The 288,358-nt window shown below is 46.6% G+C and overlaps 1 protein-coding gene across 1 annotated transcript; it reads left to right on the top strand.

Annotated features, from left to right (window-relative positions):
- Nucleotides 1–51,604: 51,604 nt before the first annotated feature.
- On the top strand, nt 51,605–268,019 carry LOC311247709 (polycystin-1-like protein 2; the record flags this gene model as incomplete). Its single annotated transcript, XM_084338717.1, has 23 exons — nt 51,605–51,736; nt 67,696–67,924; nt 73,416–73,606; nt 85,107–85,337; nt 87,472–87,573; nt 98,910–99,091; nt 116,236–116,382; nt 117,221–117,420; nt 119,509–119,735; nt 120,117–120,330; nt 121,827–122,046; nt 122,449–122,680; nt 161,328–161,424; nt 172,525–172,653; nt 174,094–174,279; nt 175,425–175,758; nt 175,880–176,013; nt 182,011–182,138; nt 183,695–183,855; nt 184,832–185,042; nt 185,420–185,521; nt 226,817–226,948; nt 267,891–268,019. 23 exons carry the CDS (start codon nt 51,605–51,607, stop codon nt 268,017–268,019), a joined length of 4,050 nt encoding a protein of 1,349 aa, XP_084194843.1.
- Between the last annotated feature and the right edge of the window lie 20,339 nt (nt 268,020–288,358).

Here is a 288,358-nt window from a genome sequence, read left to right as displayed (position 1 = left end):
AAAGGGCATTTGTTCCAAGGTCCATAGCCGCTCTACGTGTTGCAGGAGTGCGGTTTCTCCCTCTGTGACTCGGGAGTGGAGACATCTAGTGGCTGTACTTCGGTTGAGAGATTTGGCGAGCGGGCCTTGGAGAGTCCATCCCAAACGGGTCTCGACTGCTGCAGGACAGCCTCGGGGTCCGGTATGAACCCGGTCTATCGGGACAATGAGGTCTGCATGGTCGGAGCCTATCAACAGGGTCGGCATAGCATTGTCTATGAGCGGGATCGGTAACTTGCGCAGATGTGCATATTTCTCCATCAGCTTGGCGACGGGGTATGTGTACCGCGACAGTCCTATTTCTTGGCTGGTGAAAGCGTCTGTAATCTGGTACCGTCGCTCAGGCTGGCCGCTTGCTGCGATAGAGAATGAGACATTCTCGCCCTTTATCGTCTTCAAATCTCGTCTTATTGTCCGAATTGTCATTTGGGTTTCGCTTCCCCGCAGCCCTAGCTGGGCCGCAGCGGAGGCGAGCAGAAGGGTCTTCTCTGACCCGTCATCGAGGACGGCGTAAGTGTCCAGGACTTTATTCTGGTAGCTTAGTGTCACACGCACTACTTTTAGGAGTACTCGGGCTCCACTGCTGCTGGCGGGATCGATGTACATGACGCTCGCTTTGCTGCTGGATGGTGCGGGTGAAGGGCGCCGTCTGTTACTGTCGTGAAGTATGTCCAGATGGGCTCCATCGCACTTGGTGCACCTTTTCTTTAAGCGGCATTCGGCTGCCATGTGTGAGCGCGCACAGCGAAAACAGCGCTTGTTGGACTTTATCCATTGACTTGCTTCCTCCGCGTTCAGCTTGGGGAAGGAGTCACATTGCGCTAACCAGTGTTCTTTCTCACAGTAGGGGCACACTATCTTCCACTTCTCCGTTCTGGAGGGGGTACTGTGGCTCCTGCTGCTCGGTACTGACTCCGATTGGTGCATCACAGTCACCGATCTTCTTCCATCATTTAGTCGTCTGGTTCCTTCTCTGGAGCCAGGGGTGCTCCGTCCGAATGTATCTAGCCGTAGGCTGCTGACTTCTCTCGCCAGGAAGTCTGCTAGATCGAGGAGGTTCGGTTCGGGGCCATTCGGGTCTCGGTGGTCTCTCTGCCGCCTAAAACGCTCCTGTCGAGCGGGCGGCAGCTTCTCCAAGATCCTTTCCACATTTGAGTTGGCGTAAAGTTCATGCCTCCCCTTCTCTCTCTGCGCTCCCAACATCCCTACCAGGGACTGCACTCTGATGGACAGGTCGTCCAGTGCTCGATTGTCTATTGCTGGGGGTAAGCGGTCGATGTGTCGGATCTCCTGGATCACGTAATCCCAGATGCGCCCATACCTCTGGTCCAATGCTACCAGCGCTGCTGTGTATGGGGTGGTGGAAGTCGCGTAGGCGAGCGCTATATTATGTGCGCTGGGTACCTTTAAGTGCTTCAGTAGGATGGCGTATTTATGGCGTTCATCCAATACATCCACCAACATGGTCTCCAGACACATGCGGAGTTCTGTATACTGGGCCCGGTTCTCTTGGGTGAAGTCGGGTACCATAGGCGTGCCAATGTATGACGCTGACTGTGGATACATCGGCGAGCGTTGGGGGAGAGGCCTCCTAGGCGAGTCTCCTCCCGCTCCTTGGTATGGGCTGGTACCGGCAGTGTACCATGGCCCGCTTGTCCAGGTGCTGTTCCTCGGTGCGGGTCGTGCGTCGTGCTCACCCGGGTATAGAGTCGGGGGTCTGTAGCGCAGCTCCGCGGGAGTATAGCCTGGGCTGTACCGGACCTCCTGGTCCGGTAGAGTACTGTGCTGTCGTCGGGCGTGGTTCTCCTCCTCTTCCTCTTCGTCTTCAGTTAGGTCATCCAGTGCTTGTAGTCTCTGGTTTAGCCTCTCCACAGGATATGCTGCTCCTTCCCGGTTGCTAGGTCTCGCTTGGACCGGTGGGGGGAGGTGGTCTGTGGGGGGTATAGACCTCGTCTGTTGGTCAAGTTCAGGGTTGTTTACTCGGCTAGGGGATGCCGCCCTGGAGGTGTGTCTAGACGAGTTCCTGGAGCCTCTGGCGGAGGGAGAGGGTGTTGTCCGTCTGATCAGCTGTTCTATTAGTTGCGCTTGCTGTCTGTCGCGCTCTGCGTCCCGTAGAGCACCAGCAGCTGCTCGCTGGCTGTCTGCTCGGTCTCGGGCCACATTCTCTTCCCTCTGAATGCGTCTTATTTCTAGACGTATATGCTCTTCTTCGCTCCGCTGCTGGATCTGCAGTCGGTCGCGTTCAGCAGCGGCGTTCAGGCTGATGAGGAAGGCCTGCTGTAGGGTCCTCTCTGCCTCGCTGGGAGAAGGCGGTTGTATAGGGGAGCCTTCCCTCGGGGTACTCCTTGCGGAGCCTTGGAGCTCTATCTCCACGGTGCTCTCCCCGTCTTCTTCCGTGCCGAGTTCTCTCTCGGTAGCGTTGTATTCCTCCCGGGACTCATCGGGGACTACTTCTTCAGTACTGGCGGGGTGTGAGGTCATGTCTGGTTCCCACTGGTCCCCACCGTGAGCTTGGTCAGTTACATTAGAACCCGTAGGGGCCTCTATGGTCGGGGTAGTCTGGGCGTTGGGGTTAGACATACTTTTACTTTCTAGTTTTACCGCGTTTACTGTTAGTAGAAGACTAGGTTGTTGACTGACAGCGTAAGCCTCTAAGTACTGAGGGAGCCGTCGTTCGCGCTGCGGGCGTTGGTTAGGAGGATCGTTTCGTGGAGTGTTCATCATAGGCCATTTCAATATTAATAACACTATATTAATATTACACTAATTACCATCCGGTTCGAAGGACCAATTGTAACTGAGGGGTACAATTCCCTGACTGTATTACTAGATATGATACTTACTACCACTACCTTTGTACTTTATATTCGGCCACCCAGTACTCGGCATAAATATATTATGATAAACACTCTCACGTAGATGAAACGGATCCAACACAAATGTACGAAGTTAGAAATAGGTCTTTATTTCTACACAGCGATGGTGTGTAGAGCAAGCACTTAATCAAATCAATCACATTTATGAATTGAAATAGTATGCACTTTTATGGCAAAGAGTATTCGTCGGTATATCAATAGAGAATGTCCAATCTCTGATGGCGCAGGCGGTAAATATACGACCTGGAATAGTTAAGGAATAACAGCAATGATACTTTAATGATTATAAGACTGGATACACTAAGGGGGGTAATCCGGTCGCTTGTAAGACAACAGGAGTAGGAGGGGGGGGGGGTAGAGTCTGGCTGCCTCGTCCGGCCAAGGGTATCCTGGGTGAACCCACAGTTGTGCAGCTCGGTGCGCCAGCGATCCTTGGACCACGGATGAAAGCAGTTGGACTCTCTGTGAGCCGGCTCTCTCCGGTCCACGGGGGAGAGACGTGAAGCGACCTCGTCTTGCAGAGCGTCTCCTCACCTTGCGTCCTCTCCAGGGGGGGGGGGGTTCCAACACACGGCAGTGTCGGGGGTCTTTATCCATGGAATAATCACTGTACACAAAGCATAATCCGTGCCTGGGAAGGCGGGCTGTCGTCGGTAGAATAATCCGGTATACAGGTCCACTCGCTCGTCGGCTCTGGGGCTCCTCGGATGCAGTCTCACATGGGGTCGACCATCCTGGATAAGCAGCCAGTTCTCTGCCCGAAACGATGGGGTACTGACTACGGTAGTATTCTCACCGCACGAAGCACTATATATTAACAGACTATTATTAGCTTAATAGACTACGTCCAACTCGACGATATAGTGCCAAATATGACTATTCAAATATTAATATACACGATGTCTCAATACCGATGGTAGGCCGAACTTGGCCTTACTCCCACACGTGGCGTCGCGGGGAGGCTTTACGTCTGTGACTCTATTGGAGGGTAAGAAACTGGACTGAAAAGGAAGTCCTACTTTAGTAGCGCAGTATATATACGCACTATGAACAAATAGTACCGTTAGTGGTGCGGTAGCCAGATTCCTACGCGGAACTAGGACTTGTTCGTACATGTTGAGCGGTACGTTTGAACTGGGTCTGGGGGGTATGGCAGCCTGGCACCAAGGTCTCGACCAATAGTAGAATGGAGACTATTATGGGATGTTCAGTAGGCTAGAATGGATATTCAATGCATATTGTACAAGGAATATACAAGGGATATCATGGAATATTAGAGAATATACAAATACAATTAAATATATATATATAATAAATATATATATTCGGTTTAATCTGGCCCTTCACAACACCCTGCGTCAGTGTTACTATCTGTTGCTATTACTCTAGGTGTACCGTTCTACAAATAAAGAGAAACACTGTTAACGAGTAAACAACCCTCTCTGCCTCTACTTATTACTCCACAACTGGAACCTACCTGTCTCCGTCGTAACAGAGTAATCATCATAGAAAATAACGCAGTTCAATGTCTATGATTATGTTAAAGGGAAAGTACATACTTTTGGACCCCAGCCCAATTTCCTACTTACTAATGATGATGTTGATCAGAGCCCTTTCTCAGCACAATCCATGCTGTGCTTCATACTGGCTGCCTATAGTTCTGGCTAGTTACCCACAAAACGAATATAGTGGTCAGGAAATAGAGCGGTTGTCTGGTAATCGGAAGGTTCCCATTTTGATTCCCAGATCGATTTCTGCTCCTCCCAGGCAGCATGTCGATGAGCAGGTAGGCACCTTCAGGGAATTTTGTAGCATTTCTTTTGAACCGGGAAAAGTCACTTTCCAAGGTTGTCATGCCGCCGTTTCTCTGTGGCTTTTGAGGTTGAATTAACGTTATGGTTAAGGGTAGGTTATGGTTAGAGTTAGGTCCAAATGAGGTTAGGGTTAGGTTATGTTCAGGGTTACGACGTCAGCCCCGTGCTCGTGGGAGCTCATTATTTTTCTTCCGCGGGGGGGGGGGGGGGGGGGGGGGGGGCGCCTCGCAGGGAGGAATCGGACTGTCGGAGGATACTGTACTGTAGCCTGTAGTAGGCCTTGTGTATGTATGTATGTGACAAATAAACCTCTTGAATCTTGTCATATATTCAATCAGTTTCAGTAACTACAGTCTACAGAACACATATTGTAATAGACTCACTTGTTGTTGTTGTGGTCCGGCCGTCTGGACGGTCTGGGCTTGCACAGCACATTCCATGATAAAAAGAAGTATCCATTTAGTTAGATTGGATAGATCCAACACTGTCTACAGTGACAGAGACATAGTCCCCAACGCAGCAGCGCCAGCAGCAGGTGTAACGGCGTCGCCTGTAGATGATCCCGCCTCCTGCTGCTCTGTCAAGTCGATTGGCTGCTTCACCTTCTTCGTGAAACCAAAATAAAAGGCTTACTTGTTGCATTTTTTTTTCGTTTCGACATTATCCATTCCTGAGTGATTACCTTATTTACCTGTCAAACGAGCACTGTCAAGTCACAGGTTACAACGTGGGTCAAGTTTGATTTGTGCCATGCGTGCCTGCAGGCTGCAGCGCCGCCGCGCTCCGAATGGTAATTGCAAGAATAGCATGCATGTTGCCATATTACGGTGTGTGTGAATTAGTGCGCAAATCATTAATCATACATCAAAATAGCCTAAGTTTATTATTATACACGATGATGATACCGAAAATTACAGAAAAATTTGAAATGCATGGCAAAAATAGCATTTATTTTCAGTATTTTAGAGACCCCCCAAAAATTCACAAATCATGTTTTCAGGGGAGCTGATGTCTGATCTAGGGGAGCCAATGGCTCACCCAGCTTACCCATGGTTCGCACCCTGCGTGCGTCCTCGTCCTCATACTGGACATAACAATATGTCTCGGGAACCCTTTTCTCCTATTTTAAAATCTCTCTTGTATTACTGTATTGAACCACAACCATCATTGATGATTTGTTTTTAAAAGCAATATTGGTCTATTAGATAGACTATATAACTATCAGCTTATTTGCGAATTATTGTCTTTTCTGTTGGTTTTTATTTCCAGGTAAATATTTGCGTTGCAGCAACATAAGTGAAGTGCAGTCTCTCTTCCTCCCTCTGGGGGCAAAGAGCTCCGACTACAGGCTGGTTATATTGGCAACAGCGAAGAATGGCAAGTTGACGGCCAATACCACCATCACGACAGAGGTTTGTCGTTAAACAAAAGCATATTGTTACTGTTGGATGAATACAAATAATACAACACCTCCATGTCAGCTTTTAAGCAATTAAGTTGCTTAACTGCAACTTTTTCAGAATGGCAACCAATGTGCTTTTGAAATTATACAATAGGTTCTGTGGGTCTTATAGGGTCATGACATTTACTCAGGACAAAATACGTTTCCAATTAATATTAAAGAAAATTAGAAAATGTGTATTGCATTGTTTTCATGCTGATATGCAGGATATGCTCTGTTGAGGTGATACACTGACATTTCTCATTAAATGTAACATTTTCAAGTTGGCTATATTTTTTAAGGAAAGCAGGACTTGCATTATCCAGCTCTAAACACTGTGATGTGACTCTGCTTTAGGCCTATCCACACTCCAGGTCACATGCACGATTGTTTATCTATCTCTCATTGGCCACCTTTCAAAACCACACAAAACGATTTTCCTCACTTTACATCATGAAGAAATGTCACCTCGCTCGGGGGGCTCAGAGGATTTCGGTCGTTGATACTGGTGAGGGCTTTGAGATTAGATTAGATTAGATTAGATTAGATTAGATTAGATTAGATTAGATTCGATTCGATTCGATTAGATACAAATTATTGGACCTCATTCACCAACATTGTCTTAAGTTTTCTCTTACGACAACCTCCTTGGAAGTTTGTAAGAGAAAGCCTACGACCCCCCGATTCATCAACACGTGGAGAGGTTGTCTTAACTTGCCAAATGATTGCAGCTGCGGACCCCTGAATGATCGTACGTCACTCATTCAAAAACTAGGGAGCGTGTTCTGATTGCGTGTTCTCATCGAGCGTGACCCGATTTGCATACAGACACGCCCCTCCAGCTCATTATAATGCGAGGGCCATGTGCAAAACAAGGGTCAGCATAGCATTGCATGTGCTGATCCCTGTATTCAACAGGTAGCGCGGAATTGTTTTGTGATGGATCAAAATTAGATGAATTCAAATGTATTGTCATCATACAGCACACTATAGCTATAGTGGAACAGACTGTATTAATATTCCATATTTCACGCTCCTGGCCACCTGCACACACACACACACACACACACACACACACACACACACACACACACACACACACACACACACACACCCGTACTGTATGTGCGTAATGACTTGTTTTATTAGGAGATCACATATACTGTATGCACTGCCCTATACTACTACAGTACAGTACAGTACAGTACACATCTTAGAGCGACATGATACTGTACACAGCGCATAGAGTATCTGTAATCTCCTAATAAAACAAGTCACTTGCGTGGGTGCACTGAGGCAGGTGGCCAGGAGTGTGAAACAAGTAGGTATAAATATGGAATATTAATACAGTCTATTCCACTATAACTAATACGTTCCAGCAACAGTAGGCTTATATTATTCGAATGACTTGTTTTATTAGGAGATCGCAGATATGCGCTGCGTACAGCAGCGATGCCGCGCTTATTCTCTGACACCCTTGTTTGAGAATTACTGAAGTGATGTGTTCATGAGATAAATTGTAAACTGTATCTAATAGTGACAAAATCAAGTAAGTTAAATACATGTTTATTCATCCTACATGCCTGCAATTAATCGCTGTCGGACTTGGACTCACGGGAATGTTTATCCACTGGCTCTTACAATGTCCAAAAATAAAAATAAAACCAACAATAAATAATTACAATATTTATCTGATTTATTTACTTATTTATTCACCGTCATTTGCAGTGTTTGTGTAGTGCTATTATTTATTTTCGGACATCAAGATACATCGTTGAGGCATGTAAATGCAAAACATAATTTGTATCATACAAATATTGTCGTATTTATTATTATTATGATTATTTAATTCCAAGGATGTCTAGAATCTATGTGAATGCAATCACCATGATTCCTCCCAAATAAAGCCCTTAAGAACACGGCGCACACCAGTCTGTCAACTTACGACTGCTATTCAGGGATCCTAATTCCTGCTCTTAGTTACAACCGAATCCAAGACAAGGGACAGTTGGTGAATGCCAAAACCGGCCCGAAAATGTCTTAGGTGGCGCTAAGACCAAAATGTGTCAGATCTTTTGTCCTAAGTCCGTTGGTGAATGAGACCCAGTATGACTACTACTGGCCAGCAGCGTAAGTAATAAGAGTAAGTAAGTACAGACAGGTGTGGATAGGTATGTATGCGGTGAGAATCAATTGTATTATTGTACATGTTATCATACAGAGCTATGTTTATATGCAGGTATAAGTAAGTACATTTTAAATGTAAGTAAATACAATTAAATGTCTAAAGCACATTTAAAATAACTGTAGTTGCACCAAAGTGCTGTAGATATAAATGGCACTATAATAAAATACAGTAAAAAAAAATGATAAAACAATAAAGATACATATAACAACAAGAAATATCAAAAGAAAATGAGAAAAATACACAACATAAAACAGGGTAGGTGTGAGATTAGACTATCCAGGCAAAAAAGCCCAGTTTAAACGGCCTGCTGGGTAAACAGGTAGGTTTTTAACCTGGATTTAAAGGCAGACAGGGAGGGAGAGCACCTTATGTTGGGAGGGAGGCCATTCCACAGCTTTGGGGCATGCAACTGCAAAGGCACGGTCACCCTTAGTCTTCAGCCTAGATGGAGGGACCACCGGAAGAGCTTTGAAAACAAATGAGACTTATAATAAGAGATAGGGTTTGACATAGGGTTTAACATAGGGTTTGATAGGTCAACAGTGATAGGCCTTCCCCTCTGAACAGCTGTTCTACCTCTTCTATCTTTCCTCACCTCAGGTAAGGAACCCATCGGCAGACTCCAGTGCCTCTGTGCTCCGGTCTACAATGGAGGACGCTGTGGATCAACTGGAGCAGCAGGGGCTGTTGTCAGCGGTGACGCTGGGTCAGATGTTCCATTCTGTATCCGAAATATTAAACGAGCAATCTGACGACGCAGGAAAATATGGCAGACAAGAGGTGTGTATTGTTTTCAATCTTTAGGGGAAAGAGGTGTGTATCTGACGTTGCAGGAAAAAGATGCCAGACAAGAGGTGTGTATCTGTGCCATTTCGCTTCCCCAGGTTAATTAAACTATACTGCAATGCTTTACTAGGAGAGATGCACCGTTGAGGTTTCGTTGTCATCAATTGGTTTCCAGATAAGATTATTCTCCCATAGACTCTAATGGACAAACAGGGACACAAATGATTCAGACACTTGGATACTTGGTTTGTTCTGAAGCTTCGTGAACAGATGCTGAACATCATGACAAGAACACTGGAGGAAGTCCCCAACAGATCCCCAAAGGAAGTACAGGTGTCAGCCAGAGGACTGGCTGGGATCGCCAAGCAGGGCACTGAACTCAGTCGCTCTGCCCAGGTACATAGCATAGATTTAAAGATGCAAGATTCATATTTGAATAGGACATGAGGTTTATTACTACAAAAAGCTGTGTTTCTCAAATGTTGGGTCTGTGGACCCAAAAGGGGGTTGCAAGTCTAGATGCCTGACTGACAGAGTCGAGCAACAATACACACACTATTATTATCTCCAGCAGGAGACATCGTTTGGTTGTGTGTGTGTGTGTGTGTGTGCGTGCGTGCGTGCGTGCGTGCGTGCGTGCGTGCGTGCGTGCGTGCGTGCGTGCGTGCGTGCGTGCGTGCGTGCGTGCGTGCGTGCGTGCGTGCGTGCAGCAAATATAGCAAACTGCAGGGCCGATTAGTCGAATATTTCTTGTGCACTAATCATGACTCTATAAGCAAGGACCTCTCGTGGTTTTGGTGATTTAATAATAATAATAATAATAATAATAATAATAATAATAATAATAATAATAATAATAATAATAATAATAATAATAATAATAATAATAATAATAATAATAATAATAATAATAATAATAATAATAATAAAAATAATAAAAATAATAATAATAATAATAATAATAATAATAATAATAATAATAATAATAATAATAATAATAATAATAATAATAATAATAATAATACACGTTATTTGCGTAGCACCTTTCATACAAGAATTGCAGCTCGAAGTGCTTCACAGCAGTAAAAGACAGGCATAAAATGAGCACAAAATGTACAGAGCAAGAGCAATGCATAAAGTGCACACATAAAATAAAAAGTATAAAACAAGCATAAAATAGATAACAGCAAAAAAGACAAAGGCAAGGCATAGAACATTAAATCACATCGTTTTTTACATTAGGATCTATCATCTTAACACATTCTGCGCCATAAACGAGTTAACTCGTTATTGGCCGCCATGCGCTGAGCGCCAGAAACGAGTTAACTCGTTTTTGTGATCGTTATTTCATTTATTCGCTATATCTATTCATAATTCATATCTGCAGCCTCTGGTATCCTCTTCAGAGCCAGTCTGAGCTGGCACACGGTCAACACCGCCCTCTACTGCCAGGCGGAGCTATTGCATCTCATTGAAAATGTGTTGGTGTGTTTTAGGAAGTTTAAATACTCGGGCGAACCAGTTTTATACAAAGGTGGCATCGAGCAGTAACTCCGCCCGCCCGTCATTGTGAACCGGTCGGTAGCGTGGTACGGACCTCCACGAGCAGTATTTGGAATTGCGATCAGATATTTGGATTATCTCTTTTGCATTACATCAGATACAAGGTAAGAAGATTATATATAAATTTGATCGTTGATCTGAACTTTATTTCTACCGCGATCACAGCTATATGTGTGGACCGTGTATGGCTGTTTACCGTTGGCTGCGGTGGGGGTGGGGGGGGGGGGGGGGGTGGGGCGCCCCGCTACGACGGTCATTTCATGTATGGATGAGGAGACGTACTAATGATAATCTAGCGTTGATTTCAGGATGATTAGATAATCAGCCGAAAAATTTAAAATTACAACGTGATGACTGGATTACAGTAAAACGCCTTTTCTTGCCTTTTTCCTGGAATTACTGAAAAACACCCAAACCATACTCTATTCAAAACGGTATAAAACGAAAATGTACCGATGAAAAAACAATCTGTCTCGGGCATGTTGACTAGAAGCAACTCACTGAGACCCGACGGCGTTATTAGACCCATAGATATAATAGATATATTTTAAGCACTCGCAAATGTCACAGTCTAAAACTATATCCATTGAATAAAGACCTGGCGATGAATGGGGTATCAGCGCCCCCTGGTGCTGGCGGTCAATGTGTTAATAGGCCTCTTTGTTTACGGTTGGATTATCACTGATACACATTTAGATGTTTAGAGCTGTCAGAGCCTTAGGTCTTTCTCATTATACTCCGCCTTTTCCGGTATAAAGTTCACACGGCAGGAAATATATTCAATCAACTCAATGGTGTCTGACAGTTCTATGGCCATTTTAAAATAGATAGTAATAAAATATTTAAGACCTTTTCCAGACCTGTAGCCAGTCGAGTAATAACTGCACTCGACCACAACATAAGAACAATGGATGAAGAGAGACTTGTTTTAGCCACAAAATAAACCCAAATATAGTTATTTTCTTGCATTTCTAGAAGGTCTGAACCAGAATTACAACCGAATTTGGATGTAAGAGCTCACACAAACATTTTATGGCCTCACAAGATTATACTAAACCCAGATTTGACATCCCAGTGAATTCTTAAAATGGGTGACATTCCCCTTTAAGGGACGGTTAAAATCATTAAAAAAAATCCTTTCATCTCATCTGAATGAAACAGCACATTGAGCACTGATACAAATACAAGGATATTTTGTATCATGACTTTTATCTATTTTGTTAATACTCACTAATATTAGCAAATATTTCATCAAAAAAGATTAGTTGTTAAGATTCAGGCCATCCTGACATTTTGGAATGGCTGATTACAGGACCTGGGACAGTCAGACAATCACAGTGACTGGATTATGTTATCAGATCATTTAAATGTATTGCTAGCTGTTGGGATGTAAAGAGAATTTCACCAAATATTACCAAAATGGTTCTAATAAAGATATGCCTACTCCACCTCAAGTCAGAGTTAATTTTGCTGTTTCAAAGTGATACATAACTAAATAGTTGGTAATTTAAAATATTTTCTAGTTGCTTTAGTGAAATACATGTATATAAAGTAGCAGCTATTTTAGCACCATGTCAAATTTGGTAATGATAGCTACAAGTTGAGTACATTATTCAGCTGGTACAAAAACATACAAATACATTATATTCATAGTTGTTTTTTATTCTTTAATATGTTGTAGGAAATTCCAGGAGTTGTAGAGGCAAAATATAATAATATCTCAAAATGTACCTTACCAGACTAAATAAAGATTTTCACCTATGATGTCGAAAAAGAAAACACATTGGCTACATTCAGACTGCAGACAAAAGTGGCTTAAATCTGATTCCTGTTTGACGAGTCACTTCCTGTTGGCGATCTGCCGATCGGCCACCAGATGGCGCTCTTGAACCGCTAGAGAGTTGAGTGGAGCTCAGCTGTACATCTCAGGTCCCCGGAGGAGAAATATGATTTCGATCACAGATTTTTGAATTATTGATATCAAAGACGAGTTACGGCGTCTTCGGCAGAATGAGCATGGCTAGGAAAGACGTCCAAAGGCGTTTTCGGCGGTTAAAGTGTTAATTAGATTAACATTCGTCAATTCAGGAGCGTGACCAGTTCACACTGAAATCTAATATTGGCCAAATTTTTTAAATAATGTGAACAGCCAAAGTAAAAAAGTCAGATCTGAGCAAAAAATCTGACTTGAGCACTAGGCTTGCAGTGTGAACGTAGCCATTGTGACATGTGGCAGGTGAAGAACAGAAGAAATACTACATTAGAAAATCCATAAGGAAAGTTTAGTATATTAATGTGTTAAAAAGCATATTTCCACCCATATGTGCTTACAATGTATTTCTTAATGCTTTCATACTAATTAAAAGCAAATGTTTATGATAGTCATTAAACTAAAAATCGTTGTTCAAACTTAAGTACATAAATCAACTTATTAAAGCTGTGCTATTCTGGTAAGCAAATTAAGAAAGAATATCAAAAGTATAATTTCTATATATTTAAGCACATCTTAAGTTGAATTTAACACATACTTTCTGAATACATAAAAAGTATAGAAAGTATACTTTCAGAAAGTATACTTTTTTTTAGGTTACTTGGGATCCCACAATGAGTCTCAGAAACATATTGCTTGATGAATGTCTGTATGATGTTGCTGTCTCTCACCACTAGAATGAAGCTGCTCGTCTGGTTGCAATGCTGAGCTCCTCCCTCGTTTTCATGGACATCGATGAAGACTTAGACCCAACAAAGGAAACGCTATCTGCATCTACTCTTGTTGTGGAGGCAGCAAGTAATATCTTGGCATATTCCTCTAATGTCAGTATTCTTTTCTCATGTGACATTTTTCATATTCATACATTCATACTTCTAAGACTGAATAAAAAAAGTATGACATGTATTTTTCTGTGCAGAAAAACACATCTGACTGTCTTCTCAGTGGCATGCACCATATACAGAGTGCACTGTTGAGATGGAAAGATATTGACCAAGAACCAACCTTTGTGCGCCAGCCTGAGATTGGTGTGTTGGTGAATAGGTGAGTGGGTGTATGGCAGAGGGTAGAATGAAGATAAACTACAAGTAAAAGTCTCACACTAGAATGGCTCTCAGATAGATGCTACATACAACCTGTAAAGCTGGTGTCTGGGTAGTCTAGAGGTCTAAGCACCGGAATGGCTGGGTAGTGTAGAGGTCTAAGCACTGGGGTGACTGGGTAGTGTAGAGGTCTAAGCACTGGAGTTGCTGGGTAGTGTAGAGGTCTAAGCATCGGAGTGGCTGGGTAGTGTATAGTGTAGAGGTCTAAGCACTGGAGTGGTTGGGTAGTGTAGATGTCTAAGCACTGGAGTCAGTGCCGTCTGGGAGAAATGCGAGGCCCTGGGCGAGATTTAAACGCGAGCCCCCCCCCCCCTCCCCCACCCTAAAGGTAAAAAAAAAAATTAATATAATAATAATAATAATAATAATAATAATAATAATAATAATAATAATAATAATAATAATAATAATAATAATAATAATAATAATAATAATAATAATAATAATAATAATAATAATAATAATAATAATAATAATCCCCCTCCTCTTTTTCAGATTGTTTTCTCCCATCCCACTGTTAGTCGTTATGCCAATTCCCAACTCCCTTCCTGGTTGTTGCGCACCCCCCCTACTGTTGGTCCGGGAGGCCGGAGACTATCACATGCTATTCTCCGACACATGCGCAGCCAGCCGGCAGCCAGCCTGGCAGCTCAGATTCTCACTGGGAGAGTGTAACGTGAAGGTCACACTACCTCCCTCCAGATCCTTCCTTCGCTGAGCAGGCCCCCCCCGACCGAACTGTAGGAGTATTTTTCTGTTTACAATGCCCAGGACCCACCCATCAGCTTTCCCACCCTCTAATACTGCCAATTGTATTAGTACGGACGACCAGCCAAACTGAAAACAATGTGGAGAGCTGGGATCGAACACGCGAACCCAGCGTCTCCTGCATTGGTGGTGAGTGCCTTGCCCACTGCACCACCTGGCCGCCCTAATTATTATTTTTAAATGTTTAAATTATTATAAGATTTGTTTTTGCATACAGTCAACGTATTCTTAAATAATAGCGCTGCCCGAGGCTGGGCATACAGTCAACGTATTCTTAAATAATAGCACTGCCCGAGGCTGGGCATATGATACAGTCAACGTATTCTTAAATAATAGCGCTGCCCGAGGCTTAGTGGCAATGCACCTTTACAGTCGTACACCTGGCAGTAACAGGGAAAATGCATAAAACACCCCTGGAACCTGATAAACAAGCTTAAAGCCAGGTTAATCTTTCAAGCACGACATGCAGATTTGCAGTTTTGCCTTATTAGAATTGAACTCTATAAGCTTAGTACACACGTCACAAATTGCACGATGCAACACACCGAGTGAGAGAGAGAGAGAGAGAGAGAGAGAGAGAGAGAGAGAGAGAGAGAGAGAGAGAGAGAGAGAGAGAGAGAGAGAGAGAGAGAGAGAGAGAGCGCACGAGAGAGCGTGCGAGAGAGAGAGAGAGAGCGAGAGAGAGAGAGAGAGAGAGAGAGAGAGAGAGAGCCATTTAGCTCAGGGGTTCCCAAAGTGGGGTCTGGGGTTGCACAATAGTTAGATAACCTAGTTGGGGAACAACCAGGAGATCACTGCAACTCACACAAGTTGGTTTTCAAAAGTAGGATGCTCTTGGCCAAGACATCCACTCGCTCCCGTGGATAGTGCCGAATAGACCCCGTACCTGTACCCCCTCCCCTCGTGGACAGTGGCGGCCGGCCGATAGTGGGCGCTAGAGCGCCGCCCTCCCTGGTTAAAAGAAGAAGAAGAAATAATTATTTGCGAGGAGGAAGCAGCCTATTCATCCCCCAGCCGGGCCGGCGCCTAGCCCCCTCCACTCCGTTTTCATGGGCGCTCATTTCTGCTCTGCCATAATTGCGCAACTCACAGGGCAAAATGCAAATACGTATAAATAAATACGTACAACATAGCGCTGTCAAATACGATACCAGAGGGCGCTTGCTCGAGTGCCCGATATAGTCACTATTGGCTGAGAGTGGCACGTGACATTGCGTCCCCAGACGTTGGACTCTGGGCTCTGGCTCTGCAGATATTATGCTATTTGAGGGGCTACTAGGAAATAGTAGTTGTCGGAAATTGATAATAATCACAAGATACTGTACATTCAGACAGTGTTGGATCTAACTAAATAGATTTATATGGACACTTTTATGGAAAGTTCAAGCCTGGAGTCTGGACCACAAAGCTTCTCGAAGGGTAGTGTAACTGAGGGGTACAATTCCCTGACTGTATTAAATAAGTATGGTATCATTAAACCACTACTGCGTTATGTACATTACTACTGGCCATACAGTACACAGGTATATGAGATGAACACTTCCACAATAACACGGCTTCACAACAAATATCGTTTAGAAGAATATTTATTAGCAGCACGAAGATTATCTTACATTACTTTACTTATCAAGATTGAGAGTTGCGCTTGTAAGGCGAAGAATGTGCATGAATAGGTCAAGAGCGTAAGTCCATGAGAATATTACGCAGGAGATAATTAATACCACCTGTATCATAAGAATTATATATGGTACACTAGTAGATCAGCTGGAGATACTAAAGGGGTCCCTCCGGTTGTAAGCCAGCAGGGGAGAGGATTTGTCGGTCGCAGAAAGTCTGGGTCAACGAGGAATAAGGAGACTCCAGGTACAGGAGACAGTGCAATAATCCCTTGATCCGTAGACGAAAGCAGCTATTCTCCGGTATGCAGTGCCGCATGGAGGAAAGCTAGCCAGCCTCAGAGTACTAGAGGCGGGCTCGACGGTGCTCCTCACAGGGTAAATCCAGGTTAGGCCGCCCAGCCTGGACGAGCACACTAGCTCGGTACGATGAAACGTTGGTAATGCTGGTCACTGTAGAACGGTAGCCGCACGATACACTATACATAATAGACTATTACTTAATAATAGAATAGGTCGAACTCGACGATCCAGCGTTAAACTCTGACACTTCAGCTATCAATTCGCACGCGGTCTCAAGGCTCTATTTCGGGGCAAAACGGGCCCACTTCACAGCACGTTGTATCGTGGTGTGAGGCTTTAACTTATTGGTAACATATTTCGGGTAACTAACTGCTGTATCCACCTGCAACGTATTTATACGTAAGGTGAACAATCTAGTACCAGCCTTATTTCTGTCTCGTATTCTTGCGCAGAACTGGGCATGTTGAGACAAGCCTTGGCGGTGGCTTTGAACTCGGCATTGGGGGTATGGCCGTGGCGCCTAGGGGATCGCTTCCAATAGGAGAACGAATATTATGGTCTGTCCTGTACTAGGTAAAGGGATATTCCGTGTATATGTACAAAGAATATACAAGGGATATCAGACGATATACAAATACTATACAATATATCTCAAGTAATAAATATATATATTCGGTTTAATCTGACCCTTCGTAACAGGTAGGCTATACTCTGTCTTAGCTGGTTCAACAACAAACAACAACACGCTATAATGGCTAGCTGGATGCAGTCTGGACAGTGGATATATACTTTACCAAGCCCTCCTGGACCACGTTTCAACTAAACAAAGTGAGTTGCGGTCTCTCTCTCCCTCTCTTTCTCTTTCTCTCTCTCTCTCTCTCTCTCTCTCTCTCTCTCTCTCTCTCTCTCTCTCTCTCTCTCTCTCTCTCTCTCTCTCTCTCGCTCTCTCTCGCTCTCTCTGTTAGAGCGATGCTGTGTGTTGTTGAACTATAACTAATTAATTTCACAGCGGGTGGGGGATAATCAACCCAATGATGAATGGTAACTTGTTTAAAATGACAAGATATACATATGTGTTCATTATTGGATGGATCAGAGAGAGAGTGGAGTTTCTTTTGGATTTAAAAGAAGTGGATTATGGCTTGTTCAATATCTCGCCCAGTCTATGTTTGAATGAATGAAAACGTTATTTAACAGATTGCAGAATGGGTACAATACAGTACAGCTCAATACATACAATTGTTAAGGGGATGCAGACCAGAGAAAGACGTTTGTCTTGTTTACATCAGGGTCCCCCATTTTCAATTCATATCGATAGTTTAATAGCTAGCCTTGGCTCGTTTAACAATATGCAAAATATGTGTACAGCCCTGTACTCATACTGAAGTTATTCTTGGTATATACTACACATACTACTAGGTCTGATTGTGTAACGAATCGATTCCACGTTGCGCTGTGTGTGAGTGAGAGAGAGAGAGAAAGAGAGAGGAGGAGAGATAGAGGGGGATACTAATTAATTCCGCCCCCCCCGAGGAAGAATTCACCAGCCGCCACTGCTCGTGGATAATACCGGTCTTCTTCACATCTCTCTACCGACTACCAGACCGACGCCAACCAACTCCCCCTAGTGTTAGTCCTCCCACGATGCTTTAGTAAACGGGTCATTGAATGAAACCAATAGTATATCTGCAGAGCCGCAGAGCCCGGAACACTATTCTACAAACGTGTCTAATGTGAAATATATAAGCATGTAAGCAAAACTAGATTTTAGGTCTGTGATGGAAAGTGATTGTTAACATTCTATTTATTTTTATAAAAAAATGTATATATATATTTGCAAGGCCCTGTGCGACCACACTGCTCGCACGCCCCTAGCGGCGGCCCTGACTGGAGTGGCTGGGTAGTGTAGAGGTCTAAGCAATGGAGTTTGATTGATTGATTGATTGATTGATTGATTGATTGATTGATTGAAAATTGTATTAACAGATTGCAGAATGGGTACAATACAGTACAGCTCAATACACACAATTGTTAAGGGGATGCAGACCAGAGAATGACTTTTTGTCTTGTTTACATCTGAGTCCCCCATTTTCAATTCATCATAACATATACTGTATGACATACATGACATACAGGTAGACAGTACTGCTACATCTATACATTTATGACATGCCAGATTTACAAATACAGTACTGTTTGTGATACAAAAAGAGTCTAAAAAAGAGAGTATACATTGGAGGAGGTGGGGTGGGGTGGGGGGGAACTGTACATTGGAGGTGGTTGGGTGGGGGGGGGGGGGGGGGGTAGGCGGGTGGGGGGGTAACTGTACATTGGAGGGGGTTGGGTTAGGACATTTACTGTACATTGGAGGGGGTTTGGTTAGGACATTTACAGGGGCCAGTTTCGAATTGCAGTCTCCCGTAGGTGCTCTTTGAGAGTGGTTTTGAAAGTGGGTAGTGATTCACATTCCTTTACAGCTGTGGATAGGGCGTTCCACATTGATGTGGCATAATTGCGAAACGTGTTTAGTCCCTTGTTTGTGCCGAATCTGGTTTTAACATGATTTGTGGAGATCCCTCTGGTGTTGTGGTCGTGGTATTCACTGACCTTTGGGAAGTATTTTGACATGTACATGGGTACCTTAGTCGTGTAGTGTATCTTGTAGACCAGGCCCATTGCAAGTTGCTGCACTCTGTCGTCTAATCTAAGCCATCCTAGGTTGTCAAAGTGGGCAGGGTGAGGTGGGTTCTAGGAGTAAGGTCAAGCAGTAGTCTGACCAGTTTGTTTTGTGATGTTTGTAATTTTGTTTTTAGCGCCTTTGAGGTGCTTTGGTACCATGAGGTGCAAGCATAGTCGTAGTACCCTTGAATGAGTGCTCCTGCCAGAGTCCTCAGGGTATTCTTGTTTACCAGAGAGGAGATGCTATTTTGTCACAGGAAAGATTTGCCTCTAGGATGGAACCTAGGTATGTAATTTCATCTTTCCTTGTGACAATATTGTCACCCACTGTAACTGAGTCGGTCTTGCTGAGTTTGTTATTTGAAGAGAATGGACTCTGTTTTACCCAGGTGTAATGCAGTGGAGGCTGCTGACCAAATTTTTAGGTGAAGCACAAATTATTATATTATATATTAAATTATATTTTTTAAACATCCCCAACGCTGCAACACCCCCATTCCTCCCAGGTGTCAGGCTCCTCATTCGCTTCCATTAATTTTGGGGACCTTTTTAAATATCATACTTCTGAAGTATAAACAAACTATACTGAGCGGTTTAGCTATAGAATGGGGTAAGTCGCATGTGACACAGCTGCTCACCCGTTATTTGTTTTTTCTCGTTTTAAAAACATATTTATAAACCACCAATGCGTTTAAAACTTGACGCATATATCAACTGAGATGATCAACTAACTATATTGACTGAAAGATTCGAGATGCCACCAAGGAAAGATAAAACGATTGCAAAACCAAGCGCAGAGGACTCACCTAAGGCCGCGGGATACGTGCGACAAATAGCAGAGAATATAGACGAGATAGCATCCTCCTCAAGTTCAACCCCTACAAACACCTCCTCAGACACCGAATATATCATCCGGGAAATGAAAAATGAAATGAAAAAAATGGAGAAGTCAATAACCGAAAAAGTAGATGCTATCAAAGAATCTATCGAAAGCAAAATAGAAGCGCTAAGGGTGGATGCCGACACACACATTAAGCACACCGTAGCACTGGAAACTGGCTTGGAAGTACATCAACAGAATTTCAGTCGGATCTACAAAGACGTAGCTGATATCAGCGATACACTAACGGCTGAGATGAAGGGAAACTACAAAGAACTCAATACGGAGCTCAACGATATAACGGCTGAGCTTAAGCGAATCAATGAAGGACAAAAAGCTAAAATATTCGAGATGGAATATCAAAGTCGCAAGTGGAATATTCGTATAGTCGGACTGGACGAGTCGGTGAGCTGCACACATCCTGAAGCGTTTGCGACAGAATTACAGAAAATCCTGGGATCAGCAATCCTTCCTACGGTACCTGAGGTGGAGCAGTGCTACAGATTGGGGACCCGATCCAACAACAATAACGTTAGACCCAGAGTGATAATGGTTGTCCTGCGTCAAGTCAGAATAAAAGAAATGATAATTCGTGAGACTCGCAGGATGAAAGGCAGACTGAAACACAAGGATATATCAATACACTTTTTTGAAGATTATTGTCAGGAGGTGGTGGTCCTACGGGCCAAGTTCAAAACGGTGATGTCCCAACTCTATCTGGAGAAATACAAACCCATATTAATATACCCTGCAAGACTTCGCATCGTCGATAAACAAGGAGAAAGGGTTTTCCTCAACTCGCCTGAAGATGCAGTCAAATACATGGCAGCACAAAATGCAGGATAATGTATAAACGGCCTTTTAATCTCTGTTAGGCATGGACACCATATAGTATAAACTTTAATGAACCGCTGATTTGGGACAGAGAATCCTACGAGCTCAGAGTTATTGAATGTTTTCCCCGTTGGACTTCTATTATTGTGGACATATTGGATTTTAAATTGGAACGATACAGAGAAGATGAACATGGCGTTGAAGCGGTCCTTATTTTAAGAGTATGGAATTCTAACAACATTCCAGAACATACTGGAACATTCTAACACTGTAAAAACGACATATTGGAATAATCTAGAACATCTAAAACATTCTTTGATATATGGAACATTCTGGAATAACAGCAATACGTGGCCAGACATACAGCCAGAAGTCCTTCGGGGGAATAACCAATAGCATCTAGCTGCAGAACCACAGAACCATCACAGCAGCGGCCGGCTGAGGACTGGTGGGCCCATCTCGGAATAACATTCTTCACAACGGATCATCGCCCACCCCTGGCCAGGGGAAATGCTGCATATATACGTATTTAAAAACTGCTTTTTATTAATTGGAAATATTTCCACTACTTCTCCAATTTTTACTTTAGATGTTTAAGCATAGCAAAGCTCTTTCAAGATATAAGTTAATGTTCTCTTCCTTTTTTCTTTTTTTTCTTCTCTTTTCTCTGATTTATTGAGGTTCTCTTTTCAGTTCAATACCTCCATATTATTCTTGGGTTATTATAAATTACACAAGTTCTTATAAAATGTCAGTGATTATGGCATGATAATTGAAGCTTATTTTTGGTCTTTATTTTTAGTTTTATCTTATTTTAATTTTTATTTAACAGGAAAGTGGCCAAGCCACAGTTGACATTCTACTTATGGTAGAATTTAGAATGTTAGATCCTATGGTATACATAGGAATGTTAAGGATAATTGGATCATTCTGGGATATCCGGTGGTTTAAGGGAGGGAGTTATACGCGAAGGTTGTGTTCATGGAACACAGTCCTGTACGACTCTCGGTGGGAGGGGGGAATAGGGGATTTTTATTTGTATATATGTTTTTAAGCTCGGCTCTCAACGGGACCTCAATAATTGGATGTACATCTATTGTAGCTTCGCACTCCAGAAGCATTACCAACAACTACACAACAACATGTATAGATTATGGCTAGTTTGAATATAATGATCTGGAACACTGGTGGAATAAATTAACAACACAAACGCAAAAGCGTGCTCACACTGATGAAAAAAGAACAGGTGGATGTGGCTCTGCTAAGCGAAACGCACATTTTAGAGAAAGACATAGATGCGTTAGCGGACAACACATATCATAACATTAGTCACTCATCCTTTGGAACGAGAACTCGGGGAGTAGCCATAGTCGTTAGACGGAAGTTGAACATTGAATTGAAGGGAGTATGGTCTGATGCAGATGGTCGGATAACTATAGCTAAGATTTTACACAAGAACAGGAAAATAGCGCTATAGCGGTATACGCCCCAAATGTATACGAAGTTAATTTCTTCACTACACTTACCAGAGTAATGTTAGACCTTCCCGAATACTCATTTATAATTGGTGCGGATTTTAATGCCATTTGGAATCCAAGGATGGACAAATCAAACCCCTCCTTTTCCAACGAACAAAAAAATTCATCTAATGCATTAAAGGATTGGTCGAAGATTACAGGTGTAAATGACTTATGGCGATCACTTAACCCCACGACCCGGAAGTACTCCTGTCGATCTGCGAGACATAACACATTATCCAGAATAGATTAAATTTGTACATCCCCGAGACTATTTGATAACTACGATGTGGAAATGATACCCAATGCATTATCAGATCACTGTTATTTACTCCTAAAAGGAACATTTGGAATACTATCAACCCGAGCCCCAAGATGGCGATTTAACACGATGCTGCTCAATAACAAGGAATTCATTACACAAATCAAAGAAGCTCTTACGGTATTCCTTCGGATGAATGCGAATACGGTGCAGGACCCCAGAATATTATGGATGACGACAAAGGGAATGATCAAGGATTTCACTGATAGCTTTTCCTCCCAAATACGCAAGAAACAATACAACAACTCGGTTCGAATGGAAAATCAAGTCAATCTACTAAAAAAAGACATTAACGCCATATACAGACAACAATCTGAAATGCAAATACGTAGCACAAGACAACAGCAGTACTCCCAAGGTTCCAAACCAAGTCACCTATTAGCTATGCGATTAAGAGTCAACGCAAAATTTGCAGATATAACTACCATTAGAGCACAACAAGGACTTGTTACAGAACCCAAAGAAATAAACACGACATTCAAAGAATTCGACTCCAACTTATACAAATCAGATACGACCTTCCATCAAAACAAAATGGACACATATCTTAATCAAATTAACCTCCCTAAACTTTCAGAGGATGACGCTAAACAGTTAGAAACACCGATCACACTAGATGAACTTAGGGAGGCCATATCTGAAATGCAAAGTGGTAGGGCTCCTGGAAGAGACGGTATCCCACCAGAAATGTACCTCTCTTGTTGGGATATAATTGGACCCTTATTACTAAATATGCTTTTATACTCAGTCAAGGAGGGGAACTTCCATAAGAATGACAATATTGCACTCATAACAGTCCTCCTTAAAAAAAGACAAAGACCCCACCGAGTGCGGTAGTTATAGACCTTTAAGCCTCCTCGGAACTGATATCAAATTGTAAGGTATTAGCCATCAGACTACAAAAGCATATGACGTCTTTAATTCATCCGGACCAAACTGGCTTCATAAGAGGCCGCTTGATCACTGATAACATAAGACGATTACTACACGTACTAGATGCTAACAAGGAAGATAACACACCTAAGGCGATACTGTCCCTCGATGCAATGAAAGCTTTTGACAGGTTGGAATGGTCGTATCTATGGGCAGTATTAGAAAGGATGGGGTTAGGAAAAGGATTCATTGATATGATTAAAGTATTATACAAAGACCCATCAGCCATGATTACAACAGGTACAATCATCTCCGAGATCTTTCCGGTATCACGTTCTTCCAGACAAGGTTGCCCTCTTAGTCCCGGACTAGTCGATCTATCACTAGAGCCTTTAGCACAATATATAAGACAATCCCAATCCATAGAACCAATCATAATCAAGGGCACACAACACAAAATTAGTTTATATGCGGACGACGTAATACTGTTCATGCAAAACCCCAACACCGCATTGCCTCCTCTTCTCAAGTTGATTGAGGACTTTGGAGATTTATCGGGATTTAGGATAAATTGGCCAAAGTCGGCCTTCCTCCCACTTAACGCCCCTGCAAAAAGAAATATAACCCTCCCAAAAGAGATACTGATGGTAAAACACTTTAGATGTTTGGGAGTTGAAATATTCCCTACCATAAGCCAAATGGTGAAGCACAATTACATAAAAATCCAAAACAAAATCAAATACGACCTTGTCAGGTGGTCAAAACTTAAAAACTCAGTACAGGCACGGATATCGTTAGGTTATGTATATAACCAAGTTCTGTTAATACTAGTGACGCTCAGCGTCATATTGCATATATCTCGCTTCAGCGTATATACACTGAATACATTTCAAAATGTACCTCTACATGCCAGCATTCATCTGGCCACACCCCCATCCGCTTACCTACATAAGCGGGGATGGGACCACACACTCATCTCCTTCCCAACAAATTTCACCACAATGAAAAATCAAGGGCCGCAGCGGCGTCTAGACGCTGAGCGTCACTAGTATTAACAGAACTTGGTTATATACATAACCTAACGTTCTGTGTCATACTAGCTCCCGCTCAGCGTCATATTGCATAACAGGAGCTGAGCGGGAGCTAGAAGCTCGACAAATGAACCCCGCTGAGGCCCCCCACAACCATCAGATCAGGGAGGACCGAGCCCCCCCGACCCCCCCTAATGGAGGGCACCCCCCCTATTGGAGGTTCCCGGGAGGGCGACGGACCCGACCGTGCGAAGAGGCACTCAAGCAACCCAATGCACAGGGTGAGCAGACCGTGGCCTGACCCCACGACTACACACACGCACAACCCGCATGCCACCCGGGAACGAACGGAGGGAACAACCTCGTTACTGCCCCCAGAAATCACGGGGTCAAGGGCAAACCCAACCCCGTGGCAAGGCCGTAGCAGCGGAGCGCGAAGGAAGACCCAGACCCACTGAAGGGACTGGATCTCCTGGAAAACGGGGGCCCGGAGAGGTCAATGACGCCAGGCATCAAGACCCCACCAGGCGGTCACTTAGTGACACCGCCCCCCACATCGCCAGCGTATTCGGATAAGGCCCCTCCAAGAGCGGGCCCTTTCCCCCCAGTAGCACACCGCCTGGCACACTGACCCTGCAGAACAGGCAGTCAGCATGGCCGTAAGCACACAAAAAGGTTAACCAATGGAAGCAGGCAGCGCACCGGGGAAAACCAGGCAACAGGCTGTAACCCGAGCCTGGAGCACTGCGGACGAGACAGGCGCCAAAGGAGTCAGCTGAAAACAGCCGCCCGGCGGAAGGGGCGTATGCTGGCGTTGTTGCATGACCAAGCCTCCATTTAAAAAAAACCCACCCAGAGGGGTTGAGGCAGAGAAGGCTGACACAATTGGCAGACGTCATGAACGTGCAGGAGCACCCTCAACCGGGTAACCCGGGAGTTGACACTGCTCCAACACACCAGGGAATCAACCACCTTGGTGTTACCCAATGTGGTGGTTGTTCCTATAACCCCTCAAGAAAAGACACCAAAACACACCTGCGGGTATACACCGGCTATACCGCAGTACAAGTGTTTCAGTTTTCAAAAAAAGGGTTATTCCAGGCCTACGGGTCGACGAACATTACTTCGGACCGGGCCTGGCGGCTCGGGAAGTACACAGGATTACCAGAGGAGGTCCAAGACCACCCCAACAGGCCCCTCTTCGCCATGCGTGAGAGAGGAGCGAAAAGAATGGAGAACCAGCCCTAAGCACACCGCACTTGGTATTCCCAGGCGGTCTCCCAACCAAGTACTAACCAGGACCGAACCTGCGTAGCGGCCGAGATCTGACGAGATAGGGCGTGTACAGGTTGGCATGGCCGTAAGCCATTACAATAGTGCAGAGTACAAAATGTACCCAACAAGGGTCTCCATAGCGCCTAACCCTGTGACACCCGGACCGACCTGGCATTTTTCCCCCCGAAAAAAGCACAAGTCCCTCAGGGTACCAGAACAGCAGATCTGCATCCCTGGTGGACAACGGGTTAACTGACCTGGACCAGCGTGACCAGACCAGTCCCGTGTCCTAACCACGCCGACATGCCCACTCCAGAAGAGGGGGCAGACATGCGTGTCGATCTAAAACATGAAAAGAGGGCGCCACCCAGACGGTCCCCATTCAGACCGTGCTCAGTGGCCCACCCCAAGGGCGTGAGACCCCTCTACATATGTTCTGATCTATTCCGTTAACATCCCCCAGATATGAACGAGAATTCATCGAGACAACCTAGTAAACTGGCGCTCGGAAGAGACAAAACTCCATCCCAGTTGCCCTATAAAAACGCTGTTTCAACAAGCAACAAGGCGCACGTAGCCCCTGTGTGATCCCGTAACAGAAACACACCAAGCCAGCACTATGTATGCGTCGAGACCCAAACACATCAATGGATAGTCTATCAAGACACCAAACATTGTTCCTCCAAGTCGCCTGGGAGAACGACATGGAGCCGTCGTGCTTCATGTACCTTCCTCTTTTTATTCAAAAAAGAAAGAACACAGACTGACATGAATCCCTCGCGACGCAGGCTGAGGTTACATTTTTTTTTACATTTTTACATCCCACCACCCTCCCATAGGGAGGAGACGGAATCCCCAGAGAGACTTCCCACGCGAGCTGTATAGATTGAAAAGAATATATTGCCATATTGAGCTGCGTAATATTGGGGTTTAGGGCTCTCCGAGGAGGAGGTACTGAACCAATACACACTCAATACTCGAAGTGAATCGAATACACACACAATAGAGCAGAACTCCTTTTTGAAGTTCTACTCACCTTGACAATCTCAGGAGGAGGCTCTGAACTCTGAGGAGGCTCCCTCACAGGGAAGGAGAGTCTTAACTCACAGAAGGCCTGAGTAGGAGCTTCGTGAGGAGGAGCCCTGACCACTCCCTGAAACAGATCCATCATATGGACCTGAACAGCACACGGAAGCCTTACCAACAGAGACGTGCACAGTCACGTACTCTATGGCGGGGGGATTTATGCGGTGCACACGCCCAATATTCCAGGGCGTGGGACCAGGAAACTCCCTCCCCCACCCCCCCCCCCCCCCCCCCTCACCCTGTAACGTGCCGAACAGCAACGTAACAGGAACCTTGAAGGACAGGTGGGTTTACCCCTGACCAACAGAAAAAAGGGGGAGGAAAGGTTACCAGTTCACCCCTTTACGACCCCACACCCATGATACGATGTAATGACAAAAAGAGTATGACGCAGTCATAGTCAGCTCCATGAAGCGTCTAACAGCTTCACACAGCGCATGTGCTAACCTGCTACATTATTTTTACTAAGGAAAAAACACAGAATAGAGAGGGCCCTCTCAAGAGCCCCGGTACCAGACTTACACATGTGCTTCTGTGGCCAACCCAACCCAGTTGTAAGTCACACGACACACACAACCCATTATCACCTACAAAAAATGGCAAAAACACTCTACAGAGGAACGCCGTTTTTCATAATGAGAGAATACATAATTCTCGATTAGTATCGGCCACAGGCCTTGCTAAGCACACACGACAAGTGACCAAACAATCTTTTCCATAGGAAAATATAGTTTCTCAAGCGGTTTCAGCACAACCTCAGCAACCAAGCTAAGGGTTACATCGTATCCCTACAACACAGTGATACAATATATAGTAAACAACATGTCTGATAGGAGGGGGGGAAGCCCAGGGAACCGGGGGGAAAACACCCCTCCTACTTTACCCTTAATATGGCCAGTTGAACAGGTAAACCTGTTTAATATGTGAACACACTGTTCATTGTCATTACAGGCTGAGAAAATAATTCATTCTTCACTCATATGTCACTAAGCATAGCTTTATAGGTTAGTTTAACCCCCTTAGTTGTGAGTACACGGTACATGAACACACATGATGTTTCTCAACACAACAAACCAGATCATTTTCACATCTGTAATAAACAACCCGATTTGCATGGAGAAGCTAAATACCAGTGACAAGACAATTCACACATACAGGGGAGGAAATTAGGCCACTTTACTCGCCAATTGCGAGTATTTTTTACATTTGGCGAGTAATTCATGAAGAGCACTCGCCAGTCTGGCGAGTACTAGTAATTACAAAACAAAACAAAAAAATCATTCTGCAATCTGCTGATTCGCTCACTGGCACAAGCCGAACTCTGACTCCCCCCTTGATTCCTCCCATTTGCGCCTCATAATAATCCGACCATAACCAATGAACATCATCGTTGTACAGATGCGCTCTAAGCTCCTCCAATGAACACTCATTTTCTAGAAGATGCCGCCCATCTAGGGGAAGTGGACAGATCACTGCGCGCGCCGCGCGGACCTACAGACTCCTGCCACCGGCAGCCGGCTTGACAACGTAGACAAATTTAGACAAAAACACACCAGTGGATGAAAATAATTGCATGTAGAGTCGTCGCTTTCGGATATCAGTGCGGTCTGACATGGGGGCGAACAACAGCATGCGACGCGTCTCCTTCGAGTCGGATGAGAATGACAAGTCAACAACATTAGCCGGCTAGCTACCTAGCATGTAACAAGCTACCATAACGCGCATTCAACATAGTGGACGACTATACTGAGCGGCTTTGCTTAAATGCAGCCGAGTGACATTTTATTATTACCGGGTTTCCCCCCATATCACCACTGTGACTCGCCCATATGCCCTTCACAACGGTGATGTTGTCATACTTGGCATTCAGAATACACCTGCTGAACCCCTAGCGTTGTCGATTCGGTTCCAATGTATTGTCATCTTACAGCACAAGTACAGTACAACCAGAATACATTTGGCATACAACCAGAGTGCAAATGTAACAAGTCAAGTTCAAGTTGTTTTATTTAGCTATTACATTACAGTGAAATGCTTGGTTCTTTCACTGCCCAACTCAGTCCAACCTAAACCAGCCCAACCCAGTATTGATTGATTGAAAACTTTATTAACAGATTGCAGAATGGGTACAATACAGTACAGCTCAATACACACAATTGTTAAGGGGATGCAGACCAGAGAAGGACTTTCGTCTTGTTTACATCAGGGTCCCCCATTTTCAATTCATTTTCAATTCATCATTCAGTATAACCTAGACCAGCCCAACCCAGCATCTTTCACTGCCCAGTTCAGCCCAACCCAGTCCAGAATAGTTCCCTCTTTCATGTTAATATGTGATTTAATGATGTAATATTTTGAAGAGTAGAGACAGTGTGATTAATTTACTATGATTGAAAATCAATTTAGACGAAGACGTACAAAGAAGTAATTATCACAATTAGCGATTTTTTTTGTCTGGTAAAAAATCTGTTTGGCTGGTAAAAAAAATCAGATACTCGCCAGTTGGCTGGTAAGCCAAAAAGTTAGTTTCCTCCCCTGCACACATAACTCGCGTCGTATCCTAAATGTAGTGCAGCAACACACGTTTTGGAAAACATCGTTATTTACAAAACATTTAGAAGGGAAAGAAAGAAGAAGTGTTCAAGGTCTGGTCAGGACCTTGCCTACCGGGAGCGCAGATCAAGCGAATTGCAGTCTCTAACATGGCACCGAAGTAAACACAGCCTCCTGTGTTTGACGACACGGGCAGCTCGCTGCTCCAACCCGCCGCTACGGTGCTCCTTGTTGACGCAGTCCTCGCCGGCCTGGCTCAGGGCAGGTTCGACGAACATCCTCTGTCAAAGATGACGTCGTAGTCAAGAGTGTTTAAAACATGTTATAGTCACAGCACGTTCAACAGTGTAGCATTAAGCTAACGGCCGCCCTCGGCCGATAGCAGCAAGTTAACGTTTCCTAGCCTAGCCTAGGTTAACCACAACTAGCACGCAAGCTAAGCAGCTATCACCTGAACTTGTACACAATGATATAACAAGCCACACTCAGACATGCCGCCGTTCTGAAACCCTCCTCACTGTTTAAGAGAGAAGAGAAACGAGATGTTAACAGTTTTACAACGGTGATTTTACCAACATCCGACGGAGCCAGCAGAAGTCCCATCTGGGCTGTAGCTGACTTGAACACGGATCTTCCGATAACGAACAGCCATGCCCATATTTCCTCGTGAGGGTATACTCTCATTTGTATATGAAAGACGGGGCCTCACGGTGACAGAGAAAAATCCACTCGTCCAGAGAACACAGGGAGCACCAGTGTTACTGGTCGTGGCCCACTAGTTGACTATAATGGGCTTCAGACCAAGGTCCTCCGCCGTCGCCTAAGAGGCTGAACAAAGGACCCTAATCTGGGGCCGGTTTTCGTAAACATTGTCAGCTAGCCCCCATAGCACTAACAGACAAGTGAAGCTCGCAAGCAAACATTACTCACCAACCTGGAACCCACCGCTTCTCACAACAGCGGCGCGTCCTACAGTCCAGCTGTGTCGCTGGAGGGTTCCACCCCAACCAGCCGCAGCAAGGAGGACTGTAGTTGGGAGGCATGTAGCGCCGTGCTCCCAATACGAAAACCGGTGGAGGTTTTTAGAATGATCACCATATTCCAGACACTCCAGTGACGAAGACAATATCGCCGTATTTTCTCGAAAATAGTGAGAGAGAAAATAAAGATATGATGTCAACGTATCTCCTTGTTCTTCCTTTCCTCAGAGTAAATATTTTTCTCCACGTCAAGTGGGCATGTGAGCAGCACTTAGCTTGTGATGAAATTTGAGAAGGAGATGAGTGTGTGGTCCCATCCCCGCTTATGTAGGTAAGCGGATGGGGGTGTGGCCAGATGAATGCTGGCATGTAGAGGTACATTTTGAAATTTATTCAGTGTATATACGCTGAAGCGAGATATATGCAATATGACGCTGAGCGGGAGCTAGTATGACACAGAACAATAGTTAAGATGGACGTCCTACCTAGAATCAACTTCTTCAGCTCAATGCTACCGTTACCCCCTCCAAAGGGTTACTGGAAAGAATTACACTCCTCCACATACAAATTTATTTGGAATAACAAACCACCACGTATAAAAAGATCCACCGCACAGAAAAACAAAGCAGACGGAGGTATGGCATTTCCAGATTTCTACCACTACTTTAAGGCGTACACTTTAAGACCACTAACAACATGGTTTGATCCCCAAGCATTAGTATCCTGGAGAAATTTAGAAGAAAATATAGTAGCTCCACATAGGCTGAAGGGCTATTATCAATTAAGCAATGCGAACGGAAATTTGGCCCCATAATCACTCATGCGATCCGGATATGGCGTGAAACACAAAAAAAATATTCTACCCCACATAAATGGCATAATCATACTCCCTTATTCAATAACAATGCACTCTTGATTGGAAAACAACCTATAAGATTCCCTAGATGGGAAAAGCAAGGCATACACTCATTAGGAGACGTTTTCAACAAACGGGGTTTTTGTAGTTTCAATGAAATACGCAAAAGATTTAATCTCACCAAGTCCACATATTATTTTTACGCACAGTTATTGGCATGTTTGAAGGCTCACGGTGTTCCATTAAGGATACCAATTGTACACCACAGATACCACACATTTTTCTATGAAAGAGAGACATCGAGAGGTTTTATTTCAGATTTGTATCATCAATTACTAACGGCCTCGTATGAAACCCTCCATCTAGACTCAGTCTGGAGGAGGGATATACCAGACCTGGAGACAGACTTTGACTGGCAAGAGGCCTGGGCAAATGTACGACTTGCATCAAGGAACCCGGACCATCAACAAATCAATCTTAACTATATTCACAGGACATACTTAACTCCTATAAGACTGAACAAAATGGGTCTTAAACAAGACTCCAAATGCTCCCTATGTACAAATGGGGACGAAGGGACATTTATGCACATGTACTGGGACTGCCCACCAGTTAAGATATTTTGGAAAGAAGTGACCCAGCAATTATCAAATCTCTTAACTCTGGATATACCTGTACACCCCTCTGTATTACTGCTGAATGATGTCTTTGAACATGCAGTACCTCCACAGCTAAAGAGATTGGTTTTATCCGGTATCACAGTGGCTAAAAAGCTGATAGCATCACAATGGTTTCAACCGGAAAAAATGTGCCGGAAGGTCTGGACTCTTACATATCTCGATGTGATTTATCAAGAAATATCTACAGCAAGAATTTTGGGTCTCAATGAATCCAAAATGACAATGTGGTTAGAAGTGGTGGAGAGAATAAAAGCTAGCATATAATGGTAGTGTCTGGTTAGGAACAAGTTATAATGGTTGGATTATCCAATGGGGGGTCCGGGAGGGGGGGGGGTACGAGCTAGAGCATATGTGTGTAGGTTTTTAGATAACAGGTATTAGGGGTATAACCTGTATAAGACATTTGACTAAATGGTAATTTCATTGGATATGCACTGTAATTAATGCTTGTATATCTTATCGTGTGTTGTCATGTTTGTTTATATGTTTGTTTAAAAAATAATTAAAAAAAAATATATATAAAAAAAAATAAAAAAAATACTATACTGCTGTGACGATTTCAATAAAACAGACCATTCTGAGTCAATGGTATGCAAAACTGTACATTGGAATATCTAACATGTATTTACCACCTTCCTCTGCACAAGGCCACAGATGGGTTTTATGTAACACAAGGACAATGAATGAATGAATGAATGAATGAAAACTTTATTTAACAGATTGCAGAATGGGTACAATACAGTATGGCTCAATACACACAATTGTTAAGGGGATGCAGACCAGAGAAAGACTTTTGTCTTGTTTACATCAGGGTCCCCCATTTTCAATTCATCATAACCTGACATACAGATAGACAGTACTGCTACATCTATATATGACATACAGAGATATAGACAGTACTGCTACATCCAGACATTTATGACATACCAGATCTACAAATATACATTACTGTTTAAGAGTACAACGCCTGTCATATAGACCTATAGCGTTGGAAACTCTGATTAAGGAGAGGGAGAGGAGAGGAGAGGAGAGGAGAGAGGACGAGTGTTACAGTAACGTTACACAAACTGACAAAGCCAAGACACTTACCCATAAAGACGGTATCTCGATCGATCTTTCAATCAATCAATCAATCAATCAACCAATCAATCAATCAATCAATCTCATCTTTCGTTGAATAGTGCAGCTTCTCCATGTGACGAGTCCGAGTCGAGCCGCGTGCATTAATCCCATGGAAAATGTAAACAATAGCCATGTGCATCGCGAGCCAGCTTGTTGCATCAAATTGATGTTTGGCTTTTGTCTCCCGAGTGAAGTTAGAACTACACTACTGTTACGGACACGTATTGTTCTCTAAACAATTCGGCTGGCTAACGTTAGCTCACGTTAGCGTCCAGGCTAAGCAGGCTTTCGTTTTATAAACACTACAAATTACCTTTTTCTAATCCAGATGCATAAATCCACTTCTTCATGGTGCTCAGTTGCTGGTTTATACTTCGGTCCTAATGTTGGCGCAAAGTTTAATTTAGCCTGTCCTACTGTGTTGTTATAGCTGTACAGCTTACTAAACTACTAGCGAGCTCTTTCAATGCTGCCTAGTGCCTACACAGTCAAAACAGTCCAGCTGCAGTTCCGTAGGTTAGGTTTAGCTGGGGCCAATCTCAAGTTTCTCAAGTTTCTTTATTAGTTGTCATACAGAAGTACAGAATACTTTTATACAAAATGCTTCTTTCTGTTACATTTTGTATAAAAGTATTCTGTACTTCTGTATGACAACTAATAAAGAAACTTGAGAAACTTGAGATTGGCCCCAGCTAAACCTAACCTACGGAACTGCAGCTGGACTGTTTTGACTGTGCAATGCAGCAATCTCTGATTGGATTTGAAGGTTGTCAATCATTCAACCTCCGTGTATTGGATTTCAAGGCTGTCAATCATTCAATCCCCCATTCAATGGCAAGAGTTTAAATGCACAGACCGTGCTTAGATGACGTTAATAGCCTATTTTGATTGGCTATTATTTATTATTTATTTAATCCTGGGTCAACCTGTGCAGCCATCTGCACAAATATTTACTGCAGCCATTACTGCAGTGCAGGCCTGCTCAGAGCTGGCAATTTTGGCAATTTTTGAAGAAAAAAAAATTCACTGGCATTTTTTTTTACAGAGGAAAACATTTCTAATAAAAATAATAATTAAAAAAAAAAATATATATATATATATATATATATATATATATATATATATATATATATATATATATATATATATATATATATATATCTATATATATATATATATATATGTAAATTAATAATAATTATGAATTATGAGTGAATTTGTGTTTCACGTGTTGTCATAGAGAAACCTCCACTGGTGTAATGATAGTTTGTTATCAGCGAGCCAGGTGCAGATTCTGCCTATAGTTCAGAGCTGAGGTTTTTTTCAACCTGTAACTTGTTCTTGTCAGAGACCAGCAGGGCTGAGTCGTCCGCGAACAGGAACAAGTTGCAGTCACAAGCTGATGACATGTCATTTGCATAAATTAGGAACAGTAGCGGTCCTAGTATGCTTCCTTGTGGAACACCACAGCTCACTGGGAGGGGGGCGGGGATAGGGTACCGTTTACCTCCACCATCTGTTCTCTCCCCTTCAGGTAGGATTGCATCCAGCTCGCTGATAGACTATCAAAACCAATTGCTTTTAGCTTGTCAATCAGAATGTAGTGATTGACAGTGTCGAAGGCCTTTTGTAGGTCCAGCATGACCATGCCGCAGTATTGGGTAGTGGTTGGGTAGTGTAGATGTCTAAGCACTGGACTGGCTGGGTAGTGTAGAGGTCTAAGCACTGGAATGGCTGGGTAGTCGTGGTCAGTCTTCTCTACTAACACAATTGGCAGTGTTCACTGGTGGTAAGACAGTGGGGTATGAGTCCTGGTTGTTACAGTGACTACTGTTCAGCAACCTCTGCTTGCGTTATGCTCTCCCAGTGAAACTCCTCACTGTATCAGACGAGGCATGTGGTAGTCTACACCCTCCCCAGACTGACAGTAGGGCAGCATGTGGTAGTCTACACCCTCCTCAGATTGACAGTAGGGCAGCATGTGGTAGTCTACACCCTCCCCAGACTGACAGTAGGGCAGCATGTGGTAGTCTACACCCTCCTCAGATTGACAGTAGGGCAGCATGTGGTAGTCTACACCCTCCCCAGACTGACAGTAGGGCAGCATGTGGTAGTCTACACCCTCCTCAGACAGACAGTAGGGCAGCATGTGGTAGTCTACACCCTCTCCAGACTGACAGTAGGGCAGCGCAATGACCAGGAATTGACATTATGACTAAATTTGGGATTTGGAATAAAATAAAATAAATATAAACTGCCCTCCAGTCATGAATATGTATTTATGTATTAATTGAAGTACTCTGAGTAGACCCATTATGATATTGTGCAGTCCAAGTAAACCTTGTGTAGCAGGGTGGATTATCCCTGCTTCGTGGGAACTGTGGTGTGCAGTCAATAGGTAGCGAGACACAGTAGCACTCTGGCCAGCTGCACCTCCGTCTTTGGTGTCCGGAGCGTCAACTGGAGGCTGGCAGTGGGGATGTATGAGGCCCAGGGTTTACAAACCTGGTCCGGTACTCTGGTCTTCCTCCCTCTCTCTGGAGCAGTCAGCAGTACTCCCCAACACACCCTCACCCTCCACAGTTGCCCCTTTTGCCCTCCCACCCCTAATGTGGTGGAAGGGCAATAACTTGGTTCCCCCCGCAAGCAGTACCCTCCCTTAGTAACACCAGAACCCTTACAATGGAAATGAAAAAAGGTAGAATAGGAAGGGGTTAAGGTTACATATATTACCCGTATCAAAGGGTTAGGGTTAGGGTTAGAAATAATGAAAGACACACACACAGTGCTCCCGTTCTGGATGACTGTATTGTAACTCAGCCTAGTTACAACAATGCTACGTCTGGTGATTACTGCACCATGGGTATCCATACAATAATTACTGGCATGAATCAATGGCATGAATCAATTATAATATTACACCCAGGCTCTCAGGTAACCAGACTAAACCCTGCCCACGTCTGGGCGGAACACAGTATTTACCTTCTCTAAGGAATTACACTCTTACTGTCCCCGGTTGAGAATATGGGGAAGGAAGGGGGGAGCATAGGGAAGAGAATAAAGGGATTCACAGAACGGGAATTATTTAGGAAATACACGCCTTATCACGCTCAAAGAAAAGGAATAAAATAAAAGAGTGAGCCCACAAAATACCTATAAGTCCTATCTTAATGCCGGCATATATTGTTCGGGGTACCCCTATTGAACTGTGGTTAGCAACGTTAACTTCGCCCGCGGGCTGCACCACACTGTGTACTGTATATGGAATTGGGAGCATCAATGCTCATTTGTACTCATCCGAAATGGCCACCTCGCCACTCCACTGTTGTCCGGGAGGCAAGATGGCGTCGAACGCTCTCGCGAGGGTTTCAGCAGGCGGAGCTAGGCAGAGAGGCAGCGCCGGCTGAGAGCATGTACTGCGTGATGGCGACCCCTGTAGGATGGGCGGAACTCCCGTTGGCCGCAGGCAGCCTGGTGCAGATCTGTGTGCAGTCCTCCGGGGCAGGCTGAACGCAGGCAGCCGGTCGCAGGTCTGGTCGAAGTCAGCCGGCGCAGACTGGTTGTTGGCCCACGTTCGTCTTGGGGCGCACGATCTATACCGCACACTGTAGCTACTATAACTCGGTACTTAAAGACTGGGATAATTGTTTAACCGCACGTTACCTATACCGCACACTGTAACTGCTATAACCCGATTACTAGTGCCTGGCTTATGCACTCATTGTTCATATAATACCGCTGGTACTGCTAGGATATCGTGTCCACTAGCCAGTACTTGTTATCACCTGTTATCCTCTCACAGGGCCCCCTGGCATAACGTCAACAACAGGGCTATCCTCGTTGTCAAGTTCACTGCCGAAGAGAGCGACTTCCGCTGGTCCCTTCCATTTATCAACTCCCTCCGCCACTCTCTGCCTGCTACTGCCCCCTGCTGGTCCCGCCTGCCAGTCACACAAGGGGAGGATGGGGAATAGAGTAATGTCATTTATAAACCATCTTCCAGTGATAGAAGAAGGGGACGCTTGTATCATTGTTCGTGTGAATATCAATGAACCTAGTTAGAATGTCTTTGTGTATAAAAGGGATGTAAAACACAGTCAGCAGTTCTGAATAATATACCATATTTTCCAGACTGCTACATTTCCCCCCACTTTGAACTTGCTAAATCCTCTGCAAGTTAACAACAAAACACACGCATGCATGACAACGGTCCTGGGACCAACAGTTTCACACATCGGTTGACAATTACACATTATGCCAACGGTTTTACACATCGGTTGACAATTACACATTATGCCAACAGTTTTACACACTCCTTCAGGAGTTGGACACACCGTTCCGCGAACACGCTCTTGAGCACGTAGTCCTGACGATACCGAGCGGGTAGCCGACCTCTGGTGCTCCTCTGGGGCCGAGCGGGCTCCACTCTGGGGGGTTCCACCTCCCCCGCCTCCGACTCCATGTCGGATTCTTCAGTGTCCGTCGGCGGGTCATGGACCACGGCCTCGCCCTCCGGGGCCATCGGTGGACCGCCTGCGGCCTCCTCTTCGACTCCGTCTTTGCCGCCTTCCCCCTCCTCTCCTGAGGGGGTCGACTCCACCTCTGACTCGGCGCTTACGGCCTCCTCAGGGGCATCCCGCAGGGGCCCGGGGTGGTTACACGCCCTAGGATGCGCTTCCCGCCGGTGCCCGAAAGCACCTCCGATGTCTGATTCGGACGAGCTCCGCGGTGCCACCGGGATCTGTCGAGGGGCCCTCCCCCGCACTTCCGGGTCAGAAGCCGGGAAGGGACAGGTCTTGAGCTGGTCTCGATGCACGGTCCTTTCTGGACCCCCTGCTTCGGGCCTGACCGTGAACACGGGCGTCCCTTCGTGGCTCTGCTTAACCACCACATATGACGTAGGCTCCCACTTGTCATGTATCTTATTACGGCCCCGGATTTGGTGGTCGCGTATCAGGACCCGGTCTCCGGCCCGCAGGAGTGCACCTCTACTCTTCCTGTTGTAAATTCTCTTGCGTCGATGGGACGCCTGCTTCGCCGTGGCCTCAGCGGCCTCCGCGGCGGCCTTTAGTCGCTCGTGGTGACTCTGCACCCACTCGTCTAGGTCCGCTGCTCCCTCCTCAATGACGTCTCTGCCCCCCAGGACATCTCGGGGCATCCTAGCGTCCCTCCCGAAGAGCAGGTAGAAGGGAGAGTATTCTGTGGAGGAGTGCACGTGGCAGTTGTACGTAAGTACCAACTCGGGTAGGTGCTCCTTCCAGTCTCGCTTTTTCTCTGCGGGCAGACTACGCAGCATGTCGTGCATTGTCCGATTGAACCTCTCGCACTGCCCATTCCCCTGGGGATGGTAGGGCGTGGTGCGGCTCTTTGAAATCCCGTACAGTCGGCAGAGCTCCTTGATGACGCTCGACTCGAAAATTTCTCCTTGATCGGCATGGAGTCGGGCAGGGCAACCGTAGTACACAAACCAGTACTTGATGATGGCAGCGGCGGTGGTCTTCGCAGTCTGGTCTTTGGTCGGTACGGCAATAGTGAATCTGGTGAACATATCGGTCAGCACCAGTACGTTCTCGTAGCCACCCACCGACCTCTCCAACACGGTGAAGTCCATGGCCAGGACCTCCATGGGTGCCGTCACGTTAGTGCAGGTCATCTGGGCCTGGGCTTTAGGGATCACATCGCGGGCTAATGCACATCGTTTGCATTGCTGCACCCAGTTCTTCACCTCTTCTGCCATTCCGATCCAGTAGTAACCTCGCCTCATCAGGTCCACCGTCCCCCGTCCCCCGTAGTGTCCCGCATCCTCGTGCTGGGTCTCGTAGATCCGCCGTCGCAGGGCGGTGGGCACCACCAGCTGGAGAACCTCCTCCCCGTCGCGGGGATCGCTGACGCGCCGAAACAGTACTTGTTGGTGCAGACGGAACCGCTCCCACTGCCCGTATAACTTGCGGAGTTTCGGGTCTCCTTCCTTCAGCTGTACCTTAGTGGGGGAGACCCCCTGTGTCACCGCCCGCCACACCGGACCCAACTCGGGGTCGTCTGCCTGGAGCTGCCGCATTTCCGCCCAGTCATATCCGCTGTTCCCCTTCGGTGCCGCTATCCGTCGTGCGCTGACACTCGAGACCTCCCGCGTCTCTGTCGGTCTCCCAGGGCACAGCAGGGCCCGCACTTCCTCCGCTGGGACCATGACGTAGCCCTCGCGGGCGACTGGGGCGGGGACGGACAATGGAGCGGCCCGTTCCTGGAGACCCTGACGGGTGTGGGTGCCGGCCGCGGCTATCATTAGGAAGTCTTTCTCAGTGTCTTCCACTTCAGGTTCTGATCGCAACGGCATGCGAGACAGAGCGTCTGCGTTCTGGTTGAGTCGACCAGGTTTGTAGTGCACCACGAAGTCGTACTCCGCGAGCTGAGCGTTCCACCGCTGCTCCACTGCTCCCAGGTTGGCCGTGCCGAGGTGTCTCAACGGGTTGTGGTCGGTGATCACGGTGAACTGGGCGTACATCAAGAGGTCTCTGAACTTCTCAGTGACCGCCCACTTCAGGGCGAGGAGTTCCAGCTTGAACGCACTATAATTTTGGTCATTCCTTTCGGACCCACGCAGGCCTCGGCTCGCAAAGGCGATGACTCGCTCCACGCCCTCCTGTTCCTGACTTAGTACCGCTCCCAGTCCCAAGTAACTCCCATCAGTGGTCACTATGAAGGGGAGCTGGAGGTCGGGGTAGGCCAGCACCGGGGGTGTCAAGAGGCACTGCCGCAGATGATCGAAGGCCGTCTGACACTGCGGCGTCCACTTGAAGGCCTCGGACCGGCCCTTGGCGAACCCCTTTTTTTCTTTCCCCATCAGGGCGTGCAGTGGCTGGGCCACCTGGGCGAAGTGGGGCACGAACCGCGGATAATAGGACAGGAACCCGATCACCTGCCTCACTTCCTTCGCTGAGCGTGGCGCCGGCCAGTCCTCCAACGCCTTCACTTTGTCGGTGTCGACCTGTATGCCGGCCGCGGAGACGACGTGTCCCAGGAACTTGACTTCGGTCTTCAGAAGGAAGCACTTCCGGGGCTTGAGTTTGAGCCTATGCTCCCGAAGCGGTCCAAACACCAGGTCCAGCTTCTGACAGTGGCTCTCGAAGCCGCTGGCGAACACCAAGACGTCGTCTAGGTAGACGAGTAGGACGTCGAAGACCAGGTCCCCCAGCACGGCGGTCATCAACCGCTGGAACGTCGCTGGTGCGTTACACAGTCCGAAGGGCATACGAGTCCACTGGTAGAGGCCGAAGGGCGTCGTGACGGCCGTCTTCTCTTGTTCTTCCTCTTTCACGCCACCTGGAAGTAGCCGGCGGTGAGATCGAGCGAGGAGAAGATCTTGGCCTGTCCCAAGGCGTCTAGGGACTCCTCGATGCGCGGTAGGGGGTACGCGTCCCGGTGTGTCACGTTATTTAGGCGGCGGTAATCGCAGCAGAACCGCACGGAGCCGTCCTTCTTTATGACGATCACGGCTGGTGACGCACACGGACTGCAGCTCTCTACCAGAGACAGACCCCAGGTGGTGAGAGCCGGGCAGACCCCAGGTGGTGAGAGCAGGCAACTGAACCTCCTCATCCATCACCCTCAACATAGGGGCCCCCCAGGGCTGTGTTCTGAGTCCCCTCCTCTACTCCCTGTACACACACGACTGTGTGGCTCAGCGGAGTAGCAATACAATCATCAAATTTGCTGACGACACAGTGGTGATCTCTGCCAACGACGAGAGGGCCTACCTGGAAGAGGTCAAGGTCCTGGCGGGATGGTGCCAGGAAAACAGCCTCTCCCTGAACGTCAGCAAAACAAAGGAGATGATTGTGGACTTCAGGAGGTCGGGGGTCAAGGACTACAGCCCCCTCAGCATCGACGGGGCACCGGTTGAGAGAGTCAACAGCTTTAAGTACCTCGGAGCCTACATATCCGAGGACTTGACATGGACCACACACATTGACAGTGTTGTGAAGAAGGCACGACAACGCCTCTACTTCCTCAGGCGCCTAAGGAAGTTCCAAGTCAGTCAGAAGATCCTTAAGAACTTCTACTCATGTACAATAGAGAGCATCCTGACTGGCAACATCACCTCCTGGTTTGGGAATAGCACTGCACAAGACCGAAGCAGACTACAAAGAGTGACACGTTCAGCCGAACGCACAATTGGAGGGGGGCTCCCCACCCTCCAGAACATTTACAACAAGCGTTGCAGGGGCAAGGCTAAGAGAATCATTAAAGACTCCAGTCACCCGAACAACTGCCTCTTTGAACTGCTGCGGTCAGGCAAGCGATACCGGAGTCTCAAGGCGAGCACAGAAAGACTCAGAAGAAGCTTCTATCCCCAGGCCATCAGGCTGCTAAACGAACAATGAACACTACACAACAACAACCATCAAACGCACATAGCACACACATCCACACGCACACACTCACTTTAAACAAACACACTGTAGCACCCACCCCACACACTTTATAGCACACACTCACTTTAAACAAACACACTGTAGCACCCACTCCCCACACTTTATATTTATTGATGAAGGATTGCACTACAACTCGTACACCTTACTGTAAATTGTACCTAAATTGTACCTCATCCCATTTCTGCTTTGCACTATATAGTACTGTACATTAGTACACTGCATAGTATTGTATATTATATGGTAACTCAGTTACGTCTATCCTGCATCGAACATTGTACATATGTCCATACTGAACACTGTGACCTCTTTTTCTACTTTTCTACTTCTAAATTACATGCTATACTATGTTATTTGATACTATCTTGTCTAGCACAGTCTCTGGAGCGTAACAGTAAGAAGCATTTTGTATGAAAGTATTCTGTACTTCTGTATGACAACTATTAAAGAAACTTGAAACTACCAGGACACCCAGGTTCACCAGATCTTGCACGTGTCTCTTTACTTCTTGGAACACGTGGGGCGGTATTCGGCGGTGCCGTTGCTTGACCGGGTGTGGGTCACCAGTGGGAACGTAGTGTGTGACCGTGGTTGTGTAACCATAGTCCCCGTCGTCAACGGAGAACACCGCCTTGTGTTTCTCCAACACTTGATTTAGCCGGCTCACTTGGGCCGGTGTGAGATCCTGCAGGTTCGCCTGCACGGCCACGGCGAGCCCGCGGGTCTTCCCGTCCGGCTCCGCCTCCGGCGGGCTGGCTCGAGTCTCAATCGCCGTCACTCGGACGCCTCCGTCTACTTCCTCTACGGTCACCCTCTCCTGGGGCCGTACCTGACGGGGGCAGTGAATCTCTGCCAGTCTGGACCGGGGTCGGAGCACCATCTCGATGTCGGTCGGGTTAACACCCGCACAGGTCACCACGTTCGCCACCAATAGTCCGGGAGGCAGGTTGGCACTCGCCGTATTCTCTAGCATCACGGGACGCCGCATCCCCGCTGTCGTTGCGCAACGGCCTGAGACGACCATTTCGCTGTGCGGGGGAATGACCACAGACTCTCTGCCGGCCACCTTGACGTACCCCATCTTTCCCGGGGCGGTACACTCCCGGCCTTCTTGGGCCAGGACGGCGACCACACGGCGGATGGCGATGCTTCTAGCTTCGACACGTCTTCGGTTCACCGGCCGCATCCCCTTGATCCCTGCGAACAGGCCGTCTACCCCGCCGAGCACGTTCATGCCCAGCAGTCCCTGGACGGCGTCTCCTAGGTCCCCTCGGCCTGGGTCGTCTTTTAGTATGAATATGCATTTCCCTGTGAATGTCATATCTAGGCACTTTACTTCGGCGTAGAGACACCCCACCACTGGGATCTCCAACCCGTTGGCGGCGATAAGAGTGATCCAGTTGGCGGGGGTCAACTTCGACTTCGGGAAGTGTCTTCGAAAGTGGCTCTCGTACATGGTGGTGACTTCGGCGCCGGTGTCGAAGAGGCAGCGGGTCTCGCCCCCGTCGATCTGGACGTCTAGTGTGAGGCATTCCCCTTGCGCGTCTTGCGTCTCGGTGCCCTCCGCGGCCGAGCCGGCGACTCCGGTTACGACGGCGTCGACTGTCCTTCGTGTTCCGGGTCGGTACCCTGACGAGCCCGGAGCTTCGGGGTTGGGAGTAGAGGCGGGGCGTGGCTCTCCGGCAGAGCGGGGGCAGTCTCTGCTGATGTGGCCCGGCTGATTGCAGGCATAGCCGATCAGCCGGCCGTCTTCGTCTCGGCGGGGTTCTCTCGTCGCGTCGTCTCGGCGTCGCCGTCCGGTGGCACCTCTCCGGGGCGCGTCCCGCTCCCGTGAGAAGGTATGAGCCAGTTGTTCCTGGCGCGCGCCTAATTGCTCCATTCCCGCCTGGATCTGCCGAATAGTCTCCCGCAGTGCGTCAACGCTCGGCGGGGTCTCCCGTCCCTCTCCAGCCGCGGCGTGGACTAAACCCCCGGGGGGGACCCTTGTCGGCGGGGTGGACCAGCTCGTCCTCCGTCCAATTGATCGCCGCCTGCAGTACCTGTGGAAATGGCCGCGTCCCGTCCTCCCTCATGTACTTCCGCATTTCTCTCCTCAGGGCATCGTCCCTGAGGCCCACCACAAACCGCTCCTGCAGCAGGGCGGTGGCGTCGGCGACCAGCGCGGGCACCCGACGTCGTAGGCGACGGATCCTCTCCTGCAGGTCGTAGGCGAACTGGCGTACGGTCTCTCCGGCGGCCTGTCTTCGGTCGAAGAACTCCCCCAGGCGGACGCTGACCGGGACCTTATCCCCATAGGTTTCTTCGAGTATCTTGAACAAGGCTTCCGTGTCAGGGGCGGTTCCCTCCGTCAGGAAGCGTACCGTCTGCTTCGCCTCGCCTTTGAGGTGGAGCTGTACGACCTCCGCTTGTTCCTCCGCGGGCACTCGATTGGCACGGAGATGGGCCCTCATTGCCTGGATCCAGTCCTCTACAGGCAGTTCCCCCCTCTCCTGTTCACCTCCAAATTCGCTGCACTTCCGTTCTCGTTGGAAGTACACCACCGGGAGGGGCGCTGGGGGAAGCTGTTGGATCATGGCCTGGGCCAAGGCAAGCAACTCTCGGTGCCTGGCCTGCTCCAGTTGTTCGTGTTGGTGGTCTAGGGCTTCCGCCTGGTCTTGGAGTTGACCCTTTATGAACTCCATTTCGGCGGTCAAGGTCCGCACCGTCTCGGCTTCCCTCCCTTCCTCTTTGAGCGGGGGCGGCGAGTCACCTCCTTGCTTCACCCGGGACGGCCCGGCTTTGGCCTCCGGCTTCGGGGTGTCGTCGTCCGACATCTCAGGTCTCTGGGTCGTCACTTACAAGGGAGTGGAGTAGGATGTTGATCCTGTTCGTGACGCCAAATGTAGCAGGGTGGATGATCCCTGCTTCGTGGGAACTGTGGTGTGCGGTCAATAGGTAGCGAGACACAGTAGCACTCTGGCCAGCTGCACCTCCGTCTTTGGGGTCCGGAGCGTCAACTGGAGGCTGGCAGTGGGGATGTATGAGGCCCAGGGTTTACAAACCTGGTCCGGTACTCTGGTCTTCCTCCCTCTCTCTGGAGCAGTCAGCAGTACTCCCCAACACACCCTCACCCTCCACAGTTGCCCCTTTTGCCCTCCCACCCCTAATGACCGGATGGTAGAGAAATAACTTGGTTCCCCCCGCAAGCAGTACCCTCCCTTAGTGACACCAGAACCCTTACAATGGAAATGAAAAAAGGTAGAATAGGAAGGGGTTAAGGTTACATATATTACCCGTATCAAAGGGTTAGGGTTAGGGTTAGAAATAATGAAAGACACACACACAGTGCTCCCGTTCTGGATGACTGTATTGTAACTCAGCCTAGTTACAACAATGCTACGTCTGGTGATTACTGTACCATGGGTATCCATACAATAATTACTGGCATGAATCAATGGCATGAATCAATTATAATATTACACCCAGGCACCAAGTGCTCTCAGGTAACCAGACTAAACGCTGCCCACGTCTGGGCGGAACACAGTATTTACCTTCTCTAAGGAATTACACTCTTACTGTCCCCGGTTGAGAATATGGGGAAGGAAGGGGGGAGCATAGGGAAGAGAATAAAGGGATTCACAGAACGGGAATTATTTAGGAAATACACGCCTTATCACGCTCAAAGAAAAGGAATAAAATAAAAGAGTGAGCCCACAAAATACCTATAAGTCCTATCTTAATGCCGGCATATATTGTTCGGGGTACCCCTATTGAACTGTGGTTAGCAACGTTAACTTCGCCCGCGGGCTGCACCACACTGTGTACTGTATATGGAATCGGGAGCATCAATGCTCATTTGTACTCATCCGAAATGGCCGCCTCGCCACTCCACTGTTGTCCGGGAGGCAAGATGGCGTCGAACGCTCTCGCGAGGGTTTCAGCAGGCGGAGCTAGGCAGAGAGGCAGCGCCGGCTGAGAGCATGTACTGCGTGATGGCGACCCCTGTAGGATGGGCGGAACTCCCGTTGGCCGCAGGCAGCCTGGTGCAGATCTGTGTGCAGTCCTCCGGGGCAGGCTGAATGCAGGCAGCCGGTCGCAGGTCTGGTCGAAGTCAGCCGGCGCAGACTGGTTGTTGGCCCACGTTCGTCTTGGGGCGCACGCTCTATACCGCACACTGTAGCTACTATAACTCGGTACTTAAAGACTGGGATAATTGTTTAACCGCACGTTACCTATACCGCACACTGTAACTGCTATAACCCGATTACTAGTGCCTGGCTTATGCACTCATTGTTCATATAATACCGCTGGTACTGCTAGGATATCGTGTCCACTAGCCAGTACTTGTTATCACCCGTTATCCTGTCACGGGGCCCCCTGGCATAACGTCAACAACAGGGCTATCCGGAGCCCCGTTAGCTGCGACTACTCGTTGTCAAGTTCACTGCCGAAGAGAGCGACTTCCGCTGGTCCCTTCCATTTATCAACTCCCTCCGCCACTCTCTGCCTGCTACTGCCCCCTGCTGGTCCCGCCTGCCAGTCACACAAGGGGAGGATGGGGAATAGAGTAATGTCATTTATAAACCATCTTCCAGTGATAGAAGAAGGGGACGCTTGTATCATTGTTCGTGTGAATATCAATGAACCTAGTTAGAATGTCTTTGTGTATAAAAGGGATGTAAAACACAGTCAGCAGTTCTGAATAATATACCATATTTTCCAGACTGCTACACTTGCATCAACTTAACGTGTGTTCTGACCAAGCTAATAACAATGTGAAAATCACTCAAATTGGAGTTACAAGCGTTTTACGTGACAGCAGCGGTAATGGCTTCAGATGGTGACCATGATGTTCCTGTTTCATAGAGTAACTCCAGGAGCCTTGCAGCCTATTATCATCCCACTGGGGCCTTCCCCCAGGTTTACCCTCCCAGCTCACACACTTCCTCCTGGGGGACCAGTAGCTGTGCGAGTAAGTGAATACCTGTGTGTGTGTGTGTGTGTGTGTGTGTGTGTGTGTGTGTGTGTGTGTGTGTGTGTGTGTGCGTGCGTGCGTGCGTGCGTGCGTGCGTGCGTGCGTGCGTGCGTGCGTGCGTGCGTGCGTGCGTGCGTGCGTGCATGCGTGCGAGGGTGCGTGCGTGCGTGCGTGCGTGTGTGTGTACTGTATTAACAGATTGCAGAATGGGTACAATACAGTACAGCTCAATACTAACAACTGCTAAGAGGATGCAGACCAGAAAAATACTTTTGTAGGTGTGTGTGTTTCTGTTTGTGTGAGAGCACACCCTCAAGACCCCCTGCATCTTTTGGCCGCCTTAGATCCCCTCCTATCCAAGCCTTATGGCTCCTTATGATTAGCCACTCTGCTCCTCATGGTTAGGTACTCTAGCCCTCATGGTTAGCCCCTCTACCCCTCATGGTTAGCCACTCTACCCCTCATGGTTAGCCACTCTACCCCTCATGGTTAGCTACTCTACCCCTCATGGTTAGCCACTCTACCCCTCATGGTTAGCCACTCTACCCCTCATGGTTAGCCCCTGGTTAGGTACTCTGCTTCTCATGGTCAGGGCCGGATTAACGAGGGCCGTGGGCCTCTAGTGAAGAGGGGCATAAAGAAAATTAAAAAAAAAATTATAAATTTTTTACTTACATTTTTTATTTTTTTGAAGGCCCCTCGTCACTAGAGGCCTTTTGGAGGCCCCTCGTCACATGAGGCCCCAAATTAGTATTTTTTTTTTTTTTACTTTAATTTTACAAATTTTTGGAGGCCCCTCGTCACTCGAGGCCTTTTGGAGGCCCCTCGTCACTAGAGGGCTTTTGGAGGCCCCTCGTCACTAGAGGCCCCAAATTATTATTATTCTTTTTTGTACTTTGATTTTTTTCTGGATGCCCCTCGTCAATAGAGGCCCCAAATATTTGTTTATTTTTTTTTAACTTTTATTTTGAATTTTTTTGGAGGCCCCTCGTTTTTTTTCTTCTTTTTTCTTATTTTGGAGATCGATGTCATACTGTGACACTGAAATGAAAACATATTTCATCAACTAAAATATTTAGTCAACAAAAATATTTCATCAACTAAAATATACAGTACGTCACACCTGCAAGTGGCTAATCTTGAGTATTTTTTCTCCTCTTCATAAGAGTTTGAGGTTTTCCGTTTGAGGTAAAAACAGCAATAAAAAGTCAAAACTTGCATCTCCACATCCCAGCCCGACGCCTGAATACTTTTACCAACGGATTTCCAGTTCCACGTTCGCGTTCTGCGCTCTGATTGGCCACTGACGTTTCTGGTAGCGCCAATCGTGTGACGCCTCTTTCTTTCACCGGTTAAGCTTAGGCACTCTTTCGAAGTTGGTTAAGGTTAGAGTTTGTCTTAGAGCACGGCGATAGAACACCACCCCTGATTCCATACTCTAACCTTAACCAACTTCGAAAGAGTCGCCTAAGAAACGTCAGTCAATATTTCTATTGTATTCTTTTTCTTTTATACATACATATATACATACATACATACATACATACATACATACATACATACATACATACATACATACATACATACATACATACATACATACATACATACATACATACATGCATACATACATACATACATACATACATACATACATACATACATACATACATACATACATACATACATACATACATACATACATACATACATACATACATACATACATACATACATACATACATACATACATACATACATACATACATACATATGTAGCGTGATCGAATCTGCGTTGTGTCTGGTGTGAGGTGGACGTAGACACGGACAACGGTACTCAGTTGATGGTGTTTTATTTCCTGTTAACGAACCACAAACAGCATATACACATGGCGTGAATTACCATCCTCGCCGTGGTTTAGTCCACCTGTGCTCTCGTGCTCGGCAATCTCAAAGAGAGCCCGCGCTCGCACATTCAAAACAGCGCGCCGTCTACATTTACAGCCATTGTTAGCTACTCTTAAATACATGTAGCTCAGTACAAGTCGACTTCAGTAAAAACATATGAAACAATATGAAATGAAAGGCAGTGTGTAAGCATTAATTAAACCGAAATACAAAAACAACGGTTCATACCTGTTAACGAACCACAAACAGCATATACACATGGCGTGAATTACCATCCTCGCCGTGGTTTAGTCCACCTATCATTGTTAACAGAATATGAGTTAGTACACGAACGTACTGTGGCTGTTTTACACAGGGCGAATTAATGTCATTACACAACAGGGTATTTCAGTACCAAAACCAAAACATAAATCAATTTTACAAGTTATACATAGCAATTAAATCCAATGTTAGGTAACTGAAAGCATGTACCTGTGCTCTCGTGCTTGGCAAAACTCAAAGAGAGCGAGCACTTCCGCCGGCGTGTCTCTCGTCGACAAACCGGCTAAACCATTGTGTACATTAGTTGAACGTCTTTACAATACAACAAATATTCAATGGAAAGATATCCTATCTTCTCTAAACCCATTATAAAAGACCCAAAAAGGAATTTCGTTTGGAGAATCAATAACTCAATGTGAGGAAATTAATATAAGCTAGTAACCAAGGCACCCCTCCACAACACTAGAGTGAGCTCAGTCCACTTTGTTCCTTCAAAATAAGAGTGTTTCCGTCTTGGCCTACTTATTTAAGATAAGAGATAACAGTTTCTGTCCATGATTCTAGCATAACAACTTCACTCTGCTACACATACATACATACATACATACATACATACATACATACATACATACATACATACATACATACATACATACATACATACAGCCCCACCCCCACCTAATAGACAGTCCCCTCCCCACCGTATGTAATGTATATATTCTCTCCCCACCGTATGTATATTTCTCTCCCACCCACCCACCCCCTCCTAATGTACAGTCCCCTCCCCATCATATGTATATACTCTCTGTCAGGATCTATGGGTAACAGTACTGTATATTTGCATATCATATATGTCACAAATGTAACAGTACTATATACCTGTATGTCATGTATGTCCCTATGCCATAAATGTCATGATGTCATATATGTTGTGCATGTCATACAGGATTCTTAATAGGACTAGTTGTTAAAGATCCCTAAATATTCAGCACAACAATTGAATGAGGTTGGAGTGGGGTGGAATTTGGCAATGATCACGTGGTGCCACCAGTATGACACATCTTCAGTTGTGTTCCCCGACCTCATTGGGTGTTTCGGCCATTTATCACAATACACCCTCTGCTGAGGTTGGCCCACCACAGGCTGATCAGGCCTGGGTGTGTGTCGCACGGTGGCACCACGTGTTCATTTAGCAGCCCATGATGCGTCTCTACGTTTCAGCCACAACCAGTTCTCCGTTCTGCTGCAGTGGCAAGTTCTTTGATTGTCTTCCGTTGGGCCTGTCCTCTGATCCCTACTTCCTTCAGGAGCTTCCTTACATGTCACTATGAATTGAAAATGGGGGACCCTGATGTAAACAAGACAAACGTCTTTCTCTGGTCTGCATCCCCTTAACAATTGTGTGTATTGAGCCATACTGTATTATTTGTACCCATTCTGCAATCTGTTAAATACAATTATCATTAATTCATTCATTCACAGACAGTAACACAGGACAAAAACACATTTCAACCCCCTCCCTTCCCTAATTATAATTTAAATTGACATTCATGTAAAAGTAAGCTTACTATTCTAATATTATATTCGTGTGCATGTTTTTTTTCTTCCTGAGGATGGCGCCATCCCCCCATCTAAACATGATGTGTTTCTTTTCTCTTCTCTTCTTGATTGATTGAAAACTTTATTAACAGATTGTAGAATTGGTACAGTACAGTACAATAATTGTTAAGGGGATGCAGACCAGAGAAAGACTTTCGTCTTGTTTACATCAGGGTCCCCCATTTTCAATTCATCATAACATATATGACATACATGACATACAGATAGACAGTAGTGCTACATCTATACATTTATGACATACCAGATTTGCAAATACAGTACTGTTTGTGATACGAAAAGAGTCCAGAAAAGAGAGTATATACATTTGACGTAGAAACTGTACATTGGAGGAGGTTGGGTAGGTGGGGTGGGGTTGGGGGGGTGGGGGGGACTGTACATTGGAGGTGGTTAGGTGGGTGGGAGGGGTGGGTGGGTGGGGGACACTGTACAACTGTACAAGCAAAACTGTACATTGGAATATTGACAAAACCATACTTGGTAATTTACTGTACATTGGAGGGGGTTGTGTTAGGACATTTACAGGGGCCAGTTTCGATTTGCAGTCTCCCGTAGGTGTTCTTTGAGAGTGTTTTTGAAGGTGGGTAGTGATTCACATTTCTTTCCAGCTTTGGGTAGGGCGTTCCACATTGATGTGGCATAATTACGAAACGTGTTTAGTCCCTTGTTTGAGCCGAATCTGGGTTTAACATGATTTGTGGAGTTCCCTCTGGTGTTGTGATCGTGGTATTCACTGACCTTTGGGAAGTATTTTGACATGTACATGGGTACCTTGGTCGTGTAGTGTATCTTGTAGACCAGGCCCATTGCAAGTTGCTGTACTCTGTCGTCTACTCTAAGCCATCCTAGGTTGTCAAAGTGGGCAGGGGTGATAAAAGTCCTTATAGCTTGGCACTCAGAGCCCACCACTTCTAAATATTCTATATATTTTTTAAAGTGACATATAAAAACGCCACTGTGCGTGCGTGCACGTGTATGTGTGTGTGGGGGGGCCTCCACAAGAATCTGGCCCAGGGGCCTCTGAAGTCTTAATCTGGCCTTGCTCATGGTTAGCCCCTCTACCCCTCATGGTTAGCCACTCTGCTTCTCATGGTTAGGTACTCTACCCCTGATGGTTAGCCACTCTACCCCTCATTGTTAGCCACTCTGCTTCTCATGGTTAGGTACTCTGCTCCTCATGGTTAGCCACTTCCCTCACAGTCATTGCACTTTGTGTAATCAGCTTCGCATCTATAACTATTGTTACCGTTCTGCTCACAGATGTTAAGTTTTAATAGGAGCCCATATTCCTGGAGTGATAGAGGGAACATCAGTGGCCTAACAGGCGGCCTCTCCCTCACCAGAGACGATGGATCAAACATCCCGGTGGAGAACTTGGCGGAGGACATCGAGGTCAGCGCCTGAAGATGGGTTTCATTTGAAAATACATTTGAAAATACACTTGACTACTATTCTGAACAAAATAATGTGCTCTCTGTTTGTTGAAAACAACAAGCCAATAATTTACCAATGGCTTCAAATTTGAAAGAAAAACAATTATATTTATGAGTAATTCAAAGACATGGATTGTTAAAGTTAGAGGTTATGTATGATTGCAAGTAACTGAGTAACTGTCTAACTGTGTATAACTGTTTCCACAAGAGGGCGCTATAGGCGGAGCTGTTAATGCTGCCGCCAGGTATAGAGGTATAAAAGGTGATGTCGACTCCCCCTCTGTCTCTTCCACCTTCACTCTCATAAGAGAAGGATGTCTCATGTACTGCTGTGTACCAATGTGAAATAAACCACGCCGTTGAATGGCTAAAGATAGAAACGATGCCTCATGAACATATTATTGTCGCCCCATAGCTGACTCTGTCACAGGTTATGGGCCCAGATCACGCAGGGGCGAAATAATAAAGGGTAGCAAGTTTAGCTGAAGTATAGGCTAGGTTAGCACCAGGAGCACCGCGTGGCTAGATGCTAGGCCAATAAGAGCTAAAGCTACGCCTACCATCAACAAGAGGATGGCGACAAAAGGAAAGAGCAAATGGCCCTCGTTCAACGGAAGAGCCGAGGACTATGAGCTCTGGGAAGAGCGCATGTTATGCTGCATGCACGGTGTGGGACTGAAGACGACGATCTTGACGGCCCCCACGGGACAACTAGCGGCGGAAGCGCAAGCCCAGGACAACAAGCGTAATGAAGATGCATACTGTGAGTTAGCACCACTGCTAGACGACACAAGCTTGGGGCTGATATTCCGCGACACTAAGGACAAAGGCAGAGAAAGCCTGAAAGTGTTAAGAGAACACTACACCCGCAGGGGCACACACCCAGGAGGCGGGAGAGAGGGTGCTGAAGGCCGGGGCGAGAGAACACTACACCCGCAGGGGCACACACCCAGTCTCCGAGGAGGCGGGAGAGAGGGTGCTGAAGGCCTGAGCAACGCCGAGAGAAGACCAAGCCCACGACAGAGCTGGCGTGTTGGCGATGCAGAGAAAAAGGCCATCGGAAAGATAACTGCACAAAGACTGTTTGGTGTAGCTTCTGCAGATCCACGGGGCACACAGACAAAGTGTGCAGGAAGAAACGCGACCAGAGCGTGCGGTACGCGCATGGACAAGAAAGCGGCAGTGGACAAGATGGCGGCGACGGTGGACGTGAGACGAATCGAGACGACGCCCGGAGAGTAGCGGGACAAGAGGACGTCATCTTCGGGGCGCAGACAGCGTACGTCACCCGGCCAATGCAGCTGCAGCAGGCCCAAAGGAAGGGACTGATCGTGGACACAGGTGCGTCGTCCCACGTCATCAACGACAGGAGTCGATTCAAGAACTTTGACAACACCTTCGACCCGGAGAGACACAGCATGGAGCTGGCAGACGGGCAGCGCACCTATGGGTTGACGCAAGAGAGAGGAGACGCATGGGTATGCCTCATAGACAGTGAGGGGCGCCGGTGTACAGTGACGTTAAAGAACGCTCTCTACGTACCCTCGTTCCCACAAGAACTATTCTCTGTAATATCTGCTACTGCGAACGGTGCCAAAGTGTTCTTCAATTAAGGTAAAACATTTCTTGTAGAGCCTGACGGTATGCGATTTAACATAAAGGTGTACAAGAGAATGTATTATCTACAAACAGAGTGTAATGACAACGACAAGTGTAATAATAATGATATGTGTAATGTGACTGTCAGTCACGATATTCAGACATGGCATGAGATTATGGGTCATTGTAATTACGAGGATTTACTGAAACTGCAAGCAGTGACAGAAGGCATGCGCATTGAAGGTGAAAAGCGTAGACCTGACAAAGAATGTGTAGTGTGCATAAAGGGGAAGTTACATAAGATGCTTGAGGTCCGACAACGGAACCGAGTTCACAAATAGAGAGTTCCAATCACTGTTGAGAAGGAACAAGATAAGACACGAGACGTCATGTCCATACTCCCCACACCAGAACGGAGTGGCAGAGAGGGAAGGACGTACTCTTTTCGAAATGGCTAGGTGTAAGCTTATAGCTGGTAACCTACCTAAGAGCCTATGGCATTATGCGGTGCAAGAAGCCGCTTACACCAAAAACAGGTACTTTAATAAACACACGGGCACCACCCCATATACTATACAGCGCTGACAGGAAAGAAGTGTAATCTAGCTAGAATGCACCAATTTGGATCGGTGTGTTATGCTTACCAGCAGGACAGAGGAAAGCTCGAGTCCAGATGTGAAAAAGGACTCTTTGCACAGTCGTGCAGACAGACAGTCAGCAACCCCCAGAGGACGATGACGAGGAGCACCCGAGGGTGACGTCACGTGCCCCAAGCAGTGGGAGGTATCCCTCACGGGAACACAAACCCCCAAAGTATCTGACAGACTATGCCCGGAGAGAAAGTGACGAGGATGACAGTACACTTACCAGCTTTGATTACTGCTAGTAGTAGTAGTAAGTGGAGTAAGTGGAGTACCTCAGACCTTTAAAGAGGCCCTGAATCAAGTAAATGGGAGAGAGCAATGGATGAGGAGATGAGGTCCCTAGAGGACAACCACACCTTTACTCTAACCAAGTTACCAGAGGGCAGACAGACAGTGGGAGGAAAATGGGTGTACTCAATCAAGGAGGGTATTGAAGGCCACGACAAGTACAAAGCCAGGTTCGTAGCTAAAGGTTACAGTCAGAGGGAGGGGATAGACTACGGTGAGACCTTCTCCCCCACAGCCAATCTGACCAGTGTAAGGGTAGTGATGCAGAAAGCGGCTGAGGACAGTTTGATTTTGCACCAGATGGATGTGAAGACAGCCTACCTGCACGCACCCATAGATAGGGAGATATACATGGAACAACCTGAAGGTTACGAGAAGAAAGGAGAGAAGCTAGTGTGTAAGCTAGAAAAATCCATTTACGGCCTGAAACAGTCTGGGCGAAATTGGAACGAGATGCTTCATACATGTCTCATTGAAGATCAGTTCCTACAGAACCCAGTAGACCCCTGTGTTTACTCAAGGGAGTCAAAAGAGTCAGGAAAAGTGATAATTGTCATTTGGGTGGATGATTTGATCATCGCAGCAGACAACACTAGAAACCTAGAAGAGGTGAAAGGTATGCTCTCCACCAGATTCAAAATGAAAGACCTTCGAAAGTTAAAGCATTTTCTAGGGATGGACTTTGAACAGTCTGCCAATTGTGTAAACATATCCCAGAAGAGATATGTGGAAAATATCCTGAAACGTTTTGACATGCAAGAATGTAGAACAAGGGAAACACCATGTGATCAAAAGCTAGACTACCAAGAGGATGTTCAGAGATTGACAGATGTAAAAATGTACAGAGAAGCTGTAGGTAGCCTCATTTATTTGACAACATGTACTCGCCCTGACCTATGTTTTGTAGTGAGTAAATTGTCACAGCATTTTGCTGACCCCACAGAGGAGCACTGGATTACAGCAAAACATGTTTTTCGTTATCTCAAAGGTACAGCAGATAAACAGCTTTGTTTCAGAAAGAGCAGCGAAGGCTTAGGGCTTAAAGCCTACAGTGATGCAGACTGGGCAGCAGACACCACAGACAGAAGAAGTACCACAGGGTATTGTGTGAGTTTGAACACAAACAGCTCACTGGTTTCATGGAAAACAAAGAAGCAGCCCACTGTGGCACTATCAACTTGTGAAGCCGAATACATGGCTCTAGCTATGACAATACAGGAATGTATTTATCTAGAACAACTGCTAGAAGGAATGGATACCTATGTAAATAGGAAAACTGTTGTTTATGAAGACAACCAGGGAACCATTGCGATTGCTAGAAACCCTGTGTGCCGACAGAGGTGTAAACATGTCGATATAAAATATCATTTCATCAGATCTGTCATCAGAGAAGAAAGAATGACACTGATTTATTGTCCAACAGACGACATGGTAGCAGACGCTATGACGAAGCCTGTTTCCAAACTGAAATTGAGAAGATTTACAGAGGTCATGTTTGGTGTGTTGACTGTTATTTAGTATTGACTGCCTTATTCTTTTTGATGCTCTGAACTGTATTATTTTCTTTGTAAACTGTTTTTGAAGAAGTTGTACAGTGTACTAGACAACCATAAGTCGGAGTGTTAAAGTTAGAGGTTATGTATGATTGCAAGTAACTGAATAACTGTCTAACTGTGTATAACTGTTTCCACAAGAGGGCGCTATAGGCGGAGCTGTTAATGCTGCCGCCAGGTATAGAGGTATAAAAGGAGATGTCGACTCCCCCTCATAAGAGAAGTATGTCTCATGTACTGCTGTGTACCAATGTGAAATAAACCACGCCGTTTAATGGCTAAAGATAGAAACCATGCCTCATGAACATATTATTGTCGCCCCATAGCTGACTCTGTCAACATGTATGACTCCCCATTCAAACAGGTTTTGTTAGTCTTGTTAGTCCTCATTATCAAGATGGCTGCAGAGTGGACCGACTTCTATTTAGGCAGACTTTGGTTATGGAATTCACTGAATTCCAACATAGAATTCCGAGCAAACCTTCCAAAAAACGTACACATGAAAGGGTTAATACAGGGTCAAATGTACCAGTGTTTAATCATTTACATCTTTGGAATACATTTACACCTCACCTGTCACATGTTCTCAGTTATTGTGCCATGAGCTTAGTAAAGCTGGGGCAACAGTGGCTCAGGAGGTAGAGCAGTCATCTGGTAATCGGAAGGTTCCCGGCTCGAGTCCCGCTCCTCCTGGCAGCATGTCAAAGTGTCTTTGAGCAAAACACCTAACCCCTAACTGCTCCTGATGAGCAGGTTGGCACCTTGCATGGTTACCTCTGCTGTCGGTGAATGGGTGAATGTAAAATCAAAACATTTAAAAATATATTAAAACACTTTGGATAAAAGCGCTATATAAATGCAGTCCATTAAAGTGGTTTTAAGAGTCGAAATAGTGATTCAAATACAATACAGTACAATATATTATATCAGGTTAGTTCAGGCTTGATTTGGTTGTACAATGTGTTTCCTGGTCCACAGATACTGTTGCCAAGGCCTGTTAGAGAGCAGGTGAACAGCTCCTTACTGGACCTGAGGAGCTACAGCACGATCGCTCTCAGTGTCCCTTCGTCTGACGCTACCTTGGTGATAAAGGTCTCTATTCAGCTGCTTTCAGTAGAACATGTGCTGTTTTCAACTAATTTAACATTACAGTTGATTTAGTGGTTGGTTGATGTTTGTCACTGTGTACCTGTTAAAGATACAGCCCTCACAGGACCCTCTGCCTCTGTACCTGCTCCTGGGTCATCAGGACTATCCCACTGATGCAAACCATGTAGCCACAGTGCGCATGCCTCTCAACGGAGCTACACCAGGTACTGATTCAGATTCAGATTATTTTATTGTCACAGCTTTTTTAAATGTACATACATTCAGAAAAACGTGAGATGCTTGTTTTTCCCGGCTCCTCGACCGTAGTAGATTTGTAGTCAACAATACACAACGATCTATACAAAGTTACAAACTATATGTAGCAGGGTGGATTATCCCTGCTTAGTGGGAACGGGTGGGCACAATCACTGGGTAGCGAGACACAGTAGAGCTCTGTCTGACTGCACCTCCGTCTTTGAGTCTGGAGCTTCAACTGGAGGCTGGCAGTTGGAGTGGATGGGGCCCGGGATTTACCAACCTGGTCTGGTACTCTGGTCTTCCTCCCCTGCAGCAGGGCGGTCAACAGTACTCCCCAACACGCTCCCACGTTCCCCAATTGCTCCCTTAACCCTCCCACACCTAGTGACTGAATTGTAAATAAATACCCTGGGTTCCCCCCGCAAGCAGTACCCTCCCTCAGTGACACTAGAGACCTTACAATAGAAAGGGAAAGGTGGAATAGGAAGGGGTTGATCATATATACATTACCCACACCAAAAGAGTTAATGCTGGGCACAGGAATGGACACACACACAGAACCCCAATTAAGTCTTTACTGTTAGTTGGTACTGTTCAGTTACAAGGATGAATAGGGGTGCTCTAATGCAGTGATTCCCAACCTGGGGTCCGCGGACCCCTGGGGGTCCGCCAGGGGGCGCAGGGGGTCCGCCAGACCACAGATGATTTGAGGTCTTTTTTTTTTTTTTTTTTTCCTTTTTTTTTTCTTTTTTTTTTATCATCAGAAGCATGAATAGTCTCTCCACTACAATAAAAAAATAAAGATAAATAAATAAACATCTAGACATGATTTTTGAATGTTAACAGTAGGCTACCGGGTAGCCGCTAAAACGCGAATCAGTTGACTGTATCACTTTCTGTAGCTAGCCTAGCACGCTAGTTAACTTTCTCGGCTCGTCTGCAGTCAGCCGCCAGAGGCGAAAATGTGTGACAAACGAAAAGGAGATGATGGCAGCTCATCTGCAAAAAAAGTTAGGACCTACAGCAATCGCGAAAATTACATCACCATGGGCTTCACTGAGGGACCAGACAAACGACCTGAGTGTGTGATTTGTGGAGAAAAGTTGGCAAACTCGAGCCTGAAGCCCAGCAAGCTGAAGAGACATCAGGCGTCTAAGCACCCAGAAACCGTTGGGAAGGATCCAGACTTTTTTCGGAGGAAAGAACAGTCTCTCAAGGCGAACAAGCCTGTTGATGTTAGAGTAGCGTGGAGCAGGGGTGGCAGTGATTTACAGAAGGCTACCGAAGCCTCCTTTGAGTGTTCGCTTTTAATTGCAAAAGCAAAGAAACCGCACAATATTGGCGAGCAGCTCATCAAACCAGCCTGCATCAAAATGGTTTAGAAACTGTGCGGCCCACAGGTGGCGGATAAACTAAAATCAGTACCACTCTCGAACAATGTAGTGAAATACCGAATTGATAAGATGTCAAGTGATTGCGAGCAGCAGCTGTCAGAAAAGCTTAGAAAGGGTCCATTTGCCATACAACTTGATGAAACTACAACTGTCGCAGACGAGGCTGTGCTCATCGTTTATGTGCAATATATTGAAAATGAGGATCTGAAGCAGGACATTCTCATGTCAGTCAACCTTACTACCACCACTCGAGGTGAGGATATTTTTACTGCAGTGGATTCTTACTTCATTCAACATAAATGCAAACCGTTCACCATTCGGGCCTGATTTGAGAGGATGAATACTGGATTTGAATATTGGCCAAAATTTTGAAATACATAAGGTGCAAGATTAGATTTGTTGATTGAAGGCACAAGTCAAAGAAGCATAGTGGGTCTAATTATGATGCATATGCCTGTGTATAAGCAGTTTGTTATTAAAATGACAAAAAAAAAGGTATTAAACCCAGCTAGGACAGATTCTCTCTGCTACTGATTGGAATTTCCTGTCTCATATTTAGTTTAATTTGTTGCATTGATTTGTTCCATAAATGCAAACCGTTCACCATTAGGGACTGATTTGAGAGGATGAATACAGGATTTGAATATTGGCCAAACATTTTGAAATGCATATGGTGCAAGATGAGATTTGTTGATTGAAGGCACAAGTTAAAGAAGCATAGTGGGTCTAATTGTGATGCATATGCCTGTGTATAAGCAGTTTGTTATTAAAATGACAAAAAAAAGGTATTAAACCCAGCTAGGACAGATTCTCTCTGCTACTGATTGGAATTTCCTGTCTCATATTTAGTTTAATTTGTTGCATTGATTTGTTCCATGAATGCAAACCGTTCACCATTAGGGCCTGATTTGAGAGGATGAATACAGCATTTGAATATTGGCCAAATATTTTGAAATGCATATGGTGCAAGATGAGATTTGTTGATTGAAGGCACAAGTCAAAGAAGCATAGTGGGTCTAATTGTGATGCATATGCCTGTGTATAAGCAGTTTGTTATTAAAATGAAAAAAAAAAAGTATTTTATGGTATCTTATTAGGAGGGGGTCCGTGAATTTCATCAGAGATGTTTGGGGGTCCCTGGGGGGAAAAAGGTTGGGAACCACTGCTCTAATGGACTGTAGTCCTACTATAGCTCCATGTGTACTCAATACCTTATAGACATGTATATTATGCACCCACCTCTGGGTTAGCATCAGGAATACAATACTTCAATGTGTTTGTCTCATCACCCACGTCTGGGTCAGTACCATGTCTAATACCTCTAGCAGGCTTTAATTATATGGTGAGAATAATACCTCTCAGGGCTTTACTTATGATGCACCAGGTCTGTAACCTCCCCACAGGTAAAGGGTTAATTAAATGGGAATTTATTATTAAAGAACCACACGTTATCACACTTAAAGGAAAATGGCGGCCGCGCCGCACCACCACCGTCCGGGTGGCAAGATGGCGTTGAACGCTCTCGTCGCGGGTCCTAGCAAGCGGGGCTGGAGCAGGGGCAGTAGCGAGCTGAGAGCGTGTGCTGGGTGTTGGCGACCTCTGCCGGTCGGGACGACCTCCCGTGTTGGCCTGAAGACAGCCGGTGCAGAACGGTTGTAGACAGCCGGTGCAGAGTCGACGGCGCGCATCCATAAACTCGCCCTCACTCACCCTGAAGCTACACTCTGGGTCCCAAACAGCCCACCTGCTACACGGTTACTGTGGCGCAACGTGGTTGACTATACCAGGGGTTCCCAAACTTTTCAGGCCGGGGCCCAGAAAATAAGGCGTCAGAGAGCCGCGGCCCAATGCACATCGTCTGGCTTTTTTTTTTTTTTTTTTTGTCAGGCGACCGATTTTTTAAGTCAAATATCACTTCAATCCTATTAAGTTAGTTCAAATCAAATCAAATCAAATTTATTTATAGGGCCCGACAACACACGTTAATGTCCCCATGGGCCGTACAGGTCTTCTTTAAACAAGTCAAGAAGACAACATAACAATAAGTCAAGAACAGAACAAGAACACCATAGGGTCCAAAATTTTTTTAGATGAATGCAAATAAATGAAAGAATGCAAGCACTCCCAGACATACCCCACGCGAAGGTAAGGAAAAACTCACTAAAACCTAACAATAGGGAAAAAAAGCTCCACAGGCAATGTGGAGGAGAGAAACCTTAGAAGGGCCGTTCAAGGGGGGATCTCCCTTCTTAGATGTCGGTGATAGTAGTGTTGCAGACGGACAGTTGGTAAGCATGCACTCATGTGTGTGGTGAAACACAGATGAGTGCATGCAATAGCAACTGTACATTTTGAAAAATTAAAGATAGAGCTAATAGCGATAGCAACTGAACATTTTGAAAGATTAAAGATAGAGTTGATAGCGGATCTATTTGAGGCACAGGGGCGGCGCAAGAGGGTCACGTCCTCCCCGTCTTAGTCACGGGACATTCAACACTCCGGTCGTTGCTCAGGGACAGCCGGAGACAGGGGGAAGGGGGGTGGCGCAGAGAGGGTCGCGAACTCCCCGACATCATCGCGGGACATCCGGCACTCCGGTCACCACTACGAGACCTCCGAAGACAGGGGGGCACGCAGAGGGGGTCGCAATCTCCCGGCCTTCGTCACGGGACGTCCAACACTCCGGTCAACACTCCAGGACAGCAAGTCATAGGAAGACAGGGAGACGGGACAGGCGTTAGACAGCTCATGAGATTGTAGTAGGCGGACATAGCAATAGATACAAGTGGTAGGCATATATGTGAATGGAGTAGATATATGAAGTAAGCGTATTATGTGAATAGAATAGAAGTACTTAACCCAGCAATGAAACCGCGTTGACTGTTAATCTGTTAACAGTCTGTTAATCAGTTGACAGGACCACGGACAGACGGCGGTGAATAACTGATCCAATGCCTCGGAGGTGCATGTAGAGCAGTCACTACAAGCTTGGCCAAGACCCCGAGGCATCCATCACCTTGGTCAGCGCCAGGAGACGGGTACTCAGAGAGAAGGGGGAGGGAGGGGGGGGGGGGGAGAGGGGGGGGGGGGAAGAGTTAGAGAGTTCCCATGTTTGTGGTGCTGCAAAGGAGCAGACATGTAGTACCCTGTAGTGCCATGTAGTACCCCGTAGTGCCATGTAGTACCCTATAGTACCCCATAGTGCCATGTAGTACCCCGTAGTATCCTGTAGTACCCTGTAGTGCCATGTAGTACCCTGTGGTGCCTTGTAGTTCCATGTAGTGCCATGTAGAGCTATGTAAGCCGTGTAGTACCCTGTAATGCCATGCAGTACCAAGTAGTACTCTGTGGTACCATGTAGTACCCTGTACCCTAACTAAACTACCCTATAGTAAACTACCCAGTGGTACCATGTAGTACCCTGTACCATAACTAAACTACACAGATTAATCTAAAGGTCAGTCCCCGACCAGGTGAGATCAAGGTAGGTTGAAGGAGAGAGAGAAAAGATGAGTCTTAAGCAGGGATTTAAAAGCTTCGACAGAGCAGGCGCCCCTGATGACGGCAGGTAATTTGTTCCACAGGTAGGGAGCGCGGTAGACAAAGGCTCTGTGGCCGGCGGATTTCTTTTTAACCCTAGGGGTCGATAGAAGCCCCGCATTTTGTGAGCGCAGAGCACGAGCGGGCGAGTATCGGGAGATGAGATCAGATAGATAGAGCGGTGCAAGCCCATTTAAAATTTTGTAGGTGAGGAGTAGCACTTTAAAGTCAGAGCGGGCTTGGATAGGAAGCCAATGTAGGGCGGACAAAACTGGTGTGATGTGATCAAATTTTCTAGTTCTAGTTAGTATCCGTGCAGCCGCATTTTGCACGAGTTGAAGATTTTTGATGCTTGAATTAGGTAAGCCTGAAAAAAGTGCATTACAGTAGTCCAGACGTGATGAGACAAAAGCATGAATCAGGGTTTCAGCATCAGCCAGAGTTAAAATGGGGCGTATTTTTGCGATATTACGAAGATGGAAGAATGCAATTTTGGTGACATTTTTTATATGTGCATTAAATGAGAGGGAGGAATCAAAAATGACTCCGAGGTTTTTTATGGTGGAGCTCTGGGATACATGACAGGTATCAAAGTTGAGGGAGATGTCCTGAAACAGGCCTCTGTGGTTTGGGGGGCCAACAATTAACATCTCAGTTTTATCTGCATTAAGGAGTAGAAAGTTTTGCGACATCCATTTTTTGACGGCAAGCAAGCAGGCCTCAAGGTTTTGTAGTTGGGAGGAATCATTTGGCTTAATAGGTATATATAATTGGGTGTCATCAGCGTAAAAATGAAAGTTTATGCCAAATTTGCGTATGATATCGCCGAGGGGTAGCATGTAAATCGAAAATAGCAAAGGGCCCAGGACAGAGCCTTGTGGGACACCACATTGCACTGGGAGGGTCTCAGATGTTAAATCATTATAGACCACGCAGTGTGTTCTATCAGTTAAATAGGATTCAAGTTAGTTATTCATTTATATGTGCTATTTATGAGAGGGCTAACTTGTTGCAAAATAATAATGATAATAATAATAGCCTCATTAAAATACTATTGTTGCTTCGGTTGTTTTCAGCGTTTTATGTGCATAATCTGTTATTTAGTTTGAAATGTTCGTTGAAATAAGTAGATTTTTCGTTTTTGTTTATTTATTAAGTTAATATAAAACCATATAGTCACATTTTAGAATACAATAGAATAGAATTTTAGAATACAACTAGAAACACTGTCCTGGCCTGCTTCTAAGTTCAGTGGCCTGACAAAAAAAAATTAAATAAAAAAATAAAAAATTATAAAAATAAAATTTTTTTTTTTTTTTTTTTTTTTTTTTTAATCATCTCGCGGCCCATCCGTGGCTGCTCGCGGCCCACCTTTGGGTCGCGACCCCAACTTTGGGAACCACTGGACTATACCACCGGTCTTCTGTAGCACCTCGCGCTCTGGGTGCACTGGAGTCGATATAGCCGTTAGCAGCATGCTAATTATACCGTCACGCTGCTACTATAACCCGATATCTATGGACGTCAGTCCTGGGGCTCAGTGTCTCTTACTCAAGCACTATCACGGATACTCCTATGATAACCCGTCGCTCGCTCCGGCGGGGCTCTCTGGTGGTTCTTTAACGGGGCTATTCCAAAGCACCTCCCGTTGTAGCTGCGACCGTTCACGGCTACATCCCAAGCTGAAGAGATCTTCCGGTTCTTCCTTCCTCCAGGTGACTCTTCCTTCCTTCCTCCTTGCCTGCCTCTCTCCCGTACACTCTCTGCCTGCCACCGCCCCCTGCTGGTACCGCCTACTAGTCACACAGGGAAAAGGATAGTAGAATAGGATCCAATAATGCCGTTTATAATCCATATTTCAGCCAGTTGAAGAAGGAGACACCCGTGTCATTGTTCGTGAGAATATCAATGGAAACTAGTCAACATGTCTTTGTGCACAAAGGGGAGATAAAAGGCAAGTCAGCACATCTGAATAATAGCCATATTTTCAGGTTGCTACATTTCCCCCCACTTTGAACTTGCTAAGTCCTCTGCAAGTTAACTCAATGAAACACCAACCAACGCATGCATGAAAACGGTCCTGAGACCAACAGTTCCACACATAGATCGACAATCACACATTATGCTAACAGTTTCACACACTCTTTCATGTGTGTGAAAAAGACAGTTCCACACACACTGTTCAACAAACACACTCTTGAGCACGTAGTCCTGGCGATACCGAGCGGGTAGCCGACCTCTGGTGCTCCTCTGGGGCCGGGCGGGTTCCCCTCGGGGGGGTTCCACTTCCCCCACCTCCGACTCCGTGTCGGATTCTTCCGTGCCCGTTGGCGGGTCATGGACCACCGCCTCGCCCTCCGGGGCCATCGGTGGACCGCCAGCGGCCTCCTCTTCGACTCCATCTCCGCCGTCTTCCCCATCCTCTCCTGAGGAGGTCGACTCCACCTCTGACTCAGCGCTCTTGGCCTCTTCAGGGGCGTCCCGCAGGGGCCCGGGGTGGTTACACGCCCTAGGATGCGTTTCCCGCCGGGGCCAGAAAGCACCTCCGATGTCTGATTCGGACGAGCTCCGCGGTGCCACCGGGATCTGTCGAGGGGCTCTCGCCCGCACTTCCGGGTCAGAAGCCGGGAAGGGACAGGTCTTGAGCTGGTCTCGATGCACGGTCCTTTCTGGACCCCCTGCTTCGGGCCTGACCGTGAACACGGGCGTCCCTTCGTGGCTCTGCTTAACCACCACATACGACGTAGGCTCCCACTTGTCCTGTATCTTATTACGGCCCCGTATTCGGTGGTCGCGTATCAGGACCCGGTCTCCGGCCCGCAGGAGTGCACCTCTGCTCTTCCTGTCATCGATTCTCTTGCGTCGATGAGACGCCTGCTTCGCCGTGGCCTCGGCGGCCTCGGCGGCGGCCTTCAGTCGCTCGTGGTGACTCTGTACCCACTCGTCCAGGTCCGCCCCCTCCTCCTCAATGACGTCTCTGCCCCCCAGGACGTCCCGGGGCATCCTAGCGTCCCTCCCGAAGAGCAGGTAGAAGGGAGAGTATCCCGTGGAGGAGGGCAGTTGTACGTAAGTACCAACTCGGGTAGGTGCTCCTTCCAGTCCTGCTTCTTCTCTGCGGGCAGACTACGCAGCATGTCGTGCATCGTCCGATTGAACCTCTCGCATTGCCCATTCCCCTGGGGATGGTAAGGCGTGGTGCGGCTCTTTGAAATTCCGTACAGTCGGCAGAGCTCCTTGATGACGCTCAACTCGAAATTTCGCCCTTGATCGGCATGGAGTCGGGCAGGGCAACCGTAGTACACAAACCAGTACTTGATGATGGCAGCGGTGGTGGTCTTCGCAGTCTGGTCTTTGGTCGGTACGGCAATAGTGAACCTGGTGAACATATCGGTCAGCACTAGTACGTTCTCGTAGCCACCCACTGACCTCTCCAATACGGTGAAGTCCATGGCCAGGACCTCCATGGGTGCCGTCACGTTAGTGCAGGTCATCTGGGCCTGGACTTTAGCGAACACATCGTGAGCTAATGCACATCGCCTGCATTGCTGCACCCATTTCTTCACCTCTTCGGCCATTCCGATCCAGTAATAACCTCGCCTCATCGGGACCACCGTCCCTTGTCCCCCGTAGTGTCCCGCATCTTCGTGCTGGGTCTCGTAGATCCTCCGTCGCAGGGCTGTGGGCACCACCAGCTGGAGAACCTCCTCCCCGTCGCGGGGATCGCTGATGCGCCGAAACAGTACTTGTTGGTGCAGACGGAATCGCTCCCACTGCCCGTATAACTTGCAGAGTTTCGGGTCTCCTTCTTTCAGCTGTACTTTAGTGGGAGGGACCCCCTGCGTCACCGCCCGCCACACCGGGCCCAACTCGGGGTCGTCTGCCTGAAGTTGCCGCATTTCCGCCCAGTCGTATCCGCTGTTCCCCTTCTGTGCCGCTATCTGTCGTGCGCTGACACTCGGGACCTCCCGCGTCTCTGTCGGTCCCCCGGGGCACAGCAGGGCCCATACTTCCTCCGCTGGGACCACAACGTAGCCATCGCGGGCGACTGGGGCGGGGACGGACAATGGAGCGGTCCGTTCCTGGAGACCCCGACGGGTGTGGGTGCCGGTCGCGGGTATCGTTAGGAAGTCTTTCTCAGTGTCCTCCACTTCAGGTTCTGATCGCATCGGCATGCGAGACAGGGCGTCGGCGTTCTGGTTGAGTCGACCAGGTTTGTAGTGCACCACGAAGTCGTACTCCGCAAGCTGAGCGTTCCAGCGCTGCTCCACTGCTCCCAGGTTGGCCGTGCCGAGGTGCCTCAGCGGGTTGTGGTCGGTGATCACGGTGAACTGGGCGTACATCAAGAGGTCTCTGAACTTCTCAGTGACCGCCCACTTCAGGGCGAGGAGTTCCAGCTTGAACGCACTCTAATTTTGGTCATTCCTTTCGGACCCACGCAGGCCTCGGCTCGCAAAGGCGATGACTCGCTCCACGCCCTCTTGTTTCTGACTTAGTACCGCTCCCAGTCCCAAGTAACTCCCGTCTGTGGTCACTATGAAGGGGAGCTGGAGGTCGGGGTAGGCCAGCACCGGGGGTGTCAAGAGGCACTTCCGCAGATGGTCGAAGGCCGCCTGACACTGCGGAGTCCACTTGAAGGCCTCGGGCCGGCCTTTGGCGAACCCCTTCTTTTCTTTCCCCATCAGGGCGTGCAGTGGCTGGGCCACCTGGGCGAAGCGGGGCACGAACCGCCGATAATAGGATAGGAACCCGATCACCTGCCTCACTTCCTTCGCTGAGCGTGGCGCCGGCCAGTCCTCCAACCCCTCCACGTTGTCGGTGTCGACCTGTATGCCGGCTGCGGAGACGATGTGTCCCAGAAATTTGATTTCAGTCTTTAGGAGGAAGCACTTCCGGGGCTTGAGTTTGAGCCCATGCTCCCGAAGCCGTCAAAAACACCAGGTCCAACTTCTGGCTCTCGAAGTCGCTGGCGAACATCAAGACGTCGTCTAGGTAGACGAGTAGGACGTCGAAGGCCAGGTCCCCCAGCACGGCGGTCATCAACCGCTGGAACGTCGCTGGTGCGTTACACAGCCCAAAGGGCATACGGGTCCACTGGTAGAGGCCGAAGGGCGTCGTGACGGCCGTCTTCTCTTGGTCTTCTTCTTTCACCGCCACCTGGAAGTAGCCGGCGGTGAGATCGAGCGAGGAGAATATCTTGGCCTGCCCCAAGGCGTCTAGGGACTCCTCGATGTGAGGTAGGGGGTACGCATCCCGGTGCGTCACGTTATTTAGGCGGCGGTAATCGCAGCAGAACCGCACGGAGCCGTCCTTCTTTATGACGATCACGGCTGGTGACGCCCACGGACTGCAGCTCTCTACCAGGACACCCTGGTTCACCAGGTCTTGTACGTGTCGCTTTACTTCTTGGAACACGTGGGGCGGTATTCGGCGGTGTCGTTGCTTGACCGGGTGTGCGTCACCGGTGGGAACGTAGTGAGTGACCGTGGTTGTGTAACCATAGTCCCCGTCGTCAGCGGAGAACACCGCCTTGTGTTTCTCCAACACTTGATTTAGCCGGCGCACTTGGGCGGGTGTGAGATCCTGCAGGTTCGCCTGTACGGCCACGGCGAGCCCTCTGGTCTTCCCATGCGGCTCCACTTCTGGCGGTCTGTCTCGAGTCTCAATCGCCGTCACTCGGACGCCTCCTTCTACTTCTTCCACGGTCACCCTCTCCTTAGGCCGTACCTGACGGGGGCCGTGGAGCTCCGCCCAGCCTGGACCGGGGTCGGAGCACCATCTCGACGTTGGTCGGGTTCAACACCCGGACAGGCACTCTTCCCTGTCGGGCTTATGCCACCACGTTCGCCACCAGTAGTCCGGGGGGCAGGTTGGCACTCTGCGTGTTCTCTAGCATCACGGGACGCCGCATCCCCGCCGTCGTCTCGCAGCGGCCTGAGACGATCACTTCGCTGTGTGGTGGGATGACCACTGGCTCTCTGCCGGCCACCTTGACGTACCCCATCCTTCCCGGGGCGGTACACTCTCTGGCTTCTTGGGCCATGGCGGCGACCACACGGCGGATGGCGATGCTTCTAGCGTCGACACGTCTTCGGCTCGCCGGCCGCATCCCCTTGATCCCCTTGAACAGGCCATCTACCCCGCCGAGCACGTTCATGCCCAGAAGTCCCTGGACGGCGTCTCCTGGGGCCACTCGGCCTGAATCGTCTTTTAGTATGAATATGCATTTCCCCGTAAATGTCATATCTAGGCACTTCACTTCGGCGTAGAGACACCCCACCACTGGGATCTCCAACCCGTTGGCGGCGATGAGAGTGATCCAGTTGGAGGGGGTCAACCTCGACCGTGGGAAGTGTCTGCGGAAGTGGCTTTCGTTCATGGTGGTGACTTCGGCGCCAGTGTCGAAGAGGCAGCGGGTCTCGACCCCGTCGATCTGGACGTCTAGGGTGAGGCATTCCCCGTGCACGTCTTGCGTCTCGGTGCCCTCCGCGGCCGAGTCGGCGACTCTGGTTACGACGGCGTCGACTGCCCTTCGGGGTCCGGGTCGGTACCCTGACGGGCCCGGAGCTTCGGGGTTGGGAGTAGAGTCGGGGCGTGGCTCGCCGGCCGAGCGGGGGCAATCCCTGCTGATGTAGCCCGGCTGATTGCAGGCATAGCAAATCAGCCTGCCGTCTTCGTCTCGGCGGGGTGATTCCCGCGTGGCGGCGGTCGCGTCGCCTCGGCGTCGCCGTCCGATGGCGCCTCTCCGGGGCGCGTCACGTTCCTGGGAGAAGGTCTGGGCTAGTTGCTCCTGGCGCGCACTTAGCCGCTCCATTCCCGCCTGGATCTGCTTAATAGTCTCCTGCAGCGTGTCAACGCTCGGCGGGGTCTCTCGTCCCTCCCCGGCCGCGCCGTGGACCAAGCCCCGGGGGGAACCCTTGTCGGCGGGGAGGACCAGCTCGTCCTCCGTCCAATCGATCGCCGCCTGCAGTACCTGGGGAAACGGCTGCGTCCCGTCCTCCCTCATGTACTTCCGCATTTCTCTCCTCAGGGCCTCGTCTCTGAGGCCCACCACAAACCGCTCCTGCAGCAGGGCGGTGGCGTCGGCGACCAGCGTAGGTACCCGACGTCGTAGGCGACGGATCCTCTCCTGCAGGTCATAGGCGAACTGGCGTACGGTCTCGCCGGTGGCCTGTCTTCTGTCAAAGAACTTCCCCAGACGAACGCTGACCGGGACCTTGTCCCCATAGGTTTCTTCGAGGAGCGAGAACAAGGCTTCCGTGTCGGGAAGCGTACCGTCTGCTTCGCCTCGTCTTTGAGGTGAAGCTGTATGACCTCCGCTTGTTCCTCCGCGGGCACTCGACTGGCACGGAGATGGGTCCTCATTGCCTGGATCCAGTCTTCCACAGGCAGTTCCCCCCTCTCATTTTCACCTCCAAATTCGCTGCACTTCTGCTCTCGTTGGACGTACACCACCGGGAGGGGCGCTGGAGGGAGCTGTAGGATCATGGCCTGTGCCACAGCAAGCGACTCTTGGCGCCTGGCCCGTTCCAGTTGTTCGGCCTGGTGGTCCAGGACACCCGCCTGTTCCTGGAGTTGACCCTTTAGGAACTCTACTTCTCCGGCCAAGGTCTGCACCTTCTCGGCTTTCCCTCCTTCCTCTTTGAGAGGGGCCGGCGGGTCATCTCGTTGCTCCGCCCGGGACGGCCCGGCTTTGATCTCCGGCTTCGGGGTGTCGCCCTCCAACATCTTAGGTCTCTTGGTCGTCACGTACGAGGGAGTGGAGTAGGATGTGTATCCTGTTCGTGACGCCAAATGTAGCAGGGTGGATTATCCCTGCTTAGTGGGAACGGGTGGGCACAATCACTGAGAGCTCTGTCTGACTGCACCTCCGTCTTTGAGTCTGGAGCTTCAACTGGAGGCTGGCAGTTGGAGTGGATGGGGCCCGGGATCTACCAACCTGGTCTGGTACTCTGGTCTTCCTCCCCTGCAGCAGGGCGGTCAACAGTACTCCCCAACACGCTTCCATGTTCCCCAATTGCTCCTTTAACCCTCCCACACCTAGTGACTGAATTGTAAATAAATACCCTGGGTTCCCCCCGCAAGCAGTACCCTCCCTCAGTGACACTAGAGACCTTACAATAGAAAGGGAAAGGTGGAATAGGAAGGGGTTGATCATATATACGTTACCCACACGAAAAGAGTTAATGCTGGGCACAGGAATGGACACACACAGAACCCCAATTAAGTCTTTACTGTTAGTTGGTATTGTTCAGTTACAAGGATGAATAGGGATGCTCTAATGAACTGTAGTCCTACTATAGCTCCATGTGTACTCAATACCTTATAGACACGTATATTATGCACCCACCTCTGGGTTAGCATCAGGAATAATATACTTCAATGTGTTTGTCTCATCACCCACGTCTGGGTCAGTACCATGTCTAATACCTCTAGCAGGCTTTAATTATATGGTGAGAATAATACCTCTCAGGGCTTTACTTATGATGCACCAGGTCTGTAACCTCCCCACAGGTAAAGGGTTAATTAAATGGGAATTTATTATTAAAGAACCACACGTTATCACACTTAAAGGAAACCAAAAATGTGGGCCCACTTTACCAGAACAAAAGTCCTATGCTAATGCCGACATGTAATGTTTGGGGTACCCCTTATGAACTGTAGTTAGCAACCATTAGCTTCGCCGCAGGCTGCACCACATTGTGTACTGTGTAATAGATCCGGAGCATTGATGCTCGATTGTACTCAACCAAAATGGCAGCCGCGCCGCACCACCACCGTCCGGGTGGCAAGATGGCGTCGAACGCTCTCGTCGCGGGTGCTAGCAAGCGGGGCTGGAGCAGGGGCAGTAGCGAGCTGAGAGCGTGTGCTGGGTGTTGGCGACCTCTGCCGGTCGGGACGACCTCCCGTGTTGGCCTGAAGACAGCCGGTGCAGAACGGTTGTAGACAGCCGGTGCAGAGTCGACGGCGCACGTCCATAATCTCTCCCTCACTCACCCTGAAGCTACAGCCCACCTGCTACACGGTTACTGTGGCGCAACGTGGTTGACTATACCACCAGTCTTCTGTAGCACCTCGCGCTCGGGGTGCACTGGAGTCGATATAGCCGTTAGCAGCATGCTAATTATACCGTCACGCTGCTACTATAACCCGATATCTATGGACGTCAGTCCTGGGGCTCAGTGTCTCTTACTCACGCACTATCACGGATACTCCTATGATAACCCATCGCTCGCTCCGGCGGGGTTCTCTGGTGGTTCTTTAACGGGGCTATTCCAAAGCACCTCCCGTTGTAGCTGCGACCGTTCACGGCTACATCCCAAGCTGAAGAGATCTTCCGGTTCTTCCTTCCTCCAGGTGACTTTTCCTTCCTCCTTGCCTTGTTGTAAGAAGGCTCCCGGTTCGATTCCCACTCCTCCTGGGCAGCGTGTTGATGTGTCCTTGAGCAAGACACTTAAAGGTCAACCTCCACGTTGTATTTTTGTTCAATAAACAATGTGGACTAGGCCAACAGTGACTTTCATGAAGAATTGGAAAAAAAAGTATTGAAATTGACCCAGTTTTAGCGTTTTTATCAAAACATTTTGTCTGCCCAACACAATCACCACGCACGTGCATATTTTAATCAATGGTTCATAACGTGCGCGTGTAATGTCGTCACAACAGGTGTTGGTCACCAGGGGGCTCTGTGAGTCACAGGCAGTAGCAAGGAGGCGGAGCATTATTTCCGGCGTTGGGTGCATGATGCGCATGCGCTGTGATCACACCAGGCAGCCAACGCCGGAAATAATGCCGTTTTGAGCAGTTTATAAAAAATATTTAAAATGTTTATTAGCAACGCAGAGCTTTCAAACCATCCCGTATCTCTGTCCGAAACCCTTGTGCAACTGTGAGTACATTTGAAATGTCTCTGTGATACTTGTATAACGAACGGTTCGGCCAGAACCAGTCCTTCATGGTAAATCTAGGTTGGTTTCCTATTAAGGAGCAAGTGACTGTGGATTCACTCGGTGCATCAGTCACGAAAGGGGCTATGATGAGCTTGGCAAGCCAGAGTAAAACACAGTTTTCATTCAATCAATAACAACATTAACCAGACTCTCGTTGTGTCTATTATGCTAACGCTAACGTTACCTCATTGTGTCTATTCTACAAGCTTTAACGTTATCTAGCCTCTCGTGTCTATCTGCTAACGTTAGCATTAGGCTAACTAACGTTACCACTCGTCCCTAACCCCAACAACAAGCGTAACTAATCAGCGATCTTTTTGTCAGACTAAACTCTCCGCTCGGTGGCAAATTGTGTTGATGTCGGTTTTGTTTCATCAATAAATGAGGCAGAATACACAGTGACTGTATCCTTTTTTATTGCACTTGTTTCGTGCTGCAAACATACATAAGACGTCCTACGCGAGACATTAAAGATGGCGGCGTTCTGTTTTCGTTCAGACTCTCCAGACAGTGACGCGTCTCTCTTCTGACCAATCAGTGGTCTGCAGTTTTTCACGTGACATTTCTGGAGCTCTCATGCTGATCACCAGCAGCCCCGCCTCCCCACACGGAGACAAACTGAGTACTTTATTTTAGTGGAAAAGCAACATTAGATTCGGCTCATTGATATGCACCTGTGTCCTGTTGTGACGTCGGTGTTTGATAAGCTTTTTTTATTCGCGCGTGCATGTTATTCGTGCGTGGACCTTTTTAACTCTTTCAGAGTGGCATTTCCGGTGTCAAATGGAAAAAAATAAATAATGAAATTATATACCAATGATGTAAACTACCCATAATTGATCAGTAGGGTTTAAGCTGGAGGTTGGCCTTTAACCCCTAATTGCTCCTGATGAGCAGGATGGCACCTTGCATGGTTGCCTCCGCCATCAGTGTGTGAATGAGTGAATGTGAGGAACAAAATATGTTAAATCGAATGCGCTATATAAATGCACCATTTACCATTTAAAGTAAACAAATATTTTGGATACATTTTTTTATTTTTATTTTATTCTACAGTGTAAACAGCAGCAGTGTGTGTGTAATAAGTGTGCTTGTGTGGTGTGTAAGTCACTTAAGATGCTTTTGTGTGTCTGCTCATGTGATCATTTAGAGTCTGTCTGTCAGTAGTCTGTTTGCCCGGTGGAAGTGCATCCTTTTCAGACGTCCCCCCCATAAATAGCAGTGTGTGTCTATGTCTGTGTGTGTATGTCTGTGTGCAATTGCGTATGTGTTTATTTTCATGCATGTGTGCTTGGTGTGCATTTGTTTCGTTTGTCCTTCATCCAGAGGAGCGATACACGTGGCTGCTGGAGCCCAGGGATTTGAAAGGCAACACTGGGCGACTCTACCTGGTAGCGAGACCCATCGTGGGCCCAGGAGTCGCATCCATCAACGCCAGTCTAACCATTACCGTCGTTGCTTCCCATTGCAAATACTGGAATGAGACAGACTTGGATTGGAGTGATAATGGTTGCATGGTAAGTGCTGTGATTCTGTCTGTTATTAAACACATACAGATACTTTTATCACATCTTCTGTATATACCGTATACAGTATATATTAGGGCTGTCCCCGACTAAGGATTTGGATGGTCGACTATGATTGGCCAAAATTTGCTGTTAGTCGACTATCGGTCGACAAAAAAAAAGTATAATATTTAAAAAAATATATTCTTATTTTTATTTTTTATTTTTATTCATTTTTTATCATTCCATTTGGGCAGTGGGGGTGCTTAATGTCTGAAGGAGTCGACTGAAGGCTTCTTGTCCTCTGCAAAAGCATGAAATTGGTCCACTGATGGATACATCTTGATATTTGTCTAGTCTAGTGTGTTCATTAGATGGGTAAAATCCTCTTTCAGTGCCTCTGTGCCTGTTTTCGTAGGCAGTTAGCCTCTGTTATGCGTGCCATTAGCGTTAGCCATGCTTCTAGGCCTCTTTTCTTTTGGAAAGAATGATAAAAAAAATAATAATAATAATAATAAATAAATTATAAATCTTTTTTTTTTTATCTTTTTTTTTACTAAGAGGTTGGCTAGTCGATTACGGCTCCTTTCGACCGATTAGTCTACTAATCGACTAATAGGGGTCAGCCCTAGTATATATATATATATATATATATATATATATATATATATATATATATATATATATATATATATATATATATATATATATATATATATATATATATATATATTCTTACCGTATATCTATCCACCTGTCTGTACATACATGCACATAATACTATTACTACTAATAATAATAATAATAATAAATAATAATAATAATAATAATAATAATAATAATAATAATAATAATAATAATAATAATAATAATAATAATAATAATAATAATAATAATAATAATAATAATAATAATAATAATAATAATAATAATAATAATAATAATAATAATAATAATAATAATAATAATAATAATAATAATAATAATAATAATAATAATAATAATAATAATAATACATATCTGTAGATACTATATCTATATCTGTACATACCCCGCCCGTACCTACTCTTACTAGTTACGCTGCTGGCCAGTATGACTTACTACCATAGTGTCTTTATACCTGTATCACTGTATATATTGTTGTATATATGTTAAAGTTATGTGATGTATACGATTGCATGTAACTGTCTAACTGTTTCCACAAGAGGGCGCTATAGGCGGAGCTATTGACGCTGGCGCCAGGTAAGAGGGTATTTTTTTTAAAGGTTTATTTTTTGGCGTTTTTTATCGCTTTATTTCTACTGGGCAGTCCAGTAGAGAGAGACAGAGGAGGAATGGGAGACAGAGTGGGGGGAAGACATTCGGCAAATAACGACGGGTTCGGGAGTCGAACCCGGGTTGGCCGTGTCGCGGCTGAGCGCGCCGCTATGTGGTTCGCCACTGGGGCGCCCCAGGTAAGAGGGTATTTAAGGGATTGTTCCCTCCCTCCCTGTCTCTTCCCACCTACCTCCCACAGAGAGAAGGTCTCATGTACTGTGTACCAATGTGATAATAAACTACGCCGGTTAAAGGCTGAAGTGAGAGGACCTTGTCGTCATGATAAGTTATTGTCGCCCCATAGCCAACATCTGTCAACAGGTTATGGGCCCAGATCAGGCAGGGGCGAAATAATAAGGGTAGCAAGTTTAGCTAAAGTATAGGCTAGTTTAGCACCGGGAGCACCGCGTGGCTAAAGCTAAGCTAACGGAAGCTAAAGCTACGCCTACCATCAAAAGAGCAACATGGACCCCAACACGACGATCCTGCGCGTCAACAGGAAGCGGGGCACCGACCCCGCCGACGCGATGCTGCTGGCGTGCAAGCGGATCCGTCCGGAGAGCAGCGCGCAGAGCCCAGAGGAGGCGGCACCGGGGGAGACGGAGCCTGCTGAGCCCAATGGATGCGAGGTGGAGAACTCCGTCTTCAAACTCGTGGCGACCAAAGGAAGGAGCAAATGGCCCTCGTTCAACGGAAGAGCAGAGGACTATGAGCTCTGGGAAGAGCGAATGTTGTGCTGCCTGCACGGTGTGGGACTGAAGACAACGATCTTGACGGCCCCCATGGGAGAAGTAACGGTGGCCGCGCGAGCCCTGGACACCAAGCAAAATGCCGACGCATACTGTGAGTTAGCACCACTGCTAGACGACACAAGCTTGGGGCTGATATTCCACGACACTAAGGACAAAGGCAGAGAGAGCCTGGAAGTGTTGAGAGATCATTATATCGGACGGGGAAGACCCCGAATCGTACATAACACTAACCGCGCTGAAGAAGGCGCACACAGAGACTGTGACCGAATACGTCATCAGAGCTGAGCAGATCATTACGGCGCTTAAGAGTGCAGGAGAAGCACCAAGCGATGGACTAATGATGGCGATGGTTATGAGAGGACTACCGGAGCTGTACAAACCGTTCACACTACTGGTGACACACGGTTCAGCGGACATGTCGCTGGGAGAGTTCAAGGCCAAGTTGCGGAACTTTGAGGCCTCAGAAGACACACAACCAGTCGCCGCGGAGGCGGGAGAGAGGGTGCTGAAGGCCCGGGCGGCACCGAGAGAGAAGACCAGGCCCACGACGGAGCTGGCGTGTTGGCGATGCGGAGAAAAAGGGCATCGAAAAGATTGTTTGGTGTAGCTTCTGCAAATCCACGGGGCACACAGACAAAGTGTGTAGAAAGAAACGCGACCAGAGCGCACAGTACGCGCATGGACAAGATGGTGGCTGTGGACAAGATGGCGACGATGGTGGACGTGAGACAAGTCGAGACGACGCCCGGAGAGTAGCGGGACGAGAGGACTTCATCTTCGGGGCGCAGACAACGCAGCAGCAGCAGGCCCAAAGGAAGGGGCTGATCGTGGACACAGGTGCGTGGTCCCACGTCATCAACCACAGGAATCGATTCAAGAACTTTGACAACACCTTCGAGCCGGAGAGACACAGCATGGAGCTGGCAGATGGGAAGCGCACTTACGGGTTGGCGCAAGGGAGAGGAGACGCACAGGTATGCCTCATAGACAGTGATAGTTTTTAGTTCATTGATCTAGTACAATATCTTATGTATCTGTGCACCTATTGTCTCCCCCATGATGCAAGCTGTAGCCTGGGCGTCTCTCAGTCTGACCTGCTGACCTCGTGGATGTCTCCTTCCACACACACCCATTAACACACACAGGGCCCCCTGTACATCCTGATCACGCGCCTCACACACACATCCTCCTCTTCCGACGCGCACACGCACACACACTCACGTACACACACGCGCACACCTCTCCCCCACTCAGCTGTCGGGGTGAGATTTGTTGGGGTGTTGTTCGAGACTAGGGATTTCTCCTTGCCTACATCTGGAACCCATTAGCCCCCCTTCTGGAACAAGCACACACACAGACAAGCACACACACACACACCACACACACCCATACATACACACACAGATACATACACACACACACCCCTCCCCTTCTCTCTCTGTCCAAGAGGGTATAAATGACATGTAATATGATGTATTCTTTCCTTCTACTGGTGTGCGAGGGATGAGCCCATGGGCTGCAGGAGGAGGGTGGCTGTTCTCTTCTCTGTGAAATAAAAGCTCTGTTTGAAATACTCTGTCGTTCCGTGAATCTTTTGGTCGACTGGTCCATGACCATATCAATTCAAGAACTCACGAGGGACAGGTTATCCCTTACAAATGGAGGTTCCAAAGTGAGAATTGATGTGGGCCAGCCGCAACCAGGGACGGAACGAGGAATGGAGACACGGAGGAGAAGACGATGCAAAAGATCCAGACATTTACTACCAGCTGTCTGCAGCGCGTCTGAACCAGGGATGAGATACCAGCAGCAGCCCCTCAGACGTCCGTGACCAGACCACCAGACGACCAGGTGACAGGCAGGAGGAGACGAAGGACAGACGGGCCAGGATGAAGAGAGGCAGACCGGAGGAGATGGCAGCTGAGCGGCAGAGGCCGGAGATGAACACCGCAGCCAGGCACCGCAAATCATCGACAGCAGCCAGGCACCGCAAATCATCGACAGCAGCCAGGCACCGCAGATCATGGACGACAGGCAGATCATCCACGACGAGAACTGGGGAAGCGGCAGCAGGAGAGACACTGAGCTGAGCTGGAGAGACGGTGGGCCAGCTGGCGAGAGGTGGAGGGGACAGTCCAGAGACACTGAGGAGGCAGCAGACCAGAGGAGACACTTTTGTCTAGGGGGCCGCACCCTGGAACGGGGACCAACTCAGGAAGAGGCCCTTGCCCTCTAGAAGACGGGGCCGACCCAGGATGGGCGGTGTACTGTAACAGAGGGAAGGTAGCGCCCTGATGGACGTTGCGTGTGCCTGAGTAAGGGGGGTCCCACAGGGGTTACGTATATCGTCTGAGAAAGTTGCAAATCTGTGTTTCTCTCTTTCTTCTCTCTCTCTCTCCCGCTTCCCCCCCCCTCCCTCTATCTCTCTCTCTCTCTCCTCTCCTGGGCCCTCATTCATCAACGTGTTCTACGCACAGATTTGTGCTTACCCTGTGCGTACGATCATTTCTAAGCAAAGAGTGGGATTCATCAATTTCAACTTGAACTTGACTCCGTGCTTACGTCTACGCACAGGTCAGACCATGCGTACCTGGCGCCCAGTGGTAGAATATATTATTACAACAAGGAAATGAGCTTCTGTGCATAATAACACTGGCATGTTCTGTACGAACCGTAGTTCATTATAGTTCATTGTAAAATAGCAACAGTAGTGTAATTATGGTCAAAACCCTATAAATAGCATTTGGAATAATAGATCTTTCTCTCAGAATGAATGCAGCATGGTTTATATAGCGTTATCGGAATATACGGGGTGTAGGCTACTGACTGACTGCGCTCCGCGTAGCTTGATTGATTGATTGATTGAAAAGTTTATTAACAGATTGCAGAATGGGTACAGTACAGTACAGCTCAGTACATACAATTGTTAATTGGGGATGCAGACCAGAGAAAGACTTTCGTCTTGTTTACATCAGGGTCCCCCATTTTCAATTCATCATAAATCATAAAGCTCAACACGTTATTATTTTGCGCAGACCGCAGAAACACGGGAACGTTTTGATTATATTTAAAAGGCTTTACGTTAAACGAAACAAGTGGAATTTCGAAGCTGTAAGCAGAATACAAGTCATATGAATATAGTGTTCTTCCCCTTTTTTACTGTATAAGAAAGAATAGAAAACGCATTGCAATGACACCAGATAGTGGACAGACTATGTATATGATGGGATTCAAGTTCATGTATTGAAAGGCAGGCTACATCATACATGCAGTGAGATTCATTGTTCTTGTATATGCTCTCGTATTATTGTTTATATAGGCTACCCAATACTGACATCAAAATAGATTGTAGTATGCCTCTAGAAATCATATGCAGCAGGTAGAAAATTGACGGGAGATCCATCGCGATTTGGAATAAAATTGAGGAGAACTTTAATCCCTGGGTATTAATCAAACAACACGGGAAAAGGCAGTCATATTCCAGCGCGGTCTTTATTAGCCGACAACAAAATAGATGCCTCTAAAAATCATATAGCCAATCGAACACAACTAATAAAGGCATTCATATTACAGCACGGTTATAATGACACACAACCAATGCCAAACAGTGGTCAACGAACGGTCTTTATTAGTATTTTGAGCTGTCCAGGCAGAATTGCAGCAATGGTTTTAGGGAGCCGTTGATATCTGACATGAATCCCGACTTCCCTGTGCGTACACTGGTTCTACATTCCGTGCTTACGTGTGGAAATAGAACATGTTCTACGCACACATTGATGAATGAGGGCCCTGGTGTTGTTATCCCGTCTGGTATTAGGTGTGATGCATGTAATGGTTGACAATCGACGGGTACAGATCCATCAATGAACTGTTGTGTTTGACATATGGATTTAATGTCAAAAAGGGGGATTGATAGTTTTTAGTTCATTGATCTAGTACAATATCTTATGTATCTGTGCACCTATTGTCTCCCCCATGATGCAAGCTGTAGCCTGGGCGTCTCTCAGTCTGACCTGCTGACCTCGTGGCTGTCTCCTTCCACACACACCCATTAACACACACAGGGCCCCCTGTACATCCTGATCACGCGCCTCACACACACATCCTCCTCTTCCGACGCGCACACGCACACACACTCACGTACACCCACACGCACACCTCTCCCCCACTCAGCTGTCGGGCGTGATTTGTTGGGGTGTTGTTCGAGACTAGGGATCTCTCCTTGCCTACATCTGGAACCCATTAGCCCCCCTTCTGGAACAAGCACACACACAGACAAGCACACACACACACCACACACACCCATACATACACACACAGATACATACACACACCCCTCCCCTTCTCTCTCTGTCCAAGAGGGTATAAATGACATGTAATATGATGTATTCTTTCCTTCTACTGGTGTGCGAGGGATGAGCCCATGGGCTGCAGGAGGAGGGTGGCTGTTCTCTTCTCTGTGAAAAAAAAGCTCTGTTTGAAATACTCTGTCGTTCCGTGAATCTTTTGGTCGACTGGTCCATTACCATATCAATTCAAGAACTCACTAGGGACAGGTTATCCCTTACAACAGTGAGGGGCGCCGGTGTACAGTGACGTTAAAGATCGCTCTCTACATACCCTCGTTCCCACAAGAACTATTCTCTGTAAAATCTGCTACTGCGAACGGTGCCAAAGTGTTCTTCAATGAAGGTAAAGATGTTCTTGTAGAGCCTGACGGTACGCGATTTAACATAGAGGTGTACAAGAGAATGTATTATCTACAAACAGAGTGTAATGACAACGACAAGTGTAATAATAATGATATGTGTAATGTGACTGTCAGTCACGATATTCAGACATGGCATGAGATCATGGGTCATTGTAATTACGAGGATTTACTGAAACTGCAAGCAGTGACAGAAGGCATGCACATTAAAGGTGAAAAGCGTAGACCTGACAAAGAATGTGAAGTGTGCATAAAGGGGAAGTTCACTCAATCGAGAAACAGAAGTCCCACAGAAAAAGTAAAGGTACCACTTGCGCTAGTTAACACAGATCTAGCCGGTCCAGTAAGCAACGAGTCCATAGGTGGCTTTAGATATGTACAGTCTTTTGCATGCACTCATCTGTGTTTGTTAGGTTTTAGTGAGTTTTTCCTTACCTTCGCGTGGGGTATGTCTGGGAGTGCTTGCATTCTTTCATTTATTTGCATTTATTTTAAATTTGTTGGACCTTATGGTGTTCTTGTTCTGTTCTTGACTTATTGTTATGTTTCTTCTTGACTTGTTTAAAGAAGACGTGTACGGCCCATGGGGACATTAACGTGTGTTGTCGGGCCTTACAAATAAATTTGATTTGATTTTACAGATGTGTGTACAGGGGCAGTGTTTGTTTACTTTCTCAAAGCAAAGAGTGACACACTCCGGAGAAATTCCTGGCAGACGTAGCCCCCTATGGCAACATAAGATACTTGAGGTCCGACAACGGAACCGAGTTCACAAATAGAGAGTTCCAATCACTGTTGAGAAGGAACAAGATAAGACACGAGACGTCATGTCCGTACTCCCCACACCAGAACGGCGTGGCAGAGAGGGAAGGACGTACTCTTTTCGAAATGGCTAGGTGTAAGCTAATAGCTGGTGACTTACCTAAGAGTCTATGGCAGTATGCGGTACAAGAAGCCGCTTACACCAGAAACAGGTGTTTTAATAAGCACACGGGCACCACCCCATATACAGCACTGACAGGAAAGAAATGTAATCTAGCTAGAATGCACGAATTTGGATCAGTGTGTTATGCTTACCAGCAGGACAGAGGAAAGCTCGAGTCCAGATGTGAAAAAGGACTCTCTGTAGGGCACGACAAAGGAAGCCCCGCTTTCCTAGTCTATTATCCCGGTAAAGGGAAAGTGCAAAAACACAGGCTAGTCAAATTTGTCACAAAGTCAACATGTTAGGATGAGACACAGACAGAGGAGCCAGAGCTGGACTCCAGAGTAAGGTGTGAAGAAACAGAGACACCTCAGCCTAGTGTACTTAGCACAGTCGTGCAGACAGACAGTCAGCAACCCCCAGAGGATGATGACGAGGAGCACCCGAGGGTGACGTCACGTGCCTCATGCAGTGGGAGGTATCCCTCACGGGAACACAAACCCCCAAAGTATCTGAAAGTCTATGCCCGGAGAGAAAGTGACAAGGATGACAGTACACTTACCAGCATTTATTACTGCTACAGAGTAGTGAGTGGAGTACCTCAGACCTTTAAAGAGGCGATGGTGTCCCCTGAATCAAGGAAATGGGAGAGAGCAATGGATGAGGAGATGAAGTCCCTAGAGGACAACCACACCTTTACTCTAACCAAGTTACCAGAGGGCAGACAGACAGTGGGAGGAAAATGGGTGTACTCAATCAAGGAGGGTATTGAAGGCCACGACGAGTACAAAGCCAGGTTTGTAGCTAAATGTTTAAATACAGAAGGAGGGTACTCCATGTTTAAATACAGAAGGAGGGTAGCTACATGGTTATACAGAAGTGGATTCAATGTTTAAATACAGAAGTTGATCAATGTTTAAATATAGAAGTGGGTCAATGTTTAAATACAGAAGAGGATCAATGTTTAAATACAGAAGTGGATGATTTGATCATCGCAGCAGACAACACTAGAAACCTAGAGCAGGTGAAAAGTATGCTCTCCACCAGATTCAAAATGAAAGACCTAGCTAAAGCATTTTCTAGGCATGGACTTCGAACAGTCTGCCAGTTGTGTAAAAATATCCCAGAAGAGATATGTGGAGAAGATCCTGAAACGTTTTGACATGCAAGAATGTAGGACAAGGGAAACACCATGTGATCAAAAACTAGACTACCAAGAGGATGCTCAGAAATTGACAGATGTAAAAATGTACAGAGAAGCTGTAGGTAGCCTCATTTATTTGACAACATGTACTCGCCCTGACCTATGTTTTGTAGTGAGTAAATTGTCACAGCATTTTGCTGACCCCACAGAGGAGCACTGGATTACAGCAAAACATGTTTTTCGTTATCTCAAAGGTACAGCAGATAAACAGCTTTGTTTCAGAAAGAGCAGCGAGGGCTTAGGGCTTAAAGCCTACAGTGATGCAGATTGGGCGGCAGACACCACAGACAGAAGAAGTACCACAGGGTATTGTGTGAGTTTGAACACAAACAGCTCACTGGTTTCGTGGAAAACAAAGAAGCAGCCCACAGTGGCACTATCAACTTGTGAAGCTGAATACATGGCTCTAGCTATGACAATACAGGAATGTATTTATCTAGAACTACTGCTCGAAGGAATGGATACCTATGTATATAAGAAAACTGTTGTTTATGAAGACAACCAGGCAACCATTGCAATTGCGAGAAACCCTATGTGCCGACAGAGGTGTAAACATGTGGATATAAAATATAATTTCATCAGATCTGTCATCAGGGAAGAAAGGATGACACTTGTTTATTGTCCGACAGACGACATGGTAGCAGACGCTATGATGAAGCCTGTTTCCAAACTGAAATTGAGAAGATTTGCAGAGGTCATGTTTGGTGTGTAAATATTGCCTGTTATGTAGTATTGACTGCCATATTCTTTTTGATGCTCTGAGCTGTACTATTTTCTTTGAAGATTGTTTTTGAAAAAGTTGTACAGTATACAAGACAGCCGTAAGTGGGAGTGTTAAAGTTATGTGATGTATACGATTGCATGTAACTGTCTAACTGTTTCCACAAGAGGGCGCTATAAGCGGAGCTATTGACGCTGGTGCCAGATAAGAGGGTATTTAAGGGATTGTTCCCTCCTTCTCTGTCTCTTCCCACCTACCTCCTACAGAGAGAAGGTCTCATGTACTGTGTACCAATGTGATAATAAACTACGCCGGTTAAAGGCTGAAGTGAGAGGACCTTGTCCTCATGATAAGTTATTGTCGCCCCATAGCCAACATCTGTCAACATATTAATACTACAACTCTGTAGTATTCAGTGGGTACTCACCCCTGCCCACTTTGACAACCTAGGATGGCTTAGAGTAGACGACAGAGTACAACAACTTGCAATGGGCCTGGTCTACAAGATACACTACACGACCAAGGTACCCATGTACATGTCAAAATACTTCCCAAAGGTCAGTGAATACCACGATCACAACACCAGAGGGAGCTCCACAAATCATGTTAAACCCAGATTCGGCTCAAATAAGGGACTAAACACGTTTCGCAATTATGCCACATCAATGTGGAACGCCCTACCCAAAGCTGTAAAGGAATGTGGATCACTACCCACTTTCAAAACCTCTCTCAAGGGACACCTACGGGAGACTGCAATTCAACACTGGCCCCTGTAAATATCCTAACCCAACCCCCTCCAATGTACAGTCATTTACCTAGTATGGTTTTGTCAATAGTTCAATGTACAATTGTGTTTGTTTGTACAGTGTCTCCCCCCCCCCCCCCTCAATGTACAGTGTTACTTGTTTATACAGTGTGCCCCCCGCCCCCCCCCCCCCCCCCAACCACCTCCAATGTAAATGACCCAGTATGGTTGTCAATATCCCAATGTACCCAACCCCCCCCCACCCAACCTCCTCCAATGTACAGTTTCTACGTCAAATGTATATACTCCCTTTTCTTGACTCCTTCTGTATCACAAACAGTACTGTATTTGCAAATCTGGTATGTCATAAATGTATAGATGTAGCAGTACTGACTATCTGTATGTCATGTATGTCATATATGTCTATATGAATTGAAAATGGGGGACCCTGATGGAAACAAGACAAACGTCTTTCTCAGGTCTGCATCCCCTTAACAATTGTATGTATTGAGCCGTACTGTATTGTACCCATTCTGCAATCTGTTAAATAAAGTTTTCATTCATTCATTCATTCATGTACATACATCTGATTAGCACTACACCCAGTAATACTAATTTATATAATATGTTATACCTGTCACAGGGTGGTGGTGTACATAGGACCCAATAGCAGACAAGTGGAGACGGCAGCAAGTTCAAGGGTTTTAATGACACAAGACTAATAAACAGAACAAGGAACAAAGCTAACTAAACAAAACCTCAGTGACAACTGGAAGAGGGGAAAAAGTAACACAAACACAAACTCTAAGTACTAACATGGGGAACACTTACTTGACAACATGGAACTTGAAACATGGAACGAGCAACATAGACAGACTAGTAGAGACAATGGGCCACTTATTTTGTTCTTAACTAGCATTTTTTCTTATTTTGTTTTCAAAATGGGATTGAGCAATGTTTTCTTATTCTTGCTTCTCTCTTAGGCAAGACTACATTTTAAGAGTGGTCGAGAGCACTCTTACCCAGATAAGAAACTCTTACCCAGATGAGAAAAAGAAAAAAAAGCCTACCATTGGTCAATTTCCCCCAAATACGACATTAAAAACCCAGAACTTATTGCGTGTCTCTCTCTCTCTCTAGGTTGGTTTTCGGACCACGCCGTTCATCACCCAGTGCCTCTGTAACCACTTAACATTCTTCGGGAGCTCTTTCTTCATCACTCCTAACCTCGTCGATCTCTCGAGGACCGCAGAGCTCTTCAGTACCTTTGCCCAAAACCCTGTGGTCCTGTGCTTTGTGGGAGCCCTGTTTGCCGTGTATCTCCTGGTAGTCTTGTGGGCACGCAGGAAGGACATCCAGGATACAGCCAAGGTACAGTATATCTCAACACAAGAGCCAGTGATTTATCTGTGTATTATTTACGTGGTGACATGTTCAGAGAGACTGGATATCTCTAGCATCTTGAATCAATTGTGTGTAAACCTTAGCTCCATTAAGATTTCCCAGTGTGATGTAGGTAATTTGTTCATTAAGATGCCCCAGTGTGATGTAATGTATTTTATGATGCTCCAGTGTGATGTAATGTGTTCATTAAGATGCCCCAGTGTGATGTAATGTGTTCTCTAAGATGCTCCAGTGTGATGTAATGTGTTCATTAAGATGCCCCAGTGTGATGTAATGTGTTCATTAAGATGCCCCAGTGTGATCTTTACTCCCTGGTGCCAGCGTTATTGACAATTTTCACGATGTTTGCAGACCCATTGTATATTCTATATTATAGCTGTGGAGACAATAGTATGGCTCATTTGACAGGCACTATTTATAGTCCAACATGGACAAACCAGTTAATTTCTACATACTTTCGTTTGTGCGCTATTCCACGCTAAACATCGCCCTGTTTCAAAATAATCCAGTCTCGTTTTCTAGATAGTGAGATATGACGTGTTATATGCATATGCTCGCCTGAAACGTATATTATTTCCAAATCAAAGGTATATACCATATTAGATGTTTCTTCACAAAATCATCAATTTTTACGAAGCTGCGATCGTTACCAAAAGCATGTTTTAGGTTTGGTAAAATACGACGCTGTGATCAATACAAAAACTAGTGCTGTCAGGCAATTAAAAAAATTTATCTAATTAATTACAGGATTTGTAATTAATTAATCTAATTAATCACATTTTAATCGCATAACCATTTTATGCCTGATATTCTATATTCTATAATCATATTTCAAATTGCATGTGTCCGGATGGCAGAATTCAGTACTGTATCTACAAACCTTCTGTTTAATCATCTTCCATCTATTAATTTGTTTAGATTTTTCAGGTCTGGTCAATTTGAGCATGCTGTTATTCACAGTCAAAGATAAAAAAAAATTGATATTCTCATTTGGTTCATTACAATTTACTCAAAATAAAATGTTCATTCAATCAATCACCGCACAGATTGATTGATTGAATGAAAATGTTATTAACAGATTGCAGAATGGGTACAATACAGTACGGCTCAATACACACAATTGTTAAGGGGATGCAGACCAGAGAAAGACTTTCGTCTTGTTTACATCAGGGTCCCCCATTTTCAATTCATAATGAGTAAGGGTGCAACTTGCACCATGCAATCCATTCTTTGTGGATCTAGCCCACAGTATTTCTGACACTGGGAATACATTCCCTGAGATTCATAGATGTCCCTAAAATCAGATACCATGCAAATGGACCATATTAAAAAAAAGTCTGTAAATGTGTATTCTACATTCTTATGGAATGAATGATATACAAAAAAGAAATAATAAAAATAAATGTAATTAATTTTGAGTTAATTTTCATAACGCGATTATTTGCTGTGTAATTAATTAATCTAATTAAAGCGATAAACTGACAGCCCTAACAAAAACATGTTTTAGGTTCGGTAAAATAGACCTAAAATAGACCTTACCTTAGTCAGAAGGTACTCCAAAATGAATAATCCCAGTAGTTCCATCACGATCGCCATTACTGGTGTGCATTGGGCCTGGCCTATAATACGGGAAACAATAGGTTTCAGGTGAGAAAATCTGCGACAGACAGGCTGTGTGCTGATTCACTTTGAGGGGGAGGTGATTCCTGCAGCCGGAGGTACCGAGGCACTGAAAGACAACTGAGAGACCCAGTTCAAAAGGTAGACGATACTGCCACCTGTCGGGATTCGATCGTCATTGCAATTATAACGTAGGCAGCGGTGCCAGGGAGACACAGGCAGGTCCGCTAGTTTTTGGCGCTCAACGGTTGGATTTGAAACACGGGAATTCTCGTGTTTGGCACAGAAAGAGTTAAGATGCCCCAGTGTGCTGTAATGTGTTGCAGATAAAGGTGACTGTGCTGTAATGTGTTGCAGGTAAAGGTGACTGTGCTGTAATGTGTTGCAGGTAAAGGTGACTGTGCTGTAATGTGTTGCAGGTAAAGGTGACTGTGCTGTAATGTGTTGCAGGTAAAGGTGACTGTGCTGTAATGTGTTGCAGGTAAAGGTGACTGTGCTGTATGACAATGACTTCTTGGATGAACACCGCTACATGTTGACCATCGGCACAGGACATCGGCGTGGCGCCTCCACTTCCTCCCAGGTCAGTTCTTCTAGAACCCATAACAATGAAATGGGACTCGACAATTAGATTAGATTCGATTAGATTTTACAGCACAAGTACAGTACAACAAAAAGAGGTTTGGCATCTAGTGCAAATGTACAGTAAAGTGCAATAGTAAACAATGTATAGGTGATTCAACTGGGTATAAATATATAAATTCTACTGGGCGTAGTGCTAATCAGATGTATGTACAGTGTTGAATGAATGAATGAATTTATTCACACACACACACAATACATTTACATGCGAGTATCCTCATGTGATATCAATGTCGCAAATTGTGTGCATGTGCCAGGTCTCCCAAGAAGCTATTTAAAGCTTTTGGAGGGAGCCTGAACACAGATACAAACAGAATATAAACAACAAAACAATAACAAAAAACAAAACAAAACAAAACAATACAACGTGGGTAGGTTTACACACCTACCTACTAACTGATATATAACAGAGATACATAATACAGACAATTTTATTCCTAAGTTATAATTTTAATTAGAGATATGATTTTAGCAGTTCCTCTTTCAGCGATTTTTTAAAGGTTTTAAAGGTATTAGTCATTTTTAGATTTTCGTCAAGCTTGTTCCAGATCTGTGGACCCCTGCATGCTATGCTTAGGCTAGCACAATTGAGCCTTCTCCTCTTGCCAGATATAAGATGCTTATTTCTTGTGTTGTGGATGTGCAGTGGTTGGCAGACTGGGACAAGCTCAGACAGTCTGTGATTCATGTTGTTGACAACTTGATACATAATTGATGCGTTTTGATGAATGTTAAATTCAGCGAGCCTCAGGAGACCAAAGCGATGGAACAGAGGCTTTGAGGGCGCTCTATACCCGGACCATGACAGCACTCGTAGTACCCTCTTTTGTAGGCTTTCTAGTTTCTTGAGATGGCTGGGGTATGTGTTGCACCATATGACGTTACAGTAATTAATGAGGGGTTCACACAGGGTTTTGTATAAGGTGAGAAGGGCAGGCAAGGGAAGAAAATGACGTATTTTGCAGAATAAGCCAACATATTTGGACAGTTTTGTTTGTAGATATTTTATGTGGCATTTGAAGTTGAGTGACTCATCGATGATGACCCCCAGGAATTTTGTGGACACCACTCTTGACAGCTCCTTTCCATTTATTTGTATGCACATGTGATGTGTGCGCATCCAATTTGAGTGGAAGACAATGAAATTTGTTTTGCTGAGATTTTGTGATAATTTGTTGCATTTGAACCAGGTAGTGAACTTTTTGTAGTTCTGTATTGAGTAGATCTTGTAGCTCGAGTGGATTTTTATGTGACAGAAACAAATTAGTGTCATCAGCGAATATTACTTTGTGCAGTAGTACAGATGAGTTGACAAAGTCATTTATATAGAGAATAAATAGTAAAGGCCCTAGAATTGACCCCTGGGGGACCCCATATTTGATGTCCATTTTTATTGATTTGTGATTTTTTATATCGACGTACTGTTGCCTACCATGTAAATAGCTACTGAACCAGTTGAGAGCCAGACCCCTTATGCCATAATGGTGTAGTTTCCCAAGTAGAATGGTGAAGTCAATGGTGTCAAAAGCCTTTGATAGATCCAGGAAAACGCCCACCCCACAATCACCCTGGTCAATGGCATCATGTATTTTCTCTATGAGGTCTAATATTGCCATGTTTGTAGTTCTCTTTTTCCTGAAGCCGTATTGTGAATTGGTGAGTATATCTAGCTTGGTGGTGTATTCGCTTAATCTATTGTACACAACTCTCTCATAGACTTTGGATAGAGCTGGTAACACGGATATTGGACGGTAATTATTAATACTATTTTTGTCACCTGATTTATATATGGGTATTATTCTCCCAATTTTGATGTTTTTTGGCACTACACCATGTAGTAAGGACAAATTAATACAGTGAGCGAGTGGTCTGACTATAATATTGGCTATGGCTATTAGGATGTTGCTGCATATTCCATCAGCACCGGCTGTGCGAGTGTCCTTCATCTTCATGATAATGTTGAATAGTTCATCATGGTCAGTTGGTTTCATGAAAAAAGAGTTAATATAGTTTCCTGATAAATACTGTTTAAAAGACACACCCCCGGGATGGCTAATTTTATTCGCCAGGTCTTCACCAATGGATGCAAAGTAGGTATTGAATTTATCAGAGAGATCCTGCTGTGACATGTTTGCAGGGTCAGGGAGCACTGATGCTTTTTTGTCCCTGTTTAGTACTTTATTTAGAACTGACCATGTCCTTTTTGAATCACCCTGAGATGCTATTACCTGATCAGTATAATGATCACATTTGCTTTTCCTTATTATATGAGTGAGTTTATTTCTATATAGATTGTATTTGTTTCTATTATTTATACTAGGCTTCTTAAGATAATGTTTGTAGAGTTTATTTTTGTGTTTAATGGATGTTAAGATGCCCTTTGTAAGCCAGGGGTTCTGGTCATTTTTACTGCTCATGACAGTCTTCTCGGGAATGGTGTTATGGATGGAGTCTGTTATTTCCAATATCAGATTATCATATGCTGTATCAGGATCACAGGCATCATATACATTTTTCCACCCTTTGGTCTCCAGGCTTCCATATAGTTGCTGCAGGGTTCTGTCATTTATTACTTTAATTGTTGTCTTACAAGGAGAGGGTGCAAGTTCACTGGCAAGATTTAGAGACAACATGACAGGGAAGTGATCAGTTATGTCAGTTAGGATCACTCCCGACTCCAGCTTGGTGTTTTGGATGTTGGTGATGATGTTATCAATGGTAGACTTTGATGAGTGTGTTATTCTAGTGAATATGTTTATAGTTGTGAAGAAGGAGGAAGAGTGCAGTGTATTAATGAAATCATTTGTAGTAATATTTGATAAATCATAAATCCTAAACGTACTGGAAAATGTTTCTAATAGAAAAGGTTCTAAGTAAGCATAAGGATTGGTCATAAAAGATGTCTTTCAGTCATGAACCACAGGGGGCCAGGCCCTGAGGCTACATGGTAATAAAATAGAACAGATGGTTGTCCCTAGGTTAAGGAACTTTGTAAATAATCATAAGTCATTTAATTAGAAAATACTACTGGATTTGTGTGCAAAATGAATGCTGTATACTTTTAGTCTTAACCAATAAGTGGTTAATAGGTTGACACTCAAATATAGTTTAAACCTGATTAACCTATAGTGATTTAGCTCAGAGATTGTGTGTGCTTGTAGAGACTTGGGCGCTCAACAGTAAGTAGATTTGCATACAACTGTTGGAATGTGAAGAGATAACAGGTTTCCTTACACAGACTCTTGTTTATACAGGATGTGGGCCTAGCAGCTACAACAATGGCATGGCCACATTACATGAAGTTGTTATCTCCTGCCCCAAGGCCTAACAGACAGCCAAGTCAACTGGTTTGAGTTAGTGGTCTGCAAGGGCCTTGAAATGAAGCCCGTGCCCAGCCCGAGCCCGTGAACTTCAGGCCCTGCCCGAAAATAAGCCCGACTGTAAATAATATTTTAGGCCCTAGCCCGCGTGAAAACCAGATTTTTTTATTTATTATTTATTATTAATTTCTTTTTTGTTTGTATTTGTTTTAAATATTCGAAACACGGTTTTATATGAACTTAATAAATAAACAAAAACGAAAATGTTCAATAGGTCTACCTAAATAACAGATAGTGAAAACGAAAGAAACATTAATATATATATTATAACATATAGCCAAAAATTATTTAATTTTTTTGTTTTAAATATTCTAAACACTGTTTATATATTAACTTAATAAATAAACAAAAACGAAAATGTCCAATAGGTCTAACTAAATAACACATATGCTGAAAACTAACAACCATTATATAGCCTTTTTTTCGCAAATTCTATTTCCCAGCGAGTCAGCCTCGTAAAACTCGTAATTTGAAGGCTATATGGAATCTTCTTTGACACACACACACACACGACGCAATAGCCTACTCAGTCACTGTACAAACAAACAGAAAACATAAATCAGATTTCGAGCAGAGCAACATTTATATAATGAAAGCGCAACAGAACAGGGCAGCAGCGACGTCACCCCACACACCAGCAAATAATAATAATCAAACTCACCACTTCGCTGTGTTGATGTCAGCAAGGCGTTGAACAACGTTAACAACGTTAACATCCAAGAACAAATTAAAACATTCGCCAACTGGCTATATTCCAACTTCAACCTATGCCGCTTCGGTCTGGTTAATTTGTTCATCATCCACCTGAGCCACGCGCTCCCCTCGAGTTATCCCTGCAGGCTGCGGAGGGAGACATCCAAATGTTTCCAAAAATGCAACTTTCCCTTGACTATTTTATCTGTTAACCTATACATCTTGACTCCTCAGACACGAGGCTTTCACGCGCTGATGACAGCACTACGTTACGCGAAAATGAAACAGAAACTTAAGGTTATCCTATAACCCTAGTTATATGAGTATAGCGAGCAAAAAAAAAAAAAAGACGCAATAAAAGTTTTTTTTTTTAAAGAGGGCACTGCCCGGCCCGGCCGAGCCCGAATTATTTATTTAAAAACAAAGCCCTACCCAGCCCGAACCCGTCGGGTCGGGTAGGGCCCCGTCGGGCTTGGGCAAGGTTGCAGCGCACTAGTTTGAGTACTACATGTTGAGACAGCTGTAGGGGAGGAACTGCAAATGTTCCTGTTATATTGTGGTAACAATTCTGAATATAAGGATATGAAAAATGCCATGTTTATGAATAAGAATCACAGAGTGTGAAATTAAGCCACTTCTTAAACTACATTGGAAAACACAAAAGTGCTGAATAATAACTGTATAAAATAGATATGGATTTAAGTTAACAGAAGATGATTATAATACTATAGAAGTGGGCTTAATGGTAAAACTACTGTGATTCTCATTTAACATCAAGAGAAACTATTCAAAAATGATATCTCTGTGTGTATGAAATCAATCTCAATTCGAATATATATATATATCTTGGGGTTAATAACCAAAGTATTAAGTTAGTTTAGACGGAATCTAGTTCTCTGATCTGAAACACAGTAGAGAGGGTTGGCTTACTGAGGACAACCTTCTATTTCAAATTCAAACTTAGAGAGGCCGTGATTGGAGGAAAACATCTGCTGGACGTCACTCCGGTGACATCACGCAGACACTCCCGGCTTTTGATAAAAGGGGGGGTGTTGTGACTGTGGAAGGACTCTGAAATGGAACAACACAGGATGACACCCACCTTCACACAGAGGACGGCGCGACCAGAGGAGAACAAGGAGAACAAGCTTTTGGAACGAGAACATAATCCTTTGTTGTCAGCAAGACAACAAAGACCAAAGACAATTCAATAATTCGTTAGTCTCTATAATCTGATTTCTTAGTCTAATATTGAGGGCGAGCGGCATAGTGCTTTGGTACCGTCAATATTATAGCGTTCTTTATTTTAATTGAACCAGAACCATTGTAATTACACTCTTAACTTTGAATTAAACAGATGCGGTTACAACCTCGCCTTCATTTCTCCTGCTTCGATGCCGTCGAACAAGACCAGGTTTTTAGGAGACACAATTCACAACGCAGAGTATGATCAAGCCGGTTCTGATCTTAACAGAACCAGAACATAGACCTTTGTGACTTCAAATTTTTTATAGAATCATCCTTGGAGATGTCTATGTTAAGTATGTTGTAGTATTAATATGTACAGTGCTACAGGTAGTAAGTCATAATGGCCAGCAGTGTAACTAGTAAGAGTAGGATATGTACAGATATATATCGATGGCTGAGACACAAAACCTCCTATCTGAACATTTTACTTTTTTGAGAAAACAAAAAAAACATGTTGTTTTCTTGCAGAATGCTATTTTTAAGGATACCCAATACAATACACTGCTTTTGGCTTTTGGAAGATATCTTGCAGACAGACTGAATAGGTGCAGATAGGAGGTTCCTCATCATCCAAAGTGAAATCAGAAAATCAGAAATTTAGCAGACAGGAGGTTTTGCGTTTCAGCCATCGATTAGTGTGTAGATATGTCTGTCTCTGCTTTAACATGATTATCCTATGTTCTTCTTCTTTTTTGTAACGCAGTATTGTCTGTTCTGACACAAAACCTGTTTCTGTATCAACAGACAATAAAGAACTATCTTATATTGTCTTATCTTATCTTAGCATGTGCATAGTTTTCCTTACATACCTTGCATTCACCCACTAGTATACCGGTGTCGATACAAAACATGGCTCGGAATGAACGCTTGGCACTCTTGCAAGTATGAAAGGCAAATTACTCTGGACTGTCTGCCCACAACATGTATATGTACCTAGGGTGACCAAACGTCCTCTTTTGCCCGGACATGTCCTCTTTTCACGCCCTGTCCGGGGCGTCCGGGGGGGGTTTATAAATTCATGGAAATGTCCGGGGTTTCATTGTTTTTCAGTTTCAGTTTCACGGCCCTTTGCGAGCATCTGAAGGCTCTGGACTGCATTTTTCGCCGAACATATAAATTACCGAATTAAAGCGCCTTTCGTTGCCGTTCGAATGCCATCTTCATCGCCAAAATCTGTGCCTCGGTTCTCGAGTTACATGTCGATATGTCAGGTGTGCGACTTTTTACATGGCGCGGCAGATGATCACCCCGGACTGCATGCAGCTGCAGAGCCGCAGGGCCAGCGGCGCTCTCAGGGCCGCGCTGTGAGGGCCGCTCAGCAGCGCCACCCACCCAATGGCTGAATTGCCAATGGCTGAATTGGAGTATTGCACTGTGCGGGCACAGCTGCGAGATCCGCGCGGGGCCAGACTCGAGGGAGTAAATTAACTATACTTTTGCTCACACAATATCTTGAATGAATGCGTTTATTTATTTCGAACATAATTTTGAAAATAAATAATAATAAAAAACAAGTAATAAACAGATTAAAAAACAAACAAGCAGGAGTATAGAATGAAGTGTAAACGTATGTATTCCTACCCCCTTGATTGATTGATTGATTGAAAACTTTATTAACAGATTGCAGAATGGGTACAATACAGTACGGCTCAATACACACAATTGTTAAGGGGATGCAGACCAGAGAAATACTTTCATCTTGTTTACATCAGGGTCCCCCATTTTCAATTCATCATAACATATGACATACATGACATACAGATAAGACAGTATTCAGTATACCTTCACACTCTATTATCTTATGCAACTCATATTCACTCCACAAACTGAAATATACATACATTGTTGAATGAACAGCCTGTTTCTTGAAGTTAGACTCTCCTCTAAATTGTAACCCCCCTCTCTATAACATAATTTTTGGATGTTACCCGGGAGTGAATTGTTTCGTGCTTTAAACATGATTTGTGCAGTCTTAAATTCAGCCAGGTACCAGAGTTTCATGGCATGTTATTTAAAAAATAGTGTGTTTGTGTGTTCCAGATATCCTACCTTATTGATAATACAATCAAAATCAAATGTATTTGTAAGGCCCGACAACACACGTTAATGTCCCTTCAGGCCCATGTCCCTTCAGGCTATGGATTTGCGGTGTTTTCCAGTTTATACAAAAATATATATATATTATTTTGGAATATTGCAACTATACTACACAAAAACGTGAGTACACAAGTTCAACTCATGTTCAGCCCTATGTTACTCATTAGCACTAAAAGTGATTTTTCTTTATTGTGTACGAAACTTCAGAATGTTATCTTTCAAAAGAGACCAGGCTTATGCATGTGCTATAAAGCTTATAAGATAAGCTTTGCAAAAAAAAGTATGCAGTCCTCAAGTTCAAGTAAAAAAAAATTGCCACTTTTCTGGGCACATGTTATGTGGTTAAATTTGGTATATATTGCAACCACTGCAGAAAAATGTGAGTACACAAGTTCACGTTCAACTCAAGTTCAGACCTATATGCTACTATATTTCATTAGCACTAAAAGTGATTTTCCTTTTTTGCATTAGTAACTTCAGAATGTTATCTTTCAAAAGAGACCAGGCTTATGCATGTGCTATAAGCATAATGTATAAAGATAAGCTTTGCAAAAAAAGTATGCAGTCCTCAAGTTCAAGTATAAAAAAAGAAATGGCTGCTTTTCTGGGTGCATGTTTCCAAGCATATGTTAAAACAATAAAGGCATCTTTGAGTAAACTTTGAGTAGAGATTCAAGATTCAAGAGGTTTATTCATCACATACAGTACAGTACACAAGACATAGTGAAATGAAGGTGGCCATGCCCGCTTCGATTGTGCAAACTATCATTAAGTATCTCGAGGATGGGGCCAGCATGTCCTCTTTTTTGGAAATCAAAATATGGTCACCCTAATGTACACTATGTGTCTGGACCGTCTGCCCACAACATGTACTGTATATATATGTACACTATGTGTCTGGACCGTCTGCCCACAACATGTACTGTATATATATGTACACTATGTGTCTGGACTGTCTGCCCACAACATGTACTGTATATATATGTACACTATGTGTCTGGACCGTCTGCCCACAACATGTACTGTATATATATGTACACTATGTGTCTGGACTGTCTGCCCACAACATGTACTGTATATATATGTACACTATGTGTCTGGACCGTCTGCCCACAACATGTATATGTACACTATGTGTCTGGACTGTCTGCCCACAACATGTACTGTATATATATGTACACTATGTGTCTGGACTGTCTGCCCACAACATGTACTGTATATATATATGTACACTATGTGTCTGGACTGTCTGCCCACAACATGTACTGTATATATATGTACACTATGTGTCTGGACAGTCTGCCCACAACATGTACTGTATATATATGTACACTATGTGTCTGGACCATCTGCCCACAACATGTACTGTATATATATGTACACTATGTGTCTGGACTGGCTGTCCACAACATGTACTGTATATATATGTACACTATGTGTCTGGACTGTCTGCCCACAACATGTACTGTATATATATGTACACTATGTGTCTGGACCGTCTGCCCACAACATGTATATGTACACTATGTGGCTGGACTGTCTGCCCACAACATGTACTGTATATATATGTACACTATGTGTCTGGACTGTCTGCCCACAACATGTACTGTATATATATGTACACTATGTGTCTGGACCGTCTGCCCACAACATGTACTGTATATATATGTACACTATGTGTCTGGACTGTCTGCCCACAACATGTACTGTATATATATGTACACTATGTGTCTGGACTGTCTGCCCACAACATGTACTGTATATATACGTAATCTTTGTGTCTGGACCGTCTGCCCACAACATGTATATGTACACTATGTGTCTGGACTGTCTGCACACAACATATACTGTATATATATGTACACTATGTGTCTGGACCGTCTGCCCACAACATGTACTGTATATATATGTACACTATGTGTCTGGACTGGCTGTCCACAACATGCACTGTATATATATGTACACTATGTGTCTGGACTGTCTGCCCACAACATGTACTGTATATATATGTACACTATGTGTCTGGACCGTCTGCCCACAACATGTATATGTACACTATGTGTCTGGACCGTCTGCCCACAACATGTACTGTATATATATGTACACTATGTGTCTGGACTGGCTGTCCACAACATGTACTGTATATATATGTACACTATGTGTCTGGACCGTCTGCCCACAACATGTACTCTATATATATGTACACTATGTGTCTGGACTGGCTGTCCACAACATGTACTGTATATATATGTACACTATGTGTCTGGACTGTCTGCCCACAACATGTACTGTATATATATGTACACTATGTGTCTGGACCGTCTGTCCACAACATGTACTGTATATATATGTACACTATGTGTCTGGACTGTCTGCCCACAACATGTATATGTACACTATGTGTCTGGACTGTCTGCACACAACATATACTGTATATATATGTACACTATGTGTCTGGACCGTCTGCCCACAACATGTACTGTATATATATGTACACTATGTGTCTGGACTGGCTGTCCACAACATGTACTGTATATATATGTACACTATGTGTCTGGACTGTCTGCCCACAACATGTACTGTATATATATGTACACTATGTGTCTGGACCGTCTGCCCACAACATGTACACTATGTGTCTGGACCGTCTGCCCACAACATGTACTGTATATATATGTACACTATGTGTCTGGACTGGCTGTCCACAACATGTACTGTATATATATGTACACTATGTGTCTGGACCGTCTGCCCACAACATGTACTCTATATATATGTACACTATGTGTCTGGACTGGCTGTCCACAACATGTACTGTATATATATGTACACTATGTGTCTGGACTGTCTGCCCACAACATGTACTGTATATATATGTACACTATGTGTCTGGACCGTCTGTCCACAACATGTACTGTATATATATGTACACTATGTGTCTGGACTGTCTGCCCACAACATGTACTGTATATATATGTACACTTTGTGTCTGGACCGTCTGCCCACAACATGTATATGTACACTATGTGTCTGGACTGTCTGCCCACAACATGTACTGTATATATATGTACACTATGTGTCTGGACCGTCTGTCCACAACATGTACTGTATATATATGTACACTATGTGTCTGGACTGTCTGCCCACAACATGTACTGTATATATATGTACACTTTGTGTCTGGACCGTCTGCCCACAACATGTATATGTACACTATGTGTCTGGACTGTCTGTCCACAACATGTACTGTATACAGATACAGCACTGAAAAATCAAACCTCTACTGCGCCTCTACCACTCCTCCACCACTCCACTCCAAACTGATTTTGTGACTCCTATTGTTCTGGACCGGGCCAGATTTCACACCTCCACTGCCTCCCACAGGCTGGGGAGATTTTCATCTTAAATTAGTATTCGTCCCAAATGTCCCAGCCCCATCCGATTTCTTAGCTTTTTTCACTGTTTACTTATCATGCATTGCAACACTAATATATGGTCAGTACCCCAAGTCAGACTGCCCATATAAAGATTTTCTTGGGGGTCTGAGGGCAGTAGCCCCTGACCCCCTCCCTGGGGAAGCACTTAAGTTAAGTACCCTCCCTTTGTTCACGTTTAGACCCAGCCACCAGCCCCCGAAAATTAACACCTGAGTACTAGTTCTAAAGTGGTAGAAGAGTGGCAGAAGCGCAGCAGTAGGGAACTGAATCTGAAGTGCTTCATCTGTATATATGTACACTGTGTCTGGACTGTCTGTCCACAACATGTATATGTACACAGTACACTATGTGTCCTGTACTTCAAGACTATGTTAGCGCCTTAATATTACACCTTGTTTATATTATGTATTTTTTTTTATTAGGTGATAATTACTCTGCTGGGCACAGATGGAGAGAGTGATCCACACCACCTGGCAGATCCCCAGAAGAAGCCTGTCTTTGAGAGGGGTGGGGTGGACATGTTCCTGCTGACCACGCCCTTCTCCCTGGGAGAGCTGCACGGCGTCAGGCTGTGGCACAACAACTCAGGAGGAGACCCTGCTTGGTAGGAAGAGACGGCTTTTTTATTGATTGATTGATTTGGATCTCTTTTGGCTAATCTTCCAAAGAGTCCATTTAAAAACATTTACAAAACATTTAAATATACAATACTTCATACATAATACATTCATATTCGTACATAATTTTGACACACATACATCACACATAAACTTCCAAACTGGCAACATAAACTTCAATAAAGGTTATTGTTTTGAGTTCCATCATTTACATCAGTTAGATCTGAAAATGTAAGTAATTTTTCCCATTTCAGTAAATGTCAGTAAAACATTATATTGTATCTCTTATTCTTGTGTTGACTTGATCACATTCTGAAAACAGTTTGTTTGCTACAACCGACTCCAAATGTACCAATTACTGAAATCAGTGCAAGAGAACGTAGTCCCACATGTTTCCACCCATGTGCTCCATCCCATCACACAGCATGCAGCTCACTCACCCCCACTTTCAAAACCAACCCTTAACACCGTTCTCGCTGCCTGGTTCAGTGTGATTAACAGTCTCCCCGTATCTCTCTGAGTTGCATTACCCCACACTGCACAGCAATAATGAATGTTAGATTCAAATGCATTCATTCAAGGTGGTCCATTCAGTCATCATCATACAGCACAACGAAAGGAAGTTTTGCATCCAACCAGACTGCAAATGTAGCAGTAAAGTGCAATAGTAACATACAATGTACAGGTGTTTAAACTGGGTATAAAATATATAGAATAGTACTACTGAGTGTAGTGCTAATCAAATGTATGTACTGAGTTGTAGTATGAATATGTACAGTGATACAGGTATAAAGACAGTATGGTAGTAGTCATACTGTCCAGCAGCGTAACTAGTAAGAGTATAGGATAGTATCTACAGATAATGTAAAAGGATTATGTGCAGGTAATATAGATATATATATCCACACATGTCTGTACTTACCTCCACATAATCCTACTTTTACTGATGTGACTGTAGATTAGACTATAAGATATTACCATAAGACTTTCTTTAGATGAAAACCTTGCAATTCTTGCCATTGTCATAACTCTTTTAGAATAATCTGTTATATGAGCCCATGAACGATTGAAGGCGGCTGGATAGTTTCACGTTTACACGACGCCCGAACCCCAACATCATCATCATTAGGTGGCTTCTTCGTTCCGAAGGTTGCCTATCACTCTCCAACCTATTCTGTCCCCACTTTTTCTCTCCAACTCCGTGACTCCGCCTCTCACTCCGCTCCAATCACAGACGTCGTCTACCCAGCCTCTTCTTGGTCTTCCACTTCCTCTCTTTCCATTCACCTTCCCCATCACCACCTTCTTGAACATCTCCCCGCTGGATCCTCTCAAAACATGCCCGCACAACTCCATCTTTCTCTTTTTCAACCTCTCCAGCAGCTGTCCTCCTTGCATATCCGCTCTTCTCAGTACCTCCTCATTCTTGATCTTATCCATCCATGTTATCTTCAGCATCTTCCTCAGCATCCACATTTCAAAAGAGTCTATCATCCTCTTTGCCTCTTCATTCAGCGTCCATGCTTCTGCTCCGTATGAAAAGACTGACATAACATACGTTTCCAAAATCCTGGGCCCTCATTTATCAACGTGGCGTACGCACAGATATGTGCTTAACCCGTGCGTACGACCATTTCTAAGCAAAGTGAGGGATTTATCAATTTGAACGTGAACTTGACTTTGTGCTTATGTCTACGCACAGCTCTGAGCATGCTTAGCTGACGCCCAGTGGTAGAATATCGTTACTACGGCATATGCGCTCCTCAGTTCATGCATTAGTTTCAACACGGAAATAAGCTTTTGTGCATTACTCTGAGTCCTGACACTGGCGCGTGTTCTGTATGAACCGTAATTCATTATAGTTCATTGTGAAATAGCGACAGTAGTGTAATTATAATGGGCTCATGCGCGAACAAGAGGTTGGCTTCCTTGTTTGGCAGGGGGGGGCAGACGCAGAACACCTAGTGTAACTGCCGCCGTGTCATAGTGTAATTCAAGTTAAGCTTCAGTATGATGTCATATAGTAGAACCGGTTAGAACAGGCTAGAACCTTCCAGAACTGCGCTCCACAGTGTATAAATAGAGAGAACTTACAAGGGTTCTCTCTCTCTCTCATTTCTCAACCACCATCAACCACCTAGCCCCTTTCATGACTGTGATGCACCGAGTGAATCCACAGTCACTTGCTCCTCAATAGGAAACCAACCTAGATTTTTACCCTGAATGACTGGTTCTGACCGAACCGTTCGTTATACAAGAATCACAGAGACGTTTCAAAGCTACTCACAGTTGCAGGAGGGTTTCGGACAGAGATACGGGATGGTTTGAAAGCTCGGCGTTGATAATAAACATTTTAAATATCTTTTATAAACTGGTCAACACTGCATTATTTCCGGCCTTGTGTGCATGATGCACATGTGCTGTGATCACACCAGGCAGCCAACGCCGGAAATAATGCCGTGCAAGCTCATCCAACCCTTAAAAAAAAAAAATGCATATATATTTTATGCATAGCGTGGGTGGTGATGATGATGATGATAGAAACCGCTGTTGAATGCTGGTATTACACTCATTGAGGGACACGAAGAAGTCAAGTCCGATGGGATTTGGGAATCTCAAATACAAATCGGGATTGGAATAAAAAATGCATTTATATTAAACAATACAGAATATACAGCACTTCTTGGGGTCTGTAGGGTAAGCACTTATTCCCTCCCCCCTGAACATTTATGGAGATGTATGGGCCTTTTAAGTCAGTGATAAAAGTGTCTTTCAAGGATAAGTGAGCTCCTGCACTGATTATTATAGTTCAATATTCAATATTAATGATCACCAAAACCCCCCAAAAAGCATAAAAAGGGGGCCCCGCCCGAAAAGGGCCCTTAAAAATCGTGCTCGCGTGCGCTCGGTTAATATATACACACAAGTGTAGTGCCCTTGAGCACCTGCCCCTCTAAAGTCCTGTGCACGTCCCTGGGCTACATCATACATGGCAGTGAGATTCATTGTTCTTGTATATGCTCTCGTATTATTGTTTATATAGGCTACCCAATACTGACATCAAAATAGATTGTATGCCTCTAGAAATCATATGCAGCAGGTAGAAAATTTACGGAAAATCCGTCGCGATTTGGAATACAATTGAGGAGAACTTTAATCCCTGGGTATTAATCGAACAAAACGGAAAAAGGCAGTCATATTCCAGCATGGGCTTTATTAGTTAATATGGTCTTTAAGAGATATCATATCCGACATCACCGTACGTGTACATGTCTGTCAGCCTGTCTCGTATTTCTCCATAACACGCAATTCCCTCGGGTCAGTCCATTATTTCACATCCCATGGGGGTGTTTCATGACCATATATGGATAATCGGGGCGGTTCTGGTATGCAAATACTTAAAACCATGCACAAGCTCAAGCTTAGGAGCAAGGTGATATTTATGAAGACAGGTGTGCGTAGGACCTGTGTACGCACGTGTGATAAATCCCGTTTTTTTTGTGCGTGCACACATTCTAAATTCTGTGCTTAAGAACAAAAATAGAATACTTTCTAAGAAAACTTTACCACAACGTGGCGTAGAAAATGTTCTATTTCCACACGTAAGCACAGAATTTTACCACAACGTGGCGTAGAAAATGTTCTATTTCCACACGTAAGCACAGAATTTAGAATCAGTGCACGCACAAAAAAAACTGGATTTACCACACGTGCGTACGCAGGTTCTACGCACACCTGTCATGATAAATATCACCTTGGCCCTGCGCCGAGGCTTGTGCACACTTTCACGTATTTGCATACCAAAACCGCCCCGATCAACCATATACGGTAATGGACACCCCCATGAAATGTGGAAGAATGGACTAAACCGAGGGAAGCGTGTTATGAGACAGGCTGACAGACATGTACACGTACGGTGATGTTGGATATGATATCTATTAACCATTGCTGCATGGGCAGCGCAAACACTAATAAAGACCGTGCTGGAATATGACTGCCTTTTTCCGTTTTGTTTGATTAATACCCAGGGATTAAAGTTCTCCTCAATTTTTTTCAAATCGCGACGGATTTTCCGTCAATTTTCTACCTGCTGCTGGTGATTTCTAGAGGCATACAATCTATTTTGATGTCAGTATTGGGTAGCCTATATAAACAATAATACGAGAGCATATACAAGAACAATGAATCTTACTGCCATGTATGATGTAGCAGATACGCCATGTGTAGCCTGCCTATATGTGATCAATACAAACATGAACTTGAATTCCATCATGTCTGTGTGCGGGTCACTGCGGGGCTCAAAACGATGACAGACTACAAAGGCGCCTCCCTCAAACTGAACAGTGACATCTCCTTAGCAAATGACCTCAATACCTTCTATGCGAGGTTTGATGCTGGTAATAACAACACCAGCTCAGAAGCCACGGCAATGGGGGGGGGGGGGGGTCGGCTGCTGATGGAGACGCAGTGTTCAGGGTAACAGAGCATGAGGTGAGGCGGACCTTTAAAAAAGTGAATATCAGGAAGGCAGCAGGTCCGGACGGCATCCCCGGCCGCGTCCTAAAAGTCTGTGCCGACCAACTGGCCCCAGTATTCACTGACATATTTAACCTGTCCTTAGAACAGGCTGTCATCCCCACCTGCCTGAAGAAGTCCACTATTATCCCTGTACCCAAAAAATCCAAGCCTGCTTGCCTCAACGACTACCGCCCTGTAGCTCTCACCTCCATAGCCATGAAGTGCTTTGAGAAGCTAGTAAAGGGCTACATCTGCTCCTCCCTCCCCATCAACATGGACCCCCTGCAATTTGCATACCGCCCCAACAGGTCCACGGAGGACGCCATAGCCCATGTGCTGCACACAGCAGCATCACACCTGGACAAGAGGCAGGGGAACTATGTGAGAATGCTATTCATCGACTACAGCTCGGCATTCAATACCATAGTCCCCTCCATACTCATAGCCAAGCTCAGGGACCTGGGCTTGAACTATGACCTCTGCCAGTGGGTCTTGGACTTCCTGACTGGCAGACCCCAGGTGGTGAGAGCAGGCAACTGCACCTCCTCATCCATCACCCTCAACATAGGGGCCCCCCAGGGCTGTGTTCTGAGTCCCCTCCTCTACTCCCTGTACACACACGACTGTGTGGCTCAGCGGAGTAGCAATACAATCATCAAATTTGCTGACGACACAGTGGTGGTGGGCCTGATCTCTGCCAACGACGAGAGGGCCTACCTGGAAGAGGTCAAGGTCCTGGCGGGATGGTGCCAGGAAAACAGCCTCTCCCTGAACGTCAGCAAAACAAAGGAGATGATTGTGGACTTCAGGAGGTCGGGGGTCAAGGACTACAGCCCCCTCAGCATCGACGGGGCACCGGTTGAGAGAGTCAACAGCTTTAAGTACCTCGGAGCCTACATATCCGAGGACTTGACATGGACCACACACATTGACAGTGTTGTGAAGAAGGCACGACAACGTCTCTACTTCCTCAGGCGCCTAAGGAAGTTCCAAGTCAGTCAGAAGATCCTTAAGAACTTCTACTCATGTACAATAGAGAGCATCCTGACTGGCAACATCACCTCCTGGTTTGGGAATAGCACTGCACAAGACCGAAGCAGACTACAAAGAGTGACACGTTCAGCCGAACGCACAATCGGAGGGGGGCTCCCCACCCTCCAGAACATTTACAACAAGCGGTGCAGGGGGAAGGCTAAGAGAATTATTAAGGACTCGAGCCACCCAAACAACTGCCTCTTTGCGTAAGCAAAGTGATCACCGGTGCCGATGGCAAGGTCCGAGCAGCTGAAGTACTCGTCCAAGGGCGCACTTACACACGTCCCGTGGCAAGGCTCATAGAACTGCCCCGACTCCCAGATACTATCGATGATGACCATGACCCCATGACTTTGTGAGTTGACTGACCCTTACAGCGGACCTTGAGTGGTAGACAGTGCGGTTAATCTGTCTCTGCTTAGCTAATTAGGTGGGACTAATTAGGGGGCGGCTGTTGTGAAGGATCAGATTAAACCGAATATATATATTTATTTATATATATATATTTAATTGTATTTGTATATCGTTTGATATCCCCTGTATATTCCTTGTACAATATGCACTGAATATCCCTTTAGTCTACTAAACAGCCCATAATAGTTTCATTCTAACATTGGACGAGAACCTGGCGCCAGGTTGCCATACCCCCTAGGTCCAAGTTCAATCGTGCCGCCTAACATGTCGTGGCAAGCCCCGGTTCCGCGCAGGAATATGTCGGGCGAAATACGAATGGTACTATTTGTTCATAGCGCATATAAATATGGCGCAAGTAAAGTAGAACTTTCTTTTAGTCCAGTTCTTTACCCTCCAACAGAGTGACAGACGCGAAGCCTCCCCACGACGCACGTGTGGTGTAGTAAGGCCTACTTGGCCCCAGAATAGGCATTGAGATATCGTGTAGATTAATAGTTGAATAGTCATAGTTTGGCACTATACCGTCGAGTTGGACGTATTCTATTAAGCTAATAATAGTCTATTTATGTATGGTGCATCGTTCGGTTAGAGTTCTAAAGTCATCAGTACCCCCATCGTTCCTGACGTTATCTGGACGCTTAACCAGGCTGGGCAGACCCCTAGTGGTGCTTGCATCCGAGGACCTGTATATTGGATTACTCTACCCGGACGACGGCGAGCCTTCCACGGCTTGGATTATGCTTTGGGTGCTTTGATTATTCCATGGATAAAGGCCAACACTGCGGAGTGTTGGAACTACCCCCCGGAGAGGACTCCAGGTGAGACGGCGCTCTACACCAGTGAGGTCGCCTCACGTCTCTCCGTTGTGGACCGGCAGCTACCGTCCACAGAGGGTCCAGCTGTATTCGTCTGCGGACCGAGGTTCTGTGGGCACCGTGTTCAAGACTTTGAATTCTCCCAAGAAACTGTCGGCCAGATGGGATACCGCCAGCGGCTTCTCTAACCCCCCCCTCCTACTGTCTTACAACCAGCGGGACCCCCCCCCCCCCTTTAGTGTATCCAGCTATAATCATTTAAGTACCATCGCTATCGTTTCCTAAATATTCCAGGTTGTATACTTACTCCCTGCGTAACCAGAGATTGGACATTCAATGTTGATTTACCTACGAATACTCATTTGCCATAAAAGTGCATATTTCATATTTCAAATCATAAATGTAATTAAGTGACCGTTGTATATACCTTTTGCTATATTAAACCTTCGATTTGGTACATTTGTGTGGATTCGTTTCATCAGGTGGGAAAGTGTTCATCATACTTATATCATGTACTGGATGGCCAGAAGTTAAAGTACAAGAGGTAGTGGTATTAAATATCATATCTAACAATACAGTCAGGGAATTGTACCCCTCAGTTACACCAACCTTTCCCCACCTTTACAAGGTGGAGTGACTTAAAAGATTGTTTACGATAGTGTTGCCGCAGGTTTACTGTAGATAGCCTAGGTCCCTTACACATGTTCAACGGCGCGGGTGATTGGGGTAGGGCAGGCTGGCATTGACCTGTGGTTCTCAGCAGCTGAGAAGGTAAAGACCGCCGTGTGCGGCTGAGCGGGGTTGGGGTGCTTGATCGGGGGGGTCCGGCGGTCTCTGGGGAGGGGGAGGAGGAAATGTTTTGTCTGTCTTGGTTTTTGTCTTGTCCTTCTTAACTTTGACTGGGGGGATTTTAGGGGGGGTTGATATTTAGCTATTCTGCGCTATATGTCAATTCACATGCCATCTCCCCAACGGACTAATATTGGCAGACTGATTGACCTGTCAACCAACTTGGAGGAAGATTTTCTTTCTTCTTACATTTTACCTTCTGCGAGTTTGGCAGTCTCCTTTCCTATTCTAACATTAGCCTTCTGCCTCCAGTATAAGTTGGCAATTATTCTTCGGTCAGAAACTGGTATTTTGAATTCTTCCATTATTCTCATCAATGTTGTATGTTCAACTCTGTCGAAGGCCTTCGTGAAATCGATGAAGCAAATATACAACTTCTTCTGTTGGTCTATCGATTTTTCACCAATGATTCTGAGTTGGCAGATTGCATCTCTTGTTCCTTTTCCTTTGCGAAAACCCATTTGACTATCCGAGAGCTGATGTTCAATTATGGGTTCTATTCTGTTCTTGATGATTTTCAGGAGTACTTTTGATGCATGAGATATCAAACTGATAGTCCTGTAATTGTTGCATTCTGTGGCTCTTCCGGTCTTTGGGATCGGAATGAACATTGATTTTAGGAAATCATTTGGAATATTTCCTGAGTTATAGATGTTGTTTACCAGTTTCACAAGGAGCTCGATGCATCTGTCACCAGAGTTCTTAATCAGTTCAGCTGGGATCTCATCCTTGCCGGGCGATCTGTCCGTGGCCAGTGACTTCACAGCCTCTTCAACTTATTTTTTAGTGATCTGGACTTTTTCTATCTCTTCTAGACTAATTCCTGTGTCTGATGTTCTGTTCTGGTCTTTGTATAGTGTTTCCACATACTCTGCCCATCTATTGATTATTTCCTTCTCGTCAAGGAGCAGTTTTCCTTCTTTGTCTCTGACACCTTGGGTTGTTTTTTTTCCTCTTCCTTGTTAGTTGTTGGATCTTGTTGTACATGAGAGGGTTGTGCTTCTTGTCTAGATCTTCAATTTCCTTGCGTTTTTCTTTGTAATACTTCTCTTTGCAATCTCTACACACAGACCAGGCTGCAGAAACAAATTAGTGGGGGGGGGCATAAAATGTTCTCGGGGGGGCACAATGGTTTTTCAACACAGGTTCCCTTTTATACGTTTCAGCTGGGACAACGGCGCTGTGGCTTGCTTGGCGCTGCCCACGGTGCTGAACTAAACAGTAGAGAGGCAATTGAAAAATCTAATTTCTCTCTATCTTAAGAACATTCACTTATACAAAAACAGACTGAACGGATATATATAACAGACCTGCTGGGGCAGCAGACTGAGAGCAGGGGACACAAACAGGCTGGATAAGATGGTCAGGAAGGCCAGTAGCGTGGTTGGGGTGGAACTGTACTCTAGCGAGGGTGGCGGAGAGGAGGAACCTTGCTAAGCTCCAGGCCATCAGGGAAAACCCCTCCCACCCACTATACACAGACTTGGCTGACAGGAGGAGCATGTTATAGGCTCACACTACCTAAATGCAGCACTGAACGGCACAGGAAGTCCTTCATTCCGACAGCCATCAGACTATACAATGCATCACTGTGCCTCACTGTGCCTCACTGAGCACAGAGTGACAGTTACCATCTTCCTGGACTCTTACTTTTTAAACAGCACTGTGCAATATTACACCTACTGTAGACTTCAGTATATTTTCACTGTATTTATTTACTGTATCTTTTATTCTATTTTTATTCTATTTCATTTTATTCTATTCTTAGGCCATTTGTTTTGTTATTCTTATTCGTGACTTGTTCTGTCTAAATGTTTAATGTTGAGTGACTTGCAGTGTCAAATTTCCCTCAGGATAATACATTTCTATTCTATTCTATTCTATATATTTGAAAAGTCTCCATTTATTCAACACTTCTGAATTCACTGACAAACTGAACTGAACTGACAAAAATAAGGTGCATAAAAAAGCAAACAAAATTCCTCCACAGGCTACTCACCATCATTAGTAGAGCGGCAAGCGGCGTTTGGGGACAGGGTGAAATCTTCTTAAAACACTGCCCCTCCACTCATTCCTGAACTTTTTTGTTAAGTCCTTCTCAAATGCCAGCTGAATTAAATTGGCCTTGCGTTGATGAAAGATAAGATAAGATATTCCTTTATTGATCCCCTTGGGGAAATTCAGGCATCATAGCAGCATGGGGGGGAGGGGGGGAGGGGTACAGGTAGTAAAACAACACAGTATACAGGTAGTAAAAGACAACACAGGCAGTGTAAACAATTTGATCAATATGGTCAATATAATTTACTATCTGACTAGCTGAGGAATATTCACATTATTCACAGTGTCACATGAGGTGCAGTATGCAGGAGGTAGTGTTATAATAATTTACTATCTACTGAGTATACATTAATCAAAGTACCAGGGTAGTCTACTTTGTCCCCCTTGGGTTCCTATAAGTCCCAGGTCAATGTCTGGTAGCAGTCGCTGTCGCTGCCCCCTGTTGTGGGGCCTGGAGGCTGCTAGTCGCTGCCCACTGTTGTGGAGCCTGATGGCCGCTGGTATGAAGGACTGTCCGAGGCGGTTAGTTGAGTGTCGGGGGGGGATGAGTCTGTGGCTGAACGAGCTTCTCATCTTGACTAGCTCGTCGTAGAGGGGGTGGTAGGGGTTCTCCATGATGGCATCCAGCTTCCTTATCATCCCCCTCTCTACCATCACCTCAAGTCTAGGTAGCTCGACTCCCACCACAGAGCTAGCCTTCCTCACCAGCTTGTTGAGCTTGTTGGTGTCCCTTGAGTTGATGTAGCCTCCCCAGCATGCCACAGCATAGAAGAGGATGCTGGCCACAACAGACTGGTAAAAAGACTGCAGCAGTTTGTTGCACACATTGAAGGACCTGAGTCTCCTCAGGAAGAACAGCCTGCTCTGTCCCTTCCTGTAGAGGGCCTCTGTGTTGTCCGACCAGTCCAGTTTATTGTTCAGGTGTACCCCAAGGAACTTGTATGAGTCCACCATCTCCACATCCACCCCTCGGATGGAGATGGGAATCGGGGGGGGCCTCTTCTTGCCCCTCCGGAAGTCCACCACCAGCTCCTTGGTCTTACTGGTGTTGAGTTGGAGGTGGTTGCTGTCGCTCCACCCCACGAAGCTCTCCACCAGGGCTCTGTACTCCTCCTCATCATCGTCGGTGATGTAGCTTACGATGGAGGAGTCGTCTGAGAACTTCTGCAGGTGGCACCCGCTGGAGTTGCGGCAGAAGTCTGAGGTGTAGAGGGTGAAGAGGAAGGGTGACAGCACAGTTCCCTGGGGGGCGCCGGTGTTGCTCACCAGTACGTCAGACTGACTGTCCTTTAGTCTGACGTACTGTGGCCTCTCAGTGAGGTAGTCCTTGATCCAGGCCACCAAGCCGTGCTCCAGCTGCATCGCAGAGAGCTTCTCCGCTAGCAGTGACGGCTGGATGGTGTTGAAGGCGCTGGAGAAATCAAAGAACATGATCCTCACTGAGCTGCGCGGCTTTTCCAGGTGCGTGTACGCTCTGTGGAGCATGTAGATGATGGCATCCTCCACCCCGATGTTTGCCTGGTATGCAAACTGCAGGGGGTCGAGGGAGTCACGCACCAGGGGCTTGAGGTGTTGCAGGACCAGTCTCTCAAACGAAGCATACTAAGGCGATGTTCTGTAAAGACGTTCTTGAGGGTAGAAAACAAATTCTCACAGAGTGCCGTGCTAGCTTCAGTAGTGTTGTTGTTGACATCAGTGCCCACTAGGGCTGTCCCCGACTAAGGATTTGGATAGTTGACTTTGATTGACCAAAAAGAAAAAAGATTTTTTTTACCAGGGTGGGCACAGCTGACTCAGTGGGCGGGCCCGGCCCCCTAATGCCCGCCCATGGCGCCGGGTCTGTCTACACATCTTCTGTACTTTTCGTTTTACTCTGTTGTATTCAGTTTTTCTGTCCGCATTCTTCATGTCTGCTCTCTTTTTCATCTCATCCAGAATGTCTTTCCTCATCCACTCTTGTTTCTCAACTTTTTCTGGTTTACCACAGATTATGTCTACAACGCTTCCCAGTTTTTCTTTCAGTTTTGTCCATAGTTCTTGTGGATCTTCAATATCTGCTAACTCTCTATTTTCTAATATTTTGTTCACTTCGTTTCTGTATCGTCTCTTCATGGTTTCTCCTTTCAGACTCTTCACATCCCATCTTTTGTGTGTCGTTTTCTTTTTCTTGATGGTTTTCAGTTTGATCTTCATTTTCATCACTACTGGAATATGATCTAAACCACAGTCTGCAGCTGGTCGTGCCTTATAGTTTGTTATTCCTTTCTTGTATCTGTGGTTTATCATAATGTAATCAATTTGGTTTCTAGTGTTTCCATCAGGAGATCTCCATGTGTGTCTTGCAGATTTACGTTGTTCAAACCCACAATTGGTTTTTCCTGCAGAAATCCACTAGTCTATCTCCTCTATCGTTTCTTATACCCAGACCAAAAGGTCCGACAACACCATCAACTTTTTCTTCACCTAATTTGGCGTTGAAATCGCCCATGACTATTTCCACATCTCCCCATTTCTTTTGGTCTTTCATCGCTCTCTCAATATTTTCATAAAAGTTGTCTATTTCATCATCCTCAGCTTCTCCAGTTGGTGCATATGCTTCTGTGATGCATACACTTGCTGGTGTTGCTTTCATTCTCAAGGTGATAATACGTTCCGATATTGTTTGATAACTTTCCACGCTTTTTGCTGCTTTCTCAGTCAAAGCAAAAGCTACACCTTTTCTATGTTGTTTTCCACCAGAAGATATGATTTTAAATGATTGTCCAGTTGGTAGGGTGTATCTAAAGTCATCTTCTCCTCTCCAAAATGTTTCAGCAATTCCCAATATATCTATCCCCATGGTATCAATCTCTTGTAGGACATTCGCCAATTTTCCAGGTGTTCGCAGGCTCCTCACATTCCAGGTTCCCACTTTCCAGAAGGTAGAGCAGTCACTTGTTGACGGTACAAAGGTGCCTGCTCTCTCACACTCAATCCACCGGGTAGAACAAATGTCTTGATTAGGGCAGACATTTCTCCGTTTACCAGTAGCGGTTTTTGTTTGGGTTGTACTCATGATTTCCAACGGGACCCAATAATGGACCCAACTTGTCAAACCTGTTTCTCACTTATCTTTATATTTATCGAGTATAAATAAAGATTGAATTAATTAATGAATTTGCTTTGGTGTGAGTCAAGCTCATATTCAAAAGTATTAGTGAAACATACTCTGTGTATATATATATTATATATATATATATATTATTGGATTTAGACATTTAAAATTGTAAAAGAATTATATAAAAAAACTTTGGGGTTTAGTTAAATGTGAGCCTGTGAGGTTCGCCTGTTCCCTGGACCTTTAATTCCCTGTCTCCTCACCTCTCCAGCCCCCACCCTCGCGTTCGTTTACTCTCCTCTGCTCTTCAGCAGCCCACACCCTTGGACTACCTTTCACAGCTGTGTTAAGTTATGATTAGCGCCCCAGAGGGCTTTAAATACCTGGACTTCCCCTCCAGTCCTCGTCGGGTCGTTCCGTATCTTATCTGTATCTGTATGCTGGTTCTTCTCCGGCGTGAGACGAGGTGCCAGCCATCGCCACCTGTCGCCGTTTGCCTGGAGTGGGACACAGCCGGTGCGCTCTCTAATTCTCTACGGGAGGTTTTCCAGTGTCCCACTCCAGACGTCTAGCCGGCGCGCTACTACTCCAGACGCGCATCGCTTCCTAATCCTCTACGGGAGGATGCGTCTCTCCGAGCCGGCGCGCTCTCCAAGCCGGCGCACATCGCTCCCTATCCTACGGGGGGATGCGCGCTCTTCTAGCCGGCGCGCTCCTACTCCAGACGCGCTCCACTCCAGACCCCGAGCCGGCGCGCTCCTACTCCAGACGCGCATCGCTTCCTAATACTCTACGGGAGGATGCGTCTCTCCGAGCCGGCGCGCTCCACTCCAGACCCCGAGCCGGCGCGCTCTTGCGCGCTCTTCAAGCCGACGCGCCCCACTCCAGACCCCGAGCCGGCGCGCTCTCCAAGCCGGCGCACATCGCTCCCTATCCTACGGGGGAATGCGCGCTCTTCAAGCCGACGCGCCCCACTCCAGACCCCGAGCCGGCGCGCTCTCCAAGCCGGCGCACATCGCTCCCTATCCTACAGGGGGATGCGCGCTCTTCAAGCCGACGCGTCCCACTCCAGACGTCTAGCCGGCGCGCTACTACTCCAGACGCGCATCGCTTCCTAATCCTCTACGGGAGGATGCGTCTCTCCGAGCCGGCGCGCTCTCTGAGCCGGCGCGCTCTTCAAGCCGACGCGCCCAATCCAGACCCCGAGCTGGCGCGCTCTCCAAGCCGGCGCACATCGCTCCCTATCCTACGGGGGGATGCGCGCTCTTCAAGCCGACGCGCCCCACTCCAGATCCCGAGCCGGCGCGCTCTCCAAGCCGGCGCACATCGCTCCCTATCCTACGGGGGGATGCGCGCTCTTCAAGCCGACGCGCCCCACTCCAGACGTCTAGCCGGCGCGCTACTACTCCAGACGCGCATCGCTTCCTAATCCTCTACGGGAGGATGCGTCTCTCCGAGCCGGCGCGCTCTCCGAGCCGGCGCGCTCTTCAAGCCGACGCGCCCCACTCCAGACCCCGAGCCGGCGCGCTCTTCAAGCCGACGCGCTCCACTCCAGACGTCTAGCCTGCGCGCTCCTACTCCATCCCTGTAAGCAGCTCTGGCCCTCGCCCTGTCCAAGGCCTTAACCCTGTTTTCTCTGTCCCTGTCTCCAGCCCGCCTCCCCGGGCCTCTGTCCCTGTTCCCCTCTCCAGTGCCCCTGTTCCTGCCCTGTCCTTTGCCCTGGCCCTGTCCTTTAGCCTTAGCCCCTTAGCCTGCTCGCCTCTTAAAGGCACAGTGCCGCTTTTTGTTTGTGTTGAATAAATGCCCTGTTTTGGCTTACTCTCATACCTGTCTTGTGTTGTGCGATTGGGGTCGGTTACAAACCATAACAGTACGACCCGACCAGTCGACGACCCCAGCCAGCACAGACAGTGTATGTTGAGTTTAGCCTTTGTTAGCTCCCCTGTTAGCTTCCCTGTTAGTCTCCCCTGTTGGCTTCTTTGTTAGCTCCCCTGTTAGCTTCCCTGTTAGCTCCCCTGTTAGCCTGTTAGTCTCCCCTGTTAGCTCCCCTGTTAGCCTTTGTTAGTTCCCCTGTTGACTCCCCTGTTAGCTTCCCTGTTAGCTCCCCTGTTAGCCTGTTAGCTCCCCTGTTAGCCTTTGTTAGTTCCCCTGTTGACTCCCCTGTTAGCTTCCCTGTTAGCCTCGTTAGCTCCCCTGTAGCTAGCCATGCCCAGGCAGCAAACCCGGTCCCTCTGCATGGCCTCCACTTTTTGTGTAGCTTTCCCATTGCTAGGACTGCCCCTTCAGCTAGCAAGGTCAGTTTCCCCACTGCTAGGACTGCCCCTTCAGCTAGCAAGGTCAGTTTTCTCCCACTGCTAGGACTGCCCCTTCAGCTAGCAAGGTCAGTTTCCCCGCTGCTAGGACTGCCCTTTCAGCTAGCAAGGTCAGTTTTCCCCACTGCTAGGACTGCCCCTTCAGCTAGCAAGGTCAGTTTCTCCCACTGCTAGGACTGCCCCTTCAGCTAGCAAGGTCAGTTTCCCCACTGCTAGGACTGCCCCTTCAGCTAGCAAGGTCAGTTTCCCCACTGCTAGGACTGCCCCTTCAGCTAGCAAGGTCAGTTTTCCCCACTGCTAGGACTGCCCCTTCAGCTAGCAAGGTCAGTTTTCCCCACTGCTAGGACTGCCCCTTCAGCTAGCAAGGTCAGTTCCCCACAGCTAGGACTGTCCTTCCAGCTAGCTTGTTCTCTCATGCTGGTCCAGCCCTGTCTGCTAGCCTAGCTCCGGCAGCTAGCGCAGCCTCTATGTTAATGTAGCAGTACAGCTAGCATAGGCCCTGTAGCTATCAGTGCCCTGGCAGCTTCCCTGTCCCTCTGCTAGCCCCACTTTTGGTGTAGCTTCCCCTGCTAGCATGGCCCATTTTTTTTGTTTGTTGCCTTGTCATGTCCCCTGCCCCTCTGTCTGTATTTTTGGGTCGCCCGGTGGCTCCCGTGGAGGGGGGGGTACTGTGAGGTTCGCCTGTTCCCTGGACCTTTAATTCCCTGTCTCCTCACCTCTCCAGCCCCCACCCTCGCGTTCGTTTACTCTCCTCTGCTCTTCAGCAGCCCACACCCTTGGACTACCTTTCACAGCTGTGTTAAGTTATGATTAGCGCCCCAGAGGGCTTTAAATACCTGGACTTCCCCTCCAGTCCTCGTCGGGTCGTTCCGTATCTTATCTGTATCTGTATGCTGGTTCTTCTCCGGCGTGAGACGAGGTGCCAGCCATCGCCACCTGTCGCCGTTTGACTGGAGTGGGACACAGCCGGTGCGCTCTCTAATTCTCTACGGGAGGTTTTCCAGTGTCCCACTCCAGACGTCTAGCCGGCGCGCTACTACTCCAGACGCGCATCGCTTCCTAATCCTCTACGGGGGGATGCGCGCTCTTCTAGCCGGCGCGCTCCTACTCCAGACGCGCTCCACTCCAGACCCCGAGCCGGCGCGCTCCTACTCCAGACGCGCATCGCTTCCTAATACTCTACGGGAGGATGCGTCTCTCCGAGCCGGCGCGCTCCACTCCAGACCCCGAGCCGGCGCGCTCTTCAAGCCGACGCGCCCCACTCCAGACCCCGAGCCGGCGCGCTCTCCAAGCCGGCGCACATCGCTCCCTATCCTACGGGGGGATGCGTGCTCTTCAAGCCGACGCGCCCCACTCCAGACCCCGAGCCGGCGCGCTCTCCAAGCCGGCGCACATCGCTCCCTATCCTACGGGGGGATGCGCGCTCTTCAAGCCGACGCGTCCCACTCCAGACGTCTAGCCGGCGCGCTACTACTCCAGACGCGCATCGCTTCCTAATCCTCTACGGGAGGATGCGTCTCTCTCTGTCCCTGTCTCCAGCCCGCCTCCCCGGGCCTCTGTCCCTGTTCCCCTCTCCAGTGCCCCTGTTCCTGCCCTGTCCTTTGCCCTGGCCCTGTCCTTTAGCCTTAGCCCCTTAGCCTGCTCGCCTCTTAAAGGCACAGTGCCGCTTTTTGTTTGTGTTGAATAAATGTCCTGTTTTGGCTTACTCTCATACCTGTCTTGTGTTGTGCGATTGGGGTCGGTTACAAACCATAACAGAGCCACAGAAAGGTTTTACACCCTGGGCTCTATTATCAGTAGGCTACTATTCTAATACTCAATTTCCAACCCTGAATTTCCCCAAGGGGATCAATAAAGGAATATCTAATCTTATCTTCATTTCAGTGTTTGACTTTGTGATGTTGAAAACAAAAAAAGAACATTGTCATGTTCCAATGGTTTTCATGTCATGACCTTGCAGATGGATGCAGTGCCCTTTCTGTTTTTCCCAGACAGTTTCAGTTGTTTTTAAGATGAGATTTTTCCTTCAGGTATGTGAGCAAAGTACTGGTGCAGGATCTACAGACAGAAGAGAAATGGTACTTCCTGTGTAACTCCTGGTTGGCCCTAGATGTTGATGACGGCACTCTGGATAAAGTTTTCCATGTTGCCACAGAGATTGAGTTGAAGAGGTTCAGGTGAGGAGTAAGACCTTCACTTGACCTTCCACCAAAGAAACTCACTGTATTCACAAAATACAGTCAACGGTTTAAATACAGAGACAGTAATCAGTTGAAAAATAAAGGTAAATAAATAATCAGTTAGATATTAGATTTTTCAGAATGAGAACCATGTCGACGCAAGACATAAAGTTACATTTCATGGAATAATCTAAATAATCTAAATAATAATGTTAAACTTTATTTGTATAGCACCTTTCATACAAAAAATGCAGCTCAAAGTGCTTCACAACAGCAAAAAAAAAAGACAGGCATAAGATGAGAAAAACAGACAAAGTCAAGGTAAGACACCAAATCACAGCTCCCCACATTAGGATCCAACATCCCAACAGGCCTCCCTGTTTACGGCTTGATTGTCACATATAAAATAGTCAATTTTAAAATGATAAAATAGTGCAATAGTGTAGTGCAATACAACAGTTTTATAAACTATTACAAATAGAATAGACAGAGTAAAATAATGCAATGGTGCAGTTCTGAGAATAGACGACCCAAAGGCGTTGGAGCCCATACCGTCAATATAGGATATAGAGACAGCTGTCGCTGCCTGTACGTTACTGCAAGCTTGGGATGTGGTTTAAAGGTACCCCAAAATCACCCATCCTTCTGTCCAGGGGTTCCGACCCATTGTCTCAATTGCAGTTCTGAATTACAAAACCTGACAGTTTAAAATCTGTAATAAAATCTGTAATAAAATCTGTACTAAAAGAGTGAAATAGAATAGTCAGAGTAAAATAGAATAAAATAAAACGTCAGTGACAATACTTAACTAACTGATGTTTTTCCCTTTCTCCAGTAATCTGTTCTTCACGAAGACAATGAAAGACTTGAGTGACGGACACCTCTGGTTCTCCGTGGTCAGCCGCCCTGCCAGCAGCCACTTCACCCGCGTACAGCGAGTCTCCTGCTGCTTCTCTCTGCTGCTCTGCACCATGTTGACCAGCATGATGTTCTATGGGATTCCATCTGACCCCTCAGAGCAGACAATGGATCTGGGTACAGAGAGTTTAGAGAGAGAACATTATGTCACAGTGTTTACCCTAACATTGCTTTGTGTCAGTGGTCCTGCTTTGTGGTAGGTGGTCCTGCTTTGGTTCCGGTACAGATTGTAGTAGTATCATTAAAACTGTTAATAATTTGATAATTGATCATTTGGATGATTGAGAATAATTAAAGTTATACATACCTGCTATTTAGGGAAATTAAGCTTCATTATAATGTTTTTGCTAATTTCCCATGTTGCTGTGGTGAATGAATGAAAACTTGAATGACTGAATGAATGAATGAATGAATGAATGAATGAATGAATGAATGAATGACTGAATGACTGAATGAATGAATGAATGAATGAATGAATGAATGAATGAATGAATGAATGAATGAATGAATGAATGAATGAAAACTTTATTTAACAGATTGCAGAATGGGTACAATACAGTACGGCTCAATACACACAATTGTTAAGGGGATGCAGACCAGAGAAAGACGTTTGTCTTGTTTACATCAGGGTCCCCCATTTTCAATTCATAGTGGTGGCCCACCACTGCTAAATAAATGTAGAGGAAGTGAACCCCTACCCTTGGCGTTAGTGTTAGTGCCATGTTCTACCTATAGGGAGGTGTAGTGGTTACGTCATTGTTGTTCCTGGCCGGTCCACCTCGCTTGAAATTGCTATGTATTTCCAATGGACATATTTCGAAATCGTCTAGTTTAAAACAAATAAAGCATGAACATTGGCATGGTGTACATTTCTCTGTGTATTCATCCACAATCTATAGCTCAACATGAAACAATTCGCAATTAATCGTAAAATAATTACGTATAATTTTATTTCAATCAAAAATGCTTAAACATTAATGTTAGTGATAGAATGGAGCTCATTTTGTGTAAAATGTAAAGCTTGCCAGTGTTCATGAGGCAGAATTATTATAATAGCCGATAATACATTTTCTCAATGATAAATCCCTATACGGGTGGGGGGGGGGGGGGGGTCGCCAGATGATTTCCAAAAAAATAATGTATGCAGTCAGGCCACTGAACTTAGAAGCAGGCCATGACAGTGTTTCTAGTTGCAGCAGCGCAATAGTTAGATAACCTAGGTGGGGAACAACCAGGAGATAACTGCAACTCACACAAGTTGGATAACTATCTCTCTCTCTCTCTCTCTCTCTCTCTCTCTCTCTCTCTCTCTCTCTCTCTCTCTCTCTCTCTCTCTCTCTCTCTCTCTCTCTCTCTCTCTCTCTCTCTCTCTCTCTCTCTCTCACACACACACCGCATGTGATTGGTGGAGGCGGGACCCTTACAAAAAACTGTTGTTGCTAATCATTGACACATGCTAGCCTGTAATAATCCCCCCCAGAAAAATCGACTTTGCATTTGATATATTGCAAATATATGCCATCACACACACTGGCATTTAAAGGGTTAGAATTATAAAATGAATATGTGGTGTTATGCGTTTGAACGTGTGCATGTTTCAACCATACATTTCCATTTATAAAAAAATTAATACAAATGTAAAAAATAAAAAAAAATAAAAATCCTATAATCGTGGCTCTCTGACACCGTTATTTGAGGGTTGCGGCCTGAACAGTTTGGGAACCCCTGTACTAGACCACAGTAGCTACTGTTGCTACCCACAACTCACAACAAGAGACACCACAATGTTTACAATTAGTATTTTTCCAAGCACTTTGCTGTCTTATACTGTCACAAAAGATATTTCTGCATCAATACAAACCTAACAGAAGAATTACATGTTAGCACGGCACAGTGGCACAGTGGTTATCACTGCTGCCTCACAGCAAGAAGGTCCTGGGTTCCAACCGTGGCAGGAGGCCATTCTGTCGAGTTTGCATGTTCTCTCTGTGTTTGCGTGGGCTTTCTCCAGGTACTCTGGTTTAATTTGGTTCCTCTCTCTCTCTCTCTCTCTCTCTCTCTGTCTCTCTCTCTCTCTCTCTCTCTCTCTCTCTCTCTCTCTCTCTCTCTCTCTCTCTGTCTCTGTCTCTCTCTCTCTTTCTCTCTCTCTCTCTCTCTCTCTCTCTCTCTCTCTCTTTCTCTGGTCTCGTCATTTGTTTCTCTCAGGTAATTTCTCCTTTACCTGGCAACAGTTCATGGTCGGATTTCAAAGTTCACTCATCATGTTCCCAGTGAATCTGCTTATTGTGACCGTCTTCAGACTCGCTCGTCCTCGAGAGAGGAAGCCCAGGCCGGGCAGTTCTGAACGGGGCACAGCTGGTGAAACCTCTCCTTCACAGACCCAATCCACAGAGCGCCAACCCAAGGACGTCAGATTAGACACGGTCATCAAGGTAAAATTAATCTATGTGCATTTAAAATTTATAGAAGAAGCTTTACAATATGTAGAAGGATATACTACTATTATCATTACTGTCTACTTTCTACTAGAGCTTGGCATCAATATGGGCTTTTATTGGTGTCGGTTTCTGTGTTCATAATATGTGTATGTGTTCTCACAATTATAATATATTATATTATAATTGTGAGAAAATCTACAATATTTAAAGTAATGTTTTTTATACAATCTTTCAGAATCGGCAGATCTCAAAGTTAAAAGACAAAGTCATCCATTCATATTCCGTGGGGCACGACATTGTTTTGAAATACTGTGTTAGAATCATGGTTCTCTGGTTTCTCACTTAATTCATGTATTTATTTATTTTATTCTCAAGGATATTACAAGAATTGTGCAGTCACTCTCTAAGACCGTGAAGAGCAGCGATGTGGAGTTAGAGTGGAGGCCTGGAGGACAACAAGCTGATATCAACGCTGTCCTCTCGGTGCTGGAGGACCTTGTCAGACAACACTGCAGAGAGTGTGAAGCCTCTGCTGACCCCACTGCCGAGACACAGGGGCCTCACCGTCTCATGGAGCCTCAGCTAAGAGGTGCAGCCATCTTTTTGGAATACTGGCAAACGAGGCCACAACTCAAACTTGCACTGGCAGCGGCTTTTGACCTGAAAAATATATATTGTATGTTATGTGTAAATGTAGGAAAATGTAGATTTTCCCCAGGAAATGTTCACTTTCACTGTGGTGAAAGTGCAGATTAATTAAACCAGTTAATGTGTAGATTCCCCGTTGGGTCGGTGAACATGAGAGGTCTAGCCTATCTTGTGCCCCCGTAACAAGTTAGCAGAGTTATAATGCTAAGCAGGAAAGTGTTGCATCAAGTTCAAGGCCATATCATTTTTTATTTTTAATATTTAAAAAAAAATCTTTTCAGGAAGAGCACTAAGAGCATAACCTCAATATATCTGTAAAAGATTACAAATATTTCAGAATTTTAACCACTTATCTTCCCGTTTGTTTGATAGTAAATCCCTTTTTATGACAAAAAAAACACAGAAATCTGCATTTATTTCATATTTATACAAGTTTTCAACCCCATATTGCAGCATGGAAAACATGCACCAAGTCCTTGTGAAAAATAATCTGTCTTTATATTTACAAATGAATGACTAATTCGGTCAGAAATAGCTGAGACGCTAACGTTAAGCACTGCTTATTGATTATTATATCCGCGGGGTTATAGTAAACGTTCTCCCGGTACATTCTGAAGACAGACCGCTGTCTGCTGAAGAACCAGTCCTCTTCCGCACATAGTGAGATCAGCGAGCAGCGCGAGGTGCCACCCCCCGGCTTCAAAGTGTTCAGCTCAGCCGCTGTGACACGGAGAGGAAGGAGGAGGAGAGAGTCCTTCAAATCATGCTTGCTCGCTCAACGCACCCCAGCGTTTTAACATTAGAGTCAATGGGAAGAAAAAAACGTAGGTTAATTGGCAAGCTAAGGTCTATAACTTTTTTTTAGAGGTATTCTAATGATGATCATTTAACATAATGGATATATATATATATATCGAAAATGACCAAAACTGACCCAATTTCATGACATAATAATCAACACAGCCATCGTTGTACAAAGAAACACAAAAATATATAGGCAACACACACAAAATAGTTGCTAAGGGGGCAGAAGTGTGAAGTGATATAAGGTGGAAGATTTTCTGCGTCGGAATAAATCCTGTCGGACAATCTAACAATAATTAACACATTTACAAGTCGTATAACATTTAGAAAATAAGGAAACGGATAGAGAACATTTCTGAATCACGCAACGTTTTCGGCATTTCTGAAGAATCCTTTCTTGCGAGATATGGCGGCCTAGACCGTGCCGGGTCACATATACAGAGTCCAGAGGCTTTAGAGTGGAAGCAGCAGCATGTCTATAAACTATGTCTCCATAATCCAAAAAAGACAGAAAAACTGCTTCAGCAACCTTCCTTCTACTAAAAGTGGTTTTGGTTTCTGTACAAAAAGCCAACCTTCTGACACAGTTTACAGGCAAGATTATCTACATGACATTTATTAATGTGTTTCCAGACAACAGTGATTTGACCAGCACTGAAAAGTCGATGGCTGGAGTCCAGAAAAAGAAGAGCAACAAATCCAAGTATCTCTATAGGCAGCTAGGTCATATTGACAAGACCCTGAGTGTGCTTGGAACGTCAGACTTCCCCAACCCAGACAGCTACAGACAGGCCATGCAACAAATCCTAGGCATGAAGGCCCTTCTGGAAGACCACCAGCTTGATCACAAGAGGTGCAGAAATCTTCTTAATTCCTTGACTTGGAAGCGATACATTGACATTTTGCCTGGCGTGTTCTCCAGCTAGCCTAAATTCAAATGGTTGAAAATTGTTAACATTCCTCGTTGAAAGCAATGAGCACTTCTAGTCGCAAGCTAACAAGCTAGCCAGCCACAAGCTGTGCTCGTATATTTGTATGAGGTATTCTAAAAATGAGCTATTCTAAATTTCTTCCCACAACATGGCAGGTACCTACTGTAGTAGTGAAGCAAAATAGCTCAATATTAGTTCATTGTATTAGTTGTAATATTATTCACAGTAAGGCACAAGTACTTCACAAAGAAAATATTTCATTGTATGTATAATTAAATGTATTTAATTAGTAATTTCCACCCCTGTCTCCCTGTCTCTCGTAGCCCAAGTACAGAGCACACTGTTGACAGGAGAAATACTGGGAAGTGTCACCAGAGGGGGCTCTCCTGGTGGTTTGTGTTTGTTGGCTGGGTGCTGGTGATCGGTACCAGCTGCGTGGCAGGATTCTTCACCATGCTGTACGGGTTGAAATTCGGGAAGGGCCGCTCTGTGAACTGGCTCGTCTCCATGGTGATCTCTTTTTTTCAGAGTCTCCTCCTCATTCAGCCAATCAAGGTGAGATACAGACTTGCCATTGGCTATTGTATGCTGCTGCTATTGTGCTGCTGTTTACAATTAACAATTATAATAAAATAAAATACAAAAAGGGTCACTGGTAACATTCTAGGCACAGAAAGGACCTTCAATTCAATAGTCCAGAAATTAAAATCACCACAATTGGGTTCCAAGGATTTCACATGACATCATTTATTTTATGCCCAAATTGAGTCCTGTGCTCTTGCATCGCTGTTATAATAATAGCACTTGTACAAGTTTGTTTTACTGAGCCTCAGCCCCCAGGAGGAGACTGACTTCGGTGCTTCCTAGGCTGAAAAAGATGAAGTGATGATGACAACATATTACCATATATACCATATATATCACATTACCATGTATATCACATTTCCATGTATATCATATTACCATGTACTGTATATCATATTACTCACCCACTGCTCGTATACCGCTCCAACAGCATAGTCTGAAGCATCAGTGGTGATGGCAACAGGGGCGTTGGGAAGTGGGTGTGCCAGCCTGGTTGCATTACCATATATATCATATTACGAAGTACTGTATATCACATTACCATATCACATTACCATGTATATGACATTACCATATATATCACATTACCATATCTATCACATTACTGTAGTGGGCACTTACATGGGCACTTACCTGGACGGGACATAATCCACCTACACTGTCACTTTAAGGACACGGGGCATCCGGGGTATCTAGAGCGGCCATATTAACGCTTGACTTTGTTTGTTGTGGTATCCATGGCTATGCTATTAAATGATGCACACTGATGTGTGGTCAAAGAAACTTCACTCTCTTTGGTCGTGATTTCCCGCCTCCTACATTGGTGAACCTGACGTTCTTGGACGCTTTCAAGGACGATTGAACAATGGAACAGGCAGTCGCGCTGAAGTTTGTGGAAGCAGCAGTCGCGCTGAAATTGCCAGAGTTCTGGGAAACGCAAGCTACTGCATGGTTTGTGCAGGCGGAGGCACAGTTTGCAATAAAGAAAATAACGGAGGATGACACTAAGTACTATCACGTTGTCGCTGTGCTGGGGACTAACACGGCAGCCAGAGTGGTGAGTCTACTCACAAACCCTCTGGCGCATGACAAATATGGCACGCTGAAGGCACACTTGTTGAAGTGTTTTGAACTATCTGAGGTGGAACGAGCTAACCGGCTGTTTTCATTGCAAGGTCTGGGCGACAGTAAACCGTCCGAGCTTATGGATAGGATGTTGGCGTTGATGGGAGAACATGAGCCCAACCATTTTATCTTCCGACAGCTGTTCTTGCGCCAGTTACCGGCTCAGGTAAGGGCCGCCTTGACAAACACAACAATAAATGACTGCCGTATGTTAGCCGCGGAGGCGGATAAGTTCTTTTTGGCCAGCCAGCAGCAACACTGTACGGCCGTGTTCTATCATGACCAACCCTCTACCTCTTACCATGGGGATTATACCGTCGCTGCTGCGGTGGCAGCACCTTGCCAGCGAGGGAGAGACACTGGCTGGTGTTTCTTTCACACCAAGTATGGAGCCAGGGCTAACCAATGCCGTCCCCCATGTACTTACAAGGGGCCGGGAAACGCCCGGGCCGGCGCTCAACAGTGGCCATGAGCGTTGGTGGGGCCGGCAGGCTACTGTTTATTCGGGACAACATCTCAGGCAGGCGTTTCATGTGTGACACAGGGGCACAGAGAAGCGTGCTGCCTGCGTCAAGGGTGGACACCCTGGCCGACGGGCATGGGCTTCCTATGGAAGCTGCCAATGGTACTACGATCCGCACGTATGGCAGTAGGCTAGTGGAGTTGTGTTTTAGTGAGCGGCGGTTTAGCTGGGACTTCATTACTGCTGATGTGTCTGTGCCCCTGCTGGGTGCTGATTTTCTCTGTGCCTATGGATTGTTGGTGGATGTCAGGAACAATCGATTGATCGACGCCACCACCTTTTGTTCATTTGAATGTACTGTCGGGGCAGCACCTCCTGTGGGTTTGTCTAACATGTTGTCTGTTACAGATGAGTTTCACCAGCTGCTAGCTGAGTTCCCTGTCCTTACCCAGCCCACTTTCTCGTCCTCCACCAGTAAGCACGGTGTGGAGCATCACATCGCTACGGCAGGTGCGCCAGTCTACTCCCGGGCTCGACGCCTAGATCCTGCCAAGCTGGCCGTGGCCAAGGCAGAGTTTTCCAACATGGAGAACCTGGGTATTATCCGTCGTTCTGACAGCCCATGGGCCTCACCCCTTCACATTGTCCCCAAGGCTGCCGGCGGGTGGCGCCCGTGTGGCGATTACCGCCGCCTTAACGAGGTAACCACACCGGACCGATACCCGGTTCCACATATTCAGGATTTTTCCACCCACCTGGCCCGGAAGCTCATATTTTCAAAAATAGATTTAGTTCGAGGTTACCACCAGGTGCCGGTCCACCCAGCGGACATCCCTAAGACGGCGGTGATTACTCCCTTTGGTTTGTTTGAGTTCTTGCGCATGCCATTTGGGCTTAAAAACGCAGCACAGACATTCCAGCGCTTGATGGACTCTGTGTTACGGGACCTGCCTTTTTTGTTTGTCTACCTAGATGACATCTTAGTCGCCAGTACCACCAAGGCAGAGCACTTGTCCCATCTCAGGACCCTTTTCCACCGACTCAGTCAGCATGGGCTCATAATTAACCCAGCTAAATGTCAGTTTGGGCTGTCTAGGATCGATTTCCTCGGGCACCACGTCACCAAAGATGGGGCAGTTCCCCTCCCATCTAAGGTTGACGCCATAGCAAATTTTCCACTGCCACCCACCATCAAGGCTCTGCAAGAGTTCCTTGGCATGGTACATCTTTACCATCGGTTTGTCCCCCGGGCTGCTCAGCTAATGCGACCTCTTTACGAGGCTCTCAGGGGTAAAATCGCCAAACATGTGGTGGACTGGATGGACGAGAGACGCAAGGCATTTGTCGATACTAAAACCGCCCTGGCCAATGCAACCAGGCTGGCACACCCACTTCCCAACGCCCCTGTTGCCATCACCACTGATGCTTCAGACTATGCTGTTGGAGCGGTATACGAGCAGTGGGTGAGTGGGGCTTGGCAGCCACTGGCGTTTTTTAGCCGACAGCTTCGTCCTAATGAGTGCAAATATAGCACTTTTGATAGGGAGCTCCTCGCCCTCTATCTGGCCGTGCGGCATTTCCGTTCCCTGCTGGAGGCTCGTTCGTTCACGGCATTTGTAGACCACAAGCCACTCACTTTTGCTATGGCTAAAGTAAGTGAGCCATGGTCTGCCCGTCAGCAGAGGCACCTGTCATATATCTCAGAGTTTACTACGGATATTCAGCATGTCGCAGGCAGGGACAATCTAGTGGCAGACTGTCTCTCTCGGGCCTTGATCGGGGTCGTCCATGTTGGTTTGGACTATGCACGCATGGCCTCAGACCAGGTTTCCGACCTGGACGTTCAGGCCTACAGGACGGCCATCACAGCACTCAGGCTGGAGGATGTGGCATTTAATGAGGCTAACGGCACACTCCTGTGCGACGTTTCCACGGGGCGGCCGCGACCGGTGGTGCCCAGCAGTTGGAGACGTCATGTTTTTTTTATTTTTAAATACTTTATTTCTCAGTTTACTAGACAAGAACAGACAAACAAAAAGGAGGAGACAGAACAAAAATAAACAGACATAACAAAACGAAAAAAAAACGAAAAGGACTGCCAGACAGGAAAATAAAATAACAGTGTGACTTAACTCAAAGCATTAAAGTGTGTTGTATAGCCAGGTGTTACAAGGTGCAGGTCAAACATGATATACAGGGGTGAGTCTCTGCAGAGTGCAGTTATTTGTCCTTCAGATAGTCAATGAATGGGCTCCATATGTCCGAAAACCTGTTGTGCTCTTTGGATCTGTAATAGCGGATCCTCTCCATCTGTATGATTGTGATCATTTCATTGAGCCATTTCTGGAAACACGGGGGTGTAGGTGATTTCCAATCGGTTAGAATCATTTTTTTTGCAGCTACCATGCCGAGCATTAGTGTCTGTTGTTCCTCCCTCGTGTACCTTAAGGCAGTCTCTGAACACCCAAAGAGTGCCAACTCTGGATCAGGGGGAATGTCCTTTCCATAGACCCTGGAAAACCACTGGAATATTTCACCCCAGAATTTTTGTAAATGAGGACAGAGCCAAAAGAGATGTGTTAAAGAGCCCTCTGCAACTTTACACCTGTCACATAATGGAGAAAGAGATGGATAAATTCTGTGTAGTTTGGTCTTTGAATAGTGGAGTCTATGGATGACTTTAAATTGAATCAATTTGTACCTAGCATTGATCGAGCAAGTTTGGATTCTAGTCAAACCTTCATTCCATATGTTCTCAGACACCTCTAGATTCAACTCAGTGGACCAGGCATCTCTCAGATGGTCAGTGGACACAGAGGTGGAAAACAGGGACATAAAGCGAGATATCAGGTGTCTGGAGTCTGGAGGGAGCTTCAGGAGATCGTAGAATGGGCAATTCTCTGGCATGGTTTCAAAATGTGGAATTTTTTCTTTGACATAGTGTCTGATTTGGAGATATCGAAAAAAGTGGGAGTTAGGAATGTTAAATTTTGTTTTCAGTTGGTCGAATGATGCAAACTGTTTGTCTATATACAAGTCTCCAAGGGTCGTGAGTCCCTTGTCCCTCCAGACAGCAAATGCCCCATCTGTCCGAGATGGCAAAAAGGAGTGGTTATGACATATAGGGGTATACATACAGACATTTGGTGGCTTGTGAACACCTCTTATCTGATTCAAAATCCTAAGTGAGTTCCTTAAGATAAAATTGTCACCAATTAGCTTTTGAGGGGATTCTGTTTTAGAAAAAAGTAAAGTACAGAGAGAGGAGCCTTTTACTGCTGTGGCTTCAATGTTTAGCCACAGGGGGGAATTGTTAGATGGTGTCTCATCCGAGAGTCCCCTCTGCCAGTAGGTCAGAGCTCTAGCATTGGCTGCCCAATAATAATTCCTGAATGCAGGGAGGCCTAGGCCTCCCTCCTGTGTTGGCTTCTGCAGATGCCCTTTTGATATGCGATGGGTTTTATATCCCCATACAAATGGGAAAATAATAGAGTCTAGTGTCTTAAAGAATGCTGCAGTGAGGAAGATTGGCAGATTTTGAAATAGATACAGGAATCTAGGAAGAGACACCATCTTGATTGCGTTAATACGCCCCACCATAGATAAGGGCAGGCAGGGTCCTCCACTTCTCTATGTTGAGTTTTAACTTTGTGAGCATGTCAGCATAGTTAAGTTTAAATAAGAGTTTGGGATTTCTAGATATTCGGAGTCCTAAATATGAAAAATGGTCATTTACTACTTTAAATGGTAGAGCCTTAAGAAAGTCTGAGTTCATGCCGCCCGAGAGAGGCATGAACTCACTCTTACCCCAATTGATTGTGTAGCCAGAAAGCTTACCAAATGATTCAATGAAATCTAACAAGGGAGGAACAGAGGTTTCTGGGTCTGAAAGATATAACAATGTGTCATCAGCGTAAAGGCTCACCCGGCTTTCCATGTCCCCTATCTTAATGCCTCTGATATTGGGATGGCTCCTGATTCCTATCGCGAGGGGCTCCAGAGCAACGTCGAATAGTAAGGGAGAAAGCGGATCGCCCTGTCGGACCCCACGTTGCAAGTCAAAAGGTCCAGATTTATCATTATTAGTGAGGATGGAGGATGTCGGGCAGAGATATAGTATTTTGACCCATGCAATAAAAGAGTCTCTGTTGTGAAGGGCCAGATTAAACCGAATATATATATTTATTTATATATATATATTTAATTGTATTTGTATATTCTCTAATATTCCCTGATATCCCTTGTATATTCCTTGTACAATATGCATTGAATATCCATTCTAGCCTACTGAACATCCCATAATAGTCTCCATTCTACTATTGGTCGAGACCTTGGTGCCAGGCTGCCATACCCCTCAGACCCAGTTCAAACGTACCGCTCCACATGTACGAACAAGTCCTAGTTCCGCGTAGGAATCTGGCTACCGCACCACTAATGGGACTATTTGTTCATAGTGCGTATATATACTGCGCTACTAAAGTAGGACTTTCTTTTCAGTCCAGTTTCTTACCCTCCAATAGAGTCACAGACGTAAAGCCTCCCCGCGACGCCACGTGTGGGAGTAAGGCCAAGTTCGCCTACCATCGGTATTGAGACATCGTGTATATTAATATTTGAATAGTCATATTTGGCACTATATCGTCGAGTTGGACGTAGTCTATTAAGCTAATAATAGTCTGTTAATATATAGTGCTTCGTGCGGTGAGAATACTACCGTAGTCAGTACCCCATCGTTTCGGGCAGAGAACTGGCTGCTTACCCAGGGTGGTTGACCCCATGTGAAGCTGCACCCGAGGAGCCCCAGAGCCGACGAGCGAGTGGACCTGTATACCGGATTATTCTACCGACGACAGCCCGCCTTCCCAGGCACGGATTATGCTTTGTATACTTTGATTATTCCATGGATAAAGACCCCCAACACTGCCGTGTGTTGGAACCCCCCCCCCCTGGAGAGGACGCAAGGTGAGGAGACGCTCTGCAAGACGAGGTCGCTTCACGTCTCTCCCGCGTGGACCGGAGAGAGCCGGCCCACAAAGAGTCCACCTGCTTTCATCTGTGGTCCAAGGATCGCCGGCGCATTGAACGGCACTACAGTGGGTTCACCTGGGATACCCTTGGCCGGACGAGGCAGCCGGATTCTACCCCCCCCCCCTCCTACTCCTGTCGGCTTACAAGCGACCGGATTAACCCCCTCTAGTGTATCTAGTATATAATCATTAAAGTATCATTGCTGTTATTCCTTAACTATTCCAGGTCGTATATTTACCACCTGCGCCTTCAGAGATTGGACATTCTCTATTGATATACCGACGAATACTCTTTGCCATAAAAGTGCATACTATTTCAATTCATAAATGTAATTAAGTGATTAAGTGCTTGTTCTACACACCATCGCTGTGTAGAAATAAAGACCTGTTTCGACTTCGTACATTTGTGTTGGATCCGTTTCATCTACGTGAGAGTGTTTATGATAATATATTTATGCCGTGTACTGGGTGGCCGAATATTAAGTACAAAGGTAGTGGTAGTAAGTATCATATCTAGTAATACAGTCAGGGAATTGTACCCCTCAGTTACAATTGGTCCTTCGAGCCGGAGGGTAATTAGTGTAATATTAATATAGTGTTATTAATATTGAAATGGCCTATGATGAACACTCCACGAAACGATCCTCCTAACCAACGCCCGCAGCGCGAACGACGGCTCCCTCAGTACTTAGAGGCTTACGCTGTCAGTCAACAACCTAGTCTTCTACTAACAGTAAACGCGGTAAAACTAGAAAGTAAAAGTATGTCTAACCCCAACGCCCAGACTACCCCGACCATAGAGGCCCCTACGGGCTCTAATGTAACTGACCAAGTTCACGGTGGGGACCAGTGGGAACCAGACATGACTTCACACCCCGCCAGTACTGAAGAAGTAGTCCCCGATGAGTCCCGGGAGGAATACAACGCTACCGAGAGAGAACTCGGCACGGAAGAAGACGGGGAGAGCACCGTGGAGATAGAACTCCAAGGCTCCGCAAGGAGTACCCCGAGGGAAGGCTCCCCTATACAACCGCCTTCTCCCAGCGAGGCAGAGAGGACCCTACAGCAGGCCTTCCTCATCAGCCTGAACGCCGCTGCTGAACGCGACCGACTGCAGATCCAGCAGCGAAGCGAACACGAGCAGATACGTCTAGAAATAAGACGCATTCAGATGGAAGAGAATGTGGCCCGAGAACGAGCCGGTGCTCAACGGGACGCAGCGCGCGACAGACAGCAAGCGCAACTAATAGAACAGCTGATCAGACGGACAACACCCTCTCCCTCCGCCAGAGGCTCCAGGAACTCGTCTAGACACACCTCCAGGGCGGCATCCCCTAGCCGAGTAAACAACCCTGAACTTGACCAACAGACGAGGTCTATACCCCCCACAGACCACCTCCCCCCACCGGTCCAAGCGAGACCTAGCAACCGGGAAGGAGCAGCATATCCTGTGGAGAGGCTAAACCAGAGACTACAAGCACTGGATGACCTAACTGAAGACGAAGAGGAGGAGAACCACGCCCGACGACAGCACAGTACTCTACCGGACCAGGAGGTCCGGTACAGCCCAGGCTATACTCCCGCGGAGCTGCGCTACAGACCCCCGACTCTATACACGGGTGAGCACGACGCACGACCCGCACCGAGGAACAGCACCTGGACAAGCGGGCCATGGTACACTGCCGGTACCAGCCCATACCAAGGAGCGGGAGGAGACTCGCCTAGGAGGCCTCTCCCCCAACGCTCGCCGATGTATCCACAGTCAGCGTCATACATTGGCACGCCTATGGTACCCGACTTCACCCAAGAGAACCGGGCCCAGTATACAGAACTCCGCATGTGTCTGGAGACCATGTTGGTGGATGTATTGGATGAACGCCATAAATACGCCATCCTACTGAAGCACTTAAAGGTACCCCGCGCACATAATATAGCGCTCGCCTACGCGACTTCCACCACCCCATACACAGCAGCGCTGGTAGCATTGGACCAGAGGTATGGGCGCATATGGGATTACGTGATCCAGGAGATCCGACACATCGACCGCTTACCCCCAGCAATAGACAATCGAGCACTGGACGACCTGTCCATCAGAGTGCAGTCCCTGGTAGGGATGTTGGGAGCGCAGAGAGAGAAGGGGAGGCATGAACTTTACGCCAACTCAAATGTGGAAAGGATCTTGGAGAAGCTGCCGCCCGCTCGACAGGAGCGTTTTAGGCGGCAGAGAGACCACCGAGACCCGAATGGCCCCGAACCGAACCTCCTCGATCTAGCAGACTTCCTGGCGAGAGAAGTCAGCAGCCTACGGCTAGATACATTCGGACGGAGCACCCCTGGCTCCAGAGAAGGAACCAGACGACTAAATGATGGAAGAAGATCGGTGACTGTGATGCACCAATCGGAGTCAGTACCGAGCAGCAGGAGCCACAGTACCCCCTCCAGAACGGAGAAGTGGAAGATAGTGTGCCCCTACTGTGAGAAAGAACACTGGCTAGCGCAATGTGACTCCTTCCCCAAGCTGAACGCGGAGGAAGCAAGTCAATGGATAAAGTCCAACAAGCGCTGTTTTCGCTGTGCGCGCTCACACATGGCAGCCGAATGCCGCTTAAAGAAAAGGTGCACCAAGTGCGATGGAGCCCATCTGGACATACTTCACGACAGTAACAGACGGCGCCCTTCACCCGCACCATCCAGCAGCAAAGCGAGCGTCATGTACATCGATCCCGCCAGCAGCAGTGGAGCCCGAGTACTCCTAAAAGTAGTGCGTGTGACACTAAGCTACCAGAATAAAGTCCTGGACACTTACGCCATCCTCGATGACGGGTCAGAGAAGACCCTTCTGCTCGCCTCCGCTGCGGCCCAGCTAGGGCTGCGGGGAAGTGAAACCCAAATGACAATTCGGACAATAAGACGAGATTTGAAGACGATAAAGGGCGAGAATGTCTCATTCTCTATCGCAGCAAGCGGCCAGCCTGAGCGACGGTACCAGATTGCAGACGCTTTCACCAGCCAAGAAATAGGACTGTCGCGGTACACATACCCCGTCGCCAAGCTGATGGAGAAATATGCACATCTGCGCAAGTTACCGATCCTCCCGCTCATAGACACACAGCGATGGTGTGTAGAGCAAGCACTTAATCAAATCAATCACATTTATGAATGGAATTAGTATGCACTTTTATGGCAAGAGTATTCGTCGGTATATCAATAGAGACTGTCCAATCTCTGAAGGCGCAGGTGGTACATATACGACCTGGAATAGTTTAAGGAATAACAGCAATGATACTTTAATGATTATATACTGGACACACTAGGGGGGGGTTAATCCGGTCGCTTGTAACCCGACAGGAGTAGGAGGGGGGGGGGGGTAGAATCCGGCTGCCTCATCCGGCCAAGGGTATCCCAGGTGAACCCACTGTAGTGCCGTTCAATGCGCCGGCGATCCTTGGACCACAGATGAAAGCAGGTGGACTCTTTGTGGGCCGGCTCTCTCCGGTCCACGGGGGAGAGACGTGAAGCGACCTCGTCTTGCAGAGCGTCTCCTCACCTTGCGTCCTCTCCAGGGGGGGGGGTTCCAACACACGGCAGTGTCGGGGGTCTTTATCCATGGAATAATCAAAGTATACAAAGCATAATCCGTGCCTGGGAAGGCGGGCTGTCGTCGGTAGAATAATCCGGTATACAGGTCCACTCGCTCGTCGGCTCTGGGGCTCCTCGGGTGCAGCTTCACATGGGGTCAACCACCCTGGGTAAGCAGCCAGTTCTCTGCCCGAAACGATGGGGTACTGACTACGGTAGTATTCTCACCGCACGAAGCACTATATATTAACAGACTATTATTAGCTTAATAGACTACGTCCAACTCGACGATATAGTGCCAAATATGACTATTCAAATATTAATATACACGATGTCTCAATACCGATGGTAGGCGAACTTGGCCTTACTCCCACACGTGGCGTCGCGGGGAGGCTTTACGTCTGTGACTCTATTGGAGGGTAAGAAACTGGACTGAAAAGAAAGTCCTACTTTAGTAGCGCAGTATATATACGCACTATGAACAAATAGTCCCATTAGTGGTGCGGTAGCCAGATTCCTACGCGGAACTAGGACTTGTTCGTACATGTGGAGCGGTACGTTTGAACTGGGTCTGAGGGGTATGGCAGCCTGGCACCAAGGTCTCGACCAATAGTAGAATGGAGACTATTATGGGATGTTCAGTAGGCTAGAATGGATATTCAATGCATATTGTACAAGGAATATACAAGGGATATCAGGGAATATTAGAGAATATACAAATACAATTAAATATATATATATAAATAAATATATATATTCGGTTTAATCTGGCCCTTCACAACAGCCACCCCCTGATTGGTCCCAGACCTAATCAGTTAAACAGAGACAGATTAATCGCGTTGTCCATTTACACATAAGGGTTTGCTGTAGGGGTCAGTCAACTTCACAAAGTCATAGGGTTGTAGGGTCATGGTCATCATCGATTGTGTCTGGGAGTCGAGGTAGTTCTATGAGCCTCGCCACGGGACGGGTGTAAGTGCGACCCTGGACGAGCACTTCAGCTGCTCGGACCTTGCCGTCGGCACCGGTGATCACTTTGCTTACGCGGCCGGCCGGCCACATAGCTCTTGGCAGTGATTGATCAATAATCATGACGACTGTTCCTTCTGTCAAATTGTCTCTCTCCTTTACCCACTTCTGGCGGGTCTGTAGAGACGGTAGGTAGTGCAGTAGGAAACTGTTCCAAAACTTGTCGGCTAATACTTGGCTGTACCTCCACATTCGTCGGCCGTTCGCTTCTTCAGGCCGGTACATTGTCTGTGGTAATGCAGGATCTAGCCGCCCCATCAGGAGTGTGTTGGGGGTAACTGGGTCGATATCCGCCACATCACTGGAGACATATCCGAGGGGCTTCGAGTTAAGTACTCCCTCAATCTCCGTGAGGACTGTCATTAGGACTTCTTCCGCCACAGTCTGGGCCCCAAGTACTGCGTACAGGGCTGTCTTTATGGAGCGCACTTCTCGTTCCCAAGTACCACCGAAGTGGGGTGCGTTTGGGCGGTTGAATTGGAAATCAACCTGTGCTGGAGCGAGGTGGGTCTTAAGTTCTGGGCCCATAGCTTGGAAGCTCTCTCTCAGCTCTCTTTCGCCGCCTTTGAAGTTTGTCCCATGATCGGACAATAGGGTAGACGGTCTTCCTTTCCGTGATGTGAATCTACGGAAGGCCATAAGGAATGAGTCTGTGCTCATGGTCGGGAGAAGCTCGATGTGTATCGCTCTGGTGGTCATGCATTTGAATACAATACCCCACCGCTTCTCGGTTCCTCTTCCTTTCTTTATGTGCAGCGGGCCAAAGCAGTCCATACCCGTTGAGTGGAATGGCTTGTCACCGATTCGGAGGCGACATGGAGGAAGGTCAGCCATCCTTGGTATGCTGGGCTGCGCGCGCCACTTGCGGCAGTCTAGACATGTTCGCTGGAAGCGTCGTACCGCCTCTCTTCCTTGTAGGATCCAGTAACGACGTCTGATTTCCGCGAAGACTCTTTCTGCTCCTGCGTGATGTACATCCTCATCGTATTTCTTTATAATCAGCTCTGTGACCTTGTGTCGGCTGTTCAATACGATCGGGTATTTAATGTCATCCGGTAGATTGGGGGCTCTGCGTAGGCGACCACCCACTCTGATGAGGGTATGAGCGTCGCTCTCGGGGGCCAGATGAATTAATCTGCTGTCGGATGGGACGGGCTTTCCTCCCTGTAGACAGGCCAATTCATCGGAGAACGAGTCTCTCTGGGCTCGCTGCAGTAGAAGCAATTCTGCTTCCTCGTAGTTAGCTGCTGACATATCAGCGGGGGACTTGCACTCCGGGTGGTACCGCAGGAATGTTCTTTGTTGTGCACTCTCTATGGACGTGCAATCGTCTATGTTAGGGTCGGTGGAGGCTACAGTGCTCAATCCACAGAACACAGACTTCTTATTTTCCACCTCCTCTGGACTTGCTTCCCTCGGGATAGGCATGGGCCACTGTCCTTCCGGGAGTCTTAGGAATGCGGGGCCGTCACTGTAGACATTGCGACGGGTGAGGTCATCCAGGGGCATCCCCCGGGTGATGACGTCAGCTGGGTTCTGTTTTGTATCAACGTAGCGCCACTCTGTTTCTCCGGTTAACTCTTCGGTTAAGTCTTGAATCTCTGTGACTCTGACTCCCACGAAGACTTTGTACTTGCATGAGTCCGATTTGATCCAGGCGAGTACCGTCGTGGAATCTGACCACAGGATTGTTCTAGACACCGGTATGGTGAGCTCACGTTGGATGAGCGTGGCTAGGTGCGCTCCGGCTAGGGCTGCGCAGAGCTCTAGACGTGGAATAGATTGTTGCTTGCGTGGGGCTATTCTCGAGCGGGCGAGGACAAATGCTGTGTAGATCTCTCCCCCCTGGTCTTGGGCCCGCAAGTAGGCTACTGATCCGTATGCGACCTCTGAGGCGTCACTGAAGACGTGTAAGTCCATTTTACATGTCTTTGGCCTCACCGTGGGTGGGAAGTAGCTTCGGCGCATATTAACGCCTGGGAGTGAGTGGAGCTCCATCTCCCACTCTCTCCAGGTGGATGCAAGGTGTGCGGGAATGGGGTCGTCCCAGCCCTGGTCCTTGTCCCACAATGCTCGTACAATCATTTTTGCCCTGGTGGTGTACGGTAGAATACATCCTAGCGGGTCATATTGTCGGGCGAGTGTTGTGTACACACTCCGTCTGGTGGTCGGCGCCGCCGCCGGCCTTCCCTGTGGCGTAGTCAGGGGCTTGTGTCTGTAGTGAAGCGAATCTGTTTTGAATCGCCACACCAATCCCAGGGTCATCTCCTGGGCTTCTCCCGGGATTGTAGCCATCCAGGTCTCGCTGCTGGCTGCCCTGTCCTCGGAGGAGAGGCTGCGCAGTACTTGCGGATCGCTGCTGGCCCACTGCCTGAGATCAAAGCCGCCTTTGATCAATGAGGCGCGGAGTTTAATCAGGAGAGCCTCGGCTTCTTCTTGGGTTGAAAGGCTTTGTAGACAGTTGTCTACGTAGAAGCTGTTCTTTACGCTGTGTCGGACCTCTTCGTCCGCTGCTGGGTCGTCTGCTACATGTTTCTGTAGTGCAAATGTAGCACAGCAGGGGCTGCACGTCGTTCCGAAGGGGAGGACTTCCCATTGGTAGATGGCTGGGTGCTCATCTCCTGGCTTCTCTCTCCATAGGAACCGTAACAGGGGCTTGTCCGCCTCTACTAATCTCACCTGCAGGAACATTCCTTTAATGTCCCCGCTGATGGCCACCTTTTCCTGGCGGAAGCGGAGTAGAACGCCGAGTAGGGAGGGGCCGAGTGTGGGACCGGGCAGTAACTCTTTATTCAGATTTTGGGATCCGATCTGGTAGCTGCAGTTAAATACTATGCGGTCTTTACCGTTGTGATGGACCTTGTGGTGGGGCACGTACCACGATTCAGTGGTCTGGTCAGCCTCTTTAATGTCCATCTTTGTGACGTGTCCCGCTGTGATGAGCTTCTCAATCTCAGTGCGGTATACACTCTCTTGGGCGGGGTTCTTGGCTAAGCGCCGCTCCGTGTTCAGCAGGTACCGTTCTGTGGCGTCTGTCTTGGCGTGGAAAGTAGGCATTCCTTCTCGCCGCAGGAGTGGCGTGGCGTATCTCAACACGCCGTTGACCGGGACTCTCTTGGTCCCTGTCTCGAGGAGGTGAATGGCGTAAATGTCATCTTTAGAGCGAATGTCTTTCTTTCCGTTCTTAAAGGGCATTTGTTCCAAGGTCCATAGCCGCTCTACGTGTTGCAGGAGTGCGGTTTCTCCCTCTGTGACTCGGGATTGGAGACATCTAGTGGCTGTACTTCGGTTGAGAGATTTGGCGAGCGGGCCTTGGAGAGTCCATCCCAAACGGATCTCGACTGCTGCAGGACAGCCTCGGGGTCCGGTATGAACCCGGTCTATCGGGACAATGAGGTCTGCATGGTCGGAGCCTATCAACAGGGTCGGCATAGCATTGTCTATGAGCGGGATCGGTAACTTGCGCAGATGTACATATTTCTCCATCAGCTTGGCGACGGGGTATGTGTACCGCGACAGTCCTATTTCTTGGCTGGTGAAAGCGTCTGTAATCTGGTACCGTCGCTCAGGCTGGCCGCTTGCTGCGATAGAGAATGAGACATTCTCGCCCTTTATCGTCTTCAAATCTCGTCTTATTGTCCGAATTGTCATTTGGGTTTCGCTTCCCCGCAGCCCTAGCTGGGCCGCAGCGGAGGCGAGCAGCAGGGTCTTCTCTGACCCGTCATCGAGGACGGCGTAAGTGTCCAGGACTTTATTCTGGTAGCTTAGTGTCACACGCACTACTTTTAGGAGTACTCGGGCTCCACTGCTGCTGGCGGGATCGATGTACATGACGCTCGCTTTGCGGCTGGATGGTGCGGGTGAAGGGCGCCGTCTGTTACTGTCGTGAAGTATGTCCAGATGGGCTCCATCGCACTTGGTGCACCTTTTCTTTAAGCGGCATTCGGCTGCCATGTGTGAGCGCGCACAGCGAAAACAGCGCTTGTTGGACTTTATCCATTGACCTGCTTCCTCCGCGTTCAGCTTGGGGAAGGAGTCACATTGCGCTAGCCAGTGTTCTTTCTCACAGTAGGGGCACACTATCTTCCACTTCTCCGTTCTGGAGGGGGTACTGTGGCTCCTGCTGCTCGGTACTGACTCCGATTGGTGCATCACAGTCACCGATCTTCTTCCATCATTTAGTCGTCTGGTTCCTTCTCTGGAGCCAGGGGTGCTCCGTCCGAATGTATCTAGCCGTAGGCTGCTGACTTCTCTCGCCAGGAAGTCTGCTAGATCGAGGAGGTTCGGTTCGGGGCCATTCGGGTCTCTGTGGTCCCTCTGCCGCCTAAAGCGCTCCTGACGAGCGGGCGGCAGCTTCTCCAGAATCCTTTCCACATTTGAGTTGGCGTAAAGTTCATGCCTCCCCTTCTCTCTTTGCGCTCCCAACATCCCTACCAGGGACTGCACTCTGATGGACAGGTCGTCCAGTGCTCGATTGTCTATTGCTGGGGGTAAGCGGTCGATGTGTCGGATCTCCTGGATCACGTAATCCCATATGCGCCCATACCTCTGGTCCAATGCTACCAGCGCTGCTGTGTATGGGGTGGTGGAAGTCGCGTAGGCGAGCGCTATATTATGTGCGCGGGGCACCTTTAAGTGCTTCAGTAGGATGGCGTATTTGTGGCGTTCATCCAATACATCCACCAACATGGTCTCCAGACACATGCGGAGTTCTGTATACTGGGCCCGGTTCTCTTGGGTGAAGTCGGGTACCATAGGCGTGCCAATGTATGACGCTGACTGTGGATACATCGGCGAGCGTTGGGGGAGAGGCCTCCTAGGCGAGTCTCCTCCCGCTCCTTGGTATGGGCTGGTACCGGCAGTGTACCATGGCCCGCTTGTCCAGGTGCTGTTCCTCGGTGCGGGTCGTGCGTCGTGCTCACCCGTGTATAGAGTCGGGGGTCTGTAGCGCAGCTCCGCGGGAGTATAGCCTGGGCTGTACCGGACCTCCTGGTCCGGTAGAGTACTGTGCTGTCTTCGGGCGTGGTTCTCCTCCTCTTCCTCTTCGTCTTCAGTTAGGTCATCCAGTGCTTGTAGTCTCTGGTTTAGCCTCTCCACAGGATATGCTGCTCCTTCCCGGTTGCTAGGTCTCGCTTGGACCGGTGGGGGGAGGTGGTCTGTGGGGGGTATAGACCTCGTCTGTTGGTCAAGTTCAGGGTTGTTTACTCGGCTAGGGGATGTTGCCCTGGAGGTGTGTCTAGACGAGTTCCTGGAGCCTCTGGCGGAGGGAGAGGGTGTTGTCCGTCTGATCAGCTGTTCTATTAGTTGCGACTGCTGTCTGTCGCGCGCTGCGTCCCGTTGAGCACCGGCTCGTTCTCGGGCCACATTCTCTTCCATCTGAATGCGTCTTATTTCTAGACGTATCTGCTCGTGTTCGCTTCGCTGCTGGATCTGCAGTCGGTCGCGTTCAGCAGCGGCGTTCAGGCTGATGAGGAAGGCCTGCTTTAGGGTCCTCTCTGCCTCGCTGGGAGAAGGCGGTTGTATAGGGGAGCCTTCCCTCGGGGTACTCCTTGCGGAGCCTTGGAGCTCTATCTCCACGGTGCTCTCCCCGTCTTCTTCCGTGCCGAGTTCTCTCTCGGTAGCGTTGTATTCCTCCCGGGACTCATCGGGGACTACTTCTTCAGTACTGGCGGGGTGTGAAGTCATGTCTGGTTCCCACTGGTCCCCACCGTGAACTTGGTCAGTTACATTAGAGCCCGTAGGGGCCTCTATGGTCGGGGTAGTCTGGGCGTTGGGGTTAGACATACTTTTACTTTCTAGTTTTACCGCGTTTACTGTTAGTAGAAGACTAGGTTGTTGACTGACAGCGTAGGCCTCTAAGTACTGAGGGAGCCGTCGTTCGCGCTGCGGGCGTTGGTTAGGAGGATCGTTTCGTGGAGTGTTCATCATAGGCCATTTCAATATTAATAACACTATATTAATATTACACTAATTACCCTCCGGCTCGAAGGACCAATTGTAACTGAGGGGTACAATTCCCTGACTGTATTACTAGATATGATACTTACTACCACTACCTTTGTACTTAATATTCGGCCACCCAGTACACGGCATAAATATATTATGATGAACACTGTCACGTAGATGAAACGGATCCAACACAAATGTACAAATTAGAAATAGGTCTTTATTTCTACACAGCGATGGTGTGTAGAGCAAGCACTTAATCAAATCAATCACATTTATGAATGGAATTAGTATGCACTTTTATGGCAAGAGTATTCGTCGGTATATCAATAGAGAATGTCCAATCTCTGAAGGCGCAGGTGGTACATATACGACCTGGAATAGTTTAAGGAATAACAGCAATGATACTTTAATGATTATATACTGGACACACTAGGGGGGGGTTAATCCGGTCGCTTGTAAGCCGACAGGAGTAGGAGGGGGGGGGGGGGGGTAGAATCCGGCTGCCTCATCCGGCCAAGGGTATCCCAGGTGAACCCACTGTAGTGCCGTTCAATGCGCTGGCGATCATTGGACCACAGATGAAAGCAGGTGGACTCTTTGTGGGCCGGCTCTCTCCGGTCCACGGGGGAGAGACGTGAAGCGACCTCGTCTTGCAGAGCGTCTCCTCACCTTGCGTCCTCTCCAGGGGGGGGGGTTCCAACACACGGCAGTGTCGGGGGTCTTTATCCATGGAATAATCAAAGTATACAAAGCATAATCCGTGCCTGGGAAGGCGGGCTGTCGTCGGTAGAATAATCCGGTATACAGGTCCACTCGCTCGTCGGCTCGGGGGCTCCTCGGGTGCAGCTTCACGTGGGGTCAACCACCCTGGGTAAGCAGCCAGTTCTCTGCCCGAAACGATGGGGTACTGACTACGGTAGTATTCTCACCGCACGAAGCACTATATATTAACAGACTATTATTAGCTTAATAGACTACGTCCAACTCGACGATATAGTGCCAAATATGACTATTCAAATATTAATATACACGATGTCTCAATACCGATGGTAGGCGAACTTGGCCTTACTCCCACACGTGGCGTCGCGGGGAGGCTTTACGTCTGTGACACTATTGGAGGGTAAGAAACTGGACTGAAAAGAAAGTCCTACTTTAGTAGCGCAGTATATATACGCACTATGAACAAATAGTCCCATTAGTGGTGCGGTAGCCAGATTCCTACGCGGAACTAGGACTTGTTCGTACATGTGGAGCGGTACGTTTGAACTGGGTCTGAGGGGTATGGCAGCCTGGCACCAAGGTCTCGACCAATAGTAGAATGGAGACTATTATGGGATGTTCAGTAGGCTAGAATGGATATTCAATGCATATTGTACAAGGAATATACAAGGGATATCAGGGAATATTAGAGAATATACAAATACAATTAAATATATATATATAAATAAATATATATATTCGGTTTAATCTGGCCCTTCACAACACGGTTGTTTATTTCCTTAGGGTTAGTTAACAAATCACCTGTTTTAGATACAATTTTGTGGATTGCACGGCTCGCCTGTGCTCCTTTCAACTGTCTGGCCAACAGCCTCTCTGGTTTGTCGCTCAGTTCGAAATGTCTCTGTTTGAGCTTCAATAAGAGTTTACCGATGTTTCCACTAAGAATGCGGTTATATTCATACTTTAAATTCAAGATCTTATTAAGGTCTTCTTGCAAAAGAGAGTTCCTGTAAGTCTGTTCAAGGGTCGGAAGTGTGTTTTCGATTTCCACCAGACGATGGCGCTGTTCCCTTTTTTTTTTTTTACTTTCAAAGGAAATTATATGACCTCTCATTACTGCTTTAAGAGTCTCCCAGAGTATGGAGTCTGAGACCTCCCCTGTGTCATTGAACTCAAGGAATTCCTCCAAGTGAGCTGTCATACAATTAATAAACTCTTGGTCTGTGAGCAGCCACGGGTTAAAACGCCAACAGTAGCTTTGTTTGGGCAGAGCAAGCTTTATTTCTAGTGAAACTGGACTGTGATCCGATATTATTATATTATGATATTTGGTATTCACAATGTTAGTTATTAATTTTGCATCCACTAAAAAATAATCAATTCTCGTGTATGACTTATGGACATGCGAGAAAAACGAATAGTCTTTGTCCGTTGGGTGTTGTAGTCTCCAGATATCTACTATGTTTCTAGATTTAATTAAATTATTTAATGTTAGGACAGAAGCTATTGCTGTTGGGGTGCGGGAGGAGAGTCTATCCAGATATGGGTCAAGGTAGCAATTAAAGTCTCCACCCATTAATAAATTAGTGGTGCCTAGGTCTGGAATTAAATCAAATACTTTGCGGAAGAAATTTGGATCATCAGTGTTTGGGCCATATATGTTCAGTAAAGTGATAGGGAACGAATGTATGTTTCCAGTAATCATAATATACCTGCCATTTGGATCTGTGACTATTGAGGAAAGCTGGAATGGGATATTCTTGCGAAAAAGAATAGCAACACCTCTAGCTTTGGATGTGAAAGGTGACTGGTAAACTTGAGATATCCAGTTAGCCCTCAGTCGCCTCTGTTCTGTAGCTTTAATGTGAGTTTCTTGTAGAAACATTATGTCAGCGTTAAGAGACTTTAAATGCGCAAACACTTTGCCCCGCTTTAGAGCTTGCCCAAGACCGCGTACATTCCACAAGACCAACGTTATGTTATTCATATCTGTCTGATTTATACGAGTGGATCCTGACATGTAGGCTATACAATTGAAATAATGAGAACAGCCTGGAAAAGCACACTAGAATGAAAATTAAACAATGAGTCTGGCAGCTCTGGACAACATTCAAATAAAATAAAGATACCAGCAGTAATAATTCACCCAGCACAGTTACCACTATATCTGTCGCTAATAACATAGATTGTAATAATAATAGCAAAACAAATATATGAATAATATAAACCATATATAGACCAAGTTATATTGGGTAAGGAGAGTAATGCCATGGGTGATATTAACGTCCCCATCAATCATGATGACAACAGCACCATCCACAGCAGCACTAATGGTTAGAAAGAAAAGTTATCATATTTTTTTTTTAAACCCATGAACAGTGCCAAACAGAAGAGGGTTTCATATTACTCCAAGTCCATGTGGCCACGTTAGACTGAAATGTTCACAATATTTTCAGCTGACCAGTGTGGACAGCGCCACCATGGGCATACCTGTGTTCTGTATGATGTGTACAGTATGTACAGTAGTAGACAGTCTCGTCCTAGGTCGGCGCTGGTGATGAGTGTGCCTCCACGTCTAGCGTGGGCTTGATCTCGGTTGTGTAGAAGTCCATTGCCTCCGATGCTTCGGTGAAGGAGTGAGTCTTATCCTTGAAGGTGATGAGCAGCTTAGCAGGGTGAGCCACCCCGTAGCGCAGTTTTGTTTTGCGTAAGAGTGATCTGAGCTCATCAAAGGAGGCTTGCTGCTTGCGTTGTTCTGCTGTGGCATCACGGAAGATGCTGATTTTATGTCCTTTGTACTGTAGCCCGCCTGGCTCTCTAGCTTTCCCACCGGCAAGACGCACAACCGTCTGTCTTATATCAGAGTTGTTGAGTTTAGCGATTAGGCATCGCGTCTTGCCTTTATTTGCTCCGATGCGGTGAGCGATATTGACCAAGTGAAGTGGACGTCCTAGATCTTGACCAAAAAGTTCGGTCAGCATTTCGTTTACAAACAGTGTCGGGTTGCCTTGTTCTGTTCCTTCTGGTAGCCCAAAGATTCTCACGTTGAGTCTTCTGCTGTGGTCCTCCAGCGATTCCTTCTTCTGTTTTAATGATTTAACTTCCTCAGATAGTGATTTATTCTCCGCTTCCAGTTGTAACAGCCTTTGATCAGTGTCGTTGGCAGCCGTCTCAAGAGAGTCAATCTTGTCCAGGCATGATGTTACCTTTAGCTGGATTTTGTTTAGATGATCCTTGATCGGCTTTAGATTGGTTTCGAGTCCTGTAGCAAGTTCTTCTCGTACAATTGTTCTCATGAGCACAGCTAGGTCAGCGTTCTCCATTGTGAACTTTGTTTGTGCACGCGTGGACATGTGTTTGTTCAAGGACGATTAGATCGTTTTGAAAGAATCTGCTTACAAAATAAAAGGAGCTGATAAATGTCGAGTTGAAGTCAACTTAGTTTCTGTTCATTATGGGTTAAAAAATAGTGATAATTCGAGGGTTTGCTGCGACACGACGCAAGCTGTGTTCAGTCCATGCCACCGGAAGTCATTCTGCCATACATGGTCTCTCTCACCCCGGTAACAGGGCGTCTCAAAAGCAGGTGGCAGCCAAGTTCATTTGGCACGGGCTGAAAAAGGATGTGAGTGGGTGGGTTAAGACCTGTGTGATGTGCCAGCGCGCTAAGGTACACCGCCACATTAAAGCTCCTTTGGCCCAGTTCTCCGTGCCCGAAAGGAGGTTTGACCATGTGAATGTGGACCTGGTGGGTCCACTACCCCCATCGCATGGTTTCACATACCTCCTCACGATGGTGGACAGAACCACTCGGTGGCCAGAGGCCGTTCCGCTGTCATCCACAACGTCCACTGATGTGGCTCGGGCGTTTATATATACGTGGGTGGCCCGGTTCGGTGCTCCGTCTGACCTTTCGTCGGACCGCGGACGTCAGTTCACCTCTGAGCTTTGGTCCGAGATTGCCAGAAACTTAGGCGTGAGACTGCACCGCACTACCGCTTATCACCCGCAGGCTAACGGTTTGTGTGAGCGGTTTCACCGGTCCATGAAGGCTTCTCTCCGAGCTACCCTTAGCGATGGTAGTTGGGTCGACAGGCTCCCGTGGGTCATGTTGGGTCTCAGGACCGCCCCCAAGGATGATCTCCAGTCATCGTCGGCTGAGCTGGTCTATGGCCAACCGCTGCGGGTCCCCGGGGAGTTTTTACCTGACACCACAGACCCCTGGTCTGCGACCCAGCAGCGTGTTTCAAACTTGGAGAACGCTAGGGCATTTGCGCCGGTCCCCACCTCGCAGCATGGTTTGCCACAAACTCGTGTTCCACCCGGCCTCCAGGCGATGGAATACGTGTTCATACGGCACGATGCCCACCGCGGGTCCTTTCAACCCCCCTACGATGGCCCGTTTCGGGTCCTACAGACGGGAAGTAAGACCTTCGTGGTGGACATTGGCGGTAAACCGGAACATGTCTCGGTGGACAGGCTTAAGCCAGCTCACTTGGATGTGGATCACCCCGTGGTACTAGCTCAGCCCCCGCGGCGGGGGCGACCTCCCCGTGTTAAACCTCGTCACCCTAGGTCGCTTTTTGAAAATATGAGTCCCTCACCGCCCATTAGGCACCTTGCCCCTTGCCCTCCCCGCCACCACAAGGCCCCAGGGGGTCCCACGGTAGCTCATATGCCGGCCAGTTGTTCGGAGCCGTTATGGTCGGGAGGTCCGTCTACCGACCCGTTTTGTGAGTTAGTAGGGTGAATTCTGGGGGGACATATGTCAAGTCAAGTCAAGTCAAGAGTTTTAATTGTCACGGCATACAGGTATACAATGAAATGCGGCTGGTCTTGCCCGCGACGATGTGCAATACAGTGGTACAACATATAATAGAATCTAATAAAAATACAGTGGTACAACATATTAATAGAAACCAGTAAAAAACAACAGTGCAATAAACAGGTACATGGTGTGCCATCTCGGTATCTGTACATAGTATTTACAGAGCATATAGGACATGCTAGGTAGCTTTAGTAGTGCAATACACTGTTCCTGATGTTATACTAATTTAAAGTGGCCTTTCCTCTGGCCATAAGTGTGCGTATGTGCGGCATGAGTGTTAAAGTGGCTGCTAGTGTGTGAGCGTGCTCAGCGTGCGTGTCGTGTATGTGCTTGTGTGTGCTTGTGTGTGGATAGTTCAGTTTCTGTGTCTCTCAATGTAGTGTAGTATATATGTAGTGGGCACTTACCTAACTGTCACTTTAAGGACACGGGGCATCCGGGGTATCTAGAGCGGCCATATTAACGCTTGACTTTGTTTGTTGTGGTATCCATGGCTATGCTATTAAATGATGCACACTGATGTGTGGTCAAAGAAACTTCACTCTCTTTGGTCGTGATTTCCCGTCTCCTACATTACCATGTATATCACATTACCATATATATCATATTACCATATATATCACATGACCATGTATATTACATTACCATATATATCATATTACTATGTATATCACATTACCATATATATCACATTAATATGTATATCACATTACCATGCATAGTACATTACCATGTATATCACATTGCCATGTATATCACATTACCATATATATCATATTACCATATATATCACATTACCATGTATATCACATTACCATATGTATATATTACATTACCATGTATATCATATTACCATGTACTGTATATCACATTACCATGTCTATCACATTACCATATATCACATTACCATGTATATCATATTACCATGTACTGTATATCACATTACCATGTATATCACATTACCATCACATTACCATATATATCATATTACCATGTACTGTATATCACATTACCATGTATATCACATTACCATGTATATCACATTGCCATGTATATTACATTACAATGTATATCACATTACCATGTATATCATATTACCATGTACTGTATATCACATTACCATGTATATCACATTACCATATATCATATTACCATGTACTGTATATCACATTACCATGTATATCACATTACCATGTATATCACATTACCATGTATATCACATTACCATATATTGTGGAAGTGAATCAATGAGACGAGCAGACGGAGTATCGAGTCTCTGAACTTTACTTCCAAACAAATCCAACAGAACCAACGTACAGCCACACCCTTAAGTCAACTCCCTCCTGTCACTCAATCAGTGTCCATTCTGAAGTGAGACACCTCCATCTAGTGTCCACCACACAGCCCCCCCCCCCCCGAACATTCAGAATTGACATTCAGTGCAACACCAAATAAACGGAACTGAACACAATAAACCCCCAAAAACAGTGCACCCAGTGTCTTCAGTCTCTTTTAGGAGGTCTGACCACGTGGCCATAACGACTGTACTTAACAATCACAGGGAACGTGGAAGGGGAAAGGGTAAGGGTAGGGGCAGGGGGCCGTCCCCGCCGCCGCCAAGGCTTCGTCGTGGAAAGGTAGGGGTAACAACGGCCGGAGGACATGGGACAGGGGAAAACTTGGGTGGCTGGCCCCGGCGCCGGGGCTGAGCCAGCTCCACCGGCCCGTTTGGGACCACATGAGCAGGCTTAAGACGATCAACTGAGATCTGCTCCTTATTCCCCCCCATGTCCACCACAAAGTACTTGGGGCCCGGCTCGAGGACGCGGAAGGGCCCGTCATAGGGAGCCTGCAGTGGAGAACGGTGGGCATCATGACGGATGAACACATACCTCGCAGTCATCAGGTCCTTAGGAATGTAGGACTGGGGAAGGCAGTGATGTGTGGGAACTGGGGCAAACCCCCTCGCTGCGTCCTGGAAGGCAGATCGGTGAGCTGTAGTGGACCAAGGGGCAGAGGAACCAGGAAGGAACTCCCCTGGGACCCTCAGCGGTTGACCAAAAACCAATTCGGCTGAAGAGGCCTGCAGGTCTTCTTTAGGGGCAGTACGCAGGCCCAACATGACCCGCGGAAGACGGTCGACCCAGTTGCCGTCTGTGAGCGTGGCCCGGAGAGCGGCCTTCATGGATCTGTGAAAACGCTCACACATGCCGTTGGCCTTTGGGTTGTATGCTGTGGTACGATGGAGTTTCACCCCAAGTCTCTCAGCCAATGTGCTCCACAGCTCAGAAGTGAACTGGGATCCCCTGTCCGAAGTCAGGTCCAATGGCGTGCCAAACTGAGTGACCCAGCCGAAGATAAACGCCCGAGCCACCTCCGCAGCCGTTGTTGATGACAGGGGAACAACCTCCGGCCACCTGGTGGTCCTGTCCACCATAGTGAGGAGGTGTTTGAAACCCTGAGACGGGGGAAGTGGGCCCACCAGGTCCACGTGGACATGGTCAAACCGCCTCTCTGGAATGAGAAACGGCTCCAGGGGGGCCTTAGTGTGACGATGTACCTTGGCACGCTGGCACGCCACACAGGAGGCCGCCCATACTTTGACGTCCTTCCTAAGGCCCGGCCAGACGAACTTGGCCCCTACCAGCTTGACCGACGCCTTTACCCCAGGGTGTGAAAAGGCATGAATGGTGTCAAATACCCGGTGGTGCCAGTCAGTTGGAACCATGGGGCGGGGCTGGCCAGTGGAGACGTCACAGAGGAGCGTGGCGCCGCTGTCGTGAAACACCACATCCTCAAGTCGAAGTCCTGTCACAGCCGTCCTGAACGCCTGAAGGTCTGAGTCGGTGAGCTGGTCAGCAGCCATGGCAGCATAGTCGAAGCCCAGGTGCACAGGGCTGACGCGCGCCCGGGAGAGGCAGTCTGCCACCTGGTTGTCTTTACCGGCTACATGCTGGATGTCGGTAGTGAACTCCAATATGGCGGAAAGTTGGCGCTGCTGACGCCCCGACCATGGCTCCGTGGTCTTGGCCATGGCAAACGTTAGGGGCTTGTGGTCGACAAAAACTGTGAACTCGCGGCTCTCCAGCAAGAACCTGAAGTGACGTATGGCGAGGAAAAGGGCCAGGAGCTCCCTGTCGAATGTACTATACTTCCTCTCATTGTCGTGCAACTTCCTACTAAAGAAGGCCAGAGGCTGCCAGGCGCCAGCCACCCACTGCTTGCACACCGCATCTACTGCATAATCGGAGGCATCGGTGGTGAGGGCTATAGGAGCAGCAGGAGATGGGTGTGCCAGCATGGCGGCGTTGGCAAGGGCAGCCTTAGTGTAACTGAGGGGTTACAAAACCCTGACTGTATTAAAGATTGTGATAGATTAAACCACTGCTAGTTATGTACTTTAATTACTGGCCAGACAGTACATCAAATATAGATGGTGAACACCCACAAGAACATGGCATTGACAAAGAAATAGTATTTGAGGGTAATTTATTATTATTAGGCAACATTAGGTTACAGAATGAGAATTAGGGTCGCGCTTGTATGGCGAAGAATATACGTGAAGTCAGTCAATAGCATGAGTCACTAAGAATAGCAGGAATCCTACGATGGGTCTAAGTTGACACCACCTGTCGTATAGTAGCAACTAGATAGGGCAACACTGGTACCGCCTGGAGACAATGGGTTCCCTCCGGGGGTGTAAGGCCTGGAGGGTAGAGGAATGTTCGGGTACTCCATCTGATTCAATGAGGAATAAAGAGACTCCAGGTACAGGAGTCGGTCCTTGTAAACTCCCTTGATCAGCAGCAAAGTAATAATTGTAATCCAAATGCTAGATAGCATTGATGACAGCTAGCCAGCCTCCGTCCACGAGGCCGGCCCGAGTTGTAATCCTCACGAGGTTGAATCCCAAACGACAGTGGAAATCAACGATGCTCTTCTCCGGGTACCACGTTCCAAATAAATATAATCCAACCAGTAATGGTTCTGCAATCGCCGACGCCGATTCTCCTGTGTACATGTCCAACGGTTCTCCGCCTAGGACTCCTCGGGTGTGGGCGACGTATTTAGGCCACACACACTGGCTAAGTACACTAGCTAAAGACACGACGAACCGCTGGGTAATGCTACACACGAATGAACTGTGGCCGCATGATATACAATAAATGAACGACTATTTACTTCACATTAGATTAGGTCGAACTTGACGTTACTTCATTAAACTCTGACACTTTTACTATTCTATTCGCACATGGTTCTCAATGCTCTGTTAGACGCAAGGTTGAATCAAATCAAATCAAATTTATTTATAGGGCCCGACAACACACGTTAATGTCCCCATGGGCCGTAAAGATCTTCTTTAAACAAGTCAAGAAGAAAACATAACAATAAGTCAAGAACAGAACAAGAACACCGTAAGGTCCAAACATTTTTAGATGAATGCAAATAAATGAAAGAATGCAAGCACTCCCAGACATACCCCACGCGAAGGTAAGGAAAAACTCACTAAAACCTAACAATAGGGAAAAAAGCTCCACAGGCAGTGTGGAGGAGAGAAACCTTAGAAGGGCCATTCAAGGGGGGATCTCCCTTCTTAGATGTTGGTGATAGTAGTGTTGCAGACGGACAGTTGGTAAGCATGCACTCATGTGTGTAGTGGAACACAGATGAGTGCATGCAATAGCAACTGTACATTTTGAAAAATTAAAGATAGAGCTAATAGCGATAGCAACTGAACATTTTGAAAGATTAAAGATAGAGCTGATAGCGAATCTATTTGAGGCACAGGGGCGGCGCAAAGAGGGTCACTTCACTGCACGTTGACTCGTGGTGAAGGTGGGTAAGGTACTGAACGAGGCTGAACGACTGGTGTGCGCACCTTGCGCTGTATTTATACTTAAGTGAATATCTAGTCCCAAACCGCAGTCTTTGTCTGGTATCAATACGCTGACTCCGGGCATGTTCTGACATGCCTGAACTTGTCTTTGAACCTGCCGTTGGGGGCTTGCGCGCTGGCGCCTGGGGGCGCTGTCCAATAGGAGAGCGAATATTACTCTGGTTTGAACGCAGGTAAAGGGATATTCCGTGTATATATATAAATAATATACAAAGTATATCAAACAATAAAGGTAGATTCTCAGTTTAATCTGGCCCTTCACAACAGCCGCCTCCTAATTAGTCCGCACCTAATTAGTTAAAGGAGACAGATTAATAGTCCAGTCAACTGCTCAATGTCTGTTGTGGGGAGTAGGGCAATCTACAAAGTCAGTGGGTCATGATCGTCATCAGGGGAGTCAGGGAGCCTCGGCAACTCTATCAGCCTTGCCACGGGTCGGGTGTAGGTCCGCCCCTGGACAATAACTTTTGCCGCTCTGACCTTTCCGTCGGCACCAGTGATCACTTTGCTTACGCGGCCGGCCGGCCACATAGCTCGGGGTAGTGACTGGTCTATGATCATAACGACTGTGTCCACTTTTAAGTTGTCCCTGTCCTTGACCCGTTTCTGACGGGCTGGAAGGGATGGTAGGGAGCTTAGGAGGAAGCGGGCCTGAGACTGGTTGATCTGTGCTTGGCTGTGTCTCCACATCCTCCGTCTGTTCCTCTTGTTCGGTCTGTACCCCGTCTGAGGAGGGGCCGGTTCCGGCCGCCCCATCAAGAAGTCGTTTGGGGTGCTGGGTTCGAGGTCAGCTACGTCGCTTGGAGCGCAGCTGAGGGGGGTGGAGTTCGGAACTCCCTCTTCTTGAGCCCACGGTTCTCTCACAGGCCTCTCGTCTAATGTCAATAGCCTCTCAACTGGCTGTACGAGAGAGTGGCCTGTGTCGCTCACCTTTGTGTGCAGGCAGCGTGTAGACGTGGGTTGACTGTCAAGTCCGTAGAGGGGGCCCTGGAGCGTCCACCCCAGTCGGGTCTGAACCGCGACTGGGCATCCTTTAGGTCCGATGTGGGCCGCCTCGATTGGGACAAGGAGGTCCGCGTGGTCGGAGCCTATGAGCAGGGTCGGTGTGGCGCCGTCGATGAGCGGTATAGGTAGTCTGCGTAGGTGCGCGTACTTCGCCATCAGCTGTGGGCTGGGGTAGTAGTAGCTTGACAGGCCTATGTCATGGCCTGTAAATGCCTTAGTAATGCTGTACCGCTTCGCGGGCTGCCCGACCGCTGCTATCGTGAATGAGACGTTCTTGCCCTTTATGGTTTTCAGGTCTCGCTGAATAGTACGGATTGTCATTGTTTCTTTGGTACCCCGCAGGCCCAACTGGGCTGCGGCGGAAGCGAGGAGGAGAGTCTTTTCAGACCCATCATCTAGGATGGCGTAAGTGTCCAGGACCTTGTCCTCGTAGCTCAGGAGCACTCTGACCACTTTGATGAGCACTCGGGAGCTCCCGCTCTTCGCAGGGTCTATGTACATGACGTTCACTCTCGAGCTGCTTGGGGGTACGGGTTTCTTCTTGTTGCTGTCGTGTAGGACCTCCAAGTGGGCGCCGTCGCACTTGCTGCATCTTTTCTTTAGGCGGCACTCAGCTGCCATATGGCTGCGCGCGCAGCGGAAGCAGCAGCGGTTGGCTTTGATCCACTGACTCACCTCGTCAGCGTTCAGCTTCTTGAAGGTGTCACATTGAGACAGCCAATGTTCATTTTCACAGTACTGGCATAAAATCTTCCACTTCCCCTTGGTCTGGGGGGTGCTGTGGTTCTTGTGCTGCGGTACTGACTCGGCCTGGTGCATAACTGTCACTGACCGGCGGTTATCGTTGGACCTCCGAGGTCCATCTCTTGGGCTAGAGCCACTCCACACGAATGTGTCCAGTCGTAGACTGCTAACTTCCCTTGCGAGGAAAGCAGCCAGGTCTAGGAGGGATGGTTCTGGGCCGTTGGGGTCACGGTGGTCTTTCTGCCGCCGAAAACGCTCTTGACGGGCTGGAGGGAGCTTCTCCAGTATTCGCTCCACGTTAGAATTTGCATACAGTTCATGTCTCCCCTTCTCCTTTTGTGACCCCAGCATCCCCACGAGGGATTGTACCTTGATAGAGAGGTCATCTAGTGCTCTATTGTCTTTGGCTGGGGGGAGGCGGTCGATATCTCGTATTTCTTGGATCACGTAATCCCATATGCGTCCATAGCGCGCGTTGAGGGCCACCAGAGCTGTGGAGTATGGGGTGCTTGAGTTGGAATGTGCCAGCGCTATGTTATGCGCTCTGGGCACCTTGAGATGCTTGAGGAGGATGGCATATTTGTACGACTCGTCGTGGACATGGGACATCATAGTCTCCAAACACATGCGTAATTCCGTGTACTGTGCTCTGTCCTCGCGCGTAAAGTCTGGGAACGTCGGTGCGCCAAGGTAAGATGCCATGGATGGCTGGGACACCGATGAGCGTAGGGGGAGAGGCCTCCTGGGCGAGTCTCCCCGTACGTGGGGTCGTGGGTTAGTGCTGGGTGGGTACCAGAGGCCGGGCCCCCAGGTGCTGCTCCTCGGTGCTGACTGTGTATTAAACTCAACCTTGGTTTGGGTCGGGGGTTCATAACGCAGTGGCTCGGGGCTGGGGTCGGGGCTGTACTGGGCCTCCTGGTCCAAGATGGGTTCGTGCTGGTGGGCTTGATATCCCTCCTCTTCCTCCGCTAGGTCCTGGAGTCTTCTAGTTAGTTTCTCGGCGATGTAGCCTGTAGCTCCACAGGGAAGAAAGCTAGCCTGCCTCAGGCTCTCTGAGGCGCAGACTCGACGTGGCTCCTCACAGGGTAAATCCCACACATGTGTGGGCGTCGGCGATTCTCCGCTCCATTAATTACAGGACCAAAAGCAAATATAATCCAGCCGTAAAGGGCTATGCAGTCGTCGGGTAGATAATCCAGTGTACATGTCCACACGGTCCTCGTCTAGGTCTCCTCGGGTGAAAGCGCCATGAAAGCAGCCCAGCCTGGATAAGCACTCTAGCTGATACGAGGAAACGTTGGTGATGCTGGTCACTGTAGAACTTTAGCCGCACGATACACTATACACAAATAGACTATTACTGACTTAATAGAAATATGTCGCACTCGACGGTATAGCGCCAAACTCTGACACTTCAGTTATTAATTCGCACGCGGTCTCAATGCTCTATTTGGGGCCAAAACAGGCCATACTTCACCACACGTCGTATCGTGGGTGAGGCTTCAACTTATTGGGTAACAACACTAAGTTTCTCCAAGTACTTCTGTATTCACCTGCGCCATATTTATATGCACGGCGAACAATCTAGTGCCAACCTCATTTCTGTCTCGTATTCTTGGGCAAAGCCGGGCATGTACAGACATGTATTGACGGTGGCTTTGAACCTGACTTCGGAGGCATGGCCTTGGCGCCTGTGGACCGCTGTCCAATAGGAGAATGAAATATTATGGTCTGTACTAGGCTAAAGGGATATTCCGTGTATATGTACAAGGAATATACAAGGGATATCAAACGATATACAAATATTATGCAATATATATCAATCAATAAATATATATATTTGGTTTAATCTGATCCTTTGTAACATAAGGGATAATATATAGCTACAAGGTCATTGTCGCAAAATAATTGACCGACACAGAGTTTAAAATACAGAGGCGCCTCGGCGAGGTGTTTTAAACGTCAGTGAAGGTCAATTATTTTGCGATGATGACCGAGTATAGCTATACATTATCCCGCTTATTACATGGCTAACTTACTAACAATATACCTAATTCATTTTACAAAATCGACAAGACGAGATCAAATGCAGACGCAGTTGTTCTGTGGCTCTGTCAGCCCAAATAAAGTGATTATTATTATCGCGGGCAGCCCGGCAGGTGTGTCTGATTGCACTGAAACAGTGTGTGTCAGTGGGGCTTGATTACTCCAGCTGCAAAAAACAATAATCACCGGTGGTTATGTAAGGGATAATGTATAGCTACGAGGTCATTGTCGCAAAATAATTGACCGACACGTAGTTTAAAATACCGAGCCGCTTCGGCGAGGTGTTTTAAACGTCAGTGAAGGTCAATTATTTTGCGACAATGACCGAGTAAAGCTATACATTATCCCGCTTATTACATGGCTAACTTACTAACAATATACCTAATTCATTTGACAAATCGCAGTTGTTCTGTGGCTCTGTCAGCCCAAATAAAGTGATTATTATTATCGCGGGCAGCCTCTGTTCTGGCTCCGCTGTAATACACACACTCCGCTGTCAGTGCAGTCGCGGCAGGTGTGTCTGATTTGCTGCACTGATGTGGGCTTGATTGCGAACAGCTGCGCACATCGGTCATTATTGTCCCACAGCGGTCATTATTGAAAAATAATGACCGCTGCCGGGGGGCTATTGACCAATCACAAGCAAGCATTTCGGCGAATGTGAAAACGCCATGTAATAACGAAAAATAATTCACCGCTGTCGGGGGCTATTGACCAATCACAATCAAGCATTTCAGCGAATGTTAAAACGCCATGTAATAATACTGTTGTGAAGGGCCAGATTAAAGTTGAGAATCTACATTTATCGTTTTATATACTTTGTATATTATTTATATATACACGGAATATCCCTTTACCTGCGTTCAAACCAGAGTAATATTCGCTCTCCTTATTGGACAGCGCCCCTAGGCGACAGCTCGCAGGCCCCCCAACGGCAGGTTCAAAGACAAGTTCAGGCATGTCAGGACATGCCCGGAGACAGCGTATTGATACCAGACAAAGACTGCGGTTTGGGACTAGATAGTCACTTAAGTATATATAGAGCGCAAGGTGCGCACAGCAGTAGTTCGTTCAGTACCTTACCCAACCTTACCCCGAGCACCTGCTTGTCCATCTAAACAAGCCAACGTAGTTCATCGTGGTGAAGTGAGCAACTCGTGCGTTGAGAACATGTGCGAATAGAATAGTAAAGTGTCAGAGTTTAATGCAGTAACGTCAAGACCAGCAGAACCATTACTGGTTGGATTATATTGCTTTGGAACGTGTTACCCGGAGAAGAGCATCGTTGATTTCCACTATCGTTTGGGATTCAACCTCGTGAGGATTACAACTCGGGCTGGCCTCGTGGACGGAGGCTGGCTAGCTGTCATCAGTGCTATCGAGCATTTGGATTACAATTATTGCTTTGCTGCTGATCAAGGGAGTTTACAAGGACCGACTCCTGTACCTGGAGTCTCTTTATTCCTCATTGAATCAGACGGAGTACCTGAACATTCCTCTACCCTCCAGGCCTTACACCCCCGGAGGGAACCCATTGTCTCCAGGCGGTACCAGTGTTGCCCTATCTAGTTGCTACTATACGACAGGTGGTGTCAACTTAGACCCATCGTAGGATTCCTGCTATTCTTAGTGACTCATGCTATTGACTGACTTTACGCATATTCTTCGCCATACAAGCGTGACCCTAATTCTCATTCTGTAACCTAATGTTGCCTAATAATAATAAATTACCCTCAAATACTATTTCTTTGTCAATGCCATGTTCTTGTGGGTGTTCACCATCTATATTTGATGTACTGTCTGGCCAGTAATTAAAGTACATAACTAGCAGTGGTTTAATCTATCACAATCTTTAATACAGTCAGGGTTTTGTAACCCCTCAGTTACAATTGGTCCCTCGAGCCGGAGGGTATCAGTGTAATATTTAATATAATATTAATATTGACATGGCCAGCGGTGAACACTCTCCAAGCGGCTCTCCTAAGCTAGAACGCCCGCAGCGCAAACGTCAGCCACCTCCATATCTAGAGGACTTCGCTTTCGTTTTACCCCCTAGCTTATCTAAACGGACGTTAAATACGGATAAAACGGATAGTTTAAGCATGCCCACTCCTATCAACTTGGCGGCCCTGCCAGTAGAGACCCCAGTGGGTTCAAACGAAACTGACTTAGCTCACGGGGGGGACCAAGCGGGACATGACGTGACTATACCTCCAGACAGCGTCACCGGGATAGACCCCGGAGCGCTCCAGGATAAAGAAAGCGCTCCAGGGATAGACCCCGGTGCACAACCAACCCAAGAGCGCGTACCCGAGACAGACCTCGGTGCGCAACCAAGAGAAGAGTACCGCGCTCAAGAGATAGACCTCGGAGCGCGCCAAGAGAACAGGTCTCCACCAAGCCATGTCTGCGCCCGATCACCTCCGTCAGTGTCATCCCCCAGCGAGGCGGACCAGAGACTGGCGCAAGCCTTGATCGCCACGCTGACAGCTTCAACCGAAAGAGACCGACTCCAGGGTGAGCGCGACCGTCTCCAAGCACAGACGCTTAGTGAGCGCGAACACTCTGCAGTGGAACGAGAACGCATCCGACTAGAAGAGAGTCGCCTCCAGGCTGACGCAGCGATGACCATCAGACTGGAAGAGAGGCGCCTCCAGGCTGAAGAAACCATTCAGCGAGACCGTACCAACGCGCAACGCGATGCACAGCGCAACGCCGCCAATGCACAGCGCGAGGCGGAACGAGACCGCGGCAATGCACAGCGCGACGCCGCCAATGCACAGCGCGAAGCGGAGCGGGACCGCCTGCAGGCGCAGATGATAGAACAATTGATCCAGAGGGCTACCCCCCACTCCTCCACGCGGAGCTCCCGGAGATCATCACGACACGGGTCGAGGGCACCTTCCCCTCCCCGACACATCTACACGGGACCCAGCCAACAGGAAGAACCTGTCTACGTCGCCGAGCCCCCTCCTCGACCGGCCTATACGGGACCCAGCCAACAGGAAGCACCTGTCTACGTCGCCGAGCCCCCTCCTTGACCGGTCTATACGGGACCCAGCCAACGGGAAGATCCCGCCTACGTCGCCGAGAGACTAACTAGAAGACTCCAAGACCTAGCGGAGGAAGAGGAGGGATATCAAGCCCACCAACACGAACCTACTTTGGACCAGGAGGCCCAGTACAGCCCCGATCTCAGCCCCGAATCACTGCGCTACAAACCCCCGACCCAACACAGGGTTGAGTTTAATACACAGTCGGCACCGAGGAGCAGCACCTGGGGGCCCGGCCTCTGGTACCCACCCAGCACTAACCCACTACCCCACGTACGGGGAGACTCGCCCAGGAGGCCTCTCCCCCTACGCTCATCGGTGTCCCAGCCATCCATGGCGTCTTACCTTGGCACACCGACGTTCCCAGACTTTACGCGCGAGGACAGAGCACAGTACACGGAATTACGCATGTGTTTGGAGACTATGATGTCCGATGTCCACGACGAGTCGTACAAATATGCCATCCTCCTCAAACATCTCAAGGTGCCCAGAGCGCATAACATAGCGCTGGCATATTCCAACTCAAGCACCCCATACTCCGCGGCTCTGGTGGCCCTCGACCAGCGCTATGGACGCATATGGGATTACGTGATCCAAGAAATACGAGATATCGACTGCCTACCCCCAGCCAAAGACAATAGAGCACTGGATGACCTCTCTATCAAGGTACAATCCCTCGTGGGGATGCTGGGGTCCCAAAAGGAGAAGGGGAGACATGAACTGTATGCAAATTCTAACGTGGAGCGGATACTGGAGAAGCTCCCTCCAGCCCGTCAAGAGCGTTTTCGGCGGCAGAGAGACCACCGTGACCCCAACGGCCCAGAACCATCCCTCCTAGACCTAGCTGATTTCCTCGCCAGGGAAGTTAGCAGTCTACGATTGGACACATTCGTGTGGAGTGGCTCTGACCCTAGAGATGGACCGAGAAGGTTCAACGACAACCGCCGGGCCGTGACAGTTATGCACCAAGCCGAGGTTGAGCCACGGCAGACGAGCCACAACACCCACGTCAAGGAGAAGTGGAAGGCTGTCTGTCAGTACTGTGAAAATGGACATTGGCTGTCTCAATGTGACACCTTCAAGAGGCTGACCGCTGACGAGGTGAGTCAGTGGATCAAAGCGAACCGCCGCTGCTTCCGCTGCGCGCGCAGCCATATGGCAGCTGAGTGCCGCCTAAAGAAACGATGCAGCAAGTGCGACGGCGCCCACCTGGAGGTCCTGCACGACAGCAACAAGCGTCCGCCAGGACAACAAAGTAGGCCCGTCACGGTGATGTACCAGGCCGAGGCGGTGTCACCACAGACCAGTCCTGAAACCACCCCCTGGTGTCCCGACTGTCGCAGCAGACACGGGGACCCACAGTGCCACCCGTACTACCCCGAGTTGGCGCCACCACCGCCGAGTTACAACTCCCCCGCCAGAGAGGAATGGGAGATCGTCTGTACTTACTGCGACGGCGGACACTGGCTGGCACAGTGCGACGAATACAAGACACTGAACCCCGTCCAAATTGATCAGTGGCGTGAGGCGGACCAGGCGGGCGCCGCTCACCGCGCATCACTGTGCGGGGCCCACCAGCGAAGATTAGCCAAACAAGGCAACCGACCAACAGGAGTGCTCCACATAGACCCCAAGCATAGCGGGACCCCCGAGTGCTCATCAAAGTGGTCAGAGTGCTCCTAAGCTACGAGGACAAGGTCATGGACACTTACGCCGTCCTAGATGATGGGTCTGAAAAGACTCTCCTCCTCGCTTCCGCCGCAGCCCAGTTGGGCCTGCGGGGTACCAACGAAACAATGACAATCCGTACTATTCAGCGAGACCTGAAAACCATAAAGGGCAAGAACGTCTCATTCACGATAGCAGCGGTCGGGCAGCCCGCGAAGCGGTACAGCATCACTAAGGCATTTACAGGCCGTGACATAGGCCTGTCAAGCTACAACTACCCCATCCCACAGCTGATGGCGAAGTACGCGCACCTACGCAGACTACCTATACCGCTCATCGACGGCGCCACACCAACCCTGCTCATAGGCTCCGACCACGCGGACCTCCTTGTCCCAATCGAGGCGGCCCACATCGGACCTAAAGGATGCCCAGTCGCGGTTCAGACCCGACTGGGGTGGACGCTCCAGGGCCCCCTCTACGGACTTGACAGTCAACCCACGTCTACACGCTGCCTGCACACAAAGGTGAGCGACACAGGCCACTCTCTCGTACAGCCCGTTGAGAGGCTATTGACATTAGACGAGAAGCCTGTGAGAGAACCGTGGGCTCAAGAAGAGGGAGTTCCGAACTCCACCCCCCTCAGCTGCGCTCCAAGCGACGTAGCTGACCTCGAACCCAGCACCCCAAACGACTTCTTGATGGGGCGGCCGGAACCGGCCCCTCCTCAGACGGGGTACAGACCGAACAAGAGGAACAGACGGAGGATGTGGAGACACAGCCAAGCACAGATCAACCAGTCTCAGGCCCGCTTCCTCCTAAGCTCCCTACCATCCCTTCCAGCCCGTCAGAAGCGGGTCAAGGACAGGGACAACTTAAAAGTGGACACAGTCGTTATGATCATAGACCAGTCACTACCCCGAGCTATGTGGCCGGCCGGCCACGTAAGCAAAGTGATCACTTGTGCCGACGGAAAGGTCAGAGCGGCAGAAGTTATTGTCCAGGGGCGGACCTACACCCGACCCGTGGCGAGGTTGATAGAGTTGCCGAGGCTCCCTGACTCCCCTGATGAAGATCATGACCCACTGACTTTGTAGATTGCCCTACTCCCCACAACAGACATTGAGCAGTTGACTGGACTATTAATCTGTCTCCCTTAACTAATTAGGTGCGGACTAATTAGGAGGCGGCTGTTGTGAAGGGCCAGATTAAAGTTGAGAATCTACATTTATTGTTTTATATACTTTGTATATTATTTATATATACACGGAATATCCCTTTACCTGCGTTCAAACCAGAGTAATATTCGCTCTCCTTATTGGACAGCGCCCCTAGGCGACAGCTCGCAGGCCCCCCAACGGCAGGTTCAAAGACAAGTTCAGGCATATCAGGACATGCCCGGAGACAGCGTATTGATACCAGACAAAGACTGCGGTTTGGGACTAGATAGTCACTTAAGTATATATAGAGCGCAAGGTGCGCACAGCAGTAGTTCGTTCAGTACCTTACCCAACCTTACCCCGAGCACCTGCTTGTCCATCTAAACAAGCCAACGTAGTTCATCGTGGTGAAGTGAGCAACTCGTGCGTTGAGAACATGTGCGAATAGAATAGTAAAGTGTCAGAGTGTAATGCAGTAACGTCAAAACCAGCAGAAACATTACTGGTTGGATTATATTGCTTTGGAACGTGTTACCCGGAGAAGAGCATCGTTGATTTCCACTATCGTTTGGGATTCAACCTCGTGAGGATTACAACTCGGGCTGGCCTCGTGGACGGAGGCTGGCTAGCTGTCATCAGTGCTATCGAGCATTTGGATTACAATTATTGCTTTGCTGCTGATCAAGGGAGTTTACAAGGACCGACTCCTATACCTGGAGTCTCTTTATTCCTCATTGAATCAGACGGAGTACCCGAACATTCCTCTACCCTCCAGGCCTTACACCCCCGGAGGGAACCCATTGTCTCCAGGCGGTACCAGTGTTGCCCTATCTAGTTGCTACTATACGACAGGTGGTGTCAACTTAGACCCATCGTAGGATTCCTGCTATTCTTAGTGACTCATGCTATTGACTGACTTTACGCATATTCTTCGCCATACAAGCGCGACCCTAATTCTCATTCTGTAACCTAATGTTGCCTAATAATAATAAATTACCCTCAAATACTATTTCTTTGTCAATGCCGTGTTCTTGTGGGTGTTCACCATCTATATTTGATGTACTGTCTGGCCAGTAATTAAAGTACATAACTAGCAGTGGTTTAATCTATCACAATCTTTAATACAGTCAGGGTTTTGTAACCCCTCAGTTACAAATACCATATATCATATTACCATATCACTCAATCAATCAAACTTTATTTGTATAGCACATTTCATACAGTGCAACTCAATGTGCTTCACAGAAAATAGTTGCAAAAAATAATTAAAAAGTCACATTATATCATATTATATTCTCAGACGTTTCTCCCTCATCTCTCATTGCAGGTGTTGTGTCTCGCAGTCTTTTTTGCTCTCGTACTAAAGAAGGTCGAAGAGGAAGACTATGATAATTTACAATTTGTAAAAACTGAAAGAAATCCAGGTAAAGAAAATAATAATTCCAGTGTCCATAAAACATTGAAGGTATTCGTTGTTGTTGATGTTGATGTTGTTGTTGATGATGTTGTTGTTGTTGTTGTTGTTGTTGTTGTTGTTGTTGTTGTTGTTGTTGTTGTTGTTTTGTGGTTCATTGTGAGCTATAATCCTGGTCATCAGAGTGTGTTGAATAAGCATCTCTGTGACACCAGGAGGGCCCTATTCCCCGTACCTGGTTCAATTAAGTCGATCAAGAGTCCCATTATCCAGATTCAATTAATCCGATGTTTGAATCCGGGATTTTCCTGTTCCTCGAAGGTGGATTCAGTCTCGTTCATTTGAACCAGACTTGAGACCCAGGATAATTGCGTGCGCCCGCCTCAGCTGAAAAGACAGCAAGTGTCGATAGCAGAAATCCTGATTTTCTAACGGCATTGATTGATTGATTGATTGATTTAAAACTTTATTAACAGATTGCAGAATGGGTACAATGCAGTACGGCTCATAGCCTCGCCGACAAGTTAAATGCATAATCTATAGGCTAATTTTAAATCCCTCATTACCCCAATCAATCAGATTATATTTCTTTAAACGTACCTGCTGGCAGTATAGGCTTATGGAATGAATAATCAAATGAGATCTTGCTAGCGAAAATAATTAGTTCAGCTCTTTCAGAATAACGATAAAAACAAGCCCAAATAGTATATCTAATTGATACGAATTATATCATGAGGATATCTGTATGTGCTTAGGTATTATGTACTATATAAATACATGGTTTCCAAAGAGAGGCTTGGAGGGAGGCTTGCAGTTACACTATTAATCAGGTTTTAATCTGTTTCGGACCTAATCCATACATGCATTGAATTGATTACCATTTGGTTTATACCAGTGACACCTCATGTTCATCATCAGATAACAGTGCTTGAAAAGATAAATGCATTTTCTCGAATTCATTCATCAAAAACGTCAAAGGCTCATTCAATTTATCAAGTCACGTCATGTCATCAAATCCATCAAACAGCGCATCTCCTCATATATTTTAATCCCAGTTACAATATCACAATAACGTGTGACACTGTCACAGTGATACAATTAAATACTCCCCAGATTCAGATTCCTCATAATTCATATCCACAATCCGCGCATAGACGCTTCAGCTTGAATGAAACGCATCCGGGTGCTCCGTTAAGCAAATACACAGCGAAGAATATTAAACTAATCAGAGCCAAACACCCGATAGGTTTCATTCATTAAAAATATCCCAGCGGGATTCACATTTGCAATGATCCGTTTAGTCCGTTATTAAAATAACTGTGTGTGTCGCGACTCGCGAGCGCCGTATCCGTATAAATATGACGTGCATTATATAGGACAAAGTAAATTCATAGGCTGAATATGATTTATTATCAGTGTTACTGCAGACATATTATTTTACATTTCAAACGAAGCACAAAAACATAATTCAGAATGGCATAATGGGATCTAGACTGTGAGAAATATTTCAGGAAGGGAGCTGGGATTTCTTTGCGGGGGCGTGGCCATAGTTCATCCAGCTAACTGAACTTAACCCTGCCCTCGACCAGGTTAAAACTTTTTGATCTGTTGTCATAGTGATTCAGACAATCGAGCGTCGGGGAATGGAAAGGTCTGGCTTAAGTCAAGCTATGCTGAAAATTATCCGGCTAACTCAGTTAGCCAGGTACGGGGAACGGGGCCCAGGACACCATCATCATCATCATCATCATCATCATCATCATCATCATCATCACATGCTAAATGTTATTGCGTTTCGATCCAGGACCTTCAAATACCAGAAGATCCCGGACCGGAACGTGGCATTAACACAATGTGCGCCATAAACGAGTTAACTCATTATTGGCCGCCATGCGCTGAGCGCCAGAAACGAGTTAACTCGTTTTTGGGATCGTTATTTCGTTTATTCGCTATATCTATTCATATTTCATAGCTGCAGCCTCTGGTATCCCCTTCAGAGCCTGTCTGAGCTGGCAGACGGTCAACACCGCCCTCTACTGCCAGGCGGAAATATTGCATCTCATTCAAAATGGGATTCTGTGTTTTAGGAGGAGCTCTGAGCCGGGTGGGCAGGGTTTAAATATTCAGGCGAGCCACTTCTATACAACGATGGCATCGAACAGTAACTCCGCCCCCCCGCCCTCGTCATTGTGAAACGGTCGATAGTGTGGTGCGGACCTCCACAAGCATTATTTGGAATTGCGATCAGATATTTGGATTATCTCTTTTGCATTACATCAGATACAAGGTAAGAACATCATATATGAATTTGATTGTTGATCTGACATTTATTTCTACCCTGTCACATAGTAATGTCTAATGACAATATAGAATATAAGCTGGAGCGGGCTGCATGTGAAAACCAGCCCCTCCAGTAGTGCATTAAGCAAGGTCCCGAGCAGGTAAGAAAGTAAACACAAGGCGTTGATCCAAATAGTAAATTATATTTATTATCCTGTGGCAGGAATTCAAACCTCCACTTGATATTTGTATGGATGAGAGGGAAATAAAACCCCACAACACATAGACGAACAGGGAAAAGGGTAATGGGAGAACAAGCAAGGTAAACGTACTAGAGGGAAATATGGTAATGATATAATATAATACAATATGACAAAGTATAATAGGATATGATATAAAGTAACTAAATAAGCGCCCACGGTCACTAACCAACCAGCCAGAGATTGGTACTGGGAAAACCCCCAGCAAACTTGTACAAGGTACAAGTCCACACTCAGTGGAAATAGGCCTAAAGCCAACAAGAGAGAACTTACTCCAATGGAGAAGTGGCGCAGAGGCCAACAATATCTATATATATCTACTTAGGACTTAGTCCACATGAAGCAGTAGATAAGCACTGTATCGCTCCACAACAGTGGCAAACAATGGCAACCCCACTCCACTCTGATCACTGGCAATGACAGAATGAGGCGCCCCGATGTGTGTCACTTCCCACTCTTTTAACCACCCATCTCCACTGCCTGCCTGAAGATGCACCAATAAGGTGCAACCAATCCAATCAGGGAGATGAGTGGCATCTGTGGAAACAGAAACAGGCGATTAGGAGATGACACAGCACCACACATAGAAAACAACACAAATAATATATTACCCTGATGTTACATGGTGTTAAAATATATGGCAATAATGATAATGAACAACCCACGTACGTGACACCTCCCCCCATAGAAGCGAACCTACCGGGTGAGCAAAACATTATTTCCTATACAACCAACATCAGAGCAGTACCCCAGACCTACCCTCTGGATAAGGCATCGGCCACAACATTGTCCACCCCCTTTTTGTGACGGATGACAATGTTGTAGCCCTGCACCAACAGGGCCCAACGCATCAACCTCTGGTTGTGGTTATACATATGAGCCAAGAACACCAGGGGATTGTGGTCCGTGTGGACCAACACCGGAATAGCGCTGGAACCCACGTACACCTCGAAGTGCTGGAGAGCGAGGAGCATCGCCAGCGTCTCCTTCTCGATGGTCGAGTAGTTCAACTGATGCAGCTTGAACTTCACCGAGAAGTAGCAAACCGGATGATGCACCTCGCCCTCTCCCGCCTGCAACAGCACAGCTCCAGCCCCAGCAGCACTCGCGTCGACCTCCAGCTGAAAGGGCAACGCAAAGTCAGGGGCTGCCAGAACAGGAGCACTGCATAGGAGAGACTTAGCAGCCTCGAAGGCGCACTGACACTCCTCGGACCACACAAAAGGTACAACAGGACTACATAAAGAAGTGAGGGGAGCCACCACCACAGAAAAATTCCTACAAAAACACCGGTAATACCCCGCCATCCCCAGGAAACGCCGTAGCTCGCGCCTCGTGGAAGGAGCCGGATACGCCAGGATCGCTGTCACCTTAGCGTCCACCGGGCGGACCTGTCCGTGACCCACCTGCTTCCCCAAGTACGTCACCGTGGCTTTCCCAAACTCACACTTGGCGAGGTTCAGAGTCCGGGACGAGCCCCCATGTCACATAGTAATGTCTAATGACAATATAGAATATAAGCTGGAGCGGGCTGCATGTGAAAACCAGCCCCTCCAGTAGTGCATTAAGCAAGGTCCCGAGCAGGTAAGAAAGTAAACACAAGGCGTTGATCCAAATAGTAAATTATATTTATTATCCTGTGGCAGGAATTCAAACCTCCACTTGATATTTGTATGGATGAGAGGGAAATAAAACCCCACAACACATAGACGAACAGGGAAAGGGGTAATGGGAGAACAAGCAAGGTAAACGTACTAGAGGGAAATATGGTAATGATATAATATAATACAATATGACAAAGTATAATAGGATATGATATAAAGTAACTAAATAAGCGCCCACGGACACTAACCAACCAGCCAGAGATTGGTACTGGGAAAACCCCCAGCAAACTTGTACAAGGTACAAGTCCACACTCAGTGGAAATAGGCCTAAAGCCAACAAGAGAGAACTTACTCCAATGGAGAAGTGGCGCAGAGGCCAACAATATCTATATATATCTACTTAGGACTTAGTCCACACAAAGCAGTAGATAAGCACTGTATCGCTCCACAACAGTGGCAAACAATGGCAACCCCACTCCACTCTGATCACTGGCAATGACAGAATGAGGCGCCCCGATGTGTGTCACCTCCCACTCTTTTAACCACCCATCTCCACTGCCTGCCTGAAGATGCACCAATAAGGTGCAACCAATCCAATCAGGGAGATGAGTGGCATCTGTGGAAACAGAAACAGGCGATTAGGAGATGACACAGCACCACACATAGAAAACAACACAAATAATATATTACCCTGATGTTACATGGTGTTAAAATATATGGCAATAATGATAATGAACAACCCACGTACGTGACACCTCCCCCCATAGAAGCGAACCTACCGGGTGAGCAAAACATTATTTCCTATACAACCAACATCAGAGCAGTACCCCAGACCTACCCTCTGGATAAGGCATCGGCCACAACATTGTCCACCCCCTTTTTGTGACGGATGACAATGTTGTAGCCCTGCACCAACAGGGCCCAACGCAACAACCTCTGGTTGTGGTTATACATATGAGCCAAGAACACCAGGGGATTGTGGTCCGTGTGGACCAACACCGGAATAGCGCTGGAACCCACGTACACCTCGAAGTGCTGGAGAGCGAGGAGCATCGCCAGCGTCTCCTTCTCGATGGTCGAGTAGTTCAACTGATACAGCTTGAACTTCACCGAGAAGTAGCAAACCGGATGATGCACCTCGCCCTCTCCCGCCTGCAACAGCACAGCTCCAGCCCCAGCAGCACTCGCGTCGACCTCCAGCTGAAAGGGCAACGCAAAGTCAGGGGCTGCCAGAACAGGAGCACTGCATAGGAGAGACTTAGCAGCCTCGAAGGCGCACTGACACTCCTCGGACCACACAAAAGGTACAACAGGACTACATAAAGAAGTGAGGGGAGCCACCACCACAGAAAAAATCCTACAAAAACACCGGTAATACCCCGCCATCCCCAGGAAACGCCGTAGCTCGCGCCTTGTGGAAGGAGCCGGATACGCCAGGATCGCTGTCACCTTAGCGTCCACCGGGCGGACCTGTCCGTGACCCACCTGCTTCCCCAAGTACGTCACCGTGGCTTTCCCAAACTCACACTTGGCGAGGTTCAGAGTCCCGGACGAGCCCCCATGTCACATAGTAATGTCTAATGACAACATAGAATATAAGCTGGAGCGGGCTGCATGTGAAAACCAGCCCCTCCAGTAGTGCATTAAGCAAGGTCCCGAGCAGGTAAGAAAGTAAACACAAGGCGTTGATCCAAATAGTAAATTATATTTATTATCCTGTGGCAGGAATTCAAACCTCCACTTGATATTTGTATGGATGAGAGGGAAATAAAACCCCACAACACATAGACGAACAGGGAAAAGGGTAATGGGAGAACAAGCAAGGTAAACGTACTAGAGGGAAATATGGTAATGATATAATATAATACAATATGACAAAGTATAATAGGATATGATATAAAGTAACTAAATAAGCGCCCACAGACACTAACCAACCAGCCAGAGATTGGTACTGGGAAAACCCCCAGCAAACTTGTACAAGGTACAAGTCCACACTCAGTGGAAATAGGCCTAAAGCCAACAAGAGAGAACTTACTCCAATGGAGAAGTGGCGCAGAGGCCAACAATATCTATATATATCTACTTAGGACTTAGTCCACACAAAGCAGTAGATAAGCACTGTATCGCTCCACAACAGTGGCAAACAGTGGCAAACAATGGCAACCCCACTCCACTCTGATCACTGGCAATGACAGAATGAGGCGCCCCGATGTGTGTCACCTCCCACTCTTTTAACCACCCATCTCCACTGCCTGCCTGAAGATGCACCAATAAGGTGCAACCAATCCAATCAGGGAGATGAGTGGCATCTGTGGAAACAGAAACAGGCGATTAGGAGATGACACAGCACCACACATAGAAAACAACACAAATAATATATTACCCTGATGTTACATGGTGTTAAAATATATGGCAATAATGATAATGAACAACCCACGTACGTGACACCTCCCCCCATAGAAGCGAACCTACCGGGTGAGCAAAACATTATTTCCTATACAACCAACATCAGAGCAGTACCCCAGACCTACCCTCTGGATAAGGCATCGGCCACAACATTGTCCACCCCCTTTTTGTGACGGATGACAATGTTGTAGCCCTGCCTCTGGTTGTGGTTATACATATGAGCCAAGAACACCAGGGGATTGTGGTCCTGGTGTTGACAATGACAATGACAACGTGATGACTGGATTACAGTAAATGCATTTTTCTCACCTTTTTCCTGGAATTACTGAAAAACACCCAAACCATACTCTATTCAAAACGGTATAAAACGGAAATGTACGGATGAAAAAACAATCTGTCTTGGGCATGTTGACTAGAAGCAACTCACTGAGACCCGACGGCGTTATTAGACCCATAGATATAATATAAGATATATTTTGGAGTAGGAGCGCGCCGGCTTGAAGAGACACATCCTCCCGTGGGATAGGAAGCGATGCGCGCCGGCTTGAGCGTCTGGAGTAGGAGCGCGCCGGCTTGGGGTCTGGAGTGGAGCGCGCCGGCTTGGGGTCTGGAGTGGAGCGCGCCGGCTTGGGGTCTGGAGTGGAGCGCGCCGGCTTGGGGTCTGGAGTGGAGCGCGCCGGCTTGGGGTCTGGAGTGGAGCGCGCCGGCTTGGGGTCTGGAGTGGAGCGCGCCGGCTTGGGGTCTGGAGTGGGACACTGGAAAACCTCCCGTAGAGAATTAGAGAGCGCAGACTGTGTCCCACTCCAGGCAAACGGCGACAGGTGGCGATGGCTGGCACCTCGTCTCACGCCGGAGACGCGGCAGGTGATGGTAACGTCCAGGACTCCATGAACACTGAACACAGAAAAGGATACAGAGTCCAGAACAAAGAACCAGCATACAGAATGGCACAACGTCTCCCAGTGAGAACAAAGGAATCCTCCCGTGGAAGAATAGAGAGCGATGACGATGTCTCACCAGGAGCGCGGCGGTAGATGGTAGCATACAGAACGACCCGACGAGGACTGGAGGGGAAGTCCAGGTATTTAAAGCCCTCTGGGGCGCTAATCATAACTTATCACAGCTGTGAAAGGTAGTCCAAGGGTGGGGGCTGTTGAAGAGCAGAGGAGAGTAAAACAACGTGAGGGTGGGGGCTGGTGAGGTGAGGAGACAGGGAATTAAAGGTCCAGGGAACAGGCGAACCTCACAGTACCCCCCCCTCCACGGGAGCCACCGGGCGACCCAAAAATACAGACAGTGGGGCAGGGGACACGACAAAGCAACAAACAAAAAAAAACTGGGCCATGCTAGCAGGGGAAGCTACACCTAAAGTGGGGCTAGCAGAGGGACAGGGAAGCTGCCAGGGCACTGCTAGCTACAGGGCCTATGCTAGCTGTACTGCTACATTAACATAGAGGCTGCACTAGCTGCCGGAGCTAGGCTAGCAGACAGGGCTGGACCAGCATGAGAGAACAAGCTAGCTGGAAGGACAGTCCTAGCTGTGGGGAAACTGACCTTGCTAACTGTAGGGGCAGTCCTAGCAGTGGGGAGACTGACCTTGCTAGCTGAAGGGGCAGTCCTAGCAGTGGGGAAAACTGACCTTGCTAGCTGAAGGGGCAGTCCTAGCAGTGGGGAAACTGACCTTGCTAGCTGAAGGGGCAGTCCTAGCAGTGGGGAAACTGACCTTGCTAGCTGAAGGGGCAGTCCTAGCAGTGGGGAAACTGACCTTGCTAGCTGAAGGGGCAGTCCTAGCAGTGGGGAAACTGACCTTGCTAGCTGAAGGGGCAGTCCTAGCAGCGGGGAAACTGACCTTGCTAGCTGAAGGGGCAGTCCTAGCAGTGGGGAAACTGACCTTGCTAGCTGAAGGGGCAGTCCTAGCAGCGGGAAAACTGACCTTGCTAGCTGAAGGGGCAGTCCTAGCAGTGGGGAAACTGACCTTGCTAGCTGAAGGGGCAGTCCTAGCAGTGGGGAAACTGACCTTTCTAGCTGAAGGGGCAGTCCTAGCAGTGGGGAAACTGACCTTGCTAGCTGAAGGGGCAGTCCTAGCAGTGGGGAAACTGACCTTGCTAGCTGAAGGGGCAGTCCTAGCAGTGGGGAAAACTAACGAGGCTAACAGGGGAGCTAACAGGCTAACAGGGGAGCTAACAGGGAAGCTAACAGGGGAGCTAACAAGAGAACTAACAGGGGAAAACCAAAGGGAGCTAGAGGGAGCTAGAGTGGGTTAGAGGGAACTAAAAAGGGCAAACTCACATACACTGTCTGTGCTGGCTGGGGTCGTCGACGGGTCGGGTCGTACTGTTATGGTTTGTAACCGACCCCAATCGCACAACACAAGACAGGTATGAGAGTAAGCCAAAACAGGGCATTTATTCAATACAAACAAAAAGCGGCACTGTCCCTTTAAGGGAGAACACAAAAACACTGGAACAAAGAAATAGGGAAAAATGTGGCACTGTGCCTTTAAGAGGCGAGCAGGCTAAGGGGACGGCTAAGGGACAGGGCCAGGGCAAAAGGACAGGGCAGGAACAGGGGCACTGGAGAGGGGGAAACAGGGACAGAGGCCCGGGGAGGCGGGCTGGAGACAGGGACAGAGAAACAGGGTTAAGGCCTTGGACAGGGCGAGGGCCAGAGCTGCTTACAGGGATGGCAGCGTTCAGACGGCGGAGGCCTGGCAAGGAGATCCTCCTCGGAAGTGAAGAGACGCATCCTCCCGTGGGATAGGAAGCGATGCGCGCCGGCTTGAGCGTCTGGAGTAGGAGCGCGCTGGCTTGAAGAGACGCATCCTCCCGTGGGATAGGAAGCGATGCGCGCCGGCTTGAGCGTCTGGAGTAGGAGCGCGCCGGCTTGGGGTCTGGAGTGGAGCGCGCCGGCTTGGGGTCTGGAGTGGAGCGCGCCGGCTTGGGGTCTGGAGTGGAGCGCGCCGGCTTGGGGTCTGGAGTGGAGCGCGCCGGCTTGGGGTCTGGAGTGGAGCGCGCCGGCTTGGGGTCTGGAGTGGAGCGCGCCGGCTTGGGGTCTGGAGTGGAGCGCGCCGGCTTGGGGTCTGGAGTGGGACACTGGAAAACCTCCCGTAGAGAATTAGAGAGCGCAGACTGTGTCCCACTCCAGGCAAACGGCGACAGGTGGCGATGGCTGGCACCTCGTCTCACGCCGGAGACGCGGCAGGTGATGGTATCGTCCAGGACTCCATGAACACTGAACACAGAAAAGGATACAGAGTCCAGAACAAAGAACCAGCATACAGAATGGCACAACGTCTCCCAGTGAGAACAAAGGAATCCTCCCGTGGAAGAATAGAGAGCGATGACGATGTCTCACCAGGAGCGCGGCGGTAGATGGTAGCATACAGAACGACCCGACGAGGACTGGAGGGGAAGTCCAGGTATTTAAAGCCCTCTGGGGCGCTAATCATAACTTATCACAGCTGTGAAAGGTAGTCCAAGGGTGGGGGCTGTTGAAGAGCAGAGGAGAGTAAAACAACGCAAGGGTGGGGGCTGGTGAGGTGAGGAGACAGGGAATTAAAGGTCCAGGGAACAGGCGAACCTCACAGTTATATTTTGTGAGCGCAGTCTATCTTGACTTATATATATTTGAAATTCCCAAACACATATATTTTCGCTAACTGTTATGCATGGATTTAACATGTTGGACCCAGATGCAGTGGAGAACAGAGGAGACGAGGATGCAGGTGTAGATTTTGCCAAAAAGTAACAGTGTTTATTTGAGCTGCCGATGATAAAAAGTCATATATACAAAATGCGATAAAATAAAGGGGAGAAAGCTTCCGTCTCCAAAAAACACCAAACAATAATCGGACTGTACAACATACGACAAAATAAAGGTGGAGAAAACGTATGCTCCAAAAACGGTTAACTAAACACGGAGGCAAACAAATAGCGTGAAATACACAGTGAACAGGCTTAGCCTTGAATAATGTTTTATTATGAAATACACAACAAACTACACAACAGGCTTTCCATACCGTTAAGGGTTACGCGATACATGCAATAGTCGTAGCGAATGATGAACAACTCACAGTACAGGGAAGTGAGGCACGGGAAGGTATAAAATGGCTTTTGAGTTAACCACACACACCTGTCAATAATTACTGTGATTAAGATAGACAAACATACAGGTACCTACAAGGGAACGCCAGAGGCTCGCTCACCCATTAGAGCGAGCCCCCAACGCTACAATTAACATATTCCTAAATAAACCATTTCCCCCAAATCTTTTCGCAACCATGTCCTTCCAGTTGCCCTATTGGATGAGTGCATTTAGACGTCAAATAGTCATTATTTCATCAAGAAAAGAAAAAAACATCTACTTCATACCAAGTATTATAAATATGATATTTGTAAATCTTGCCCCAAATCATCTCCCAACCTCTAGGGTGAGAACCGCTGAACTGAATACAGATACAGAAACCTTTTCCTGTGATGAGTGCTTGGTGAAGACTCTAAATGTCAACGTCTTTTGATAATGCCTTCAATGAAAGAGAAGTGAGACCCTCTGCGTTCACAGATGATGCTGGAGTGACAGGCAGAAGGGACAGCAGGCTCTATAAACCTCCTCCTCCTCTAGATGTCGAGAGGATGAAGGTCAACATGATCAAAGAACAGAAAGTCTTTGCTCTCATCAAGGAGATTCTCAGTAAGTGGAAATACGGTACATCACTGTACAAGCAATATCAATATCCTCTTTTAAATCACGTTTACAGACAGGCCTTTTTAGTAGCGCCATCATAGAGTTCTTTTTTTTCTGTCTGTTTGTTTGTTTGTGAACAATATTATATAATAGTATTTAAAAAAACGTACTGCTGGATTATCATTACATTTTATGTTAATCTTAAATTCCTTATGCCATTCCAAGGAAAGTATTTGATTTTGATGGTGATTTTGTATGTTGCCAATGTGCTGAAGCCTGTCTAACTGTGAGTGACTGGCTATGGCATTAGCTGGTTGAGTGTAGCAATGAGTTTCAATTAGCTAAAGTGTTGCTCTCAGTAAGAAATATTTAATTTCAATCAATCATTTTTAAATTACATGAGATCCATGAGATTTTCCATTGAGATCCATTATACTTTTAGTCAGGGGAGTGTCATGGTTTCTCCATAGAGCTCCATTATACTTTTAGTCAGGGGAGTGCCATGGTTCCTCCATAGAGCTCCATTATACTTTTAGTCAGGGGAGTGCCATGGTTCCTTCATAGAGCTCCATTATACTATTAGTCAGGGGAGTGCCATGGTTCCTCCATAGAGCTCCATTATACTTTTAGTCAGGGGAGTGTCATGGTTTCTCCATAGAGATCCATTATACTTTTAGTCAGGGGAGTGCCATGGTTTCTCCATAGAGCTCCATTATACTTTTAGTCAGGGTAGTGTCGTGGTTTCTCCATAGAGCTCCATTATACTTTTAGTCAGGGTAGTGTTGTGGGTTCTCCATAGAGCTCCATTATACTTTTAGTCAGGGTAGTGTCATGGTTTCTCCATAGAGCTCCATTATACTTTTAGTCAGGGTAGTGTCATGGTTTCTCCATAGAGCTCCATTATACTTTTAGTAAGGGTATTGTCATGGTTTCTCCATAGAGCTCCATTATACTTTTAGTCAGGGTAGTGTCATGGTTTCTCCATAGAGCTCCATTATACTTTTAGTCAGGGTAGTGTCATGGTTTCTCCATAGAGCTCCATTATACTTTTAGTCAGGGTAGTGTCATGGTAGTGCAGGTAGGGGTTAATCCTCCAACATGTGTCTGTTGCTTCCCGTGTCTTGCAGCCTACATGGGGTGCATGTGTCATGGGGGGCGACAGTGGCTCGGTAGGTAGAGTAGTCATCTGGTTATCCGGAGGTTCCTGGTTTCGATTCCCGCTCTTGCCGGGCAGCGTGTCGAAGTGTCCTTGAGCAAGACACTTAACCCCTAACTGCTCCCGATGAGCAGGTTGGCACCTTGCATGGTTGCCTCCGCCGTCGGTGTGTGAATGTGTGAGTGAATGGGTAAACTGTGAGGAACATAATGTAAAGCGCTTTGGATAAAGGCACAATAAAAACGCAGCCATTTACCATTTATGTGTCTGTTGCTTCCTGTGACTTGCAGCCTACATGGGGTTCATGTGGATGTTGCTGTCAGTGGCTTACGGCCAACGGGACCCCAGCGCTTATTTCCTGAACAAGCATATTCGGCAGAGCTTCAGTCAAGGGACCTCAGACAGCATGAGCCTCGGAGACGTGTTCACCTGGGCCAACACGTCTCTGCTCAGTAGCCTGTTTGGTGTTTATCCAGGTAAGAACAGAAAATGGCCTCATGACCAAACGTTCAAGGATACAAACTAGGGCTGTCAGTTTATTGCGTTAATTAGATTAATTAATTACACAGCAAATTATCGCGTTATGAAAATTAACTCAAAAGTAATTACAATCTTCTTTTTTTTTTATACTTTTTTTTTTTAATAATTTTTTTTTGTATCTCATTCATTCCAGGAGAATGTAGAATACACATTTACAGACTTTCTTTTAATATGGTCCATTTGCATGTTCTTGGTATCTGATTCTAGGGACATCTATGAATCTCAGGGAATGTATTCCCAGTGTCAGAAATACTGTGGGCTAGATCCACAAAGAATGGATTGCACGGTGCAAGTTGCACCCTTACTTACAATTCATTATGAATTGAAAATGGGGGACCCTGATGTAAACAAGACGAAAGCCTTTCTCTGGTCTGCATCCCCTTAACAATTGTGTGTATTGAGCCGTCCTGTATTGTACCCATTCTGCAATCTGTTAATAACATTTTCATTCAATCAATCAATCTGCGCTGTGATTGATTGAATGAAAATCTTATTTTGAGTCAATTGTAATGAACCAAATGAGAATATCAATACATACATTTATCTTTGACTGTGAATAACACCATGCTCAAATTGACCAGACCTGAAAAATCTAAGCAAATTAATAGATGGAAGATGATTAAACAGAAGGTTTTGTAGATACAGTACTGAATTCTGCCATCTGGACACATGCAATTTGAAATATGATTATAGAATATAGAATATCAGGCATAAAATGGTTATGCGATTAAAATGCGATTAATTAGATTAATTAATTACAAATCCTGTAATTAATTAGATAAAAAAATGTAATCGCCTGACAGCACTAATACAAACATAAAGCAAGTGGAGGGTCCTTTGTGATGTAATGCAAGAAATATTAAATAATAAAACAAACTATACTGGCGCTATTCTACGCGCTGTGGGGCTACTCAGCCGTGGTTTGACTATTGGTGAACATATGACTTTCAGTGCTATAACCAGCACTACTGGAACCAAAGCAAGGATAGACTCTGAGCCAAAGCCGAATGTACCTCCTACAATCACTACTACAGAATACAACGTCACAGGGCAAACAACAGAGTGTGCTGCCGTGTTACAGGATTCATCACAGACGGGAATGCCAAGCTGCTGGGCAGTGCCCGTCTTCGCCAGGTGAGGGTGCGGAAAAGCTCTTGCCGCACGGCACCCTCCATGCGTTGGTCTGTGCCCGACTGCCACGCCACGTACTCGTGGGCGGATGATGACACGGGATCCTATTGCCCGGGATGGAACCTCTCCGTGGGTGATGATGATGCCACACAGCCCCTCCCCAGCCCCTGGAGGTACCAGTCCCAGGCTCAGCTCAGGTCTCACCCGATCTGGGGCAGTCTGGTGCTCTACGGAGGAGGGGGCTTTGTGGCAGATCTGGGCCCCAATAGACAAAACGCCAGCAGGTACATTCAGCCATTTGAAATACTTCAGTAAAATTATAAAAAAAATTAGAAGCAAAATACTTAAATGTGTGTAATACAGTAGTGTAATAGTGTGTAATAGTGTAGTTTAAATTTATCACAGCACTCTTCAGTACCTATTTGAGAACACCTGGTTCGACGCGTACACGAGGGCCGTATTTGTCGAGTTCACCGTGTACAACGCCAATGTCAACCTTTTCTGCATCGTGACCCTCCTGCTGGAGACCCCAGCTGTAGGTAAGAGAACCTTATAAGAACACAAACGAATGGTTTGTAACATTGTTCAAATTGGACAACACACACACACACACACATTTACAATATGAACAAGCAGTTGGAACGAGATGCAAATTGATCCCCCACTAGTTGTTTACACACACCTGCAACTGTCACCTGCAGCCTTTTAACGTTAGGTTATGGCTATAACCAAGTTCTGTTAGTTAGGGGTGACGCTTGGCATCACACTGCACTATCTCGCATATGTGCACGCGCACTGAATAAAGACCACAAAATGTACCTTTAATCCCAATATTTGTCTGACCACACCCCTCATCAGCTTACCTTCATAAGCAGGTGTGTGGTCACCTGCTCTCCTCCTTCCCAAGCTTTCACCACAAGGTGAGGTCAAGGGCTGCAGCGGCCGTCTGATGCCAAGCGTCACCCCTAACTAACAGAACTTGGTTATAGCCATAACCTAACGTTCTGTTCCGTTAGGGGCTCTGCTTGGCATCACACTGCACAAGGGGAGGCCAAGCGGAGCCGCTGGCTGACAAATACACCCCGCTGACAGCCCCCCACAACCATCAGAACAGGGAGGGCCGAGCCCCCCCGACCCCCCCTAATGGAGGGCATCCCCCCTATTAGGGGCTTCACGGGAGGGCGACGGACCCGACCGTGCGAAGAGGCACTCAAGCAACTCAACGCACAGGGTGAGCAGACCGTGGCTTGACCCCACGACTACACACACGCACAACCCGCATGCCACCCGGGAACGAACGGAGGAACAACCTCGTTACTGCCCCCAGAATCACGGGGTCAAGGGCAAACCCAACCCCGTGGCAAGGCCGTAGCAGCGGAGCGCGAAGGAAGACCAAGACCCACCAAAAAGACTGGACTCCCTGGAATGGGGGCCCGGAGAAGTCCATGATGCCAGCATCAAGACCCCACCAGGTGGGCACGTAGTGCCCCGCCCCCCACATCGCCAGCGTATTCGGACAAAGGCCCCTCAGTTACTGCACCTAGTATTCCCAGGCGGTATCCCATCCAAGTACTAACCAGGCCAGAACCTGCTTAGCTTCCGAGATCGGACGAGATCGGGCGTGTTCAGGTTGGTATGGCCGTAAGCCGAGCGGGCCCTGTCCCCCCAATAGTACACCGCCTGGCACACTGACCCTGCAGAACAGGCAGTCAGCATGGCCGTAAGCACACAAAAAAGGTTAACCAACGGAAGCAGGCAGCGCACCGGGGAAAAACCAGGCAACAGGCTATTAACCCTAGCCTGGAGACTGCGGACGAGACAGGCGCCAGAGGGGACAGCTGAACACAGCCGCCCCGGCGGAAGGAGCGTAAGCTGGCGGTGTTGCATGACCAAGCCTCCATTTAAAAACCCCCACCCAGAGGGGTCGAGGCAGAGAAGGCTGACACGATTGGCAGACGTCATGAACGTGCAGGGGCACCCTCAAACGGTGAACCCGGGAGTTGACACTGCTCCAACACACCAGGGAATCAACCACCTCGGTGTTACCCAATGCGGTGGTTGTTCCTATAACCCCTCAAGAAAAAACTCCAAAACACACCTGCGGGTATACACCGGCTATACCGCAGTACAAGTGTTTCAGTTTTCAAAAAAGGGTTAACCCAGGCCTACGGGTCGACGAAACATTACTTCGGACCGGGCCTGGCGGTACGGGAAGCACAGGGTCACCAGAGGAGGTCAAAAACCACCCCCACAGGCCCCTCTTCGCCATGCGTGAGAGAGGAGCGAAAAAGAATGGAGAACTAGCCCCTAAGCACACCGTACTTGGTATTCCCAGGCGGTCTCCCAACCAAGTACTAACCAGGACCAACCTGTGTAGCGGCCGAGATCCGACGAGATCGAGCGTGTACAGAATGACATGGCTGTAAGCCATTACGACAGTGCTGAGTAAAAACGTACCCAACCAGGGTCTCCATAGCGCTTAACCCTGTGACACCCGGACCGACCTGGCATTTTTCCCCCTGAAAAAAGCCCAAGTCCCTCAGGGTACCAGAACAGCAGATCTGCATCCCCGGCGGACAACGGGTTCAACTGATCCGAACCAGCGTGACCAGAACCAGTCCTGTGCCCTAACCACGCCGACATGCCTACTCCAGGAGAAGGGCAGATATGCGTGTCGATCTTAACATGAAAAGAAGGCGCCACCCAGACGTGAGACCCCTCTACATATGTTCAGATCCATTCCGTCATCATCCCCCAGACATGAACGAGAATCCGTCGAAAAACCAACCCAGGTCGTGGGATTTGGTCGTCGGAAGAGGAAAAACCCCCATCTCAGTTGCTTTATAAAAACGCTGTTTCAACCACAAGCAACCAAGGCGTGCCAGTCAGTCGCCTGTTTACAGCGAGCTAGCACTATACGTGCGTCGGGACACACCCCCATCAATGAACAGGCTATTTAGACCTGTCATTGAATCCCCAAGGCGCCCAGGGGAACGACAAGAGGGGTGTGACACTTCCTAACTCCAACATTTTTTGAATAGAAAAGAAGGAAGCATCAACAGTATGTATCCCAGTCTACACAGCCAGGGGTAAAACATTTTCACATTTTTACATCCCACCACCCTCCCAAAGGAAGGAGACGGGGATCCCCAGAGAGACTTCCCACGCGAGCTGTACAGATTGAAAATAATATATTGCACCTTGAGCCATGTAAAAAATTGGTTTTAGGGCTCTCCGGGGAAGAGGCACTGAACCCATACACACTCAACAATCGAATTGAATCGAATACATATACAATAGAACAGGACACCTTCTAGAGGGTCCACTCACTTTTGACAATCTGAGGAGGAAGGCTCTGTACTCTGATGGAGGCTCCCTCACATGGAAGAAGGAGTCCGAACTCACAGAAGGCCCGAACAGGCGCTTGGTGAGGAGGAGCCCTGACCACCCCCCTGAAACAGATCCATCACATGGACCTGAACAGCACACGGAAGTCCTACCAACAGAGACGCGCACGGTGACGTACTCTATGGTGGGGGAATTCCTGCAGTGCACACGCCCAATATACCAGGCCGTGGAACCAGGAAACTCCCCCCCCCCCGTAACGTGCCGAACCGCCACGTGACGGGAACCTTGAAGGACAGGGGGTGTACCCCTAACCGACAGAAACAAGGGGAAGAGGAAAGGTTACCAGTTCACCCCTTTACGACCCCACACCCATGATACGATGTAATGACAAAAAGAGAATATGACACAGTCATAATCAGCTCTATGAAGCGTTTGACAGCTCCACACAGCGCATGAGCTAACCTGCTATCTGATTTTTACTAAGGAAAAAACACAGAATAGAGAGGGCTCTAAGAGCCCCGGTCCAACATACACATGTGCTTCTGTGGCCAGTCCAACCCAGTTGTAGGTCACATGACACACACAACCCATCATCACCTACAAAAAATGGCAAAAACACTCAACAGAGGAACGCCGTTTTTCACAATGAGAGAATACATAATTCTCGATTAGTATCGGCCACAGGCCTTGCTAAGCACACACGACAGCGACCAAACCATCTTTTCTTTTAGGAAAATAAAGTTTCTCCAGCAGTTTCAGCACAACCTCAGCAATCAAGCTTAAGGGTTACATCGCATCCCTACCACACAAAAGACACAAATTAGTGCACAACATGTCTGATAGGAGGATGAAAAAGTCCCCAGGGAACCGGGGGGAAACACAATCCTCTTATTTTACCCTCAATACGGCCAGTTAAAACAGGAAAACCTGTTAATATGTGAACACACTGTTCATTGTCATCACAGGCTGAGAAAAGAACATTCTTTTACTCACTTGTCACCAAGCATAGCTTCATAGGTTAGTTACCTTAGTTGTGAGTACACGGTACATATAAACACAATGATGTTTCTCACACAACAACCAGATCATTACATCCCGATTTGCACGGAGAAGCTAACTGCCAGTGACAAAAACAGCTCACACATAACCCGCGTCGTATCCTAAATGCATTGCAGCAACACACGTTTTGGGAAAAACATCGTTATTCACAATACATTTAGAAAAGTAAAACCAGAAGACGTGTTATAAGGTCTGGTCAAACCTGGTCCTACCCGGAACGTAGATCAGCGAAGTGCAGTCACAGACACCGTAGGAACACAGCCGCTCCTGTGTTGTTCGAACTGGGTAGCGTCGCCGCTCCAACCCGCACTACAGTCCTCTTTGTTGACGCAACCTTGCCGTCCTGGCTCAGGGCAGGGTCGACGAAACATCCCCTGTCAAGGATGACGTCGTAGTCAAGAGTGTAAAACATGTTAAAATCAAAGCACGTTCAACAGAATAGCATCAAGCTAACGGCCGCTCCAACCGTTCGGGCGCTACTGCCCCTGCTCGCGAGACGCCGAGCTAACGGCGCACGCGACCAGAAGCGAGCTCACGGCGGCGCGCGAGAAGCTAAAGCTACCCCGCGCCAGGCCATGGCCTATAGCAGCAAGCTAACGTTACCTAGTGATCACGACATGCTAGCACCGCAGCTAACAGCTGACTGGCTAACAGTAGGCCCAACCTGAGCAGGCCATGCAGCGATCCCAGCAGGCTAACGCAGCAGCTAACAGCTGACTGGCTAACCGTAAGCTAAGCAGCTATCACCTGAACATGTATACAATGACATAACACTCACCCAGACAGGCCGCCGTTCTGAACCTCTCCTCACTTTTTAAGAGAAAAGAGAAACAAGATGTCAACACTGCTTTACAACGGTGATTTTACCAACACCCGACGGAATCAGCACAATACCAAACTGGCCTGTGTAGCTGACTTGAACATGGATCTGCCGCTATCGCACATCCATGCACATATCCCCTCGTGAAGGAATACGCTCATTTGGATATGAAAGAAGGGGCTACACGGTGACAGAGAGAATCCACTCGTCCAGAACACACAGGGATCACCAGTGTTAATGGTCGCGGCCCACTAGTTAAAACTATAATGGTCTTCAGACCAAGGCCTTCTGTCGCCTAGGTGGCTGAACAAAGGACCCTAGCCTGGGGCCGGTTTCCATAAACATTGTCAAGTAGCCCCCATAGCACTAACAGACAAGTGAAGCCCGCCAGCAACAGTACTCACCCAACCTGAAACCCACCGCTTCTCACAACAGCGGCGTGTCCGACAGTTCAGCTGTGGCCTGACAGGTTTCACCCCAACAAACACAGCAAGGAACTGCAGTTGAGAAGCATGCAGCGGCGTGCTCCCAATACGAAAACCGGTGGAGTGTTTTTAGAATGATCATCATCTTCCAGACACTCCAGTACGAAGACAATATCGCCGTATTTTCTCGAAAATAGTGAGAGAGAAAATAAAGATATGATGTCAACGTATCCTTGTTTCCCAAAGCTGCTCCTAATCCTTTCTTCCATCATGGTGTCAAGTGTGGGGATCTACCGAGGCACTTCTTCCTTGTGGTGAAAGCGAGAAGGAGGAGAGCAGGTGACCACACACCTGCTTATGAAGGTAAGCTGATGAGGGGTGTGGTCAGACAAATATTGGGATTAAAGGTACATTTTGTGGTCTTTATTCAGTGCGCGTGCACATATGCGAGATAGTGCAGTGTGATGCCAAGCAGAGCCCCTAACGGAACAGAACTGTAATGTGACTGTTCTGCTTCACGTATCACAATTTTATTTGGTTGTTTGTTTGATGTGTGTTTTAATTATTTGCCTTACTGTACCTCTGTGATGTATGTACTTGTACTATCTGTCTCTTTTCTATTTTATACATTTTTTTATCCCCTTTCCCTGTTACCATTCGAGAGGCCCTTTTGTCCTCTCACCAGGCCGTCATTGAAAATAAGAATTTGTTTTTAATTTACCTGCCTGGTTAAATAAAGGTTAAATACAATTATTTAAATGGTATTTGTATGGAGATAAGAAACAGGTTCTAGGCGTTTGTAACTAATTATTATAAAGGTACTTCTTCTTTGCCAAAAATGACATAGTGGGGCTTTAATGCTGTTATCCATCTGGGCTTTACAGGAGCATTCCAGTTCCATAGCGATCTGCAGAGTGTCCGTCTGTACCTGTCCACCGGAGGGCTGCACGTCTTTGTCATGGCTGCAGAGGTCATATATTTCCTGTTCATCCTCTATTACATGTTTGTGCAGGTAAACATGGCTATTGTATATAGCACATAGTAGCCGTATCTTGCATTGTAGCTCAGGACAGTATTCAAGTCAAAGTGTGATACTTTCTTTATTTTTTTATTCAGTGCTCAACAGTTGGTTAAAGTGCATTTGGCATTTGGATATTCCGTGGTCTGAGTAGTCTGAGGTATATGTATATTGGATATTCCGTGGTCTGAGTAGTCTGAGGTATATGTATATTGGATACAGTATAGTAATCTGAGGTATATGTATATTGGATATACAGTATAGTAGTCTAAGGTATATGTATATTGGATATACAGTATAGTAGTCTAATGTATATGCATATTGGATATACAGTATAGTAATCTAAGGTATATGCATATTGGATATACAGTATAGTAGTCTGAGGTATATGTATATTGGATATACAGTGATCTAAGTAGTCTGAGGTATATGTATATTGGATATACAGTGATCTAAGTAGTCTGAGGTATATGCATATTGGATATAGAGTATAGTAGTCTGAGGTATATGCATATTGGATATAGAGTATAGTAGTATGAGGTATATGTATATTGGATATACAGTATAGTAGTCTGAGGTATATGTATATTTGATATAGAGTATATTAGTCTGACGTATATATGTATATTGGATATACAGTATAGTAATCTGAGGTATATGCATATTGGATATACAGTATAGTAGTCTGAGGTATATGTATATTGGATATACAGTATAGTAGTCTGAGGTATATGTATATTTGATATAGAGTATATTAGTCTGACGTATATATGTATATTGGATATACAGTATAGTAATCTGAGGTATATGCATATTGGATATACAGTATAGTAATCTGAGGTATATGTATATTGGATATACAGTATAGTAGTCTGAGGTATATGTATATTGGATATACAGTGATCTGAGTAGTCTGAGGTATATGCATATTGGATATACAGTATAGTAATCTGAGGTATATGTATATTGGATATACAGTATAGTAATCTGAGGTATATGTATATTGGATATACAGTATAGTAGTCTGAGGTATATGTATATTGGTTATACAGTGATCTGAGTAGTCTGAGGTATATGTGTATTGGATATACAGTATAGTAGTCTGAGGTATATGTGTATTGGATATACAGTATAGTAGTCTGAGGTATATGTATATTGGATATACAGTATAGTAGTCTGAGGTATATGTATATTGGTTATACAGTGATCTGAGTAGTCTGAGGTATATGTATATTGGATATTCAGTGGTCTGAGTAGTCTGAGGTATATGTGTATTGGATATACAGTATAGTAGTCTGAGGTATATGTGTATTGGATATACAATGGTCTGAGTAGTCTGAGGTATATACATATTGGATACACAGTACAGTAGTCTGAGGTGTATATTATCTGAAATCACATACAGTGTTATCCTACAAAGGTAAACCGCAATAACAGAGAAATACAGCTAATACTTAATCCATCACTTCCATTTAACTTTTGTAAAAAATGATGAATTTATACTTTTGGAATGAAACTCTTCATTTATACACTAAGCGATGTCCTGACAGGGCAAGTTGATGAAGCAGCAGAAGTGGGCTTACTTCAGGAGCATGTGGAACCTTCTAGAGCAGGCCATCATCATCCTGAGCTGGAGCGCCCTGTCCGTCTTCATCAAGAGGACGCTAGCGGGGAGCCGGGACATGGACTACTACCACCGCCATAAAGAACAGTCAGTATCCCAAGTACTGTGCTTATGAAAGGTTATAATGGTTTTATAATTATGCCATTATCAATTTTTCAATCAGTAATACCTGTATTTTCTCAGACGCTTAGTTCTCATGATGGCAGGGCCAACGCAACCCACTCAGAAACCATTAGGACACATAATTAAAAAAGATGCAAGATTCATCAATTAAAGAATAAGAGTGTTTTTTTTTTATTCACCGAAAGGTTGACACTTTGGAGATCAGGTTTTCCTCTGAGAGTAAAGGGTTACTTCCATTATGTGCAATCATTTCCAGGTGGTCGGTACCCAATTTGACATCTCACATCTTCACTGCATGTAGATTTATCAAGTTCCATGCTGTAGCCAGAGCTGCTGCAGTGCAGATTTGGGTCCAGATCAATTCAGGAAGTGCCTTTTCTTTCAAATAAAAATGTTGTAAACATATATATATATATATATATATATATATATATATATATATATATATATATATATATATATATATTAGGGCTGTCAAAATTAAAGCTTTAACTTTGGAGATTAATTTAAATTATTTAAAGCATTCAAATTAATTAATCTAGATTAATCTATGGAGTGAAAAATCTTCAATTTTAGCGCCACGGATATAAGAAAGAGGTCTAGCTGAGTCAATGTTGATGGTTTTGTTGAACATTTGTATTTCACAGGAGAGAAACTATTCAAAGAAAGCTATTAAAAAAGTCTTTGAATCGAAATATACTTTCTTTGTGTTGATTTTACATTAATTCCATGATTTTACTCAAGTAAATATCTGTTACAAGCTTCGGTCATAGAAAAATGCTACACAGCACTAATATATATATATATATTAGCAAAAACCAGTCCTGAGGAGTGTGCGGTCCCTTCTTTCTCTTGAAGGTATTCTCCTTTTAGTTTCAACGATTCTCAGTAACAGTAGTTTAATCTGCTCCTATTGTCCTCTAACATCTCTCCGGTGTAGTTTTGTCAGTTTCCATGACACCACTGTGGCGGACTCAGTGCTGGGGTTCCTGACAGCCTTCCTGCTGCTGCTGGCGACAGTCAAACTGTGGCACCTGCTGAGACTGAACCCCAAGCTGCACCTGCTCACGGCCACTCTGCGCCGGGCCTGGGCCGACATCTCAGGCTTCCTGGTCATCATGGTCATTATGTTCCTCGCCTACTCCATCACTGTGAGGACCTTCCCGTTTCAGTTGTGGCAGCAGGTTAACCGGCTGGTCAAATGGGCTTTTGGAGAGAAGAGGAAAGAAGATACATTTAATTTCTTTATTTTATTGTATAGCTAAAATAACTGGTTTGTCTAAGTGTTTAAGTCCACCTCAAAATGGCAAAAGAAGAACAAGTAATTCACTACAGAACAAATAAAGGAGCGCATTGTCATCAAGAATATAGGACTATATAACCTAAATTGATACTCAAGAAAAATTGCACATTGCATTGCTGTGTGGACAGAGCAATATTGAACATGGAGGATTTTAATAACATAGGAATACTATATATGAATATTTACTTTACTTTAATGTGTACATGTGAATTACTCTCTTTCTAGTGCAATCTGCTTTATGGCTGGACGTTGTACTCGTATAAGACTTTCATGGATGCTCTCCTGACGATGATCAGTTTGCAGCTGGGGATCTTCAACTACGAGGAGGTCAGCAAGTTCTTTCTCTGCTCTGACAATGTAGTCATGTTATATGTCACTCACATTATTCATTTAAATCACTTCTAATTAATTTACTATAGAGTTGCTCCTGCTGTAGGCTTTCTTTGTCTGTTTTATTTTATTCTGCACTCTAATACAATGGGGTTCTTATTTAAGATAAGTCAGGGATGTCAAAATTAAAGCTTTAACTTTGGAGATTAATTTAAATTATTTAAAGCATTCAAATAAATGAATCTAGATTAATCTATTGAGTGAAAAATCTTCAATTTTAGCGCCACGGATATAAAAAAGCTATTAAAATAATCTTTGAATCGAAATATACTTTCTTTGTGTTGATTTGACATTAATTCCATGATTTTACTCAAGTAAATATCTGTTACAAGCTTCGGTTTTAAGTAGAAAAATGCTATTTTTAATCTAGATTAATCTAGATTAATTACAGAAAATTGTGAGATTAATTAGTTAATTATTTTTAAATCTATTGACAGCACTAAAGATAAGATAAGATATTCCTTTATTGATCCCCTTGGGGAACTTCTGGCGTCATAGCAGCATGGGGGAGGGAGGGGAGGTACAGGTAATAGTAGAAAGACATAAATATAGGCAGTACAATTTTTATAAAGATACAAAATAAATAGTGTAAACAATTAACTCTGAATAAGACTATGAGAAAGTAAAGGTGCATATGAGGGTCTGTATGCCCTATCAGCTATTAGGGCTTGTGTCCACAGCGGAAGTTTTATGAGGTGTCAGCTCCTTTCTGTCATTCATTTCTATGCGACAGGCGCGCTCCTTTTCCCAGTGCCGCGCCTCGCGTTTATGCGCTCTCGGCGGCAGCGTTTTTGGGCTGCGCGCTCCCAGCGCCTAAAGTTGAAACTAGTTAAACTTTTGGAAAGGAGCGCCAGAGTTAGCCAAACACTAGGGCGTATTTTTTTACAGAATCAAAAAGAGTAAGTAACAATTCTGAACAACAAAAAAGGAGACTGCCTTCAGCAGCGTTATCTGCGGCTCTGCAGATCCTCCCGGTGTTAGCGGTGGGGAATCGGCGTAGACGCCGTTGCGGCTCTGCAGATACTCCCAGCTCCAACTTGGAGTGGAAACGGAGAGAGAGAGAGAGATCAACAACAGTCCAACAGTACACAGAGGCAGTGCAGTTCAGTCCTCCCTTAGCTGAGTCCAGTATGAAATACAGGTGACTTGATCTTCGGTGTAAACTACACACAAGTTAGCTGAGTCCAGTACAAAACAAAACGGTACCTCTTCAGTGGTATCCAAACACACAATTTAGCTGAGTCCAGTACAAAACAAAACGGTACTTCTTCAGTGTTTATCCAAAACACACAATTTAGCTGAGTCCAGTGCAAACAAAAACGATACTCTTCAGTGTTATCCAAACACACAAAAACAGATAATCCAAAAGGGTTTGGTTCCAAAACTCACCAAAGCGCAAACGCGTAAAGCGGGCAAACGGATGATCAAGAAATTCACCAGCGGCAATCCAAAGATGTCCTGGAGGGAAAGTAGACTAGGCACAACAACGGGGGGAAGGCAGGCAGAAGCAGTAGTATTCAAAACGACCCGACCACAATTGAAGGAAGGTCCCAGTATATGAAGCCTCTGGAGCGCTAATCACAAACTACGACAGGTGCGTGATGGAATTGGATAATCGCTCCTGAAGCGTGTGGCGGGGAATGAACCAATCCTCACAGTACCCCCCCCTCCATGGGAGCCACCCGGCGACCCACTCGGCCCCGGCCCGCCCGGATGGGACCGAAGGAAGCCGGCGATCAGGGGCACTGGAGAGGGGGACAGAGACAGAGGCCCGGAGAGGGGGACCGGAGACGGGGACAGAGGACCGGTGAGGGAGGCTGGAGACGGGGACAGGGACCCGGTGAGGGGGCTGGAGACAGAGACACAAGGGGAACCCCGGGGCGAAGGACTGGACGGCACCTGAAGACACTGGGCATGACAGGAGGGGCTCCACCCCCTGATGGTGCCGGAGGACCAGGCGATGTGGGGCTCATGCAGCGCGAGCCAGGGCCGACCCAGGACTACCGGGACAAGAGGGGATCTGGTAATGAAAAACTGGAGTCTCTCAATGTGGTTACCAGCCACGGTGAGGAGGACAGGACAGGTGCGTTGAGTGATGTCAGCCAGGCGGCGATGATCCATCGCGAAAACCTCCAAGGGCCTCTGGAGGTCCTCAAGTGGAATGTTGGCCCGGGTGGCAAACTCAACGTCCAGGAAACTCCCATCAGCACCAGAGTCAATGAGTGCACCCACCGTCGCCCGCTGGTCCGCCCAGGCTAGGGTGACGCTCGTCAGACGGTCAGGTGGTGCACAAGTGTGGGAACAGGAAAAACGGCTCACCAGGATCTCCCGGGGTCCCGGCGAGCCTGGTCTTCTTGGCCGGGTAGGGCAATTGGAGACACGGTGTCCCTCCCGGCCGCAGTAGAGGCAAAGGCCGGACCTGAGCCTGGACTCCCGTTCGGCCGGGCTAAGGCGGGTGCGTCCCAGCTGCATGGGTTCCTCCTCGGTCACAGCCCGGGAGGGAAAAAACCCACCAATCACGGAGGGGGCAGGACGGTCAGCAGAACGGGGTCTGGGGAACGTCTGGGGGTCCTAGTCGTGCTCGCTCACGCCTTCTCTCCCGGAGGCGTCCGTCGATGCGGATAGCGAGGCTGATCAGGCCCTCGAGAGAATCGGGCTCCTCTTGGGTCGCGAGCTGGTCCCTTACTGCGTCGTTGAGCCCCCTCAGGAAGGTGAGACGAAGCGCTTGATCGTTCCAACCGCTCTCCGTTGCGGCCAGTCTGAACTCCAGCGCGTAGTCTCTGACACTGCCACTGCCCTGCCGGAAGGTGCCCAACCGAGCTCCTGGGTCCTGGCCACGAGCTGGGTGGTGGAAAACCCTTCGGAGCTCTGTCACGAAGTCTGGGTAGGAGAAACAAAAATCGGCCCTCATAGCCCAGGAAGCAGTGACCCACTGTGCTGCTCGGCCCGTGAGCAGGTTAGTCATGTAGGCTACTCGGGCTCCCTCTGACGAAAAACGGCTGGGTTGATGAAGGAAGACCAACTCACACTGCATGATGAATGTGGCACAATCCTCGAAGTTACCCTCGAACAGACGTGGTTCGGAGAGACGGGGCTCCCGAGGTGCGAGGTCTGCCGCGGGTGGTGATCTGGCTGAGACTCCTGGGACAGGTGGGGTTAAAAGCAGAGTGTTTAATGCTGTGCTGAGAGCCTGTAGCTGGTGCAGAACAACAGCCTGCTGATACCCCTGGGTAGTCTGCTGGGTGGCCAGAATGTCAAGGGCAGCCAGAATAAGCTGGACCTCGGCCCGGAGGTCCTGTAAAGCAGCCGCAGCCGCACCCAACTGTTGGGTGTGGTCGTTGACCAACTCGATCTGGACCGCCAACGCTGCCCTGACCCTGTCTGTGTCGGCTGAGGTCGTCATGGTCGGGTCGTAATGTTAGGGTTTGAAACCGACCTCAACAGCACGGCACAGACAGGTAGTTCAGAGTTAGCCAAACACTAGGGCGTATTTATTTACAGAATCAAAAAGAGTAAGTAACAATTCTGAACAACAAAAAAGGAGACTGCCTTCGGCAGCGTTATCTGCGGCTCTGCAGATCCTCCCGGTGTTAGAGGTGGGGAATCGGCATAGACGCCGTTGCGGCTCTGCAGATACTCCCAGCTCCAACTCGGAGTGGAAATGGAGAGAGAGAGATCAACAACAGTCCAACAGTACACAGAGGCAGTGCAGTTCAGTCCTCCCTTAGCTGAGTCCAGTATGAAATACAGGTGACTTGATCTTCGGTGTAAACTACACACAAGTTAGCTGAGTCCAGTACAAAACAAAACGGTACCTCTTCAGTGTTATCCAAACACACAATTTAGCTGAGTCCAGTACAAAACAAAACGGTACTTCTTCAGTGTTTATCCAAAACACACAATTTAGCTGAGTCCAGTGCAAACAAAAACGATACTCTTCAGTGTTATCCAAACACACAAAAACAGATAATCCAAAAGGGTTTGGTTCCAAAACTCACCAAAGCGCAAACGCGTAAAGCGGGCAACGAGGCACAGCTCCAAACGGATGATCAAGAAATTCACCAGCGGCAATCCAAAGATGTCCTGGAGGGAAAGTAGACGAGGCACAACAACGGGGGGAAGGCAGGCAGAAGCAGTAGTATTCAAAACGACCCGACCACGATTGAAGGAAGGTCCCAGTATATGAAGCCTCTGGAGCGCTAATCACAAACTACGACAGGTGCGTGATGGAATTGGATAATCGCTCCTGAAGCGTTTGGCAGGGAATGGACCAATCATCACAGTACCTTAAGAAGCGTGTGGCGGGGAATGAACCAATCCTCACAGCTACGGATGAGGCACTGGGTCTTTATGTACACTGCTATACAATGCTATATTATACAATCTCAAGTTCTACTATACTATTCTTAAAGTGACCTTTCCTTCTGTAAAGTGTCCATAAGTGTGAGCGTGTGCAGCATGAGTGTGTGTGTGCTCATGTTAAAGTGGCTGCTAGTGTGTGAGCGTGTACAGTGTGTGTGTGTTGTGTGTGTGCTCATGTGTGCTTGTGCGTGGAGAGTTCAGTGTTCAAGGCTCTGATGGCCTGGGGGAAGAAGTTGAGCCCCAGCGCCGCGCCTCGCGTTTTAGCGCTCTCGGGAGTCTCGGCGGCAGCGTTTTTGGGCAGAGCGCTCCCAGCGCCTAAAGTCGAAACTAGTTCAACTTTTGGAGAGGAGCGCCGCTCATCAAGGTAACTATTTTCGACCCAATCAACATCGAGCAAGTGGCTGAGCCGCGGCAGTCGCGAGACTCAGGAAAACGCTCTGAGCTTTTTTTTTTTTGCTTTTCAAAGCGGTCCGCCTTGAAAAAAAACTTCCGCTATGGACACAAGCCCTCAGGCACACTTAGTGGTCAGACATTCCCAGTAGTTCTCGAGTTCTGCAGCCGTTAGTTCTCCGGCTGCTGGCAGCGGTCCCTGCCTGCGGTTGTGGAGCCTGATAGCCGCTGGTACAAAGGACCTGGCCGAGGAGGTTGGTGAAGTGTCGGGGGTGTTGACAGAGTCAGCTGTGGAGCGACAATAATATGTTCAGGACGACAAGGTTTCTCTCTTTAGCCTTTGGCGTGGTTTATTATCACATTGCACCCAACAGTACACATGAGACCTTCTCCTCATGAGAGCGACGGAGGAAGAGAAAGAGGGGGGAGGGAACAATCTCTTATATACCCTCTCACCTGACGTCAGCTCCAATAGCTACGCCATAATAGCTAGGGATGTCCCGATCGCCTTTTTTTGCTTCCGATCCGATCCCGATCATGTGATTTTAAATATCTATCGATCCGATCGTTTCCGATCCGATCTTTCACATTAGTAATCAATTTTGACGCATTTTTGTCAGAAACTGGCGGAGCGAGACAAGCCCCTCTGTTGCCTATAGTCCGGGGCGCGAGCTCGGAGGCTTTTGTTATTACATTCACCCTGAGAAATGTGCTTCTGCTTCATATGAGAAATATTAAAAGTTTCAATATATGTTTGCACATTAGTATACATTCAGTGTTCGACTTACGTAATGGTCCATTCTGGTCTGAAACGCCGACGATAATCCTCAGTCACGTTATCCTCCAGGTGAAAAGTTAGTCTGAAAACTTTGCCTCCAGCCTGTCCTCCTTGCAAACATTGCAACTGGCTTGACTTTCTATTTTAAAATGCTTAGTTCCAAACCTCTGACATTAAGTCTAGCTGCTCAAGTCAGTGGATATTAACCGTGTTAGCTCGCGGCATGCTTCACTGAGTCTCCACAACATAGCAGAGAGTAGCGTTAGCGTTAGTGTTAGTGTTAGCTCGCGGCATGCTTCACTGAGTCTCCACAACATAGCAGAGAGTAGCGTTAGCGTTAGCTTGTGGCATGCTTCCCTGAGTCTCCACAACATAGCAGAGAGTAGCGTTAGCGTTAGTGTTAGTGTTAGCGTTAGCTCGTGGCATGCTTCCTTGAGTCTGTTGTTGTGATGTGGAGCGTGTAGCCAGTCTAAATTAAAGGGATGTGTTTGTTGTGTACAATTATTCTGCTCTGTGTGACAATAAATACATGAATGATTATATATTATATGTAATTTAAAACCAAAACTAAGGCCTCCGTATGAGTTTAAGACGTGGACATGGTCATGTTTGTTGAATAAATTTTTTCTTTTTTTGACTGCCGATTTTTATTATTATTTTTTCCCGATCCCCGATCCTCTGAAAAGCATGTGATTGACGCCGATTCCGATCACGTGATCGGATCGGGACATCCCTACCTATAGCGCCCTCTTGTGGAAACAGTTAGACAGTTACATGCAATCATACATAACATCTAACTTCAACACTCCCACTTATGGTTGTCTTGTATACTGTACAACTTTTTCAAAAACATCTTTCCAAGAAAATAATACAGTTCAGAACATCAAAAGAATATGTCATTACATAATAGGCAATATTTACACACCAACAGTGATGCCGGTAACGCGTTACTAAGTAACGCGTTATTGTAATCTGATTACTTTCCCCCGAAAATAGTAATCTAACGCGTTAATCTTTAAAAGCCAGTAATCTGATTGCAGTTACTTGTCCAAGTGGCTGTGCATTACTATTTCGTTACTATCTCATCATAAATTCATAATGCATGCGGAATGCAGTATTTTATTTCGTTTTCGACAGTCAAAAATACATTTTTGAGCTGTTTTTCTTATTTGGGAATTGGGAGTGACGTGGTGTGGCAGTGAAAGGGTTACACAAGAATGTGTCCTCGCGGCGTGACTGGACTCTCTGTCTGTGAGTGACTCTGCTTTGGCCCAATCACATTCCCCATCCACAGTCTGCGAATCAGAGGCAGAGTAGGGCGGGTCTTCACAGCACGTCATGTGACATATGCGCCAATCGTCTGACAGCAGAGCTCCGTTGCATTCGTCTGAGAATTCCACCCCAAAACGCTTGTCTAAACGAAGTGAAACCGCAAGAAGACTAGAGAGACATTTATAAAAACAATTTAATAGTTACAGTTGATATAATTGAATAGTTCAGCCTGCATTTGTTAGATGTGAATGGATACACTGGTTTTGTAAAACCACTGGCTGGCTGCTCTAATGCTCTCCCACAGTTCTTCAGGTGGGAGAACACGAGTGACAGAGAGAGGGGAGAGAGACACACACACACACACACACAAGCACAAGCACACGCACACACGCGCACACACATACACACAGAGAGGGAGAGAAGGGATTATATTATAATAATAATAATAATAATTATTATTATTATTATTATTATTATTATTATTATTATTATTATTATTATTATTATTATTATTATTATTATTATTATATTAGAGATGTAGGCTGTCTGGGTGGGGTTGGAGAGAAAGAGGCATGGGGTGAGAGAGAGAGAGAGAGAGAGAGAGAGAGGGGTGAGAGAGAGAGAGAGAGAGAGAGAGGGGTGAGAGAGAGAGAGAGAGAGAGAGAGAGAGAGAGAGAAAAGCTCTTATTTGCCAGATTTACAGTTAATTTACATGTTAAAGAGAGACTGCTTGTATGTTTATAGAGAGACATTTATAAAAACAATTTAATAGTTACAGTTGATATAATTGAATAGTTCAGCCTGCATTTGTTGTGAATGGATACACTGGTTTTGTAAAACCACTGGCTGGCTGCTCTAATGCTGTGAGCATCATAGACTGTTGCTTTACCATACTTGATGGTACAGAAGCTGAAGCACTAGTTTAACAATTTACGTTATGTGCAGAGAAACAAGTTAAAAACAATTTATGCACTTTCAATAAAGCGTTTAAAAAAAACTGTTGGGGGAACGACGACTTCGTAACCTAGTTACTTTCAAAGTAACTAAGTTACTCTGATAATCAAGTAATCAGTAAAGTAACTTGGATTACTTTTTAAAGGAGTAATCAGTAATCAGTAATCGGATTACTTTTACAAGTAATCTGTGGCATCACTGCACACCAAACATGACCTCTGCAAATCTTCTCAATTTCATTTTGGAGACAGGCTTTGTCATAGCGTCTGCTACCATGTCGTCTGTAGGACAATAAACAAGTGTCATCCTTTCTTCCTTGATGACAGATCTGATGAAATGATATTTTATATCCACATGTTTACACCTCTGTCGGCACACAGGGATTCTAGCTATTGCAATGGTTCCCTGGTTGTCTTCATAAACAACAGTTTTCTTATATACATAGGTATCCATTCCTTTGAGCAGTTGTTCTAGAATATACATTCCTGTATTGTCATAGCTAGAGCCATGTATTTGGCTTCACAAGTTGACAGTGCCACTGTGGGCTGTTTCTTTGTTTTCCATGAAACCAGTGAGCTGTTTGTATTCAAACTCACACAATACCCTGTGGTACTTCTTCTGTCTGTGGCGTCTGCCGCCCAATCTGCATCACTGTAGGCTTTAAGCCCTAAGCCCTCGCTGCTCTTTCTGAAACAAAGCTGTTTATCTGCTGTACCTTTGAGATAACGAAAAACATGTTTTGCTGTAATCCAGTGTCCTCTGTGGGATCAGCAAAATGCTGTGACAATTTACTCACTACAAAACATAGGTCAGGGCGAGTACATGTTGTCAGATAAATGAGGCTACCTACAGTTTCTCTGTACATTTTTATATCTGTCCATTTCTGAGCATCCTCTTGGTAGTCTAGCTTTTGATCACATGGTGTTTCCCTTGTTCTACATTCCTGCATGTCAAAACGTTTCAGGATCTTCTCCACATATCTCTTCTGGGATATTTTTACACAACTGACAGACTGTTCGAAGTCCATGCCTCAGGGCTGTACAGTGCGATATATATATCGCACGTGCTACAGCAACAGCGGTCTGTGCGATGAATGGATTTACTTCAGTAGCACTGGTGCGATAGGGATTCGGTTCATATAGATACTCTTATTTTGAAAATCCTGTAGCGGGTCTCATTTCTGCCCACGCGCAGCTCCAGCTATAATAACTAGGCTCCGACAGCTAGCAACGTTCAGGTGCATATGATACTCTTATTTTGAAAAAACTCTGTGACAACTCGACGAGTCATATCCGCCCTATCCGTGCTTCTGCAAGCAGAGCAGCGCGTTGGTCGGTTGGTGCGCACTGCTGCGTTAACACAGCAGTGTGCCTACACAACCCGAAATAAGTCTGTGGTGGGTTTTTTTTCTCGCAACGGGTCAAATGCATCTACATGCTTTGCACCGTCGCCATTCCTCTATGCGCACATCGCCCGAAATTAACGTTTATGTACCATTACAATCACTACAACGTTAGCAGGCTAACAAGCTAATCCTGATCAGAGGCGGAGGCGCAGAGCCAGCAGACACAGTGTGGACTGGGGAAAGGGAAATGGGGGGGCACTCTCTCCCCTTCCCTGTGTGTGTGCATGCGTGCGTTTGGAAAGATGATGAAGTCACTAGTCAGGACTCAGGACAGGAGTATATTATAGTAAACTGAGGATTACTGAGGATGGACAGATAATGTTGATATTCAAATATAAAAAAGTTTCGAGAGGAGTGGAAGTTTGAAGACAGACTAGACTACAATATGATGCGGGGTGGTGAGTTGAAACAGTGTGTGTGAATGAATGAATGAAAACTTTATTTAACAGATTGCAGAATGGGTACAGTACAGTACGGCTCAATACACACAATTGTTGGATGCAGACCAGAGAAAGACGTTTGTCTTGTTTACATCAGGGTCCCCCATTGTGTGTGTGTGTGTGTGTGTCCCAACCGACCCCACTTCTATGTTTCAATAAATTATTTGCATTTAAAACTATTAACGCTGACTCATTCCTTCAGTCCACTCAAAATTATGCTAATATTCCTTATGTTGTTTATGATATTAATTGAAAATAGCATATGAGAATATTATAGTAATAATAACACATGGCGATATACTAAATGACAGCCAAACATGGCACTGCAACTAAATAACACAAATACAATAGGCACATTTGTGACTGTTACAAATATAACACGTTTTATACTTGTGCTACAAGATTTTGGCCTGTGCTACAAAACTATCAACCTCTGTAGCACCAGTGCTATGTGCAAAAAAAGTTAACGTACAGCCCTGCCATGCCTAGAACTTTCATTTTGAATCTGGTGGAGAGCATACTTTTCACCTGCTCTAGGTTTCTAGTGTTGTCCGCTGCGATGATCAAATCATCCACCCAAATTTCAATTATCACTTTTCCTGACTCTTTTGACTCCCTTGAGTAAACACAGGGGTCTACTGGGTTCTGTAGGAAGTGATCTTCAATGAGACATGTATGAAGCATTTCGTTCCAATTTCGCCCAGACTGTTTCAGGCCGTAAATGGATTTATCTAGCTTACACACTAGCTTCTCTCCTTTCTTCTCGTAACCTTCAGATTGTTCCATATATATCTCCCTATCTATGGGTGCGTGCAGGTAGGCTGTCTTCACATCCATCTGGTGTAAAATCAAACTGTCCTCAGCTGCTTTCTGCATCACTACCCTTACACTGGTCAGATTGGCTGTGGGGGAGAATGTTTCACCATAGTCTAAGTCCGATGTAGCACAGTACTGTCGTACCTGTAGTACTTGTCAGATCACCGGAAAGCCAAACCAGGTGATTCCGCCCTGCTCCCCTCTGTCCTATACCAGCGGTCGGTGAACCATTTGAACATGTCATAGTTGATTGTGTTGGTCCATTGCCAAAGACAATAATGTGTACTGCCACCCGTTTTCCTGAGGCTATACCTCTTCGCAAAATTACAGCGCCTGTAATAATTAAGGCTTTGACCAAGTTCTTCTCCACGTTTGGACTGCCTAAGGTAGTACAGACTGACCAAGGCACCAACTTTCTGTCTAGGTTATTTGAGCAAGTGTTGCAGTCCCTGGGTATCCGACATATAGTGTCCAGTGCCTACCACCCTCAAACTCAGGGGGCTCTAGAACGTTGGCATCAGACATTAAAGTCCATGTTGCGTAAATATTGCTTAGACACAGAGAAAGATTGGGATGAGGGTGTCCCCCTTGTTCTATTTGCTGCACGAGAGACCATGCAGGAGTCTCTTGGTTTCAGTCCTGCTGAGCTCCTTTTCAGGCACACTGTTAGAGGACCTCTGAAAGTTCTTAAAGAACGGTTCATGTCAAAGGGTGCCAGCACACCCACTAATGTTCTTGATTTTGTTAGCCAGTTTCGAGAGCGACTGCATCAGGCGTGCTCTCTCGCAAAAGAAACGCTCTCTTCTTCCCAGAGAACTATGAAGCGGCACTATGACGAGAAAGCTGTTTCTCGATCTTTCCAGCCAGGTGATAAGGTTCTAGTCCTGTTACCTATCCTTGGCTCTGCTCTTTCCGCTTGTTTTTCCGGACCGTATGCAATAGACAAGAAAATAAGTGATACTGACTATGTCGTTTGCACCCCTGATCGTAAACGTCACTCTTGTGTTTGCCACATCAATATGCTTAAACCATATTTCTCCAGAGATAGTCTGCAGGTGAAGACCTCAGACCAGACAGCAGGACTGGCCGTCTCTGCTGTTGCCTCAACTCCTATAGTTCCGGACTCTCCTAACGTTAGTGGTGAGGATGTAGATGGCTTAGAGTTGCGCAATGCAGCACATCAGTGTGCTAGATTGTCCAACACTGAGATGTTATTGAACCTGCCCACTCACTTAGCACACTTACCTGAGGAGCAGCGAGAGGACATCACAACTTTGATTCAGGCCTACATGGCTCTGTTTGGTGATGTTCCCTCCTGTACTTCTGTATTGGCCCATGATATTAATGTTAACAATGCTGTGCCTATCAAGCAACATGCATACCGTGTTAACATCACTAAGAGAGCCATGATGCAACAGGAGGTTGACTATTTGTTGAAACATGGTTTAGCCAAGCCAAGTTGCAGTCCCTGGAGTTCACCTTGCTTGTTAGCTCCCAAATCGGATGGAACTCGGATGGAACAATGCTGTCACCATGCCTGATTCTTTCCCACTGCCCCGCATGGAAGATTGTATTGACAACCTTGGATCTGCCACCTATGTTAGCAAACTAGATTTGTTAAAGGGTTATTGGCAGGTCCCTTTGACCCCCCATGCCTCGGAGATCTCTGCGTTTGTTACTCCTGACAATTTTTTGCAATATACTGTGATGCCTTTTGGAATGCGTAATGCCCCGGCCACTTTCCAGCGACTGGTGAACCTAGTCCTGGCTGGTGTTCCAAATTGTAATGGCTATCTCGATGACCTGGTTGTCTATTCGACCAACTGGCGTGACCACATGACAACCTTACAAACTGTCTTTGACCGCTTAGCTGAAGCCTCCCTGACCCTTAACCTTGCCAAGTGTGAGTTCGGCAAGGCTACGGTTACCTATCTTGGTAAGCAGGTAGGACAAGGTCAAGTGCGTCCGGTGGATGCAAAAATATCTGCAATCACAACTTTTCCAGTGCCTACTACCAGGTGGGAATTGCATAGATTCCTTGGGATGGCTGGGTATTACCGTGGCTTTTGCCGAAACTTTTCTTCTGTCGTCACTTCTTTCACTAGTCTGTGTAGCCCGCCCAAACCATTCATTTGGACCGCTGATTGTCAAAATGCATTTGAAAGTGTTAAAGCTCTCTTATGCAGTTCCCCTGTTCTCTCTGCTCCAGATTTCTCCCTGCCGTTCCAGCTGGAGATGGATGCCAGCGGGGTGGGAGCTGGAGGAGTGTTATTACAGGAGGGTCACGATGGTTTGTTATTTTTCCCAGAAATTTAACAAACATCAACTAAACTATTCCACTATTGAAAAGGAGACTTTGGCTATGTTGTATGCTTTGCAACATTTTGAGGTATATGTCGGTTCAAGCGTGTTACCAGTGGTAGTGTACACGGACCACAACCCATTGGTATTTCTGTTGCGGATGTACAACCACAATCAGCGCCTCATGCGTTGGGCGCTCATAGTCCAAAATTATAACCTCGAAATAAAGCATAAGAAGGGGTCCGAGAATGTGTTGGCGGATGCTCTATCTCGGAGATGGGAATCTCATTGTTAAAAACATGTTTTGTTGGTGTTATGTGTTATATGTCAAACATGTTTTTGTCTTATGTGTGGGGGTGTTACATCCCAATGTATGTGCCCCAGTGTGTGTCTTGTTCTCCATTTTGTTTCCTCCCTCCAGCCAGAACCCATCCTCCACCATTGGTCCCTGCTAGGCCTGCCCTTCCATTAGCAGCACAGCACCGATTGGTGGATGGGTTTCAAGACTCCAAGACTCAATCAGTAACCATCACCCACCACCCAATCATGGATCACCACACACCTGTTAAAACATGGCTTCTCACTTCAGTGTGTCTCTCTCTCTGGCATGAGGCTAGGCCTAGTGTTACTTTGTGACATTGACTTTGATACTATTGCATTTGTTTATTGGCCTTTGTGTTTTTGGAAATGTGCCTTGTGTGTGTATGGCCACAGAGAGAGCATTGTTAACTTTAGATTGTTTTGTATATATTTTGCCATTCTTGTCTGTACCATTACCATGTGTTTTTCTCTCTTTTCAGGAAGCACAGATGGGGTGAGCTGCCATTTCATTTTGGATATTGTTTTCTCCTGTTTTGGTTAGGTAAGGGTAGTTTAGGTAATGTAATTTCTTTTACCATAGATTAGGTTGGTTTATTTGGAGAATAGTGGTGTTTGTTTGTTGTTTTGGCCTTGGCTCACCCTTGAGCTACATGTGCTTCCTTTGCATTTAACAATAAATATCCTTGTGTTTACAAACGTGGTCCATAATTTCTTTCAACCAACTGTTATGTTACAGCCCTTTACCCTTAGACCCACAGGGGTCGTAACACTGGGCATAGTCTTTCAGATACTTTGGGGGTTTGTGTTCCCGTGAGGGATACCTCCCACTGCATGAGGCACGTGACGTCACCCTCGGGTGCTCCTCGTCCTCATCCTCTGGGGGTTGCTGACTGTCTGTCTGCACGACTGTGCTAAGTACACTAGGCTGAGGTGTCTCTGCTTCTTCACACCTTATTCTGGAGTCCAGCTCTGGCTCCTCTGTCTGTGTCTCGTTCTCACATGTTGTCTTTGTGACAAATTTGACTAGCCTGTGTTTTTGCACTTTCCCCTTACCAGGATAATAGACTAAAAAAGCAGGGCTTCCTTTGTCGTGCCCTATAAAGAGTAATTTTTCACATCTGGACTCAAGCTTTCCTCTGTCCTGCTGGTAAGCATAACACATTGATCCAAATTTGTGCATTCTAGCTAGATTACACTTTTTCCCTGTCAGTGCTGTATACAGGGTGGTGCCCGTGTGCTTATTAAAACACATGTTCCTGGTGTAAGCGGCTTCTTGTACCGCATAATGCCATAGATTCTTAGGTAAGTCACCATCTATTAGCTTACACCTAGCCATTTCGAAAAGAGTACGTCCTTCCCTCTCTGCCACCCCGTTTTCGTGCGGGAGTAAGGACATGACGTCTCGTGTCCTATCTTGTTCCTTCTCAACAGTGATTGGAACTCTCTATTTGTGAACTCGGTTCCGTTGTCGGACCTCAAGCATCTTATGTTGCCATAAGGGGCTACATCTGCAAGGAATTTCTCCGTGGCCTGCAGTGTGTCACTCTTTGCTTTGAGAAAGTAAACAAACACTGCCCCTGTACACACATCTGTAAAATACTGTACATATTTAAAGCCACCTATGGACTCGTTGCTTACTGGACCGGCTAGATCTGTGTTAACTAGCTCAAGTGGTACCTTTACTTTTTCTGTGGGACTTCTGTTTCTCGATTGAGTGAACTTCCCTTTTATGCACACTTCACATTCTTTGTCAGGTCTATGCTTTTCACCTTTAATGTGCATGCCTTCTGTCACTGCTTGCAGTTTCAGTAAATCCTCGTAATTACAATGACCCATGATCTCATGCCATGTCTGAATATCGTGACTGACAGTCACATTACACATATCATTATTATTACACTTATCGTCATCATTACACTCTGTAGATAATACATTCTCTTGTACACCTCTATGTTAAATCCCGTACCGTTAGGCTCTACAAGAACATCTTTACCTTCATTGAAGAACACTTTGGCATCGTTCGCAGTAGCAGATTTTACAGAGAATAGTTCTTGTGGGAACGAGGGTATGTAGAGAGCGTTCTTTAACGTCACTGTACACCGGTGCCCCTCACTGTCTATGAGGCATACCTGTGCGTCTCCTCTCCCCTGCGCCAACCCGAATGTGCGCTTCCCGTCTGCCAGCTCCATGCTGTGTCTCTCCGGCTTGAAGGTGTTGTCAAAGTTCTTGAATCAATTTCTGTCGTTGATGATGTGGGACGACGCACCTGTGTCCACGATCAGTCCCTTCCTTTGGACCTGCTGCTGCTGCGTTGGCTGGGTGACGTACGCTGTCTGCGCCCCGAAGATGAAGTCCTCTCGTCCCGCTGCTCTCTGGGGGTCTTCTCGACTCGCCTCCCGTCCACCGTTGTCGCCATCTTGTCCACAGCCGCCATCTTGTCCATGCGCGTACCGAGCGCTCTGGTCATGTGCGTACCGAGCGCTCTGTGTGCCCCGTGGATTTGCAGAAGCTACACCAAACAGCTTTTGTGCAGTTATCTTTCCGATGCCATTTTTCTCCGCATCGCCAACGCGCCAGCTCCATCGGGGGTCTGGCCTTCTCTCTCTGTGCCGCCCGGGCCTTCAGTACCCGCTCTCCCGCCTCCTCGGCGACCGGGTGTGTGGTAGCCTCTGCTACCATGTAGTGATCTCTCAACACTTTTAGGCTCTCTCTGCCTTTGTCCTTTGTGTCGCGGAATATCAGCCCCAAGCTTGTGTCGTCTAGCAGTGGTGCTAACTCGCAGTATGCGTCTGCATTTTGCTCGATATCCTGGGCTCGCGCTTCAGCCATTAGTGGTCCCGTGGGGGCCGTCAAGATCTGCCCTTCCATTGAACAAGGGCCATTCGCTCCTTCCTTTGGTTGCCATCCTCTTTTGATGGTAGGCGTAGCTTTAGCTCCCGTTAGCCTAGCTTTAGCCACGCGGTGCTCCCGGTGCTAAATCTTTTTCAGTTCCTGCTTCTGCAAAGCAAGCTGCTTTTTACTGTCGCTCCGTATTTTTCTGCCTATCGCTACTGTAATGATTTATTATAGCCCTTTCAACTCTAAATACTCTGTACGTTAACTCCCAGTTCCTATGGTACTTCTCCAGAACTGTGAATATTTTTATTTATTCAGATTTATGACCACAGTGCTCCGTCGAAAGGACGAGTAGCAAGATCCCTCCGTGGGAGGAATAGCGAGATGAAGAAGTCTCCGTCTTATCAGTTACACACAAAGGACTATGTCGGCCACTGAAGGCGAGGATATTTATGAAAGACGAGGATATTTCATAAAGACCCCGGTTGTGAAGTGACCCACCATCACCAGCTAAGTACCTAGCTTAGCTTCAGTTTAGCCTAACCTGAAAAGACAGGAAATAAGGGAAGATGCCGGGACTCGGCTCTCCCACAGAATGTACTAGCTGCTTGAAGATGAGTATGAGGATTGTAGAGCTGGAGGCTCGGGTTTCTATCCTGCACCAAATCCAACAGGATGAGCGACTCATTGACTCTATTTTTGAAGCTACTACAAATATAGCCAACGATACCATGATTGAGACCTGGCCTATGCTAGTAGCTACAGAACAGCACCACCCAAAAGACGGTCCTTGGCACAACCAAGGAGCTAAACCAAAGCAATGGACCACCATCAAGGATAAAAGGAGAAATAAACGAACCAGGACCTCACCCTTGGTACCGCCAGGAAATAGTTTCAACCTACTCTCGGAAACACACATATCAACACACAAAGCAAAGAGACTTAGAAGCGTGACTAACGACGCTAACGAAGCAAACAGCGAGCGTAACGGAGCTCACGCTAACGACGCTAATAGCAGGCATACCGAAGCTCACGCTAACATTAGCGGAGCTAACAGCCGGCACATCAGAGCACACGCTAACAACGAGACGACGAGGAAAACAGAGCCACGAGCGACGCGGCCAGCAAACACGACCCAGATTGAGCGGCTAACAGCTAAGAGACTACCATGCGCCAAGGAGAACGTTGCGGTAGCCGACGCCAAAGGTACGAGACTAGCGTTAACATGACGGCTATTGAGAAAGCTAGTGGTACAGCTAGCGAGGCTATTTCACCAAGGCCACACAAGAACCGGCAGACTAGGCCTAATCCAAAAACAAGAACAGTTGGAAAGAAAAATGCTAACCTCACACAGAAAACAGACTGCATACTGATTGGGGATTCCACAACAAGGTATGTGGAAATGGCAAACACAGAAAATATATGTCTAGACAACACATCTGTGAAAGAACTGTCCGAAATACTTCCAACACTCATCAGACCAGGAATAACAAAAATTGTCATTCACTCTGGATCGTTTGACATCCTGCGAAAGAAGACGGGCACAGAGACATTGAAAGAGGATTTCACACGTTTAATGAACACACTAGACAAACATCAGTCTGTGTACATGGACACTGATGTGTTCATCAGTGGACCAATTGCATGCTATCGCAGAGGACAAGAAGCCTTTAGTCAACTCCTAAATTTTAATTCATGGTTAGGGTCTGCCTGTCTTATACACGGCCTGAAATTCATTGACAATTTCAATGTTTTCTGGAACAATCCAGAACGCTTTCAAAGAAATGGCTTCTTCCCAAATCGCTTAGGATCGAGGCTTCTGGCAGCAAACTTACGTCATAACTTAGTGGCCTCCAAGGACGTCAAACTCATACCAGCACGAGAGATAATCACGAAGGACACAATCTCGCCACGAGGTGCAGCAGCAGCACAAGGCGTCCTCCCCCCCGCATATCACACAAGGCCATCTCGTCTGATCAAATGTCCCCGAAAGCACTAGAGTACAGTACAGTATAAGAGTACAACGACCATGCCATCTCTCAAAACATACCGCATTGCGCGTGATTGTACAGCATTCCTGTCTCCTTTCACGCGTCACGCATATTGAGACTGTTACGAAGGATCAGATTAAACCGAATATATATATTTATTTATTGATATATATTGCATAGTATTTGTATATCGTTTGATATCCCCTGTATATTCCTTGTACATATACACGGAATATCCCTTTTAGCCCAGACCATAATAGTTCATTCTCCTATTGGACAGCGGTCCACCGGCGCCAGGGACCGGCCCCCGGAGCCAAGTTCAAAGTCACCGACACGACATGTCTGTACTTGCCCCGGCCCTGCCCAGGGATACGGCGACAGAAATGAGAGTGGCACTATTTGTGCACCGTGCGTATAAATACGGCGCAGGTGAATGTAGAAGACCCTTAGCCCCTTACCTCCGTACCCTTCGTGCACTTAGCATGTTACCGATAAGTTGAAGCCTCACCCACGATACAACGTGCGGTGAAGTATGGCCTGTTTGGCCTCAGAGTAGAGTATCGAGACCGCGTGCGAATTAATAACTGAATTGTCAGAGTTTGGCGCTATACCGTCGAGTGCGACATATTTCTATTGAGTCTTTAATAGTCTATTTGTGTATAGTGTATCGTGCGGTTAGAATTCTATAGTGACCAGCATCTCCAACGCTTTCTCGTATTAGCTAGAGTTCTTATCCAGGCTGGGCCGACCGCATGGCGCCTTCACCCGAGGAGACCTAGGCGAGAACCGTATGGACATGTACACTGGATTAATCTACCCGACGACTACATAGCCTTTGCGGCTGGAATATATTTGCTTTGGTCCTATGATTTATGGAGCGGATAATCGCCGACGCCTGCACGTGTTGGATTTACCCCGAGAGGAGTCAAGTCGAGTCGGCGCTCAGAGAGCCTGAGGCCGCCTAGCTTTCTTCACTGTAGAGCTACAGTCTACAAGAGAACCAAACTGTATTCGTCTGTGGATCAAGAGACTACTGCACCGGCTTCTGTACCTGAAGTCTCCCTAGTCATCGTTGACCAGACGTCCTACTACCGACAGATCTTCTACCCCCTTGCTGGCTTACAACCAGTGGGAACCCTTTCCAGTATCTCCCGCTATCACTAGTGTACCATAGATATAATTCCCTAAGATTCAGGTTGTATAATTACCTCCTGCGTAACCAGAGAATGGACATTCGTTATTGATTTGCCTACGCATACTCCTTTGCCTTACAAGTGCATTCAAAGAATAATGTAAAGTATCCTATGTACCTTTTGCTCCATTAAATACTTGATTAATACCTTTGACTGGAACCGATTTCATTGTGGGAAGTGTTCATCATATTCATATATCGTGTACTGTATGGCCAGTAATTAAAGTACATAAAGCGGTAGTGGTTTAATGATACCATACTTATCAATACAGTCAGGGAATTGTACCCCTCAGTTACAATTGGTCCTTCGAACCGGATGGTAACTAGTGTAATATTAATATAGTGGTATTAATATTGAAATGGCCTATGATGAACACTCCACAAAACGGTTCTCCTGAAGTAGATCGCCCGCAGCGTAGACGGCAGACACCTCAGTACTTAGAGGATTACGTTGCCAGTATACTACCTAGCCTTCTACAGACGGTAAACGCGGAAAAAGTAGATAGTAAAATTATGTCCGACCCTATCGACCAGGCTAACCCGCCAACAGAGGCCCTAGTGGGTTCTAATGTAACTGACCAAGCTCACGGTAGGGACCAGGAGGGAACTGACACGACTTTACCCCCCGCCAAGACCAAAGAAGTAGTCCCCGGAGAGCTCCAGGAGGAAGACAACCCTCCAGAGATGGAACTCTGCCCGGTACAAGAAGAGGAGAGCGCCCAGGAGATAGAGCTCCAGGACTCCCCGCAGGAGAACGCATCTCCAACGAGTACTGCCAGGAGCGGATCACCTCAACCAGCGTCTTCCCCCAGCGAGGCGGACAAGATGCTGGCACAGGCATTCCTCGCCAGCCTAGCAGCCTCAACAGAGCGCGATCGACACCAAGCACTGACGCTTAGTGAGCGCGAACATTCTTCCATGGAAAGAGAACGCCTTCAAGCGCAGCAACGGAGCGACGAAGATCGTATACGTCTAGAGATTAGACGCCTTCAGACGGAAGAGAATATGGTAAGAGACCACGCCGAAGCCCAGCGCGCCGCCGCCGAAGCCCAGCGCGCCGCTGCCGGTGCCCAAAGAGAAGCAGAGCGCGACATCGCTCTCACCAAGCGCGAAGCAGAGCGCGACATCGCTCTCACCAAGCGCGAAGCCGAGCGCGACCGATTACAAGCGCAGCTAATGGAGCAGCTGATCGCCAGGGCAACACCCCCTCCCTCCGCACGGGGTTCCAGGGCCTCGTCAAGACACGGGTCAAGGGCACCCTCCCCTAACCGATTAAGCGACCCTGAGCCCGACCACCAGAGAGAGCCTATACCCCCCTCCGAACTCCTTCCCCGACCGGTCCCAGTGAGACCCAGCTACAAGGAAGGAACGGTATACACCGCGGAGAGGCTAAATAGACGACTACAGGATCTAGAGGACCTGACAGAGGAAGAAGAAGAGGGAGAGGAGGAGAGTCAAGCCCGACAGCAGCACAGTACTCCACAGGACCAGGAGGTCCAGTACAGCCCAGGCTCTACCCCCGCGGCTCTGCGCTACAGACCCCCGACTCAATTCACGGGTGAGATTGACGCACGACCAGTCCCGAGGAATAGCACCTGGATACGCGGGCCATGGTACCCTGCCGGTACCAGCCCACCGAGAGGCGTAAGAGGAGACTCGCCTAGGAGGCCTCTCTTCCAACGCTCACCGATGTGCCAGCCATCTACGGCATCATACATTGGCACACCGACGTTTCCAGACTTCACCCATGAGAACAGAGCACAGTACACGGAGCTACGGATGTGCTTAGAGACAATGATGGCTGATGTAGCTGATGAACGCCACAAGTATGCTATCCTATTGAAGCACCTCAAGGTGCCCCGAGCGCACAATATAGCGCTGGCCTATGCCACCTCTACTACCCCATACACAGCGGCTCTAGCAGCACTCGACCAAAGATATGGACGCATATGGGACTACGTAATACAAGAGATAAGGCATATTGACCGCCTACCCCCAGCAACAGACAATCGCTCACTAGACGACCTGTCTATCAAGGTACAATCCCTGGTAGGGATGCTGGGGGCGCAACGAGAAAAGGGTATGCACGAACTATACGCAAACTCTAATATCGAGAGGATTTTAGAGAAGCTTCCGCCCGCCCGACAAGAGCGCTTCAGGCGGCAAAGAGACCACCGTGATCCTAACGGTCCCGAGCCATCCCTCCTAGACCTAGCCGACTTCCTGGCGAGAGAAGTCAGCAGCCTGCGATTGGATACGTTCGTGCGGAGCACACCAAGCTCCAGAGAGGGACCTAGGAGAGCAAACGATGGCCGAAGATTGGTGACTGTCATGCACCAATCAGAACCAGTACCGAGCAGCAAGAACCACAGTACCCCCTCGATGAAAGAGAAGTGGAAGATGGTGTGCCCGTACTGCGAGAAAGAACACTGGTTGTCACAATGTGACACATTCAAGAAGATGACCGCCGACGAAGTGGGTCAATGGATAAAGTCCAACCGACGCTGTTACCGATGTGCGCGCAGTCACATGGCAGCCGATTGCCGCTTAAAGAAGAGGTGTAGTCAGTGTGACGGAGCCCACCTAGATGTCCTACACGACAGTAACAGAAGAAAGCCCGCACCCTCAAGCAGCACAAAGGCAAGTGTTATGTACATTGACCCCGCCAGCAGCGGGGGCGCCCGAGTGCTCTTAAAGGTGGTCCGCGTAACACTGAGTTACCAAGACAAGGTCATGGACACTTACGCCGTCCTTGACGACGGGTCAGAGAAGACCCTTCTCCTCGCATCCGCTGCGGCCCAGCTGGGGCTGCGGGGGAGCGAAAACCAGATGACGATTCGGACAATAAGAAGAGATCTAAAGATGATAAAGGGCGAGAATGTCTCCTTCACTATCGCAGCAAGCGGGCAGCCAGAGAGACGGTATAGGATTACTAATGCTTTCACCAGCCAAGAAATAGGCCTGTCGCAGTACACCTACCCCATCGCCAAGCTGATGGATAAATATGTGCACCTGCGTCAACTACCTATCCCGCTCATAGACGGTGCCACCCCGACCCTGCTGATAGGCTCCGACCATGCAGACCTCATAGTCCCGATAGACCGGGTCCACACAGGGCCCAGAGGCTGTCCTGCAGCAGTCGAGACCCGCCTAGGATGGACATTACAAGGCCCCCTCGCTAAGTCTCTTAACCGAACAGCAGCCACTAGCTGCCTCCACTCCAGAGTGACAGAAGAAGACACCACCCTCCTACAGCATGTCGAGAGGCTATGGACACTAGAGACAATGCCCTTTAAGAACGAAAAGAAAGACATTCGTTCCAAGGAAGACATTTACGCCATAGCACTCCTCGAGCAAGGGACAAAGAGAGTCAAAGTCAACGGAGTGATGAGATACGCAACTCCACTCTTGAGGCGAGAGGGTATGCCCACCTTCCACGCCCCAAAAGAAGCGACGGAGCGGTATCTATTGAACACAGAGCGGCGCCTAGCCAGAGACCCCGCTCAAGAGACTGTGTACCGCGCTGAGATTAACAAGCTAATCACAGCGGGACACATAAAGAAAATTTACATTAAAGAGGCCGATCAGACGACCGAATCATGGTACGTGCCGCACCACAAAGTCCACCACAACGGCAAGGATCGTATTGTGTTCAACTGCAGCTACCAGATCGGATCACAAAATCTGAATAAAGAGCTCTTGCCCGGCCCAACACTCGGCCCCTCCCTACTAGGCGTGTTACTACGTTTCCGCCAGGACAAGGTGGCCATCAGCGGCGACATCAAAGGGATGTTCCTGCAGGTGAGACTAGTGGAGGAGGACAAGCCCCTGCTGCGGTTCCTATGGAGAGAGAGGATCGGGGATGAGCAACCAGCCATCTATCAATGGGAAGTCCTCCCTTTTTCGGAACCACATGCAGCCCATGCTGTGCTACGTTTGCACTGCAAAAACACGTCGCAGAGGACCCAGCAGCTGATGAAGAGGTCCGAAAAAGTGTAGAAAATAGTTTCTACGTGGACAACTGTCTGCAAAGCGTCTCGACGCCAGAAGAAGCCGAGGCCCTTCTACTCAAGCTCCGCGCCTCCCTGATCAAAGGCGGCTTTGATCTCAGGCAGTGGGCCAGCAGCGACCCGCAAGTATTGCGCAGCCTCTCCCCCGAGGACAAGGCAGCAAGCAGCGAGACCTGGATGGCGACCATCCCAGGAGAAGCCCAAGAAATGACATTAGGACTAGTCTGGCGCTTCAAAACAGACTCGCTCCATTATAAACACACACCCCTGACCAAGGAGCAGGGAAGGTCGACTGCACTACCGACCACCAGACGGAGTGTATACAGAACACTCGCCAGACAATATGACCCGTTGGGATGTATTCTACCTTACACCACCAGGGCAAAGATGATTGTAAGAGCGTTATGGGACAAGGACCAGGGCTGGGACGACCCCATACCCGAACACCTTGCATCCACATGGAGAGAGTGGGAGACGGAACTCAGCTCACTCCCAGGTGTTAACATACACCGCAGCTACTTCCCACCCACAGTGAGGCCGGAGACGTGCCAGATGGACCTGCACGTCTTCAGCGACGCCTCCGAAGTAGCCTACGGCTCGGTGGCCTACTTGCGTGCCCGAGAGGAGGGAGGAGAAATACATACTGCTTTCATCCTGGCTCGCTCAAGAATAGCCCCACGAAAGCAACAATCTATCCCGCGTCTAGAGCTCTGCGCAGCCCTAGCAGGAGCGCACCTCGCCACGTTAATCCAACGTGAACTCACCATTCCGGTGCAAAGAACAATCTTGTGGTCAGACTCCACGACAGTACTCACATGGATCCGGTCTGATTCGTGCAGATACAAGGTCTTCGTGGGGGTCAGAGTCACAGAGATTCAAGAGTTAACAGAAGTAGCAAGCTGGAGGTATGTGGACACAAAACACAACCCAGCTGACGTCATCACCCGGGGAATGTCCCTGGATGACCTCACCCGTCACAACCCATACAGTGACGGACCAGAGTTTCTCAAGCTCCCGGAAGAAGAGTGGCCTAAACCCACCCCACGGGAGGCGAGTAAAGAGGAGGCCGAAAACAAGAAATCTGTGTTCTGTGGATTGAACACACTCGTCTCCACAGACCCCGACATAGACGATTGCCTCACCCTAGAGAGTGCGCAGCTAAAGACATTTCTGTGGCACCACCCAGAGGTTCAGCCCACTACTGACATTTCAGCAGCTGACTACGAAGAAGCAGAACTTCTTCTACTACAACGAGCCCAGAGAGACTCGTTCCCCGATGAGCTAGACTGTCTACAGGGAGCAAAGCCCGTCCCATCAGACAGCAGACTGCTCCACCTAGCACCCGAGAGCGACGCCCATAGTCTCATCAGAGTGGGTGGTCGTCTGCGGAGAGCCCCAGACTTACCGGATGACGTCAAGTACCCGATAGTCTTGAACAGCCGACACAAGGTCACAGAGCTGATCATAAAGAAATACGATGAGGATGTGCACCACGCAGGGGCAGAGAGAGTCTTCGCGGAGATCAGACGTCGTTATTGGATACTGCAAGGGAGAGAAGCAGTGCGGCGCTTCCAGCGAACCTGTCTAGACTGTCGTAAGTGGCGAGTGCAGCCCAGTATACCCCGGATGGCTGACCTACCTCCCTGTCGCCTCCGACTCGGCGACAAGCCTTTTCACTCCACCGGTATGGACTGTTTCGGCCCGCTGTATATAAAGAAAGGAAGAGGAACCGAGAAGCGGTGGGGTATTGTATTCAAATGCATGACCACCCGAGCGATACATATAGAACTCCTTCCAACCATGAGCACAGACTCATTCCTTATGGCCTTCCGAAGATTCACATCGCGGAAAGGCAAACCGTCTATATTGTTGTCTGATCACGGGACAAACTTCAAAGGCGGAGAAAGAGAGCTGAGAGAGAGCTTCCAAGCTATGGGCCCAGAACTTAAGACCCACCTCGCTCCATCCCAGATTGACTTCCAGTTTAATCCCCCGAACGCACCTCACTTCGGTGGAACTTGGGAACGAGAAGTACGTTCAATAAAGACAGCCCTGTACGCCGTGCTTGGGGCCCAGACCGTGGCGGAAGAAGTCCTAATGACAGTCCTCACGGAGATCGAGGGAGTATTGAACTCAAAGCCCCTCGGTTACGTCTCAAGTGATGTAGCAGATGTCGACCCAGTCACCCCCAACACACTCTTGATTGGGCGGCTGGACCCCGCGCTACCCCAGACAATGTACAGGCCTGAAGAAGCGAACGGCCGAAGAATGTGGAGGTACAGTCAAGTATTGGCTGACAAGTTTTGGAACAGCTTCCTACTCCACTACCTACCGTCTCTACAGACCCGCCAGAAATGGGTAAAAGAGAGAGACAATTTGACAGAAGGAACAGTCGTCATGATTATCGACCAGTCACTACCCTGAGCTATGTGGCCGGCTGGCCGCGTAAGCAAAGTGATCACCGGTGCCGACGGAAAGGTCCGAGCAGCTGAAGTGCTCGTCCAAGGGCGGACCTACACCCGACCCGTGGCGAGGCTAATAGAACTGCCAAGGCTCCCCGATACTATCGATGACGACCATGACCCCATGACTTTGTGAACTGACCGATCCCTCACAACAGACATTGAGTAGTGGACAGTGCGGTTAATCTGTCTCTGCTTAGCTAATTAGGTGGGACTAATTAGGGGGCGGCTGTTACGAAGGATCAGATTAAACCGAATATATATATTTATTTATTGATATATATTGCATAGTATTTGTATATCGTTTGATATCCCCTGTATATTCCTTGTACATATACACGGAATATCCCTTTTAGCCCAGACCATAATAGTTCATTCTCCTATTGGACAGCGGTCCACCGGCGCCAGGGACCGGCCCCCGGAGCCAAGTTCAAAGTCACCGACACGACATGTCTGTACTTGCCCCGGCCCTGCCCAGGGATACGGCGACAGAAATGAGAGTGGCACTATTTGTGCACCGTGCGTATAAATACGGCGCAGGTGAATGTAGAAGACCCTTAGCCCCTTACCTCCGTACCCTTCGTGCACTTAGCATGTTACCGATAAGTTGAAGCCTCACCCACGATACAACGTGCGGTGAAGTATGGCCTGTTTGGCCTCAGAGTAGAGTATCGAGACCGCGTGCGAATTAATAACTGAATTGTCAGAGTTTGGCGCTATACCGTCGAGTGCGACATATTTCTATTGAGTCTTTAATAGTCTATTTGTGTATAGTGTATCGTGCGGTTAGAATTCTATAGTGACCAGCATCTCCAACGCTTTCTCGTATTAGCTAGAGTTCTTATCCAGGCTGGGCCGACCGCATGGCGCCTTCACCCGAGGAGACCTAGGCGAGAACCGTATGGACATGTACACTGGATTAATCTACCCGACGACTACATAGCCTTTGCGGCTGGAATATATTTGCTTTGGTCCTATGATTTATGGAGCGGATAATCGCCGACGCCTGCACGTGTTGGATTTACCCCGAGAGGAGTCAAGTCGAGTCGGCGCTCAGAGAGCCTGAGGCCGCCTAGCTTTCTTCACTGTAGAGCTACAGTCTACAAGAGAACCAAGCTGTATTCGTCTGTGGATCAAGAGACTACTGCACCGGCTTCTGTACCTGAAGTCTCCCTAGTCATCGTTGACCAGACGTCCTACTACCGACAGATCTTCTACCCCCTTGCTGGCTTACAACCAGTGGGAACCCTTTCCAGTATCTCCCGCTATCACTAGTGTACCATAGATATAATTCCCTAAGATTCAGGTTGTATAATTACCTCCTGCGTAACCAGAGAATGGACATTCGTTATTGATTTGCCTATGCATACTCCTTTGCCTTACAAGTGCATTCAAAGAATAATGTAAAGTATCCTATGTACCTTTTGCTCCATTAAATACTTGATTAATACCTTTGACTGGAACCGATTTCATTGTGGGAAGTGTTCATCATATTCATATATCGTGTACTGTATGGCCAGTAATTAAAGTACATAAAGCGGTAGTGGTTTAATGATACCATACTTATCAATACAGTCAGGGAATTGTACCCCTCAGTTACAGAGACCATGTCCCACATGATTGGTTATCATCCACGCTAACGCCCCCCCCCCCCCCCCCCCCCCCCCCCCCAGCCAAAGTGAAAGAACCTCTATGCGTCGCGTAACATTACTATAGTATCTGACCGAGAGTGACACCGCATCCTGGGCATCCAGGCGACATGACAACAAGTCACAACGGCGCATTTCTGGAGACTAATGTTATGTTTTGACAACAGATGTTTTGACAAATTGCTTGTATTGCCACCCATACTTGCAAATGTTTTATTGCAGTTGTGGCAACGTGCGTTGTCTTCGTTTTGTTCTCTCCGCCATGATAATAATAATAATAATGAGCGCAGAGCTCGGTCTGTGTCCTCAGAGCTTCAAGGCTTCAAGCGCTGAGGACACAGACCGAGCTCTGCGCTCATTATTATTATTATCATGGCGGAGAGAACAATGAGCGCAGAGCTCGGTCTGTGTCCTCAGCGCTTCAAGCGCTTCAAGCACTGAGGACACAGACCGAGCTCTGCGCTCATTATTATTATTATTATCATGGCGGAGAGAACAATGAGCACAGAGCTCGGTCTGTGTCCTCAGCGCTTCAAGCGCTTCAAGCGCTGAGGACACAGACCGAGCTCTGCGCTCATTATTATATTATTATTATCATGGCGGAGAGAACAATGAGCGCAGAGCTCGGTCTGTGTCCTCAGCGCTTCAAGCGCTGAGGACACAGACCGAGCTCTGCGCTCATTATTATTATTATCATGGCGGAAATATATTTGAAAGATGACAGCCCACCCCACGCCTCCTCCCTCTCCCTCCACCACCAGCCTCCCAGCCAAGCCAAGTCCCTTCACCCTAGCAGCTAGGAGGGGGGCGTACTAGTGTAGGTCAGTGGCCAATCAGAGCGCAAAACGGGAACCCGGAAACACGAACGCGTTGGTAAAAGCATAGACGCGACAGGGACAGTCCACCAAAAAAAGGGGAGGGGGCTGCACTGGGGGGGGGGGGGGGGGGGGGGTCCCACATTGTCCCTCACAAACATACCCTTTGTCCCACATTTGGTTTATTGGGATCTGGTCACCCTACATACCGGTAATCATAACCAGCCAATGGCATGGTAAAAACTATACACCATCAATGCGTGTACCTGCTATTAACCTCAAGGCCATCAAGGTCAATCCAAAGCAGACCTCCTCTAAAGAAGTCCAACAAATAAAATTAGCCCTCCTAAATGTCAGATCACTGAATAATAATTTTTTTTTAGTAAATGATCTGATTAAAGAAAATAACTTAGATTGCATCTGCCTAGTAGAGACATGGCTCAATAATGACACAGCTACATCAATAAGAGGCTTGTCCGCCAGACTATAATTTTCATCAAATACCCAGAAAAAACAGAAGGGGGGGGGGGGAGTTGCAGCCATTTTCTCCTCAAAACTCCTGTTTAGAATCACAGAACTAGGCGAGTTCATGTCGATGGAATATCTTGCCATTGAGCTAAAAACAGAATCAACCATTATCGTCACAATATACCGCCCGCCTAGACACTCACCAATATTTATACAGGATCTCTCTGAACTGATTTCACTATGTGTTACCGGATATGATAAGGTGATCCTAAAGAGACTTGAACATCCATTTTAATAAGAAAACAGACTCCAAAACTATAGAGCTAAAAAATCTACTGGATAGCTTTGATCTAACACAGCATATAACAAATGCAACTCACAGGCTTGGGAATACATTCGATTTAGTTATAACAACAACTGGCCTAAGCATAAAAAATGTCTCAATAACTGAAATACCTCTCTCCGACCATCACTGTATATTTTTTGTATTTTATTTTTTTATAATTTTTTAAACAAACATATAAACAAACATGACAACACACGATAAGATATACAAGCATTAATTGTCAGGGCACATCCAATGAGATCACATTTTAGTTAGTTGTCTTATATAAGATATACCCCTAATACCTGTTATCTAAAAAACCTACACACATATGCTCCAGCTCGAACCCCCCCCTCCCGGACCCCACCTTGAGAAGTACCTCCACTATCCCTCGCACCTAACCAGACACTACCATTATAAGCTAGCTTTTATTCTCTCCACCACTTCTAACCACATTGACATTTTGGATTCATTGAGACCCAGAATTCTTGCTGTAGATATTTCATGGTAAATTACATCGAGATATGTAAGAAACCAAACTTTACGGCAAATTTTTTCCGGTTGAAACCAGCGTGATGCGATCAGCTTTTTGGCTACTGTGATACCCGATAAAACCAATATCTTTAGCTGTGGATTCACTGCAAACTCAAAAACATCATTCAATAGTAATACCGAGGGGTGTACAGGTATATTCCAAGATACGAGTTTTGATATTTGTTGGGTCACATCTTTCCAGAATGCCTTAACTGGTGAGCAGTCCCAATACATGTGCATAAATGTCCCTTCGTCCCCATTTGCACATAGGGTGCATTTGGAATCTTGTTTAAGCCCCATTCGGCACAGTCTTATAGGAGTCAAGTATGTCCTGTGAATATAGTTAAGATTGATTTGTTGATGATCCGGGTTCCTTGATGTAAGTCGGACATTTGCCCAGGCTCCTTGCCAATCAAAGTCATTTTCCAGGTCTGGTATATCCCTCCTCCAGACAGAGTCTAGTTGGAGGGTTTCATACGAGGACGTTAGTAATTGATGATAAAATTCTGAAACAAAACCTCTCGATGTCTCTCTTGCGTAGAAGAATTTGTGGTATCTGTGGTGTTCAATTGGTCTGTCTAATGGAACACCGTGAGACTTCAAACATAGCTCTAACTGTTTGTGAAAAAGCCATGTGGACTTGGTGAGATAAATTTTTTTGCGTATTTCTTTATCACTACAAAAACCCTGTTTGTTAAAAACATCCCCTAATGAGTGTATGCCTTGCTCTTCCCATATAGGGAATCTTATAGGTCGTTTTCCAATTAAGAGTGCATTGTTATTGAATAAGGGAGTATGATTGTGCCATTTTTGTGGGTTAGGATTTTTTTTTTGTGATTCACGCCATATCCGGATCGCATGAGTAATTATGGGGCCAAATTTTCGTTCACAGTGCTTGATTGGTAGTTTAGTGTATGCTATGTCCTTCAGTCTATGTGGGGCTACTATGTTTTCTTCTATTTTTCTCCAGGATGCTAATGCTTGGGAGTCAAACCATGTTGTCAATGGACTTAATGTGTACGCCTTAAAATATAGGAAAAAATCTGGAAATGCCATGCCACCATCTGCTTTATTTCTCTGTGCGGTGGATCTTTTTATACGTGGTGGTTTGTTATTCCAAATAAATTTGTATGTGGAGGAGTGTAATCTTTTCCAGTAACCCTCTGGAGGGGGTAACGGTAGCATTGAACTGAAGAAGTTGATTTTAGGTAGTACATCCATCTTAACTATTGATATCCGTGCTTGTACTGTGTTTTTAAGTTTTGCCCATCTATCAAGGTCATCTTTGATTTTGTTTTGGATTTTTGTGTAGTTGTGCTTCACCGTTTGTCTTATGGTAGGGAATATTTCCACTCCCAAGCATCTGAAATGTTTTACCATCGGTATCTCTCCTGGGAGGGTTGTATCTTTTTTTGCAGGGGTGTTAAGTGGAAGGAAAGCCGACTTCGGCCAATTTATCTTAAATCCCGATAAATCACCAAAGTCCTCAATCAACTTGAGCAGATGAGGCAATGTGGTGTTGGGGTTTTGCATGAACAATATTACATCGTCCGCATATAAACAAATTTTTTGTTGTGTGCCCTTGATTACGATTGGTTCTATGGATTGGGATTGTTTTATATATTGTGCTAAAGGCTCTAATGATAGATTGAACAGTCCGGGACTAAGAGGACAACCCTGTCTGGCAGAGCGTGATACCGGAAATATTTTGGAGATGATTGTGCCTGTTGTAATCATGGCCGATGGGTCTTTGTATAATACTTTAATCATATCGATGAATCCTTTTCCTAACCCCATCCTTTCTAGCACTGCCCATAGATACGACCATTCCAGCCTGTCAAAGGCTTTCATAGCATCCAGGGACAGCATCGCCTTTGGTATGGTGTCCTCCTTGTCGGCATCAAGTACGTGCAGTATTCGTCTTATGTTCTCAGTGATCAGGCGGCCTCCTATGAAGCCAGTTTGGTCCGGGTGAACTAAAGACGTCATATGCTTTTGTAATCTGATGGCTAATACCTTTGAGTACAGTTTGATATCTGTTCCGAGGAGGCTTAAAGGTCTATAACTACCGCACTCGTTGGGGTCTTTGTCTTTTTTAAGGAGGACTGTTATGAGTGCAATATTGTCATTCTTATGGAAGTTCCCCTCCTTGACTGAGTATAAGATCATATTTAGTAATAAGGGGCCAATTATGTCCCAACAAGAAAGGTACATTTCTGATGGGAAACCGTCTCTTCCAGGAGCCTTACCACTTTTCATTGCGGTTATGGCCTTCTTGAGTTCCTCTAGTGTGATCGGTGTTTCTAACTGTTTAGCGTCATCCTCTGAAAGTTTAGGGAGAATAATTTGATTAAGAAATGTGTCCATTTTGTTTTGATCGAAGGTCGTTTCTGATTTATATAAGTCGGAGTAGAATACTTTGAATGTATCGTTTATTTTTACAGGATCTGTTACAAGTACTTGTTGTGCTCTAATGGTAGTTATATCTGCAAATGTTGCATTAATTCTTAATCGCATGGCTAATAGGTGGATGGGTTTGGAACCATGGGAGTACTGCTGTTGTCTTGTGCTGCGTATTTGTATTTCCGATTGTTGTCTGTATATGGCATTGATCTCTATTTTTAGTACGTTAACTTGATTTCCTAGTCGAGTTGAGTTGTTGTATTTTAGAGAATTAAATAACGTTGAGTAAAGCGTTTCCAGCTCAGCCAGTTTTGTGCATAGATTCTTGTGCATTTTGGAGGAAAAGCTATCCGTGAAATCTTTGATCATTCCCTTTACCGACATCCATATTATTCTGGGGTCTTGCACCGAGTTTGCATTCTCCCGTTGGAATACTATAAGAGCTTCTTTGAGTTGTGTAATGAATTCCTTGTTATTAAGCAGCAACGAGTTAAATCGCCATCTTGGGGCTCGGGAGGATAGTATACCAAATGTACCTTTAAGGAGTAAATAACAGTGATCTGATAGTGCGTTGGGTATCATTTCCACTTCATAATTATCAAATAGTCTCTGTGATGCAAAGACATAATCTATTCTGGATAGTGTATTATGTCTCGCAGATCGACAAGAGTACTTTCGGGTCGTGGGATTAAGTAACCGCCATAAGTCATTTACACCTGTAATATTCGACCAATCCTTTAATGCCTTCGATGAATTCTTTTGTTCGCTGGAAAAGGCGAGGTAAGATTTGTCCATCCTTGGGTTCCAGATGGCATTAAAATCCGCTCCTATTATAAATGAGTAATCGGGAATGTCTAACATTGCATTGGTTAGTGTAGTGAAGAAATCTTCTTCGTACAAATTTGGGGCGTATACCGCTATCAACGCTATTTTCCTGTTCTTATGTTCAATCTTAGCTATAGTTATCCGACCTTCTACATCAGACCATACTCCCTTTAGTACAATATTCAACTTACGTTTAACGACTATGGCTACACCCCGAGTTCTCGTACCAATAGAAGAGTGACTGATATTATGGTATGTGTTGTCCGCTAATTTATCTATGTCTTTCCCTAGAATGTGCGTTTCGCTTAGCAGAGCAATGTCCACATGTTCTTTTTTCATCAGTGTGAGCACGCTTTTGCGTTTGAGTTGGTTATTTATTCCCCCGGTGTTCCATATCATTATATTCAAACTAGCCATAGTCTATTGTAACACTTCCTCCGGTCCTGGTCCTATGGGATCAGGATCCAGACATTTATATTCACAACCTCCCATCAATAACAATAACTCTCAGTCATCATTTCCAACCGGTGGGCTGATGCCGATCTGGCATCAGCTCACACATCAACTCATTATTGTTTATTGTCAGTTGTGTTTGTTATGTGTACTATCTGTGTTGTTGTTGTTATTGTTGTCTCCACTGTGTTAGTCTTGTGTTTCCCTGTCTGTGGTTTGTAATTATGTTTTAGTCTGGTTGTTTGTTATTGTTTTCCCAGTACTCTGTGCTCTATTGTTTCTGTCTACCACACCTGTGTCTTGTTTGTAAATTACCCTCTGTGTCTTGTCAATTAGTCTTGTGTATATAGTCCTGTCTGTCCTGCCCTGCTGGGCGCGGTCATTGATAAATGTTACCTGTGTGTGTGTACGTGTATGTGTTGAAGTAAACTGTTAATCGTCAAGTGCTGTCTCCGGTCTCATCTATCCATACTCTGCCATCTGGGTCCAACATGACTAAGAAGCGTACTAATCGTAACAGTCTATACATGTTGCATTGTAATTTTTGGTAATGCTTCTAGAGTGCGAGGCAATAATAGATATACATCCCACTAGTGAGGTCCCGTTGAGAGCCGAGCTTAAAAACATACATATATACAAATAAAAATCCCCTACCCTTCCCTCCCACCGAGAGTCGTACAGGATTGTGTTCCATGAACACAACCTTTGCGTATGACTCCCTCCCTTGCACCACCGGATATCCCAGAATGATCCAATTATCCTTAACATTCCTATGTATACCATAGGATCTAACACTCTAAATTCTACCATAAGTAGAATGTCGACTGTGGCTTGGCCACTTTCCCGTAAAAATAAATAAATAAATAAATAAAAATTTAAATGAGATAAAACTAAAAATAAATACCAAAAATAAGCTTCAATTGTCATGCCTAAATCACTTACATTTTATATGAACTTGTGTAATTTATAGTAACCCATGAATAATATGAAGGTATTGAACTGAAGAGAGAGCCTCAATAAATCAGAGAGAGCGGATGAAAAAAAAACAAGTAAAAGGAAGAGAACATTAACTTAGATCTTAAAAGAGCATTGCTATGCTTAAACATCTAAAGTATAAATTGGAGAAGTAGTGGAATTATTTCCCATTAATAAAAAACAGTTTTTAAATACGTATATGCAGCATTTCCCCTGACCGGGGTGGGCGATGATCGTTGTGTAGAGTGATCTTTCAGCCGGCCGGCTATGATGGTTCTGTGGTTCTGCATCTAGATAGCTGTTGATTATTCCCCCGAGGGGCTTCTGGTAGAGTGACTGACCACGTATTGCTGATATTCCAGAATGTTCCATATATCAAAGAATGCTTAGATGTTCTAGATCAGGGGTGGGCAACTTTGTATATGGTGAGGGCCACAAAATGTCCACAATCAATCTGGGGGGCCGCATTGTTTATCGGCAGTCCCGCCAGTAGTACCCCATCACTCAAATAGCCCTAATAGTCACAAGGTATATAAACAATTATAATTTGTTGTAACTTTGTTTTTATTCCATTTCAAATGCATTTAGTAATGCAATTTCAACTTTATGAATTTATAAACAGCTGAATTTAAAAGTATTGCTGTGTAACCCCAAATATATACAAAAATGATCAATTATAATTAAGGCTTCTAATAAAATAAATGTATGAACTTAAAGCCCACTGCTCAACAAACACAAAGCAGCATTCCTGCTGCATTTCACTACAACAGTAAATCAAAAGTGCAATAATAAATGATTTTGTTAAATGTATAAACTTTTATCCTGCTACTAAACAAAACATTATAACACTGAAATGCATGTTATGGATATGAAGCACTCAGGAATGTTTTGTTTAGTAGCAGGATAAAAGTGTATACATTTAACAAAATCATTTATTATTGCACTTTTGATTTACTGTTGTAGTGAAATGCAGCAGGAATGCTGCTTTGTGTTTGTGTTATTAGTGTTATCTGAACACTACAAAAGTAAACAAGTAAAGTGCAAGTAAAGTAAAGTGCAATACTACATGCCTCCCATTGACCCTTTATCAAACTGGCATGACATTCACCCTCGCCCCACAGTGGGTCAATAATGGTTATAATAATAATAATAATAATAATAATAATAATAATAATAATAATAATAATAATAATAATAATAATAATAATAATAATAATAATAATAATAATAATAATAATAATAATAATAATAATGGTCCCCTCTCTACACCTCTCCATCATCCCCCCCCCCTCTCTACACCTCTTGATCATCTCTTCCCCCCTCTCTACACCTCTTCATCATCTCCTTCCCCCCCCCCTCTACACCTCTTCATCATCTCCTCCCCCCCTGTCTTTAATGAGACACTTGTGGTCTCTCTTGTTGGCGCACAATAGCAGGAATGTCAACTTCAATGTTTGTGCATGCAATCTGCATCAGATGAAATAATGTTTCATCCGACAGCCTGTTTCTCTCCTTTGACTTGATGTGCTTCATGTTTGAGAAATTGCTCTCGCATATGTATGTGCTCCCAAACATACTGGCCATAGAGAGGGCAAAGTCCCTGAGGAGTGGGAAGCGGGGCTCATGCAGTTTCCAAAACGAAATTCCCCTCTCATTTCTCTTTGCTTGAAAAAAAGGATCTGACTGTAGCTCGCACAGTTCAAGCTGCAACGGTGGGGGCTGCTCTGACACCGTAGCGGTGAGGGGGCCGGCAAACAGCGCTATCCGTGACTGCATGCCGTTGAAATCTTCAAACCGATCATTGAATTGCATTTGCAGTGTTTCAATGTCGCTCCTGTACTTTCCGACGGCTCAGCCATCGGATTTCTGTGTGTAGCTGCAAGTCGCCATAATCAGTGTCCATCTCTTCCAAAAAGGAGACAAACTTTCTATGGTTTAGTGACCTGTTGCCTCCACGAATTAGATTGGTAACCTTGGTAACCAAATCCATAACATGGCTGTAGTAGTCAAGCTTCTTGGCACAGAGAGCCTCCTATATCAGATAAAAAAAAAGAAAAACGATTTAACGACTCTCGCATATAATTTGACTACACTCGACTCGCATTGGTCATTATTAGTGACCCACAATAGATGGAAATTATGTTAGCGAACTTACCTGATATATAATGCAGTGCAGCATTGGACACTCAACGCCACTCTGCCTTAGAAGCCCGGCGAATCCTGTGCGTTTTCCTTTCATTGCCGGTGCTCCATCGGTAACAACAGCCGACAGTTTATCAAAACCCCCATATTGCTGCACGGCACTTTCAACAGCGTTTCATATGTCCACACTAGGGCTGACCCCTATTAGTCAAATAGTCGACTAATCGATCGAAAGGAGCCATAGTCGACTGCCAACTCTTCTTAGTCGAATACAATACAAAAAAATTAAAAAATTAAAAAATACAATTTTTTTTTTTTTTTTTTTATTATATTGGCCTGGGGCCGCATGGAACGTCGGTGAGGGCCGCATGCGGCCCGCGGGCCGCCAGTTGCCCCTCCCTGTTCTAGATTATTCCAATATGTCATTTTTACATTGTTTGAATGTTCCAGTATGTTCTGGAGTGTTCCAATCTTGAATCCAATATGTCCGCAATAATATAAACCCAACGGGGAAAGCATTCAAAAACTCTGAGCACGTAGGTCTCTCTGTCCCAAATCCTCGGTTCATTAAAGATTGTACTATATGGTGACCTTGCATAACAGAGATTAAAAGGCCATTTATACACTATTCTGCGTGTTGTGCAGACAAGTATTTGGCTGCATCTTCAGGCGAGTTGAGGAGAACCCTTGCTCCTTGTTTATCGACAATGCGAAGTATTGCAGGGTATAGTAGGGGTCTGTATTTCTCCAGGTATAGTTGAGACATCACCGTCTTGAACTTGGCATGCAGTTCCACTACATCACGACAATAATCTTCAAAGCAGTGTATTGGTACATCCATGTATTTCAGATTGCCTTTCATCCTGCGAGTTTCACGAATAATAATTTCTTTTATTCTGACTTGGTGCAGGATAACCAATATCACTCTGGGCTTAGCGTTATTGCCAATGGAGCGGGTCCCCAATATGAAGCACTGTTCCACCTCTGGTATTTTAGGAAGGATCTCTGTTCCCAAGATTTTCTGTAATTCTGTGGCAAACTCTTCAGGGTTTACACATCTCACTGACTCGTCTAGACCGACTATACGAATATTCAGCTTGCGTTTTTGATATTCCATCTCGAATATTTTGGCTTTCTGTTCTTCATTGATTCGCTTAAGCTCCAACGTTATTTCGCTGAGCTCCGTCTTGATTTCTTTGTAGTTTCCCTTCATCTCAGCAGTTAGGTTAACGTTGTTAACCTCTACTTCATTGTAGATGCGAGCGAAATTGTTTTCGTGGGCTTCCATTACTGTTTCCAGAGCCTCTGTGCGTTTAATCTGTGCGTCGGCGTCCGCTCTCAGCGCATCAATTTTGCCTTCAATAGATTCTTTAATAGCATCTACTTTTTGAGTTATTATCTTCTCCATTTCCTCCATTCTCTTCTCCATTCTCTTCTCCATTGTCTTCCCCATTTCCTCCATTTTCCGGATGATATGTTCGGTGTCTGCGGAGGTGTTTGATGGGGTTGAACTTGAAGCGGCCACTGTCAAGTCTATATTTTCTGCTGTCTGCCGTACGAATCCTGATTCCTGGGCGGGACCTCTACGACTGTTTTTGGACTCGTTGTGGTTTTCTTTGGTTTCATCTCGATTCTTTTGGTCAATATAGTTAGTTGATAGTCTCAGTTGATATATGCGTCAAGTTATAAACGCATTAATGGTTTATAAATATGTTTTTAAAACGAAAAAAAATAATAACGGGTGAGCAGCTGTGTCACATGCGACCTACTCCATTCTAACGCTATACTCAAATAACCCTTACTAAACCAAAAAAAGAAATCATAGTTCAAAAGAGGCTCCTAAACGACAAGGCTGAATCAAAGTAAATTAATCTTATTAGACTACATGAACCACACAATCATGACAGCTCTCTAAATGAAATGGTAGAAAATCTCAATGATGCACTGTCATCTGTATTAAATTCTGTAGCCCCACTAAAAATGAAAAAGAAGAAAACCAGAGCCAGAACCAGAATTGTGCAGCAGAGCGAAAATGGAGAAAAACAAAAACCACCATATGCTGTGATATATACAAAGATGCTTTAACTGCTTATAATAAAACCATCCGCTTAGCAAGGAAAGACTACTTCTCTAAAATCATTACAGTAAATGCTGGAAAATCCAGAATCCTTTTTTCCACTATTAATATACTACTCAACACTGCTCCTACACCTCCTCAGTCATCAACGCTTAAGTGTGAAGAACTTGCACTATTTTTTAACAACAAAATAACCTTGATCAGGGCCAGCATTACTCATGATGGAAATAAAGCTGATTGCAGCAAACCGCGCAATGTAACCATGAGAAGATTCACATGCATCACATTAGATGTACTCTGCAAAACTGTCTCAGAATGTAACTCCTCCACCTCAGACATTGACCCTATACCTACAGCCTTCTTCAAACAGGTGTTTAATAGTGTTTCAAGCCCTGTGCTAGATATCATAAACACTTCCCTTAGAACTGGTATTTTCCCAGATGCCTTTAAAAACCTAACTTGGATAGTAATGTAATCGCAAATTATCGTCCAATATCCAACCTACCATTCATTAGTAAAGTACTTGAAAAGATAGTTTCAGTTCAAACTCCTTTCTTGAAGAAAACAACATCTTAGAAGAATTTCAGTCGGGATTCAGAAAATATCATAGCACTGAAACTGCCCTCACCAAAATAATCAGTGACCTCAGGCTAAACTCTGACGAGAATAAGATCTCCATCCTTATCCTGCTAGATCTCAGTGCAGCATTTGATATAATCGATCACGATATTCTAATCGATCGTCTTGAAAACCATGTCGGTTTCTCAGAACATGTGCTAGGCTGGTTTAAAACATACATCAGAGGGAGGAAATTCTATGTTAAACTAGGAGATCACATGTCTGATATACGACAACAACTATGGAGTTGCACAAGGGAGTTGCTTAGGTCCTTTACTCTTCTCCCTTTACATGTTACCACTGGGTGATATCATCAGAGAATATAATGTAGATTTCCATAGCTATGTGGATGATACACAACTGTACATATCTGCTGAACCAAATGATACAGCGATTAGCTCCATTACAGACTGCTTACTGGCAATAAATAAATGGATGAGTAAGAACTTCCTGAAACTAAACGAGAACAAAACTGAAATTCTAATTATCGGCCCCAAAACTAAAAAAGAAACATTAATAAAGAACCTGGGAGGACTAACCCCTTGGATCAAATCTGAGGTCACTAGTCTCGGGGTTATTATAGATTCAGAACTGAACTTCAATTATCATATTAGCAAAGTGACGAAAACATCGTTCTTCCATCTCAGAAATATAGCAAAAGTACAACCATTTATTAATCAGAACGATGCTGAGAAGCTAATTCATGCATTCATATCTAGCCGGTTAGAGACTACTGTAATGCACTTTTCACAGGTCTCCCTAAGAAAACCACAGAGAGGCTTCAGCTAATCCAAAACTCTGCAGCCCGACTGCTAACTAGAACCAAAAGGATAGAGCACATTAGTCCAGTCTTAGCTGATTTACACTGGCTTCCTGTGACATTTAGAATTGACTTTAAGGTCCTTCTCCTTACATACAAAGCTCTAAATGGACAGGGACCTAGCTATATCGCCAACACTCTAATAAATTACACGCCAGCAAGAACACTGCGATCATCAGTTGCTGGACTACTAGAGGCTCCCAGAAACAGTCAAAAGAGGATCGGTAATGCAGCCTTTATCAACTATGCCCCAAAACTGTGGAACAAACTACCCCAAAACATCAGGGAAGCCAACTCGCTAGACATCTTCAAAAGATCTCTTTGCTCAGGCATTTCAATGAAACATCAGGGATATCCTGACACAAATTGTACTTACCTGCAATATTCTTACCCTGCCTAATTTTATCCACTGCCTATCAAATTCATGTATCGGTTCTATGCTAATTTTATCTCACTACCTTCTACTGTATGCACTGTAATTTTAAGAGAACTATTTTATCACACGTTTTACTTCTTACTGATGCACTGCTGTTGTATGTTAAATACCCTGTTGTATGTCCGTTCTATTTTATAATTTTTAGAAAATTTTACTATTTTTATTATTTGTATTACTGAAAACTGTAAACAGAGAGCCTATTGGGATGCTAGATCCTAATGTGAAACACTGTGATTTACCATACCTTGCTACCTGTCTATCTTTTTATGCTCACTTATGCCTGCATTTTTTACTGTTGGTGAAGCACTTTGAACTGCAACCTCTGTATGAAAAGTGCTATACAAAAAATAAAAAAAGAAAGTTATTATAAACTGGCGTATGCTTCAGCTAAACTTGCTACCCTTATTATTTCACCCATGCGTGATCTGGGCCCATAACCTGTTGACAGAGTCAGCTGTGGAGCGACAATAATATGTTCAGGACGACAAGGTTTCTCTCTTTAGCCTTTGGCATGGTTTATTATCACATTGCACCCAACAGTACACATGAGACCTTCTCCTTATGAGCAGGGGTGCAGTGCTGGGCATACGCGGTCAAACGACGTTTGGGCTTCGTCACTGAGGCCGAAGTGCGCGCATCCTATTATTATGCAAAGTCTAGGTGATAAGTGCCGCGCGACGACACAAAAATGACTCGTCGCGCCGTATACCTTGGCCGCCGGCACTTATCACCTAGACTTTGCATAATAATAGGATACCGACAACCAAATACAAGCCCTATAGGTGTGGTGGGGGGTTGCTTGATCTCCCGACTGGAAGGATATCATCTGTTCTGTGCGCAACCCAGGGAACATGTATGCGCGTGCACGCGTGCGCGGGAGCGCGCGTGCGCAGGCGTTTGGCCTTCGCCCATATTACGACTGCACCCCTGCTTATGAGAGCGACGGAGGAAGAGAAAGAGGGGGGAGGGAACAATCTCTATACCCTCTCACCTGACGTCAGCTCCAATAGCTACGCCTATAGCGCCCTCTTGTGGAAACAGTTAGACAGTTACATGCAATCATACATAACATCTAACTTCAACAGGGGGGTATGAGTCTGACACTATACATTGTTGTTATTAGAATTGATGTAGCTGTTTACACGTGCCGTCCTGTGTTCCAGGTTCTGAACTACAACCTGGCCCAGGGTGCGTTCATCATCGGTACCTGCGTTGTGTTCTTGAGCTTCGTGGTGCTGAACCTCTTCATCTCTGTCATCCTGGTGGCCTTCAGTCAGGAGCAGATACATCACAAGGTACTCTTCTAGAATAATAATGACAACTCTGCTTGTGCTTTTCACAGCAGAGTACAATTTTCTGGCAGAGGCAATGCTTGTAAGCTAGGGTATTTGTATCTTACATTTCTATGTTTCTCGTGTCCATTCATGTTTTGCGGTTACCACTCCACTGGCTTGTCTTCCTATATTTTGTCATCTGTGCTCGTTTTCTGCCTTACATTGGCCAGATATCGCCACCTAGTGGTATTAGTAGTAGTAGTATAATAAGGTTGTATCTCTCACTGACGCAGCTTTGAGGCTGTCTGCCGTGTGCTGTGCTGCACTCTGCTGCTGATTTCTCCAAAGATCCTAATGTCATCTCAGTGTCGTTTTTGATTTTGGTTTCAACAAACACTGAATGAATCTCTCAAACTGCTTAACAATCTGAGCATTGTTGTTAACAGAACTCAACTATAGGGCGACAATAATGTGGTCAAGAGGCATGGTTTCTATCTTGAGCCTGAACTGGCGTGACTTCCTTTTATTCACATGGTAAGCAGCAGTAATACAAGTCTTCTCTCACTGAGAGACATTGGGGGAGAGAACGAAATGGGTGGATACCTTTGCTTTTATAGTTGCCATAAGGTAGAGTACCTGGGTGGCTCTGCCTAGAGCGCCCTCCAGTGGGAACAGATATATATGCAACTAGACAATCACTGGTGGAGACAATTATATATGCAGGTAAACAGTTACTAGTGTAAACAGCCATATGTACAGTTAGACAGTTACTAACAATCCTACACAGAGCCTCTGATCTCAACACTCCCACTTAGGTTTGCATTAGCATACTGGCTGACTTCTAGGGAAAACATTTAACAAAGGAAATAATATATAAACCCAAAAACATCCATAGGGTATGACATTCAATATCTTCACATTAAACATGACCTTTACAAATCCCTTAAATTTTTATTTGAAAACAGGCTCCCTCATAGTATCTATTACTCTGTCGTTCGTTGGACAGTAAACCGGTGTCATTCTTTCTTATCTGATGGCATACCTGATGAGATGATATTATTTATAATGACATGTTTACATCTATATTGACACCTTAGGTTCCTAGTAATCACAATGGTCCCCCGGTTGTCCTTATAAAGAACATTCTCCATATATACACAATGTTCATCATTTTTAAACGGTTTTGACAGAACGCCCATTCTTCAAAAACACCATATTCGGTATAGAGGATATATTTCAATTACCTACTGCATTTTGAACAATACATTCATAACCTTATCTTCGTCACTTCGAGCAGTTGCTCTAGATAAACACATTTTTGCATTGTCATAGCTAGAAACAAATACTCAGCTTCACAGGCTGATAGTATCCCTGTAGGCTCTAAGCCCTTAAACCTTTGTTGTCTTTTCTGAAACACCGCTGTCCGACTGCAGCACCTCTAGGATAACGAAAAACATATTTTTGACGCAGTTTAATTATTCTCTGTGGGGTCAACAAACATACTCTGACACTCTTACTCACTACAGAACATAGGTCAGGGTGAGTACAGGTTGTCCAACAGAATGAAGCTACCCACAGTTTATCTATACATTTCTTACTTCAGTCAAAAACATCTCAGGACCTTTCCCCACATATCTCTTCTGGGATCTTTTTACACAGTTGGCAGACTGTTCGAAGTCCATACCTATAAAATGGTTTAAAATGGTCTTTGGGGGACAATGTGGCCTCCTTAAAGGTTGGGTTTATCCCACTGGCTACCCTGTAGTAGTACTCAACGGGGTAGGTGTATTGTCCTCCTCGTCACTCCCTTTCCTGGCATAGTCTGGCAGATATTCTGGGGGTTTGTGTTCCCTTGGGGGATACCTCCCACTGCTTGGGGCACTCGACGTCACCCTCAGGTGCTTCTCGTCATCGCCCTCTGGGGGTTGCTGACTGTCTGTCTGCACAACTGTACTAAGTACACTGGGGTGATGTATTTCTATTTCTACACACCTTGCTCTGGAGTCCAGCTCTGGCTCCTATGTCTGTGTCTCGCTCTCACAGGTTGCCTTCGTGACAAACTTGACTAGCATGTGTTTCTGCACTATCCCTTTACCGGGATGATAAACTAGGAGAGCAGGACTTCCTCTGTCGTGTCCTACGAAAAATCCTTTTACATCCTTGGACTTGGGTTTTCCCCTGTCCTGCAGGTACACATAACGCACTGATCCAAATCGGTGCAGTCTGGCTAGATTACACTTCTTTCCTGCCAGCGCTGTATACGGAGTGGTGCCCGAGTGCTTATAAAAGCACCTGTTTCTGGTGTAAGCGGCTTCTTGCACCGCATAATGCCACAGGCTCTTTGGTAAGTTACTATCTGCTAGCTTACACCTAGCCATTTCGAAAAGGGTGTGCCATTCCCTCTCTGCCACACCGCTCTGGTGCGTGGGATATGGACGTGACGTCTCGTGTCTTATCTTATACCTTCCCAACAGTGATTGGAACTCTCCGTTTGTGAACTCGGTTTTGTGGTCTGACCTCAAACATCTTACAGTACCATAAGGGGCTACGTCTGCCAGGAATATTTCTGTGGCCTGGAGTGTGTCACTCTTTTCTTTGATAAAGTAAACAAACACTGCCCCTGTACACACGTCTGTAAAAGACTGTACATATCTAAAACCTCCTATGGACTCGTTGCTTACTGGGCCTGCTAGGTCCATGTCAACTAGTGCAAGTGGTACCCTTACTCTGTCTGTGGGATTTCTGTATTTCGGTTTGGTAAACTTCCCCGTTTTGCACATTGCACAATTTTTGTCAGGTCTACGCTTCTCCCCCTCAATGTGCATGCCTTCTGACACTACTTGCAGTTTTAGTAAATCCTCATAATTACAATGACCCATAATCTCATGCCATGTCTGAATATCATGACTGGCCGTCCCGCTACACACATCATCATTATCGTTACACTGGTTGTAAAGTGAATGATCACAGCCCGAGGACATCGCTGCCTGTGATCAGCAGGAAAGATCGATCAACGAAAGCATCACAGCCAAGAGGGGAGGACCCTCCCTCCCGGCTCGAGGACATCAAATGGAACGTGCGTGAGTAGAATGTATGAATGGAATAGACACTACTGCGTACGTGGCGCGCGCAAACGGCGCTGTGGAATATAAGATAATTATAAAGCTGTCTTAAGAACTGGTGGATAAATATAAACAAGATGTCAGCTACTGAAACGGATAACATGGATTTGACAGCCGCGGAAATTGAGCTGAAACAATTAATAGCATCACGTAAAGCCAGGCTTGCAGCATGCACCCGCAAGCAAAATGAGATTAAAGTGATGATGACATCAAAGGATGAACAAGGAGTAAAAATGGACATGGCATTGTTCAATAAGACACGCAGTGCTTTTAAGATCGCAAATGAGTCTGTACAGCTGTATTTGCAGGATGACGATGATGATGAGACACAACGGTATAAACCAAAAATAGATGAATTTGATACATGGGTTAATGATATGGAAAAATGGTTGATGGAGGGGTACACTAATAAGGAAATGCAAACTCCAGCCCAAAGTCCAACTGAGTCTGTGATTCAGGAGTCTCCAGTAGAGACTCAAAATAAGCTGGAAAAGGACCTTCAGGCTACAATAGGCCCAGAGGATAGCATTTCCAGGGCCCCATCAAAATCATCAAAATCATCCAAATCATCCAGATCATCAAAATCATCAGGTGGAAGCCATGCATCCAGGTTATCTGCCTCCCGTCTAAGGGCTAACACTGAGAGGGCCATCATCCAGGCAAAAGCCGCTGCACTTTCAGCCAGACAAGCCATGAGCCTAAAGGAAGCTGAATTAGAGGCTGAATTAAATCTAAAAAAGGCTAAAGTACAAGCTGAATTAAGTCTGCAGGAGGCTAAAGCCAGGGCTAAATTAAAGGCTGAGAAGGATAGACTTGACTTTGACACAGACATGGCTGTATCAGCGGCCAAACTCAAGATACTGGATGATTATGAGACATCATCACAAACCAACTCATCTAGAACCATGAGGTATCCATCACAAATTAACCAGCTACCCTCTCAAGAGGACGGATATGTGTACAAGATGCAACCTAGAGATGGTATGAATGAATATGTTGACCGAGCACATGCTCTAGACACCTCAGAAGGACTACCGATAATGCAATCACCGGTAGAATATGCATCCATAAATACTGTTCCAAAAACCCCTGTGCAAAGACAGCTCTTGGACCAGTATACATGGGCGCACACACCACAACAACAACAGCAACAACAACAACATCAGCAACAGCAGCAGCAGCAACAGCAACAACAACAACAACAGCAACAACCACAACAGCATCAACAGCAGCAGCAACAACAACAACAACAGCAACAACCACAACAGCATCAACAGCAACAGCAGCAACAACAACAACAACAACAACAGCAACAACAACAACAGCAACAACAACAGCAACACCAACAACAACAACAACAGCAACAACCACAACAGCATCAACAGCAACAGCAGCAGCAACAACAACAACAACAGCAACAACCACAACAGCATCAACATCAGCAACAACAACAACAGCAACAACAACAACAGCAACAACAACAACAACAGCAACAACAACAACAGCAACAACCACAACAGCATCAGCAACAGCAACAACCACAACAGCATCAACAACAGCAACAACAACAACAGCAACAACAACAACAACAACAACAACAACAACAACAACAACAACAACAACAACAACAACAACAACAACAACAACAACAACAGAGGCCTCCACAAGTAGTGAGACCCAAACAGCCATATGTACAGCCACTACCACCTGTACAGTATCGACCACTACCATATGTGCTACCTCAGCCACAACCTTGGCAACAACCACATGCACCATATCAGCATCAGAACCCTGTGCAGCTTCAGCTACAACCATCTGGAGCTACTGCAGGACAACAGGGTCAAACCCAAACAGACCAGGTTCTATCAAATGTCATGGCAAGGCAGAACGACATTGCAGATATACTTGTCACACAGCAGAATCTGGTGCTACTCCCAACCAGGGAGATTCCCATGTTTGACGGAGATCCTATGAACTTTAGGTCATTCATGCGAGCCTTCGAGTACGGCATAGAAAATAGAACCACCAGCGAGCAAGATAGACTCTACTTTTTAGAACAATACACCACAGGGCAACCTAAAGATCTTGTGAGGAGCTGCCTACACATGCATCCACAGGATGGATATGTGGAAGCCAAAAGACTACTTAAAGAGAATTTCGGTGATGAAATAAGAATAACAAATGCTTATATAAAGAAGGCCTTGGACTGGTCCAGCATCAAACCGGAGGATAGTCAAGCTTTGCGCGCCTACGCCCTCTACCTGAGAGGATGCAGTAATGCAATGCAGGAGCTTCACTACATGGATGAGCTGGACAATCCATCTAACCTACGACTGATCTTATCCAAGATACCCTTTAGGATCAGAGAAAGGTGGGGGTCAACGGCCTACGACATCCAGGAGCGCACTGGGCAAAGAGCCAAATTCAAGGATCTTGTGGCTTATCTGGAGAAACAAGCCAAAATCGCCTCCGACCCATTGTGGGGCAATATTCAGGATTACAGTCCTGACGGAGCTGCCCCAAGGTACCTCAAGACTGCAGCCTCTGTATGGCAAACAAGAGCAGGAACAGCGGCTGCACCGGTTAAAGAGAGAAGCAGCTTCGTCACGACAGTGACACCAGTCGCAAACATACCGTCAACCGTCGGTAATGTAGGATCCAAGGCAGATGGCTCTGTAGCTTTTAGAACTCCTTGCTTGTACTGTGCAGGCGATCACTCACTTGAAGCCTGCAGGAGGATAAGAGCTCAGAAACATCTGAACAAAATAGAGTTCTTAAAGGTGAAAGGACTTTGTTTCGGTTGTCTCACCAAGGGACATCTCAGTAGGCATTGTAGCCAGCGGATGAGGTGTCAGCATTGCCAGAAAGAACACCTGACTCTGCTACATATAGAAACAAACGACCAAGAAGGACAGGACGAGCAAAAAGGAACAGTCGGGTCAATGGAATGGAAATCACCTCAACAGGAGAGGACACCACCCCTGACCAAGAAGACTGTGGGTAGTGCTCTGGTGAGGCTTGGTGAACATAATGGGGCCGGTAAGGACTGTGCTTTACCCATCGTGCCAGTAAAGGTGAAACAGGCTGACGGAAGTGGGTATGTAACGACATATGCCTTCTTGGACCATGGCAGCTCGGCATCCTTTTGCACAGAGAGCCTCATGAGGAAGCTGAACGCTAAGGGCCGGAAAACATCAATTCTCCTTAAGACAATGGCACAAGAGAAACATGTCCCAGCATATGAGATCTCAGGCCTGGAGGTAGGCAACATCAATTGTAACTGAGGGGTACAATTCCCTGACTGTATTGATAAGTATGGTATTATTAAACCACTACTGCTTGTACTTTAACTTCTGGCCATCCAGTACATGATATAGATATGATGAACACTTTCCCACCTGATGAAACGAAGTCCACACAAATGTATAAATCGAATATTTTATATAGCAAAGGGTATATACAACGTTCACTTAATGACATTTATGATTTGAAATGCACTTGTAAGGCAAATTAGTATTCGTAGGTAAATCAACATTGAATGTCCAATCTCTGGTTACGCAGGGAGCAAGTATACAACCTGGTTCTTTAGGGAACTATAGCGATGGTACTTAAATGATTATAGCTGGATACACTAAAGGGGGGTCCCGCTGGTTGTAAGTCAGTAGGGGGGGGGGTTAGGAGAGCCGCTGGCGGTATCCCATCTGGCCGACGATTTCTTGGGAGAATTCAGAGTGCTGAACACGGTGCCCACAGAACCTCGGTCCGCAGATGAATACAGCTGGGCCCTCTGGTGGACGGTAGCTGCCGGTCCACAACGAAGAGACGTGAGGCGACCTCACTCGGGGTAGAGCGCCGTCTCACCTGGACTCCTCTCGGGGGGGGGTAGTTCCAACACTCAGCAGTGTTGGCCGTTATCCATGGAATAATCAAAGCACCCAAAGCACGTAGATAATCCAAGCCGTGGAAGGCTCGCCGTCGTCCGGGTAAAGTAATCCAATGTACAGGTCCACTCATCCTGGCCCGGAGCTCCTCGGATGCAAGCACCACACGTGGTCTGCCCAGCCTGGTTAAGACTCCAGATAACGTCAGGAACGATGGGGGTACTGCTCACTTTATAACTCTAACCGAACGATGCACCATACATAATAGACTATTATTAACTTAATAGAAATATGTCCCACTCGACGGTATAGTGCCAAACTATGACAATTCAACTATTAATCCACACGATGTCTCAATGCCTATTCTGAGGCCAAGTAGGCCATACTGCACCACACGTGCGTCGTGGGTGAGGCTTCACGTCTGTTACTAGGTTGGAGGGTAAAGGACTAATGGACTAAAAGAAAGTTCTACTTGCGCCATATATATATGCGCTGTGAACAAATAGTACCATTCGTATTTCGCCAGACGTATTCCTACGCGAAACCGGGCTTGTAACGACATGTTCGTCGGCACGATTGAACTTGAACCAAGGGGCTTGGCTGCTGGCGGCAGGTTCTCGTCCAATGGTAGAATGAAACTATTATGGGCTGTTAGTAGACTAAAGGGATATTCAGTGTATATGTACAAGGAATATACAGGGGATATCAAACGATATACAAATACTATTAAATATATATCCATAAATAAATATATATATTCGGTTTAATCTGATCCTTCACAACAGCCGCCCCCTAATTAGTCCCACCTAATTAGCTAAGCAGAGACAGATTAACCGCACTGTCTACCACTCAAGGTCCGCTGTAAGGGTCAGTCAACTCACAAAGTCATGGGGTCATGGTCGTCATCGATAGTGTCTGGGAGTCTAGGCAGTTCTATGAGCCTCGCCACGGGTCGTGTGTAAGTTCGCCCTTGGACAAGTACTTCAGCTGCTCGGACCTTGCCATCGGCACCGGTGATCACTTTGCTTACGCGGCCAGCCGGCCACATAGCTCTGGGTAGTGACTGGTCGATAATCATGACGACTGTTCCTTCTGTCAAATTGTCTCTCTCTTTTACCCACTTCTGGCGGGTCTGTAGAGACGGTAGGTAGTGGAGTAGAAAGCTGTTCCAAAACTTGTCAGCTAGTACTTGACTGTACCTCCACATTCTTCGGCCGTTCGCTTCTTCAGGCCTGTACATTGTCTGGGGTAGCGTGGGGTCTAGCCGCCCCATCAAGAGTGTGTTGGGGGTGACTGGGTCGACATCTGCTACATCACTGGAGACGTAGCCGAGGGGCTTGGAGTTCAATACTCCCTCGATCTCCGTGAGGACTGTCATTAGGACTTCTTCCGCCACAGTCTGGGCCCCAAGCACGGCGTACAGGGCTGTCTTTATAGAACGTACTTCTTGTTCCCAGGTTCCACCGAAGTGGGGTGCGTTCGGGGGATTAAACTGGAAGTCAATCTGGGATGGAGCGAGGTGGGTCTTAAGTTCTGGGCCCATAGCTTGGAAGCTCTCTCTCAGCTCTCTTTCTCCGCCTTTGAAGTTTGTCCCGTGATCAGACAACAATGTAGACGGTTTTCCTTTCCGTGATGTGAATCTTCGGAAGGCCATAAGGAATGAGTCTGTGCTCATGGTCGGAAGGAGTTCGATATGTATCGCTCTGGTGGTCATGCATTTGAATACAATACCCCACCGCTTCTCGGTTCCTCTTCCTCTCTTTATATACAACGGGCCAAAACAGTCCATGCCTGTGGAGTGGAATGGCTTATCGCCGAGTCGGAGGCGACAGGGAGGTAGGTCAGCCATCCGGGGTATGCTGGGCTGCGCGCGCCACTTTCAGCAGTCTAGACAGGTTCGCTGGAAGCGTCGCACCGCTTCTCTTCCTTGAAGTATCCAATAGCGACGTCTGATCTCCGCGAAGACTCTCTCTGCTCCTGCGTGGTGTACATCCTCGTCGTATTTCTTTATGATCAGCTCTGTGACCTTGTGTCGGCTGTTCAAGACTATCGGGTACTTAACGTCATCCGGTAGATCGGGGGCTCTCCGCAGACGACCACCCACTCTGATGAGATTATGGGCGTCGCTCTCGGGTGCCAGGTGGAGCAGTCTGCTGTCTGATGGGACGGGCTTTCCTCCCTGTAGACAGTCTAGCTCATCAGGGAACGAGTCTCTCTGGGCTCGTTGTAGTAGAAGAAGTTCTGCTTCTTCGTAGTCAGCTGCTGAAATGTCAGTGGTGGACTGAATCTCTGGGTGGTGCCACAGGAATGTCTTTAGCTGCGCACTCTGTAGGGTAATGCAGTCATCTATGTTGGGGTCTGTGGAGGCGACTGTGCTCAGTCCACAGAACATAGGTTTCTTGTTCTCAGCCTCCTCTTTACTTGCTTCCCGTGGGGTGGGCGTAGGCCACTCTTCTTCCGGGAGCTTGAGGAATTCTGGTCCGTCACTGTAGATGTTGCGACGGGTGAGGTCATCCAGGGACATTCCCCGGGTGATGACGTCAGCTGGGTTGTGTTTGGTGTCCACATACCGCCAGCTCGCTGCTTCTGTTAACTCTTGAATCTCGGTGACTCTGACTCCCACGAAGACTTTGTATCTGCATGAATCAGACTTGATCCATGTGAGTACTGTAGTGGAATCTGACCACAAGATTGTTCTGTGCACCGGAATGGTGAGTTCATGTTGGATTAACGTGGCTAGATGCGCTCCTGCTAGGGCTGCGCAGAGCTCTAGACGCGGGATAGATTGTTGCTTTCGTGGGGCTATTCTTGAGCGAGCCAGGATGAAAGCAGTGTGTATCTCTCCTCCCTTCTCTTGGGCACGCAAGTAGGCCACCGATCCATAGGCTACTTCGGAGGCGTCACTGAAGACGTGTAGATCCATCTTGCATGTCTCTGGCCTCACTGTGGGTGGGAAGTAGCTGCGGCGTATATTGACGCCTGGGAGTGAGCGGAGCTCCGTCTCCCACTCTCTCCATGTGGAGGCAAGGTGTGCGGGTATTGGGTCGTCCCAGCCCTGGTCCTTGTCCCATAGTGCTCGTACAATCATCTTTGCCCTGGTGGTGTAAGGTAGAATACATCCCAACGGGTCATATTGTCTGGCGAGTGTTCTGTACACACTCCGTCTGGTGGTCGGTATCGCCGTCGACCTTCCCTGCTCCGTGGTCAGGGGTTTGTGTCTATAGTGGAGCGAGTCTGTTTTGAAGCGCCAGACTAGTCCTAGTGTCATTTCTTGGGCTTCTCCTGGGATTGTCGCCATCCAGGTCTCGCTGCTGGCAGCCTTGTCCGCGGGGGAGAGGCTGCGCAATACGTCCGGGTCACTGCTGGCCCACTGCCTGAGATCAAAGCCGCCTTTGATCAGGGAGGCGCGTAGCTTGATTAGGAGAGCCTCGGCTTCTTCTTGAGTCGAAACGCTTTGTAAACAGTTGTCCACGTAGAAACTGTTCTTCACACTGTGTCGGACCTCTTCATCTGCTGCTGGGTCCTCTGCGACGTGTTTCTGTAGTGCAAATGTAGCACAGCACGGGCTGCATGTGGTTCCGAAGGGGAGGACTTCCCACTGGTAGATGGCTGGGTGCTCATCTCCGATCCTCTCTCTCCATAGGAACCGCAGCAGGGGCTTGTCCTCCTCCACTAGTCTCACCTGCAGGAACATCCCTTTGATATCCCCGCTGATAGCCACCTTGTCCTGGCGGAAGCGTAGTAGCACGCCTAGTAGAGAGGGGCCGAGTGTGGGGCCGGGCAAGAGCTCTTTATTCAGATTTTGGGATCCGATCTGGTAGCTGCAGTTAAACACAATGCGATCCTTGCCGTTGTGGTGGACCTTGTGGTGCGGCACGTACCATGATTCGGTCGTCTGATCGGCCTCTTTAATGTCAATCTTTGTCACGTGTCCCGCTGTGATTAGCTTCTCAATCTCAGCGCGGTACACACTCTCTTGAGCCGGGTCTTTGGCTAGGCGCCGCTCTGTGTTCAATAGATACCGCTCCGTGGCGTCTTTCTTTGCGTGAAAGGTGGGCATTCCCTCTCGCCTCAGGAGTGGAGTTGCGTATCTCATCACTCCGCCGACTGTGACTCTCTTTGTCCCTTGCTCGAGTAGGTTGATGGCGTAAATGTCTTCTTTAGAACGAATGTCTTTCTTTTCGTTCTTAAAGGGCATTGTCTCTAGTGTCCATAGCCTCTCGACATGCTGCAGGAGAGTGGTGTCTTCTTCTGTCGTTCTGGAGTGGAGGCAGCTAGTGGCTGCTGTTCGGTTGAGAGATTTAGCGAGGGGGCCTTGTAGTGTCCACCCTAGGCGGGTCTCGACTGCTGCAGGACAGCCTCGGGGTCCTGTATGGACCCGGTCAATCGGGACGATGAGGTCTGCATGGTCGGAGCCTATCAGCAGGGTCGGGGTGGCGCCGTCTATGAGCGGGATAGGTAGTTGACGCAGGTGCACATATTTATCCATCAGCTTGGCGATGGGGTAGGTGTACTGCGATAGTCCTATTTCTTGGCTGGTGAAAGCATTTGTAATCCTATACCGTCGCTCTGGCTGCCCGCTTGCTGCGATAGTGAAGGAGACATTCTCGCCCTTTATCGTCTTTAAATCTCTTCTTATTGTCCGAATCGTCATTTGGTTCTCGCTCCCCCGCAGTCCCAGCTGGGCCGCAGCGGACGCGAGCAGAAGGGTCTTCTCTGACCCGTCATCAAGGACGGCGTAAGTGTCCATGACTTTATCTTGGTAGCTCAATGTCACACGGACTACCTTTAAGAGCACTTGGGCGCCGCTGCTGCTGGCGGGGTCAATGTACATGACACTTGCCTTGGTGCTGCTCGATGGTGCAGGTGCAGGCCTTCTTCTGTTACTGTCGTGTAGTACATCTAGATGGGCTCCGTCACACCGACTGCACCTTTTCTTTAGGCGGCATTCGGCTGCCATGTGACTGCGCGCACATCGGTAACAGCGCCTGTTGGACTTTATCCATTGACTCACTTCTTCTGCATTCATCTTTGTGAACAGGTCACATTGTGACAGCCAGTGTTCCTTCTCACAGTAGGGGCACACCATCTTCCACTTCTCTTTTCTCGAGGGGGTACTGTGGCTCTTACTGCTCGGTACTGACTCTGATTGGTGCATGACAGTCACCGATCTTCTTCCATCGTTTATTCTCCTGGGTCCCTCTCTGGAGCTTGGCGTGCTCCGCACGAACGTATCCAGTCGTAAGCTGCTGACTTCTCTCGCCAGGAAGTCGGCTAGATCGAGGAGGGATGGTTCGGGACCGTTAGGATCACGGTGGTCTCTCTGCCGCCTAAAACGCTCTTGTCTTGCGGGTGGCAGCTTCTCTAAAATCCTCTCGACGTTAGAGTTGGCGTATAGCTTGTGCATGCCCTTTTCCCGTTGCGCTCCCAGCATCCCTACCAGGGACTGCACTTTTATCGACAGGTCGTCTAATGAGCGATTGTCTGTTGCTGGGGGTAGGCGATCAATATGCCTTATCTCTTGGATTACGTAATCCCATATACGTCCATATCTCTGGTCCAGCGCTGCTAGAGCCGCAGTGTATGGGGTCGTAGAGGTGGCATAGGCTAGCGCTATATTGTGCGCTTGCGGTACTTTCAGGTGCTTCAGTAATATTGCATACTTGTGACGTTCATCAACGACGTCCACCATCATTGTCTCTAAGCACATCCAGAGCTCCGTGTACTGTGCTCGATTCTCATAGGTGAAGTCTGGAAACGTCTGCGTGGCAATGTATGACGCCGTGGATGGCTGATACATCGGCGAGCGTTGGGGGAGAGACCTCCTAGGCGAGTCTCCTCTTGCGCCTCTCTGTGGGCTGGTACCGGCAGGGTACCATGGCCCGCTGGTCCAGGTGCTGTTCCTCGGGGCTGGTCGTGCGTCATGCTCACCCGTGAATAGAGTCGGGGGTCTGTAGCGCAGCGCCGCGGGGGTATAGCCTGGGCTGTACTGGACCTCCTGGTCCGGTGGAGTACTGTGCTGTCGTCGGGCTTGGTTCTCCTCCTCTCCCTCTTCCTCTTCTATCAGGTCCTCTAGATCCTGTAGTCGTTTATTTAGCTTCTCCGCAGTGTATGCCGCTCCTTCCTTGTAGCTGGGTCTCGCTTGGACCGGTCTGGGAAGGGGGTCTGCGGGGGGTATAGGCTTGGTCTGTTGGTCAAGTTCAGGGTCGCTTGCTCGGTTAGGAGACGCTGCCCTTGACTGTTGTCTCGACGAGTTCCTTGAACCCCTGGCGGAGGGAGAGGGTGTTGCCTTGAGGATCAGCTGCTCCATTAGTTGCGCTTGTAGCTTGTCGCGCTCGGCTTCGCGCTTGGTGAGATCTGCTTCTCTTTGGCGCTGTGCGTCGGCCCGGTCTCTTGCCATATTCTCTTCCGTCTGAAGGCGTCTCATCTCCAGGCGTATGCGCTCTTCTTCGTTCCGTTGCTGCGCTTGGAGTTGTTCGCGCTCGATAAGCATCTGTGCTTGGAGTCGATCGCGTTCACCCTGAAGTCGATCGCGTTCAGTAGCGGCTGTCAGGCTGACTAGGAACGCCTGTGATAGCATCCTCTCCGCTTCGCTGGGGGAAGACGGTTGTAGAGGTGAGCCGCTCCTGGGTGAGCCGCTCCTGGCTGTACTCGTTGGGGAGTCCTGGAGCTCTATTTCCTCGGCGCTCCCCTCCTCTTCTTCCGTGCAGAGTTCTCTCTCTGTAGGGTTGTCTTCCTCCCGGGGCTGGTCGGGGACTACTTCTTCGGTATTGGCGGGGGGTAAAGGCATGTCAGCTCCCTCCTGGTCCCCACCGTGAGCTTGGTCAGTTACATTAGAACCCACTAGGGCCTCTGTGGTCGGGGAAACCTGGTCGTTAAGGTCAGACATAATTTTACTTTCTACTTTTACCGCGTTTACCGTTTGTCGAAGGCTAGGTAGTTGACTGACAGCGTAATCCTCTAAGTACTGAGGTGGCTGTCGTCTGCGCTGCGGGCGTTCTACGTTAGGAGGACCGTTTCGTGGAGTGTTCATCATAGGCCATTTCAATATTAATAACACTATATTAATAATACACTAGTTACCCTCCGGCTCGAAGGACCAATTGTAACTGAGGGGTACAATTCCCTGACTGTATTGATAATTATGGTATTATTAAACCACTACTGCTTGTACTTTAACTTCTGGCCATCCAGTACATGATATAGATATGATGAACACTTTCCCACCTGATGAAACGAAGTCCACACAAATGTATAAATCGAATATTTTATATAGCAAAGGGTATATACAACGTTCACTTAATGACATTTATGATTTGAAATGCACTTGTAAGGCAAATGAGTATTCGTAGGTAAATCAACATTGAATGTCCAATCTCTGGTTACGCAGGGAGCAAGTATACAACCTGGTTCTTTAGGGAACTATAGCGATGGTACTTAAATGATTATAGCTGGATACACTAAAGGGGGGTCCCGCTGGTTGTAAGTCAGTAGGGGGGGGGGGTTAGGAGAGCCGCTGGCGGTATCCCATCTGGCCGACGATTTCTTGGGAGAATTCAGAGTGCTGAACACGGTGCCCACAGAACCTCGGTCCGCAGATGAATACAGCTGGGCCCTCTGGTGGACGGTAGCTGCCGGTCCACAACGAAGAGACGTGAGGCGACCTCACTCGGGGTAGAGCGCCGTCTCACCTGGACTCCTCTCGGGGGGGGGTAGTTCCAACACTCAGCAGTGTTGGCCGTTATCCATGGAATAATCAAAGCACCCAAAGCACGTAGATAATCCAAGCCGTGGAAGGCTCGCCGTCGTCCGGGTAAAGTAATCCAATGTACAGGTCCACTCGTCCTGGCCCGGAGCTCCTCGGATGCAAGCACCACACGTGGTCTGCCCAGCCTGGTTAAGACTCCAGATAACGTCAGGAACGATGGGGGTACTGCTCACTTTATAACTCTAACCGAACGATGCACCATACATAATAGACTATTATTAACTTAATAGAAATACGTCCCACTCGACGGTATAGTGCCAAACTATGACAATTCAACTATTAATCCACACGATGTCTCAATGCCTATTCTGAGGCCAAGTAGGCCATACTGCACCACACGTGCGTCGTGGGTGAGGCTTCACGTCTGTTACTAGGTTGGAGGGTAAAGGACTAATGGACTAAAAGAAAGTTCTACTTTACTTGCGCCATATATATATGCGCTGTGAACAAATAGTACCATTCGTATTTCGCCAGACGTATTCCTACGCGGAACCGGGCTTGTAACGACATGTTCGTCGGCACGATTGAACTTGAACCAAGGGGCTTGGCTGCTGGCGCCAGGTTCTCGTCCAATGGTAGAATGAAACTATTATGGGCTGTTAGTAGACTAAAGGGATATTCAGTGTATATGTACAAGGAATATACAGGGGATATCAAACGATATACAAATACTATTAAATATATATCCATAAATAAATATATATATTCGGTTTAATCTGATCCTTCACAACATCAATGATGACACATTTATTGCACTGCCTACGCTATACACTCAACCAGCAATCCCAGTGTCAAAAGAAAACATCCTTACTCAAGAGGAACTGAAGAAATGGCCCTACCTGAAGGATGTTCACATCACTTACATTGACTCAGATGTGGAGCTTCTGATTGGAGTCAATACTCTGAGAGCCATGGAGCCTCGGCAGATAGTGAACAGCCAGGATGACGGACCATATGCTGTAAGGTCACTCTTGGGATGGGCGGTCTATGGTCCACTGAACGTCAACGCGGTGGATGTGACAAGAAGATATGGTCCACTGAACGTCAACGTGGTGGATGTGACAAGAAGACCCAAAGCCATCACCAACAGTTCGATAAACTTAAAAGATGGTCAGTATAACTTGCCACTCTCCTTTCGGAAAGGAGATGTGATGACACGCAACAACAGACAGGTGGCGACACGAGCCATGCACCTGCAAAAGAAGAGGAAGGATGAAGGGTACCATGCAGAGTACAGACGGGTGGCAACACAACGAGCCATAAGCCTGCAAAGGAAAACAGGAAGATCTAAGAGCAGAGAGAAGACTGTAAGATCGAAGAGGAAAGGGGATGGAATATCTAAAACCACAGAGAATGTACCTCTTCAAGAACCAAGCCAAGATGGCTGTGTCTGGTACATACCCCATCACAGGGTGTATCACAAAAGAAAGAAAGAAAGTGGAAAGAACATGAGTGGTGTTTGATTCACATCATCATTCCAAGGCACCACCATGGCAAACTCTGGAGTGAAGTGGATTATGGATCCACTTGATGATTTGTTATTTTGTGACGTGGAATGTTCTCAGTTGTATTGTGGTGATTCACGTGACAGGTGAATCTGCCATGGCACAGCTGATAACATAAATAGCCAAAGAGAACTTCGCCCCTGGTGACTTGGTGGTCATAGTGGACGACACAGCGCCCAGGAATTCCTGGCCGCTTGGACGGATCCTGGAAACCTTTCCGGATAACAAGGGCCTACTACTGGAGTCAGAGGAGGATTGCCAGCTGTAATGAACACTCGCCCGACCATATTTTGTAATTGTGTAGGCACAATTAGGGGCCGGTGTAAAGGCCGAACAAGTGTTTTTTGTTATAGATTATTATTATTATTATTAGTATTATTATTATTATTATTATTATTATTATTATTATTATTATTATTATTATTATTATTGTTGTTATTATTTCCAATGGAAGGATATGATTTATGGGAATGTTATGATTATCTGTATAGCAATTGAATGTTCTCAGTTGTATTGTGGTGGTTCACGTGACTGAAGTGAATCGCCATGGCACAGCTGATGGCATAAATAGGTAAATGGGGATCAGCTGTGGGTTGGTAGCCGACGGGGAAAGCATATAATTTTCTTACCGCTTCGGGAACGTTTTAGATTAGTCTTATTTAGGAAACACTTTAAGCAATTAGACCAGGTTATAGGACGCTTAGGATCGCTTTGATCACCTCTCCCATGTAACCTACCTTATCTAATTAAATCGGATCACCACATCGGTGTCTGATAACGGAGCTTAATGTGTGGAAGACTATTATTTGGACGTTGAGCGCGTATGGATTCACTCCCCGTCTATACCAGGAAGCGGACACAGGCATGTTGCCGCTACACTGGTCGTTGTCATTACACTCCGTTTTCAGATAAAATATTCTCTGGTACATCTTTATGTCAAACCGGGTACTGTCAGGTTCTACAAGAAAATTTTTACCTTTATCGAAGAATACCTTGGTGCCGCTTGCAGTAGCAGCTATTACAGAGAATAGTCCTTGTGGGAACGATGGTACATATAGAGCGTTCTTTAGCGTCACCGTACGCCGGCGCCCCCTGCTGTCCGTGAGGCATACCTGTGCGTCTCCCCTCTTTTGTGCCAATCCGTAGATGCGTCTACCGTCCGCCAGCTCCATGCAGTGCCTCTCCGAGTGGAAAGTGTCGTCAAAGTTCTTGAACCGACTCCTGTCTTTGATGACATGTGATGACGCGCCTGTGTCCACGATCAGTCCCCTTCTCTGGGCCCGCTGCAGCTGGGCCGGTCCGGGTCCGGTGATGCCCGCCGTCCGCGCTCCAAAAGCGCAGTTTTCTTGTCCCGTTATCCTCCGGGCGTCGTCTCGACTCACCTCACATCGATCGTCGCCGCCATCGATTTTCCGGGCGTCGTCTCGATTCATCTCCCGTCGATAGTCGCCTCCATCGATTCTCTGGGCGTCGTCTCGATTCATCTCAAGTCGCCGTCGTGTCCGCTGTCGTCATCCTGTCCACAGCCGTTATCTTGTCTGTAGTCACCATTTTGTCCGTGGCTTTCGTCTCGCCTGTAGTCGCCATTTTGTCCGTGGCTTTTGTCTCGCCTGTAGTCGCCATTTTGTCCGTGGCCTCTGTCTCGTTCATGGCCGTCGTCTCGTCCGTAGCCGACATCTTGTCCATGCGCGTATCGCGCGCAGCTTAGGGTTGCCACCCGTCCCTTAAAATACGGAATCGTCCCGTAATTGTAAACTAAAAGACGCGTTCTGTATTAAACTGATACGGGACGCCCCTTGTCCCGTATTTTAAGGTTGCCAGTTTAGTGAGAGAAATGAGCTAGCCGAGCTGCAAAAACAAGCAAAATTTGTCAAAGTTGCGGGAAATAAACAGACATGGCAACTCTAGTATGGTGGGCGTGCGCTCAGCAGCTCAGCGACCAATGAGAATTAGCGCTTTCACGTTGCTAGGAAGAGTTCTGTGCAGCTGTGCCAATCCTCTGTCTGCGTGCTGCGTGATTTCTTTTCGAAGGCGCTTTGACAATGTCTACAGCAGACACTCCACCGTGTCCTAAAAAGACAAAACGCCTCCAGAAGTACAGACCTGAGTGGGAAGAGGCAAATATCTGGGTTGATAGTGTCAGTGGAGATGTTTACAAAGCAAATTGTAAAGTATGTAGGCGTGTGTTTTCTGTGGCACATGGTGGACTGACTGACATCAGACAGCATGCCTCAGGAGAACAACATTCCCGAAATATAAGAACGCAAAGGACCCAAGCACAGGTGTCACAGTTCTTCATGTCTGAAACATCTCCTGAGATTGATTCGGTATGGGATATTATTAATTACATCTTATTTATCTGGTTGTGTTTTTAACTAGATGTCAGTATTTCTATTTACCTGCCCTGGCAGCCAGGAGCCTACATATTGGCTGCTGATGTTGGCATAGTCTAGGCTATTTCAGTTGACTAATATGGTTGATTGTTCATTAATGTTGAGTTTTTAAAGTCTAATAAATAAACATGTATTTAATATATATTAATCAATATAATTAAATAGTGTGCCCATTTAAACTCTTATGTTGTTATGCTCATCTGGAATTCTTCATAATAACATAATTCATAAATACATAAATGCAAAAATACTTAAATAAATACTTAAACATAAATAAATAGTGTTCAGACAACAATATAAAAGTCAATGTCATACTGTTCAATTTCATTTCATTTAAATTTGATCATCCCACTCCTCCCCTCTAGGTTACTGCAGCTGAGGTGATACAGGTATACCACACGGTTAAACACAACCTCAGCTACAACAGTGCTGACTGTGCACACAAGCTCAATCAAAAGGTTCTACATGATTCCAAAATAGTAAAGAAAATGACTTTAGGAAGAACAAAGGCAGAGGCTCTGGTCAAAGACGTCCTTGCTCCAAAGGCAGTGGGTGATGTTCTCAAGGCCTTAACATCAGACAAACCCCTCCCATTCTCCATACAGACGGATGCATCAAATAAAGGGAACAGGAAGATGTTTCCCCTTGCTGTCCAATACTTCACTCCAGAGTGTGGGGTCACCAACAAAAAAAATCCAGATGAGTCAGCTGCCGGGATTGTAGCTCTCCTAGAACAATCCCTTGAGAAATTTGGCTTATCATTAAATCAAGTGACAGCATTTAGGGCAGACAACACAAATGTTAATTATGGAATTCACAACTCTGTCTTCACCAACCTGAAGAAGAAACAAAAAGATCTGCTGCAAGGAAACTGCCATGCCCACATATTGCACAACACAGTGAAGCACGCTCTTGACAAGCTCACCATAGATGTGGAAAATGTTGTGCTGAAGGTCTATGGCCACTTCTCTGTATCTGCCAAACGAAGAGAATCACTCAAAGAATTTTGTGAGTTCTGTGATGTTGAGTTCCAAGAGATTCTACGACATGTCACAACCAGGTGGCTCTCTCTTAATCCAGCCATCCACAGACTAATGCAAACCTGGACTGCATTGAAGTCTTACTTCATCAGCCTGGGGGATGAGTGTCCCAAGCGGCTTCAAGATTTGTTAAAGCTCAGTGAAGACTCAAATGAGGAAGATGGAGACATAGTGGAGGTTTACCTTCTCTTCTGCAATAATATCCTCTCCCTCTTTGAGGAAGTTGTAAAGAAGCTGGAGAGTAATGCAACCACCTGTGTTGAGTTATATTCCATCATGGATAACTTCAAGCAGAAACTCACACAGAGACGAGATGACCAGTTCTACGGCTACTTAACTAAAGTGAAGTTGCAGCGCCTCCTTCCACAGGAAGCAGATATGGCAAGGGCAGAGTTCACTGCATTTCTTAACACAGCAATCTCATATGTTGAGAAATGGTTCAACTTCTCAGAAGACAACTGGCTGTTCCCACTGCAACCTCTCTCTCTGCACCATGGCACCTTGACCTTTGATGACATTGAGAAGGTGGCTAGTAAGCTCAACCTCATCCATAAAGTCAAGATGGATGAACTTTATGATGAATGCACCACAGTCAATACCATTCTGAAGAGGCTCAGAGAAGATGCTGAGGATGAATGGAAGTCCAAAGGTGTGGCCGCCAGGTGGATGGCTGTTTTTAAAGTAGCTGACCTGCCTAACATGCTGTCTATCATCAGCCACATCTTGAGCATTCCAGCATCCACTGGATATGTGGAAAGGATTTTTTCCAGAATGACCAACAACAAGTGGAGTGACAGCAGGAACAGGTGCTCAGTGGAGCTCATGAGGAGTGAGCTCCTGATCACTCTCAACTTTGAGCAGTCCTGTTCAGAGTTTCACAGCACTGCTTTGAAAGACAAAGAGCTACTCAGTGCTGCAAGGAGTAACAAGAAGTACACTTGGAAAAAGAAGTAACACAGTGAGGAAGAGAGGGAAGGCTGTTGACTGTTTAACACTGGTCTACACCAAAGAGGACATAAACACTTTCTGATGGACCCATGACTTTTTGGCTAAGAGGGTTGAGGGAAGGAGGATTTATTTGCACTTTTTTTTTTATTAATCTTTTAATTTGGGTCACACAAGTGTTTCATTGTATTATTGTCCTCTTTCAGTAAAAGTGTTCCCAGGCTTTGTGTTTACAGCACTTTATATGCATACAGTATTATGCTCAAGTTGAGGCTATAGTTCAGCCAATTTATTGAAACAATGTTAAATGCAAATAAAGCACTTTAAACTTTAAGTATGACTAAATGCTTTCTTGACTATATATTAGTTCACAGACGCTGTGGTGTCATTCATAACAACGCTGGCTGATAGTATTGTCCCCACAAAGAAGGCGAGGGTGTTCCCAAACCAGAAACCATGGGTGGACAGTACTATCAGAGCAGCCCTGAACTCTCGCACCACTGCTTATAACCTGGGCAGAGAGTCAGGAAACATGGAAGAGTACAAGACAACAGTCTACACTCTGCGCAAGGCTGTTAAACTTGCTAAGAGGACGTATGCCGACAAGATGGAGGCACAAATGGCACAGAATGACACAAGAGGCTTATGGCAAGGACTGAGGGCTATAACTGACTACAAAGTCAGCGCCCCCTCAATGGGGAGCGACGACACCTCCCTTGCGGACCAGCTCAACACCTTCTACGCGCGGTTTGGTGCAAACAGTGGCACTGCTAGCCCAACGGCTAGTGACGTCACTGGTGCGCCGGCTGTTGTGGAGGGGGGGGGGGGGCATCCGCGGGGGGCGGGGACGATCTCTCATTGACGGTACACAGTGTGAGGAGAGCATTTATGCAGGTGAACACCAGGAAGGCGGCTGGCCCAGATGGAATAACAGGACGCATACTCAAGTCCTGTGCTAACCAGCTAGCCCCTGTGTTCACCACCATATTTAATCGATCCCTGAAGGAGTCAGTGGTCCCTGCCTGCTTCAAGATGTCTACCATTATCCCGGTACCAAAGAAACCCTCCCCAGCAGGTCTCAATGACTACAGACAGGTGGCACTCACCTCTGTGGCCATGAAATGTTTCGAGAGGCTGGTCAAGGATCACATTTGTGCCTCCCTCCCCAGCGATATGGACCCTATGAAATTTGCATACAGGCCAAACAGGTCCACTGACGATGCGGTCTCCCAAGTACTGCACAGCACCCTCTCTCACCTGGACCGTCAGAAGGGGGGCTATGTGAGACTGTTGTTCATTGACTACAGCTCAGCGTTCAACACCATAGTCCCCACCAGACTGGTGGACAAGCTGATCGAGCTGGGTCTGAGCTCCGCCCTGAGCGCCTGGGTACTGGACTTTCTGAGTGAAAGACCCCAGGCGGTCAGGGTGGGGGGTCAGACCTCCAACACCATCACCCTGAGCATCGGGTCCCCCCAGGGCTGTGTTCTGAGCCCCCTGCTGTACTCACTATACACACACGACTGTGTGGCCAAGTTCAGCTCCAACTCCATAGTGAAGTTCGCAGACGACACAGTGGTGGTGGGGCTGATCTCGGACAACGACGAGAAGGCCTACCGGGAGGAGGTTGAGGTACTGGAACGCTGGTGCCAGGACAACAGCCTGCTCCTGAACATTGGTAAAACCAAGGAGCTGATCGTGGATTATAGGAGAGGACAGCAGGAGACACACACACCACTGATGATTAACGGGGCTACCGTGGACAGGGTGAGCAGCTTTAAGTACCTGGGGGTCCACATCTCAGAGGATCTGACATGGTCAACACACATAGACACAGTAGTAAAGAAGGCGAAGCAGCGCCTCTACCACCTGAGACAGTTAAGGAAGTTCAGAGTATCGGGGAAGATACTCCAGTCCTTCTACTCAGGAGCTGTAGAGAGCATCTTGACCGGAAACATCACTGCCTGGTATGGAAACAGCACGGCACAGGACAAGAAGGCCCTACAGAGAGTGGTGCGCTCAGCCGAGCGTACCACGGGTATTGCACTACCTCCTCTGCAGGTTCTATACAACAAGAGGTGCAAATCCAGAGCCTGCAGAATAATGAAAGACCCCCACCACCCCAATAACAGCCTGTGAACCCCAGCTACTAGGACAGAGAGGCTTAGGCTCAGCTTCTTCCACCAGGCCATCAGAGCCTTGAACAATGAACATTGAGTGCCACAGAACACTGAACTATCCACACACAAGCACACACACGACACGCACGCTGTGCACGCTCACACACTAGCAGCCACTTTAACACTTTACCATGAGCGGGCACACACTCATGCCGCACACACCCACTTATGGCCAAAAGGAAAGGCCACTTTAAATTAGTATAACAGTAACAGTGTATTGCACTACCAAAGCTACCTAGCATGTCCTATATGCTCTGTAAATAACTATGTACAGATACCGAGATGTCACACCATGTTACCTGTTACCTGTTTATTGCACAATGTTGTTTTTATTGGATTCTATTATATGTTGTACCACTGTATTGCACATCGTTGCGGGCAAGACCACCCGCATTTCATTGTATACTTGTATGCCGTGACAAATAAAACTCTTGACTTGACTTGACTTGATATTAGTAACTGTTCCAAAATGCATAGATTTCTATGTATTTTAGGGGTTTGGGGGACTAGCTCTTTTTAATATAAATGTCATAGATTATTTTATTTAGATTTCATAGATTTCTATGCATTTCAGGAGTTTGGGGGGCTGGCTCCCTCAAATAATTAAATAACATAACCCTAACCCTAAAACCGAAATAAAGTAAAAAAATAAATAGTGACAAAATCCGGCCATTTTCGCCCCAAAAACGCCCCAAAACCGGCCACAATTTTTTATCGCGCACGCTCGATGACAGGCGTCCCTTATTTCTATTAGTCAAAGGTGGCAACCCTACGCGTGCTCTGGTCGTGTTTCTTCATGCACACTCTGTCTGTGTGCCCAGTGGATACACCAGACAGTCTTTGTGCATTCGCTTCTCCGATGGCCTTTATCTCCGCATCGCCAACACGTCAGTTCCGTCGTGGTCCTGGTTCTCTCTCTTGGCGTCGCCCTTTAGCACCCTCTCCCCCTCCTCCGCGGCTGGGTGGGTGTCTTCTGAGGCCTCGAAGTTCCTTAACTTAGCCTTGAACTGTCCCAACGTAATGTCCGTTGAACCGTGTGTTATCAGGAGTGTGAACGGTTTGTACAGCTCCGGTAGTCCTCTCATTATCATCGCCATCATTAGCCCATCGCTCGGTGCTTCTCCGGCACTCCTCAATGGCGTCGTGATTTGCTCCGCTCTGTTGACGTATTCGGTCACAGTTTCGGTGGTCCCCTTCCTCAGGCCCGTTAGTGCTGTGTAGAGGGCCACGACTCTGGGTCTTCCTCGCCCGATGAAATGCTTTCTCAGTACCGCCAGGCTTTCTCTGCCTCTGTCTTTAGTGTCGCGGAATATCAGCCCCAGGCTGGTGTCGTCAAGCATCGGCGCTAACTCACAGTACGAGCTAGCATTCCGCTGGTCGTCCAGGGCTTGCTCTTCCGCTGTCAGTTCTCCAGTGGGGGCCCCCAGGATCGTCTCCTTCATTCCCGCCCCGTGCATGCAGCACAGCATACGCTCTTCCCAGAGCTCGTAGTTCTCTGCTTTTCCATTGAATGTCGGCCACTTGTCTTGTCACGTTTTAGATTCAAACGTGAAAGTTGTAAACGATACTTAAAAATATAAGAGATGAAACACTTTTGAAGGTATTTATTATAAACAGTTTAACATAAAAGTAAATTAGCAAGGTACAATTGAAATCTAAAGATTGTTACAACCGGCCGGTTGAGTATATAAAGAAAAGTATAAAAGTCAAGTCATTGTGAGTCAGTCCAGCATGTCTCGTCCGTGCAGTCCAGTCCAAGCAGAGAAGAAGAAAGAGTGAAGAAGTCCCCCCTTCCCTGTGGGGGTGATCTTTATTAGCGATCCCATAGTCCAGTGTGTATGTGGTCTCAGTCCTGCGTGCACGTTGTGTGTCTGTGTGTATTTGTCAGCCTGTATGTCCGCCGTGCATGAGTGCATGTAACGCACATGTACGTGTAAGTTGGTGCATGTGTGTGTCTAGGATAACGATCTGTGATTAATGGAGACTGGAATATGTGACCACTGGATGACCTGGCCATATATTAGTCGGCTTGTGGCATTTTGTTGAATTTATGTGATCCGGCTAATCTGGTGGGTGCTGTGTGCGCGTTGAGAGCAAGGGTGTGTGTGTGTGTGTGTGTAGGTTTGTGTGTGTGTGTGTGTGTGTGTAGGTTTGTGTGTGTGTGTGCTTTGAGGGTGTGGATGTGTGTGAGCTTGTCCTATGTGTATGCTTGTGTGAGAGGGACGGAACCATGCACCAGGGGTCAGCTTGCAGGTCACTGATCTGTGAGTGGCCCTCTGTCTGAGAGAGAGACGTAAACAAGCTTTATATAGTGTAGTGATGGGAGAATGTCTCTGCTTATAAAATTACATGATACGTGTCATATTTCATCAGTCCCCCCTCCCTACCTACAGGTAGGGAAAAATGAAATAGAAGGGGGACCTTAAGCAAAAGGACCTTAAGCAAAATCATCAACAAACAACCACATAATAAAAAATACACCCAACCGGCCGACCCACAAGAGTCAATAGAGAAATGGCACAACCATCAACTCCTCCACTGGTCACATCAAACACTGCATGTGGCCAAAAAAACCTCCAGAGACAATCTACGGCCTAGAAAGTACGGCCCATCAAAGAACACACTTGAATAATAACTTGCTCAAAACTATGATATAATTGGAGGATAAAAGGCCCACATCGTCCCATGTCCCGACATATGGTGACGGCCCTCGGCGCAGCTCACAGTATCATCAGACTCACTGTGAGTCGTTAAACAGAACATAACAGTGTACAATAAAAACAACCGAAATCAAACAACAGCAATCCGTGGCTCCGTATATCAGCCCGGACCACAATCTAGTGGAAGAGGAGAACCAGCCCCACACAGCCCGGCGGGGGGGTCGTGGCCACAACCACAACCCCCTCACCAGAGTAAATGTGAACTTGGTCCGCCCCTGTCAAAACAACTGCATGAAAACAAAATGACACGGCAAAACAGGAAACAAATGATCTACACAATATCTACTGCTAAAGGACACAGGAATGGAGACCACCCTAATGTTCCTACCAACACCTAGCAAGAACAAGGCTGCGGATGAATCATAAACACATACCACAGACCCCAACCTCACTAAGCATGAACCTGCTAAAAGGCCAAAAAATATCCAATATCGAAGTTCAGGAAAAAACGTCCTCGGCACAGGACTCCGACGTCCGCGATGGATCTCAGCATACCTCTGGACACATTTCCAATCACAATGTTCAACGTACGGGATGACCAACACTAATCTAGTTGGGCTTGTGGAGTGTGACCACATACATTTGGGGGCCCAGAGGAGAGAGAGAGAATTTGGTGCGGTCAAGAGAGGGACAGAGAGATGAGAGAGTAGGAGACAGAGTCCTATAATATGAGGCTTCTTCTCCCGGTGTCATCCGGTGAGGAGAGACCAGTCATAGCTTCCTCCCATATCTGGATATCACGACCTGGTAATACGTGGCATTGGACAGCTCCACTTCCTGCACAGTCACTACGTGGCATTGGACAGCTCCACTTCCTGCACAGTCACTACGTGGCATTGGACAGCTCCACTTCCTGCACAGTCACGGACAGCTCCACATCCTGCACAGTCAGTGGGGGATAAACGGGGGAGGAGGAGTAGAAGAGGGGAGGAGTGGATAGCACCGTGGTGGGGACTGTCATGGCTCTTGGTAGAATACTGAGAGATGGCTTTTTAGGAGGATACAGACGTCTGTCCAGGAGGATACAGAGAGATGTAGCAGCGGCACACGTCCTCTGTCAACCTCAGTGAGCGTCCATCCCAACGGCCGAGTCCTTGTCCTCGGTAAGTGCAGCAGCAACCACCCTTCAGGATGATAAGAGCACTAGCATCAGCGACACAAACATATCCGACAAAGACAGACCCGTATTCGTCCAAACCGCTCCATGGCTTCACAGCGGGGGGTCCTCTGTACCACTGCTCCGTGCTAGCCCATGACCCCAGGTCGCCAGGCCCAGCAGGACCTCGACCACAGAGCCATCGGGGGATGTAACGTCACTACTTAGAGTTCCAATGTCTCATACTCCACCTCCTCTCCTCCATGCTGTCAGTGTGGTCCAGCTGTCACCACAGTCACCATGGCCCGTCCCACCATGGCCCGTCCCCCCTTGACTGAGGATATCCATGGCTGAGTATTGGGTCCGTGTGGGATCAAGTCCGCTGCCCGCCCCAGAGTCACAGAGAGAGAGAGAGAGAAGAATAGAACAGCGGCCCTCCCCGCCAACATTACCAATCAATCCAACACATCAAAATGACATCCAGACAGAGATTACAATAAAACGGCAAACTTAAAATGAACCAGACTCAAAACCCAAAAAGAGTAAAAAGAAAAAATACAAAATCTACACCCAAAAAATTTAAATAACGTAAAATAAGGACCAAATAGGGAGAGAGAGCGAAGCGGAGTGTCGTGTGCGACGTGCGCGCAGTCAGCGCGTGTGTGTATCAGAGTCTGTGTGTTCATGCGCCAGTGTACGTGTGTGTATCAGAGTGCGTGTGTGTGTGTGCCTGTGTTCGTATTAGGTTGTGTGTGCGTGCAGACAACGTGTGTGTGCGTGTGTGTATGTATGTGTGTGTGTGTGTCGTGATCGTGCGCGCCAGTGTAAGGGCGTGTGCTAGCGAGATTATCAGCGTGTGCGTCAGGGCTTGTAGATTGATTGATTGATTTATCTTGACACAAATCGTAGGACAAAAAAAAACATTATAAAAGACAAGACAATAACAGTGTCCACAACGCTGGTCAAATGGATAAAACACAATAAAGCCAAGGCTTGTTTCCATTGTGGCCCATACATGGAACATGAAAAGGCACAGAAACACAAATGGACATGTACACTAGACAGGATACATTCTAAAAATGTGTATAAAAATACCTAACCTGACAACTCATACAGTTAACGAATGTTAAAAGAAAATCCGCAAACCCTTAAAAGCAACTCATGATAAAAGAAATAAAAGCCAAGTTATGATAAAAGAGATAAAAAACATTCTAAGACCAATTTGAGTTGCTGCTGAGCCATGTTTTTAGGGCGGATTTAAATCCGAGAGGGGAGTTCAGGAGTTTTATGAATGTTGGCAGGGCATTCCACATTACCGCAGCCGAGTAAAAAATGCATCTTTCCCCATGCATGTTCTGACTCTCGGCGGGACCAGGTCCGTGGGGCTTCCTCTTGCGGCGTGTTTGTGGACATCGCCTACTTTATTAAAATAATTTACCAGGTACTTGGGGACCGTTTCTTTCAGTACTTTAAAAACCAGTAGCATTTTAAGCTGGTGTTTCATCTTCAACCCTAAGCCATCCCAGACTGCTAAATTGGGCTGGCGTTAGGTGAGTCCCAAAGTGAAGGTTGTGCAAGAGTCTCACTAGTTTGTTTTGGGAGGTCTGGAGCTTTGTCTTCATTCGTTTTGATATGTTGCCGCACCATGAAGTGCAAGCATAGTCAAAGTGACATTGGATGAGGGCTCCAGCTAGGGTCCTCAGAGCGTTTCCATTTTTTTTTTTTTTTTTTTGTGACAACTTTCTATTTTGTCTTTTCTTTCAAACAAGTTCAGAGGAAAGACATTCACATCAGCATTTCATATTAATTCACACAGCGGCATAAAAAGTGTCTTTTCAGTATAGATTGTCCGTCAGTATATTCATATACTGTGTAGTCTGCCTAGAAACAACCACAACAAATTATAGCAGTAAACAGAAAAGGAAAAGACAAATGGAAAAGATAAATGGAAACAACAGCAACATGATCTTTGTTTATTCTCTGGTGTCAAGGTACGAGTGTTCAACCTAGTGGAGTACTGATTTTACCTTCTGGGCCGCAGTAAGCAATATTTGGATCGATTCCGTCCTTGCTCCCTGTGCTCTAGCACTGGATGCCTCTAATCTCAATACTTCGTAGAAGGACAGTTTCCAACGGTAAATATTGAGACTATGGGGTGGTTTCCATCTCATTACGAGCATTTCCCTTGCTGCCGTTAAACCGGCCAGAAACACTCTTTTTGTGAGGTGTTAATTTTAGAGATGAATCATCATTTAATAATAAAATGTGTGGCAAACAAGGTATGTTTATCTCCGTTATATTAGTGAGAAATAATGCAACCTTGGCCCAAAAAGCGAGTACTCCGGGACATTCCCACATCATATGTATGTATGCTCCTATAACTTTTTGCGGACATAAAGCACATAGAGGACTTTGTAATATTTTTATTTGACAGAGTTTCCCGGGTGACAGATAAAATCTTTGTATCATTTTGTAATGAGTTAATTGGTTATTATAATTACGAGAGGTTAGTGGAATATTATCCCATACATTCTGCCAATTTATGCAGGCGTTGTAATTCTTTAAATCTATGTTCCAGACAGCGGTATTACCTGTAGTTCTGTTTAGTTTTCCTTGTATTTCATTATATAACCCAGAAACAAAACCATTTTTAACATTTATGCCATTCACTATATCCATGCCATTCACTATATTCATTAAAGGGTGACCTGGTAAAGGCTGATTCCATGGGACACCATAAGTGCGCATTGCAGTGCGTAACTGTAAATTAAAAAAATATGTACTAGGGACATTATAGATTTGTATGAGCTCTTGAAATGATCTGAGACCGTATTCACTGTATATGTCAGATAGTCTGTGAATACCTTGTCTTTGTCAATTGGGAAATGTAGCTGGTTTCCCTCCCAACAGTAAGAAGTTGCGTTTCTATTTATGAACGAGGAAATTCTAAATAAAGCAGTACGTGAGGTAACAGTAAGAAGTTGCGTTTCTATTTATGAACGAGGAAATTCTAAATAAAGCAGTACGTGAGGTAACAGTAAGAAGTTGCGTTTCTATTTATGAACGAGGAAATTCTAAATAAAGCAGTACGTGAGGTTCTGCTGTCGCTCTGCGCCCCCTGTCCCCCGTCGCGCACGGCCAGCCATCTGTCAGATTGATTACAAAATACAGACACATGACTCGTTGGATGCAAGAGAGAGAGAGAGGGGGACGCGTCCACGCTGCACCATCATACAATAATGCACACTGAAGCCGTGAGCGGTCTAATGCCGCGCATGACTGGGCAGCATGCAGCAGACCTGCCCTCAAAATCCCCAAAACCAAATGCACTGTGCAAGGCAGGTAATCTACAAATCCAAAAATTCATTTAAACTTGTGTAATCCGGCAGTTCAACAAGTCAAAAGTACTAATCTTCTTGGAGTGCAGCTGGATAGCACTCTGTCTTGATCTCAGCATATTAATTATATTGTTCTTTTAAATGGGAAGAGCAATCGGTATTTCCAGGAGACGTACTCATGTCAGATGGTGCAACGTTTAGTTACACGTCATCTTGACCATCGCTCTGCGATGTGGCACTGCCAGCGGTGACCTCTGTAAACTCCAGGTTGCCCCGAACTGGGCAGCACGGTTAGTACTGTACTACATGATGGGCTGCTGACCAAGGTCTAATGTGAGCCGCATGCATGCCCGCCGCGTGCCTCTCTTGGTCTAACGTTGAAGATAGATTGTCCTATAATACACTCATGCTGTCCAAGTTGGTCATGAGCAGTAAAAACTCCTGTAACCATACATAAACAGATAGTTATTTGTAATACTGTGCATGAGCAGTATACCAGAGCGCTCTAAGGATATATTTTACTTGTAGAGCATTTACTCCTTGGATTAACCTGCCACCAAACCTCAGCTGTATTTACAGCAGATCCAATTTAAAAATAATCCCTAATCGTTTATAATATGTATGGTTGTATAATGTATACAGGCCTAATATGTGTTTCTATTATCTCCTACGCTTTTTTTTTTTTTTTTTAAAGTTGTTTGTAACTCTGTTCTGTGGTTTTTAAAGATGCTATAAATATATCCAGTCCTATATTATGGAGATCAAAACCGCCTTTAGAAGACAGACCTGCCTTCAGCATCAGTGACAAATTAATTAATGAATAAGTAATACAGACAAGGATTAACTTCTTATTAGAATTATGCCTAATTATTCAAACGGTAAACACACACGCGCGCGCATATGACTATAGGACCTTCTACAGCTCGCCACAGTGACAATAATCAGACGAGCTTCACATCTGTCAACAAAGAAACCATACTGCCGTAATTACTTCCGTCCTCAGAAGACTTATGACTAAAATATAACTTCCATCATATTTATCCTATACGGCAAACCCTCCCTGTCTTTCCACCTCACGAGGCATCATAAGGCAACAGTTTTATTTAGAATCCAGACATCCGACCGCATAGAGCCACTCAGAATACGTGCAAGTGGAACAAATATCAACACTCTTGAACCCCATACACGCATGCTGGCGTCCTGTCGTGATGTTGTGATTAAATCGTTTTATCAGTGAATCAAAGTTGTGTAGTGACTACAGTATTGGTTCGTGTTCATCTTCTGACTATGTTGTGTAGTGGGAGGGAACTAATGATCTGGCACCGGGCGCCAGAGGGGACATCTATTTAGGTTGCACGGGTTGTTATTCATTCATGGCTGTGCTGGGATTCATGTACTGGTGTTCTTGTTTACTGACGTGGCTTTGTACATTAAACAAGCATTACGTTACCTCCGTTTATTCCTCTTTCCTCCGGGCACTACACTGGTGACCCTGACGTGGATTTTTGTTACGGCGGATTGTGTACAATAATCAGCGACGAACATTCTTTCAAAATGTCCGGACGAGGAAGACGTTCTGGCCATCGGCAGCCATCACCGTCCCCTGTCAGGGAAGCGCAGGGTGCGCGCGCGCCCACGATCAAACTACCTGAGTTCTGGGAGGCGGCTCCGGCTGCATGGTTTGCTATTGTGGAGGCAAACTTCAACAAGAGCAACGTGGATGACGACGACGACCGGTACAACCACACGGTGGCAGTGTTGGGCAGCTCCACCGCAGCTCGAGTGGTGGGTTTTTTGTCTGATCCCCCGGCGACGAACAAATATGAGCGCCTCAAGACCCTACTGCTAGATACATTTGAACTGTCCGCTGCAGAGAGGGTGCGCCGCTTATTTTCTATGTCGGAATTGGGAGACGAGAGACCTTCTGCCCGCATGGAGAGGATGCTGAATCTGCTGGGGAGAGAAGACCCCATGATCCTCTTTACGGAGCTGTTCATGCGCACGCTGCCGGCACAAGTGAGGATGGCACTGGCCAACACCGACATCGTGGGCCCCCGCGCCCTGGCCAGGGAGGCGGACCGTTTCGTTTTGGCCATGCCTCAGCGGTCCACCGACCTGCTCGCTCCCGCGACCGCCCCGCCACCGGACCGTCGCAGGAGAGCGAGGGATGACGCCAGGCCTTCTGGTCAGCACGGTAACGCAGCGGGCCATTGCTTCTTCCATGCCACGTTTGGCGCCAAGGCCAGACGGTGCCGCTCACCCTGCACCTTCGGACCTACGGGAAACGGCGGGGCCGGCGCTCAGTAGTGGCCCTGAGCGCTGGCGTAACCAACAGGCTGCTCTTCATCCGAGACACCGCCTCTGGTCGCAGTTTCCTTTGCGACACGGGTGCCCAGTGGAGCATCATTCCGGCAGAGAGGTCGGATGTGGCAAAAGAAGAGCGCGGTCCGCAGTTGGCGGGCGCGGACGGCACGCCCATCCGCTCTTACGGCACAAGGGCGGTGGACGTATGCTTCGGAGGACAATGTTTTTCGTGGGATTTTGTCGTTGCGGCTGTCACGTTCCCCCTCCTTGGCGCGGATTTTCTGTGCGCCCACAACCTGCTGGTGGACGTGGGGAACAAGCGCCTGGTCAACTCGCAGACTTTCGCTTCCTTTGCATGTACGCAGGGGGAGGCCATCTACGGCGGGTGGTCCAATACACTCGCCGAAAGTGACCAGTACCTTCGGCTGCTCGCTGAGTTCCCCGACCTGGGCAAGCCCACTTTTTCCTCGCCCACGGTGAAACACGGGGTGGAGCACCACATTGAGACCAGTGGGCCGCCCCTCTACGCCAGGGCCAGACGCCTCAACCCGGAGAAGCTGGCCGTCGCCAGGGCGGAGTTTGCGCACATGGAGCGGGTGGGCATCGTTCGGCGCTCGAACAGCCCTTGGGCGTCTCCCCTGCACATCGTTCCTAAGTCAGACGGTGGGTGGCGCCCATGTGGGGACTACCGCCGCCTCAACGACGCGTCCAAGCCTGACCGCTACCCGGTCCCGCATGTCCAGGACTTTGCGGCGAACCTGGCAGGCAATCGCTTCTTCTCGAAAGTGGACCTGGTACGGGGGTACCATCAGGTGCCGGTGCACCCCGAGGACGTCCCCAAGACGGCCGTCGTCACGCCCTTTGGGCTTTTCGAGTTCTTGCGAATGCCGTTCGGCCTGAAGAACGCGGCGCAGACCTTCCAACGCCTCATGCACTCGGTGCTCCGGGACCTGCCATTCCTCTTCGTCTACTTGGACGACATCCTCGTAGCGAGCGCCACTGAGGAGGAGCACCTGTCCCACCTCCGAACCCTGTTCTCACGGCTCAGCCAGCACGGGCTGATCATCAACCCGGCGAAGTGTGAGTTCGGGCGGGGCGCCATCGACTTCCTCGGGCACCGGGTCTCCGCAGAGGGGGTGACCCCCCTCCCCTCGAAGGTGGAAGCTGTCGCCGCGTTTCCGCGCCCCCGCACAGTCAGCGAGCTCAAGGGGTTCATCGGGATGGTGACTTTTTATTATCGTTTCCTCCGCCACATCGCTCACATCCTGCGGCCTCTGTACGACGCCCAGAAGGGCAAGACGATGAAGCAGCCGGTGGACTGGACGGCGGAGCGGGTCAAGGCTTTTCAAGACACCAAGGAGGCCCTGGCCCGTGCGGCCATGTTGGCCCACCCCTCGCCCTCGGCGCCCACCGCTCTCACCACGGACGCCTCTGATTTTGCTGTGGGAGCGGTGTACGAGCAGTGGGTTGGGGACGCCTGGCAGCCGCTTGCCTTCTTCAGCCGCCAGCTGTCGCCCAGGGAACAGAGGTACAGCACGTTCGACAGGGAGCTCCTCGGGCTGTGGCTTGCTGTCAGGCACTTCCGTTTCTTGCTGGAGGGACGCGAGTTTACGGCCTACGTGGACCATAAGCCGCTCACGCACGCCATGTCCAAGGCGGCGGAGCCGTGGTCCGACCGCCAGCAGCGCCAGCTCGCCTACGTGTCCGAGTTCACCACGGACATCCAGCACGTTGCTGGGAAGTCCAACCAGGTGGCAGATTGTCTCTCCAGAGCGGTGGTCGGTGCGGTGCAGCTGGGTTTGGACTACGTCAGCATGGCTGCGGACCAGGCCGCCGATCCTGCCGTCCAAGCTCTCAGGTCGTCGGACACTGGACTGCGCCTGGAGGAGGTGGTGTTCGGTGACGCGGGGGCTACGCTCTTGTGCGACGTCTCCATGGGTCATCCACGGCCGGTGGTCCCCGCCAACTGGAGGCGCCCTGTCTTCGAGGCCATACACAGCTTGTCTCACCCTGGCAGGAAGCCGTCCTCGCGACTGGTGTCGGAGAAATTTGTGTGGCAGGGGCTCAAGAGGGATGTGAGAGCCTGGGTCGACACGTGCACCGCCTGCCAGCGCGCCAAGGTGCATCGGCACATCAAGGCCCCCCTGGAACAGTTCTCTGTGCCCGAGCGGCGGTTCGACCATGTCAACGTGGACCTGGTGGGACCGTTGCCCCCCTCGCACGGATACAACTACCTTTTTACCATGGTGGACAGGACGACTCGCTGGCCGGAGGCGGTCCCACTCTCCTCAACGACGGCCCCCGACCTGGCCCGGGCATTCATCTCGGTGTGGGTCTCCCGCTACGGCACCCCGGCTGATCTCTCCTCTGACCGTGGCTCACAGTTCACTTCGGAACTGTGGGCGGCGGTGGCGGAGAGTCTGGGGGTCAAGCTCCACCGTACGACCGCCTACCATCCGCAGGCAAATGGGCTCTGCGAGCGTTTTCATCGCTCCATGAAGGCCGCCCTTCGAGCCAGCCTCACGGACGGCGACTGGCTGGACAAGCTCCCGTGGGTCATGCTGGGGCTCAGGACGGCGCCAAAGGAGGACCTCCAGTCGTCGTCGGCCGAGCTGGTTTTTGGACAACCGCTACGGGTCCCCGGTGACTTTATTCCCAGGTCGACAGAGCCCTGGTCTGCCGCTGCTCAGCGCGCCTCGCTGCTGGACAGCGCCAGGACTTTCGTCCCGGTCCCGACTACGCAGCATGGGGTCCCTACGTCGAGGGTGCCCCCGGAGCTGCACTCGGCGAGGTTCGTGTTCATCCGTCACGATGGCCACAGGACTCCGCTACGCCCTCCTTACGACGGACCCTTCCGCGTCATCGAGGCCAGGGCCAAGAACTTTGTGGTCGACGTGGGGGGTAGGCCTGAGTGTGTTTCCGTGGATCGCCTCAAGCCGGCACACTTGGACCTTGAACTGCCCCTGGACTTGGCCCTGCCGCCGCGCAGGGGCCGGCCCCCGGTCCTGCCTCCCCTGCCACGCCGGGGCCATTCCCCCCTGCGACCCCTCGGACCCCCCGCCGCTCGTGAGCGTCTGGTCACTGACCCCCATCCTGCTCGGCAGGAGGATGTGACGGACGCTGTCACACCCCCTCCCGCACCTCCTGACGTTACCTACAGTCGTAGGGGCCGGGCCATACGCCCTCCTCACCGTGAGGATTTCGTATATTGAGGTGAACACTGGGGGGGCTGGTGTAGTGACTACAGTATTGGTTCGTGTTCATCTTCTGACTATGTTGTGTAGTGGGAGGGAACTAATGATCTGGCACCGGGCGCCAGAGGGGACATCTATTTAGGTTGCACGGGTTGTTATTCATTCATGGCTGTGCTGGGATTCATGTACTGGTGTTCTTGTTTACTGACGTGGCTTTGTACATTAAACAAGCATTACGTTACCTCCGTTTATTCCTCTTTCCTCCGGGCACTACAGTTGCAAAGAAAATATATATACCGAGACACTTACGACCCACTAAAAACAAGTTCCACCAAAACAGCAACGTCCGCTGGATGTTGACTAACAACCATTCGATTTTATGAGTGTATATACACGTTGAGTTCTCATCACAGGGATAATAGCCAAATCTAAATTACAACTTTCGTCAAGAATAACAGCACATTTGGTCAATCACACCTGTACCGTCTCCGTGGGAAATATGGGTTTATTGCGTTAGATGTACTTAATAAAATGCGCTAACCAATCAATGGGACCGCAGAGGCTATAGGCCTATATACTATGTCCATGATTATATTGACCAGATTACAGATTATAGACTAGATTATATTGACTAGATTGTCCATGATTTGGGAGCAATGTAAGGACGATATTCACCATGATTGTAAACATCCATACCACTCGCTCAGATATCCAGTCACGCCTTCTATTTACTTCCATAGGACGCAAACGTGGAATGTATTAGCGTTCTAGCCCAGACCCCGTCTTCTCACTCGGGTGACGACACACAACAGATCTTATGGTTATGATGTAAAACGAATATTACAGGCGCTGGAAAATTTTTAAGTCCCTTACCAAACCGTATCGGTCTCCTGGGGGCTGCTCTATGGTTTCACTGTAAGCGAGCAAAGAAAGGTTCACATTGTGTCTCTTTTAGCAGAACCACACAAAGAACACAGGCTACACTGTTATCAAAGCACACAAAATATGTGGGAGACCCTGAGCCGTACTGTATCGTACCCATTCTGCAATCCGTCAAATAAAGTTTTCATTCACACATTCATTCACCCGTCCACCTTCGTTCTTCCGCCACCGTGCACGCACGTAATTTCATTCAACCCGATATCATCATCATGCGATACGTGTCTGGTACTGTCTCTAAAAAACAAAGAATCGCAATAATAATTACTGTTCCTGGTGGACCCCAGGAAGACTAATAAAATCAAATAATGGGTCAAATTACTAAAATTATGATTCATGGTCGCTCACTAATTCGCCGTTTATAGATAGCGAAATGCATGCTTGTCTCGCATCGTAGCGTGGCGGCGCTGCAAGCACAAATCAAAACTTCTCCTATTTATCAAAAGAAAAAAAACAAAACACCTCCGCTTCTCCAATTTATAATAATTGCAGCATCCTTATCCCAATTCCAGTAACATAACGTTCTATGATTAGCGCAGTGACCGCTTGTCAATGTCACACACCCCCCATCCTGACAACGCGCCCGACGCATATCGTTCTTCCTCGGGCCGGGTAATAAGACGTGGATGTCGGCTGAACCGAGCGCAAGGGTCCCACATCGTCCAAAAGAAAACAATGAATGAACAGCCCGCGGCCTCGAATAGGCGGCGCGTCTCAGTATTGTATGCTCTATATACCAATACGTGCGTCTACTCTTCATCAATGCAGTCCTGTGTGCGCAGCGGCACCAAGAGTCCCCGCACCGCGGATCAGAGAAAAAAATAAAAACGCTCCCCTGGAGTATGGTTCGGAGTCGGAGTCCGCACATTGTGCGTGTAACTATAATAATAATGCAGGACCTCTGCAGGACAACGAACTGGACCTTGAGTCCGGAATTAAAGTCTTTTCTATATAACGGAAAAGGACAGTCTTTGGTATATCCCATTCTATCACATGGGAAGGTTATGTTTTCAGAGCCAAACAAATGAAAGACGAAAATGATATCTGTATCGTCCCACTAGGCATATTATACTCTACGGTCTTTGTGCCTTGCGTTTATCAATAATACGTTTATTCATGCTCATGTAATACGTGAACCCTGTAGGACGCAGCGGCGCCCTCAGACACTTGCGGGTTTGCATTGAAAGCGAACTGTGCCTTCAAATATTCCCAGTTCCAGTGTTCCATTGTCCATCTTGCATATATAACCCGCTATCATATATTCAATTAGAATGTCAGAATTCATTATAGAATGATGATCAGCGCGGCTGTACCCCGCAATACGGTTAATTCGCATTAGAAAAAATAAAGATTGCTGGTTCAACAGCATCTATACGTGTGGTAATAACGCAGATATTGAGTGTACAATATTTATGTGAATATGCGCGTGGTGCACGGCACGCCTCTGTATCCAACCAAAACGAAAACGACTGCTTCCAGCCCACGAGTCGTGCGTCAGCAGTGCACACGGCGGTGTCCAGAGTGGTCGCGACGAGAAGTCAGGTACCCACTCCTCCTATATAGCACAATACAATAATATAATACCCGCTCCCACAACTGCTTATATAGCATAACATAATAATATAATATAACATAACACCCGCCTATCGTTAATGAACTAGATACATCCATCTAATCGTCAACGCATAGTCTGAAACTGCAATGTGAAGAGGGTTCAATCGTCAGTGGCTCCACAGACCTGCCCCCTCGCGCGGCCGCTGCGAGGGTTCAAAAGTCTGCTGAACCAGTACCCCTCCTCGCAGAGCAGGACATGGCCCCCCTACCACCAGTATACTAATTTCAATATAATATACCATTCACTACTGCAGTACTCTCTACCCACACCGTACTCCGACGGCGAGGCCTGGAGCCTGGGAAACAGCTAACGACCTACGGAAGACATAACAAATACTCCACACATCCGGACATATAACAACACTCAGAATTTAAGAAGCCTGTACAATACAATACTCAACACTAAAATACGGGAATAAAATATCGGTATAACATAACTCATATGCTAACCACATTCATGGGGTCTTCGTAACTCACAACTTTTTCAATCGACTAAGCTTATTTCGCAGACTAGGATTGCAGTCAACTGACGCAATTGAGACACCAATACCAGGACTAAGAAAAGGCCGATCGCGCCTTTACTCGTAATCTGTTCGTAATCCTCCCGCACTCCAGACCTGCAATCCATTTTATGTCTACTTAACAACTGATTACCCTTAACTTAAATAAACGGGTCTCTCCTAACCTATGACAGTACTCATTGCCTTTCAGAGAAGGACTTTTCATTCAACACAAACAACAACAACACCAGCAGAGGGGGGAAAAAAAGGACAGAATATAAAACCTCGATATAACACAACTCATAACCTAACCATATTCAATCGACTAAGCTTATTTCGCAGGCCAGGATTGCAGCTGGCTGACGCAATTAGGAGACTAAACAGGACTAATTAAGGCCGATTGGCCTTAACCGTAACCCATTCGTAATTCCCATGCAATTCAGCCCTACACAATCCCATGGTTTGTCTACTCAACCACTCCGGCCATACTCAAGCCCCTGTACACTGTGGCTCTAACCTAAACAAACAACCCTAACTTAAATAAATGGGTCGGTTCTAACCTAGTGTAGAAAAAAAAAGAGAGAGAGAGAGAGAGTGAGTGGAAAAAAAATATTTAATAAAAAGTTCTAGTTATAAATTGCACCTTGCAAATATTCATTTCAACAACACAATTCAATGGGTTTTACTTATATTTTTAGCCACCTATTTACAAGACAATAATTGAGAATGCATCCACTCATAACGGCTGTTTTAACTATGCAGATTTCGACTTTTACGTAACAGGCTTATCTGCTTACCTTTGAAAGTGGATCCTGAGTGGATGTCTCCAGTCAATATCGTCCGCAAACAGCTAGGTTGGTAAGTCTGATTGAATGCCCACCAGGAACGCCAAATTGTCACGTTTTAGATTCAAACGTGAAAGTTGTAAACGATACTTAAAAATATAAGAGATGAAACACTTTTGAAGGCATTTATTATAAACAGTTTAACATAAAAGTAAATTAGCAAGGTACAATTGAAATCTAAAGATTGTTACAACCGGCCGGTTGAGTATATAAAGAAAAGTATAAAAGTCAAGTCATTGTGAGTCAGTCCAGCATGTCTCGTCCGTGCAGTCCAGTCCAAGCAGAGAAGAAGAAAGAGTGAAGAAGTCCCCCCTTCCCTGTGGGGGTGATCTTTATTAGCGATCCCATAGTCCAGTGTGTATGTGGTCTCAGTCCTGCGTGCACGTTGTGTGTCTGTGTGTATTGGTCAGCCTGTATGTCCGCCGTGCATGAGTGCATGTAACGCACATGTACGTGTAAGTTGGTGCATGTGTGTGTCTAGGATAACGATCTGTGATTAATGGAGACTGGAATATGTGACCACTGGATGACCTGGCCATATATTAGTCGGCTTGTGGCATTTTGTTGAATTTATGTGATCCGGCTAATCTGGTGGGTGCTGTGTGCGCGTTGAGAACAAGGGTGTGTGTGTGTGTGTGTGTAGGTTTGTGTGTGTGTGTGTGTGTGTGTAGGTTTGTGTGTGTGTGTGCTTTGAGGGTGTGGATGTGTGTGAGCTTGTCCTATGTGTATGCTTGTGTGAGAGGGACGGAACCATGCACCAGGGGTCAGCTTGCAGGTCACTGATCTGTGAGTGGCCCTCTGTCTGAGAGAGAGACGTAAACAAGCTTTATATAGTGTAGTGATGGGAGAATGTCTCTGCTTATAAAATTACATGATACGTGTCATATTTCATCAGTCTCTTCTCTTGCTTTCCATCCTCTTCGTTAATGGTATGCTTAGCTTTTGCTCTTGTTGGGCTAGCGACTAGCCACGCGGTGCTCCCGGTGCTATCCTAGCCTATAACTTCAGCTAAGCTTGCTACAGTACCTCCACTATTTTGCCCCGGCGTTATCTGGGCCCATAACCTGTTAACAGAACTCAACTATAGGGCGACAATAATATGGTCAAGAGGCATGGTTTCTATCTTGAGCCTGAACTGGCATGACTTCCTTTTATTCACATGGTAAGCAGCAGTAATACAAGTCTTCTCTCACTGAGAGACATTGGGGGAGAGAACGAAATGGGTGGATACCTTTGCTTTTATAGTTGCCATAAGGTAAAGTACCTGGGTGGCTCCGCCTAGAGCGCCCTCCAGTGGGAACAGATATATATGCAACTAGACAATCACTGGTGGAGACAATTATACAGTATATGCAGGTAAACCGTTACTAGTGTAAACAGCCATATGTACAGTTAGACAGTTACTAACAATCCTACACAGAGACTCTGATCTCAACAATTGTATAGTGAAATTATTGTAGCAAATCATGTTTTGTTTGGTCAGAGAGGCTACAACCATAGAGAAAATCCATCCAGGACTAGAGGAGGCTCCATGCCAGAGTTCCACAAACAAACACACGTTCTGTTCCTTGTTTCTCAGCCATCTGAGGAAGAGGAGATTGTGGACCTGATGGTGATGAAGTTCTGCAGTCTTTTTGGCATCACGTTTAAAGAGGAGAAAGAAGGCTCCAGTCCTGAGGAGAACAGTGTCTCTGACTGGTGTCCATAAAGGATCCTCGACCACTTCATCAACAGATCTAAACATTGGTCCAACGTCATTATAGAATGTAAAGCTTCACTCACTCTGCTTCTTATACTAACCTTCCTACTGTCTTTTACTATCATGCACTTTGCTACTAAGTAATCTTCCTTGCCTATTATTACTACCTACTATGCTATATGTCTTTACTACTATGCACCCAAGCCAAGACTGTAGCACTCAAGTTCAACACTGTTTGACGAACAATGTTACTTAGCTGCCAGAGTTGTACAATTCCTGCTGACCTGTTGTACAGAACTTGAAAGTCGCTTTGAATAAACGCATCAGCTAAATTACTAAATGTAAATGTTATACTATATTGGTTTAATAAAATATACACTACCTACTACTTCAGATGAAGATGTCGGGTAAACATCTAACAACTATTGTATTTGTGTTCATAGGAGCAAAGCATAATCCTGTCTGCTGCTTTATATGCCATGAATAAAGCTATTCTCCTGTAATTCTCATATTTCTTACCATTCAAACAAAAGAACATTAAAGATACTAGAGGGTTACACTCCGCCGAAGCTTAACAATCTCCCCAATATGTTGTCACTGTCACACACAACATTTTACAACCTTTCAATCCATGTTTTATTGTCAACCATGGTTATACCACCTCACACACATATTTGACAAGTTTGGTGCAAAATGGACCAAATGTTACACATCACTTCTTTTTTCCATGTGTTTATCCAAATTCTGTTTGATCTGGCGGTTCAGGCCGTTTCATCTGTCAACTACTGCATGTAAATAACACAATAACGTAGTTGTTTCCCAAAAATGCCACAGAGCAAGTTCCATAACAATGGGTTGAACAGCACAGGGGGAGTAGGGAAAAAATAGATTTTCAAATGGTGGATGGGTGTCATTCTTGTGACTGTATGATTAATGAGTCAGGAGATACACTAATTTCAAGGTTGAAGTTTGGCCTGATAGAATGTCACTTTGCAGGTGCAGACACTGCTTTATTGCATTGGTGAAATGAATGACAATAGGCTATTGAAGACTGACTAAAAAACAGGGGTCCTCATTCTCAAACATGTTCGTAAGTACCTGTGTAAATATCTTGGTAAAAAATTCGTACTAACAAATTTACAAGAATCAGGATTCCTGAACGGGTGAAACGGTCTCCGTAAGTGGCCAAAATCATGAATGCACAATCGCAGATCCGAATGGTAGATTTGTAATTGTATCAGGGACACTTAATTGTGTTCCTGTAACATTGATAAACGTGTATGGTCCAAATTTTGATGATCCACATTTTTTTGAGACAGTTCTGAATAGAATTCCTGACATCGGTAATACAAATATTATATTGGGTGGCGACTTCAATTGTGTAATTGACCCTGTGTTGGATAAAAAGTCATCAAAGGTATCCGTGAACAGCAAAGCCAGTGAGGTGTTAAAAAGTGCCATGCACAATCTAAACCTGGTTGACATATGGAGGCTACGCAATCCTACCAATAGAGACTACTCTTTTTTCTCTCCAGTGCATAAATCCTATTCTAGGATTGATTTCATGCTGTTAGACTCTAAACTGATATCCAATGTTGTGTCCACACAATACCATACTATCCTGATAAGTGATCATGCTCCCATGTCACTGGATGTTAGGTTCACTAGACATAGAAAGGAACGCACCTGGAGATTTGACAACACAATCTTAAAAGAGAAGAGTTTCTTAAAATACATGTCAGCTAGGCTACCTGACATTATAGACACAAATGATACAGGGGATGTGGATGACTCAACACTGTGGGAAGCTATCAAGGCAGTGCTTAGAGGTAGCATCATATCATACGTGGCAGGTAGGAGAAAACAAATGTCAAAAAGACTAGTGGAGTTGGATGATTCTGTGTCTCAACTAGAACACCTGTACAGGGTCTCTGCGGATCCCGACATCCTGAATTCTATAGTCTCTCAAAGAGATGAGTACAATACTATTTTATCTGCACAGGTCAATAAGCAATTGAATATGATAAAACAGATACAATTTGAAATAGGTGACAAACCTCAGAAACTGCTGGCACGTCAATTAAGACAGGCGCAAGCTTCCCGTGCAATACTAAAAATAAAATCAGACACAGGCACTGTTCTTACAGACCCCAAAGACCCACAGGAGTCCCTTCCTCCAATTATGGAAGTGTTTAATTATTTTGGCTCTCTTTCAGGTTTTCAAATGAATTGGGATAAAAGTGAATTAATGCCAATACAATTAAATAAGGATAGCTCCTCATTGAACTCTATCCCCTTTAAGATTACCAAAGATAGATTTACTTACCTAGGAGTGACCGTTACTAAAAAACCTGAACTCTTAATGGAAGAGAATTGGAAAGTAAAAATAAAACAGTTGAAACAGAATATAGATTTTTGGAAGACCCTCCCACTGTCACTGGTTGGGAGAGTAAACACTATTAAAATGGTGGTTCTTCCGAGATTTACATACATCTTTCAGTCAATTCCAGTATTCATACCACAGCGGTATTTCAAAAAGTTAGACTCGATTATAATCCCCTTTATTTGGCAGAATAAAGCTGCACGTATTAGCAAAAAACACTTATGTAAAACAAAAAATGAGGGTGGCTTTGGTCTTCCAGACTTCAAATGTTACTACTGGTCTGCACATTTAAACAATATGGCTTTCTGGAGAAGTGCTAACCTTACGGAGGGCATGGAGGAGGTCACTCCTGCATGGCTCTCAATGGAGCGAGCAGCCTGTCAGGGAACCTCTCTCCTAGCCCTTTTGAATAGCCCTGTCAAGATAAACAAATCATTATATGAAGGGAATTTTATAGTACATAGCTCCTTGAAGGTATGGAAACAGATTAAAGCATACTTGAAAGCTCCAAATATGTATACAGACACTCCAATCGGTAATAACCATGCCTTTAAGCCATCCACTATGGACCAAGGGTTTGCACAGTGGAAGGTGAAGGGTATAGGGAGCTTGAAGGACTTGTACCAAGAGGGCCAGTTCCTATCATTCGAGCAACTGAAGGTCAAACACGATTTACCGTCAACACATTTTTTCCGCTATCTACAGATACGGAACTTCGTAAGGACTCATGTAGATACATGGTCAGACATTCCTCAGCATCAAGCACTGGAAAATATAATTAATGTTAGACCAGGTAGTAAAGGGGCGGTGACAAAAATATACCAGACACCTTTCAATCAGGTAATAGTTAGCACAGAAAGATATAGGACTGAGTGGGAATCAGAACTGGGGATACCCCTCAATGAGGAATTCTGGGAAACATGTCTTACAAATATTCACCGGTGCTCTGTAAATGTTAGAATCAACTTGATTCAATTTAAAGTGATACACAGGTTGCACTACTCAAAGGTGAAAGTGAATAAGATGTATCCTAGCTTATCAGCACTGTAACAAATGTAAAAATCAAGATGGTACCCTTACACATCAACTCTGGTCTTGTCCCAACTTACACACGTTCTGGTCTGATATATTTGACTTTTATTCAAAAGTTTTTAATAAACAGTGGGAACCCTGCCCCTTAGTGGCCATTTTGGGATATAGTGACGATGTCACTAAGTACTCTGAAAATGAAAAAAGGCCGATATATCTAGGTGCTGTGTTGGCTAAAAAGCTCATTTTGAGACTTTGGAAGTCGGATGCAGCACCTTCATTTGAAATGTGGATGAGAGAGCTGGGTGAGACCCTCTACTTAGAGAGGCTTAGATCAAAATGTTACTCATATTACAGCAATGTCTGAAGGTATAATCTCTGTGGTGTCTTGGCTTTTGGCCTTTTTCTAATGATATATAAAATGAAATATAAGTTCAAAAGGTCACTCATATTACAGTAATGTCTGAACTGAAGGTATAGTCGCTGTTGTGTCTTGGCTTTTGGCCTTTTTCTAATGCTCTGTTTTTTTTTTTTTTTTTTGTTTTTTTTCAGCAAAAATCTAGCTTATTTAACTATCCTGTTTATATGTATGTATGGACCCGCCAAAAGAAAAACAATTATGTTTATTCTTACTTTGAATATTTTTTGTTATATGCCGCTGGACAATTGTTTTTGAACAAGAAAAAAATAAGATTGCATGTGTGCATCAATATGGAATGTAACTAAAGTAATGTGCAATAAAAATACTTGTAAAAAGTGGCCAAAATCTTCACACTGGGTTCCTTGAATGAAATACGTCACTCATTCTTAAACTGCAAAGTGCTTTCTCGTACACCTGAATTTGCATACAGACACGCCCCGCCAGCTCCTTATAAGGCGAATGGGGCATGTGCAAGACGGCGAGGGCCATGTGCAAAACAGCAGAGGGTCGGCATTGCATCTGCACCATGCTGACCCATTCAACAGGTAGCGATTTGCGACTGATCTCAAAATGTGATTAGATACAAATGTATTGTCATACAGCACAAGTACAATACAACATCCAACCAGAGTGCAAATGTGTGTGTGTAATGCTCACGATGCCTCATTGAGTCAGGACTATAAATGAAAAACGTAATTGTTAATGATACAACTATTGTCGTATTTATTGTCATTATAATAATTTTATTCCACGGATGTCTGTAGTATCAGCAATCCCCAATGGCTTGTGCCAGAGAAAGCTGTTAAAAACACGGGCGCACACCGGTCTGTCCCACTTACGACTTTTCGAGTTCGTAAATCCTACATAAATCCTACAATAAATTTACAATACGAAGCCGTTCAAGAATGCCGAATAAGTACGTAAATCTAGTTACGAAGGAATTCCTTGGTAACTTTTACGTATGTCCATTCGAGAATGAGGACCAGGGTTGGTAAATCTGAGGGACTGTAACGTAACAGACTTGTAAATACACAAGTTGTAAGTCACAACATGTAACTTTTAGTAACTTTTACGGTAGGCTAATGGTCCATATCCACTTCCAGTCATTGTGTAAACTAGCTAGAACTCTCTGTACTGCACACACAGAGATGAGAAGGGTAGGGGAGAGTGGGGAAATTTGTGCCAATTTGTGTGTGTTATCTAGAAAACCATAGAAGAAGTTGGTCATGTGACAACATATTTTTGAAGAGGCATCCATTTCACTCAGTCTGCAAAGAAGGGAAACACATTTAAGCACATTAAGTTTAAAAAAAAACATGGTTTTGCCCTCCAAAGTAAAATTTGTATGATCAAGGTTTTTTTATTGCTGTGTTTGAACAATTATAGACAACTTTGAAAACAGTTCACACATGTTTTAGTGCTTTAGTAAGCTACACCATGAGTCTATACAGTTAGCATGATGCTAGCTCAAAACAGCTGGGTGATAAAAAAAAATCAAAATGGTAGGCTTGGGGTGATTTGTGCCAAAGGGCCTGGGTTAAGTTGTGCCAGGTGTTCTGTTTGTTAAGTTGCCCCAACTTATAATTATTAACTATATATATTACTTTATTGTATTTTATTGTTATTGTACATTGTATTCTTACATTTGATCACTAAAACGATTGATATTCTTAACTTTAGACCAAAATCCATCATGCCACGCAGATATACAAATGGAAGACAGACAGGGTTTCAACTCCTCTTGAGAAGTTGGAAAGAGCAGTGAAAGAGGTGCAACAGGGGAAGACTATACGTCAGGTTGGAAAGGAGATGAAGATCTGCAGGATGCTTTTACCGGTTTTGAGATAAAAATTATCTGTTTTACTTAAAATTATCAATGACACAATTTACCCCAGTGTATTCTCTCTAATGTCACAACTTGCCCCGCACCGGGGGCAAGTTGTGCCACAAAACCACTTTTATTTCTAAAGCTATATTTCTGAAACAGTTTATTTAAGATCCAAAGTGATTGTCCCCAGGGATGCACAACATCCTAAACTATATGTACATATTTTAGCTGGGGGCATTACTGTAATCCCCTTGCTTTAAAGGCACTTTAAGTAAAAATGGGCACTTCTTACCCCACTCTCCCCTACCTGTCTTCTTGTCTGACTCTGTACTGTACACACAGAGATGAGGAGGGTATCTTGTCTGACTCTGTACTGCACACACAGAGATGAGAAGGGTATCTATCTTCTGGTCTGACTCTGTACTGCACACACAGAGATGAGAAGGGTATCTATCTTCTGGTCTGACTCTGTACTGCACACACAGAGATGAGAAGGGTATCTATCTTCTGGTCTGACTCTGTACTGCACGATCACATAATACCTGCACATGGTCCTTTTACATATCTGTAGATACTATATCTATCTCTACATATCCTACTCTTACTAGTTACTGAGTGGCCAGTATGACTTACTACTACTATAGGGTATTTATACCTGTATCACTGTACATATTAATACCTGTTCCAATTGAGCCAGTCACTCCAGCAAAGCCTGCACTCAGTCGGCCCTCGGTCTGCTCACCTCTTGGTGTCCGCTCACCTGTTGGTGTCCGCTCACCTTTGCCACACAAATCAGAGGCCTTGGATGTAACTGTAGGCTGATCATTTTGGTGTTTGGTTCCTCGGACATGTTCATACAGGATAATCTCCAAACATCTGGTCAGATTTAGTTCTATCTCTGCTGTAATAGGTAACCAGAAATTGTGATTTAGTTCTATCTATGTTGTAATAGGTAGTCAGTGTGATTTAGTTATATCTCTGTTGTAATAGGTAGCCAGACAGTGTGATTTAGTTATATCTCTGTTGTAATAGGTAGATAGTCAGTGTGCTTTAGTTCTATATCTGTTGTGATAGGTAGTCACAGTGTGATTTAGTTATATATCTGTTGCAATAGGTCAGGGGTGGCCAACCAGTCAAGAGACTAAGAGCCACAAAAATTACTGTGGTACCACAAAGAGCCACACCATATATACCAGCATTTCTCAACCTTTTTTTCAGTCACAAGTCAAGTCAAGTCAAGAGTTTTAATTGTCACGGCATACAAGTATACAATGAAATGCGGGTGGTCTTGCCCGCGACGATGTGCAATACAGTGGTACAACATATTAATAGAATCCAATAAAAATACAGTGGTACAACATATAATAGAATCCAATAAAAAACAACAGTGCAATAAACAGGTAACATGGTGTGACATCTCGGTATCTGTACATAGTATTTACAGAGCATATAGGACATGCTAGGTAGCTTTAGTAGTGCAATACACTGTTCCTGTTGTTATACTAATTTAAAGTGGCCTTTCCTCTTGGCCATAAGTGTGCGTGTGTGCGACATGAGTGTTAAAGTGGCTGCTAGTGTGTGAGCGTGCTCAGCGTGCGTGTCGTGTGTGTGCTTGTGTGTGCTTGTGTGTGGATAGTTCAGTTTCTGTGGCTCTCAATGTTCATTGTTCAAGGCTCTGATGGCCTGGGGGAAGAAGCTGAGCCTAAGCCTCTCCGTCCTAGTAGCTGGGGTTCGCAGGCGTCTGCCTGACCTCAGCAGCTGGAACAGGCTGTTATTGGGGTGGTGGGGGTCTTTCATTATTCTGCAGGCTCTGGATTTGCACCTCTTGTTGTATAGAACCTGCAGGGTAGGTAGCGCAATACCCGTGGTACGCTCGGCTGAGCGCACCACTCTCTGTAGGGCCTTCTTGTCCTGTGCCGTGCTGTTTCCATACCAGGCGGTGATGTTTCCGGTCAAGATGCTCTCTACAGCTCCTGAGTAGAAGGACTGGAGTATCTTCCCCGATACTCTGAACTTCCTTAACTGTCTCAGGTGGTAGAGGCGCTGCTTCGCTTTCTTTACTACTGTGTCTATGTGTGTTGACCATGTCAGATCCTCTGAGATGTGGACCCCCAGGTACTTGAAGCTGCTCACCCTGTCCACGGTAGCCCCGTTAATCATCAGTGGTGTGTGTGTCTCCTGCTGTCCTCTCCTATAATCCACGATCAGCTCCTTGGTTTTACCAATGTTCAGGAGCAGGCTGTTGTCCTGGCACCAACGTTCCAGTACCTCAACCTCCTCCCGGTAGGCCTTCTCGTCGTTGTCCGAGATCAGCCCCACCACCACCGTGTCGTCTGCGAACTTCACTATGGAGTTGGAGCTGAACTTGGCCACACAATCGTGTGTGTAGAGTGAGTACAGCAGGGGGCTTAGAACACAGCCCTGGGGGGACCCGATGCTCAGGGTGATGGTGTTGGAGGTCTGACCCCCCACCCTGACCGCCTGGGGTCTTTCACTCAGAAAGTCCAGTACCCAGGCGCTCAGGGCGGAGCTCAGACCTAGCTCGATCAGCTTGTCCACCAGTCTGGTGGGGACTATGGTGTTGAACGCTGAGCTGTAGTCAATGAACAACAGTCTCACATAGCCCCCCTTCTGACGGTCAAGGTGGGAGAGAGTGCTGTGCAGTACCTGGGAGACCGCGTCGTCAGTGGACCTGTTTGTCCTGTATGCAAATTGCATAGGGTCCATATCACTGGGGAGGGAGGCACAAATGTGGTCCTTGACCAGCCTCTCGAAACATTTCATGACCACAGAGGTGAGTGCCACCGGTCTGTAGTCATTTGGACATGTTGGGGAGGGTTTCTTCGGTACAGGGATGATGGTAGACATCTTGAAGCAGGCAGGGACCACTGACTCCGCCAGGGATTGATTAAATATGGCGGTGAACACCGGGGCAAGCTGGTTTGCACAGGACTTAAGTATGCGTCCTGTTATACCATCTGGGCCAGCAGCCTTCCTGGTGTTCACCTGCATACATGCTCCCTTCATGTGTTTATAGGTCCCACCCTCTGGCCTCTGATGTTGCTAATGCCTTTTTTATTTGGGCCTCACAGGGTTAACCTCTTAAGCCAGAGCAGTCCGGTACTGGACCGCAAATGACATCAGGCCATAAATCCATCTCTACAGAATGTATGAATTAATGTTGCGTTTTCTTTTCAAATGTAGCCAAGAGTAAAGACCCTAACCCTGTCAAAACAGCAGTCAAAGTGTATATTTTCAGCATTACGTTTGTTTACCAATGATTGTAACTGTTATTAGTGAAATATATGATTATAGAAATCTCAGGGCATTGAGTCGGAAACCGACGCATATTGACGGGAGGAAGTGGCGCAGCCAAAAGTGAGTGTAGTCTTTTGAAGGAAGAGACCCAAGGCTTTTGATGGACTTTCGAATTTCGAAAAACTACCATATCCAGCTCACGCTAGCCCCTGTCAATCATCTGACTTCTGGATTAACTTTTTTATTTCTCTTATTTTTCGGGATTATCGCCCACAAACCTGAACGTTATTGCCATAATACAGAACACAGTTAGTTTCTCTACCTTTCTGTGAACGTCTAGCAAAAAACGGCGTTGCAATCTGATGACAAATCTTGGAGAATTTTACATTATAAAAAAGTAACTGTACTTGTGAATCACTACAAAACCGTCTGTTGAATCATCTTCCCTTTATTCATTTGCTTAGATTTTTCAGGTCTGGTCAATTTTAGCATGGTGTTATTCACAGTCAAATATATATATATAATTGAATTGATATTCTCCTTTGGTTCATTACAATTTACTCAAGCCTACTGTAGTAACATACACAATATTTCTGACACTGGGAATACATTCCCTGAGATCCAGATATCCCTAGAATCATATACCAAGAACATGCAAATGAACCATTAAAAAAAAGTCTGTAAATGTTTATTCTGTCTTATGGAATGAATGAAAAAATAATGTTTTTTTAATGGAGGGAGGAGCCACACATTGGCGGGAAAGGAGCTGCGGGTTGGCCACCCCTGCAATAGGTAGTCAGTGTGATTTAGTTATATCTCTGTTGTAATAGGTAGCCACAGTGTGATTTAGTTATATCTCTGTTGTAATAGGTATAGTCACAGTGTGATTTAGTTATATCTCTGCTGTAATAGGTAGCCAGACATTGTGATTTAGTTATATCTACCGGTATGTTGTAATAGGTAGTCAGTGTGCTTTAGTTATATCTCTGCTGTAATAGGTAGTCAGTGTGATTTAGTTATATATATGTTGTAATAGGTAGCCAGACAGTGTGATTTAGTTATATCTCTGCTGTAATAGGTAGTCAGTGTGATTTAGTTATATATCTGTTGTAATATAGTCACAGTGTGATTTATTTATATATATGTTGTAATAGGTAGCCAGACAGTGTGATTTAGTTACCTGTTGTAATAGGTAGCTAGAGAGTGGGATTTAGTTCTATCTCTGCTGTAATCGGTAGTCAGTGTGATTAGGTTCTATCTCTGTTGTAATAGGTAGTCAGTGTGCTTTAGTTCTATAACCGTTGCAATAGGTAGTCACAGTGTGATTTAGTTCTATAACCGTTGTAATAGGTAGTCACAGTGTGATTTAGTTATATCTCTGTTGTAATAGGTAGTCAGTGTGATTTAGTTCTATAACCGTTGTAATAGGTAGTCACAGTGTGATTTAGTTCTATAACCGTTGTAATAGGTAGTCACAGTGTGATTTAGTTATATCTCTGTTGTAATAGGTAGTCAGTGTGATTTAGTTCTATAACCGTTGTAATAGGTAGTCACAGTGTGATTTAGTTCTATAACCGTTGTAATAGGTAGTCACAGTGTGATTTAGTTATATCTCTGTTGTAATATAATAATAATAATAATAATTTAGGACCTGCTCCGAGGTCACCATTTGGCACACATGCGAACCATGCATACAATGCGTATCTGTAATAGGTAGTCAGTGTGATTTAGTTCTATAACCGTTGAAATAGGTAGTCACAGTGTGATTTAGTTCTATAACCGTTGTAATATGTAGTCACAGTGTGATTTAGTTCTATAACCGTTGTAATAGGTAGTCAGTGTGATTTAGTTATATATCTGTTGTAATAGGTAGTCACAGTGTGATTTAGTTCTATCTCTGCTGTAATAGGTAGCCACAGTGTGATTTAGTTCTATCTCTGCTGTAATAGGTAGCCAGACAGTATGATTTAGCTCTATCTCTGCTGTAATAGGTAGCCAGACAGTATGATTTAGCTCTATCTCTGCTGTAATAGGTAGTCACAGTGTGATTTAGTTTGATCTCTGCTGTAAGGTAGCCAGTGTGATTTAGTTTTATCCAGTGGTGCAGTCGTAATATGGGAACTGGTAACACGCGCGCCGGACCGCCGGTACGTGCATGCGCACAGAACAGATTTTTTTTTTTAAACAGCGAAGCTGAAAAAGGTAGCAGGAACATTAGAACAGAGAACATTAGAACATATACAATTAGTCAACTGAATGCTTTGTATCTTGTTTGCTCATTCAGGTTAAAGACAGCCGATTTAACCAGCATATTAAGAGAGCAAGACTGTCTATCTGGTGTATGTTATGATGAATTGAAAATGGGGGACCCTGATGTAAACAAGACGTAAGTCTTGGTCTGCATCCCCTTAACAATTGTATGCATGTATTGAGCTGTACTGTACTGTACCCGGGCGTTGGAGGTCGTGCAGGTATAGCGAAACTAAGTTTGCTTTGGATAAGCTGATTCTGAAGCTGCAACTTTCTTCTCTTGGGGAGCGGCGGTGGCATCGTTGGTTCAGGTTGCGTTGCAGGTAGGAACATGATACTGTTGTCAAATGATCTGTTTATATCGGTTTGTATTTGCGGGCGGGGGCGTGGTTGAAGACGCGCTTTTGTTATGGGTGGCCGGGGGTGTACTCAAATGATCTGTTTATATCTGTTTGTATTTGCGGGCGGGGGCGTGGTTGAAGACGCGCTTTTGTTATGGGTGGCCACTGGCCGGGTACTTAGCGCACAACGAATGGATAGAGCGCATCTTTGTGCGCGCGTACTTCTGCCTCAGTGATCATCTAGTAACACGGCGTGTAACCGCGTGTGACCACGACTGCACCACTGGTTTTATCTCTGTTGTAATAGGTAGCTAGACAGTATGATTTAGCTCTACCTCTGTTGTAATACTGTAGGTAGTCACAGTGTGATTTAGTTATATCTCTGTTGTAATAGGTAGCCATTAGCCAAACAGTGTGGTTTAGTTATATCTCTGTTGTAATAGGTAGTCACAGTGTGATTTAGTTATATCTCTGTTGCAATAGGTAGCCAGTGTGATTTAGTTATATATCTGTTGTAATAGGTAGTCACAGTGCGATTTAGTTATATCTATATATCTTTTTTTACTGCTGTGAAGCACTTTGAACTGCAATTTCTGTATGAAAAGTGCTATACAAATAAAGTTATTATAAACAAAGCAGACTTAATGAGAACACAGAGAACATTATTATAGTGCTGATATCATGCTTTATTAAATCAGTAATGCACAAAACTCGAGGAGGATGGATATATAGGTAATAATTCTACATGAATAGATCATCAAATCAAAGTGCAGGGTGTGACATTTATGCAAATGTATTTTTTCACAGGAGGTGGAATCACTGTGACTGTTCACTAACCCTGACTAGTGACACGGTGAACTATCTAAAAACTACAAACACACTCCAACACACAACACAGTACCTAGTGATCCTCCAGGAGGTATAGCATTGCTTCTGCAAGGAAGTCCTTGGCTTGACTCTTTATTTTTTCGATAACCAGGTGATGGTACTTTTGAAAAGCCAATCCAACTGTCCCTTGCCAGAAACAGTGCACATAAAATATGATCTAAACGCTCTTGAGTGCAGGCCGTCGCACCGTGAGCATGTCATTATAAAGGTGATATGACTTAGTCAGTCTGGACACAAGGCCAGTTCCTGCTGCTTACATGAGGGTATTATGCAAACAGCACTCAGGGCCTTGTGTTCATGGTACAATTCATAGGATAATGTAATACTGCACGCATGGATGCATGGTGCGTGATAATAACTTTGTCTCTCGGATTTCATGTAGAACTTCAACAGGGAGCCTCTCTACCTGTCAAGGCAATCAATCTTAAGACTTCAACTTCTTGTTGAGGCACAGTGTTTAGTTTCTAGGTTTAACAGGGTATTCGTTTCAGCCGAAACTTTCTCCTTTTTAAAACATTTAGTTGCTTTTGTTTCAGTTAATATTGTCATAAATAACAATTCATACATTTTCCATAACCGTTAAATTCGGCTATATACATTATGTACATGTCACAGAAAAGTGGTTCAAAAATCCTAAGTCATAATTATCCAATATGGCACATTTTATAACAACTTTAGACTTTAGTCTAGTTTGGCATAAATTAATGTCAAGTTTGGTATAAAAATAGTTCATATTTACAAGAACAGAAATCCAGGTCTTTATGAAGTAAAGATTATTTTTTCTAATTCAATAAATAAAAAGGTACTGGAGGGAAATGGGGAAAGAAATTAAACTCAATGATGTTTCTCCATTTTTTTTTTTTTTTTTTTTTTTTTTTTTTTTTTTTTACTTGGACCGAATGTGAACGTGGACAGTTGCAGAGTCGGAGCCCAGCTCATTGGACAGTTTGCGAGTGTAGGCTCCAGCGTCATCCTCCTTCACACCAGAGATCATGAGGGTGGTGAGGTCCCTGGTGGTGTCAACGTGGTAGCGTTCCACCCCGCTGGGCAGGGCCCTGCCTAAACTGACCCACTCGATGGTAGGGATGGGATCTCCAGAGAAGGCCCCGGCCAGGGTCAGGATCTTTCCTGGCTCTGCCGTGATCTCCTCTGGAAGAGCTTCGATCTTCTGTGGAGTGCCTGTTGGGAGAGAGAAATGGTAGATCATTAGATTATGTCGTAAGGTTTTAGATTTGAGACAAAACGGGCGACCCATATGGTCTTAAGATACATAATGGAGAATGGACAATTTCACAGTATATTAAAGTTTGTAAGTATGTCATTTTTACATGCAAGTTAAATAATGCAATTGTTACAATTAAACAATATCCCATCACACTCTATCAGGTACTCAGAATACGTAAGAGATGACTTACAACCAGAGTGTGATTGTACAGTAAGTGTAGTTACCGGTTCCCGGTAACTCAGATGACCACTATGTCTCACCTTTGACCCCTGAGGCCCTCATTAGAAGGAGGAGGAGGGGGAGGAGCCCCCGACATGAGAGTGAGTAGACATTTCCATCATGGTGCTGCTGGAGCTGCTGGAGCTCATGGTGACCTTTGACTCAGCCATCATGGTGGACATGCTACTCGCTGACATGCTCTCAAAGGAAGTTTCAGAGCACGCCTGCTGCATGGAAGCATGCATGTTAGCCGAGGAGGCTGAGAAACTGTCCTGCCCGCTGGACACAGCGAAAGCACCAGCGCCAGCTCTTTGCTCCATAATAACCATTTTTGTTGATTCTTCAACAAGAGCTGTGAGGATAGCAGATGGAAAGCACATGACTAACAATGTAATGTTCATATTATACAGACTGTGAGTTGAGGCTTTGAACTAACCAGTACTTCAGATGTTAAAAGTTAATGTTGAAAAGTTAAAATGTTAAATAAAGATTATACATTAATGTACATTAATAGTGTAATGTTCAAATCCAATGTATATTTTAATGAACTTTGAACATTAAACATTAAGGTATCCTGTAAGTAATTATATGCACTACAAGTTTCAGCTGCAGAAACTTGTAGAAGATTTAGTATTCAAACATGTGAGAATGTAGAACAGAGGGTATCATCTGCATACAGTGACAACTTACTGATGACGTGGAGGGAAGAGGTTGCAGAGCACTGTCCATATTGATTCTTAGCTTTTATTGTGTATTTCCCACTGTCTGCAATTGTGGCTTCACATATCTCCAGTGTGTACACATTCTTAGAGCGGTTCAGTCTCAAGTTTGATGTCACAGATACCTGCCAAGAGAGAATGTCAGTAAAATTCTCATTTGAAGGTTTCAAGACCATTTTGCCCGCCCCCCCCCCAGGTTGAATCATATATATATATATATATATTTTTTTTTAAGATTGACAATGCCCTTTAAACCTGCACAATGTAAAATGTTCATGAAGAAAACCCTCCCAATGACGATGCATGAAACAGTGAAATTGCTCATAATGAGCTCTTCTGGTCAGGTACGATCGCTGCTGTGGAATACCCAACAGGCTGCTGTCTCATTTCTAGAACATAGAATGTGAATGGCACAAATACAACACAGTTCCCAAAGTTAAAAAACAAGCAATTTTCTCTTATTATCCATTTTAAATACGAATGAAATGCATCAACTATACTGACCATCGTATTAAATACTAATGAAATGCATCAACTATACTGACCATCGTATTTAATACTAATGAAATGCATCAACTATACTGACCATCGTATTAAATACTAATGAAATGCATCAACTATACTGACCATCGTATTAAATACTAATGAAATGCATCAACTATACTGACCATCGTATTTAATACTAATGAAATGCATCAACTATACTGACCATCATATTAAATACTAATGAAATGCATCAACTATACTGACCATCATATTTAATACTAATGAAATGCATCAACTATACTGACCATCGTATTAAATACTAATGAAATGCATCAACTATACTCACCATCGTATTTAATACTAATGAAATGCATCAACTATACTCACCATCATGTTATCTTTCAGCCACTCCACCTCAAGGGCAGACTCTCCTGTAATCTCACAGGTGAATTTGACACTCTGTCCTTCATTTACATTCTGGGACTTGGGCTGAGCCAGGAAGTACGGTGCATCCATCTGGCCCTCTGTGATGGACATCTGGCTGTGAGAGGACTTCACCTCCTCCGTGTACGATTGGATTTCCTCGTACAACAGTTCCTTTTTCACGATTTGCTCAGAGATTTCTGTTTTTGTGTTTGTTGTTGTGGCTAAATGAGAAATAGAAAGAAATGTTTTATATTCCAGGTTGGAAAACAATTTCAGGGTTTGTTGTCACAGGTCATGAAAGGACCAAGCGTTTGAACAAAGCTGCTTACCCTTAACAGTGACTGTGCAGCTTGTGGATACAGCTCCAGCACTGTTGGTGGCAGTGCATGTATAGATTCCACTGTCAGAGACCTCAACCTCATGGATCTCAAAATGAGCTGAGCTGTAGTCCTCAAATATCTCGTACTTTCCACCAGACAGAGTCTGAAAAAAATATATAAAAAAATATAATAAATTAAACAAAATCACCCAATTCCAGTTTTTGTTTACTCATATTAATGTACATATTAATTTATTAATTTAATCATTAATTGGTTTACTGGTGTTTGTTTGTCTTTAGGTTTGACTGTTATATTACCTTTCCATCCTTTGACCATGAGATGACAGGTCTGGGTTCTCCAGCCATCCTTACTGTCAGCTTGATGATGGAGTCAGAGGCAACTGAGACGTCACTCAGTTCAGTGGAGAAGGAGGGTTTGTTCTCCAAAGTTGGTGATATCACTCTCTTGGGTGATTTGATTGGAGACTTCACCCTCTCCATCTCAGAGGGAGTGGGGGACTTAACAGATGGAGACTTCATTCTCAGGGGGGACTTGATTGGAGACTTCACCCTCTCCATATCAGAGGGAGTGGGGGACTTAACGGATGGAGACTTTACTCTCAGAGGGGACTTTATCCTCTCCATATCAGAGGGAGTGGGGGACTTAACGGATGGAGACTTTACTCTCTTGATTGCGTCAGGGGACTTGACTCTTTTGGGAGATTTGATTGGTTCGGGGGAGGACTTAGAGATAGGGGACTTGGCCTCTGGGGATGTGACCCTCTGAGAGGCGACCAACTTTTCCTTGGAGTCAGACTTGCGGACGGTGAGAGTGAATTGGGCCTCCTGCTTTCCTCCAGAGTTCTCCACCAGCAGGGTGTAGTTACCCTCATCCGACATCTCAACAGAGGAGATTTCAAATGAAGAGTTGTACTGTGTGGTGACAATGTGATGATACGCAGAAGAGCCAACCTCCCTTCCCTCGTGCAGCCATGTGACGGCAGGTGTTGGTACACCATCGACATCACAATCAAATTTAGCAAATTCTCCCTCTTCGACAGTCAGGGAGTGAGGTTTCATCAGGATCTTGGCAGACTTGTAGATGTTGAGAGTGAAGTGGGCCAACTGCTTTCCTCCCGAGTTCTCCACCAGCAGGGTGTAGTTACCCTCATCTGACATCTGGACAGAGGAGATCTCAAATGAAGAGTTGTACTGAGTGGTGACAATGTGATGATACGCAGAAGAGCCAAGCACCCTTCCCTCGTGCAGCCATGTGATGGCAGGTGTTGGTACACCATCGACATCACACTCAAATCTAGCAATTTGTCCCTCTTTGACAGTCAGGGAGTGAGGTTTCATCAGGATCTTAGCCGGCATTGAAGGCTTCTCTTGCATCTTAGAAGATGAGACATGGGCGACCTCTGCCAACTTAGTAGCCAACTTAGGGACATAGGTGGGTCGGGGCTCCTCAACCCTACGTATAGCAGCATGGGTGTCATAGTCGGTTCCGGCTACATCAAGAGTGGCATAATCAGCAGATTCTCCCTTGGCATTCGTGCACACCACGCGGTAGCAGCCAGCATCCTCAGTCACACAGTCAGTGATCTGGAGAGAGAGGACTCCGCTGATGTTAGTCATATAGTACTTCTTGCTCTGCTCAATCTCTTTTCCGTTGTGGGACCACTTGATCTGGGCCTCAGGCTTGGACTGGATGCTCAGGGTGAACTTTGTGTAGGATCCGTATGGCACACGGTGAGAGCGCATCCTGATGGTGATACGTGGGGCGTGGTCGAGAGTGAAAGGAGCCTGGGTTACATGTTCAACCTTCTTCTCGACTGACCTCCTCTCTGATCTCAGAGCCTGCTTCCTCTCCTCGTATCTGGCCAGGAAGTCAACTTTAGGGAAGGTAATGTCGGCTTTGGCGGCTTTGGCAGCCTTCTCAGGGGTAGGGGATCTCCTCCTCTCAGGTTCAGGTGGTGGGAGCTTCTTAATTGGTTTTAGACTATATGTGGAGGCCACGGAAGTGAAGTATTTAGATTCAACTTCAGATGTTTTAGATACGCTCGTAGATACAGTCGTCTCCTTTCTAGAGGTTCTTGTCTTCTCTTCAAACTCCATACGTTTGAGCTCACTCTTGTAAGAGCTGATTCTTTGGGTTGTAGCGTGTGGGCGCAGCAGTTCATGTTCCTCTCTCTCCTCATACACCCTCTGCTTCTGTTTCGGAGGTTTGTATGAGGCCTTATCATGGCGTTCGCGCAGGTCGTTGAAGCTTGGGCCAGCCTCGTATTTGGATGGAATACGGTAGGAGTCATATTTCGCGACCTCCTCACCCTCCTCCTCCTCAGTGTAGATATGTTTGTGTGATGAGGGGTGCAGAGCAGACAGCTCGAAGCGGACAGGGCTGTGGCTTTGTGGAGAGGCGGAGTAGCCAAACTCCAGCTCTTCCTCCAGGCGGAGCCGCTCTTCCTCGATTCTCTTCATGGCCAGGTACTCATCTACAGGCAGCAGCAACTCCTCATCAGACAGATCTCCCAGAGACCTCCTCCTGATTCTGTAGTAGGCCTCGACCTCAGGTGATAGAGTGCGGTGCCTTGCGGGCCTCACAGTCTCCAGGTCATCCTGGGTCACGGATGGGAGGCGCCACTTGGGCTTGTAACTGTCCTTGATTCTGGGCAGAGGCACCTCGTAGAACTGGTCCCACCTGGACAGGCGGATGCGCTTGTATCTTGTCTCTTTGATCCTGTCCAAGGGCTCAGGGAATTCATACTGGTCACGCAGCTTCTTGTACCACTTCATGTCAGAGAAAGGCTGGAAGTGTTTGATTTCCATGTCTTCCTCCATGACGGCTGGGTTAACGACACGAGGAGCAGGGACATCATATGGCATACGCAGCCTCTTCTCATCTGCCCTCTTCTTCTTCTCCTCTTTCTCTTTCTGTATCTCAGCCTCAGTCTTCTCACCCTTCTTGGTTGTCACAGCAGGTTTGAACATGGTGGCTGCTTCCCTGATGGCTTGTACTGCCGCAGGTGGCAGAGGCATCATGGTGGTGCCAGACATAATCTGAGACAGTCTCACCTTTTTGTCCATTGCCTCCTTCTCAGCCAACTTCTGCCTGTCCTTCACACTCACTTCAACCTCCTTCTTCACATGAACAACACGCTCCACCTTCAGGGTGGCCTGGCAACTGGCGGATCCAGCAGAGTTGCTTGCAGTAACTCTGTAAATGCCAGAATCTTCAGGGAGAGTGTCTTTCACATGCAGGATGTAGTAATCCAGGCCCTCATGTACAACCTCAATGGATGGACCAAAGGCCAAAGGCATGCCATCCTTCTCCCACTTCAGCTCTGGGTGGCCGGACACTCTGATCTCATAGCGGACATTCTGGCCCTCCCTGCACTCCACATTGGCGAGCAGGCGTTTGAACATGGGTCTGAGGGTGTTGTCTGCTGGTTTGGGACGAGGTACGACAGTGAGACGAGCCTTACAGCTGTCATCACCAAAACTGTTACGTGCCACAACACTGTACTCTGCATCATCATCATCATCCAGGCTGTGGATAGTCAACCGGTACAGACCCTTGTCAGTGGTGAAGGTGTATTTCTTGTCATCATATCCAGGGATGATCTTCTGTCCAGACTTGTGCCAGGTGACACGGGGTTCAGGGTGCACGGTGATGGTGACACCAAAGCGCACATCCTCTCCTTTGTAGGCTGTGTGGTTTACCAGAGGCAGAGTGAACTCAGGTGGCTTCTGAAGCATTCTGGCAGTGTCGACTCTGCGCTTCACCCTCTTCACCACGCGGGATGTGAAGAAGTCATGGTAGGACCTGACACCATTGACAAATAGCTCTGCGTAGGCACTGTCCTCTCCGTACTCATTCACAATCTTGCATCTGTAGGTGCCATCGTCCGCCCTGGTGACCTTGTTGATGGTGATCACAGCCAGGTCGTCCTCATAGTCAATCTCATACTTGGTTCCTGCTTCAAGCTGTCTGACTCCACAATACCATGTCACCTCAGTGTTGCTGTCGTAGTTCTCAATGTTGCAGTGGAACTTGACACTATCTCCCTCATTCACCACAGAATGTCCGACTTGGCCAGCGAGAGGGCCATGCTCGAAGGGAGCGATCTTCACCTTGGCGATGGTGACGCCTCTCTGGGATCTGATAGAGCCACCACTACCGATGCGAGCAGCAGAGACAACCGTGCTCCACTCCTTCTTCACCATGGCCTGGTAGTATCTCTTATGCCTGCCGGTCTGGATCATTGTGGCGCTTATCTCCTCTTCTGATTTCTTCAGCCAGGGATGCTCCAGAGCCTCAGCAGCAGTCATACGGTGCTTACGTTCCTTGGTTATCAGGCGGTCTGTGAAATCTAATGCATCAGCGGTGACCTTCTTGAAGGCCTCATCATCGTAGCCATAGATAGCATTGGAGATGTTGTCGATCGTCTGCTGGTTGGTTTCAGCAGTGAATGGATTGAGGCCACTGATGAGCACGAAGGCTAGAACACCAACAGACCACATGTCAGTTACAGTGCTGATCATATCAGACTGGT

Source organism: Notolepis coatsorum (assembly GCF_963971535.1).
Source record: "Notolepis coatsorum genome assembly, contig: SCAFFOLD_222, whole genome shotgun sequence".
NCBI lineage: Eukaryota > Metazoa > Chordata > Actinopteri > Aulopiformes > Paralepididae > Notolepis > Notolepis coatsorum.
This window is presented reverse-complemented; position numbering and strand designations above follow the sequence as displayed.